General features: G+C 50.7%; 4 protein-coding genes and 1 pseudogene across 9 annotated transcripts; 4 read left to right on the top strand and 1 right to left on the bottom strand.

The window, feature by feature from the left end:
• Positions 1 to 16,714: 16,714 nt before the first annotated feature.
• On the bottom strand, positions 16,715 to 21,089 carry INMT (indolethylamine N-methyltransferase). Its single transcript, XM_020901671.2, is given in 4 exon segments — positions 16,715 to 17,383; positions 19,283 to 19,357; positions 19,359 to 19,482; positions 20,904 to 21,089. Coding segments are annotated over 4 exon segments (783 nt in total). The 5' UTR covers positions 21,058 to 21,089; the 3' UTR covers positions 16,715 to 16,953.
• A 1,542-nt stretch (positions 21,090 to 22,631) lies between these two features.
• Positions 22,632 to 149,513, top strand: MINDY4 (MINDY lysine 48 deubiquitinase 4). 5 transcript variants are annotated; one of them, XM_020901668.2, is made up of 18 exons: positions 22,632 to 23,338; positions 45,481 to 45,600; positions 49,353 to 49,588; positions 51,981 to 52,227; positions 56,135 to 56,562; positions 89,367 to 89,425; positions 94,361 to 94,467; positions 97,319 to 97,435; positions 98,630 to 98,718; positions 107,249 to 107,347; positions 108,966 to 109,029; positions 110,127 to 110,192; positions 116,330 to 116,397; positions 127,732 to 127,795; positions 131,097 to 131,258; positions 137,777 to 137,957; positions 138,542 to 138,614; positions 149,092 to 149,513. In XM_020901668.2, exons 2-18 carry the CDS (start codon positions 45,505 to 45,507, stop codon positions 149,138 to 149,140), a joined length of 2,205 nt encoding a protein of 734 aa, XP_020757327.2. In that variant the 5' UTR covers positions 22,632 to 23,338; positions 45,481 to 45,504; the 3' UTR covers positions 149,141 to 149,513. The 5 variants fall into 5 exon arrangements, with proteins under 5 accessions (XP_020757327.2, XP_070324255.1, XP_020757325.2 ...); XM_070468154.1 differs by lacking the exons at positions 22,632 to 23,338; positions 149,092 to 149,513 and adding exons at positions 31,493 to 37,930; positions 138,839 to 139,017; XM_020901666.2 differs by lacking the exon at positions 22,632 to 23,338 and adding an exon at positions 31,496 to 37,930.
• LOC139035238 (oxysterol-binding protein-related protein 9-like) lies at positions 143,137 to 149,085 on the top strand (annotated as a pseudogene).
• Positions 149,514 to 168,678: 19,165 nt separating the features above from the next.
• On the top strand, positions 168,679 to 182,124 carry AQP1 (aquaporin 1 (Colton blood group)). 2 transcript variants are annotated; one of them, XM_070468179.1, is made up of 5 exons: positions 168,679 to 169,195; positions 179,050 to 179,214; positions 179,545 to 179,625; positions 180,089 to 180,247; positions 180,480 to 182,124. In XM_070468179.1, exons 1-5 carry the CDS (start codon positions 168,806 to 168,808, stop codon positions 180,549 to 180,551), a joined length of 867 nt encoding a protein of 288 aa, XP_070324280.1. In that variant the 5' UTR covers positions 168,679 to 168,805; the 3' UTR covers positions 180,552 to 182,124. The 2 variants fall into 2 exon arrangements, with proteins under 2 accessions (XP_070324280.1, XP_070324278.1); XM_070468177.1 differs by having other exon boundaries at positions 168,681 to 169,195; positions 180,089 to 182,124.
• Positions 182,125 to 200,283: 18,159 nt separating this feature from the next.
• On the top strand, positions 200,284 to 214,827 carry GHRHR (growth hormone releasing hormone receptor). The gene is made up of 14 exons (XM_070471719.1): positions 200,284 to 200,340; positions 204,002 to 204,104; positions 204,233 to 204,340; positions 205,103 to 205,200; positions 206,297 to 206,394; positions 207,082 to 207,214; positions 208,598 to 208,751; positions 209,042 to 209,102; positions 209,690 to 209,759; positions 210,635 to 210,726; positions 211,207 to 211,336; positions 212,048 to 212,089; positions 213,933 to 214,031; positions 214,759 to 214,827. The coding sequence occupies exons 1-14, from the start codon at positions 200,284 to 200,286 to the stop codon at positions 214,825 to 214,827; spliced, it is 1,314 nt and encodes a 437-aa protein (XP_070327820.1).
• The last annotated feature ends 42,098 nt before the right edge of the window (positions 214,828 to 256,925 follow it).

A 256,925-nucleotide genomic window follows, 5' to 3' on the forward strand; every position in this document is an offset into this window, starting at 1 on the left:
GAGAGAGCTGCTTTGGGGTCAGACGAGGACAAAGTGCACACATAAACTCCAATCAGGCTTTGCAGAGTCCTGGTGGGAGTCAGAGAAGAGACCAGGCCCTTAGGACTGCTGGAGGCCATGCTCTATAGCTAGCTTGCAGATGAGCTGTGGCCAGCATTTCACCCCAGACTGTCTTCTCAGCAGCCTCTATCCCGTGGTCACTTGGTGAGTTAGTCCTGCCCCAGGCCTTTCTGTGGACCCAGCCCTCTGTCACCCTTTCTCTGGGAGGATGGGAAGAGGTGAACCAGGCTGATCCAGGGGGATGAGAGGATAAGCAGAGGAAAAATTCAGGCCCCATTTTCTGAGGCTTTCAGTCTGCCTCAGTCAAGGAACAGCCCAGAATGGGGTATTGGAGGCTGCGAGTATGTTGAAGAGGGGTGGAGGCCATGGGTGCTAGAACAGTCAGAGAAGGAGAGGAGATGAGAACCCAAGGATGGATACACTTAGTCGGTGGAGAGAAGAGGGGAAAGAAAGTCATTCCTATGACCTCGAGTTCAGGGAAGGTCATCACACTTTTCTTATAAGGAGGTATTTTCATGAGGAAGTGAAATCCCACATTTAAATTCTTGACTTCTGCATTTCCAAGTAGTGGACTTTCTGAGTTACCAGAAATTAAAATAATAGCAACTGAGGCATACATAGCCGAGTTCCCTGCTAGGCATGACTCTAATCCCTTCACATAGACAGTATGGAGTTACATAATTCTCACAAAACCTTACTGTTGTCTCTGTTTTAAGGATGGAGAAACTGAAGCACAGACAGATTAAGCAGTGGGCCCAGGGTCACAGGGCCAATAGGTAATGTCCTGAGGAGTGGAACCCAAGCAGTGAGGGTCAGGAAGCCATGATCTTAGCCACCATGCTAAGGTGTCTTTCTGCAGGTAGGGCCACCTAAGGCCTGTAGGTTTTTAGAAATGTCACTCTTGTTTTCTATGAAGTGAGAACCTCAACTCTCCCCAGACCCAGCTCTCCTGCATTTCAGAGCCCACCTGGGCATCAACGACCTGGCCCCTTGACTGGTCTGACCAGGAGGCTGCTTATAAAGGGAGAATAGGAATTCTACTCAAAAGCCTTTTCTTCCCTTAAGGACAGTGCTCTCAAACTGAGCACTGGAGCCATTGATTCAGTAATAATAGGAGGTGTTCGGAGAACTGCATCTCCTGGCATAATCTGCTAATGGTCTCTTTGGCGTGAATATAGAATGTTGACAAAGGAAATTTCATATTTGTCCTGCATTTCCCTTGGCTGCTCAGGAAGAAGGAGAAATTGACTTTTAAACGTAACATAAATACCATCAGAGGTTGCCCCAAAGTTTCGTTCTGTGCAAGGTCTTATGTGTGCCTCAAAGGGGCTCAGTGGACACTAATTAAAGCCGACTGTCCACTGTATTCTAGCTGTGTGACCGTGGGCCTGTTGCTTCAGTTCTCTGGGTCACAATTCTCTTTGTATAGTAGAGCTCAAAATAGTACCTATTGTAGTCCTTGCCTCCTGGGATGGCTCTGAGGATGACGTGGATTGATGAAAGCAGAAGGTACTTCAGTGCCTGGATTGTGGTATACTCTCAGCGAGTCTAGCTGCTATGACAGGTTTGCATAGGAAAGTGAACGCAAAATGTGGTCAGGATGGAGGAAGTCACCCAGGTGATCCAGACTGGGAGTGACATTGGTCTTTTACAAAGACTCATGTTATGATGAAAGTTGATATACAAAATAGAGAGGCTAACCTGGTGGTTCAGATGGTAAAGAATCTGCCTGCAATGCTTGATCCCTGGGTCAGAAAGATCCCTTGGAGAAGCGAATGTCTACCCACTCCAGTATTCTTGCCTGGAGAATCCCATGGACAAAAGAACCTGGTGGACTACCGTCCATGGAGTCAAAAAGAGTCAGACATGACTGAGCGACTAACGCTTTCAACACTTCAGAGAACATCTACTTTGATTCCCTTCCTCGTAAATGTGGAACCTGAGGCTCAATGAGGGGTGGGATGTGCTCAGCCCCCTCGGTGAGGCTCTGTTAGGGACAGTACTTGTGTCCCTCTGGATGGGGGCTGCACTGTTTCTCCAGATTTACTTCTCTGTCCATAACTCTGAACTGATCAGAGGTTTGAAGGTCAAAGAATCGGCAGATTGCCTTTGGGAAAGGGCAAACACAAGTTAGCACATTTGGCACTGTAGTGGTGCCAGGATTCACCTAGGGAGGGACAGAGGCCATTGGTTTAATAAGACCTATTACCCGTGTGACTAGTTAACCGGAGACTTCTTTCCAAGAGGGTCTCACCATGATTTCTGTCCTGTCCATTAAGGTCTGAACCTACAGGGCCATATGCATTTTCTAGATCGTTGCAACCACAGTGGTGACATTGCACGGTCCGGAGATGCCTTTCTGTCAAGTTCATGGGGGCGGGGGAGAAGGTGACACCAAGAGAAATATTATTTGCCTCTTAGCTAGTTGGTGATAGATTGAAGACCAGAACCCAGAATTGCTAACTTCCCAACCAGGAATCTGACTGCAAGAAAATAGTGCTTCTTAGCAAGCCCCCTCTAAGTGATAGTCCCAGTAATGATGCTTTAAAAAATAGTGCAGAAAATCTCCCAGTTCTGGCCCTTATGAAAAAAGAGTCTGTAGACAGAGGAAAGAGGATATGATGCTCATCCAGGTTTGAGAGCTGTAGACACAGGAGAGAGGTGACTCTCCAGGGGAAGGTAGCATTAGGTTGTTGGTCATCTTTGTCCAACTGGGACTGGCCCTTAGAGTTACAGGGTGTCTCTTAGGGCTTCTTAGAGTGGGGAGGGGGTCCGTGGATGCTGTCAGCTTGAAAGCTTTTGACTATCGTCCTGCAGTGAGTACAGAAATTGAGAGTAAGCATATGGAAATTTTTATGGCAATTAACAGAGTAATTTTAGGTTGCTGAATCTGATAATAAAAACGTGAATGTATATTTTGTGTATCTTTGTGGTTTATTTCATTTTTCTCAAAGGCTATTTTTATTTTATTTTAAAAATATATTATTTGTTTATTTGGGTGTGTGAGGTCTCAGCTGTGGCGATATGGCGGCCTTCGTTGCAGTGCACAGGCTCCAGCTGTAGTACGTGGGCTTAACTGCTCTGCAATAAGAGGGATCCTAGTTCCCTGACCAGGAATCGAATCCCCATCACCTGCATTACAAGACAGACTCTTAACCACCATGCCACCAGGGAAGTCCCCGAAGTTTATTTTCACTGTGCAGCCTTTGGGGTACAGTGGCTGCCTTCCTTGACCATCTGGGCCCAGTGATCTCCCCACCCCTGTGCTCCCCCTGAGTCTGAGCCTCAGACTGCAGCCCTGGCTCTTCTCCCCAGCTTGGTTCCTTCTCATCTGCACCCATGGGTATTCATAAACACTGACTCAAAAAAGTCTCTCATAACATAAGAAACAGTCAAATATATTACCATTATTTAAAAATAAAACTAAAAGAGACAAACTAAAAGAGGCTCCTTTGGCCCTCCCAATTCACGTCCCCAGAGAACACACTTTATGTTTTCTGAGTTCCTTTTCACACCTTAAATTCTGCATTTACATTTGAATTTTTTTACTATCTTTTGAGGTTGTTTACACAAATGTTATGCTGCAAAGATGCACTTTCACTTAACAATATGTCTTAGAGGTCTTTCAGTGTCAGCACTGATGTAGTAAATGCCATTTATGTGTGTCATATATGTGTGTCATCAATGCTACGGCAGAAAAATGGCAGGAAATACCACTCATAGTAATGGCAGCCTTGTGTACCAGAGTGGGGTACAGTGCCCTTGTTAATGGAGGCATTCTCCCTTTCCAGAGGTTCACAGTTTTTTCCTACATTGCAGAGAACTTTTTGCACACACCTCTTCATGTAACATGTGCTAGTATTTCTCTGGGACACAAACTCCAACGTGGGATTACTGATTAGGAGGATACAGACATTTTATATTTTAATAGATGCTGTTAAATTGTCCCCTACATTGCTGGCTTCCCGCTGCCTAAGACCCCCAATATGTCCACTAGAGCCTTAATATCCATCTTCATTTTGCCAATCTGATAAACAGGAAGGTGAATCTCATTCTTGCTTTAATTTTCATTTCCCTGATTACTCATGAGGCTGAGCATACTTCCATATGGTTATTAGCCATTCGTAGAGGAAACTCTCACTGAATGAAATAGGTGTTGAGTAAAGATACTGTGAAAGGAGATGAGTACTGCAGCTCAGGGTGGATCACTCTGAGGTCCGGGTCACGGGCTGGTCCAGGAGGGGTGCTCACAGGACCTGGTGGGGTACAGGGTGAGGAAGGCATTTATGACACTTAGAACAATGGAGTCACACTCGAACAGAGAAAAGCACGTGCATGCTCAGTCGTGTCTAGCTCTTTGCAATCCCATGGACTGTAGCCTGCCAGGCTCCTCTGTCCTTGAGATTTTCCAGGCAAGAATTCTGGAGTGGGTTGTCATTTCCTCCTCCAGGGGTTCTTCCTGACACAGGACAAGGCTGGGACCTGAACTCGAGTTCTTCTCAGCTCATAAGGTCCCACCCTAACTTGATGTCCCTCACGATGGGATCTGTCATTGTCTGGACTCTAGGGAAGATTGCAGTCTTTTGGCTACAATTTGTTTGTTATCCATTATTGCAAACTACCTCAAAAGTAATGGTTAAGACAATAGCAAAGCATTGGTTTGCTCACACTTCTGCGGTTTGTAGAGAGCTCAATGGCGACAGCTCAGTTGTTAATGGCCAGCTCTTTGAGTTGGCTACTGGGGCTGGATCACGCAAGAAGGCTTCTAAATGCGCATAGCTGAAGCCTGGGCCAAGGTGGCTGGACTAGCTGGGGCCTGGTTGGGCATTGTTCTTCATGGCCTTTCCAGGTGGCTTAGCTGAGCTTTCCTGATGATTTTTTACCTGGCCATTGGCTCCCCTCAGCCTGCATAAGTAAAAGCTACCAGGTCTTCTTAATGCCCAAACCGGAAGCCCTGGAACATCACTGATGCCTCATTCTACAGGCTAGACCAGTCGCAGGGCCAAGGGAGGGGACATAGATTTCAATCTTGTGGGGGAGTGGCAACGGCCAATTGCAAAAGAGCATGTGGGCTGAGAGAGACTGTTATAACCTTTGCAAACCCCAATTTGGAACAATTAAAATCCTCTCGAAACTGATTGAAGAAAAAGAGGAGAATGTATAAGGACTTGGGGTGTCTCAGAGAAGCCTAGGCCAGAAAATGCAGCAAAGGAAAGGTCTGGGTTGAAAAAACCCAGCAATCACTCAGGCTGCCCCCTCAGCTCCCTGGGGGGCACCAAGGCCTCCCCTGCACACCCGTTTTCTCTGCTCCCCATGTTCATAGGCTCTATGAGGCTGCCTTCAGGGAGTACCCTCAGCCCCCTGCTTCTCAACATTCCCAGGTTGTTGTGAATCCCTGTTCCAAACCCCAGAGAGTCAGGGCATCTTTTCTTGTAAATTTGGAAAATAAGGAGCTGGAGAGCAGCAAAACCAGGTTCCCAGCCCTGGAGGCTCCATCTGATTCAGAGCCAAGGCTCACTCCAGGAGGCCCTGGATTTTTGCACCCCCCTCCCCCACAGCCCTCGCCTAGCTGAAACTTCAGGGGAGCGGAGCAGGTCTGGCCCTGATAGCTGGGTCTCCTGCTCATCAGCAGCCCCCTCTGGTCCCTGCTTGCTTAGACGGGGCAATATCCTGCCACACAGGGTGGTGAGGGGGTCACTTAGAGGTGTGATTCATCTGGAATGAAGGGTTTCAATCACCCCTGCAGGCTTTCTGTCTTCCCACTCCAGCTCCAGCATGGGCTGGGAATACAGGATTTCAGAGGCTAGGTGAAAAGCGGCAGGCGGTAATGATCACTTTGGAGCCCCACTGGGGAAGGCAGTCCATGTTTCTGGAACTCTGATGAGAAGGCTTGCTGTATCTCCTGGGATGAAGCTGCCTGGCTGGTGAGACTCCCCTGGGCTTCCTCTGACCTCACATCTTCCCCCCCAAGTCTACACAAAAGCCAGACTTGTAGCCCCACAATCACCTCCCTACCCAGGGGCAGCTCTGCTCTAGGTTTCCAGACCTTTCCTCTTCTCTGCACGTCCTTAGCTGATATCAACCTAGGCCTGGAATAGCCCCTTCCCTCAACTCTGTTCCTAAATGTATCCTCTCCACCCTCTATGGGCTTACAGCAAAGGTCACCGTTTTCAGCTTCTCAGGAGAACTGTTCCTACGTCCCTTTGGACATCTGTCTCCTTTCAACATGGATCACAGGGATTTGGGGCACAGGCAGCAAGGCATGGAACAATCTCATAACATATTGTTTATTCATTCAGCTACTATGTATCGAGTGCCTATTCTGTGCCAGGCACTGTTGTAGCCCTGGGGAACAGAAGAGATGAGAATCACTGTCTTTGTGGATGTGAGACTCTGTGGTGGGAGGCAGGCCATAAGCAGATGATTAAATCAAGTCATAGTAAGTCACAAGAAGGTAGGTGCTATGGGGTGACATGAAGGAGCGGAGGGAAGACTAGAGTGCCAGGGCTGGGGCATGATGGCACAGGGGTCACCTTCTCATGTAGTCATGTCACTCGCCCGCTGTGTGAGTTTCCGCCAGTTTCTTGATTTCACCCACTTTAAGTTGCCTTGACCGTAAAACCCAAGCAATGGCACCTAGCTCAAGTAGAAGGTCATAGGTAAGAGGAAGTCAGTGCCGGGCACACAGTAAGTGCCTCATAACTGATAACTGTTACTACCACCACCACCATCACTGCCAACAAAGACTTGAAAGCAAAGTTTGCCCAGATAATCCTCCCCAGGGGGCAGGTAGAGGGAGAATACCTCCATCTGATCAGATTCCAGCTCCCTGGCAGGGGCACAGAGTTCTTGAGGGTTCTGTTGCTTTAAGCAGATGGAAAGGGGATAAATCTGCTTCTGCAGCCCTCCCACTCAGAATGCTTAACCTGACTCCCTTTCATGATTTCAGGAAGGCCTCAGCGCATCCCTGCTGCTCTATCTGGGAGTGCAGTGTCTGGGAAGAGTGAATTCATTGGGTGCCAGCAGTTGGTTTTGGCTGCGGGACTGGGGAGGTCACAGATTCTGGGAGGTAGAGTGCTCTGCGTGCAGGCTGTGTGCAGCAAGGCAGCTAGAGCTCTGAGCTGGGGGGGGAGGCATGTCCTCTTTCCTGTATGTGTGTGCGTGTGACTATGTGTGTCAGAGAGAGAGACAGAGACAGAGGTAGGGAGGAGGGGGAGATCCCATTTCTCCTCCCTGGGCTTCTGCCAGGACAAAATGAGGTGCCCTGGTTTTCATAAAGGCGAACCATCACCTGGAGAGCCTGTGGGAGAGGTGGGACACATCCTCCTGGTAGATAGAACTTGACGTTCTAAAGCTCCAAGAGTCCCCCTGGCCTCTTCCACCTACAAGGTGTCTTGGGGCAGGTTAGCCAGCAGTTGGGCCAGACCACTGCCACTGGTGGGCCTGGAGCAGTGACCACTGGGTCCACCTCCAAGGTGGGGGCCCAGATCCCATGGCCTCTCTCAGGCCCACCTGGTGCCAGGACTCTAATTAAGGCTCACCAGAACAGCCCCTTTTCCCTGAAGAGTATTGCTGCCAAGTGGGGACTTGGCACTTGATTTTGGACTTCAGCTGACTTCTCAGCCACCCAGAAGCCTGTTGCTATTTTTCAGTTACATGAAATAATTCTAACTTGATTTGCATAGCCTTTTGCTATTCTTTTTGAAGGCCTGTTCCATCCACACTGACAGCCCTTCCCGCAGTCTCTCAGCCAGAGTCTTTTTCTTGCCCCCAAATGGTCAGTGGAGGCCCCTTAGCAAGTCAGAGGGCATTGGACCCAATGAGCCATCCACACAGATAGCCCTGACTCACCAGAAATCCATCTCATTGTGGAGGGGGCCTAGTGATCCCCGTTTCCCCTCGCCCATCCTGTGGACAGTGCTCTGGGCTCAGAACTAAGAGACCCAGGGCAGCCGGACTCTGGGGCCAGAAGCTGGGATGCCCACCAGAGCTGAGTTGAACCACTCCTGGTGCCTAGGCATCTTCCGGGGTCCCAGTGGTTCACACAGAGTCTGAGTGTGGGAGTCATGCAGATGCTGGTTTCAGTTTTAATTATTTGCAGGTTAACGTCCCTCTCCAGAGGCAGGAGGAGGGGGGCACAACCTCTTTGTAATTATTCAGAGCATTATTTACAAGGCCCTCTGAGCTGCAGCCCTGACCCAGGGAGACGTGGGCTTTTCTTCTCCAATTACTTGCCCAGGCTGATGCCAACAGCCTCACCCTGCCCCATCTCTGCTGCACCCCCACCCCTCTCCTCACAGCCCCTGCTTCCTGCCTAGTGAGCGGAGCTTTGGAGGCACCGCTTAGCCTAGTCCTAGGCCTGGGTGGGAGTGGCCTCCGGGTGGCAGCCAGGGGCCCAGGCAGAGATGGCCCCCTCAGTGGGCCTTGAAAGCCAAGTCTGATCCTGTCACGCCTCTGCTCAAGTGCCAGAAATGACTCTCATCTCACTGAGAGGAAGGCCCTGGGCCTTAAGGGGCCCTCTAGCTCTCCATACACAAGCACACATTTACATGCACACACACACACACACGCACACAGACCTGCATGAGCAGCATACCATTCACACCCAGGACAGCAGGCATGTGTCCCCTGTGTGCACAAACACAGACCCTTGCATTAACAACACACAGATGCCTGCACACACATGCACACACACTCACACGCACACACACACACACACAGAAATGCAGAGCCCTGCACGAGCAGCATACCATTCACACCCAGGACTGCAGGCATGTGTCCCTTGTGTGCACAAACACAGCCCCTTGCGTGAACAACTCACAGATGCCTGCACACACATGCACACACACACGCACATGCATGCACCTGCATAACTCTGCACCTGGAACTTGCCAGCCTCTCACTCTCCCCTCTCAGGTTCATTACCCCTGCTCTTCCCTCTGCCTGGGAGGCACCTGCCTGGACACCTGCCTGGCTCCCTCCCTCACCTCCTGACGCACAGGTCGCTGAGGCCCTCCCTGGCCGCCCTCCAGTGGACACTACTGTGCCCCACCAGGCCCCTTGCCGTTATTCTGGTGCGCCACCGAGATGACATGGAGAAGGAGCCCATGCAACACGTTCCCTCCACCACCTGACATCAGGAAAGGGGCGACCCACTACACTCAAGGCCACAGAGCTGATGACAGGCTCAGCTGTGCCTGGAATCCAGGCTTCCCAACTCCAAGGCACCGGGTCACCATTCAGCTTCAAGCCCAAAGGTTGCTCCCCCTCTTCTGGAATCTCAGTTTTCCCTGAGATTGGGTAGTTGACTCCAAGACCTTCAGGGGCCTGGCTGCACTGGGACTCCCCTTTCCCACCAGCTCTTGGGAAGGCTGACAGCAGGCGGGTTCCATCCATGGTGGCCTCTCCCAAACACTCTGGGATTCTGTTCCCCCTCCCCCACCCCACCCCCAGCACCGCAGTGCAGGTGTGAGGGGGTTATTTACTGTCTGAAAGCCAAATGCTGGGCTCTCTTAATGGATTTCAGAAGCTTCCTGCCTTTGCTGCCACAGTGGAAAAGATTTCCTTCTTTGTGATATTTAAAGAGAAACAGGCAGTTCTGCTTTTTGAGGTCTAAAAAGGGACTATAACTCGGTGGGGAGAGAGGCGGGAATGTAATTTACTACTGGCAGAATTGACAGCGGACCTCTTTCTCAGATCCAGAAGTTATCATTACAAAGAGAGGCTCCTTGTTTAATTTTCCGCATTTCAGGTAGTCTACAAATAGTGGGAAATGGATTTCTCCTTTCATTACAGATGTGCTCCCTGACCTTCTGTAACCCTGTGGTTCCCATCCAGGCTGGCCTTTCCAGCAGGCATGGCTACGTCTGCAGAGTAAGGATTTCCAACCCTGGTCCTTCTGGGAAAGCCTCTGACCCCCACCTCCACCATAGCCATGGGGAAGCACTGTCCTTTGCTGCTGGCCCTCCCCTTCCCAAGGAAGGGGCATCAGGCATCCTGACATGCCAGACCCTATGTATTCAGACCTTTCCTGCTTCTGCATCTTCTTATCTGGTGAGTTAACACCTACCATCACCCAGTCTTTCTGATCTGGGCACCCCACTCCTGCCCATCTACCCCCTGCCTTAGATCGTACCAATCTCTTTGCCAGGATGATCCGCCCCCTCCCCACCGCCCCACCTCCAGGCCTTAACCCCTAGTCTACCTGTGGAAACCCCTCCATGCCCACACCAGCTCCTGCAGGAGTCCTTGATGACCCTCCCAGGGGCCCCAGCTCTTTCCCCTCTCTCCTGGTGCTCACCCTCCCTGGACCCCCTCCCATGGCAGCCAACCACACTCATGCCAGACTTCCACCTTCAGTCTGGGGACTAAAGGGAGGGCCAGAAGTTACTTCCTCTAGACTAAGCTCCCCCTAGGTGCTGGGCTGCTGGGGCTCCTCTTTCCTTCCTGCAGGAGCCCTCAACCTCTGCTTACATAGCCCCTGGTGACGTGGAGCTCACTCCCCTCTCCCACACCCATGCATGCACTCCCCCGCCAGCCTGCTCAGTGGAAGAATGCCTGTCTTTCCTGTGTCAAGCCCCCATTGCCCTCCTCCAGGGAGGATTCCTGCCGCCTGAGCCCTTCCTGCTTCCCCAGGCACCTTCTGATGTCTGCCATCATGAACTGAAAACTCCCTGTTTCAGCTATGTTTTGTGTGATAACAACTTCCCCCCAAACCAGAGACCCAAAACAAGAAACATTTATATTACTTTGTGATCCTGTGCTTTGGCTGCTCAGGGCTCCTGGCCAGGGCGGGTTTGGCTACTCCGCGTTCAGCTGGCACCTTGGCAGGGCAGACGTTCTGAGAGGTCCTCATTCACCTGTCTGGCGGTTGCTCCATATTGGCTGGGGCAATGGCAACGGCATGGCCACCAGGATCCAGAGGCCCCCGGGCTTTTTCGCATGCTCCAAACTGCAGGGTTCCCCAGAGCAGCCAGATAGGAAACAAGCTTCGGTGTAGAGCACATTGTTTTAAAAAAGGGCTTTATTGTTTAGCGCAGTTTTATGTCCACAGTGAAACTGAAGAGAAAATAGAGAGGGTTCCCATAGCCCTCCATCCCTGCTCAGCCTCCCCTGCTATCAACAGCCCCTGCTAGATAGGCACATTTACTGCCATCAGTGAATCTATACTGGTGTGTCATTACCGCTCAAAGGCCACAGTTTGCATTGGGTTACTCTTGGGGTACATTCTATGGGCGTTGACAACTGCATATAAAGACACATATCTACCAGTACAGGGTCATACAGGGCAGTTTCACTGTCCTAAATATCTTCTGTGCTCACCCTATTAATACCTCCTTTCCCCCACCTCTGCAAAAGCTGATCCTTTTACTATCTCCATAGTTTTGCCTTTTCCAGGAAGTCGTCATAGAGTTGGAATCGGGTGGTATGTAGCCTTTCCGATGGGCATTTTGCACTCAGTAACATTGTTTAAGGTTCCTCCATGACTTTTAGGGCTTGAGAGATCATTCTTTTTTAGCACCTCATATTTATTCTTTTATTATATGGAGCAGTTTATTTATCCTTTAACCTAGGGGACATCTTGATTGCTTCTGAGTTTTGGCAGTTATGAATAAAGCTGGTGTATACCTCTGTGTGCAGATGCTGGTCTGGACATACGTTTTCAAGTACTTGGATAAGTACCAAGGAGCAAGAGATGGAACAAGCCTCATGTGCAAGTTTTCTTCAAGCCCCTCCTGCCATTGTATTTGCTGATGTTGTATCCACCAAACCAAGAGATGTGACTGAGTCAGACTGGGAGGGGGGGAGGTGATGGTGAGAAATGGACTTGTCCTCTCAGTGGGAGGAAAAGCAAAGTCATTCGATGAGACAGATTGTCTTCTGGGAAGGGAAGATTTTTGGTCAGCTGTACAGTCTTCCCCGCTCATGCACACACTTTTTGATATCTCAGTCTTCTGCCTGAACACCAAGTTGTTGGACTGGGGCCCATTTGACATGTAGAGGGAATGAGACAAAACTGCTGGATTAGATGGCTTTAGCAGCTTTGAAGATCAGAGGGTGAGGGTGGCAGCACCAATAATAGTCACTTTCACACAGGCAAGGCCTTTACTCAGCAATAGTTGTGCATTCATACTGTGTGGTTGGCACTGGGTGAGCTGCAGGGAAGTGTATGTCCTCTCCAGGGAGGGAAGTGAGGGACACAGAAGCAGAATAACAGGTGCAATGAAGGGACAGGTGATGTGGTGGGGATGGAGGGGTGAGGAGGGAACATGTGCTCCATGGCGGGGCAGGAACCCCAATCCTTGAGCTGAGATGTGAGTGTGAGGAGGGCTGGAGAGGAGACTACTGGGAAGGAGCCCTGCTCCCCCTCCACGGCACCTGCTCTCCCTCCGTGTCCTGCCTTCAGCTCTGCATGTCTATAGCAGTGCTTTGCAGGGATCTTGTTAAAGTGCAGCTCTGCTCCTGCAGGTCTGGGCTGGGACCTGAGCATCTGAATTTCTAACAAGTTCCCTGGGATGCCCATCCTGCTGCCAGAGTCCAGGGGCGTGGAAATACTGACCTTTCTCAGACTGGGATGTCCACGTTCAGGGACGGGCTTGGATGGCAGTGAGGAGAGAGGGGGACAGGAAACCCCATGGCTGTTTTCTCCTGGGACACTCAGCTGACCCCTCTGGCTGCTGGAGGATGAATAAGATACAGAGTATGACAGCCCACTCACAGGGATCTCAGAACTGATGTTTAAGCATCTTTGGGTACCATTTCAAATGAGGGGAGTGATGCTAGGGGGAAGAAAGTTCTCGCCAAATATCAGTGAGTGAGTGAACAGAGTTAAGACTGTACACCAGGGCCCCTGACTCTTTCTTTCAGGCAGACATCATTTATCAAATGCCTCCTGTGTGCATGCCCTGTGTTTTCCACGGAGTTCTTTGGCTGGTAGAAAAGATGAAACAGACACAAAATTGCAGATATGAAGGTAGGACTGGTCCAGAAACCATGGCAGAATTGACGTGAGGATAATACAGCTGGACTCAGGCAGTGACAGGGATCAGAGCAGTTGGGTGGATGTGAAGAGCTGTTTAGGAGGTAATATCAAGAGGTCCAGGTGAGCCAGAGTGATGACCAAAAGGGTGAGAGGAAGGAGGCTGGGATGGGTGAGGGCATGGCCAGAAGTGTCCTCACTAGGGTGGGGATGTGAGAGAGGAGCAAGGATGGGGAATGGGGCCTCTGTCTTTGGATCTGTTGAGTTAGAGGGGCTGAGGTCAGGGAAGGGAAGGCAGCTGGACACTGTAGTCGGGAGGGCAGAGAGTAGGTAAGGCTAAAATGCACACAGCTGTTCTGTGGATGAGCTTCTAGAAGGAATGATGCTCCTAAGGACTTAGTAGAGGCTCTGCAGAGAGATACATCTTTGGTGATTCGGGAGGCTCTTGTGACTCATTCAAGACCCCAGGTCTGAAGGATGTGGTGGCCCATCAGGAGTTGTTGCTTTGCGCTTGGCCCACTTTATTAAATGGTCCTTGGCTTGTGTGGTCTGTGCTTAATCACTCAGTCCTGTCCAACTCTTTGTGACACCATGGACTGTAGCCTTCCAGGCTCCTCTGTCCATGGGGATTCTCCAGGCAAGAATACTGGAGTGGCTTGCCATGACCTCCTCCAGGGGGTCTTCCCAACCCAGGGATTGAATTTAGGTCTCCCTCATTGCAGGCGGATTCTTTACCACATGAGCCACCAGGGAAGCCCTATTCCTTGGTACGCCTCCCCCAAACCTAAACAGCATATTAAAAAACAGAGACATCACTTTGCCAAAAAAGATCTGTCTAGCCAAAGCCATGGTTTTTCCAGAAGTCAAGTATGGATGTGAGAGTTGGACCATAAAGAAAGCTGAGCACCGAAGAACTGATGCTTTTGAAATGTGGTGTTGGAGAAGACTCTTGAGAGTCTCTTGGACTCTCAAGGAGAGTCTCTCAAGATCTCCTATCTCTGAGGAGATCAAACCAGTCAATCCTAAAGGAAATCAGTCCTGAATATTCATTGGAAGGACTGATTGCTGAAGCTGAAGCTCCAATACCTTGGCCACCCGATGCGAAGGGCTGACTCATGAGAAAAGGCCCTGATGCTGGGAAAGACTGAAGGCAGGAGGAGAAGAGGCCAAAAGAGGATGAGCTGGTTGGATGGCATCGCCGACTTGATAGACATGAGTTTGAGCAAACTCTGGGAATTGATGGTGGACAGGGAAGCCTGGCGTGCTGCAGTCCATGGAGTCGCAAAGAGTTGGACACGACTGAGCAGCTGAACTAAACTCCCCCCAACTAGTGTGCACCCAGGCTGGAGGCTGAGAGGTGGTCCCCTTCTGTGTAGTCTTGTTTCCCAGACTGGCTCTGGGCTCAGCCACAGAGGTATCACCAGGAGACAGGTTAGAAATGCAAATTCTCAGCCCACCTCAGACCTATGGACTCAGACTCTGGGTTTTATCAGAGCCCCGATGGTTCATGAGCAAAGGAGCATTTCAGAAGCATTGGCCCAGGTGAGTAGTTCTCCACTGGGTTTACACACTTGGATCCCCAGGAGAACATGATGAAATACTGCTTCCTGGGTCCCTACCCCCAAACTGGAGCTTCTGATATAGTTGGTCTGGGGAAGGCCCAGGCTGCCCGAAGGTTCCAGCTCCCTGGGTGACTCTCATGTATATCCAGGGTGAGACCCAAACCCCAGTCCCTACCCAGTACTCTTTCAGGGACAAGAGCTGGCAGTGTTGGAGGGCAGACCCTTTGTGGAAGTCACTTTGCATCTTTGGGCCTCAAGTGAAACCACCCTGTGCCCTCTGGTTTGCAGGAGCTCAGAGGGGGGGCAGGTGATGTAGGGGTGGGGATGGAGGGGAGGTCAAGAGCCACGAAGAGCTGGCTGGGGCAGGCATGTAGTTTGAAACACACACCAGCATCAGGAGTGGCAGAATCTGTCAGGCCAGACAGGGAACTGCTGAGCAAGGAGTCGGAGGCTCCCTCAGTTCATACCCTGACGGGTTCCATCTGTGGGGGAAGGTTATCAAGGAGCAGAGGAAGGAGAGCCCACCACACCCAGGGTAAGAGAAGGCAGAAGGGGTGGGGGTGTCTTCCGGGAAGAGTGCTAGGCTTCGCCCTCTCTCACCTGGAGACAGGAACCAGAAAGTTAGGGGTGCCAGCCACAAGGAGCGCCCAGGAGTCCTGTTATTCAGGGAGAAGCAGAACAAGAGGCACTCCTTGCTGCCTACTCAAAATAATGGCCTTCAAATTAGCTGCCTAGGATAGCTTCAGGCTTGATTCTGAGAAGGCAGGATCTCAGGCTCTACTACATTGGACCTACTGGGTCAGAATCCATTCTTTAACCAGCTTCCCAGCTGACTCACATGCACGTTCTTCTGCAAAGCCTTGGTCTCCTGGGCCCTAGCTGAAATGCAGGGTCCAGGACCCATAGTGACTGCAAGTTCTAGCTTCATGGAGGCGCTCACTCTCCAAGGGTTTTCGGGTTCCTCTGAGCATGCGGGTCATGGCTTCTCTGCTGGGTGTTTTCTTTCCTAAGGAGGCCCCTGACATCTGTCCTTCCTGCACTTTGCCAGCTGCTTCCTGCCCTGCAGTGCCCTCTGGTGGCCATTGCGAGCCACGGCAACCGCTTCACCCCTTCTCTGCTGCCTAAACCCCAAGACCCAACTGAGGTTGGAAGGAAGAGGACTTTCCTGTTGCTGCCCTCTGCCACAAGGCTCAGGGACCCCCAGAACACAATGGAAGCAGTTGGGAAAACCCCGGGCTTTAACAGCAAGCCAGCAAATGGATAAAGGGTCCTGGCTCAGCTCTTCTCCCTATCACTGGCCTTTCCTCCTGGAAGCTGTTCAGAGCTGGAACATGGGCTGGAGGAGACAGAACGAATCTGTGTAGGGAGGACATGCAGGCTGGACTGGTTCAGGGAGCCCTGCGTGGTGACTTCAGGATGGGAAGCAGCTGCCAGGTGCTGGAGGAACTTACAGGCTTTTACCTGTTGAGATCTGGTCCTGTGTCCGGAGGCTTGACTGCGTTTGCTCAGGGGGCCTGCTGTGTGAGGCATGGACTACGGTGGACAGTGGGTGCTGTGAGGGGCTCCTGCCCCAGTTCAGAGAGCATTAAGGGCTTCACACGTGAGCCAGGCTTGGGTGGTGGAAGGCCAATACTCTCCCACATGCCAGAGAGAACCTGTCAACCCAAGATCAGGAGCTGGTTGGGCTGCGAGCTGGCCAGTTGTGTGGACAGGGAGTGTCTTGAGAGACACGTGGCCTCATGAAGGTGCCTCTAGAGACGTGACTCAGGTCTTCACAAAGCTCCAATTCTTGGTCATGTGGAGGGGCAGCCGGACTCCCTGCCTTGCCTGGCCTGCTTCAGCTGACCATTCTCTGAGGCTCTATCATGATACTGGTGACAAAGCCCCAGATTCCTGAGAATGGGTGACTCCGAGGCCTCCCAATCGAAGAACTGTTGCCACTGTTCTGACGAACTTGATGACCCACTTTCATTACCTGCCCGCCTGCCTGCCTTCTTTTCTTCCCTTGTTCCTGTTAGTGTTTCCTGGGATCCTCTCGCAGGTAAACTGTTTGCTCTCAAATCCATGTTTCAAGATCTGCATCGGGGAGTGGGTGACCCAAATCAAGACAGCCTCTGGCTGGGCCACTTTATTTTCCTGACTTATGGTGCAGCATGAAATGGAAAAGGGTGTGGGGGATGGATACCTGGGCTGGGGGCAGGGAGAACTCACTTTTCACCTGTGACCTGGAGACATAGTAATAAGATGGAAGGGATGGTGTTCAGGCTGACTCTGCAGTGGGGGGCTCCAGACTTACTAGACTTTGGGACCCTGACTTCCCATTCTGGGCAGGCCCTGTCTGCCAGACTGGACTCAGGCCCCAGGATCCTTGCGGGCGACCACAAAATAGTGGCCCTCATTGATGCAGTAGGCCTCTGAGTAGTTAATAGGGCTGTACTGGCTCTTTAGCACCTGGCAGCAGGCCTCCTGCAAGGCCTTCTCCACTGTCTCCTTCTCCAGTGGGAGGCCAAAGAACTTACTGGGTCCCACCATGTAGTTCTGGCAGTTCAGGGCCACCGAGGTGACCAGGTGCCCGCCTGGCTTCAGTAGGCCAACCAGGCTCCGGATGGCTGCCTGGTAGGCGTCCACGTCACGGCAGGCACACTCCAAGGCCAGCAGGGTCAGCACGCAGTCCACTGCGGGCACCTGAGCCGACCCCAGAGGACGGGGCTGGTTCACGTCACATGTCAGTAACCGCGTGACTGTCCTTCAGAGCCGGGCCTCCTTCTCCTGCCACTTGCTCCTGTGAGGGAGGGTCAATGAGGTGACAATGACAATTAGGACAACATCCCCCACCCCCCAGGGTGGCCTTCCTAAAGGCCTATGAAGAAGATCATATTTCCCTCATTATATAGATGAGGAAACTGAGGCATACAGAGGTTGAGTGATTTGTTCAAGGCCACACAGCTGATAGGTGACAGTGCATTTGACATCTGATTCCTCCTTCTTTCTCTTCCTCCTTTTTTCTGTCTTTCTTGTGAATAACTCAATTTTAGCATATTGCATTATTAATTTTAAGTTGTAAAAGACATATAACAAAAATTTGCCATTTCAGTCACTTTGTAGAATCCAGGGGCATTAACTGCATTCACAATGTGTGCAACTATCACTATTTTCTGCTTCCAAAACTTGTTATCACCCATGCTGAAACTTTGCACCCATTATGCAATATATCCCCATTCCTCCTCCCTGTAGCCCCTGACCCTGTAAATATCCTTCTTTAAACCAGCTCTTTCCCATAGCTGGGCCTTTGCCCTTGCCATCCCCTCTGCCTGACTCTCTCCAGATCGTCTCATCCTTTCTCCCTCACATCTCCCAGGGAACTGCTCCAAGGGCTCTTTCTTAGAGGAGAGGCCTCCTCTTGCCATCTACTGGGGACTGAATTGAATCCCCATCATATTCATATGTTGAAACCCTAACATGTATGTGGATCTATTTGGTGATGGAGACTTTGGCAGGTAAATAAGGTAAATGAGATCATGAGGGTGGGGCCACTCATGATGGGATTTGTGCCTTTTACAAGAAGACAGACTAGAGAGCTAGCTGACTCTCCCGCTCCTTCTTCAGAGGACATGGCAAGACGGCATCTACAGGCCAGGAAGAGCACACTCACAAAGTTCAAGGCCTGATCCTGAGATCCCAGCCTCCAGAAAGTGAGAAAAGAGCATCTTTGTTCAAGCCGCTGCATCTATGACATTTTGTATGATGGCTCAAGGTGAGTAAGACACCCTGCCACCTAACATAGCACCCGTACTTCTCTAGACCCCGTCAGCTGGAGAGTCTTCTCTAGAACACTTGTTTTTCTCTGAAACCTTACCTCCATCTACTTTGGTGATGTTGTCCTCCCTACTAGAATGTGAGCTCCGTGGGGCAGAGACTTTATTCACTGTGCTAGTCTCAGTATCTGGAAGTGACCTGACTCTCAGAATGCTCTCTGTGATTGATGACAAGAATGTATGAAGCCCAGGCTGGGTTGATGCAGAGACCCTGTGCTCAGAGACCGTGAGGCCCTGTTCCACTTCAGGCTGCCCTTGTCTGTAACTGGGTCAGGCCCCCATGACCAGAGATGGGGCAGGAATTTAAAGTCTGGTCTTTGTCCTGCTCTAAGGTGGCCTAGAGGGCACTCTCTATGTCTGGGCCTTGGTTTTCTGGACTCTGGTTGATGGATTCCCTCTCTGTGAATGGGATGGGGAAGTGCCTGGAGGGGGTGAGTGCTGTTGGTCTCTGGGACTTGGTAGCAGTGCTGAGGAGATAGATGTGGGCGATTCCAAGAAGCCCATGTCTTCCCATAACAAGTGCCCCTCCAACACTAGGTAAAGTGGAAGCTGAACCACTAGTTTTGAGAGGAAAGAGATCTGCGTGTGCTGGAGCAATCAGGGGAGCTTCCAGGAGGAGGTGGGACTGAAATAGGTCCCACAGGATGGATAGGATGCAGAACATGGAGAGCAAATAAGGTAACTGAAGCTTAGAGCACAGGCAACTCTGAGGCTGGAGGTGAGACACACTCAAAGGGAGGGAGGTGCTCTGGGCCAGAGACCCAGGTGGGTTAGGAACAACCTAGAGGGAGACGGCCAGTGATGCAGGGTGGCAGGCTTGGCCTCCGGCCTGTGGGGGTGGGGAGAAGGATGGTGGCTGTGGATACCTGTCTCCCTCGAGCTCACACACGTATTGCACGGCTGGGGACCAGTCATAGGCCCCTGGCTCCTTCTTCAGCCACCTCCCGGAGGTTGAGCTCTGAGTAGTCTGACACGATGATCTCCCGGAAGGCCTCGCAGGCTGAGAGCAGCTGGTAGATGGTGGGGCCTGTGCCGATGTCGATCAGGATGTCACCTCCCACGCCTCCTGCAGGAGGTAGTGTGTTCCAGGTGTGGGGGGCAGACACCTGGCTCCATGCCAGTTGTGGTGGATGGAGATGCTGGGCTTTGCCCTCTCCCCAGGGTGACTCTCAGGGGACCCGACCCTGCCTTGGGCAGTACTTGGACTGTGTGAGGGGTCTAGCCCTTACGCCTGGGGCTCAGGAGGGTGAGAGGAGGGTGGGGCACAGGCTAGCACACACTAGGTCCCCCTGCCGCCTCAAGGGTTGCTACTGGAGCCCTGTTAGGACCATTCGTGCCCTCCTGGGCAGCTTTCAGATTGGCTTCTTGGTACAAGCTGGTTTATTGGCAAGTCTTCTGACTCTGGGTTTAAAGCAATGGTGAGAGTGACCCCACAGGCCCCCCTCCCACTTCCTTGCTGCAAGGACAGAGCTCCTGATAAAGGATGAGAGCTGAGCCAGTGGGTTCAAAACTGGCTCAACCAATTACAGAAGGCAAAAGGACCTAGTGATGAGTTGGGGGAAGAGCAATATAAGTACATCACCCTTCTCTCCCTGCTTCCTCCCTCCATCCTTCTCCATTGAAACCAGTCCATTTTCCAAGCATTAATCCCAGTCCTTCCTCTAGAGTCTCCTAAAATTTCTCTGTGAGGTTTAAGCTTTCTTTTGTCTGTATTTCTGTGGACCTTGCTTGATATCCCTTTCTTGGCATTGATTACATAAGCAAGATTTGTTGATTGACTGAGTAATTCCCTAGTTGTTCAGTGCACTCCCTGCCCAACTGCACAAGACAGCCCTGCATGAACTGATCTTGAGATTTTCTGCTGCCACTGACATGCGGTCTGACATGGGCTGGCCACCCTGGTGTCTTCCACCTGAGCCTCCCCTTGTGTGCATGGAAGACTTGGGTGATCATCTCTGCCAGTCCCCCCAGCCTGACACCTCAGAGCAGAAATTTGTAAACTGAGCTCTGTGGTTTGGCTTTGGGTATCCATGAACCCTCTTAATTTTGTGTAAAAGATTAGGAGTGTTTCTGTGTTGTGTGTATACCATATCTTTCATCAGATTTTCAAGGGGGCTCATGATCCCAGTCTATAAAGCGGCTTTTAGGTCACTGAAGGGGAGGCAAGCAGTATGTTCATATCTCTTGTCTCCTATCCCTACCAGCATGAGTCGATGAGCCCCACAGTTCAGGAGTTACCTTCATGTTTCCCAGGGCAAGAAACTGAGGCGGACTGTCAGAGATTCAGGCCTGGTTCCTGGGCTGCAAAGGCCAGTGCTTGGTTTCCACCGAGTGGCCACCAGCAACGGTTGCCATGGATTCACAGCTGGGCTGCCTTTTCAGCATCCTAGGTGAGTGGTGTCCCAGAGGATGGGTCCCCTGCCCCCCAAAACCCTTCCTGTAAGGTGCAGCCCCATGGTCTCCCTGAGATGGAGACCAGACGCTCACCTGGAGAGAAAGTTTCGAAGAGATTATTCAGGAGGAATTTCAAGATTTCGTTTTCAGCTACAGTGCCTGAATCAAAGGCATAGTAGGTCTTTAAGTAGTCCCTGGGGTTGAACTTTGTCTTGTAGTCCTCTCCTGTGTACACCTTGCCCTCCATTCTGGCTGCAAACCTTGCTGCATCTCCCACTGCAGCAGTTCCCCATTATATCTACCCTCTTTTCCCTGGCCCTTCCCATTGGGAGTGTCGGAATCTCATCAGAGAGACCCTCCCTCCCAGGGAGGAGCTGGGATTGCACATCATGGAGTTAGGCCACATGTTAGCTTTCTGGCTGGGGTTTATCTGTTTGGTAATTATCAAAACACAGAAATGCAACAGGATAGTCAACAAATGCTCCTGGTGGGGGGAGGGGGGGAGGGTCTCAGTATTTCACTTCTGAGAGGTGCTGTTTTGAATGTAGATGCTGCTGGCAGGGGTTAGATTTGGGGGAGAATGAAGCAGAGGGTCTGGGCCACAGAACAAAGAGAGAGACAGAGATGGGCAAAGAGTGATAAAGACAAAGGCACAGAGAGGCCAAGCATCTGGAACAGGTCAAGTATCCTTCTCTCTTTGGGTTTGCTGGGAAAATGAAACCCAGAAAGGAAAACCCTGTAGCATGGAAAACAAAATGCAGAAATGGTTAAAATTTCACTGACTGAGGTCAGTGAGTTTTCTCTTTAACATTGTTTGTCCTGAACTTGGTTAAATATTTCCTCCTGTCTTCAATCCTGTTTACTCTATTTTCTTAATCCTTTATTTTTCTGAGGATAAAAGTAAACTTAACCAGCGTCCCCCAAAAGGTTGAGAAGCCTGTGCCCAAATCATTTGAAAAGTGCTGGCATTCATAAACAGAACATGTGATTAAATTTTGTGGAATTTGCTTGCATGAACAATCACACACACAAACACACACAGAAACACACACACACATAACTACTAGTAAAAGGTGTAAAAGATGAATGAGAACAATGGGTTGTATCAAAAGGGTTGCCTGCACTTCTGAGTAGGTTTCAGAATGACTTCTTGGTAGGAGCTGGTTTATTCCAACATATCTTCTGGTTGTGACAATATTCTGGTTGTGATACTATGTTTTGAAAGATGCTAGCTTTATGTTATCATTGAAATGTACTCAAATCTCTCTGTATTATTTCCTAGGCTGCATGTGAATCTACAAAATAGAAAGTTATGTTAAAAAAGAAAGTGTTTCCAAAAGGAAAAAAAAAAAAAACCAGAAAAAAAAAAGTGTTTCCAAATCTCTTCCAAAAATTCGCCTAAGAGCAGAGGTTTCAGGTAGCAAACTAATGTGTTTTGCAAATGGGCAAGTCTGGGGCCCTGGTTTGAAAGTGTGCTGGGGGTGTCCCTCACGCTCATCTTCTGCCTTCTTTGTGACAAACTCTAGAGTAGATGTTGAGACCTATTCACTCCTTGGAGATTAGGAAGCCGAAGGTGACGAGCCTTTTCCCAAGGGGGTCCTGGCAGCAAGTGGCAGGGTCTAGGAGTAGATTCAAGGCCAGCGTCCAAGGCCAAAATGAAGACTCACTCCAAATTTATTGTCTCCTCATCACACTATCGGAGAAGGCAGTGGTACGGCACTCCAGTGTTCTTGCCTGGAGAATCCCAGGGACGGGGGAGCCGGGGGGGCTGCCGTCTGTGGGGTCGCACAGAGTCGGACGCGACTGAAGGGACCTAGCAGCAGCAGCAGCATCACACTGTGCAGTCTAGCAGGGTCCCTTAGCGGTGCTGCTCAAACTAGCATGCCCAGGAATCACCCGGGGATCCCTCTAAATGCAGGTTGTGGTTCTCAAGATCCTACAGCTATAATAATCCCAGAATATACTGAGGCCGCCGTGATGTGAACGGCGCAGCCCTGGATCCTACTGCCCAGAATCAACATTTATGTTTCAGAATTTGGAGTTCCTGCAGAATAGAACCTCTAATTTTATTCACTGCAGTTACTAGAACCTGAACTCTGTGCTATTTCCACTCGGTGGGAACAGGTTTGATTATGTAATAAATGATGATGGCACAGCTTCCTGTCCAGTTGGAAGAAGATAAAGTTAGACTTCTCTCCAATTTGTTAGAAGAGAATTTTATACTCAAACTCAATTAACATAAAATCTAGGAGGATTAAAGTGATTGGTGACACTGAGTGTATCATGTTGTCCCCAGGGGTTCTTATTATCGATTTGCCTGCAGACATGTGAACCGGCAGGGGCTTTGCAGGACTGCCGTGTCACCGTGTGTGACCCCCACGCCTGCTGCGTGGTCCTGGCACAGGGTCAGCATCACTTCTCCGTGTCTCTTTAAATGTGCTAGAAATGTCCATTTTCCGTGCTGCCTAATGCACAGTACACAGAAGTTCAAGTTAACTTGAGTTACCTGCTCCTCAAGTGATTGACAGGTAAGAGACTTACAGGTGTTCATCATTATAAATAACCTTGTAATCAGTAGTCAGCTTTTTCTGCATTTTAGAGTTTAGAGTCAGGATTTGGGCTGGATTCCTAAATATGGGATTAATGGATCAATGTTTTAAAGCTTTTAATACAAATAAATTAGGTAAACACTTGCAAATTATGTTTCTAAGAAAAACAATGCCTTTTACTTTTTTTTTGTTTCAGGACAAATATTTATTTTTTTCTTTAATAAAATGTGTTAATTTTTTTTTCCTTTGGGTTTGTTTCTACCTAAGCTTTGAAAATCCTTCCCTGTTCAGAGTTCTGAGAACCATCTGATTGTGATAGTTTCTGTGATTGTTTATTTAAAAAATATTTACCCATTATTTTGGTGTTTGGTGTGAGATGAGGTTCTGTGTGGCTGCTGACAATTCACTGGAGAAAAGTATGCTGACATATGCAAGTTCTGGACTATTTCTTCACCCCACAGGCTCATGTGGAAATAAAGATAACGGGATGCTGAGATAGTCACTTTCCTAATATGGAGAATAAGGTTGATTCTTTTCTCATCTGGTTGACTCTTAAGCAATTTGTTTTCTTGACAGTTAGCTTGAAAATGTGCTCCTGTGTTAAAATTAAGGGAGAAGTCCCCTTGAACAGAAATTTCTCTGAGTTATTCCGGTCACTATATAGAAAGATGTTTAAGATGAGGCAGATATTCTTAAGAGGGTCCGAGACAACCCTGGCAAGAACAAAATGCTGTCAAATTGATGAAGGCAAACCTTAGGACAGTGGGTCTCCAATGGGGTGAAAGGTTGGGGTATACTTTCCTGCCCTGGGGTCATCTGTCCATATCTGGAGATGTTTGATTTGTCACAGTTGGAGATGAATTATCTGGCCTGAAATGTCAGTGTTGCTGACATGGAGACACCTTATTTTAGAACATATCCGTACAAGATTTGATTTTGAGCAGATCACCCTAGCTCTGTGAAGACCCCTAGCTAGGCCAGAGTCAGATGTGAGTTGGGTGGGCTGGTGGAGGTCAGAGGGTAGAAGTTCTGGAATGTTGCTGGAGCAAGGAGGTTGGATCCATTCCACTGGGCAGCACCAGGCACTGGAGGCCCTGAGCTGGGGTACGCCTCATCTGTCCCTCCAGGACATCCATTGTAGCACAATGAATGAAAGAGTGGTCTCTCTTCACCTAAGCTGGGCAGACCCTGGATGCTGGCATCCCACTGCTGGGGTTCTGGGTACATAGATGTCCACAGTTCACTTTAGAAATGTTAATAGATGCTAAGCCGAGCATCTCTAACGCGTCTCTCACTATTCACTCTCCATCCTTCTTCATTCTCTTGTGAACGCCAGAAGACTAACTTATGTGGACTATGTTAGTGGCTCCCTTGCCCTCTGGAATTTGCTGGCTACTGAAGGGTGGTAGGAAAGGGAGGTCTGGGTGTTTGCTCTTCAGCTCCTTCTCTGTTGGCAGTTGAGGAAGCCCTGTCTGTACAGCTCTGCCTTAGGTCTAGGGTGGACAATGGCTCCTCCCTGCTATTCCCCCTGGAGCACTTGGATGCTTGCTTTTGTGTATTAATTTAGCTGAGCCCTGGGGCTCAGATCTGTAGTCAAATACTATTCTGCATGTTTCTGGGAGAGTGTTCTTGGATGAGATTAACATTAAAATTGGTGAACTTTGAGTAAAACAGATTGTGTTCCATAATGTGGGTGGGCTCCATCCAATCAGCTGAAGACCTCCTCTGAGCAAGATGGAATTTTGCCAGCAGATGGTTCTCAGACTTGAACTGGCTATTGAATTGGCTCCTTCTGGTTCTCCAACCTGCTGGTTCATCTTGCAGTTTTTGGACTTGTCTGCCTCCGTGATACTCCAGAATTGTGTGAGCCAACTCTTTACATCTTTCTGTATGTATATTTGCATCCCTGGTAGCTCAGATGGTAATGAATCTGCCTGCAATGAGGAGACCTGGGTTCAGTCCCTGGGTTGGGAAGATCCCCTGGAGAAGGGAATGGCCACCCACTCCAGTATTCTTGCCTGGAGAACTCAATGGACCGAGGAGCCTAGTGGGCTACAGTCCATGGGGTTGCAAAGAGCCAACACGACTGAGCAGCTAACACACACACACACCCCACAGCCTGTTGATTCTGCTTCTCTGGAGGGCCCTGACTAACTAGACTAATTAGGTTATAAAACTGATTCTGAGAAAGATTACACAATTGTCCCAATGCCTTTCAGCCAAGAGCGTAACCTCTGCCTTCCTGGACAAAGAACAGGAGCCCCAGGCCTAGATCTGGACAAGGTTCTGGCTGGAGTGTTCAGAGAGCCCATCCTGGGAGCAAAGCCTATAAGTTCAGGCTGACTGGGAGCCTCCCCTGCATGTTTGGTTCTGCCTGGATGACTTGCTCTGGGAAGGCAGATGGGTCAGGCGGCTGGGCTGAGAAGGAGATGACCGGGGATGATAGTCCAGGGCTGTGTTTAGGGTGGCCTGGAAGCCACAGTGAATGAAGTGTGACTTCCAACAGGCTGTCTGGGGCCCAGGCTTGGGGCCGTCTCTCAGCCTGCAGGGCTAGGCTGTTCTCTGATTTCTGTCTCCCTAACCCTCCTGCTCCTCTAGGGCTAGTGGCCTCTTAACTTTCTCCCACCCTCCTCACCAGGACATTCCCCCCACTGTTCCCTGATCAAGTGTGCAGAGTGACGTTATGGCCATGAGAGCCCAGAGGCCACTGCCCAATCACCATGTCATCGGGAGAGGATTATCTTATCTTTGGGAGGCAGGCAGATGCTGAGAAACATCTTACAGATGGCTCGATTGAGGCCCTTGGAGGCTGAGGGTCCTGCCAGCGAGTCTGTGACAGGACCGAGACCCTACCCAGCACTCCTGACTCCCCGTGTAGGACTTTTTTAGAACCTGGTTACAGCCACACCCTGACCCCGCCACAGTACCCCTGTTTGGCCGTGGGGATCGGGCAGGGCTGGGCTTGGCAAACTTGGTGGCCTTCCTCGCCTCACCCCAAAGTCTTAGGGGCTGATGGAGAGTATTTGGGAACAGGCGCTGTACTCTCGACACAGCATTTCCTGCTTTCTCATCCAGCACTCCACTCCAGGACCCCCTCTTGCATAATATGTACTTGAAGAGAGGGGCAGGGCCCCACCAGCCCCCCACTTCAACCCTCACTCCCTGAAGCCCCAGAGAAGACCAAGTTTCCACCTCAGCTAGCCACCCGGACACCTTCCCGATCCTGCATCCCGGTTGGTGGAGAGATGCTCAAAGGGCTGCAGAGAAGGGTGAAGGACGGCTCTCTCTGCTCACTGGCTAAAGGTCTTGTGATGAAACTCCAGGTTAGATTTGAACCTCTCAGCCATGGACAAGAGGTCGCAGTCAGAGCCATAGTAGGGAGGGTTAGGTAGCAGATGGCCAGGTAGTCCCCCTGGGTGGGAAGTGCTTTTAGTACCAGTGGTCCCCATGAGGCTGCCCTCCATGGAGGCCCTGGGTATGTGCCTCCCATGCAACTCTGCAGCCCAGGGACACGGCGTCAGAGTCTTGACTCTGTGTGTTAAAGACAAGGAAGCCTCTGGACAATGGAATATTGCTAAATGTTTCACATATGGGTGCTGCTAAGTCGCTTCAGTCGTGTCCGACTCTTTGCGACCCTGTGGACTATAGCCTGCCAGGCTCCTCTGTCTGTGGGATTCTCCAGGCAAGAATCCTGGAGTGGGTTGCCATGCCCTGCTCCAGGGGATCTTCTCAACCCAGGGATGGAACCTGTGTCTCTGTGTCTCCTGCATTGACAGGCAGGTTCTTTACCACTAGCACCACCTGGGAAACCCTCTTAAATGTTTCACAGCCAGCTCTAGAAAAAGAAAAGTGCTGATTTGTGGTGACTGCCAGATTCCATACTGTGAATACTCCCACCATGGTTGATTTTAAGCTCCCAGTGGCTGAACAACTGGCTCACAAAATTCCCAGAAAATTAACCACTGGCTCTCATGAACTGTACAAGTCAGAATGAGTACACCATGGCTTCCAGACTAGGGCTGGCAGATTGAACAAGTAAAAGTATAGGATGCTCAGTCAGTTAAATTTTAGATAAGCAAAATACATTTTTAAAGGATAATTGTGTCCCCCAATTTGCATAGGACATATTATCTAAGTCTTAATTGTCCCTCTGAAAGTCAAATATAACTAAGTGTTCTGTATTCCATCTGGCAGCCGTACTCCCAGCCCCTAATGGAAAGAGGCACAACCCAGGAGTCAGGGCTGCTGCTAACGCATAAGGTGCCTTTGTGCGAATTAAGGAAAGGTGCTCCCACAGACAGGCAGGCAGGCAGGCAGACAGACAGACAGACAGACAGACAGACAGACAGACAGAAATTGTAGAAAGGTACCATCTGGGCTGATTAATTGGGAAAGAAATGCTCCCTCTGTCTCTGGAAGAACTATGAAAAGAAGGTGCCCCTCTGGGCAGACCAATTAGAGAAAGTTGTCCTTTCCCTCAGGCTGACTTGGTCCTATCCCTGAGTGCCCTTCAGCCTCCTTTTCCCTGGAGACTACACCTCTGTGTGAGGTAAAACCAGCTTAGCTGGACACAGCAACCCGGACAAGAGTCAGGAGACCCAGATTCGGGTCTTGACTCTGCCATTTGTTGGCTGCGTGAACTTAGGTGAGTCTTTCCCTTCCCTGGGCCTCATATTTCCTTTCTATGAAGTTGGAAACCTAATCTAATAATCTACAAAGAAGTTCTGGGAGCAGAAAATCATTGATGTGAAAGTGCTTTGAAAAGTAAAATGCTTGGTACAAACTGACTATGGACTTTATTTCCCCAAATAAGAGTTGGAACATAAAAAAATAAATTAATAATTAAAAAAAAAGAAAGTAGGGACGTAAGTGGAAAGTTAAAAAAAAAAAAAAGGAGTTGGAACAGCCCTTTGAAATTAGTACAGTCTGTTTGTTCTACAGCCAGGAAGGGGGTCCTGAGAGGGTAAGTGACTTGCCCAGAGACACACAGCAAACTTGTGACAGAGTTCGAGTGAGAATGGGGTTTCCTGACTCCTGGTCCAGTGTACCTTCCGCCCCATTAGGTGTTCCCACAGGTTTGGAAGGGCATGGAAACCCCTCTTGGCCTTGGGTCTCTCCTAGGACAGGCTTGGTCAGCAACAGCAGTCCTGGCTCTTTCCGACATGCGTGTCTATTTGAGTAGACCACTCTCTGTACCTGCCTCAGGCCCCTTTCACATGTTCCTCAGTGGGATCTGCTGGGAATTGGATGAGAGCCTGCTCTTAAAGCTCAACGACTCTGTCTCTCCTACGCCCTTTCTAGATGCTCTGTCCTTAATGTGACAGCTGCTTCTCAGACACTAATGGGAAAACTCAGAGGGGGTGTATACCATACAATGGCTGCAGGTATCCTGCCCAAGACCTGAGGAAAAAGGGGCTCCCAACCCTCCTCGGGTTCTCCCCGCTCTGTGAATTCTCTGTCTCACGTTGCACTCATCAGGCTCATCCCGGGTGAGGTTTATCCCTTGCCACCTCTCCTTAGAGGCAGTTTCTGTTTGGAATCTTCCTTGCTTTGTCCTCTAATCCACCTCTATGAGTTGCTCTGCATGAATTGTGCATGTTCAGCCCCCACCCTGCCCTTTATGAGTTGCTCATTGTACCAAGACTGAACTCCTTCCGTGCAGGCACAGAAAGAGATAGATAGATAACACAAATACAGATCTTATGCTAATGTTAATAACTCGTACCCTCATAGCTCATATTGTCAGCCACTTTAAAAAAATTATTTTTTATAATTATGGTAAAATACACATGTCATGAAATTTATCATAACTGTTTTAAGTGCACAGTTGAGTTGTATCAGGTATACTCACATTGTACAATCATCACCAGCATCTACATTCATAAAATGCTTTTCAACTTCACAAACTGAAGCTCCATACTCATTAGAAGACAACTTCCCATGTAACCAAGCAGGACCCTATGGGGCCTTCCAGGCATAGATCACTCTCCCATATCCTCTGCTTTATTTCTTCTTTGAAGTACCCAGATAACAGCATCTGATGAGTATCAACTCATTTCCTGAGTTGTTTTGCAGATGCTAAAACCACCACCAAATGGAAGAAATTAGCTACTTGATGACTGTGAACATGTAGCCCCCAGACCTACTGGCCCCTAAACACTGATAATGTTAACCCCTACAACACCATCCTGTTACCGCACCATCAACCAACCTGAGAATTATGCACAAGCTGACTTACATATCCTGGGACTCCTTCCTCATCCTCCCTTCCCTGAAATTCTTTAGGGAATTTGAGTGTTTTGTGCACCAGCTGCCTTGGACTCATTTGAAAAGACCCTGATGCTGGGAAAGATTGAGGGCAGGAGGAGAAGGGGACGACAGAGGATGAGATGGTTGGATGGCATCATCAACTCAATGAACATGAGTTTGGGTAAACTCTGGGAGTTGGTGATGGACAGGGAGGCCTGGCATGCTGTAGTCCATGGGGTTGCAGAGTCAGACACAACTGAGCGACTGAACTGAACTGAACTGCCTTGGACTCCTTGCTTGGTGCCCTGCAAAAAAGGCTGCACTTTTCTTTACCACTTGACCTGGTTTCAGTAGATTGGCTTTACTGCTTGGTTAATGTTGGATCAGTCAACTTTCTTTACTGTAAAGTGACTATTTTCCCCTTTGTAATATAGAAATATCTTATAGACAGATACTTTTGAGACTATAAAAAATATCCCATTTCTCACCAAATTTTACTCACTAGTTTTAGCACCCATTAATGGTTTTTTTTTTCTTTTTGGCTGTGCTGAGTGGCATGCAGGATCTTAGTTCTGGACTAGGAATCAAACCCGTGCCCCCCTGGATTGGAAGTTCAGAGTCTTAACCACTGAATGGCTGGGGAAGTTCCCATTAATGATTCTTTCTTGCCGAAGTGAACTATTATTATGCTAGTTGTCAAATGGCGATTTGTTAATTCTATCATTTTCCTATTCAATACATTTATTAGTTGACATAAAAATGTATAAGGAGCTTTCTTTCTTTCTTCTGATTTGTTTCCTACTGTAAATATGGACTCATGGATTCTTCTTTTATTCCATAGGTTATGATCTATATTATTGTTATCACTTCCTTTGATGTAAAGATTTGGCCAGTAGGAGTCCCTTTAAGTTGGCTGTGTGTTCTCTGACATGTCCCCATCATTCTTGGAGCACTTCCTTACTAAGTTGCTCTTGTTTGTCACTCTCAAGTTAACCTAATGCTAACCAATATAATCAGGCACAGGAGTAAACGCAAAGAACCGAGGGCTCTTGGCTGCATTCTTTTGCTTTGGTTCCTGAGACCCATCATGAGAAAAGCTGGGCTGGATGAAGCCCAAGCTGGAATCAAAATAGCTGGAGAAATATCAATAATCTCAGATGCGCAGATGACACCACCTTTATGGCAGAAAGAGAAGAACTAAAGAGCCTCTTGATGAAAGTGAAAGCGGAGAGTGAAAAAGTTGGCTTAAAACTCAACATTCAGAAAACTAAGATCATAGCATCCGGTCCCATCACTTCATGGCAAATAGATGGGGAAACAGTGGAAACAGTGACAGACTTTATTTTTCTGGGCTCCAAAAATCACTGCAAATGGTAACTGCACCCATGAAATTAAAAGATGCTTGCTCCTTGGAAGAAAAGTTATGACCAACCTAGACAGCATAATAAAAAGCAGAGACATTACTTTGCCAACAAAGATTCATCTAGTCAAGCTATGGTTTTTCTGGTAGTCATGTATGGATGTGAGAGTTGGACTATAAAGAAAGATGAGCACCGAAGAATTGATGCTTTTGAACTCTGGTGTTGGAGGAGACTCTTGAGAGTTCCTTGGACAGCAAGGAGATCCAACCAGTCCATCCTAAGGGAAATCAATCCTGAATATTCATTGGAAGGACTGATGCTGAAGCTGAAACTCCAATACTTTGGCCACCTGATGTGAAGAACTGACTCATTGAAAAAGATCCTGATGCTGGGAAAGATTGAAGGCGGGAGGAGAAGGGGCTGACAGAGGATGGGATAGTTGGATGGCATCACTGACTCAATGGACATAAGTTTGAGTAAACTCTGGGAGTTGGTGATGGACAGGGATGCCTGGCATGCTGCAGTCCATAGGGTCGCAAAGAGTCAGACACGACGGATCGACTGACCTGAATTTACCTGAGGCCCATCATGTTGCCTGCCAGCTCACAAGGTGGTCCCTGAAGCAACCACCCTGAGCCTGAGTTGACCTGGGGAGGCATGGAGAGCCACTTGCTCCAAACATCCTCCTTTGGAGCAGAAGACTTGAGCAGAGAAACCCGGGAGAAAAGAAATCCTCCAACAACCCCCAAGTACCACCTTAAAACTGAGAAGGGATCCCCCTGTCTTTAGGGAGACTGGAGTGGAAGGGAAAATCCTGATGACCATCAGCTTAGTAGCGCAGTGTTGAAATGTTCTGACAGCCAACCCGGAGCAAGGTGCCCAAATCAGGCCACGGGAGCCAGAGACCCAGACCTTGCAGTGTACTCAGAGGTCAGAGAACCAGGAGAGGGGAGAGCAAAGAAGCAGAAGATGGAATATTGTGAAGAGCAAGAGGTGCACCCTGGGCAGTGTTCAAGTCAGTGCACATACAAAAATGACCATGTGTATTGGGGTAAATGGAGAAGGCTGGTCATGGCTATCCAGCCTGTGGTCTCTGGCCAGGTAGGCTTTAGCCAGCTTCCAGGAGGCCTGAGGAGGTGGCGATCTCAGCACACCCATTCCCAGTTTGCAGCAGGTTGGTATGGATGATCCCCCACGGGGATCATTTGTATTATTTAGACAAGATCAGGCATGTTCAGGGTGGTATAGCCTTAGATGGTTTGTATTTAGGTTGAAAAGATAAGCTGCTGTAACAAAAGACAGCTCCATTCCCACTTCCAAAAATAAAAACAAACAAGTAAATAAACAAACAAAGCCCAAATCACACTGAAGTTTACTTCTCTTGTAAGCTTCTGAATTCCAGGCCACCAGGTGACTCTGCTCCATGCTGTCATTCAGGGAACCAGGTGCTTTCCATCTTATTTCTGCCAGCCCTGAGGGAAGCATGCTCAAATGAAGGTGAGCACCAGAATTATATAGAGATCTGGTTTCATACAAATTGCTGGCACCACCCTCAGAACTTCAGTAGATCCAAAGGTAAGGACTGAGAATTTGCATGTCTGACAAGATCTCAGGTGATACTGGTGTTGTAGCGACCACAGTTTGAGAATCACTGCCCTAGGGTACTGTCTTGTGTTTATGGTCGCAGCACACACCCATAGGTGCAGCTGTGCTCAGGCTTACTGGAGAGAAATGAGGATGGAAAAGGTGGGTCCCAATCTCAAAGTGCTGGCCCTCTCATTCTCTTTCCTCGGTGACCACTTAGTTCCATGGCCATGTCCAACCATAAGAAAAGCTGGGAAATGCAGTCTGAATGGGAAGCCACTTGCCTACCTCCACATATATTATTGCAAATGAAGGAAAGAATGGATTCTGGGGGAAATCAGTGGATTTTGCCATGGTGCTTTGAGAAAAATTTCCATTGGTTTACCTGGACCAGCATTTTCATGTAGAATGCTTTTGAAGAGGATATTGCATTGTGATTTCCAAAGGATGACATCATCTTGTTTCAATCAGGAACTATTCACAAGTTGGCACTGGCAGCTGTGTCTGAGGGCCTGGGATCTGCACTTGATGGTGAAAGCACCAGAATATGGAATTACTGTGTAAGACTACAGTTTTCTCTAGAGAAGGCATCTTTTATATCTGGGCAGTGTCTAAGGAGCTTTGCTCAAGAATATCTCAGGACCATTGTAGAGTGGGTATGCAGCAGGTGGGTTGAGGGGGGATTCTTATTGAGGGTTCTCTGGAGAAACAGAACTAGTAGAATGTATACAAATAAAAGAGAGATAAGAGCGATAAGTCTGCAGGGCAGGCTAGCAGTTTGGAGACCCTGGAAGGAGTTGATGTTACAGCTTGAGACAAAGGCAGTCTGAAGACAGAATGCCATCTTCCCAGGGGGGGCCTCTATCTTTTCCTCTTAAGGCCTTCAGTGGATTGAATGAGTCCTACCCCATTATGGAGAGTAATACGCTTTGCTGTTGTTCAGTTGCCCAGTCATGTCTGACTCTTTGCGATCCCATGGGCTGCAGCATGCCAGGCTTCCCTGGAGTTTGCCCAAGTTCATGTTCATTGTGTTGGTGATGCCATCCAGCCATTTCATCTTCTGATGCCCTTTTGTGCTTCTTGTGCCCTCAATCTTTCCCAGTTATCAGGGACTTTTCCAATGAGTTGTCTGTTCGCATCTCAAAGTCAACTGACTTAAAAGGTGATCTTATCTAAAAAAATACCTTCACAGACACATCTGGACTGATGTTTGACCAAATATCTGGGTACCATGGCCTAGCCAAGTCAGCATGTGAAATTAACCATCACAGATGTGGAAGAGAATTGTACATACTTCTTGGCTAATGTAGCCACATTCTCAAAATTTCATTGGGATGCCTCTGCTTACCCCTCACCCTCTGCCTGGATGGTCCACTACACAGGCCTGCCTGAGTGGCCTTACTGCACATACTTGCACGGCCGGCTGGAACCCATCACTTCTGAGAGTGAGAGGGTCTGGGATGCTGTGAGCATGAAAGCCTGAGAGCCTCATTGGGGCTGTGGCAGCCCCATTTCATCGGGCCAGATGTCTGGGGCCTGGGTCTTCCCTCCCTCTGCAGTCTCATGTTGGTAGACTTGTGGATAGAGACTGGGAGGTGGCCAGTAAGACAGGGCCATGTGGAGAGTGTGTGGATAAACTTTTCCTTCATGTTGCCAAGGACAGTGGCTTGGGCTAGCTCTGACTTCTGGGAGTGGTAGGAAAGACTGAGGGTTATGTCATTAAAGGACTCTCACAATGTTCTTCCAACCCAGCTGGTTGCAACAAGCTTCACCTGGTCAGACTCTTGCTCCCACCTCCCTGAGCCTGGAAAGCAGGTCTCTGGGGAGGACATGGTCATGAGGACAAGCATGTGTGCTTCTGTTTTCTGGAAGCTTCTGATCCAGGGAAATGCCCTGTCCTGCCATGCCTGTAAGGGGCCCTAAGTTGGAAGGGGATCCATTCATCAGCCCCCTCTCTGGAGTATCCTGGAGGAGGCATCACATGACCTTTAATTCTCACAAACCAATGCAGCAGTCCTACCTCCCTGTTCCAAGGCCCTTCCACAGCTGCTGGACTCTGCTGTCAGAGCCAAACAGGGCACCGGGCAGAGTCAGGGACCCCTTAAACTCCTTTGGATAGACTCATACAAACACAGGAGCTCATGGACTCTCAGAAGCCTAGAGCCACTGCTGCACATATGCACACACGTGCTTGCAGAACACTTACTGTGTTATAAGACATCTATACTTGTCCCTTCAAGGTAAAGTCCATTACATTTCCTCTGCTCCTCTTTCCTCCTCTACTTCCTTCTGGAGCTCAGAGGCATAGAATTAATTATTAATATGTCTTGGTTCACGACATCCTCTCATCATTGGTCCCTGCAAGGCTATCTTTTATTAACTAATGAATTAACAGAAGTACCATAGCAAGCACTTATGAAACAGATACCCCTATGACACCCAGAACACTGGCAATTACTTATATTTACCATCATGTTTCTCCCTACCTTGTGCCCATGCCTCCCACTCCCAAGGCAACTGTTCTGAATCATATGGTCTTTACTCTCTCACTTTTATTTTTACAATGCTATGCTGAAGTCATGTTTCTTGCAAATTTTATGATTTTTTGGTTTACATTGTTTTAAGTTTACACAGAGATCTGTTGTATGTAATCTTTGGAGGGTTAACTTTTTCACTCACCATTCTATTGTGAAGCCCACTGAACAGTCCACTGAATTTCTGAGTAGGCAAATAATATGACTGCTAATTAGTAGTGAGGCAATGCTTGTCTTTGCTACGGCTGGTTTTAGGCTAGCAAGTGGTGTGAAGAAATTGTGATTGCATGCTCTAGAGCTCTTGTTTATTTATTGGCTCCAGGGGTGGATCCCCATTTATGGAACTTGGAAAGGCATTAAAAAATGATTATTATTGGTATTTATAATAATTTCTCTGGAAGAGGAAATAGCAATCACTCCAGTACTCTTGCTTGGAAAATCCCATGGACAGAGGAGCCTGGTGGGCTGCAGCCCAAGGGGTTGCAAAAAGCCGGACATGACTTAGCTACTGAGTATAAATGATTTGGTGTTTATTTTGATGATGTTGTTGTCACATCTCTGCATGTTCATTATAAGGAGTCATTTTTGAGGACCTCAACCACCATTCACATTCTGGCAGAACAGCTAAACTGTCTTACAGTGCTTTGTGGGATTCTCCAACTGACAAGAGCACAATGTGAAAAAGTCAGGATGACTGGCTGGGATCAGTTGTAAGAATTGGGATATATGATGCAATCTACTCCCTCCCCCAGATTGCTGGCAGGACACCCTTCACCCTTCCCCTGCTGAGCAGATTGTCCCCTTTTATGTGGCATTTTAAAGTTATTTCAGGAGACTCGGTGGTAAAGAATCCACCTACCAATGCAGGAGACACAGGTTCAATCCCTTGGTCAGGAAGGGACCCTGAAGCAGGACATGGCAACTCACTCCAGTATCTTGCCTGGAAAATTCCATGGACAGAGGAGCCTGAAGGAGTACAGTCTATGGGGTCACAAAGAGTCAGATAAGACTGAGCAACTGAGCATGACATGCAAAGTTATCTCAAGGTAATTGTATCCCTAGGACTCAGCTATGTGTCTGGAAAAAGAATGCATTCCTGGACTTCTCCTGCTTAACCATTCCATTTCAGTGTGTTTAAAACAATAAAAAAGTACCGCAGTTGGGAAAACATCACACACACACACACACACACACACACACACACACCGATATGTCTAGCTTAAAATTTACCTGTATTACTGATTGTTGTAATTGCTTCCTAACTCTTCTCTCTGTTTCCCCACTGACCCCTCTACAGTTAATTCTCAACATCAAAGCTAGAGAGATCCTGTTAAGGCCTGCTCAAAAACCAATTTAGGAGACTTCTGTGGTTGTCCAGAGGTTAAGAATTTGTCTGCCAATGCAGGGCACAGGGGTTTGCCCCCTGGTCCAGGAAGATCTTGCATGTGGCACAGCAACTAAGCCCATGTACCACAACTATTGAGCTGGCCTGCTGCAACTACTGAAGCAACAAGAGAAGCCACTGCAATGAGGAACTCATGCACCACAAGGAAAAGTAGCCCCTGATTGCCACAATAGAGAAAGCCTGCGCACAGCAACCAAGATCCAGTGCGGCCATAAATAAATAAATAATTAAAAAACCAAAAAGAAACCAAACAAACTCCAATTCCGAGTAAAAGCCCATGTCCTTCTGAAATCACAGGCTTTCATCGTGGGTCCTGTTGCCCCATTCCCTCCTGGCCTCCCTGTTTCACAAGCACTCAGGCTTGATGCGGTCTCAGGACATTTATACTTGCTGCTGCTTCTACCTGGAGAGCTCTGCTCTGAGCATCAGTGTGCCTTTTATCCTTTCTTCTGTTATTTTGCTGAAATACTGTTGTTATTGTTCAGTTGCTGTCATGTCTGTCTTTTTTGGGGCCCTCCAGGCTCCTCTGTCCATGGGATTTCCCAAGTGAGAATACTAGAGTGGGTAGCTGTTTCTTTTTTCCAGGGGATCTTCCCGATCCAGGGATCGACCGGCGTCTCCTGCACTGGCAGGCGGGTTCTTTACCACTGAGCCACCAGGAAGCCCATGTGACCTTTAGCACAATCTTAACCTCTCTGAATCTCAGTGTCTTGTTTTTAAAGCATAGGCCAGTGGTGACCACCTGGACTGGAGGCTGCAGGATTAAAGACGTGATAATGTATGTAAATTCTTGCTGCTCAGTAACTGGCAGTGTCCTTATGGGAAAGCAGGCACCAAGAAGGCCAGGGACTCATCCTTTAAGTTCAGCACCATGTCAGCAGAAAGCCCTGGGCCTCCTTTTCCTTGCAGCCTGGGCCAACCGAGGTCAGTCAGCCTGTGGGAATCCAGGAGAAGGCGGAGGTGCTGGGGCTAGACCTCTAGGGGCCACTTCACTGTGGCTTTACTCCTTTAGGAATCAGGAGGCAGGCACTCTCCCCCATTCACACCTTGAGAGATGGGGACTCAGACTGGACCAGGAACTTGATCCAGGCCCAGATGGACAAGGCCAGTGCCAGGACTCACAAGTCGGGAGCCCGTGGCCTGGTCCCTGGGATGCGCGGGGTTTGTGCCTTCTGGATTCTGCTTCCCGCTCTCAGAGCAAGTTTGAAGGATGCTCCTCCCCTTTCCTCCCGCCTTCCCAACCCGCTCACTCCCAGGGGAGGGGCGGAGTTCCCCGGCCCTGCTGACACCGTCGCCACGGCAACGCGGCCATACTGGCCGCAACGGACCCGGGGTCTGGGTCTGCGGCGCTGCAACCTCGTGGCCAAAGCGGAGCATGGACAGCCTCTTCGTGGAGGAGGTGGCGGCCTCCCTGGTCAGGGAGTTTCTCAGCAGAAAGGTACGTGGCGCCACCCTTGCAGTTCTGGGAAGTTGCTTGATTGTGGGGGTGGGTAAGGGGAGCAGTCTGGAGACTCTCCCTGGAGACCTTTTGGGATGGAGCCCTTCCCCTGCCCGCTGCCTGCCCTAGAGATGCCTGCTGTGAGAACCCCTTTCCCCGGGCTTTGGGAACTACATTTCCCAGGAGCCATTTCTGTCTCCGCTCACTTCCTGCAAGCAGGGACAGGACAGCGGCCGCCCTTAGAGGTATCTCTCTCTTCCCGGCTCGCGAAGCCCGGGCCTGCGCCCTCCTCATTTTCCTAAAGTTCCCGAGGCACTGGGAGCCCAGCAGGCCAGCACGGCTGCCCGACTCTGATGTCATCAGACTTACATCCCACTAGGAAAGAACTTCCTCCCAAAGGGAACCCAGAGGGCTAAAAAAAGTTCTTGCCAGTCAAACCCTTTAGTCCTGTTCATCAATGGGAAGTTCAATCGAGGTCGTTTTAAGTTCTGTTATCTTGCATCGGGTTTCCCTGGTGGCTCGGCTGGTGAAGGATCCACCTGCAATGCAAGAGACCTCGGTTTGGTTTCTGGGTGGGGAAGATCCCCTGGAGAAGGGATAGGCTACCCACTCCTGTATTCTTGGGCTTCCCTGATAGCTCAGCTGGTAAAGAATCTGCCTGCAATGCGGGAGACCGGGATTCGATCCCTGGGTTGGGAAGATCCCCTGGAGGAGGTCGTGGCGACCTATTCCAGTATTCTTGCCTGGAGACTCCCATGGACAGAGGAGCCTGGCTGGCTGCAGTCCATGGGGTGGCAAAGAGTCCGACACGACTGAGCGACTAAGCACAGCAGAGCACATTATCTTGTGCTGGGAGAGTTTTTAGAGAACTCAGAAATTGGGGAGGTCCTTGGCTGTCACCTGTCCTGACAGTGGAGGTGAAGGCGGGCTGGGGAAGAGGTTGCTGGGAGTTATACCATGTATAGTAGAAGTGGAGGGAGAGTACCCATCGCTCTTACACAAGGTCTCCTGGGGAAGGAAATGGCAACCCACTCCAGTATTCTTGCCTGGGAAATCCCTTGGACAGAGGAGCCTGGCAGGCTACAGTCCATGGGGTCGCAGAGTCTGACATAACTTAGCAACTAAACAACAACAATAGAAGAGGAATAATAAGACCTGCCCATGGCAGATTTATAGTGAAGATTAATAATGATCTACAGGCAGGTTCCAGCCACTGTATCTGGCGCATAGTAGGCATTCAGCATCTCTGATGCCGCCCCTGTTTTGAAAGTGTCTTTCTTTGCTTTTCAAAAATGTATTTTTATTTAAAATGCAATGTGGCCTCAACTGTATCTGCTGTTTTTATGACTAATTGACCCACCATCACCTAGTCCTGGCTACATACAGGATATCAATGATATACCCTGTGAGGTGACCACTGCCATTGTTTAAGTCTGGGCTACCAAGGGGAACTCCCCAAGAGTCTTCCCCATGTCTGTCCTCCCTTGAATGCAAACGAAATCCAAAATCCTCACCTGATATTCGAGGCTCTCCCTGTAGCCTGACCCCATCTTACTAGCCCAGTTTCTTTTTTTTTTTTTTTTCCATTTATTTTTATTAGTTGGAGGCTAATTACTTTACAACATTGCAGTAGTTTTTGTCATACATTGAAATGAATTAGCCATGGATTTACATGTATTCCCTATCCCGGCCCCCCCTCCCACCTCCTTCTCCACCCGATCCCTCTGGGTCTTCCCAGTGCACCAGGCCCGAGCACTTGTCTCATGCATCCAACCTGGGCTGGTGATCTGTTTCACCATAGATAATATACATGTTTCGATGCTGTTCTCTTGAAACATCCCACCCTCACCTTCTCCCACAGAGTCAACAAGTCTGTTCTATACATCTGAGTCTCTTTTTCTGTTTTGCATATAGGGTTATCGTTGCCATCTTTCTAAATTCCATATATATGTGTTAGTATACTGTAATGGTCTTTATCTTTCTGGCTTACTTCGCTCTGTATAATGGGCTCCAGTTTCATCCATCTCATTAGAACTGATTCAAATGAATTCTTTTTAATGGCTGAGTAATATTCCATGGTGTGTATGTACCACAGCTTCCTCATCCATTCGTCTGCTGATGGGCATCTAGGTTGCTTCCATGTCCTGGCTATTATAAACAGTGCTGTGATGAACATTGGGGTGCATGTGTCTCTTTCAGATCTGGTTTCCTTGGTGTGTATGCCCAGAAGTGGGATTTCTGGGTCATATGGCAGTTCTATTTCCAGCTTTTTAAGAAATCTCCACACTGTTCTCCATAGTGGCTGTACTAATTTGCATTCCCACCAACAGTGTAAGAGGGTTCCCTTTTCTCCACACCCTCTCCAGCATTTATTGCTTGTAGACTTTTGAATAGCAGCCATCCTGACTGGCGTGTAATGGTACCTCATTGTAGTTTTGATTTGCATTTCTCTGATAATGAGTGATGTTGAGCATCTTTTCATGTGTTTTTTTGCCATCTGTATGTCTTCCTTGGAGAAATGTCTGTTTAGTTCTTTGGCCCATTTTCTGATTGGGTCATTTATTTTTCTGGAGTTGAGCTGGAGGAGTTGCTTGTATATTTTTGAGATTAATCCTTTGTCTGTTGCTTCGTTTGCTATTATTTTCTCCCAATCTGAGGGCTGTCTTTTCACCTTGTTTATAGTTTCCTTTGTTGTGCAAAAGCTTTTAAGTTTCATTAGGTCCCATTTGTTTATTTTTGCTTTTGTTTCTAAAATTGTGGGATGTGGGTCATAGAGTGACCTGGGTCTGTGATTTGTCAGAGAGTGTTTTGCATATGTTCTCCTCTAGGAGTTTTATAGTTTCTGGTCTTACATTTAGATCTTTAATCCATTTTGAGTTTATTTTTGTGTATGGTGTTAGAAAGTGTTCTAGTTTCATTCTTTTACAGGTGGTTGACCAGTTTTCCCAGCACCACTTGTTAAAGAGGTTGTCTTTTTTCCATTGTATATCCTTGCCTCCTTTGTCGAAGATAAGGTGACCATAGGTTCTTGGATTTATCTCTGGGCTTTCTATTCTGTTCCATTGATCTATATTTCTGTCTTTGTGCCAGTACCATACTGTCTTGATGACTGTGGCTTTGTAGTATAGTCTGAAGTCAGGCAGGTTGATTCCTCCAGTTCCATTCTTCTTTCTCAAGGTTACTTTGACTAGCCCAGTTTCGTTTCCAGCTTCTCTCACATGCTTTCCCCTGTTCCACCCACATTCCATCCCAAGTCCCATTTCCTTCAAGAGGTCTCAGGTACCTGTGGCTGGAAGAACTGACTCATTTGTCTGTGGTCTGCTCATGGGCACTCATGTTATAGTTTATGCATCTGCCTGTCTCACCCATTAGACAGTTTCACATTGCTGACACTGAACTGGGCAGAGCCTTTGCAGTTATCTGGTTCACCTGGCTTCCTCAATTCTGACTTTTCATCGGGAGACACTAAACCCCAAGAGGAGAAAGGACTCTGTTACCCACAGTCACTCAGAAAGGCATGGAAGCTGGGACTGCAGCCCAGATCGGCTGCTTTCCGCTCTGGGGCAGAGACTGTGGACTGTCCCTGGGGCTTGGGACACAGCAGGTACCTACCTACCTAACCAAGGGAGTTCTCATCCTGATGTGAGGTACCTTCCAGGTGCCTGTTTATTTTCTCAAACCCTCATAACAGTGCTGAAAGACATGTATAATTATTCCCTTTCACAAAAGACTATGATAAGACTGGGAGGTGAATAAACTTGCCCGGGGTGAGTGGGTCAGATCATGCCACTCCTCTGCCCAAACCGTGCCCCCCCATATGTTTCTTTTGCAATTAGAATAAATCCCAGGGAAGGCCTTGCCCGAGACTCCCAGGCTCCCTACAGCCTGGCTGCCAGCTCCCCCTTGAACCTTACCTTCTACTGCTGCTTCCTTTACCCTCCATCCTACATCATGCCCAGCTATGCTGGCCTCCTCCAAGTGTGATCCCTCCACAGGGAGAATCAGGACAGTCTCCTGGCAGTGGCAGGATCCACCAAGCTCGTGCCCCAGCTGCATTCTCCGGCAAGCACATGTCCTAGCCTGCCTCCACCGCCCCTTGCAGGTGGTCATGCCCTAAGCTTGTTGTTTCCATAATCCCAGTTCCAAGCATCCCATCATCCTCACTTGCAGCTCATTCCCAGCAGCAGCCCAATATAAACTATTCTTCAGCCTCACTCCCATCTCCATTCCACTGTTCTTGCCAACTTTTCATGGTCCCTCAGCCCTCTTGTGACCTCACATCTTACCCATACATCACCCCTCAACACCCCACTCAGCTCCCTTGTCTGTCTCTCCCTTCTTTATATTTGGCCTCCACCTTGCTTGCACTGCGGAGCTGAATGAGGCTGGGGAAAAGCACACTGTTATGTTCATGGTTTCACCATCAATTCATGGTCTCTCACTCCTGTGATGCCTCAGAGATGCCTGCCTACCTGGCTATACTTCTCCAGTCTTGTTCTTAGTCACTCAGTTGTTTCTGACTCTTTGCGACCCCATGGATTGTAGCCTGCTAGGCTCCTCTGTCCATGGGATTTCCCAGGCAAGAATACTAGAGTGGGTTGCCATTTCCTTCTCCAGTCTCCAGTCTTAGATGGACATTTCACGCATCTCTCTCCTCAAGCTCCAAAGCCCCTTCCCCCTCTTAATTTCACTAAGAAAACAGAAGCATTCATGAGAAAACTCCATCATGCCCTATAGTCACTAACCCTCTTGGGCCTGAACCATTTGCCCCATCCTCCCTGCTGTTCTTGGGAATGAGTTCTCCATCCTCTGGGTAAAGCCAAGCCCTCCCCGTGGGCCTGTCGCCTCTGTGTGCTCCAGGACACTGGTGTGGTTACCATCCTGTCTCTACTGTATCATACATTTTTGCCTTCTCTATTGGATTGGTTCTATCAACATGTAAACATGCTCCTACAAAGTCCATCTTGACCCCCATGCCCCTCCCGCTACTAGTTTATTTTTCTTCTCCCTTTTATAGCAAAACTGTATGAAAGGACCATGTATGCTCTGATTCTAATATTTCTCCCTGTTTTCTCAAACTTTAATCAGGCTTTTGTCCCCATCAATCCATGGAGACAGCTCTTGTCAGTTTCATCAGTGACTTCTTGTTTTTAGTCTTTACATTTATTGGTCTAACAATCGTGTTGAACTCAGCTGGTTATGTCCTTCGTGGAAGCTTGTTCCCCTTGGCTTCTGGAGATCACCTCCTTTTGGTTTTCCTTCTGTACTTCTCTGGTCACTCTTTCTCGGGTTCTTGGCAGATTGCCTGTGGCTTCCTGAGCTGTGCATGGGAAAGTTGCTCAGTTGTGACTGACTCTTTGCGACCCTGTGGACTGTAGCCTGCCAGTTCCTCTGTCCGTGGAACTCTCCAGGCCAGAATACTGGAGTGTGTAGCCTATTCCTTCTCCAGGGGATCTTCCCAACCCAGGGATCAAACCCAGGTCTCCCTCATTGCAGGCAGATTCTTCAGCTGAGCCACAAGGAAAGCCCAAGAATACTGGAGTGGGTAGCCTATCCCTTCTCCAGCAACTCTTCCCAACCCTGGAACTGAACTGGGGTTTCCTGTGTTGCAGGCGGAGTCTTTACTGTCTGAGCCACCAGGGAAGCCATGTGCGTGCTGGTGGATTTAAAGACTTAGTCTCTGACTCTCTTCTCTTCTCATTTTTCAGCCTCTTCCACCACTGTTGTGGGTTCCATTACTATCGACATGCTGACAATTTCCAAATGTCTGTCTCTAGCCAAGACCTCTCCTTGAACTCTTACATTCTTTCCAACTGCCTAGTTTACATTTCCGCTTGGATATCCAATAAACATCTCAACTTCACACATTCAAAACTCAATTCCTGATTCTTTCTACCTCCTGCAATTTTTCCCACTTCAGTAACACCACTAACTGTATAGTTGCCTGGGCCAAAGCCTTTAGAACCATCCCTGGCTTTTTGCCTCTTATGCACCCTGCATGCAGTCCATCTGTACACTCGTGGGCTTTACCATCAGAGCACATAAAGAATACTTATGTACATAAGTACATAATACTTTATGTACATAAAGCGTACTTGTGTACACTTCTGCTGCCACTACCCTGGTCCAAGTCACCTCCATCTTTCATGTGAATTGTTCAATAGCCTCCTAGTCTTAATGCCTAGTCCCCTGTCCCATATAGTCTGTCCTCAACCTAGAAGCCAAGCAATCCTTTGCAAATATGTTAGTTCAGGATGCTCCCTTTTCCCCAGTCCTCCAGTAGCCTTCCCATTTCACAAAAGCCAACAAGGCCTTTGCTTAGCAAGCTCTGGGCAACCTCTCTGACCTTATTTCCTGCCACTTTCCCCTAGTTATATGGCTCTAGCTATACTGGCCTCCTTGTAGCTGCCACAGGGCCTTTGTACTTGTCATTTGGGTGAGCTCTATGAGGGTCAGGACTTTGGTCTTTTCACTCCTCTGCCTCTAGCAGACAAACTGGTGGACTAGTGGCTTGTTGCTTTCATTTCACAGATGGGGAAACTGGAAAACAGGAGTGAGCACATGGATGATGGTCAGTAAATAGCTGACTAGAAACTTCCTTTTTTTCTCTTTGGTTCAAGTTTGTATTCATATGTCTTGTTTCACAAATTCTTGTTGGCCCAGCTCATGGCAGGCAGCAGTATTTTTTCTTGTTCTCCCAGCACTGAGAATCTCTGCAAAATTCTGAACACAAAGCCTGGGGGAGCCACTGAAGCCTGGCTCACACTGGGGTCTGGATCCATCAAGAGCAAGGGGATCCCTTAGTGCCAGGCTGAGCTGCTTGGGAGGCATCTCCCATTCTTCTGCCTTTCAGTGATCATCGCTATCTGGGGAGGTGGGCAGGCTGCAGCTGCTGTGGTGGTTTTCGAAAGAAGGAGCCAGACTCTTAAGGGGCCCCAAGGGCTGGGCCTTTTGGGAGTTCAGGGCTGGAGGATGGAAAGCAGCTGCACTGGGATACAGCAGATGCTCACCACGTGCTTCCTGTGAGTCTGGGTCCTGGTGTCACCTCCTCACAGTCCGGGATGGTCAGATCTCCAGCTACGTGAGTCCATTCTGTTATATTGGACAAATCAACCCTGGCGCCCCATCTGCAAAAAGAAGGGAATGACTGTTGGCCTTTTGCTTATGTGTTTCCTCCTGTTTATTTTTAAAGCTTTATATCTCATGGCCCCAAATCTAAGCCAAACCCTGAGCTCCTGAGCCAGTGGTGGGCAGTGAGACTGTTACCTGGATTTCACTTTCTTTTTCTCTAAAATGTGCTGACAGCTTCAGCCTGAGCTCTGCCCACAGTGTGGCTGTAAGATTCGGAATAATGATCATGAAGATGATGTCAAGTGTAAAAGTTACATAAGAGTAAATTCTTAAGTCAGTTTTCAGTCCTCCCAATATCCAGTGAGGAAGGTGGGAGGTGACCGTAATGAACATCAACAGTCTTTTGTTGATCCTCTGCGTCAGAGCTGGGAAGGTTTAGATTTAAAGTGGTAAATAGTGATTTAGAGTGCTTCCCTCAGGGCTTAAAGAAGACGTGTGTGACCATGGACCAGGAACGCCCACGCTCTGATCTCAGCATAAACAGCAGAAATGATCTCCGAAAGGTTTTGCATCTTGAATTTCTCTACAAGGAGAACAAGGTACATGCTTTTAAAGTGTGGTGGGGAGTTCTGGAACGGATTTTGGTAATGTCACGGTACTCACAAGCCCTGCCAGGTCATCAGAGACCAGTGGCTGGAGGCTTGCCGTACCTGCGGTCAGGGAGAAACAGACAAATCCCGACTGTGTGCTGGGTTTCCAGCTTCTGTCTGCCCCACCCCACTGTCAGAGCACGCTTGCACCATATGGGGCTCATTTTTGCACCCAGGCCTGAGTCTGTTAACAATTATTCCCTGTGCTCCCTCCTCTCCCGAGAGACTATTTTTAGTAAGACTGTACTGAGGAATATAGCATTCAGTTATGCTAAAATTTTCCATTCTTTGCCTCCAAATGGTTTTCTTTCTTCAGCTCTGAGTAATACCTTTTTCTTAAGGCCACTGTGACATTTAATTCAGGCAGATGCGGGGTTTGGGTTCAGCTAACCCGGGTGTGTTGGAGTTGAGGTAGCAAATGGACTAGGTACCTCCTTGGGTGGTGATGGGGGTGCTTACTTGATCCCCCACCTCGATCCATAAACCTTCAGGATACTGCGTAGTTTTCTTCTGTTGTGCTTATGACGCTTGTAATAGAATATTTGTGTGGGTGTTTACTTAGGGTCTGCCTCCCCCACTACTCTGGACACTTTAGGATACTGTATCCGCATACTTCATACATGCTTGATGAGATAGTAAATAGTGTGTATTTATGAATGAATGAATGAACGAGCAAGTGAATTAAGATAACGAATGAATGAATGAAACTATCATTCGGGATACTGGTTGTATCCGCATACTTCATACATGCTTGATGAGATAATAAATAGTGTGTATTTATGAATGAATGAATGAACGAGCAAGTGAATTAAGATAACGAATGAATGAATAAAACTACCATTCTGAATTAATTGCTCTTTCTGTTAGAAGAGAGAATCTTATGATTTGACTTGTCGACTAAAAATGATGCACAATGTGAGGCTTGTGAGTTAAGTGTTATTTGGGGCCAAGTGATGACTGCAGCGTGGGAGGCAGCGTCTCAGATGGCTCTGAGAGACTGCACCAAAGAGGTAGTGGGGGAAGGGCGATATATAAGATTTTGGTGAAGCAGGAGTTCAGTGCAGTCAAGCGCTTCTTTACAAGAGATTTTCTGCTAGTCACAAGGAGTTGATGTCATCATGAAGGGTTTTAATGCTTTTCTAGATATGAGGAGCTTGCAAGGATTAAGATCCTGAAATCAGTTCCTAAAAATATTTCGATATCCTGAAAATATCAGTTCCTGAAAACTGTCTTAAGACTTGTTCCACCAGTTTCCCTGGAGCTCAGAGTGCCTCAGTCTCCACCCTGAACTCCCTCAGGATGCGCCAAGAGCTGCAGCAGCTGGAGTCATCTCCACAGGGGCGGACGGCAAATGCCCTCAGCAAGCACCAGTTCCTAGTTGACAGATTCAAGAAGGGGCTCTCCAGCAGATGTTGCCTTGTGGGAGGGCATAGTGTCAGAGCTGGAAAGAATCTTATGGACATGTTGTTCAGCATTTATCACCAGGGGCAGCCGGGTGAAGTCTTTCCAGAAGCCCTGGAAAGACCTTCGTGCTCGGGGTCCTGTGGTGACATGCGGGCCCCTCCATCTCCTCTTCGCACTTGATTGAAGTCCTGTAGACAGAAGACTGCTGCCCAGGCAGCAAACACTCAGCAGTCGTCCCCCGGCTCTCTTACAAGGCAGGAGAGTGCATTGTACATTTTACAAAGGTTTTTTTCCAGAGAGAATGAGACAGTTAAGCAGAAAATTCAATTAACCATTGTGGCACAGTGAGATTTTTGTAAAAATGCAACTTTATCTAACTTCCCAGAAGCATCTTTGCCATTTAAGTTATTTTTATTTCTTCACTGTAGTATGGTCTCCCTAAGGGTAGCTATTATCTTAAGATCCTTAAGGTATTTTCATTAGATCTTGATAAGTACCCTGATTATTCGATTTATCCAGTAGTTACTAGCTATTATACAATGCATTGGAGTTTATATTTTACAGGAAAATACACACATTTATCTATGTCATCATAATTTTGATGTTCACTCAGCTCAAAACTAGAGTGATTCTGGGAAAGCCCTGCAATTTAATGTTAATTTTAGTAATTTGTTTTTCCCTATTAACTATGCCATAGATAAAATGCTTATGTAAAACTAAGGTTTTGAAAAATGGTATCTCGTTTCATATAAAGGCTGTATCTTTATGAGCAAAGTGATATGAAAAAACCACAATGTATAATTCAGGTATTTAGGGCCCCAAATCTCTCATACTGAAAGAAAAATAAGAAGATTGAAGTAAATTATGTAATGTCCCCAGCTCCCCCCCCTCACCAACTCTCTTCCTTGTAAGTTTCATTTAGACTTAGACAAAATCGTTTGGGTCCCGTTCTAAAAAATAGAACTGTCCCCTGATTTTGACTGCCTGATGATTCTGTTGAGCTTGGTCATAACCTGTGGGTCCTGGTCCCAGAGTGCTAAGGCTCTGTGCCTTGTGCCAGGCTCTTTATCAGGCACTTTATCCTTCTGACTGCAAAGTCACCACCTGCCCCATGCCTGGCTGCCTTTCCCAACGGCCTGAATGTTACCCGGCAGGTGGGGTGCTGACTGACACATGGGCTAGCTCCTGAGACCAGCTTGGAGAACTCTGTCTATGCAAATTACTTAAGGGAACTTTTTTTTTTTTTTACTTAAGGGAACTTCTAAAAGGAATCAGGGCTCTAATCTTGGGCGATTTTGGCTTACTAAGACTCAGCAAGGCCCGAGAATTTGTCTTTGAAAGAAACCTTCAAAGGTAACATTTAGTGCTGTCAGGGTAGGGAAGTACTGATACCACTTGTTTCCAAAATCTACTACCCAAGGGTTTCATTTTATCTTTTGCAGAGACTGGAATGTACACTGAGTCAACCCTGACTGCCTCTCTGGGCTCTTGCACTAACCTGCTGCTGTTTGTCCGGCCTTCCTTGCGTGCGGTGTTAAATGTAGAGTCCACAGACTCAGAAGGGGCTTCTCAGGTGGCTCAGTGGAAGAACCCACCTGCAGTGCGGGAGCCACTAACCCCTAGACACGGGTTAGATCCTTGGGTCGGGGTTAGATCCTCCACAGGAAGGTCCCCTGGAGCGTTGGGTCGGGGTTAGATCCTCCACGGGCAGATCCCCTAGAGGAAGGCATGGCAGCCCACTCCAGGATTTTGCCTGGAGAATGCCATGGACAGAGGAGCCTGGAAGGCTACAGTCCATGGGGTCGCAAAGAGTCGGACAAGACTGGTGACTTAGCACACACACACACACACACACACACACACAGTGTACACAAACTAAGAAATCATTCAGGTCTCAAATGTTTATAAACTAGTAGAGTTAGTGATCATAAAGACTTAATTTTTTTTTTTTGAATGAAAGGATATATATTTTATAAATTTATTTCCAGGCGAAAAAAACCAAGAGGAAATTTGATTAGGTATGCCTCTGTTCATATCACATTTTATTACGTTTATTATCACTGAATCTCCTGTCTCAAGCATTGGATGCTAATTCTTTGAAGGTATTGGTTTTATTTTCATCTCTGTTGCTACCTAACACAGAACTTGACATATAATTAGTCAGTGAATGTTTGCTGAGAGAATGTATGATTGAGTAAGAAGTTAATAAATTATGTCAAAGAATTGCAGTGGCTGCTTTTCCCACCCTTTCTCTAAAGCTGTGAATAAATTAAGGATTTTTTTTCTTCCAATGATAGGCAAAGGAAAATCCTCTAAAAACAAATCTTGAACTCATTACCAGATACTTTCTGGATCACTTTGGGAATATTGGTAACAATGTTACTCAAGAAACACCAATCCCTGCACTCTCAGTACCAAAGAAAAGTAACAAACTACCATGGAGAAGCTCAGAGACTGCTTTGATAAACATATATGACCTTGCAGATGAAGATGAGAGCTGGAGAACATCATTGTCAGAAATAAGTAAAACCAGGTATCTCTTCTCATTTATACTGTGGATTAGTTTCTTATTTCTTCTGTAATAAATTGTGATAAACTCAGTGGCTGTAATAGGGTTCTCCAGAGATACATGACCAGCAGAACCAATAGGATATATAAATGTGTATAGGTATAAATGTACATTGGTTTCCAAGGTCGTGCTAATGGTAAAGAACCCACCTGCCAATGCAGCAGACGTTAAGAAATGTGGTTCGATACCTGAGTTGGGAAGATCCCCTGGAGGATGACATGATAATCATCCTCCAGTTTTCTTGCCTGGAGAATCCTATGGACAGAGGAGCCTGGAGAGCTACAGTCCACAGGGTCTAAAAGAGTCAGACACTACTGAAGTGACTTAGCACACATGCATAAATATATGTATGCATAAATGCTATGTATTTAAAGATTTATTTTTAAGGAATTGGTTCATGTGGTTGTAGGGGCTGGCAAGTCTGAAATCTATGTGGCAGACTAGTATGCTGGAAGCTCAGGCAGGTTTTCTGTGTTACAACCTTGAGGCAGAATTACTTCTTTAGGAAACTTCTGTTTTTTTTCTTAAGGTCGTCAACTGATTAAATGAAGCCTATCTATATTATCTAGGATGATATCCTTTACTTAAGCAGCTGATTGTAGATATTAATCACATCTAAAAAATATCTTCATAGCAACATCTTGACTAGTGTTTGACCAAACACTTTGGGAGCATAACCTAAACAACGTGACCTACAAAACTGAACCATCATGATGTCCTAAAGTGACACCAATTTATTACCTTACAGTTCTGAGGTCAGAAGTCTAAAATTGGTCTCACTGGGCTAATGGCAAGGTGTCAGGAGGGTTGGTTCTTTCTAGAAACTTTGAGGGGAGAATCTGTTTCCTTCCTCAATTCTAGAGGCCGCCTCCATTCCTTGGCTTGTGGCCTTTTCCTCTGTCTTCAGAGCACATCCCTACAACCCTGCTTCTGTTGTCACATCTACTGCTGACTCATCCTCCTGTCTCCCTCTAAGAAGGACCCCTGTGATTATGCTGGGCCCACCCAGCCAATCTATGGTAATGTGCCCATCTCAAGGTTCTTTCTGTTTATTTTTTGCTGGAATATAATTGCTTTACAACATTGTGTTGGTTTCCTCCATACAACATCGTGGGTCACTTGTATGTATACATTTATCCCCTCCCTCTTCATCTCAAGAGTCTTAACATAGTCATGTCTGCAAAGTCCTTTTCTTTTGCCATGTAAGGTAACATATTCACGGGTTCCAGGGTTTAGGGTGTGAACATCTTCAGGAGGCCGTCACTCAGCCTCCTACCCTCTGCGTTTTCTGAATCCCTGTCATGGAGCACTGTTATTTTTCTCCAGAGGCCATGGGAATGGACCACTTTGTGATGGAGGATACTTATGATTTAAAATGTGTAATTTAATTTCCATGATTCAGAAGGTGCAAGGGCTTCCTTTGTTTGCATGTTCTTAAAGACGGGTATAGAATTCTGAAAGGCCATAGAACACTGGAGAGATGAAAAAATCTGAAAAATAAGTCCTTTTGGAACTCAGAAAAAAAAAAATGAATTGGCATTCTTTTTTTAAAAAAACTCTTTATTTGTTTGTTTGCACTGGGTCTTACCTGTGGCACGAGGATCTTCAATTTTTGTGGGATCTAGTTCCCCAGCCAGGGATTGAACTTGGGCCCCCTGGATTGGGGGTGCAGAATCTCAGCCACTGGGCCACCAGGGAAGTCCTGCTTTCTTACTTTCTTAAACATACACACACATACACGTGCACCATCTTTCTTCCTTATTCTTTCTCTCTCTCAATGCCAAGCAGCCCAAGAAAAGAAGCTGTTGCCATGCCCAACTTTGCTGAACTTTAACTGGGAACACCAAGTTTGTCAAAGGTCTCTATCCACCACCTTGAATGGTGTGCAGTAATGGGGCTCCACCCCTTTCAAGACTATACCATCGTTCCCCATTATCCATGGGGGATACATTCCAAGACCCCCAATAAACGCCTGGAACCCTGGTTAGTACTAAACCCTATATATACTACAGGTGGGGTGGGGTGGGAGACTATTGTATTGAAGGGCGACAGTTTTCCTTAATCATTGGGGTCTGGGAGAAACAAGGATGCTCTTTATGTTGACAATTCAAGGAATCCTAGCATCAGTCATCAACCCTGATTTTGTTTCTTGGTTCCGGTCTCATTCTGTAGGCCAGACCTGCCCAGATACAGGAGTCTGCTCTTTTCCCTTACCTTTAATGATAAAGCTGGTTAGAAATCACCACAGATTTGTGAATGGGCTTACTGTGAGTGCCTGTGGACTGTGCAATTTATTATTATTGCTAACGATTTCCCTTGAGGACTCTGTTTTAATGCAAATATCCCTTTTTTGCAGACAAGACAGTCTTGATGGGGATGTACTTGGTCATTTTGTATCATCCAAAAGGTCCTTGCACAAAAGTAGGCCCATAAAGACTGTCCCAGGTGAAGGCCCCCCTGTGGCTTCTGCTTGGGAGAAGATGGACAAGCTTCCAATGTCAGAGCCTTCCTTGGACACGAAGAGGATGGGAGAGAAGGTCAGGCCAAAGTCTGGGCTGATTGTCCGAGGCATGATGGCTGGGCCCGTTGCCAGCTCCCCACAGGTGGGCTTGATGCTTGAACTATGAGCATGATGAGCTATGAGCTATGAACTATGAGCTATGAGCTATGATGCTTGAACTTGATGCTATGAGTGTGGAAATTGAGGATAGGCATGGCTTAAGGGGTGCTTGGGTTTATTTAGGGTGCCCCACAAGACAGCTCCAGAAGGGAGGATATATGTCGTGGGATGGGCAAGAAGAAGGGGCCTTTTATCATTCCCTAGCTCTCCTGCCAGCTCCCTGTGGGGCCATGGCCTCGTCACCTACCCTTCCCTCAGTTTACCCATCTTATCAACCAGGTAGTTACCGTGGTTCTATGTTCCTTTGCCGAGTGAGAACACATCGACCAAGGTTTATCTTTGCAGTTCAGGAGTGGGGGACCCAGCCAAGTCTAGAGAACATATTTTTGATTTTTAAAAACATGATAGTGAAAAGAGAAAAAGAAATCCCAATCCTTATAGTTTGGTTTTGCTTTAAAAAAATTCTAAAAATTTAACACCAATGTTTTACAGTCTCCCTTAAAAAGAGGCGATGGTAGGGTCCTGTCAGATGAGAAACTAAAGCAAAGGAGAGGATGAATGTAAAAGGAGTTTGTAAAATGAAAGAGAGACAGAACAAAGGAAAATCAAACACCAAACTCATAGTGTGGTGTCCGTCAAATCAGGGAGCCTGAGCAAACCAAAAGCAGGGCATCTGTGTCCACGCTGGTCACCCCCACTCTTGGGGCAGCATGTGTACACGCGGGTGAGGCTTCAGGGGCCAGCACTCTTCTCCCAGTTCATCTGGAATTAAAGGCAAAAAGCAGTGGACCCTCTCTCTGCCCCTGCCTACATATTGTGAGACGTTCAGACAGGGTCTTTAAAGGTCTTTTGGACATGGTCTCTTTGGCCATGGTCTTGTTTGTTAGACCAGGTGTCCAAGACCCCTTTGAGATCTGGAATTTCATGGCTCAGAGATGGTCATGCAGTTGGAAAAGTGAAAAGTTTCTTTATTGTCTTTTCAGAAAACTAGGGGTATTCTTTACTGTTAAATCAAAGCTAGACAAGTTGTTTCTTAATGTGGAATCTGAAGCTATCCCAATGAACTTTTTGTGTGTTATCAGTTTTCATTGGTTTGTCTTGCACTTTGAATGAATCTTTTACCACTGCATGGCTTAGTAACATGATACGTTGGTCACGTGAAAGTTATTGTTTTATGAAGTTATATAGAGCCTCTGAATGTTGACACATTTCATTATACAAGAAACCATATAAAAAACCACATTTGTTAATGTCATCACTCAACTCATCAGAAAGTTTTTAAGTATCAGGAAGCCCTTGAGTTCATAATGGCAAACATGTTTCTCCAAATTTTGATTTTTAAGGTAACTTGTACTTGATCACTGGCAACAATGTATCATTTGTTTCCCTTGAGTTCAATTTATTTTCAAGAAAATGCCTGCCAAATACCTGTCTGAATTAACCATAGTTCATCTGTCAGTGGTTCCATGAAAAATAGTAGCAAGTTCAGCTCGCAACTCAGATGGCTGCATAGAGGGCTTTGCCTAGTTACAGCCTTCATCATCTGTATCCTGCACAATGTTTATATATACCTCCTACTTTGCCACAGACTATTAAAGAGATGTCGTTAACACAGGATCAAGATCGGATGCAATTAACATTTTCTGTGCATCAGCATGGACATTCTTAAGTGAAATTAGCATTTTTATTGTAAGTGTGGTTGAATACCTCGAGCAGTGGTATAGTTTGATGCCGCTGTCTTGATTCATGCTAAAGGCCAGCAGGTTTTCGCACCAGTGCTTTTGGACCATCACTGCAAACATCAACATAGTGAAAAAGGCACATCATATCTTATTATATTAACAAAAATAGTTTTGAGCGCTCTGAAAGTGTTTGGGCGCAGACCACTAAGGTTGATGGGCTATACTTGGAGAACTGGTGGACCGGATGAATGTTAGCGTCCTGTCGTACCATGACTTACTCTTTTTATACATATTTATTTGTTTGGCAGTGCCGGGTCTTAGTTGGGGCACGAGGGATCTTTGATTTTCATTGTGGCATGAGGGACCTTTAGTTGTGACATGTGGGATCTAGTTCCCTGACCAAGAATCAAACCTGGGTCCCCTGCATTGGGAGCGCAGAATCTTAGCCACTGGACCACCAGGGAGGTCCTGCCTACCATGACTTTCAAATCATCAAGTCTGTGCAGTTCAGTCCCCTTCAGTACTGAGGTGTGAGGCTTGGACCTCCTTTACTACTGAGAGATTGCTGCAAACTCCTCCCCAAAGGAGAATCTGTTCTCCTCTGAGGTGTTCTTTTCTCCTGGGGTATCTGAATCTTGTGAAGGCAGAATTTCCCCAAGGTTTCCTGGAAGGTGTCCTGTGGACTTTTGAGTGCCTTGGCCATACAAGAGAAAAGAGCGAGGTTTGCTAGGTATTGCATCATTTTTTACTGCCAGGTCCGCTCTGCACTTTCGAAGGCTGAGTAAGAGGCTGGGTTCCCTGCCCTTGGCCGGAAGTTTGGGTCTCCTTGGGAACAATGACTAATGTTTTCTTTGCTCTGTGGCAAGGGATGCCCTGGGTGGCTTTCGGAGGAGGTTTATGGTGCCTAGTAATTTCCACTGGGTGGGAACAGGACAGAATTAGATGTTCTTTTTTTGGCACAGGCTTTACCATTTGGCTCAGGATTATTTCTGGAATTGCTGAGAGGTCCAGAAAAAGCTCAGCAGGTGTATTTTTGTCTCCTCCCTCTACTCCTCCACCTCAGATGGGTAACAATGTGTTCCCATTTCACTGGTTAATGATTGATAGAGAGGACGCTTCAGCTGACTCCTCTGAAGTTCCTTCATTTTGGAAGTGAGCAAGACTTGATTGCTTACTAGGTATAGGTCACTGAACTGGGAAGTCCTGGGGACACCAGAGAGGAAGGAATAACGGCCCCCATCACTTGGTCTACTGGCAGGAAGGGGTAGGGCCATGAGTATGCGGAGACAGGGGCAAAGATACTAAGCAGTAGTGTTATAACATTTGCTGGCTGCTTCGAGGGGTTGGCTCTGTGCTACTGCCATTCATGGGTCTGGGTCTCTTCTTTAGCCCTCACTGTGATCTTGTGGGAGGTCAGCACTGCAGGTCCCCAGTCCTTTATCCAAAACCTTTGGGCCAAACGTGTTTTGTAATTTAGATTTTTTTTTTAAACTTCAGAAAGGAAATACAGTGCATAAACCACAGAACACCTGAAGTAGGGTTTGGTATAGCATCCCATAAACAAGACATATCTGCCACAAAACATATGAATATTCATGCTTGAAAAAAGACCCCAAGGGAATTCCCTGACAATCCAGTGGCTAAGGTTCCTCACTTTCACTGCTGAGGGCCAGGGTTTGATCCCTGATCAGGAAACTACGATACCCCAAGCCCCGTGGTATGGTGGGGAAAAAAAAAGACTACAAGTAACTTCATAATAATTAAAAAGAATTTGCCATAGGAATCCAACAGAAATGTTCATTTTTTAGATGTTTTGGGGTTTAGAAATTACAGATAGCAGGTTGTAGACAGATTAGATTATAGGAATGGGAAGTGAGGGACAAAGAAGTTCAATGACTTGTCACAGGGGACATGGCTAGCAGGTGGCAGTTCAGGAGTTAGAACACGTCTGACCCTGGAGCTCTCTGTTAGGGGTATGGGAGGGGGCTGAGGCATGCTCCCGGGGTTTATGCTCGTGGGGTGCTGTGAAAGCAAGAGAGAAGTGGGGCCCCTGAGAGTCTCCTCAGAGGGTAGGTAGAATTTTAAGAGAAGGAATTGAGGATGGAAAAGACATTCCCTGGGGAGGGAGCATCATAGTCTAGAAGTAGGTTATTTCCCACCTCCCTCCAAGGGGATCCTCACCTCTGCTTCTGTCCTTGTCCCTTTCAGGATTCCCTCCGCAGACGCTCGCTGAGGCGGTCCCCGGCCTTGAGCAGTGCTGCCCAGCCTCACAAGGAAGGGAGCCCACAAGAGCCCGAGCTCTCTACTCACACTTCCAGTTGTCCCGCCCTGCCGGAGGGACCAGCTTCCAGCACCGCCCCCACCTCTAGGAGCCCCCGGGGCCCGCTCATTGAGCTGGCCAGGGAAAGACGGAGAGCCTCACCTGGCAGCCCGCCTCACCTGCCAGGCAAAGGGCTACCCCCCAGGGGGAGTGGCAGGTGGGGAGACCTTTCCGAAGACAGTCCAGCCATGGACGGTGGCTCAGAGGCCAACAAAACTGCTTCGAAGTTCTCCCTGTCCAATGGGAATGTCCTGATGACCCAGGAGAGGCCGGAGGGAGTGTTTGAACGGCAGGGGAGCCAGCCCCCATCCCTCAGGTGAGTGTGCTGTGCCCAGGTGATGGTTTTTCAGAGAACCGTCCAGTCCTGAGTGGCTCCCTGGGCTCCGAGTGTGGCTGTGAAGTGGGAGAGGTGATGCTCGTCACCCCACCAGGGAGAAAACCGCCTAGAGCCCACACACCAGGAGGCTTTGGAGAGGCTTCCTTGGCTCTTCTTACTTCTTCTCAAGGGTCAGGCTGACGTGGTATAAGAGGTGTGTGGAGGCCAGAGGTGTGATGGTGAATCAGCTATTACAAGGCTCTGTAAGGGGCAGTTTTTAAAAACCCTATCCTGAGTCCTTTTGTTTATTCTTTCATAGTGGACCTTGAGGATTCGTACACTGGTTGATTTTTGAATGTTAAGCCAACCTTACATTTCTGGAATAAAACACACTTGGCTGTCATATATTAATTTTACTCATTGTTTGATTTAATTTATTAGTATTTTGTGTAGGGTTTTTGTATATAAATTCATGAAGGAGACTGGCAAATTTCCTTTCTAGGAACAACAGCCTTGTTAGATTTTTATATCTAGGATATGCTAGAAGTAGTTCCTCTCTCTTTTTTTTAAATAGTCTTGAATAGTTAGTGTAAGATTGGTGTTATTTCTTCCTTAAACATTTGAGAGAATTTTCTAAGCATTGAATTAAAAGGTTTTAAATTATGAATTCAAATAAAAAATTTTTAAATTAAAGTTATCTTTAATTAGTTATAATTTTTAATTAAAGTTATCTTTTAAAATGTTTTAAAAATAGCATTTATTTCTTAAAAGTTAGCATGTGCATAATAGGAAAAAAAACACAAGAAGCAAAAAACAAAGTCATTCATAATCACAAGTAGTTTAGCATTTGTTTATCTTTCTAGGTATCATTTGTGTATTTTCACAACTAAGCATCCATTTTTATGTATAATTAAAATTTTCTATTTCATTTTGTGTCAGTTTTGGCAAGTTGTATTTTTCCAAGGAATTTAACCATTTAATTTATATTTTAACTTTATGTATATAAAATTGTGTAATTATAATGTCTTCTTATTGTCACTTTAAAGTCTGTAAGATCTTCAAGATTGTCTCTGTTTCCATTCCTGATGCTGGTAATTTGTGTTTATTTCTCAACTAGTTTTAGTAGGGGGTTGTGAATTATATGCTCTTTCTTTCAAAGAGGTAACTTTTGGCTTTGTAGGTTTCAGTTCAGTTTAGTTGCTCAGTCGTGTCCGACTCTTGTTTGCTTAGACATTTTTTGGCTAGTTTATTTGATATGTATACATATAGAATTATTATAACTTTCTGTTGGGGACACTTTTCTATTATTATGAAATCTTTCGTCATTTCTAGTAATGCTTATTGCCTTAATGTCTATTTAGGAATAGCTACCTCAGCTTTCCTTTGATTCCTAGAACTTTCCTGGTGGCTCAGACGGTAAAGCGTTTGCTTACAATGCGGGAGACCCGGGTTCAATCCTTGGGTTGGGAAGATCTCCTGGAGAAGGGAATGGCAACCCACTCCAGTATTCTTGCCCCCCCCCAAAAAAAGGGGGCTCAAAGAAATATTTGGGCTTCCTGGTGGCTCAGATGGTAAAGTGTCTGTCTGCAATGCTGGAGACCTGGGTTCGATCCCTGGGTCAGGAAGATCCCCTGGAGAAGGAAATGGCAACCCATGCCAGTATTCTTGCCCCCTCTCCCCCGCAAAAAAGGGGCTCAAAGAAATATATGGGCTTCCTGGTGGCTCAGACGGTAAAGCGTCTGTCTGCAATGCTGGAGACCCAGGTTCGATCCCTGGGTCGGGAAGATCCCCAGGAGAAGGAAATGGCAACCCACTCCAGTACTCTTGCCTGGAAAATCCCATGGACAGAGGAGCCTGGTAGGCTATAGTCCATGGGGTCGCAAAGAGTTGGACACGACTGAGCAACTTTACTTTACTTTACCTCAGCTTTCCTTTGACTAGTGTTTTTATGGTATATCTTTTCCATCTTTTTACTTTCATTTATTCATATTTAAGGGTGTCAACTAAAAGCCTTTGGGGTTTATCAGGCTTTCCCCTTTTAAAAGCTAATTATTTAAACTGAACTGAAACAAAGCAGAACAAAAACAGGTTACCCATTTTTCCCACCGTCTACCCACCTCAGCCTTCTTCTTTTGTAATATCTTTTAAAGCTACAAATTTCCCTCTAAGTAATGCTTTGTCTGTATCCCACATGTTAATCATATATTTAATTTTATACATATATAATTAATTAATCATATAATTTAGTTTAAACATTTTCTCATTTCTGTTGTGATTTATTCTTTTGAGTCATGGGTTATTTAGACATGTATCGACTAATTCAAAGCCTTTGGACTATTTTTCTGGTTATCTTTTTGTTGTTGATTTCTAGCTTATTTCTACATTGTTCATAATATATTCTCTATGATTTCAGTCCTTTTGATATTAAGATTTCTTTATGGTCTAGTGTATATTTAAAGTTTATCTCCTATGGGCAGCATGTATTTGGATTTTTAAATCTTGTCTGATAATTTTTTGCTTTAGTTGAAATAATTATTGCATTTGCATTTTCCTTTTGCTTAAAGAACTTAACTTTCTGTAGTATTTCTTTAACAGATATGTTACATTTTTTTCAATTTTTGTTTAGTGATGTCTTTATTTTGCCTTTATTTTTGAAGGATATTTCAATGGGTATAAAATTCTAGATTGGTGGTTTATTTTTTCAGGACTTTAAATATTCCATTGTCTTATCTTTGTATTACTCTTTTGAAGGTAGTGTGTCTTATGTTTTGTTTTGTTTTTTTCTTTTTTTTTTTAACCTCTGGCTGCTTTATTCCCCCATCTTTTAAAATTTTCTCATTCTTTGATGTCAACAGAGCTACTATAATGTGCCTCAACATGGTTTTCTTTGATGATTCTACTTGGGGTATGTAGTGAAGTGAAGTGAAAGTTGCTCAGTCGTGTGTGACTCTTTGTGACCCTGCAGACTACACAGACCATGGAATTCTCCAGGCCAGGATACTGGAGTGGGTTGCCATTTCCTTCTCCAGGGGATCTCCCCATCCCAGGAATCAAACCCAGGTTTCTTGCATTGCAGGTGGATTCTTTACCATCTGAGTCACAATGGGATATGTAGAACTTCCTGCATTTTGGGATTGCTACCTTTCATCTGTTTTGAAAGTTATTATCTATTATCTTTTAAAATATTGCTTTTATCCCATTTTCTCTTTTTTCTCCTGGCCCTCCAGTTACACATATACTAGATAGGAAAGAATGTTTTCCTGTATTTTCCATCTTTTTTTTTCTTCTCTCTCTACTTTAATCTAGGTATTCTCTTTTGATATACCTTCTGGTTCATGTTTCTTCTCTTTTCCATGCTATTAAATATATATATAATAAATTCTTAATTTAATTATTTTTCAGTTTTATAATTTCTATTTCTTTTTAAAAAATAGCAGTCTTTTGTGAGATTCTCCATCTTTTGTTTTCTTGAGCATATTATTCACAGTCATTTTATATATTTATTTATTTCACAGTCATTTTAAAGTCCTGTTTGGTAACTTCCTTATCTGGATCACCTATAGGTCTATTGATACTGTCTGTTTTTCTTTCAGGTTTTGATCATTTTGTCCTGTTTCTTTTCATTGATAAACTGAATTCCAGACATTGCATAGGAATAATTGTAGTGGTTAATGTTGTCTTGTTAATGTTATCTTCCTCCAAGAGAATTTAATTTTCTTTAGGTAGATATTAATCTCTCATTAGTTTTAGACTTTGTAAAATAACTTCTGTCATTCTGTTATTTGTCCCATAACTTTGTCCATTATCACCTTTGTTGAACAGAAATTCTTAATTTTGACATAATTAAGAAATTTCTTGTTTGGCATATGATTTGTATTTTTTCTTTATTAAGTTCATTCTTTCCTTTAGATTTCACTGATATTCTCTTATGTTTTTCCATTAACTTTATAATTTTAGCTTTCACGTTTAGGTATTTAATCTTTAGTATTTGTTAGGCTGAAAGACTCACTTTTATTTTTCTCCACATATTCAATAGTAAGAGTTTTCCTAGCATCACCTACTCTACAATTTGTTCTTTCCCCATAGATTTATGGAGCTGTCTTGATTCTTTTCTAAGTTCACATATAGATGTTGTTGTTGTTGTTGCTAAGTTGTGTCCAACTCTTGTGTGACTCCATGGACTGTAGCCTGCCCAGCCCCTCTGTCCATGATATTTCCCAGGCAAGAATACTGGAGTGGGTTGCCATTTCCTTTTCTACCCATGTAGACATGGATCTGTCTTTGATCTCTCTGTGTTTCATTGGTGCTTTTTTTAAAATAAAAAATACACATGACCATAGCTTTTAGTACTATTGCATTGTAGTTATAACCTATTATGTTGGTGGGATCAGTTCCCTACTTCTCCTTTCTTTTAGGATTGACAATACAGATCTTTATTCTCTGTTCCTCCAACATGTCTTGCTTCTTTCTACATGAGGAAGAACTGGTTCGTCCCTTGCTGTAAAGGTCCTGCTCTCAAATGATCTCATGACTGTCTCTTTCTTGTCAATCAGATGTTCTGTACTCATAGTGGTTTTATTTGACTAACTTCACCTCCACCCCATCACCTCTAGCCTATTTTATTGTTTATTACAGCATCTATCATTGCCTGAAATGGGCTCTGGAGTCTGATGACCTGAACTGGCAAACCACCTCTGCCCTTTATAACAACTGTGGCCTTTGACCAGTTATCAAACCTTTGAAAGATAATATAAACTTTGTTTTATAGGAAGAGGTAGGTGGCAGGTAAACATGCTGCTACTGCCCCCTCCTTCAGGACCAGGTGAAGTACCACTAGGAATGTTTAACGTGTGATCATAGTGTTGATCTTTATATCAGTAAACATTTTGGGAGCTTTGTTGTTTACCTTCTACTTACTCCCTATATGCTGAGCACCATGCAAAAACACTTGTGTATATTATCTCATTTGCTCTTTAGGATAATCCATTGAGGTGGATATTATTAGTTTTTTTCTGGTGAAGAGGGGAGTTTGTCATTAAATAGTATTCTCCTGAGTTCTGAACAGATTGCCAAATAAAACAAAGGGTATTAACTAGATTGGGGTAAAATGCATATCATCTCTGAGATTGATAATGGAAAGATAGAAGACACAGCAGGCCACGAGTCCTCGCGTGCCCAGCGTAAGACAGACTTCCTCACCTCCTCTCAGACCCAGGCCATGTGGTGGGAGGGGTGGCCCTGGAAGAGCAGCTCACTCCCAGAGGAGACAAGGGTGCAGCTGAGCCTGATGTTCCTCTTTCCTTTCTTTCCCCAATTAGTCCATCAGACAAGACACACCTCCGTCCTCAGGATGGAGTGAATAGAAAGGAGGAGAGGAAAGGTCCATGGGGTAGACCAGTAGAACTTCCTCCAAACACCCAGGACACTCTGGGAGCTGAAAACAAGCATCTTCCCTCCCCAGCAATTGTTATTGCATTTTCAGTGAGAAAGCTGAGGCACAGAGGAATTAAAGGAGCCTGTCAAGTTTCTGGGGAGATGCAGGTCACCTCCGTCAGGTGGCTTTGTGCTACTGGCAGCTATCCTGCTCAAAGCTGTAGCACACTTGGTTTGAAACCAGGGCCAAAGTAATCCCACGTGATAAATCCCACAGGACACCACCTCCTGTCCTTCCCAGCCCCTCTCCAGCAGTTCTGTCTGCCCATCACTTGTTTTTTTTAATTCAATTCAGTAAACAGAGGTCTAAGTCCTGGTGTGTGTAAGATCCTGTGAACGCTTCAGGTGAGAGAGTTGTGTGCACATGGAGATCTTGTAAAACTGCCAAGGGACAGTGAGAGGACAGCAGACCTGGCTCATATGCATGGCACATGCTCCATCACTCAGGCCTAATGACGCTGGAGGGAAGGTGGCTACTGGGGGCCTTTGCCGGGCCTTGCAACATCAGATTCAGGGATGGCCATGGATGTTGTACCTGGGGGCGGGGGAGTGAGCATGTGTCCTGGGAGAGGGGACAGGTGGAGGATGGGACCTGCTGAGATGTCAGGGAACATGCATATCTGTGCAGTCAGGCCCCTTCTGACCCTGGTTCCTGAGATCTGACTCAGTTGCTGAAGGAACTATTTTCTGCTTTGATTTTTGTTTCTTCCCGGTGTCCTTTGACTTTAGAAGATACTTAAAAAATATTTAAGTAGTCTAGGCTTTCATAGTGGGGGCTGCGGCTGTTTGGGGCCACCTGTCATTCGTTGCTGGCTTGTCAGGACTGCCCTTGGTGTGTTTCTCTCACCATCAGTCAGATCTGCTGGGACTCTGGCCCCGATCAAGGTGATCCTGTAACCCTGGCCTCACTCTGCCTCTTTGACACATTTGCCTGTCTTGCTATCACCCAGACTAGGCCCTCTAGAAACCTCATGTGCAATACTAAGAGCATATCTTCCAATTCTTTATTTACAAGTCCCAGAGCTCACTGTTTCAAGCCTGTAGCTCCCCAAGGGGCACTTGGGGATGGTTGATAGTCTGGTTGGGAGCAGCCTCACTCGTGCTTATAACAATCTCTCGGAGTATGGTGGCCGATCATTTGTCGGAGTCACTCACAGTGAACCCCTGGGCCTTCCCATGGCCACCTGGACCATGCTGTGTTTGATTTTCTGCATATTAGTTCAGTGCACAACATGCTGGATGTTTGAAAATAGGAAATGTCTTCCACTTATGTTTTCCAGATGTGTGTGGGCTGTGGAAGCTGCAGCCATGTGCTTTTTGCCCAGTCTCCTTTGGAACCATGGGTGTAATCAGGGCCAGAAAGTTAAAAAGCACCATTGGCCTCCCTTGGGAGTTCAACCCATGGCAGTGGCCGCAGCAGCAGTGTCTAGCTTCTGAAAGATAGAGATCAGAATCGAGTCTCATTAGGCTGAAGTCAAGGTAATGGCAGGGCTGTGTTCCTTCTGGAGCCTCTAGGGGAAAAGGGGGCGACAGAGATTGGATGGCATCACTGACTCAACGGACATGAGTTTGAGCAAACTCTGGGAGGTAGTGAAGGAACAGGAAAGCTGGTGTGCTATAGTCCATGGGGTTGCAAAGAGTAGGACATGATGGAGCGATTGAACAACAGGCGAGAATCTGTTTCCTTGTCTTTTCCACATTCAGAAGGTCACCCACCTCCCTTGCTCTGTGGCCCATTTCTCCATCTTCCCAGCCATCAGTGTTGGCTGCGTCCTTCTCAGGCTCCCATTTCTCTGGTTCTCCCTTTTCTGCCTCCTTCCCGTTTGAAGGATCCCTCTGGTTCCATTGGGTTCCATCAGGAATATCCAGGATAGTCTGATCTCAAGATCAGTGGACCTGCAACCTTATCTCCATCTGGAACCTAATTCTCTTGCCATGTAACCCAACATTTCACAGGTTCCAGAACTTAAGAAATGAGCATTATTAGGGGTGGGCATTAACCTGCCTGCTACAGAGGGCAACTGGTTTTCTCTTGAAGTGTTTAAAATCTTTTTGGTCTCCTTATGATTTTTAAAGTGCTTACTTTTAGTCTCTCAGGTATCCCTTTCTACCACTCTCAGAAGAAATTGTGTTGTTTTCGCCTTTTCTAGGCATTCTCACCTGTTTGACTGTCTTTATGTGTCTCTCTTTTCCATGTGGATCACCTGTGGGAAGGGAACCAGGAAAGCCCGGTCAGTCCCTGGGAACTCCGGGATTAGGCATGGAGAAGATGTCTGGCTCTGGGGCTGCCGTGGTGTGTCCAGTGAGCTCAGGGCAGTTATGAATTTCCTGAACACTGATGGATGTCACCTTGGGGACGGTGAATGTTTTCCCAGAAGACAAGCTTAAAGAATGATGGGAATCCATGAAATTCAAGTTTAATTTCATTGGATTTTTTAAAAAAGATATTTTCAGTTGGGTGTTTTAAAAGCAGAGTGGAATAGATGCTGCTCTAGGATCTGTCTCAATTCTTAACCTTATAGTTTGTTGGGGGTAGAAAGGTCCTGCAGCTGGGGAGCAGGGCTCAGGGACCAGAGGGGAGATGACTCACCTGATGCTTGCAAGGGTCCTACAGTCCTTCCATAAGCTCTGCTTTCACTGTCAGGCTATGTTTAGAGCTTTTGCTCAAAATATGTATGACCCTTCCTGTTCCCTGTATAAGCCTCCAGCACAATTGTCACCAGTCAACATATGAAATTCCTATTCCTCAAGCAGTGACTCCCTTGGTTTTAGAGAGACTTGACTTTAGACCCTGAGTTCATGGAGTTTGTCCTCAAAAAATCCACATCAATTCACAGAAATCTTCATTTATTCAGTTAACTTATTAATAACTCTTTAATGAATGCCATAGTGTGTTACAGCCAGCTTGTCCTGGCTCAAAGAGCCCAGTGTTGCCATGTCTGATGTCAAGGTAGTAGCTTGAACTTGGTCATGGTAGGAGTATTTAAACCATGTTTAGCTATGTGTGCGTGCTTAGTCATGTCTGACTCTTTGTGATCCCATGGACTATAGCCCACCAAGCTGCTCTGTCCATGGAATTTTCCCAGGCAAGAATACTGGAGTGGGTTGCCATTTCTTACTCCAGGGGATCTTCCCGACTCAGGGATTGGACCCACGTCTCCTGTGTCTCCTGCATTGGCAGGCAGATTCTTTACCATTGCATCACCTGGGAAGCCCCAGAAAATTGGCAAGTGCTGCAAATTAGCATCTCCCTCACTCACCCTGGAGAGCTGGTTAACTTCTGCCAGCACTCCACCTGTGATGGGTTCCTGTGTGCCTGACACTGTTCTATCCACTGGGGATTCCATGTGGATGAAACAAACTAAGTCTCTGCTCTCATGGAGTGTATACTTCTGGTGGGGAGAGGCAGCCAGCACAACCACCCAACAGGTAAATATACAGTGTACCTGTGTGCTGTGAGGAAAAGTATTAATAAATCAAGGAAGTGTGATGGAGAGGCCTGGCTTTGGGGTGGCTGTTTTACAGAGGGGTAGCTGGGGAAACCTTTTTTGAGAAGATGCATGAGAGGAGACCAGAAGGAAGACAGGGAACCAACTTTTGATCCCTGAAAGCAAATGCAAAGAGAGAGAGCCATGCATAGGTCCTGGGGTTGCTTGTTCAGGCTGAGCAGAAGAGGGAGAGAGGAGGAGAGGGAGGGGGTGAGGGAGCAGGGGGATCTGGAGGCCTCTGAAGGTGCTGGCTTTACCTCTAGGTGATGGCGGAGCCTTTGGCAGTTAGGCAGAGGCAGGGCCTGTGGTGACTCGTGTTAAGTAGGATCCCTCTGGCTGCTGGTTGGGGTTGAGAATAGATTCAGGAGACGAGGCTGAAAACGGGCAGGGGGCAATGCAACCGTCTTCAGGAGAGCTGACAGTGGCTTGAATCGGGTAGTGGCAGTGAAGGTGACGAGACATGAGCTAGAGGAAACACACACACACGGATCTTCTGCTTTCTGAGTTTAGTTTTATTCCAGTTCACTTTTACTAAAGACCTATATTAGTTAAGCAAAATAAATCCAAAGAGGATTTTCACTTTTAAGGAAAAGACAAAAAGTGAAAATAGTGATCACCGCTTTGCACTAAGTCGTTGCAAAGGCAACTTTCACCGGGAACAGCCGTCAAGAGTGGCACTCCCGAGCTCCTTCCCCTGGAACCACCCTCAGCTCTGTGCCCCGAGCCTCTGGGCTGGGTCTCAATTTGTTCTGTGCCTCTGTTAACAAGGTGTGTCCGAAGGTCATTGCTTCTTGGCTTTACCCCACTTCAGCCTAGGAAAGCTTTCATGGGAAGGCTTTACTTTTGAGTGGAAGGGGAACCTGTAAGTGGTTGAGTCAACAGGATTTGCCCATGGATTAGATGTGCGCATTAGAGTAAAATAGAGGCAAGGATGATGCCAAAGTTTTTGGCTGAACAACTGGGAGATGGAGTTGTTTTTCCCTGAAATGAGGAAGACGGTGGAAGGAGCAGGGTTAGGTCATGGACGTTGGGGCACAGTCCATTGCCCACCTGTCGGGATACATTTTATCAAGCCAATTGTGTTTCTTTGTTGACTGGCCTCCCTGTGGCCTGTGAGTCAGGGACCTTGTGTCTGGAATCTGCAGATGTGAGCAGTCAGCTGTCCTGTGGTTCTCATTTCAGACCCTGTTGATGCTGTTGTGACAGGACAATTCTCTTCTCTTCTAGCCTCGGGGTCTTAGTGAAGCTGTGAAGAGGTTGTTTCTCACACCAGGACTATTACTAGAGGCCATGTAATAGGATTGCTCACGGCTCTTCTCTGAGGACAGTAAAAGCAGTTGTCTTGCCTTTAAATTGAGCACTTACTTTTCCTGTGTTTGCAGGTAGAATGTCTGCTTTGGTCAGATCTCCAGCTCTTTCCGGGCCTCTCTGCTCCTGTCTGTAAGGGAAGGGATTGGATGGACTGCTCTTTAGGGTCGTATCCATCTCTGAGGACTTCCCTGGTGACTCAGTAGTAAAGAATCCTCTTGCTAATGCAGGAGACATGGGTTCAATCCCTGGATTGGGAAGATCCCCTGGAAAAGGAACTGGCAGCCCACTCCAATATTTTTGCTTGGGAAATCCCATGGACAGAGGAGCATGGTGGGCTATCCATCCTGGGGTTGCAAAGAATCAGACACAACTTAGCGACAACAACAGCCACCACAGTTCCTGATATCACCTCATCCTCCATTTACACATGGCCTTGGATGTGTCCAGGTCAAACTTCCACTTTGTCTGAGATCCAGGAATCACAGTCTTTTTGGCTGACCCCCTGATGTTCATCTTGTGTAGAGAATGAGCGTACAAACTGGGTTTCTGTGCCATGGGAGTCCCTCCTGGACTGTGGGCTCCTCTGAGCTCTTGTAGTAAAATGATACAGGTAGGGCTCAGCAACCCAGATTCTCCTCCAGCCCCTAGCATGGGGTTCTGTTGCTGGAGGCATGATGATCTCCTGTTCCAGCTGCAGGGTTTTGACTGGGAGGCAGGCTGAGTGCTACATGGTTTAATCCTGACACCTCTAGCCCCTTTGCCTGTTACTTGTTGAATGATTTCTATCTTAGGTCAAAGTCCCAACCAAGAACAGCTATTCTCAGACTCTGATCCCTGGACCAGGAGCACGTGCATCCCCTGGGAACGTGTTAGAAACACAGCTTGTGTGACCTGCGGAATTGAAACTTTGGGGGTGAAACCTGGCAGTGTATTTTAACAAGCCCTCCAGGTGACGGACTGCAGGCTGAGTTTGGAGAACCAGTGTCCTGGAAGCTAAGCCTGAGATGGAGGGTCAGGCACATGTAATCTATCGGGGATGTGCTCTCAGGAGAAAGGCAGTGAGGGACACATGCAAGGATGTTGGGGTGGCAGACTCTTCCCACAGGGAGATGAGAGTGTGGACTGACCCAGAGCCACTTCCACCTTTAAGCCAGGAGAGGGCCTATTTTTCTTGTGTCAGCCATTGGCTATGGGTGGCCCATGCTGGGGGGCAGTGTGCCACCACCTGGCTGACTTTTATGAAGGATTGGTCTCTGGCAAAGGGTGCAGCTGTGAGCTGTTAGCAGCCAACGTGGACAGCAGCTGGGATGGGGGTGACCAGGCAAGGGACTCCTTGCATCTTCCACATCAGTTCTCATGATTCCTTCTATGCTCCCCCAGCTCCCAGTGGGATAATGGAAATAGACATTTCCAAAGCTTGCTTATGGCTCTCCCCTCTGGTGCATAGGGTGCCCTGGTGAGGCAGGCCAAACAGGGGTCATTTACAGGTGAGGAGACAGACCCCAGAGGGGCAGGCTGGAGTGGAACCTGATATAGGCCCGCAGACAGCCCCTCCCATTGAGACCCCTCAGCTCTCATTGTGAGAGCACCGTGTTAACCCATCACTGGCATCATAGCTGAGCAATGCTCTGCTGTCTCAGACAGGAGGTGGCTTTGAGCTTTCTTGGTGTCCAGATCTGGCACTGGGGATGTGAGAGGATGAGACGGCTGCTTGCTCTGAAGCCCATGCTCTGTGTAATCGGGTGCTTAACTGTGGTCCTCACAGAAGAGTGGAAGATCCAGGAGCAGATGGGGGCTCTGTTGACAGGGCAGGGCAAACTTGGTCTTGAAGAGGCTGCATTTAATGCAAAAACCTCATGGGGAACTAGTAGCACTGGGTGAGGAATAGCTATGATTAGCCTGCCGTGTTCTGCGTGGTCTCTGCAGCCTGGGCACAGCCACTGCCCCACCACGGCATCCATGTCCCCGCCTCTGTCAAAGCCAGTAGTCAGTTCAGGGATTCAACTACTGACATTGGGTGTGCCCCATCCAATTTTCTGGTTTTGCAGGAAAATGGACAGTAGGTGGCAGCAGACCCGCATCAGTCTTCAGGACCCCCAGAGACTTTGGGTGGCCCTGTTGTGTGACTCTCCCCAGGCCCCTACTGATGAGGATGACAACGCACTTGGGTGGGAGACAGATGAATGAGATCCAGTCCCTCTGGTTCTCACCCTGCCCAGGCTCTAGATCATGAGCCCAGGCCTGTTTGTGTCGTGAGAGGGAGCAAATGTTGCCATCTGGGGCCTGGCAGAGGCTGAGCAGAGGATGTGGCATTTGCGGTTTATTGACTGTTCCCTCTATCCGAGGATCCCAAGTCTGACAACATCTGTACTGCTTGGGATGAGTCATGGAGAGAATCCCATTTTCATTTGTCTCTGCACATTATTTGGACTTTATGTCAGACTAAGGAGGTTTGAAATTAGCTGACTCTTGAAACATACATCACACACAATTGCTTTCCTGTGGGCCAGAAGCCCCGTGTAGACAGCTGGCCTGCCTGGGGCCCCTGTGCTGTGCAGCTTTCCCTTCATGCTGGCCCCAGGGACCAGTCTTCTGGGGTGGCACAGCTGCCCTTCACACCCGCCATTGGTCCCTGTGCCCAGCAGGTTCTCCTTCCCACCTCTTGCCCAGTATTCACACTACATGTGCATCCCCTACCCCCAGTGGAATGCCACTTCTGTCTCCTCCAAATGCTGGCCTCTCCCTAGTATTGCCCAGGAGAGTAAACATGAAAACCGACTCCAGCACACATTAGGGGCCACTTGGAGCCCTCCATGAGCGGGGTTGACGCTCTCTCCCCTGTGCGGTAATTAAAGCTGCCACATACCTTCAGTTCTGGGGCTTCTGAGTTTCTTTGATCCAATGCATCCCCCAGGGCAAAGAGACTTCTCATGACTCAAATTTCCTTTGAGATCAAGAAAGTGTGGCTAAAGAGGAAAGAGAGGTTCCACCCCCTCCTTGGAAGGAGGAACGGTCCCATTTTGTCCGTCTCTGGACATCAGAATGGCAGCTCTGAGAGCCTCTGCCCACACCTGAGCCTTGCCAGCTCTGCCCCAGGCCCGGGTCCACGGCACATGGACAGAAAGATATTCCATGCAGTGGAAGCTGCTGCTGCTAGATGGAAGGAGGCCATTAATGCGCAGGGATGCTTTGGGGGAGGTGAATGTCAGCAGAGGAGGTGTATGGATTTCTTTCCTCCAAGACACTTATTGGCTGGTCTGTGAGCTAGCTCCCAGCAGACCCTGGCTACCAAAACCAGAGAGAGGTCCATTCAGAGATCAGCAACAAAGTTAGGATGAGAATGAAGCCAGAGAGGTGTCTCAGGTGCGAAATTTAAGGAGGCACTCACTCTTAAGGTGTTTCATCTGTAGTGTAGTCACCTCCATCAACTTGAGACTGAGTGCCTCCTTAAATTTTGCATCCTAGGTACCTAATTCCAGCCTGGCCCATAGTCTGGTTGCCTCGCTTCTGCTCCTTAGTATCATGGATAATCATCAACAAAGCACAATGATTGATAACTCATTTTTACTTCCATGAACTCTTTGAGGGTTGGAGTGGGCTGTATTTCTTTGTTGTCATTGTTTTCCTAGCTATATCCCTGGACCTGGAAATCTATACTGAGCAAAAGAGAGCATGTGCATCATAAGGAGAATGAAAGGGAAAATCATGCTGATTTATTTGGGACAATGTCACGAAACTTAAGTTGATCATCTTTAATAGAATTGGAACAATCCAAACTTTATCTTCAGGTTCACTTGGTGGCTTTCATTCACTCCTTAATTTCTTATTCATATATTTATGTAACTAACCATCCATCCAACCAACCAATCAACCAACTATCTAGCTCACCAGCACATCAACTCACCAACCTACCAGCACAGCCCATTACAACTGTGATGTCCCATATGGAAGTCATCTTGAATGTTGCCTTCTTTAGGAAGCCTTTCTGATCTCTTCCCTTCTATACCTGGACGTGAGCCCCTTCTCATACCTTTCACAGCACATGTCACACTGGAGAGAGCTGACAGACTCCTATGTTTCTGCTGCTGGATTGTCAGCCATCTGAGTATGGAGGTGAGTTGTCTCTGCCTCCCTCAATTTTGTTCACAATTGTTCCAAATGTATCGGATGGAGCTAAATGATAGGCTTTGCCTTGGGGAGCTCAGCGGACACATAGGAGAGTGGGACTAGTGGTTTAGCAAGCAGGGAGGTCACCTAAAAATAGGAGGCAGCATCTGTCCCAGAGCCAGATGAATGGTGCCCCTTGAGGTGCCATAGGATCTTAGAGGAGGAGGCTGTCCTGGGCCAGACCTTGGAGGCAGAGCAGGGCTGGGATAGACCAGTTGAGGGCCAGCCAAGGGCCTCACTACAATGCCTGACATACTCATCTCTTTTCTGTACCTTCCTCCTGAGATTTTAGGGGGAAAGTTTGCTCATGTCCTTGGGATCTCATTCCTAAAGACTGAAGCGGCTCCCCGGATCTTCCTCAGCCCCTCCTTGTTTTCCTGGGGCCTGCATTGGGTTCTACTGCATTCGCGATATTTTTGGATGATGTTCATGTATGGTGGCTCATGGAGAAAGAGCCTAAACTTGGAACTTTCCAAAGGATTGGGAAAGGGCATTGATTTAGAACAAAAAATGGGCATCCTTGTTCCCACCCTGAGTATAACTCTGATAGGGTTGGCTGGTACCTTGGGGCCTGGGGAAAAGAGCTGAAGTCTTTCCCCTGCCAAAGCCCGCTCCATCCTGCTGGATGGGACCTTCCCTCATGAGGCCCTCAGCTGCTTTTCCTAAATGGTGGCCGTGATTCACTTGGGCTGCTGCCTCCACCTTGAAAAGATGGCCTCTGAGGCTGAGTTCTATCAGGGGCATTCGGGGCAGAGTTCTGCAAACTACAGAGATGACCCGCCAGGGTGGTTTCCTGTATAGCTGGATTCCGTGTGTGTGCCTCATTCCAGAAAATTCTATTTTGTTTTCTCTGCTCATTCCAGAAGAAGTTACCAAAGCCATGGGATTCCTTCCATTTCCTGTTGAGGCCAGTTTCGCGGCCATGGGTCCCTCAGAAGTAGGGCTGCTTCCCAGTAGAGTAAACAGTCCTTGATCGCTATCAAAATACCTGTTACTTAATTTTATTCAGTTCAACAAAGTGTTTATGGAGCGCCTCTTGCTTGTTCGAATAGTGTTAGGGAGAGAGGTGCTGAAGATGTGATTCTTGCCCCAAAGAGACTGAGACATCCATACACATAACTGTTCCACAGAATTGGAAAAAAAAGAAAGAAAGTGAGAAGGGGACAGGTCTGGAGCTGGAGCTGGGAATAATTAAGTTGTTGATAGCTATCGGATACTCATTCTGTTTTAAGATTGTAAGAGCGTTCGATGTATCACCTCATTTAATTCTGACAGTACTAGGAGGGTTATCAGTCCCATTTTACAGGTGGAAATACTGAGGCACAGAATGACTAACCAGCCTGAGTACTTGCAGGCAGTCTGGCGCTAGGCACCTCAATCTTAACCTCTATCCTGAGGCTGCTGTCTGAGGAAGGACTGATGGGGAGCTGATCTGGGCGAGGGCTGGTCTGGCGATTTAGGGAGCGGATGCATGCCAAGCTGAGAGGCCAGTGTGAGCAAGTGTGAGGAGATGGGTGAGGTGGTATAGCTGGAACCCAGGGCATGTGTGGGAACCAGGATAAGAGAAGGCTGAAAAACTGGATGGTGTTTGAGAGCCAGGCTAAAGAGCAGTAGAGAGAAACAGAAAGTCCTCTGGCATTTTTAGTTAGGTGGTGGTGGTGGTTTTTTTTTTTAACTAGTTAGAGCTGTACTTCGGGAAGATTAGCCTGGGGGTGCCACAGGACTAAGAAGGGTGACTGGGAGCAGGAGCCTGACACAGAAGTGTGGTGGGCCCTGACCCAACTGTACAGAGGGGCGAGGAGAAAGGGATATGGGAGGAGCGTCCTTGGGACTTGGCGTGCAGGGAGGTTGCAGGCCTGGAGGGCTCGGGAGGCTAGGCATGCAGATGGCAGGGAGAGGGGACTCGACGGGGGAGGCACTGGGTCAGGAAGTGGAGGAGGAGGCTGTTCCTGGAGATGTCCAGTGGGGCTCTTGTTTCCATAGTCAGGAGTGAGGCAGAAAGACAGTTCCGAGAGACTGAGAGAGGGGTGTCTGGGAGGGGCTGAGAGCCGAAGTCCTTGGAGGGGGTGGTCATGTCCAAGGGTCTAGGATAAAGGTGCCAGGGTCAGAGTCCTGCAATGGGAGAAGCACATGTTTGGTGTGGTAAGGAAGAGGAGTGGTCGGAGCAGAGAAGGACTCCAGAGGTGAGGGAAGAGAGGGTCTGCAGGAAGCAGGAGGTGTGGGCAGCTTTGAGCCCTTGGCTGGGAATTTGGGAAGGTCACTGGGACTGGTGATGGAGTGGCTTTGGAGAGAGCCGTTTTTGTAGGGACGGGACAGAAGGTCTCCTGCAGTGGGGTGAGGACACACACGAGAACACGGGGCTTTTTCAAAAAGTTAGAGGGGATGGGAAGGTAGGGACAGGATGGCATTTCAAAAGGGGAGAGGGTTAGGGAGCAGAGTCTTTGTCTCCAGGACGGGAGAGATGTGAGCACATCTGTAAGCCAAGGGCTAGGTGCCAGCAGCAGAGGGGAGAGGCTGATGGTTCACAGAGACCCCAAGGAGGCAGGAAGCGCTTGCTGGGGCAGGCTGGGAGCGAGCAGCGGCCACAGTAGCCAGATTCATTTTCTGCCACGCTCCATGATGATAATTGATGTCCATAATGACGGGCCCGGGGCATTATAAGTTCCCAGAGTACGTTTTAAATCCTCAGTGAAAGAGCCAATTCTGCTCAGCAGAGTTTTTGGGTTCTTTGAAATGTATCCCAATTAAGCAAAGCTTTGTTAAGTTACTGAGGACTGCTATTTGGGAAACAGCATTTTATTGTATTCTGAGACTATGCAACAGGGCTCTCCATCTGTAATATATTTGGCGACTCAGCATGGTGGGTTGAAAGGATTTAGAACTGGAGGGATCTACCTCTTACTAACAGGGTGACCTCGGGCACAGTCTGTGTGTGTGTGTGTGTGTTTAAAAAAAAATCGTTACAACTTCATTTCTTCACCTAAAAAATGGGACGGGGTACCTACTTTTATGTTTATGTTATTTTTATATTGTGAAGTGTCAGCGAAGTAATGTATGTAAAATGTTGGGCCTACAATAATTAATAAACATCTATGTTCTTGCTGACTATTTAGATGCCCCAAATGCCCTGTGTCTCAAATGGATGGACGTATTCCTGAATAAATGGGCATTTTGTAAGAAAGGAATGGGAAGTGAGAGATGAGAGGCAGATTATGCACGATGGTGATGGTCAGAGAGCAATGCTCAGTCCTGTTGTGTGGGTCACAGTCAAGGATGCTGAGGCTTAGAGCATGGGTTGGGGTCCCAGACCCAGGTTTAGGGCAGTCCCTTCTCTGTAGGGGGTGGACTCCCCGTGCACTGAGGGCTCAGGGGAGGTGCGTACACACCATTCTCTTTTCCAGAAGCTCTCCCGAGGCCAGGCCTGGGTAGTGGGATGGCACAGTGAACTGCCCTTGCTTGGCCCACACAACTGTGATCCCTGCTCTCAAGGCTGCTGCTCAGGGCCCTAGGCTCCGTTAGATTCTGTAAAGGAGTGAACAGCAACCGGAAGTCCGTGATGGAGGATGGAGCTCCTGTAAGTGATGACAATGTTTCCTTTGGTCCCAGTTCACTCTGTTTGACCTTCTCCCTTCTTATTTTGAATAAGGAAGAAAAATGGAGCAAACTCAAAAAGTCACTGATGGAAACCAAACCAAAAAGGACTCTGATGCTGGGAAAGATTCAGGGCGGGAGGAGAAGGGGGCCACAGAGGATGAGATGGTTGGATAGCGTCACTGCCTTGATGGACATGAGTTTGAGCAGCTCCAGGAGACAGTGAAGGACAGGGAAGCCTGCAAAGAGTCAGATATGACTTAGCAACTGAACAACAACAACAGCTCATCTGAGGACTGGAGGCTCTTTTGCAAGGCTGCCTCATTTTTTTACTCACCTCCTCATAGAGCAATGACACATTGAGTGTTCCTGTTCCAGAAGCTACTATGCAGAGGGCAGATGAACTTATAAGGACATTTCAACAAGTGTCTAGGAACCAGTGCCAGAAGCTGCCAAGGAAATCCGTCCACACCACTCTACAACCCAGAGCCTCACCTCCCACAGTGTGTTAAAAGAAGAAAAGAGAAGTTGAAAGTATCCATGTTAGACAAAAACCAAAAACAGATCTGGCCTATTAAAGACATCATGACTAATTTATTATTCTTTTTAAAGAAAATAACTCCAAAAGGATAGACTTATCAGATGCAGGAACCTGGGAGAGCTTAAACAAAGATTCTGGTTTTAAAAAGTGTTGTCATACAAATAAACCCCATGTGGATTTTGCAGGAGACTGTTCTTGTTCTTAGGAATTAAGACTATAGTAATATCTGCAACTTGCTTTCAGATAGTCCAGCAAAAAAAAAAAAAAAGTGTGTACATATGTGTGTGTGTTTGGAGGGAGAGAGATGTAGAGAGGGAAAGCAAATACTGCAAAATATTAACAATTTGTTACTGTTAGTGAATAGTATACTGATGTTATTGTATTCATTCTTTCAATTTTCCCGTAGGTTTAACATTTTTCAAAATAAAAAGGGAAAATATATATGGAACAAATAGGAAAAATGAATAGTCAGTAGGATCTATTTTTTGTCTCTCAGTAAAGATCACGAAGAATGTAATAGGGTCATTAGATGCTGGAATCTGGGTGGGTGATAGTATAGACCCAAGGCGAGCCCAGGAGACACCGAGGGAACACCCTAACTCAGCCTCTTCTTGTTTATTATGGGCATCCTCAAGTCCTTTGATCTCCAAGCAACCAGTGACTGTGACAGAAACAAAACTTGAATATGTTTTCCAGACGCACAGAAAGCAGCCTCCATTGTCATCCTGGGAGGCACTGGGAAGCCCACTCTTAGCTCCCTTCCCACATCCATCTTCCCCCACCCACACTGCCGGGCCTGGAATCTGCACACCCACAGTACAAACTGGCCACATCTTCCCTCTCAGGACCTTCTGGATGTTTTCTTGAAACTTACAATCCTTTGATTACACCCACACCATGAGGCTCAACGTGACATTTCCAACAGGAGACTGCCCGACATGGGTCCAGCTGCTTCATCTGGTTTTTCTATTTGTCCTGGAAAAGGCTCCAGCTACATTTGGTCAACACTCTTCCTGTTGGCCGTGCTTATGGGACCATTTCTCACCCACGCAGTCCAGCAGAGGCTGCAGTCTGTAAGTCCCTGCACGTCCACCCTGCCGGGGGCCAGGTCACCCCTGCAGAAGGGTGTGGCCGCCTGGAGAAGCAGGACTCCGGAGGGCTTTGCAGGGAGTGTGTTTTCAGTCTCCTGCGTGGTATGTTATTCGCATTTAGATCCCTAGAAACCAAGGGAGCCAGAGCCTTGCCAAAGGGCTTCTTCATTCCACTTCTGCAGAAGTTTCACTATCAAGGAGAAAAGAGAATGTGCTGCTTTGATTTTTTTTTTTTTTTTCCTTCTTGCAAACTCTCACAGAATATTGTTACAGCTTAAGGATCTGGGAAGGTATACTTGCCCTGTGCTAAAATCCAGAGTCTCTACTTCCTGACTTCTGTATGAGGGGGGTCCTTTGCATCCCCCACTTTGGGGCTTATGGAAAGTTCCAGCACAGATTCCCCACCTTTGAGCAGCTGTGTTTATCAGCGTCCCACCTCCCACTGAATACCCATGCCTCCCAGGCTCTCCACCTGTGAGCCCCCCGTGATGAATTCCTGGGAGCCCTCCTGGGAAGCAGGGGTGGGAACCCTAAGAGGGGAGAGCAAGGGCTGTCACACGCTTCTTGGCATCTGAGGACCCTCACCGTCCACGTCAGGTGCAGGCACTGCCTGGAGAGGCAGGGGGAGGCGGCCGAGCTGGCACAGGGACATGGCTAATTTTAGTCCAGGGTGTGCATGTCCTGATTGGGGACTGGCTCACCTAGGGAAATTCCATAGCTCTCCAGTTTTATGTGTTTGAGTGGTGTAATGTTCTAAGTTTGCAAAGCTCACTTGGATCTAAACAGTATCCCTTTCTCCTTTTTCTAAGCAAGACCCATAAAACAATAAGTCTTCTGTATTTTTGGAGTAGGTCAAAATTTCCTGGAGATTCCTTTTGTGTGTGTGTGTGATGGGACAGCGTGGGGTGGAAGAAAGAGGGGCTTCAGGACAGTCTTGGCTGGGTACAGAAAGCTCTGTATGAACTTGGACAAGACACTCACAGGGTGCCTGGGGTGGAGGAGACGCTGGGGCATCTACTGGTAGGATGAGTCATCTCTGGGTGGGATTCATGGATCAGCAAAATACAAACAAAAATGCCGAAACAAACTGCCTGGGTTCATGTTCAGATCCAGACGTTGTGGGCCTGTAACTTTCACAGTTTGGGTGTCTCTTGAAGATAAAGAACATACACCTACCTCATTTTTGCCAATCTGACAAAAATAGAAGACTGTGCCAACACTAGGACCTCGTAACAGGGCCTGTGCAAGAGGATCCCTGAAGCTTGAGTCCCATTAACTTCATGGTAAATCAGACACATTACTTTGCCAACAAAGGTCCGTCTAGTCAAAGCTATGGTTTTTCCAATAGTCATGTATGGATGTGAGAGTTGGGCTCTAAAGAAACCTGAGCACTGAAAAATTGATGCTTTTGAACTCTGGTGTTGGAGAAGACTCTTGAGAGTCCCTTGAGAGTTCTTGCAGACTCTTGAGAGACTGCAAGGAGATCCAACCAGTCCATCCTAAAGGAAATCAGCCCTGAATATTCATTGGAAGGACTGATGCTGAAGCTGAAATTCCAATACTTTGGCCACCTGATATGAAGAACTGACTCATTGAAAAAGACCCTGATGCTGGGAAAGAGTGAAAGCAGGAGGAGAAGGGGATGACAGAGGATGAGATGGTTGGATGGCATCACTGACTCAATGGACATGAGTTTGAGCAAGCTCCAGAAGTTGGTGATGGACAGGGATGCCTGGTGAGCTGCAGTCCATGGGGTCGCAAAGAGTCGGACATGAGTGAGCGACTGAACTGAACTGAAATCAGACACTCTTCAGGTTATTATTATTTATTTTTCTTGCTAAGTAAGAACATTAGAACAATTCTGTAAAATTTAAATATATATCCAATCTTGAAAGCAAAGTCTCAGCTTTGAAATGAACAAATTAAGCCTAAAGAAAGATTTACTGTATTGTTACCTATGGCCCTCATTTGGTCACAGACCTGTGTGCCAAGGACTTGTCTGTGTTGGAATATTTCTGACTTTCCAAACCTCAGTGTCCTCATTTTTGAAAATAGGGCTAAAACGTCCCTTTGCTGCTTCCGTGCAGCAAAGCTGTTTGTCAGAAATAAATAAAAGACTGTGCTTGGTAAAGTAGAAATAAGCACCCAAATAAACACTTATTGAAAGGACAAAAATTAGAACCCTCAGATTGTCACAGAAAGGACAGTGGAAGCTCAGGGCAAGGGAGGATTCATCCACGTCTGCTTGGGGAAAGACAGGAGCTCCAGAAAAAAGGTGTCATTCAAGTGTACACCTCCTCACCTTTTCTGAAGGTAAGTGAACCCCAGTTTCTTTATTTTTAAATTGATATGAAGTTAACCTTGGGCCCAGACAGTGTTGTTTCAAACTTGCTGCTTTAGTCCCTTTTATTAATGCTTAATGCAGGGAAACGTTTTGTGAGTTCAAAATGAAAATATTTCACCCCAGAAGTTGTTTTAAGCCACCCTTTGGCCTATTTTACCAAACAGAACTCAAGTGGGTTTAACATTTAATGGGACTCGGAAAAAGTCAGCCTCGGTCATTGGGACAGCTCCTTCCCAGGGTGTGTTGTCCTTTATTCGGACAGTAAAGAGCAGTCCTGGTGCCAAAAAGCAGCTTCTCCTAGCAGCTAAGTAAACATCTCCGCACGGCTTTCCAATCCACGATGGAGACCGGCGGCAACTCTTATGTAATGCCTTTCAGGCACACTTTGGAACCTTCCCTTTTATAACTCCAAGTGTGACTTTAGACTTCCTGGGACAGGGCCAAGGTCGTAGAGGCAATCCTTTCCATCCTGGGCTGTCACACGAGCCTTGGGGAGGGCAGGGTTGGGGGAAATCTGTCTCTGACAGAATCATCCCCTTAGGTCTTCACTCCAGTGTAGGGAGCCCTAATCAGAGACAACCTTGGTGATCCCACCTGCTGGGTGCGCAGTCTGGGGCTCCTGGTGGGAGGGGGCGAGGCTCCTGGTGTGGGCCAGGTACCACATCATGTCTCTCACTCCAGCCCTGGTGATTGGGCCCTTCCGGCATCCCACAGGGTCTTCCCAGGTGGCTCAGAGGTAAAGAACCCGCCTGCCAATGCAGGAGACGCGGGTTTGTTCCCTGGGTTGGGAAGATCCCCTGGAGAAGGAAATGGCAACCCACTCCAGTATTCTTGCCTGGAGAATCCCATGAACAAAGGAGCCTGGAGGGCTGTAGTCGTGGGGTCGCAAAAAGTAGGACATGCCTTAGTGACTAAACAACAGCAACAAGCACTCCACAATGGTTGGGCTTGGCGGAGCCACACGGCCACGTGCTGGTGGGCAGGGGGGAGGAGGTGAGGGCAAGGGGAGGTAGGGTCTTGGGCTGGCGGCATTCTGCCTGGTGAGCTGCACAGTGCGCGTGGTGAATGAGTGATTCAGTGATCTGGCCGCATCCCAGAGCTGTACTCCGGGGAGACCACTTGTCCTTCAAGAGGATATTTTTCTTCCCCTGGAGCCACCTCCTCTCTACCCACCTTTTCACTGCCTGTTGAGCAAATGCCTGCCCCTCGGCACCAGTCACCTTGTGGAGTTGAGTTCAGCCACACCCAGGAAACTGCAGCCTGCGAGAAGGGCAGACAGATAGGAGCTGGGAGAGCCACAAATCCTGCTAGCGTGCATCCATTTAGGGGGGAGCGACCACCCCAACCCAGTGCATTTTGGGTCTTTAGGAAACACAGTTGGTGCCTCCAGCATCCAACATGGGATAGATGGAAATGAACTGTGGTGACAGTCTGGAGCCTAACGTTCTGTTTCTGGCTTTGCCCACTACACAGGGGTTCTAGGTATTAGTAAAAGCTATCCTTCCCCTTCCCACCCCTGACAGGGTGGCAGGATTAGATTAGATGGTCTGAGTTAGCGTTTCCAGCCCTTACAGAAGCATGAGCCTTATCTGGGTGAGGCTTCCCTGGTAAAGAATTCAGACGGTAAAGAATCCTGTAATGCGGAAGACCCGGGTTCAGTCCCTGGGTCTGGAAGATCCCCTGGACAAGGCACTGGCTACTCCGGATACCCCCTCGGCTTCTAGAGGCAGCATCCGTGGAAGACTAGTTGTATGTCGAGGCCTTGTGCCAAATTGGGAGAATAGCATGAAGGAAGGTCACAGCTGGTGCAGTTTTGTTTTGTGAATTGTGTGCCCTTGAGGAACCCTCCCAGTCTGATGCCTTGGTGACCCGGGGTAAATTTCTTCTCTGTTCCTGGAATGTGCCAGAATCCAGCCCAGCTCAGGGAAGGAGAACTGTCGGACTTGGTTTTGGATCTTGCGCTGGCTCTGCACGCTTCTGGCCAAGGGTGTGTGTGCCAGAGCCTGTGGGGAGGGGCGCACACAGAAAGATAGTTGAACTGAGAGATCTTCAGCCCCCAAAGAACAATGGTTCGGGAGGTGGAGAGTACGTGTGTTCTCTCCAGCTCAATGGGCTGAGCCGATGGCTTTTCCAGGAGGACACAGGGCCATTGGGGACCCCCCTCCCAGTCTGTTCTCACCAAGCGATCCCTATCTTTGTCCCACCTTTGTCCAGCCCGGATGAGAGAGTCTTGGGTATGCAGCCCAATTCCCAATTAAAGTCATTCACTCGTTTCAGGAAGATAATTTATTTGGGCTGGATTGTTAAGGCAGATTGCTTTCACAGTATCCAAGCAGAGTGCTTTCTCACAGGAAATGTCAGACCAGGCAGTTCTAGTCAGGTTTTCCACATCCGTAAGAGAAAAGAGAGGGGAAAAAAAAAAGATTCCTTTTATATGTTGAAGGTCAACAGTTGGAGAACTGACAACTGCCGGGTATAAAACTGAGATGTGTACACATGATGACTTCTTGATAACCCAGCCCTTGATGAGACCTCCTGTTCTTTGACGGCTTAATTTTAAAAACGCCTGTGGATGTGGCGGCCCAGGAAGGTGGAGCTCTTTCCGAGGCTGGGCCATGGATCCCTCGGGCTGAGCACCCGGAAGGTGGAGACACTGGCCGAGCCCTCTTTCTTACCCCAGAGCACTGTTTCCTCATCTGTAATCCAAAGGTTATGCCAGGTCACTACCCAAGCGCCTTCCAGGTCTAACTCACCATGATCCTGCACCTTGCGCCTTCTTCTGGGGGAGCTTGGCTGAGCCTCTCTGGGAAGCCAGAAAGAAACAGAGAGCAGGAAAATCAAAAGAAGAGATCTTTTCTTCTATGGAGAACTTTTTTTTAAAGTTCTTTTTATATTAGCTTGCCCTCAGGGATCCCCCTCACTAAGGCTAACCCCTTCCGAAGTTCAGTCTTTTTAATGAGCCTTTAAGTGCCAGGGCTGAGCAGAGTCACTGTTGGGAGGACAGGAATACTGGAGTGGGTAGCCTTTCCCTTCTCCAGGGGATCTTCCCAGCCCAGGGATCTAACCCAGGTCTTCTGCATTGCAGGTACATTCTTTACCAAGAGGTGGTGGTTACACAGATTTGTGAGTGCCTTATATACCACTGGATTGTTCACTTTAAAATGGCTGTTTTTTTTTTTTTTTTAAAGAAGAAAACAAAGTAAAAGTATGGCAAAAGAAAAGTGTAAAATATAACAGGACAAATGAACTCAAGTATATCAATAATTATATTAAAGGTGAACAAATTAAACTCTCCAGTTAAAAGACAAAGACACTCAAATTGATTTTTTAAATTAGCAACATGGTACTTCATATGATACATGTGGAGAAAGGGAGAATAACTAAGCATGGAGAAATGGGAAAAAATATGTCACTTGCATGCCAACCACTTAAAAGCTAATGTAGCTGAACGCTATTGGATAAAAATCAAAATAGGATAAGAAGCATTATGAGTGATAAACCTACTTGTTACAGAATAATAAAAGGAGGAATTCGACATGAAAATTTAGCCCAACATGAACCTCTGTAAAATGGTTAATAATTGTCCTACCTCAAACATTTGTGGTGAGAACTCAACAAGTTAATACATCAAGTGCTGAGATTAGTATCTGGCAGAGTAGTTGCTATGTGTTAGCTGAGATGACTTAAAAAGTTTTCAGTTTAATCAATATCTCTACTCCCTCAAAAAAATGCAAGGATTTTAGAAAGCTTTAATTCTGCTAGTTTCCCCCTCCCAGGTTCCCTGTTTATTATTGTCTAGTATTATCCCTTTGTTTTTAAAATTTTTCTCTAGATTAGTTGTTATTGTCAGCTCTCACTTAGGTTTATCTAAATGTTCACAGATTTCTTTTCTGCCATTGCGTGCTCCTGCTCTTTCCCTCTGGGTTCAGTTTTCTTCTCCTGCAGTAAGTCTCTTAGTCGTTCATTCAGTGAAGGTCTGTGATAGTTAACATTTTTAGTCTTTGTCTGAAAGTGTTTTCATTTTGTCCTTACCTTTAATATTTTTAATACTAAAGATGTTTTTTTGTTAAAGTAATTGTTGTTTATAGATAATCTACCTTTCTGTAAGGTTTTTCTCATTGTCTTTAGTATTCTGGTAGTTTCAAGATGACGTGTCTAGGTGTGCATTTATTTTCACGTGTACTGTTTGAAATTTATTATGTTTCTCTGAGGATTCCTGTCTGGTAGATTCTTAGCAATTATCTCTTTTATAATTTCCTTTCTCATATTCTCTTTATGCTTTCTTTCTGGAAGTCCTTTTATTTTTTTTAACTAATTTATTTTTTGGCTGCACCATGCATCAAGTGGGATCTTAGGTCCCCAAGCAGGGATTGAACTTGTGCCCTCTGCAGTGGAAGTATAGAGTCTTAACCACTGTATCACCAGGGAAGTCCTTGGATCTCCTTTTAGATGTTTATTAGGCTTAAAATTATTTCCCTCCATGTCTCTTATTTGTTCTTTCATATATTTGATCTCTGAGCTGCCTTCTGAATAAATGTCATCTCATTTTTCCTAGTAATTTATTATCTCTTCATTGTATCTAATCTCCTTTTTTAAGTTTTTCAACAGTTTTCTCCCACCTTTAAAAATGTTCTAGCCCATAGAAAATTTGAAAGAATAGTACATAAAACCTACCTTCTGTAATTCTAAGGTTTTTTTGGATTTGTTTTCTCTCTCCTCTTCTTCCCCCCGTCCGCAAATATTTTTGCTCGTTGATTTGAAACTAAAATTCAGATATTATGGCATTTCACCGTTAAATATTTCAGTTTGCGTCTCCCAAGGACAAGAATATAACCATAGCACCAGTATCACAACCGAGAAATTTCACATTGACTCAGTAACATCCACTAATGTAAAGCCCATGATCAAATTTCACCCAAATGGCTCCAAAATGTTCTTTGGGCTTTAGTTTTTCAACCCAGGATCCATTTAAGGTTCACCTATATTTGGTTGCCATGTCTCTCTAATCTCTTTCAGTCTCAAATAATTTCTGTCTCTTTTCAGTTTTTCATGATGAATGTAGGCTCTTGTCTCATAGAATGACTACATTCTAGATATGTCTGTTTCATTATTGGGTTTATGTTAAACAGTTTTTGGTTAAGGACAATACTTATGTGATGCTGTGTACTTCCCATTACTTCATGTCAGGAGCACATGATGTAAGTTTATTTTTGGTGATGTGATGCTAAGTTGTGTTAGTCCTCTAGGGTTTCTGCCAATCTCTCTGTTATCATAAAGGCAGTCTTCCCCTTTGCAATTAATAAGGACTCTGTAACTTTCAGACCATGTGAATATTCTGTGCCTCAAAAACCTCTTAACCTGTGGTTTGAATATCCATTGATGATCTTTTCCCATATTAGAAATGTAAAAAATGGCGATTTCCTCATTTTTGTCATTTTATCATTCCTTTCCCATTTACTAGGTGGCATGTTTCATAGAGCTTTCTGTTACTTGCCTTTACCCCTCCTTCCTCCTCTATTAGCAGACTCTTGGATTTAAAACAATATGTATTTATATGGTATTATCCATCACTATCATTGTATGCCCCAAATTTTCTCATTTTTCATGACTGTATTTCCTTGTCAGAGCAGCCCATCCTTTTCTCATAGTGTCTGTTTCTTTTCGTATAATTTCTATTCCTTTTAAAAATGCTCCTCTACTCTCTCTAATTACAGCCTCTTTTAGATTGTTGTTCTGTTATCTCAAGTTCTTGAGAGTCCTACTTGTTGTGTCAGTTGACTTTTACTTATGGTGGATCATCTCACATATTTAAGTTTTGTTTGTTTGTTTTAAGCATATTTTTAGTTGGGACTTAAAAAAATCTCTCTCTTTCCTGGGCAAGCTTATGTGCCTTGCTTTGTAGAAGTGTCTCTCCAGATAATTTTACATTGCTTCAGTGAGGTGTGCTGGGAAGTTTTATGTAAATTTCTTATATTCTGGATTCTTGCACAACATGTTGTTGTGTTAGTTGCTTGTCGAACTCTTTGCGACCCCATGTTCTATCCATGGAATTCTCTATGCAAGTATACTGGAGTGGGTTGCCATTGCCTTCACCAGAGGATCTTCCTGACCCAGGGATTAAACCAAGGTCTCCTGCATTGCAGGCAGATTCTTTACCATCTGAGCTACCAGGGAAGCAACATGAGTGGGATCAATTCACACTGGGTTCCATGTTTTCATCAAATAGAATATATAGTAAGTGATCAATGTGTTTCTTCTCATGGGACAGCTTTCTTTTGTAATCATAACTAATTTAGTCAAGAATCCAGTATCAAACACGGGGGAAAGAACAGCTCCTTGTCAGTTTTTATGCTAAGAGCTGGTGAACTATACTGTGTGTTCGGTGCAAAAGCAATTGAACGTCTTCAAGAATAGCACGAGCTGGGCATGTCCGTCCTCTCAGAGCCTGCCCACCTGGTCATGTTCCACAGCCATGCTCAGGCTTTCTCTAAGGTATAACTGAGATGTCTGATGCCTGCAGAGGTGAGTGTCTTGCCTAGGGGTCACTCAGAGTTGGGGGATCAAGGGCAAAAACCCTGGTCTCTGAGTGGCTCTTTCTATCTACCCAAGACCCAGTTATCCAGGGATTGAGTCCTGGCTCTATGTAGCCCTGAATACCTGCAGTGCCGTAGCCTTTGCCCCTCCTGGGGGTGGGGGGTGTGGAGCCCATAGAGGGTCTTGGCTGGAAAACGGAGGCCTTGGTCCCAGCAGGCAAGTGGGTGTTTCCAGCCTGGCTCCACTAGATTTATTAGATAAACACTTTGACACATGTCTGAATCCTTGATTTATCCTTGATTCAAGTGTTTCGAATCCTTGATTTATCTTTTTGTCATTGTTGCTCATAATAGTTTTCACTCAAAGGCAAGAAAATGCCTTTAAACTGACCTTTTCAACTGTGTAATGCTTATGCCACAAAGGGACACATGAAAGGAACAATAGCACATTCCCTAAGTGTGAGCATGACTGAAGTCTCCTCTGGTGAAGAGATTTATGGGAAGCGGCACACAGCCTCTGAGCCCGACCCTCGTGGCTGATGGATGGCCTCAGGGTGGAAGTCTCATGACCGGGAAGAGGCCCAGCTGTACCCTGCACGGCGGGAACATCATCCCTGCCCTCTCCCCGCGGCTCCTGCCAGTCTGCCTGCTTCTGTGGCTTCGCCCTTGGGAGCCAAGGGGACCACTTGAGGGGTGTAGGTTTTGTCTTCTGGTCCACAGGCAGCCGTGGAGGGTTCTGGGCAGGGAAAGGAGGCACCAAATACAAGAAAGAGCAAAACAGCATTTGGAGCCAGCGGCCTGGGTTTGAGCCCTGGCTCTGGCACCTCTAGGTTGAGTGACCTGTGTGAGCCGCCTAGCTTGTGTGAGGGTCATTCTGGTACTTGGCGCCCATTTTTGGAGCAGTGACTAGGTGCAGGGCATGCAGGACACAGAGGCCATCAAGAGACTCCTGCAGTCCATTGTTCCTCCTTGGTGTTTCTCTCTCTGTACGTATTAGTTTCCCATGGCTGCTCCAGCAAATCACCCAGTAATTTACTGACTTAAAGCAACATGAATTTATTGTCTCACTGTTCTAGAAGACTGAAGTCTGAAATCAGTTCCACTGTGTTAAAGCCAAGGTGTTGGCAGGGCTAGCTGTTTAACAGCTAGAATCTGTTTCCTTGCATTTTTCAGCTCCTCATGGCCACCCTTCATTTCTTTGCTTGTGGCCCCTTCCTCTATCTTGAAAGTGCATCGTTTCAACCTCTGTTTCCATTATCATCCTACCTGTCCTCTGCTGTGTCCAATCTCCTTCTGCCTCCCTCTTATAAGGACACTTGTAATTAGGTTGGCCCCACCTGGATAATCCAGGATGTTTTCTTCTGTTTCAAGATCTTTAACTTAATCTCTTTGGCAAGTTCTTTTTTCCATATCAGTTACCATTTTCCATTTCCAGGGGTTAGGATGTGAATATCTCTGGGGGCCATTATTCAGCCTACTGTGCCATGTCATATTGCAACTTGTGTGTGTTTATTGTACACAACTGGGTCTCACTGGGGCAGGGAGACAGACCTACTGAATAACTGCCACACGCTTGCTAGGTGACTGAGTGAAGAAACGAATACGTGCATGCTTTGGAGTTGAGAAGAAGGTAGCATTCCAACTGGGCTGAAAAGGATGAGTATGAGTTTGCCAAAGGATATTCTAGTAGGAATGAATAGCTTGTGCAAAGGTGTAGCAGTGTGGGCTGAGAAGTTAGCACGGAGGACATGCAGGTGGAGTGGGAGGGTGCAGAGGTAGGTGGCGCTGGGATGGTAGGTGGCCAGGTCACAGGCAGCCCAGCAGGCACACTAATGGGCTTGGGTTTTGTTTTATGAGCAAGCAGTATATGCCGTGTTTGCTGCCATTATCTTTGGCTTTGTCAACCATGAGTTGGAACTTAGAGTGGGTGCTTGGCATCTAATTCTACAAGGATTAAATTTTGTGCTGCTGCAGCTGCTGACTTAGAACACCTCCCTAAAGGAGTTCAGGATGAAGAGTGTGGCACTCTGTGCTCTGAGAAACTGGCAGGACAGATCTCTAGATAGTTAGATATTCTCAGGGCGGAGTTTATGAGCCCAATTCTTGTATCTCCTCATATCTAGAAAAGGACTAAAATTCTTCATGGTGATGCTTGTTTCTTGTGACTAGCAGAAGCTTCATGAGACCAGCAGAAACTTTCTACAAAAGAAGTATGTGCTTGACTGCATGTACTCCCTCTTTTCCAAAATCACATATATACTGTCTTTTCCCTCTGCCTCTTTGGAACAGTCTTTCAGAGCCATCTGAGGAGCTATCTCCCAGGCTGTAGACCTCATATTGCCCCCAATAAAGCTTAACTTCCAACCCTCACATTGTGCTTTTTTTTTTAGTTGACAGTGTCATTGCCTGGGTTTATATTTCTGTCCTGCCACCATTTGCTGTGTGACTCTGGGGAGGTTACTGGACCTCTCTGAGACTCAGTGCACTGACCACTTCATAAGGCTCTTCTGAGGAGCAGATGACTTTTGATGCTGCAACAGTCAAAGAAATCAGAACGCATCTGCTGTTATAATTGCCATCATTTTTATAAATAAGATGACCGTTGTTGATGATAATGATGCTGGTGAACTTTTGAAGAATTTCAGCCAGGCCGTGGTGTGATCAGACTTTCTTTATAGAAAGATGCCTTTGACACTTGTGAAGATGTAGGGGCCAGCACCACGTAGGGCATTACCCTGGGGTCAGGAAACCAGTTAGAGGGCTGTGAGAATGATCTGGATGACAGATGAAGAGGCAGAGAGCAGAGATGGGTACCAGAGAGATTTGGCAGTGGAATGGTCCAGAGGCATCTTTCCTCCTGATATTTCCAGCTCAGAATGGCTCAAGGTGGCTCTTAGAGGCCATCCAGCACCTGCGCCCAAGTCCTCATTTTTCAGACTGGGACACTGAGGCGTAGCACCTTAGTCTCCGGATGAAATGGTGACAGAGGGGATAGAAGAAGTGGGACTTGGGTCCTTGCCTTCCCTTGCAGCGCGGGTGGTGGGGGAGAGGTGGGGTGGAGGCGTCTGATGAAAACACAGTTCTTCACTGCTGGGCGCTGTGGCAGGGGGGGTGGGTGGGTGGGGGGGGTGGGGAGGTGGGCACAGCCTCTCTTTTAACCGCACCCCCCCCACCACCACCACGTCCTTCTGCTGCCCCTCCGTGCCTTAGCTCTTTTTTCCAAGTTAACTTGTTCTTTCACCATTCCGTGCAAGAAGGCTTGCAGAACCCTGGTAGCGTGGGAATTTTGTGGTTTCGAATTGAGGAAAGTGGGCTTTGCTGAGTGGAGGGGGACGTGAGAGGCTCAGGGCTGCCTGGGAGGGATGGGGAGGTGCTCTGTGTTCCAGCGCCAGAGATAGGAACCCTGGGGTCCGAAGTGGTACGTGCTGGGGGATTCAGTACTGTGCTTCCTCCGCGGTCTTCCACTCACGCCCCTTCATACATCTTCAGGAGGAAGCCAATTCAATAGAACCTACTGTGGCAAGATTACGATTGTTACTTCAATCATATCTTATCCTGCAAGGATGTTGGAGGAAAATACATATCAATGCTATATTCAAAAGAGCTGTCATTTTTAACATAGTAAATGGATTTTTCAAGAGGGTGATGTAATGTTGTTATTTTTTAATACATTTAAAAAAAGATTTTACTTTAGTTTGGATGAAGGAAAAGAAAATCTAAAGAGAGCTGAAATACAGGTGGTCTGTTTAAAGAAGGCTCTGTGTGCACATCCCTAAATCTACTAGTCAGAATCACAGAAGGTATTCTGTCTGGTGCATTCTAGAGATTTCTGAGAAATGGCTGCAGATAGCTTTACAAGAAAGCTGGGAGAAAGGAAACAAACAAAAAAATGAGATAAGAAAATCTGTGCAGTGATTGCAGGAACTTGATTCGTGTGTGTGCGTGTGTGCATGTGCACGTGCGAGTGTTTCCCAGCAGTGTTACAGTGACATCAGCAAAAGTGCTTGCATTCAGTTCTTGGCAAGTGTCAAACTACAGGGTCTCTTATCCTGTCTTGGCTGGGGTGTGTTTGTGTGTGCACAACTGAGAAGCGCCCCAGAAGTGATTTGATCCCATCTGACGTGGACCCTGTGGCTCAGCGAGGGAGAGTGCTGGTAGATGGCACACACAGAGAGGCAGGGCCAGGTCTGGAGAGAACCCCCCTCCTGAAGGCCCAGCCAGCGCTCTTCCCATTCTTCTCTGTTGTTTGCATTTCTCTGGTGTTCTCCTATGCTGCATTGACATTTCCCTTTTTTTTTTCTGTAGGAAAAATCAGCTGTCAGTGTCCAACAAGGTCAAAGGTGATCTGGATGTGCTGCAGCTTGGTAGGTACCACTGGGGCCTCTGTGCTTGCCCAGCAGGGTCCAGCAGTCTTCATTTGGTCTGTCTGGGAGGTAGTGGGTGGTGGGGCTTTCTGCTGGCTGGGGCGAGGCTCCTTTTCTCCCACCTGACCTTGGGAAGGAGGGACTGGCCGAGAGAGTAGAGCAGGTTTCTTTTTTGGTTGATGTCCAAATCCATCTTCCACTGCCCGTCTCACCTGGAGAAATCTAGAAATCCACACTTCTAGATCTACACTGGGAGAGAGGGGGCAGAGTAGCATTTTCTGCATTTGGGGGTTCTTTTAGGGCTTCTCAGCACCTACAGAAGTCTCTAGAAGACAGTGCTCAGTCGAAATATTCGTACATCTCTGCCTGGAGAAGCCCATCCTTTAAAAGTTTTTACCCACATATCCTTGGGGCTTCCCTGGTGGCTTAGATGGTAAAGAATCTGCCTGCAATGCAGGAGACCCGGGTTCAATCCCTGGGTCACGAAGATCCCCTGGAGGAGGACATGACAACCCACGCCACTGTTTTTGCCTGGGAAATCCCATGGACAGAGGAGCCCGGGAAGCCACAGTCCATTGGGTTGCAAAGAGTTGTACACAACTTTGCGACTAACACACACCACCTCACTGAAGTGTAAAATACAAATTGTGAGGTGCATCATGCCCTTCCACCTGTGTATGCATCTGGGTACCTCCTCTGTAAGATCTAGACAGGAACTTGTCCATCCACTCTTTCTCTTTGAAGCCACCTTTTTTCCTCCTTCTGGAATTCTCTATTCCCCAAAGACTAACATGTTTGCAGGCCTTGGCAAAGCCAGGAATAGAATAAAGGATGACAACCAAGGACCAGACATGAAAGGACGAGGCTTGAGTGCCATTGACCTTTGCTCTTCTCCTGGAAGCTGGCAATGTATTGATACCTTTTGGACCATTTTGGCATACAAGGGCTGGGAGCTACTCACATCCTTTTCCTCTCCTTTTAAGCACTCCCTTTTACACGAAGGAAGAAAGCAGCTTGCCCTTTAGAAGTGCCTGGTGTGAGACAGGCTGTCTGACGGTTTGCTTTGATGAAGTTGAAAGGCAGGGACTGGCCTCCAAGTGATGGAAGCAGGGGGCTTGTTTATTCTACTTAGTTTTCTTCAGAGGTAACTGTTCCTCACAGGAATGGCTGGTGGGATCGTTGGCCCACCCAGGAAGGGGCAGATTTCACTGGGCACAGGGCTGTGCAGAATGAAGCATGGAGCCAGAAAACACTGGCATCTGAAACCTTTCTGTAAAGCGTTCTAAGGTTTTCTAATGAAAGCCACTCCTGTCTGGATGTAAAGTGAAGCGGTTCCCGGCCCTCAGAACCCAGAGGGCTTCTGCTGGGAGGAAGGCTTTTAGCAATTCTCTCAGAACCCAGCTCTTTGAAGTGTGTGTGGTTTTCCAGAGGGAGGCCAGCCTCTCTTTGCTGGTGGCTCAGCTAACGATTTAGAGGAGGACCCTGAGATAAAAGATCAGAGGTCCAGAGTCCTCTCATGGAACCCAGTTACCCAGAGAGAGTGGAGGAGAAGTTTGGGGTGGATCAACCAGAAACAAGGAATGCAGTTTATTTAAAGAGACAACACTCCCTTCCTCACCCCAGTTCATCTTTCTTGGGTTCACTTCTGCCCACTTTGGTTAGCTCTTACATGCCCGGGCACAAACAGGACTGTTGAACGTGGACGGAGGTGATGAAAAGTGGTCTTGCTTTCCTGGAGGGCAGGGTTGGGTAGGATGAAGGAAGAGAGGTGTTTTCTGAAAACCACACCAAAGTAAATGACCAGCAGCTCTTCACTGCTTCAAGAGGCGATTTAGCCAAGTCTGTGGTGGGTTCCACAGTGGGGAATCATTTAGACTGGGCTTTGAAGGATGGACAAGGACTTATCAAGCAGAGTTGTGAAGCGAATGATGTTTGAGGCCGTCTCTGGATGTGGGTGGAGGATGAGTTTTAGGGGTAAAAGCCTGGATTTTGGGAGACTGGTGGGGGGTGGGGGCTCTTGGAATAGTCTAGAAAAGAGGTGACTGGGCCCCTGTCCTATCTGGGGAAATCCTCTGGGTATTTCAAGACCCTGCTCAAATATTTACCTTTTATGTGAAGCTTTTCTGACCCTGTAGGCAGGATTACTTGCTTCTTCCTCTCTTCTCTTAGAACCTTTGTCTTAATCTCCATTTTAGCACTGACATCATGTTATTTGTTTAGGGCTCTGTCTCCCTCTTTAGTTAGTGAGCTCCTTGAAGGCAGGGATGGTGTTTTCATCTCTGGACCTCTTCTGTCCCACATACCCAGTGGCACATCATGGGTGTTCAGTAAAGTGCTTGATGAGCAAATAGAAAAATAATGACACGTTGCTATAAAAGTGGAGAGGGAAAGTGTGGGAGGTGGGCAGTGTTATGAGGCATTCTGGGGGCAGGATAACCTGGAGGCTAGAGCAGTGTGCTGTGTGGGAGAGGGTTGAGGTTTTGGCCTGGGTCCTTGGTGGAGGGCTGGGGAGATGGATTCTGTAATCAAAATAGAAGCCTGGAGGGGTTCAGTGCTGAGATTCCTGAGTCTGGGGCATTGTGGCACTTCCAGCAGAAGATGTCTTATAGTCAATGGGAAATACTGAGCGGGGACCCGGAAAAAGATAGACAGGCCTCTATTAAGTACTTCTGAGGTTATGTATATGTTTTCTTTCTCCAAAGAGTAAGTTAAATGGTATGGGAAATAAAACCCCTTGGTTTTTTTCAACTAGACATTTACACCGGGCCTTAAAAATAGCAGCTGAAAATCATCAGCATTTGCAGCTGGGTTTGTCTGCTTGGCCAACATGTCATGCCAGAGTGCTTTGTTTTCCCCTGCACAGCGATCCCGCCGCATCTGCGCCTGCCTAGCTGTCCTGAACCAGTTCCCCATGCAGGCGCCAACCGCCTCCTGGCAGAGGCCGCCTCCTCCTGGGGGCTCCACCCAGTCAGCTTCCCGTGGGCCCCCAGCCTCCATCCTTAGACTCAGTTCATGGGCTTGAGCAGAACACGTTTTAGCCCCAGTTCCCTTTGGGACATCCCAGACTAAACAGCAGCCTCCAAATAGGCTTAAATCCTGCCCTCTGTGGGCCTCCCAGAAGCAGTCTGGGCAGAGGCATTGCTGTGGCCTGGTGGAATCATTCAGTTCCTTTTTGGGCCTCAGATGCCTCGGGTTGAATTAATCACACATCTCCATACCTTAGTGAACTTTCTCAGTTTTGATCTTTGAAAAGTTGCCCACTGTCCTCCCTTTTACCTTTCCTTCCTGATTTCGCTTGAGCCCCACCCCACACTCCCATGACCCTCCTCACTATCAACCACTCCACCCTTGTGTATTTAGTGATTTCTTTTCGCTTGTGTGTGTTCATGCAAAAATGTTTGGAGTTGTTTTGCGTGCATGTGTTTATACTGGATATAAATTGTGTTGTGTTATAAATTGCATTTTCTTTTTTACTTTCTCTACCCAGTGGCATGCTTTTAAGACCTGTGTGTGTTACTGTGTGAACATCTGGTCTTTATTTCAGGTGTTTTTGTAAGACCATGGTCATAGGGTGGCTTTTCTCTGAGACCCTCACTAAGAAAGTTTCTCATTTAAATTCCAGACTTACTGGAAACTTCTGTTTCAGCCTAAAGGTAGAATCTGTCTCCTTTTCAGTGGACTGAGCCTCTAGGAGTTGGCCTCATGCTGTGCCTGGTCCTCTTCCAGGGAAGAAAAGGAGGCTGTAGCGTAAGATTTAAGGCACGTGTCCTGGGGATGTTGACCTTTGAACAGTGTCTCAGAAGATGCGCGGCAGGGACTGGGACATTTCTATGGTCCCACGCGCACAGACTTATGGCAGATGAAGTTGAGGTCTATACAGTGGGGTGTGCTTTTTAAGTAATCATTTAGTCTTGTAAAAGGGTGGGAGGAAGTCTCCAGAGGCTCCCTGGAGAGCAGCCTGCTGAGCTCTGCCAGCATCATTGCCTTGGGCTGTTTTCATGTGGGTCCCACATCTGAGGGTTCTGGTAAGTGGTGCCACATCGGGTGTAATGGCGAGAGGGAGCCTCGCCTGCCAGGGAAGGCTCAGGCTGGTGCTGCCAGCACTCACTCCGGGACCTTCCCGGGCCTCTGTCACTCCAGCTGTGAGAAGGCTGTATTTGCAATGTGACTTAGTGTCCCTTTTGGCTGGAAATCCATGGATGGCAGGATGGCAGAGCTGTTGGGAGCTGGCCTGGGAGATACTCTCTGGGATATATTCTGGAGGTATTCTCTGTTGGGAGCTGGCCTGGGAGATATTCTCTGGGATATATTCTGTCTCTGTAACTTTCCATCTGGGTGACTTTAGGTCAATGACTTAGCTTGTCTCAACCTCAGGTTCCTCATCTGTAAATGGGCATGATAAGAATTACTCTCTCGAGGAGTGGGGCTTAGGTGATAAACATAGGTAGTGAAAACCACAATAGTGATGATTTATTATAACTGTCATTATTCTCTCAGGAAGGGCAGCACTTTCTTTCCTAATTTTGCCCTTTTCATGTTTATCCTCGGGGGGACAGATCTGTGGGTCATGTCTGCCTCTTGGGAGAATCGAGTCTGGGCCAGGCTTTTCTGGGCCTGAGTCAGCAGCTTAGGCCTAGGCCCTTGTTCCTGCATGTTCACAAGCAGAGCCTTCTAGTGGACTGAGAGCCGTGTCCCAGCTGCCAGTGTCCTTGGACCAGCATGGGGTGACATGGAGCAAGGGCTCTTGCTCTGCCTTCTCCCTTCTGATGGGGGCTTGGGAGCCCCAGAGGGTCAACAGCGGGGTGGATGGTAGAGGACCCCTCCTCTCATCCCAACCCTCTCAGCACTCATCAGTGTCCTGGGTGTTAAATGGCCTCCTAATCTGTTCTCTGTACATCATGACGAAGAGCTCACATGGCCACGATTTTCTTCCAGAGGATGTGGAAGATGAACTGGTAAGGGAAGAAATCATCCTGTCTCCAGTCTCATCAATGCGCAAGCTGCAAGTAGTATCCACGCCCATCGACCTCTCGGTGGCGAAGGTAGGTGTCAACTGCAGAGTGTGAGGTGATGTATTTCTTGATTTGAACTGATGTGAATTGGTGTGGTATGACTTGAAGGTGTCTTGATTTGAGTTGGTGGGAGGAGATGATCTTCCTCTCTCTGCCTTCATTCATCTCGTTATAATCTCTCAGTCGTTGTTGAAATGGAAATTTGCATGTGATGTGGGAAAAAACATGAGCCTAGAGTCAGGGAAATGGGGACCTAGTGCTGGCAGCTCCCTCTCCCTCTCCGAGAGTAAAGGTGAGGATACAACGTGTTTTCATTGAAACATTCCAGGATCCAGCTTTTCTTTTGGCCCAGAGCTGCTTCACCAGGTCTGCACCCGCCAACTCCAGGGTAGACCTGGGACCAGAATAATCATCCTCATTAGCTCGACGCTGCTCCTGCACTGATCCCCTGAGCGGTGCTCAGGCTGGGCGGCAGCGAGGGAAGGACAGGGGAGTGTGGCTAATGTCTCAGCACCATCTACGGTCATGCTCGTGGCCTCCTGAAGCCACAGGATTCCGGGAGCCAGTCTGGTCCTTAGCAGCCTTCTCTGCGGGGATGTCCTAAGAGTCACAGGACTTGGGGAGCTGGTTCCTGGCTTTAGCAGCCTCCTCTGTGGGGATGTCCTGAAAGTCGCAGGACCCTGGGAGCCAGTTCCTGACCTTAGCAGCCTCCTCTGCGGGGATGTCCTGGCCTCCTCTCCATCTCCAGTGCCAGAGGGCCTTGCCCTTCCCCATGGCCAGCAGTTCCTGCAGGATGGAATGAGGCTCCTGCTGTCCTCCACTGGCTTTTCAGTCAGGATTCAGGAAGAGAAAATAAAACTCCTGGGGACACAGCTGACCCTCTTCTCTTCCTACTTACCAAGTATTTGCTGAGCACACAGATAAAAAGTCAAAGGTTTTTCTAGAGTTTATCCCTCTTCATCCCTCCCCTCTCTTTCCCTTCCTAATTTTGAAACCACAGGGAGGGGGTCAGGCAAGCGGTCTTAAGTAGTCCCACGCCTGGCAGTAAGTGCTCTGGCTGTCCTTAGCCACAGACATAGCCACAGGCTATGATTCTTTGTAGTGGGTACTATCATTTTGGGAGGGGCCCTCAGAGGCCCCTAAAGACCACCCAGTAGTAGCATCTCAAAAAACAGGAGAAAGAACAGAGGCCCCCACAGAGAAAGGACAAGCCAGGACGCATGGCACCCACAGCGAGGAGAACCCAGGTTTCCAGGCTCGCAACCCTGTGACCTGGCAACTACACGATGCCTAGGTGAGAGCTGTCGTTCTGTGCTTGAGAGAACAGGCATAGGCTTCAGCCAGAAAACTCAGGCTCCTATAGTTTCTAGGCTCCTGGGAAACTCAGTCCAAATACATGGATGACTGTAGTTGGTGCAAGAAGGGGAACCAAGCCCTGATTTAGCCACCCCTCTCCCCTGTGTGGTGTCAGCCCACATTTGATGACGTGGGGAAAAGTGCTCTGTCACAGAGTTTTCCCCTGTACTTAATGAAAAGAAGGACTTCCCAAGTGGCACAGTTGGTAAAGGATCCGCCTGCTAATGCAGGAGTTGCAAGAGATGTGGGTTTGATCCCTGGGTTGGGAAGATCCCTTGGAGAAGGAAATGGCAACCCACTCCAGTACTCTTGCCTGGGAAATCCTATGGACAGAGGAATCTGGCAGGCTACAGTCCATGGGGTCGATAAAATTCGGGCAGTGTTGAGCATGCACGCACAGGGAAAAGAAAGAACTGACCTCAGAGGGAGATATGAGTCTGTAGGAAAGATATGACCTGGAAGGGGGCTCTGAGGGTGTAGTGACAGAACCCACGCCTTGGCCCTTCAGATCCTCTGGGGTGTAAACTCATGACAGAGAGAGGAGAGGCAGCCAGCACGGGGGGGGGGGGGGGGGCATCTGGGGAGAGGTTCCTCTCTCTCATCCGAGGGCCAGTCAGTGGGGAATTGTTGGCGCTCTCTGGGGCTCTGGAGGGTGGGGCTTGGTTTGATGGGAGAGCAATGTCAGCCAGAAGTTTGAAGAAGACAGGGCTGCAAAAAAATGGAGGGGCTGCCTTGGGAGATAGTGGGAACCCCTTCACTTGGTGGTTGGGGTGTTCAGACAAAGTTCTGGGGGGCACTGGGCACCACTCTCTGGTGATGTTGAGATTCTTACATGTAGGAAGGGGTTGTACCGGTTTGAGGCTGGCAAACTTTTTCCACAGAGGGCTAGATCCTGTATTTTTGGCTTTCAATTGCAACCACACAACTCTGCCATTGTAATCTAAAAGTAAACACAGATAATATGTAAACACATGGGTATTGCTGCATTTCAGTAAAACGGTATTTACAAAGGAAGTAGAGGGTTGGATTTGGCCTGTGGGTCATAGTTTGCTAGAGGTTCTCAAACTTGGCTGTGCATTGGACTCATTTACAACTATAGATCACAGCATCTGACGCCCAGGGGTTGTGCTTCAGTTGGTCCAGCATGGGGTCTGAGCATCAGGATTGCTCGGAGCTCTGTAGGTAATTATAATGTGCAGTCAAGAATCCCCAAGGTCCCTTGTCAGACTAAAATTTTGTGTATTAAGGAACATCTAAGGAACCTAAAAAGATTTTGGTTTGAGTCAGCACAGGCTGGTTGGGTTTACAGATGTTCCAGAGGTAAGACCCTCAGGGTCAATTTTCTCTTTCCTCAAATATGAGAAAAATGGGTTTGCAAAACAAAAAGGAATAGATGACCCTGCTGGAAAACAGACTACCCTGCTAGATAGAATTCAAGACCAGCTCCTGTGGGAATGCAAACACCCAGCCGTGTGTTGTTGTTTGCTTTTAAAACAACCAATAAAATTCTTTCTTCTTTTGACAGGACATAAAGACCATTCTGTTTGGTTCCAGCTTTTGCTGTTTCAACGAAGAGTGGAAACTTCAGAGTTTTTCCTTTAATGACTCAGTATCCTTAAAATATGGCATTGTGCAGAACAAGGCAGGTTGTTTTTAAGTTCCCCCCGGGACCCTTCTCTGGGCCCATCAGGGACATTGTCTCCCAGCACAGGAACTTCACTGTGGCTGGCAGAGCAGGGCTGGGGAATATGACCCCTAATGTAAGTGATGCGTGATGTGGGAATCCTCACTGAGAGGGAACAGGGTGGGGGCCCCTGTGTCTACTTGGGGTTACCAGAGAGGGTCCTTTAGCTGAGTACCTCGAGTGGTGATTTTTCAGGTAGAGCTGGAGAAAGGATGCTGGAAACAGGTGGCAGCTTGAACAAAGGGAGGCTTGGGAATACCTAGGAACTGCAGAAGGGGGCAGAAGTATCTGGTGTGAGAACCAGGAGACCTGAGGAGGAGAGGACATAAGGCAGGGAAACGCACGTAGCTTGTGGCAGGATCTGAACATGGCTTAAACATATTTCCCAGAAGGCGTATCTTCTGGGCCAGAAGATATTATAAAATCCAGCAGCTCATCCAGATTCCATTTCTCAAGCCTCAGGAGCCTCCCCCTGACCCACACTGCCCCAAGGACGTGGGGCAGGGGGAGGAAAAACCCCAAGACCACCTGCCTCTGCCGCTACCTTGGGCAAGTTGGCACATTTTCTTGCATCCGGAGTTCAAGAGCACCTGCGGACCCTGCTCTGACAGTACTTGTACTTGTTGATGGCTGCAGGGCTGAGCTCCTCAAGGAGCCCCCTCCCTCTGAGACACACCTGCTGGGTACAGAGGCAGGCTACTGGCCGGGGACAATGCTGCTCACACAAGTGGAGGTGGCCCAAGGGGGTTGCGTTTAGCTGAGGTGGTCAGGGAAGCCTTCCTGGAGGAGGAGGCCTTTAGGATGGATAGATAATTGACACTCTCAGCCTGTGGACATGGAACTGTGTCTCTGGATGACTGGACACCTGTGACAATGGCCTGTTGTGAAGAGTTGCTTTCCTCTCATCACACACCTCACATTCACACATCACACATACATTCCTCTAGCAATGGGTGCCAGGGTCTTTGCCACCTTCTCCCCATGACTGAGAGTCAGCACTTCAGGGAAGTAGACACCGTGACAGAGACCCCTGTTTGAGGGGCCTGGGCTCTCCGTGTTCTGTAACCTGTGGGCGGAGGTTGGTTCTGGAGGAACAGAAGGTTGAGCCATGGGTCAGTTCTCACAGGCACTCATGCGTGTCCTTCTTTGCAGGGTGGTCCCTGTGGGGTCCTGGCAGCTGTCCAGGGCTGTGTCCTGCAGAAACTCCTGTTTGAAGGAGATAGCAGTTCTGACTGCGCTCGGTAAGTCAGTGCTCATTCCGGCAATATCTTCTTTTCCCAAGGCTTCTCCTCACTGTCCAGAACAAATAAGCAAGGAAACGTGTGTTTGTTCCCTGATATTTCCCGTCTTCTGGAAAGGGAAATGGAGGCTGGCTAATACGGCCAGCACAGGCCTGTTTAAATGACCTGAATGTGTTTGTCTCCTGTGAGCGGGCAGGCTTGTTAAGTCCTGTTCCACATGAGAAGCAGCAGCTGGAACAGCACTGAAACTCAGGCCATCCTCACCACCCCCCAACCCAGGAATGGAGCAGCAGCTGCCCAAATCCATGCACACCCAGGTCACTGACCTCTGAGCTGAGCCCAGGCCTCCCCTCCCTCCCCTCCTTACCCCATCTCTGCCAGCAGCCATCTCCCCACACACGGTCCAACCAGCCCCACCGGACATGGCTTCCACCCTCGGCCATTCATTCTCCACCGCACATGCTGAGTTTTTGCACACAGCTCATTCTCACGCTCACTCTCTCAACAGATGTTTCTGGAACATTCTGTGTAGGCACAAGTGATATAAAGAGGAATAGATGCATTCTCTGTTCTCCAGGGTGCTCTGTGAGGTTGAGGGACAGAGAGAAAACCTTGACCCTTCCCTGTGGTCGGTGCTCAGTTAGAAGGATTATTGAGGGGCTGGCCAGGGGCAGACCAGCTTGGCCAGTTTGAAGAGGCAGCTCTCTTAACCTATAACTGCATTCCCAATTGTTTTGAGTAACCCTTAGATTTGAAGAACTTCTGGCACTTGTTCTTTTTTTTTTTCTTTTTTCAGTTGAAATCTAACATATATACTGGAGAAGGAAGTGGCAACCCATTCCAGTATTCTTGCCTGGGAAATCCCATGGTCAGAGAAGCCTGGCAGGCTACAGTCCATGGGGGTCACAAGAATTGGACATGGCTTAACAACTAAACCACACCACAACATACATACAGAAAAGTACACAGCTCAAGAAAGTGCACAACTCCTGTACTGTTTAATGAATTATTGCAAAATCACACACCCATGAACGCATCCCCAGATGAAGAAAGAAAATATTCCCAGAAAGAAAATATTCCTCATACCCAGTAGATACTTCCATTCTCTTCTCCAAAGCTGTAATTTACCAGATTTGAAAGTCACAGTTTAGTTCTGCTAGTTCCTGAACCCTAATTAAAGGGACTCGCTCTTGACACAGGCATTTTGGTAGCTTTTTTTTTTGTTTCCCAAAGACAACAAGGCCCACATCTCCCATTTATTCATGTTCGGTTTACTGGGAAAGATACTAGTTCTCCAGGTACCCTGCCAAGCTTGGTACAAATGAAACATGTTTTACCAGCTTAAAGGATGTGGCCTTAGACAGTCCAAGTGAAGGTAGCTTTTCATGCTTGGAATTTTATAATTTGTCCAATAAGATGATTTGTCTAATTACTTTATGAAGTGATAATCAAGGTGTTTGATTTCAAGCCGAAAGATGCTACCTGGAGGTATAGCATATGTTACCAGAAGCCCAGTGACATGGCATTTCCACAGCAGGGTCGGACTTTGTCCTGTTCTTCCCCTCTCTGCCTGCTCTGGAGTCCAATCCAGTGAAGTGCTGCCCATGCTGTGGTCGGGAGAGGCGCGTGCCATGCGTGATGGTCCCAGATGCTCCTGACTGGCTGGGCGGGACTGGCTGAGTGAGGGGCCTCTGGCTGCCCACTCTCAAAGGGAACAGGGACCCTCTCTGAGCACATGTGCACCCCCTGTCCCCTTTCCCTCCTTTCACAGGAGAGATGCACGTAGAGAGGACTTAGTAGGCATTTGGAGGGAGTGCGGGGCCCGGCATGGCAACTGTGGGCTTGCCCTCATGGAACCTACACCTGAATACAAGACCAGACGAGTGGGAGGTCATGGGACCGGCCAAGTGCTCAGGGCCCATCCAGGCGTGAAGAATGTTGTGGGGTGCTTGCTGGGGACGCATGGCACTTTAATCTTAAGCTGAGATCTGGATCGTGAGCAGGACTCCCAATTGGCTTCACACACATCCTTGCATGAGCTTGTTCCTCCCTTGGTTTCTCCTTTCCCAGCAAATCCCTCAGACTCCTCCCCTGGCTCCTCACTGTGCAGAAGTTGTGACCTCAGGGCGGCCTTCCCAGACCTCCCCAGTTGCTGCCTGCAAGCCCCCTACGACTAGATGCCATTTTTATCCCAAGTCATCACCTGCCCATCTTCTGCACCCCAGAACACAAGACCCCTGAGAACAGGAGTCTTCTTGGACTTCTTGGTCCATAGCTCGTTCCTGGCATCCAGCCCCGGACCTAGTCCACAGAAAAGGCCCTCAGAATTTTTGTTGAATGAAGCCATGGACAAATGCATGAGTTATCCAGGCTGACTGGGAGGGGAGGGGATGGTATTCCAGTAAGGAGAACAGCATGTGCAGAGGCCCCAGGGCAGGGAGAGGAGCTGAGAGTTGCCTGGGGTGACCAGGGCAGAGTTGTAGAGGGGCAGGGTGGGGCTCTGGGCTGGTGGGTGGGTAAGGGCTGGGCTACCAGAGGGCCCTCAGGGCCCAGCAGCCTGCTCAGGTCAAGCCTTGGCTTTGGCCACTGTGGAGGATGTTTAATAATTCATTTCAGCCCCATGCCCCTTCAGAGCTGCTTTTGAACTTGGACTTTGGGCTTCTCAGGGGAAGTTGTGGATCATTTCCCAACATTCAGAAAGTTGGTTCCCTGAAGGGCTGTTTGTGCACATGGCAGACTTGGTTTCTAGTCTCCCACCCTGCAGCCCCACTGAGGGGTGTGACAACCTCTGGATCTCCAGGCATGTCCTTGGGAGAGAGTTCTGCTTTCCTTCCACACCTGAGAAGGAAGCCAGGGTTTGGGAGGCAGAAAGCCATTCCAGCTAGGGGCCCAAGACAGGCTCTAGGTGGAAAGAAACCTGTATCAGCAGAGAGAGAAGAGCTGGGGCCAGCCTTGACTAAGGGCCCTCCGGGGCCAGCTGGTGGTGCATAGCAGGAGGAGGTTGGAAGGAGCTGCTGGCTGCTGGGGTTTCTGTGTGGGGTGTGCCTGGTGGGAAGGAACCCTGCTCTAGGGGATGGCGGCCTGGCCAGGCTGGAGGAGGCCTGTGCAGATTGGCCGGGAGAGCTCGGCTGGTTGGCCAGACAGGGTCCCCTCACACAAGAGGCATGGAGGGATTCATGCTACAGAAGACTCACCTTTCTTTGGAGCCCCACAACTGAGGTGCTCCTGGTAAGTCCCTTTCCTGTTGCCTGGGGCCCTGCACAGAGAGCTGCTTTCCATGCAGGCCTAGCAGAGTGGGCTGCCTTCCTGCTCACGTTGACGGCCAAGCTGACCCAAGAGTGGGTGTTCTTCATGACCAGCCTAGAGGGAGGGACAGAGAGCTTGGCCTAGGCACCCAGGCTCCCTTGTCTAGCCAGAGCCGCTGCAAGTGCCTGAGGGGACTCGGGAAGATGCGGCTCTGTGGGGCACCAGCTCAGGGAGGTCCCAGTGGTGACAGGTTGTGGGCCAGGGACACCAGCTGCCTCTACACCTTCCTCCCGTGTCTCCTCCTCCCACTGCCGTGCAGTGGGCCTGACTTTGCTGAGGCATGAAGCTGCCTTGGGACTGGAAGGTGATTGGGGGTGAGAGGAGAGAGTCCTCCTGGGTTCAGGCTAGGACTTGGGTCAAGCAAAGGCCAGGGGAGTGCGGGGCTGGGGTCTGAGGCTGGCAGCCGAGGGATGGAAGGGTGAAAGTCTGGGTTTGCTTGCAGAAGTGAGGCCCTGCAGATCAGAGGCCATAGAAAGTTGTTCGTGCCAAGTGGATGTCCATGCACCCTGTCGGTGCCTGTGCTGAGGCTGGGGCAGTGCTCAGCTCTGGGGTCTTAGCCTGTCCCAGGATGGTGGCTGCTAAAGAGTACTGGACTAGCCAAAGACCTGGATTACAGCCCGTGGGCCAGCAAGGTTTCACTTTCTCCATTTGTGAATCTCTGTCCTACCCAAGACTTGACTTAGGAAATGAAACCTAGTCCTTCATAAATCAAGGGCTGTGCAAGTGGGTGGGACCTGGGGATCACCTACTGGGGTATATACAGGGAAACTGAGGCTCAGAGACAGAAAGATGTTGGCCCAGGTTCACACCTGGCCTCCAAGGTAGAGCCAAGCTTGGTACGTGACACCCTATGTGTCACACCATGCTGTGCCCCGCAAGAAACTCAGAGCACCAGAATGGCCAGAGAGGCCAGAAAGGGGCTGGCGCCAGGAGGCTAAGTGTCATGGGCTTAAAACACCCGAGGGCTGGACCCCAGACAGACTCTCAGTGACGAAATTATGGCTCTGTAGGTGCTATAGTTCACAAAGGGCTTCTGGGCAGGAACCTCCCCTTTTCTCCTAATTTGGGGGAAAAAAAGAATCAATGCAGAAGAGTCCAGTGAACCCCTGGGGATCTGCTGCCTCATGTGAGGAAAGGGTGGCATTAGACATCTCTGCAGGAACCTCTCGCGGCCCCAGCCCCTCTGGCTGCATGGATTTATTTGTATGATCTCGACAGTGATCGGGTCATTGACATTGCCGCATGGGCTGTGTGTGCTGAGCTGGGTTTGAAACTTCAGTCCTCGCTTTTGATTCTGAAATCCGAGATTTCAGAAATGATCTGGCTTAAAAAAAAAAAAAAGCAGGCAAGCTCCTCTCTTCCCTTTAGGAACACTGCAAAGGCCCTCACGTCACACAGGGACAGGGACAGCATCCGCAGCTGTCACACTGGGCCCTTGGGGGTCTCTTGGACCAAGGTTGGTGGGCCTTCCTGCACTGCGTCTGCAGGCCTGGTGGGGACGCCCCCCTGCTCGCTGCCTCCCCAACAAATGGTGGGGAAACGGTTCTGTGAAAGCCGCACAAGGATGTAACTGCGCCCTCCAGGGAAATCATGCTGAAGTAAAGGCTTCTTGGCAGCAGTGGTGTTTTTTCTGCGGGACTGTCTGGCTTTATTAAGACTCATTCCATCAGGCCGGCAGCCGGCCTCTGCTCAACTGGGGAGGATGGAGCCGGACGGCAGGACTTGGTGTTTTTCCACTCCAGGAGGGGCTGTGCCGGCCGGCTTGGCTCGTGGGAAGCGATGGTGAGCCTCGTTCCCCTGAGGGCCTGGGACACACAATGGGCCAGGGAGCTGTCCTCCTGCCTTCACTTCCCTTCTCAACTGGGGAAGTTGAGGCCCAGAGAAGGAGGGGCGCTTGCCCAAGGCCCCTCCAGACACTAGTCAGTGGAGCCAGGCTCAGATTCCAGATCCAGTGGTCCCCAGGCCTGTGCTGGCAGCATGTGACCCAGAAAGGGGGAAGAAAGACCCGCAGTTGCTTGCCAGCTTTCCTCTGATTCTTCTGTAGGCTCAGACTGGTGGGCATGTCAGAGTGGACAGGAGAGCCTGCTTTGAGTTAATGAGGGTGGTAGAACCATCTTTTTAATCTAAAAGACCTGGGTAATTAAGCCAAACACAGGACGTATTCCTCCCTGACCCCCATCGCCATCCCTAGACAAATCCTGCACTTCTCCTGCGAGGAATTACTCTTTTAAAGACACTTTCCTGGTGGCTTAGCAGTAAAGAATCTGCCTACAATGCAGGAGACCCTGGGTTCAATCCCTGGGTTGGGAAGATCCCCTGGGGGAGGGCATGGCAACCCACTCTAGTACTCTTTCCTAGAGAATCCCATGGACAGAGGAGCCTGGTGGGCTACAGTCCGTGGGGTCACACAGAGTCAGACATGACTTGAGTGCTGAGCAGCAGCGAGCCTCTCTTGGTTTAGGAGTGCAGCCAGGTGCTGGGTTCATGGTCGGGGTTGGAAGAAGGCAGTTCAGCACCACCCTTGTCATCAAGGTGAAGGCAGACACTGAGTTCCCCTGGGAAAGGTGGAGGCCCAGTGATTCAGCACAGCACCTCCCCACTTCCTCTGGTCATCCGCACCCACCACAGCCCTGGACACCCTGTGGCTGGCTACATGGCAGAGGGCAAGGCTGGAAGGATGCTCGGGACATCTGGTCCAGTGTCTGCATTTCCGGGTGGGGAGGTGAAGGCCAGCGAGGGCAAGGGGCTTCCCCGAGTGAGCCAGGAGTGGAACGCAGTCCCCACCACTGCACTTGCCCCCACGCTGCCATCTTTTGGAAAGCTTGTCTCAAAAGAAAGCGCTAGAGGAGGCCCAGGAAAGGATGGAGGGGCTAAATGGAAGCCAGTGGAGAGAACCAGGACTTTGTGCAGAAACACGGACGTTCAGGGGGTCTGTATGTAACTAAAGCCTGTGAGACCAGGATGAGCATGGGTGCTCAGGAGCTGGGACTGACATGACTGACTGTCACCTGGGTGGGGGCAGGGCCAGAAGCAGGAGCTGTGGGGATGACGGAGTCCACATCCATGGGCTCTCATTGCAAAGAGATGAACGTCCAGCCCTTTCTCCTTTGTCTGACAAGCCCTGTGTTCCCGTCCCTCCGTGGTCCTTGGCGGCCGCTCCTAAGTCCCAGAGCGATGTTTCCTCACCTTTGTTTTCGTAGTTGACAGTGGCCCGCAGCCAGTGCTTCCCAAGTGTTGGGTGCTGATGGCGGGGTAACGGTTTCCAGAGGAGCAGGCAGGCTTCCTGAGGCCGCACACACCCCAGGCACTCTGAGTCTCATTTCTCAAGTGGTGGAGCACTCGCTTGTCTCGCTGAAAGATTGCCTGGTGTCGGTGGCTTGTCACTTTCACACCAGATGTCAGGGGCTCACCATCCTGTCAACTCTTTGGCCACAGCCAAATGTCAAGTGGGGACACTTCCATAAAGACAACAGCAAAAGGTACCCTTTAAGGAGCATCCTCCACACGCCAGGCACTGGCCGTGAACCTGACGCACATCATCTCATGTAAATCGCCTGACGTGATGCAGGAGGTATGACTGCTATGGCCAGTTTAGGAAGTGGGACATGGAGGGACCCTATGTCACGTCGCCTCCCACTTTAAAGACATTGCACCACAACAGCCTAGGTGCAGACGGCTGGCTCTGTGTCCCAGGTTCTATGCTGTGACCGTGTGCTGCCCCCTATGGTGACTTGTGTCCTGGTCTCCAGGGTCTCCTTTCCTACCCTGGGGAAGAAGGACAAACACCAGTTTTCTCCCAACAGCTCAGCCTGGAGCTCAGGGTACCTGGTAACTGAACGCATGGGAACTCCCTCCGTGCTCCTGGGAGCCCCGGCATCAATCCCCTTTTGTTCCTTTGGTAGCGGAACACTCAGACACTCAGCCTGCCTCTGTAGGAATTTAGGAAAGCTTCCCAGGATCCAGGGCTGGGCAAGAAGCACAGCTCTGTGGCGCCCTGGAGACAGAAGGGGCGTCTGTATTTGACTGCTGCTCCTTCTCCCTTACTGACTTTGTGCACTAGGGGCCTCTCGTGTGTGTGTAAGTGACTTCAGTCACGTCCAACTCTTTGCAACGCTCTGGACGGTAGCCCACCAGGCTCCTCTGTCCATGGGATTCTCCAGGCAAGAATACTGGAGTGGGTTGCCATTTCCTTCTCCAAGGGATCTTCCCGATCCAGGGATCGAACCCACATGTCTCATGTCTCCTGCATTGGCAGGCGGGTTCTTTGCCACCGGCACCACCAGAGATCTCTCTGCCACTGTTGACACCGCTGACTGCCTGTCCTTGTTAAACCCTTTTAGTCCTAAGATAGTACTGGCCCCTATCTGAGCTCTGCCCTTCCTGCCTCCCTCCCCGCCTCCCTCATATACTGGAATTCCACCAGGCTCTAGCCTCGGCCCCGCCTCTGCCTCGTTTATCCTCTCTCTGGGAAATGATAGCCATTCAGAGTGCCCAGCACACTTCACAGGCTGGTGTTCCATAAACCTCTACTCAGCCCAAGCTGCTCTCCTGGGCATTAGAATGACAATTTCACCTGAGGCAGGGCGCGGGCATGGGGGGCCCCTGGGGAGAGGTCCCTCATGCATCTCCTGTCTCCCTGCTCCCCACCCTGTGCCTACATTTCAGCTTCAACATACGCTCACCCCAAACCCTGCAGTCATCATGAATCCTTCCTTTCCCATGTGTCCACACCCCGTGTCTAAGCAATCAGACAGTCAGGCCACTTCCTGTCCACACTTTGGGTCTCATCCCCTATCAGCTGGAGGAGCACAGGGCACCTCTTTGCTTGCATGAGCCGCTGTCTCCGGGGCCCAGGTGTCGGGACTGGCCCAGCTAGGGTGGGTCAGGGCTGTGCCTCTGCGTGGGGCAGCGGCAGTTCTGGGCCCAGTCTCCCGGGCTCTGTCAGAACTCGCAGCCTTTTCTTGCACGCCCTTCTGGGTCCTGCCAAGTCTCCAGAGGCCCCTTTGCACCCGTGGGTGATTTTCTCAGCCTGCTTCTCCTCCAGCCTTGCCGGGGCCCCCTTCCTCTCGGCTCTTTTCTCGGTCCTCATCTGCGGAGGCCCCCGTCCCAGGTTCTGTCTGAGTCCTCTGAGTGGCAGAGGAAAGGACAGTCCTCGGCCTCACGGCTGTGCCGTCTCTAACTTCTGCCACTACAGGCCTAAACACGTTTCCCTTTCTGTCCTCAGGCTGCACCCTTCAAACGCTCGCAGGACCCATTGCCTGGCCCTGGCCATTGCAGACATTGTGTGGCGGGCTGGGGGCCGCGAGAGAGCCGTGGTCACACTGTAAGTACTTCTCAGGACTGTTGCCACTGCTCTACCTCGGGCGGGCCGGGCTGCAGGCAAGCTGGCTGTGTGTCTTCTCGTCGTTGGGGAAATCGTCTTCTCACGCAGGCGGTCTGGGCTGAAGGACCGTGTCTGTGTCCTCCAGGTCAAGGGGAGCCCAGAGAGTCGCCCTGATGTTCTGGGCAGCCCTGCCCTGGGAGAGGGCCAGCCCTCCACATGGCCCCCGTTGAGAGGGTATCAGATCCAGGGATCCCATCCCTAGGGAGTGCTGGGGGCTGTAACCCACCAGGGAAAACCCCTGGGCCCTGGCAGCCTGCTCCCCTCTGTATTTCTCTCATCTGAAGACCCTGGAAAATAGCCTCTAGGCCGACCCAGTCCCCAAAGTACGCTCCCATTTGCTGTGTCTCTTGGGCCCGTGTTCAGATGAGGAGACTCAGAGGTGAGATGGTGGTGGTGGAGCCAACAGTCTCTTCCCTACTGCCCTGTCCTGCTAATGGAGGACCCCACCCCCGTAATCCACAGGGATGGTCTGCTGGTTCCTCAGCCTGACCCTTGAGAGTGAAAGCCTCACTTCATTCCAGCTGTGTGGCTAAGCTTTAGTCAAGGGGGTCACCCCGCTGGGGCGCAGTGGTCAGGAGAGCACAGCACTTAAGAGACTCCAAAGGCTGACTCCGGTGCTATTGCTTATTGGCTGTGTGACCTTGATTAATTGACTTGACTTCTCTGTGCCTAACTGGTTTACTCATCTGGGAAATAGGGGTGATAACAGTGATTGCTTAATGGAGTGATTGTGAGGATTGAATGAGTCAGTATAAATGACATATAATAAATGGTAGCATCATTGATCAGTTTAATCATTTATTCATATAAATAAATGATAAAGAGCCATATGAAGCACTCAGGATAAGTTCTGGCACATACTAAGTATCAGGTCAGTGTTAGGTATTATCATCATCACCACTGTTGTTCTCATCGAGTGCTTGTCCTTGGTACCCATGTTCCAGTTAACCTACAAACCCTGGCCCTTAGGATCTGCATGGCAGCCCTGAGAGCAGATGGAGAAAAATTCAATTCCTCCTCACTTTACAGATTAAGAAACAAGCCCCAGAGAGGGGCAGTGGCCAGTCCAAGGCTGCCTAGCAGGCTCATGTCATAGTGGCCCCAAACCCAAATGCCACTTCTGGTCCATGCTGCTTTTGGCTGCACATACAGAGGCTGTGTAAACAGATGACCTCCAAAAGGACAGAGGCTGGACTTCCTCAAGTCCCTAAAAACCACGGGCAAGTCAGCATTCCTTAGTCTGGAAATATGCTCGTCAGTGAGTGAGAGGCAGACTTTTGGCTGCCAGGATCTGGGTTTGTTATCCCAGGCTCTCCTTCAGCTGTCTTTTTTCCCACTCTATATCACCCCCCTTTACCCCCCACCCCCGCCTGTTAGTGGGGTTCTCCGGACCAGCTTAGTGGGTGACTTCAAAGCCACAAAAGAAGCACTTGGCTCCCTTCTTTTCTCTGGGCCACCTTTCTGTTTGTCCTCATTGAGTGGCTGTGTGGTTTCGCCCTGGCTCTAGGGCATGTCTTCTCTGAGAGCAGAGACTCATGCATCTCCCTTTCCTTTTTAGGGCTTCGGGAACACAGCACTTCAGTCCAACAGGGAAATACAAAGCAGATGGAGTCTTAGAAACAGTACGGCTTTCTGGAAAATTATCACGCAAACTTTGGCTTTGTTTGGGGACAGTCTCCTTTTATATAAGTAAATCCTCCCTCAGTTGCGGCTGGGCAAGCCCTCCCTGTGCTCAGGCCAGCAGAATCCTCTACCTGGGGTTGAGGTGGGGGGCTTTCCAATGGACTCCAGCCAGAACTGGCTTTATGGCTAAAAGGCTGACAGAAGCCCTGTCACACTGAGGTTGTACAGAATCTGAAGTCCCTGCAGCATTCTGTACGTAATGCCTTTTGGCTCAACCCAGCCTTCCCTGTGCCCTCTTATGTCATAGCATCCTCTCTGGGATTGCAGTGAGAGGATGCTGTGGGTGGGAGGGAGAGGAAGTAGAGAGCAGAGAAGAGCTTTGATGGACAAAGCCAGACCCGAGGAAGACAAGGATAGGAAAGAAATGTGCGATGTGTGGACAGGCAGAAACTGTGACACTTTCCCACACGTTAACTGCTTCACTGAGAATTTCTCGTTTACTTTGTTTATTTCTTTTTGAACATATGTGTCCTGGGATCCCACCTGAGGACCTCACTTTGTTGACTATTTTCTAGAAAAGTGTTTTTTTCTGACCTGCCTGAGAAAGCCCAGGAGACTCATGGCCACTGCTTTGCATTGTACTCAGGACGCTGCCTGCTGGGCTTAGAACTGGCTGGCGGTGGTGATCTGGTACAGGGTCACTCACCCTGTACCCCCCTGGACACCCTGCCTTCAAGGTGCTTCTCAGAAATCTGAGACTAGCCCTCAGGGTGCGGCCCCACCCATCAACCTCACATGATATGCAGACTCCTGGGCTTTTGTCCCACGGTGTCTTGAATCCTTGGATCGCTAAAGGCAGGTCCAGTGTTGCAGCAAGGTGGCAGCCCCAGAGACCCCCAACTGGACCCTGCAGCACTTAAGTCACACATAGCTGCGGGAACCCCTCTGCACCCCTGCTCCCGAGGTCACCACTCTGACTGCACAGTCATTCCCCAGTGGGGTCCGCTCGCTACGGGAGTCAGGGCCACAGAAGCTCATCCAGCATGGGGTCCATCCACCGGGCCTGGGCAGTTCACCCTGTGTGTTTATTTCTCAGCTCATCCTCCACAGTTTGACCTGCTATGAGGAGCTGGTGACTTTTCTTCAGCAGAGCATCCATCAGGTATGAACCATGGTTTACTGTGTGGGATGTGCATTGCTCAGCTTCTGCTTTCTTTGCTGAAGAGATGCTGGTGAGCTGGGGTTGTTCCCCATTCATCCCCAGCCTGGGGCAGTGGGGTGATGTCGGCTGGGAGGCCGAGGAGCCGCCCTCTGTCACTGAGTCCTGGCCGTCGGGCCACAGCTACAGATAAAAGAAACTGCTGTAGCCAGGGCTGCAGCAGCAGAGCAGGGGCGGAGTGGGATCAGACTAAGGGAAGCTGGGATCAGACTGGGATTATGAGAGCCTTCTCTTTGTCTGAGGACCAGCAGCTACCTCTGCAGGTAAAGACCCCTTTGTCAGTGGGTGGGGCCCCATATCAGCTGGGGAGGTGCCTAGGACATGGATCCCTGGGCTGGATTGGAGGTATGCGCACTGTTGTTGGAGGCCCTGATAATAGAGGACCTTGCGTGGTGTCCTGGGAGGCAGGGCTGGGCTGGCCAGGGCCACTGGGACGTCCCTCTACTGGAGGAGAGCCATACGTCAGACTCCTGACTGTGAGATGGGGCAGAACCCAGCCAGGGTTCAGAGAGCCGAGGGAATTCAGAGTGTGGCTATAGCCGTGGGGCTCCAGGAGTGAAGAACATTGTCTCTGGAGCCATCTCCCTGTGTTTGCATCTAGGCTACACCCCTTGGTAGCTCTGTGGCTTTGGCACCCCAATGCACCCTCCGTTCCTCAGTTTCCTCCTATGGAGCATGAGGGTGGTGATGAAGCCAGCCTCAGCTCTGCGTACAGAGCCTGGAGCACTGTGCCTGTTCCATGTTTCCAGTGGTCGTTGGCTTCCACTGCGGGCGTTTTATCACCCTGGTCATGATCTCTTACGGCAACCTTGAGACAGGTTAGTTATAGTCAGGTAGAAATGGGAGGGAAGCATGGCCGAGAGGAAGCAGCCTGAGCCATGGCTGGGGATGGACGCCCTGTGAGACTCCCAACCACCAGGCCACACGGTTCTAATGTCTACGTGCCGGGCTGCAGGAGAGAAAGGCAACGAGGCCACCCTCTTCTTGGGGCACAGGCCCATCTCCCTCCCTCCCCTCCGCCCTCACTTCAGCTGTCTAGGCTGTGGGATTGGCCCTTTCAGGCTCCAGAGAAGGCATGAGAGCATTTGATGGTGAGCCCAGAGGGCGGGAGGACACGCTGGTTATGGGACCAGGCTGAACACGCCTGCTCTGAGAACACACTCCTGGGGACAATTCCTGGGAGACGCTGAGGGTCCGGGCATAGCCCGGGGAGTGTTCTGGCCCTGACAGCACAGATGCCCCTTGGGCAGAAGAAGGGGGCCTGCATGAGACCCGCACAGGGAGGGTGCGGCCCCTGAGGTGCCGGGCCACCTGCAGTCCACTCCCCAGAGCTGCTGCCTTGGGCATGACTTTGCCTGAGGAGGGGCCCAGAGCCTGGCCTGTCCTGGAGGTATGTGGGAGGGGCTCTGATGTAGGAGGGGTCCTGCCTTTGGCTTTGGGAGTCCTGGCTTGGCTGTCACTGGCTGCCTGCCCCGGCTTTCTCTGTTTCTTCATGGGCATCACCCAGTGGGCAGTCTTGTCGACACAGTGTGCTCACCAGCGGCCTGGAGCAGGGGCCCGGGGACCTTCTCTGTCTTATTCCTTGGTCACGTGTGGCCTCAGGAACGTCACCAGGTCTCAGTGACCTCATCTGGAAACCAGAAGGTGGAGCAGTTGGTGGGTAACTTTCAGCTCTTTGTCGTCCAACTGTGATTCTTAAAGAAGAACCTTAAACGCGTGGGAAGGAATGTCTTCCAAATTACATACGAGGCAAGCTAAGCAGGCAGAAAGGACGCCTTTTATTAAACGCACCAGAGCAGTGTGAGCATACAGCAGTGCATCTGAGAGATGAGCAACTCCTGACAGCATCATGTGTGTTCAGGAAGGCCAGGACCAAGGCCACCTATGTCCACACTGTCAGGGGAAGCAGAGTTGGAAGAGGGAAGCCCTGTGGGGCTACTGTGGGCCATAGGAGGGGGTGACTGCTCACATTGTCAAAGATCTGAGGCCCCGTCATTGCCCTGATGGCCCTGGAGTGACCCTTCAGCACGAATATCGTCTGCATCCTTGTCTATAAATGGGGTCTCCCTCCTCCCTCTTCCTGTACCCCCAGGAGTTTCGATGAAGCCCAAGCCAGACAGTGAATGTGAAAGAGGTTTTGCAAGTGGGGTCCTTGTCAGCAGCGGGAGCTGCCTTCTTCCTGCCACACCTCTGGGCTCAGGGCAATTCTCCCTCCTCTCCTGGCGTTGGTCTCTGGGTACGAGCGGTCAATATTTGGCCCTTGCTCTGGAAGGCGGTGTTTCCCGCCTGCAGTTGAATTTGTGTTTTTGCTGGAAACTGTTGAGCCATCTCAGCACTACCCTCACCAAATTCATTTTTCATGGCCTGGGCCTAAGAGGGGTTCCTCGTGCCAGGCTTGGAAATGAACACTGAGCCACGTCTGCCCAAAATAAATAGCCTCCTTGCTGTGTTTTCATTATAGCTCACCCTCTTGGTGAGATGTCTGGCCACCGCCCCCTGCGAACTGGGGGATGGTCCCGCCCCTGCCTCCTACTGGACTCGGGTCTCTCCAGAGCCCCAGTAGCTCAGGGGAATGGCCCCTTCTTCCCAAGCAGTACCAGACATTTTTCCAGACCCTGCTGGTGCGTTCCGGCCCATTTGCCTGCCTGGGCTCTCCTTTCAATGCAGGCACTTTGCCCTGTGGCCTTCCATGGCTTGGCAGCTGGAATTTGATGAGATAATTTTAATAAATGTTTTTTAAAACCAGATGGGATATTTGGTGTCATTCAGTCGTTTTCCGGCAAAGGCCAGATGCCCCAGGTGGGGGTCATGTCCAGTCTCACCTAACCTGTCCACACAGACAGGCATATTCTTGGCTCAGGGTGAGTGCCCCTTGGAGATGAACCCAGGACTGTGGAAAAGGCTGGCCTGAGGATAATAATAGTTCTCTACGTTTGCAGAGAGAGTTAGGCTTACAACGGGCATCTGTGTTCATTACTTCATCGCACTCCTGCAAAGAGAGGGAAATAGGCCCTGGAAGTGCCGTGGCCTCCCCAGACAACTGGCAGAAGTATGTAGGCATTTCAGAAGGGGAAGCTGAGATCCAGAGAGCTTTGTCACTCCCTAAGGCAACAGGCGACTCTGTAGTAGAGCCATGATAAGGGTAATGGTGGCCTGAATCCTCCTGGACCTCTGTCCCCCCCACTGCACCCCCCATCCCCATGCAAGGACATCAGCATTACTCTTTGCTGAGTATTGTCAGAGCATTTCCACTGACCTGGCCTCATAGAATGTGCCCCATAACCCAAGGAAGGAAACATGCAATGGAGATACTCGTTATCCCCATTTTGCAAATGGGAAACTGAAGACAACAGAACTGAAGTGACTAGCCTGAGGTCACAGAATTAGATGAAGTTGATTTAAAATTGTTGTTAATTCATTCATTCCATTTCTGCCCCACCCCCCTTTCCCCCCTCCAAAAAAAAAAAAACAACTTACTTAGGAGACAGCAAGAGATGTGAGTTTGAGCCTTGGGTCGGGAAGATCCCCTAGAATTGGAAATGGCAACCCACTCCAATATTCTTGCCTGGAAAACCTCATGGACACAGGATCCTGGTGGGCTTCAGTTCATGGGATCGCAAAGAGTCAGACACAACTGAGCTCACACAGAGATAAGAAATGATGTCCTTGGGTTTTATTTGTTTGTTTTTTTGGAACCTGCCCTATCTTGCCTCTGAGCCTTTGCATATGCTTTTCCTCTCACCTGGAACAAAGATCCCTTCTCTTCTGATTCCTCCTTGTCCCTTGGGTTTCTGTCCAGACATTGCTTCCTCCAGAAAGCTTTCCTTGACACTCCCTCCTTCCCAAAGCCTCAGGTCTGTATTGACGGCCCTTCCTATGTGTTTCCAGGGAGCCTTGTATTTCCCATCAGCATAGAGTCCCTTTCTCACCCCTCTTTTTTCAAGTTGCTCGTTATTCTTTCCTTCCTGAGTTACTTCTTGTGAGGGCAGACCTATGTCCACCTTGTTCCCAAGTTCCCAAGTAGAGCTTTAGCAAAGCCACATCCTCTTGGCACAAAAAGTTCATCCAGTAATTGTTTTTTTGGAATGGCTTGATGAATTAAATGACTGGGTGAAAATAAAGATTATATGTGTATGTAACATTTAGAAAATACATATTTAATTGAACTGTAGTTGATTTACAATGTAGTTCAGGTGTATGACATAGCAATTGAATATTTTTATAGATTATACTCTATTTAAAGGTATAAAATAGTGACTGTATTTCCCTGTGTTGTACAATATATTTGTGTGATATACATGATAGTTTGTGGGCTCCCCTGGTGGCTCAGATGGTAAAGAAGTGCCTGCAGTTCGGGAGACCCAGGTTTGATCCCTGGGTCGGAAAGATCCCCTGGAGAACGGCGTGACTACTCACTTCATATTCTTGCCTGGAGAATTCCATGGACAGAGGAGCCTGGCAGGCTGCAGTCTGTGGGATTGCAAAAGAGTCAGACCCAACTGAGAGACTAACACTTTCACTTTCACAAGATAGTTTGTACCTCTTAACTCCCCACCCCTTTCTTGCCTTTCCCCTTTTCCCTCTCCTCACTGATATAGATCTGTGAGTCTGTTTCTGTTTTATTATATTAATTCATTTATTTTTTAGATCCCACATAAAAGTGATAACATACAGTATTTGTCTTCCCCTGATAAACTCTATATTTTGATGAAAAGAAAATATTATCAGAAGTTTGAGCTAAAATAGTTTGAGTAGTTGAACATCATATTTGGCTCTGAGCCTCCTAGCAGCCAAGGCAAAAACAAAGTGGAAATATGATAAGTTATATAATTCTCATTCTTCCAGGAAAGTAAACTCTTTCTTTAGTTTTAAGTTCAAAAAGAAACTGATCACCCATTAATAACAATGACTATTATTACAGGCAGCATTTCCAACAATAACTCACAGAAGTAGTATCGTCCCCATAGTAAGGCCTTCACACCCATCTGCAGCTGGGAGAGCATTCCTCTAGGAAGCAAAAGTGACATAGTCCATCCTAGTCATTCGTGTTCTGCTGGGCCTGCCGGGCTCACTGAACAGGTTGGCCTTGAGGACCCGGCACCATATTGACCGCTAATGCAGGTGTCGGGCCCTGTTGGACGTACTTTACCAGGACCATCTCACTTAATCTTCACAACAGCCTCATGAGGATGGTTCCTGTTTGTATTATCCTTGTTTTACAGATGAGAAGACTGGGGACGGAAAATTAAGAAATCTCCCTGTAGTCACATAGCTAGAAGTGGGGGTGCAGAGCCGGGATGTAAACCTAGGCAGCAGACCTCCGGCTCCAGACCAGGGTTGAGACTAGGGGAAGGCAAGTGGGGCACTCCTCAAATTCAGAGGGGCCCCCTCAAACCACAGTAATCAGCACAAATAATATTTTAGTGCAATAGTTAAAAACTATTAAAAATTAATCCAAAAAAATTCATGATGAACAGCAAAAAATTTTGAAAAGACAGGCTCTGCCCTTGCACTTGCCAGGCTCACCTCACTGGCACCTCGCCACCTGACCGTCCTCCAGCCTGCTCCCTGCCCAGTGCAGTTCTTAGGACCCCTTAGGAATAAGGGATTTGGAATCAGAGGGAGCCCCCAGGATTCCCAGTGGGCTGCCTGCAAGTTGTGTGACGTTGGGCTAGTTGCTCAGTTTCTGAGCCCCCATTTCCTCACACAGCAGAGGGCGGGGAATATGGTATTTATCCTGCAGGCCCATGGTAGTTTTAGATGTGACAATCAGCAGGAGACACTTGCCCGGTCGTGGAGGCCACCACCGTCCGCGAGCTTCCAAGACTCCGAGGTCATGGGTGTTTCCTCGGGGGCACCGCATCTGCTGTGCTGTCACTGAGGCTTGTGTGTTCCTCACCCCTTTGGGAATCTGGTTTGGGAGACCTGCATGGAGTCTGCTGTGGGGCCACCTCTGGGACCCAGCTCGAAGTCACTGGCTGGCTTGGAGTCAGCCTGCTCCCTGGGGTATGGTCCCCAAGGAACCCAGAGGAGGGAGGTGCAGACACTTGATGGTTCTCACTGCTTTCTCCTCTTTCCAGTTTGAAGCAGGCCCTTACGGATGTGTCCTGCTCACACTGTCGGCCATCCTGTCCAGATCCACAGAGCTGTGAGTATCTTCCCCTCTTGGTTCCTGGAGCCAGGCTTATCTGTCTGGTCACTGCAGAGCTTGTCATGCAGTGGGTGCTCAGTGAGCCTGGTGGAAAGGATGAATGGAGCAGTGAACTGGGGGTCAGTAGGCTAGTGGGGGAGAGAACAGTTACATCCTCTGTACACGTGGGCAGCACTACCTTCTCCTCCATCTCCCTGCATGTACTGGGGGGCGCAGGGGACTCAGATCCAAAAGGCATCCCCCCTCAGCCCCCTCAAGAGCTTACAGCACCCCTGGGGCCCTAGCAGCACTGCAGTGGGCGAGTGCTTGAGAGTACATGTGGACTCCCCTGGATGTGTGCAGGGCTGGACAGTTGAGGCTGGGAGCTGGGAGATGACCAAGGGCCCTGTGGACATGCTGTGGTCCAAAGCAGTCCCAAAGGCTTCCAGGTTTGTGTCTAGAGCCAACTCTTGAGGGCTGAGTTGGGGGATGCACCAGGGCCTTAGAGGCTGGGGGAGCAGGGAGGTTAGGTACCCAACATGTACTCTGGGCATCCTGTCAAATTCAGGCTCCCAGGCTGCCTGAGAGCTGGAGCTCTGCCATCACCCTCATTCCCTGGGTGCTTTCTAGGCCTCTTTTCCATAGTTGTCACCTGAGCATTGTGTCACCAGGGAGGGTAACAGATTAATAGCACGTTAAGAGGTTTGTGAAGCACAATCGATTACCCCATCCACTTCCAAGCAGAACGCAGACCCCAGAGGACGTGGAGAGCTAGGGGGACAAATTTTCACTTGACAGGGGAGCAGGGTGTGTATGGTGTTGGGGAAGATTTGGAAACAACTCTGAGTAGGGGAGGTGGAAAAAGTAGCCATGGGGTGCCCAGACTGGCGGGGGGCCTGGCATAAGGAGGCGCTTGCTCCCTCATCCTGGGCCTGAGCGGGTCTTGTCCACTTTCCCCCAGGCCTCGGGTGCTGGTGGGAGGAGTGGGAGGCCGGGGCTCTGCAGACTCGTGCTGCGGGCCGGCCTGCTGCTCACTGCTACTGACCTTATTAAATGCGTGTGTGTGCACTTTCTAATGGCATTTTTCTTCTAATCCTGCCATAATGATATGATTCATTCCTGGCTGGGCTCACGTGCATGGAGACCATAAGCCGCTGCACTGCGTTCTCCCCGGGCCTGGGTTTACTAATCCCTGGACTGACGGGTGTGTGGGGGATACTCTTGAGCTCCCTGACAGGAGGACCAGGCCTTTCTGCAATCCTCTGGGCCCGTTTCCCCCTCTGCACGGGGGCCCCCTGACTATGGGGATCAAGGCCTCTGTGCTTAGAGTGTCTCTGCTCTTGGTACCACTTGCCAGCCTGGAAGCTGGGCCCGCTGTTCATGCGCATGCTCCTTAGGGAGCTGCTCGGGCAGCTGTGTCCATTTGTGGGGCCTTGGGGGCCCCCCATCCAGGCTTTGCTTCATGTTCTCTAGAGCTCCACCACTGGGGTGGCTTCTGCCACCTCCCCGCCCCATCCAACCAAGTCAGACCCCTAGGTGCCTACCTCAGCCGTGGTACCTGTGGGGCATCTGTGTTGGGGAGGCTGCCCCGCTGGACCAGCACAACCTCATGCCTGTGGGAAGGGGTTGCCAGGCCCCTCCGCCTCCACCATGCACAAATGCAGAAAGGGACATACACATACTCAGACACACAGACACACATGCAGACACACATGACACTGTGGGGGTCCTCTTGGCCCCAGAGAGAGTATGGAAAGATGGTCTCTCCTGCTCGGGGCCCCAGAGGACCTTCCGTGCGAACTGGAGGCCTGTGGTTCTGAAACCTTCCTGGGCAACTACAGCCATCCTGGCCCCTGCCTGCCAGGAGGACCTCACAGAGACCCGCTCAAGCATTGGCCCCGGCAGCGCATTGGCGGGGTTTGTCTTACTCCTGTGGCTCCCCTTTCCCTTCTCCTAAGTAGGCAGCATAGAGAGCATTCTCATCAGAAGTAAGAAGGAACAGCAGCCAACATCTAGGAAGCTTCCACCTGCCAGGTCCTTGGCTATAACGTTTTACACAAGACGCGTTTAATCCCCACAGCAATCTTGTTAGGTGGCACTGTTGCCACCTCTGTCAGCATCTTTCAGATGAGAAAATAAGGCTCTGAGAGGCGAGTTGAGTGATTTGCCCAAGAGTTACACAGCTCACATCGGGCAGCCGGGTCCCAGATAGGACTCTCTGGGTTTGTTGTTTAAGGACTTGAACTTGGGAGTAGAACAGACTTGGTTTCATGCCTGCCTCCATACACCTTTGAGCCCGAGTTTCTTAGCTCTGTAAAATGGGGCTGATCATTCCGACCTCACATGGTTAAATGAAGACGTACCTGTCATGTGCCTGGCAGGTCCCCAGGGGGTGGGAGGTCTTGGATGGCGGCTGTGATTAGTCCCGTCCTATCCTAGCTGTGCTCAGAACTTCTCTTGTCCTGTGCTGTCCTGTCTTGCCTTCAGTCTTGGCTGGGTGCCTCGTGGTGTAGATCAGGCCATGGGGATGTCCTGCAAATGGGTGATGGGTCCTCCTTGCTGCCTGGAGACTCCTCTTTGCAGAAATCCCAGTTCTGCAAACACTGCTTAAAAACCACAGGACCTGGCGAACCTAAGGGCCTCCTACTCTGGGGTTCAGATTTAGCTTTGCTGAATCCTTTGATACCATTTCAGGGTGATCTGGGGCATAACGTGGTAACCCAAAAGAGAGCACAAGTCTTTCAGATCATATGCTGTTCATCCAGGAGAAGCGGAGCAGGGGTGGCTGGGAAACACACCAAGTTCTTCGCAAACATAGTGTGAGTCTGTGTGCGTGTGTGGCGGGATGTGTGTGGATGAGAGATGAGTGAGTCTGCAGGCCCGAGTGTGAGATGATGTGGGTGTTGGTGTTGTGCTTGAGATTGTGGGAAGGGTGACTTGATTGTGTGTGTGCGGGAGTGAGTGTGACTGAGGGCATGGCCGACCCTCCCTCTAGCAAGGCTCTGAGACTCATGTCTGAGTCCCAGAGGAGGCTGTCCCCCCAGAGTCATTTCCTCCTGTCGTGGGCTGTCCCCAGTGCTGGGTGGAGCCTGGGTGAGGGTACCGTGTACAGGCAGATGCAACCCTCAGAGGCTGAAAGAAGAGCAGCAAAGCTGGCCTTTGAGTTTTGTTTACTCCAGGCTGAGTGCAAAGCCTTGAGAAGGCTTTATTATTTTTCTGCTTGATTTCAAGCCATCTATTTTCTTTCCTAAGATCTCGAGTTGCTTACAGTAAATCTCATGCAAGCTTTCATGTTGGCCTAGCCCCCCTGGTTTCCAAACTGCCTGGCCCAGAACTTTCCCCAGCACATTCTCAGAAACCCCAAAGATGCTCAGGGTTGTGGGGTCAAGGTCAGCTCCGTGCCAGGCCTTGCAGAGGGCAGCGCAGGGGTGTGCCAGCCCCTCGGCACAGGGAGGGCTTGGGCGACGCCCCTTGGGTGACTTAGGCCCAGGGGGTGGGGGGCGGGGACGGCTTGTGAAAAAAACCTTTTCATTCAGTAGACCTTTGGCATTCATTACAGTGGCAACTCTCGATGCCCAAGGGCAGTTTTGAAAGTCCAGAAGAGGCAGTACTTTGTCATTTGCTGAAGTCCTTTTGAGCAGCACAAGCCAGGCACTGAGGGTGTGGCGCAGCCCCCACAGCGTGTGGCTCTTTGCTCTCTGTAACCGTCTCCTCAGTGGAAACAGCAACACAGTGAAACAGCCTGGGACTGAAGGCTAGCCATGAGTGTCGGTCAGGCAAAGGCAAGTAGCAGAGAGCCAGTTCTTACCGTAAGCAGAAAGCACTCTATGAAGTGATTTATGTCGAAGCCCAGGGCTTTGGGAGTGGCTGGATCTAGAAACCCAAACAGTGTCTTTGGGACTGGGTGTCCTCCCTTCTGTCTCTTCACTCTTGCTCCCTGTGTTTCCGCCGTGTTCCCAGGGGAGCCTTCTGCCTGGCGGGCTCCAGGGAGCCTTTTCACTGGCATTCCTCAGCCTACAGGGAGCTGCGTCGTATCCCCACTTCTGAAACCTCACAGTGGCCAGGCCTGGGCTGCAACTATTGTGGGGCCTGTGAACTCAGGAAGCTGCCCCCGAAGGTAGTCAACCCCTCCTCCCCCACCCAGGGACCCACCACACTGGCTGGGGAAGGGATGGGGAAGGCATGGGCTGTGTGGTGAGGAACTCGAGGTGTGGGATATATCCAGGAGCTGGAGGGGGCTTGAGCTTGAGGGTGGGTTAGATCTGGGCCCTGCAGAACACCCTCAGAGATGGAGAGAAGCAGTGGTGAAGCTTCTGGTCTGCCTCAGGGGGGCTGGGCTGGCTGGTGGCTGGTGACATAGGGATTTGAGCAGAGGGCTGTTCTGGCTGAGAATCACAGGATCTGGGTGGCCCCAGACACGCAGTCCTGGTGGAAAGGGATAGATAGGATTCTCGTCAGCGTTCTCCTCCACCCTCCTGTCATACCCCCTAAACCCGAGTCCAGGAAGGGAGGTGCACACAGAACTGCCCAGACTGGGTGCCCTGACTCCACACTGCTTTGCAGCCCTGAATGGAACCTTGCCTCTCTCCCCTGTCTCTTCCAGGTGGGACGCGGAGACCAAGTGAAATGGTTAATGGCCCTCCTTCCCGACATGGCAAGTTCTTTTGACTATAGGTGGGAGACTGGAGGAGAGGAACTTTCTCAGTGAACTCCAGGTCATCTTTAACCTGGATTCTAATTCCAGTGGAGGCTGTATTTGAAGGCAAAAGGAAAAGAGGGTGGCAGAGAATGAGATGGTTAGATGGCATCACCAACTCAGTGGACATGAGTTTGAGCAAGCTCTGGGAGATAGTGAAGGACAGGGAAGTCTGGTGTGCTGCAGTCCATGGGGTCACAAAGAGTCGGACAAGACTTAGCGACTGAACAACAAAGGAGGCTGAGTAGTGAGTGCTTTCAGCAGACGTGTCTGAATAGGTCAGGGTGATATGTGGGAGGCAGACCCAAAGGGCTTGCCTATACTTTGTCATTGGAAATAACAGATACTCTCCCCAGGCCCCCTTCCTTTGACTGATCTTCCTTCCTCCTGGGTTCCCTTTCTGGGAGCACCCAGCTCCCATGTCTCCCAGCTCCTGTGCAATGATCAGAGTTCTGTCCTGTCACTCTCTGGTCCACTCCCTCACCCTGAGGAAGCCAGGTCCTGAGGGTGCAGCCTCGGCTGGAGGCGGAGGGGAGAGGGAGGGCCCTGGGCCCGTGCAGGTGCAGAGCAGATGGGCCCCGAATGATGTGAGCCTGCCCACATCCAGCCCCTGGAACAGCCTCCAGAAGCTGGGTCCCAGGCAGTGTTTGGAGGTGGGCAGAAGCAGGCGTCCCTCCCACTCCGCTGAGGCTGGGCAAAAACAGCCTACCCTGGGCTTTGGGGGCTGGCGGTGACCCAAGGAGCAGGCCCATAGGCCTGGAGTCATTATTCCATTTTGCAGTTGTGGGGACCAAGGCTCTGAGAATTCAGGGCAGGTTGGCACACTGCTGATACCATCACCCGCATATCCTGTGCCTACATGGCCCTTCCTGGGCTGGGTGGGGAATGACAGGCACTTCTATTCCATGTCTGCCCACTTAGAAGGAGAATGGGAAACAGGACACCAGGGAGTCCCAAACAATTGATGTTTGTCTTCTGGCTTCACTCTCCACTTCGTTTCAGCCAGCATGGTCTGGTCCTAGATGCTGAGATGGCAAGTCATGGCCAGTGAGTGCCAGCAGGGCGTGGCTGAAGGCGGCAGGTCCGCCCACGGACAGAGCCCGGGGGCTGGATGCAGAGAAGGGTGACCAAGCCCAAACCACCCCAGGGTTCGTGGCAGAGCTGGGAGGGTCTCCTGATGCCCGGTGCACCCAGCAGCCCTACCCATTGACCCTAGGGCTACACCTGCTTGTTCCACAAAAGGCTTGCTCAGATGCCTGGGTAGAGAGGACTGGCCTCAGGAGGAGGAAGAGACCATTCACCTTTGGAAGGAATCTCCTGCTCCAGTCTATCTCCAGCTGCTTGGGTGGGAAGCTTGTTTCCGCCTGCCTCTGACCATGCCCTGGGACCCCACTTCCAGAGGCTGTTCCATAAGATAGGTGTGGGCAGGCTCACATCATTTGGGGTCCATCTGCTGTGCACCTGCACGGTTAGGGCCCAGTTCTGGGCGCTGCGGGGCTGCATGGACAGTGTCACCCTGACCCTCCAGGTCCTTGCTGCTTGGAGGAGCAAGGTTGGCACCTGGAAAGCAGTGGGTTTGGGGGGTGCTATTCAGAAGGGGGTGTCCACAGAGAGATGGGGCCTCTCTCTCCTGGGGAATGGGAGGTGTCTCTTTATGGATGAGATGACATTTAGCAGAGCTTGAGGGCTTCATTGGAAGGGTTGTGGCAGGTAGCAAGGACAAAGCGGGCGAAGGCTAGCTGGGAGGACTTCAGGGACTGGTTCCTCCAGGTGTGGTTGGAAGGAAGGTGTGGGCACGTGGGGGGAGGAACAGGAGTGGTGAGGGAGAAAGGGGATGGGCATCTCTGTTTTCTCTTTCTTCCTTTAGGCCTGTCCCTCTCTCTCCATCCCCACACCTTGCCCTGTTCCTGGGTCCCCATCTACCCATTCCTCTTTAGGGCCCCTGCCGGCAGAATGGAAATAGCACCCGTTCCCTCCCATCTGGGGAGCTGTCCGGGGTTTGTGAGTCTTTTTTATGGGTTCATCCCTTATCGCAGCAACGCTTTGAAGTGGTTATTGTTATCCCTGTCAGGGGATGCCATACTCAAGGCTCAGAGGTAGAAAACAATTTACCAAAGGTCACAATGCAGGTGGCAGAGGGGACCTGACACCCAGATGTTGTGACTCATTGTCAATTCCCTGTCAACCTTCCTGAGAAAACAGTATCCACCACATCCAGATCCTTTTAAGATATCCATGGCCACAGTTCAGTCACTGGGAGTGGAGCCTCCATCTATTCTGGGTTCTTGGCCGTGATACGAATAGTCGAAGTTCCAGGAATCGTGGCCGCTCAGTCATTGTTATTTTTTGTTGTTGTTGTTATGGCTGTTATCATAGGAAAAAGGAAGTGACATTTCCCAAATGTCAAGTGCTTTATATAGTTCATCTCATCCAGTTCTCACAGCAATTCTGTAATAGAAAGAGGTGTCTTCATACCCATTTTGCAGGTGGGGAAACTGAGGCTCAGACAGGGGAGTAATCCCAGTGTCTCTGAGTTGAGAGCCCAGGTTCTCTTAGTTGTTCCACAGCTGTCCTTTCACTGTTGATGTTGCCCTCAAGAGTCAATAGAAGTCCCCGCAATAGGTGATGGTTTTTGGAGGCCACTGCAGGTGGCCGGGAGTACAGTGGAAGGTGCATTATCTAGGGGAGGGTCTCCTGGGAGGGACAGGCAGGAGCTGGCCCAGTGGGGTTTGGGGGTGCCCTGGGCCTGGCGCCCCAGAGGTCAGGTGGAGGGGTGGCTGATGAGGTCCTCCTGCTAAAAATAGTTGGTTAATTACCAACTATTTTTAGGCATGATGTTTTAAATATCAGAGTCGTGGACCAGACACACTTGTTCACATCCTGGAAGGTCCCTGGAGACCTTTCTGCTCCAGGCCTCTGGTTTTATAAATGAAGACACAGGCTGAGAGTGAGGCAGTGACTTGCCCGAGGTCACCCAGCCAGGCCAGGACCCCACTGACCTCGCCTCTCGTGGACACTGATTTTAGGTGAATTTTGGCTATAGACCAGAACCCTATTTCTCGGCCACTTGGGCGTATCCTTCTTATTCAGAAACTTCTGCACAAAATGCCCAGATTCACACGTTCACTCGCGTGTTGGGTAGGCTTTAGAGTGACAGGACAAGCTGTGTCAGCCAGGGAGAGTGGCAACCAGCAGCGGGGTTGCAGGGCTCCCGTACCTGCCTGGAGCTGGCCGACCGGGCTCACGGCGGTCATGTGTTTCAGGCTGCACTGTGTGATGTTGGCGTCAGGTCAGGGACACAGTCCTGGCCTGCCGACTCTGTATGACCCCAAGTCTCTTCTCCTTTCTGGGTCTCAGTTTCCCCATCATCACGGAGATGGTGGTTCTTGCCTGCTGGCCTCCAAGGCTTTAGAGAGGTGTTCCTGAAAGTGTCGGAGACCGCAGACTCTGCAGGTCCAAGTCTTGTGCACTGGAAGCAGCTCAGAGGAGAACCTTTGTCCCTCCGAGCCCTGTGCTGGAGGGAGGGTTGGACAGAGCCAGTGGAGCTCTCAGACCAGCTTCAGCCTGAGAGTGAGCTGGCACTTGTCACTACCTCTGGGCCAGCTGCATCCTTTCTCTGGCCATTCATTCTCCCATCTGCACAATGCTGGGCCCTGGGGGATCTGCCAGCCCTGACGCCCTCTTCGTTCTGTTTCTTGGTGCAGAGTAGCATCTCAGGACCTCCCAACAGAGGCAGAGCTGGGAGAAACCGTCCTTGCTGGCACCCTGGGCAGAGGCCCCTCCTCTGTCAGCAGATGGACTGGATACCCCCAGGGTTGGGCCATCACCCCGCACCATTGATCCAGGTTCTGGCCCTTGGCTTCCAGAATGCTGAGGAGGTTGGTGACAGGCAGCTAGAGCCAAGCCCCTCCTCGTAAGTTTCCTTGCCTTGGGCAGGTCCGCTTAGGCTCCCACCACTCTGTGCTTCCTGCAATCTAAAATCCAGGCCAAGTTCCTGTTCCTTGAGGGGGTCCCCAGTACAGAACAGTCTCAGGGGACAGACTTCATCAGGCCCTGGCTTCTCCTGGCTCCTGTCACCCAGCCTGGTGCCTGGGTCCTCGGGCTTTGCAGAACTCCCCTGGGGTCCAGTGTTGTCTAGCCCCCAGGAGGACCATGGAAGTAATAACCTGCTCATTAGACTGGAATGGTGGTCAGTCCTAGGGGAGGGCCCATTGCAGCTTGAAGCTCAGAAGCCCAGAAAGTAGGGACCCTAGAGCCCTTCAGCACTCCCCCCACCCCCACCACTGATTCAGCCCCTACTCCTGGGACACTGCCTGACCTTGCGCAAAGCCCCTCATATTTCAAAAGGGGAGACTGAGACCCAGAGAGGGGAGGTCTGTGGCCCTACGGTGAACGGGGGCTAGAACTCAGACCTGGTGCTGGCCCTGCCATGTGAATTGCCTCATCTCTGGGCAGAGCAAAAGCTGCTGTTTCTTTGCTCTGAGACTCCTCACTTTCAGCTCTCCAGGGATTTCCCCTGGAGGGAGGTCTGGGCATCTAGATTTGCCAAAGTTGTAAATCTCTTAAGCCATAAGCTGCTCCTTGGCGTCTCCCAAACACCCTGATATGAAATACAGATGTTCCTCCCTTTTAATATCTGAGTCTACTTCTGAATTTCCCATCATGTTTGCACCTAAGGATGCAATTACCATTTCCTCCCATTGTCCTCTCTGCCCGTCCCTCTGCTCGCAGCTGACGCAGGCGCTCAGCCCTGCTGGGTGAACATGAGACTGTGAGGTTATGAAGATCAGACTGCTTCTGAAAGCTTCGGGGCGGCTCGGGGCCAGCGATGCTTATCAGTCTACCCAGGGCCCCTCTGAGGTTATTTTCTTCCCTTCAGAAGATGCCTGTGTATGCCACGAGGACTATTTCCATCAATTCCTCTGCCCGAGCCAGCACCAGCTGCATGCCACCCTCGGCCATTTGTCCCCCCGTCCCCCCAGCTGGCTCCTTCCCAGGCCTGCTGGGCCATGTCTGGTGGGCCAGCCTCCAGGGCCCTTCTGAAGGACCCCCGCCTCAGTGGTTTTTGGCTGGGCCCTGCAGTGCTAACCCAGGGCCGTGTGGACCACGGACCATCCCCGTTTGACCACAGTAGTATGTTTTAGGTTTATGGACTTATGGCAGGTCTTAGATTTAAAACATGAAACCGAGGCCAGGTTTTTCTTCTCTTCCACTGGAAGGAAAAACAAACGTCATGATTACTTGGCTCCTTCTACCTCTGGGCCATCTCTCGGCGCTCTCTTTGGGGTGGGGATGTAGGGGGTAGGCCAGGCCACGGCCCATGCTGGGTGGGCAGCTATAGGGGGAGCCAGCTCCCTGGCCTCACGTAACACCCCTACCCCCGGTGTTAACCTCTGAGCTTCTTTCCACATCTATAAAAGCTCAGTCGTGTCTGACTCTTTGCAGCCCCATGGACTGTAGCCCGCCAGGCAGCCTCTGTCCATGGAATTTTCCAGGCAAGAATACTAGAGCTGGTTGGCATTTCCTACTCCAGAGGATCTTCCTGACCCAGGGATCAAACCTACATCTCTCACGTCTCTTGCATTGGCAAGTGGATTCTTTACCACTAGCGCCACCTGGGAAGCCCTGCCATGTCTGTAATATATAGTAATTGCCATTTCCCCCAGTGGCTGGAGGTTTGGAATGCTGTCCTCTGTATAAGTGCAGTCTGTGGAGGGGAGCTCCTTTCTTACTGCCCATCGCGCAGCTCTGTTCAACAATGCTTTGTGTCCTAAGGGATTTACTTTGGGGTAAAAGGAGGCATGTCCTTATGGTGAGCTTTCCATACAATATGATGGTTTTGAGATTTAGGGGCAAGGGGCTTGCGTCCTAGTACTGACCTCACATGTGACAGGGCCACTGATGACATGACACCCTGCATTGTTCTGGCCCCCAATAGCATACAGTCCTAGAAACCTCTTTTTTTTCAGTTTGATGGGTTTCTTTTGGCAAAGTTGCTTTTTACCTTGTGCCTTTGTGGGGACACCCATTCTGAAGATGTAGCCACAGGTGTGATGTGGGGCGAGGGGAACACAGGCCACTGAGACTGGCAACTAGGTCCCCCTCCAGCGCCATCAACCATGAGCTGAGTGTCCTGGGCAAGTCAGTTCTTGGAGCCTTGGTTTTCTTTCAGGGTTTAGGCAACAGTGAGTATACTTGGCCTCATACAGAGTTTATGCCCAGGTGGCGGTAGCTTTTTTTTTTTTTTTTGACTCAAGGAGGCATTCGAGGCCATTCCTCCTATTTAACTGACTTGTAGACTGAGGACAGGGCAGGGGATGTCCAGTCCCCACCATCAGTAAGTGATGGAGTGTGAATGCAGGGTGTAGATTCCAAACCCAGGGCCCTTTTCTGCTGTGGCATGCTTCCAACCCCAACCTCTGGTTACCCACAGAGGGCCTGATGAAGTCAGAGTGGAGGCTGCTGCCCAGAGCAGAGTGAGTCCCGGGCTCCAGCCCCAGGGTGGGCAGAGAGCACAGAAACTCGGGTTCCCGACAAAGCCGGAGTTCTGGGCCTCAGCCTGGAACCTCAGGGGAGTCCCAGGCCATCCTTGAGGTTTGCCTGGCAGCCCAAGTCAGGCAGAGACGTGCTAACAGCCCTTTCTTCTTGCTCCCCAGTGTCCGCCAGGACTTCGACGTCCCCACCAGCCACCTGATTGGAGCACACGGATACTGCACGCAGGTCAGGGCCATGGTAGGGTGTGGGGCAGCCTAGCACGTCTTTCCCTTCCTCTTCCCTTCTGTCTTTGCTCCTGCTGGCTCTCCCCGAGCAGCTTTCAGGTTCTGCTGGGCTTCCTCATCACAGAGACCTAGAAAGGGAACTCGGGTTAGCTTCTACTTTTAGGCTTTGCTGTGCCCAATATGTGTGCCTATAGCCACAGGAGGTGCCAAAGAGACAGACCCAAGCACTGCCCAGCCCAGAGCCCCGGCGTGAATGAGGGGCCCAGGTCCAGCTGTGGCGATGACAGTCCTGGCCCCCTACATTTGTACAGGATGTTGTCTTTAGGACCACCCTCCCCTCTGCATCTTCACAGAGGGGCCTTGTGGAGAGCAGGTCTCCCTTAGCACAACTGCTTGTCTTCAATCCTCCCGGTTTCCTGGTGATACAGAAAAAGGATCTGTTTACCTATCATGGCAGGCACTTCCCTGGAAGTCCAGTGGTTGAGAATCCACACTTCCATTGCAGGGGTCACAGGTCTAATCCCTGGTTAAGGATCTAAGATCCCACATGCAGCAAGGTGCGGCCAAAAAATAAATAAAAATAAATTTAAGATCCTGTCATCAGGCGTCAGGACTGGGAGCCAAATGCTACACCTGACTTCTGCCTGAGCTTTTCTCTGCATGGCAAGACCTCCCTGAGTGGCCACCTGGCCACGGTTAAACCCGACCTTCAGTGCCTCTGCGGGCAGCGTGTGTAGCACAAACTTGGCTGAGTGGAGCTTCTCTGGCTGCTGGGCTCACAGAGGACAGCTGACCCCAGCTGTCCTAGGGGTCCTGGCTCACACGTGCTAGTCCTGAGAACACATCTGGGCACCATGCAAGGGCTAGCTTAGGGCCTGTGGTTTGTCTCAGGCACCCAAAGAGATGTGAGGTTGGCTGTTGCCCAGCCCCCAAAGAAAGGTTTCAGGCTGAGTGGCCACTGGGGGTGGTCCAGCCTGCTCTGGGTCTTCCTACCTGCCCTCCCTGTGGGAGCTTCCCCACGCAGGCAGAGCAGTGCTACTCAGGAGAGGTCACTTAGGCAGTATACAGAGGATATAGAACAGAGCCTGGGCTAAATTCTGAGCTGTGTTGGCAGTTTCACTTGTGGCGTGGGCTGGGACAGTTTTCTTCCCCTCCCTGAACCTTGGTCTCCTCATTTGTAGAGTGAAACACTGGGACTAGATCAGTCTTCTTCTTCTTCTTCTTTTTTTTAAAGTATTTATATATTTATTTGGCTGCATCAGATCTCAGTTGTGGTGCACAGGCTCTTTAGTTAAGGTGTATGAGCTTAGGTGCCTCATGGCACATGGGATCTTAGTTCCCCAGCCAGGGATTGAACCCAAGCCTCCTACATTGGAAGGTGGATTCTTAGCCATTGGACTACCAGGGAAATCCCTAAGTCAGTGCTTTTTGAACTTGGATGTGCCCGTGAATCCTACAAAATCTTGTTGAAGAGCTGGCTCAGATTCAGTGGGCCTGGACTGGGGTCTGAGGTTTTGAATTTCTCACAGGCTTCCAGGAAGGGCGATGCTGCTGGTCCACGGGTGACAATTTGAGTTGTGAGGAGTCAGGTGACCACTAAGCTTTGCCACTGTGTGATTTTTGAGACTAGGGTCAGGGAGTGGCCTGTCACCGCTTCTCATTTTGAGAAGGCTTCCTGCTCTGAGGAAGGTTTTGGGATACCCCTCAGATGGAGAGCAGGACCTGTTCTCCCCGTCGAAAGCCATTTGGGAACACTTGAATGTATCTGGAGAAGTCTGTGCCTTTCTTCGGCAGCCACTGCCCCCAAGGTGCAGTATCTCAGAGCAGACATTTCCTCCAAATTCCTTCTTGCTTCCTCTGTAAGAATACAATGAGCCCCCCTCGGCATCTCCCTTAAATAATGGCCCCTCTGCGGCCATCAGAGGGGCCTCTTTTACTACCTCTGGGCTAGGGATCCTGGTGTTGACGGAGAGAGTTATTAACCTGCATATCGCTCTCACAATTCAGGGGAAAACACTTCTGTGAACTCTGCCCTCCAGAGTTGATGATGGGCAAGGGCTGTTACGGCCGTTCCCACGTACCACCGGGGAGATTCCTGAGGGCTGGCCTCAGACATGAAGCAGCCCTGGCAGGGGGTGGGTCAGACAGCAGGTCCTGCCCCAGCGTTAAGGCTGGGCTCTTGCAACCTTCCTTAGTGGTGCAGCAAATACTTAAAAGTTGCCCTTCATCTTGTATCTCTAGCTCGCCAGATGGTCCCTTCAGGGGTAAGGAGTGAGGGGAGAGGGAAGGGACGCTGGAAAGGGAGCTGGAGAGTGAGGGTGGGAGTCCGGCTCTGTCGTTAAGCGGCTGCGTGGCCTGGGCAAATCCTCCGCCAGCTGTGAGCCTGATTCCCCATTCTAACAGGAAGCTGGACCCCTGGACGCTCTGCTTAGGGCAGGGCCCTTGCAGCCATCTCGGCGCAGGAGGCACTGCCTGAGGGAGAAGGTCAGAGAGTCACTGCTCTGCAAGTCTGGTGGTTCTGGGGTCGGCAGGCGCATCGGCCTGAGAGGTGTGCAGCACCTGAGTCCCGAGGCCACGCTGCTGACAGGGCCAGAGCCAGAGCAGGAGCCCAGGCCGGGGCCGCCTGCCCCCACCTCCCTGCCTCTGCTGGCCTCACCTCTCCCTCCTTGCTGGAAGACCCTGCCCTCACTGGTGAAGTCCTAGTACAGCCTGGATCTGAGTTTCTGGTGTCTCCCCATGGTCAGCTTCCTGGTGTTGAGAACATGCTCTGGTTACGCAAGATGTTATCTGTGGGGGAAGCTGGGTGAAGGGTACACAGGAACCCTCTGTGCTATTTTTACAACTTCTTTTGATTCTCTCAAATTATTTCAAAATAAAAAAGTTTACTAAGAAAAGAAAGTCCAACACTTCAGGACCCACCCAAATGTCGCTTCTCCACAAAGCGTCTCTGACTCAGTCATGTGGTCCTGCGTCCGTGTGGGCCACGAGTGCTCTATGCACACATTTTTTACAGCTCCGGTCACTTCCTACATTGTCCTTCAGGCATGCAGGCCCATACCTGATCCTCTCTGCTCTAGACCCGGACGCCCGGGGTCAGGAGCCACTCTTTCCCTCCATCAGGAACACCGCCCCCTGCCCCCCAACGGGGTCCCGGGTGCAGCTGATGCTCAGTGACTGCTTGTGGAGTAAAGACGGATGAGTTCCCAGAGTTGCTTTGATGAGCAGCGCTGGCAGCTTCCCCGAGGGCCGGGGGGAGAGCTGGGTACGGCCCCTCTGATGTTGGTCTCTCCTCTCATCAACAGGAACTTGTCAATCTGCTCCTGACCGGGAAGGCCGTGTCCAATGTTTTCAACGACGTGGTGGAGCTGGATTCTGGGAACGGGAACATCACGCTCCTCAAAGGCATCTCCTCACGCAGCGACATAGGCTTCCTGTCCCTCTTTGAGCACTACAACGTGTGCCAGGTACCCTCGGAGCGCTCGGGCCCCCGGAGACCCAGGAGCCCAGCCCTTGGGGACCCGCAGGAAGCAGGGAGGAGAAGGAGAGCTCGACTCCAGGTCCCGGGAGCAGGGTCCAGTCTCAATCACAGAGGCTTCGGGAGAAGTGCGGCTCCCCTGCCATCCAAGGTTCACACCCACAGCCAGCAGACACCAGGAAAGGGACTTCAGGGGATTTTTAGCATCAAACGGCCGCAGTTGTCTTGTGTGTCTGTGTTGGCCAGGGCGTCTTCTCCAGTGATCAGGACCTGAGGTCTTGGGCACCGTGTTAGTTTCCTAGAGCTGTCTCAACAAAGTGTCACAAGCTGGGTGGCTTAAAACCTCAGAATGTGGTGTTTCATGGCTCTGGAGGACAAGTTCTCCTAATACAAGTCCAAAATCAAGGTGTTGGCAGGGCCATGCTCCTCCTGAAATCCACAAGGAGAATCCCTCCTTGTCCCTTATAGTGTTTGGTGTTTTCCAGCAACCCCTGGTGATCCTTGGCTTGTAGAGGTGTCACTACAATCTCTACCTCCCGTGTCACACGGCCATCTCCTCCCTCAGTGTTTCCTTAGAAGGAGACAGTCATGTGGATTGCGGGCCCACCCTACTCCACTAACTTCATCTTAGCTAAGTAACCTACAGCAGTCCTGTTTCCCAGTAAAGCCACATTCTGAGGTACAGGGGGCTAGAACTTCAACAGATCTTTTTTAGAGCGGACACAGTTCAATTGTAGTAGGTCTCAGTCGGTTTGCAAGTGTTTTGGTCCCTCTACCTCTCCTGTCACTTCAGCTGGGGTCTTAGAAAGGATGTGACCCCCAGGTGAAGCTGGGCAGAGGGTAGGGTGACAGTATCTCTGGCAACATGGGCAGGGGACCACTGGGCCCTGTGTCCTTGTCCCTGCCTGCTGCCAAGCCTTCTCCGAATCTCAGGGAAGAATTGTTCCGTGGTCGATTTCACGAAAGAGTTGTCCTGAGGGAGCGGCAGGAGGTCTTTCTGCAGTGACCAGCCCCACAGAGGTTCTTGGAGGGTCAGGATGAGGCCTCATAGATCTTATATCCCCAGGACCAGGGATGCAGAGACTGAGCCAAAGGGATGCTCAGAGCATGCTAGGTGGATGGGTGTGTGGTGTAGTTCAGTTTCATCATGGCCTTCCTGCGTGATCACATGTTCAAGTGTGCTGTCTCCATTGAACACCACTGTTTGGGTGGCCCCATCCCCAGACATCTGGGGATGACATCTGGGGGTCATATCGGGATGACCCCCCACCCCCACCCCCACAGACAGGAAGCAACCCTGTGGGTTCCAAAGACTTGGGGAGTAAAGAATGAGTGACTCATTCTCAGGTGTGCTGATGTCAGGAGAGCACCCAGGAGTGTAGCCATGTGGCCCACGAGATGCACCAGGCACCCTGAGCCTTGGACCCTGTGTGGGCTCTGCAAGCATTCCCCCGAAACTCCTTGGGCTGAGAGGTAATCTTGACCAGGCTCACAGAATCCCAAGGCTTACTAAGAGCCCTGATCTCACTCTTGTGTGGAGGGTGTTGGTCTAAATGTAAACTATTTTCCTTTGGTCTGTTGGGGGTAACTGACAGGAACATCAGTTGGGCATCATCCTTTCCTTAGAGTAAAATGCTGATTGCAGAAATTCAGATCCTACAATGATCTGAATCCTCAGATCCACATGGAATCCCCACCCCAGCCCCCACTGTTTGTTTGATTGGAGATGGGCACTCTCTCTCCTTGAAACAAGGGGTGGTTTGCTCCTCTGCCTTAGGACAGCAGCCTTGTTAAAGAAGGAACCCTGGGCCTCTCCCCTTCTCCCCAGAGCTCTCTGTGGACCAGGCGTCTGAAGGAGAAGGTGGAGGCCTGGCAGTTGACCAGAGTGCTTTCATCTTCTGGAACTCCACCCTCCGTCGTTTTGGTTCTGAGTTCCCCAGGGCCTTCATGATTAGCCACATCAAACAGAAGGAATCCAAGGAGGTTAAGCATCCAGGCCCAGACCTGGACCCAGAGCCAGGGCCCCACTCAGCCTGGCCTGGTCTTTTTCCACCAGGCAGCCCAGATGTGCTTATGGGGAAGATCTGGTGTTTGGAGCAATCTGGAAATGATGTCCACAGCAGAGCTGTTCTGATAAGGCTGAAGCTTTTCTTTCATGGAGATGGCAGAGCCAGGCCTGCCTTCACTCACAGCCCATCTCCAGGCTTCTCAGTGCAGCCTCTGGCTGGGAGCCAGAGTCCTGGGCCCTCACGAGTCTGTAGGGGGGTGATAGGTCCTGTCAGGTGACCCACATTCCTCCTGTGCCCTGGGAGAAGCAGAGGCAACTCTGGGCCAGAAAATGCACCCCTGCCATAAGTAATGAGCCGCTACCCCTTCCCACTCCAGCCTGGCTGTGTCCTGCAGAGCCCGATTTTTTCTCCATGACCAACTGGACTGGCCTTGCCCATCTGACTTCCCCTTACTCCCTCCATCCCCAGGCTTAGTGTGAAGGCTAGGCTGCACTGGAAAGACCAGCTCCTCCTGGCTCCTGGTGGCCGTGGTGATGGGGGACTGACAGGCCAGAGAGGAAAGCATGGCACAGGGAATTTAACTTAAGGGCTTCCCCATGACCTGCAAGTCATGTTCATTGCTTGCCTTCATGGAGGGACCTGGGTAAAGACTGAGCTTGGCAGGGAGAGATCTATAAGTGCCACCCTCCTCCCCTTTGTCCAGCTCCACAAACGGCACCATCTGCCCAGTTACTTGAACCAAGAGTGTGTGCAGTCCATCAAGAGGTCATGGGGCTCCCACCCTAAGTTGTTTCTCAAGTCCTCTTTCACCCCTGTCCAAGCCACCAGCCTCGCTGGTCTGAACACCTGTGGCAGCCCAGCTGGCCTCTGGCTCCTGTCCCCACCTCCTTCCAATCGGGCTCCTTCTCTGAAGCCAGTGTAATCTTTAAAAGAGTAGATCGATCACATTATTCCATTGCTTAACAACTTTCCATGGATTCCCAGCCCTCTGAAACTGTTACGGGCTGAATCGTGTCTTCTCCCCGATCCTTAACCTGACATTCATTTGTTGAAGTCCTAGCTGGCAGTACCTTGGAATGTGACTATGCTTGGAGATAGGGCCATTAAAGAGGTTACAAAGGTGAAAGAAGTCCGATGGTTGGGCCCAAATCCAGCTGACTGGTGTCCTTATCAGAAGAGGTTGGGACATAGGCACACACTAAGGGCAGACCACTTGAAGACACAGGGAGAACCTGTCCACCTTCATGCCAAGGAGAGGGGCCTCAGAAGAGACCAACCCTGTTGACATCTTGACCTGGGACCTCTAGCCTCCAGAATTGTGAGAAAATTAATTTCTGTTGTTTGAGTTGCTCAGTCTGTGGAACTTTGTTATGCAGCTCTAGCAATCTAATACAGAGACTATAGTCCAGACCTTCCCTTGATTGATAAGGCCCTACATCCTGTCCCTGCTTTTCCCACCCTTCGTGTTTTGACTTCACTGTCATTTCTAAGAGGAAGCCTTTCCTAACCTCATCACTCTATCTCAGTAGAGGTCTCCTCTTGTGGCCCCCTGCCCACCTTGTCATTCTCCATCACAAGAATCTTAATTCTTTCCTTCACAGGCCTCCTCTTGGTTTTACATATCCCATTTCATTGCTTTTTTTTTTTCATTTATTTTTATTAGTTGGAGGCTAATTACTTTACAGTATTGTAGTGGTTTTTGTCATACATTGACATGAATCAGCCATGGATTTACGTGTACTCCCCATCCCGACCCACCCGCCCCCCCCCCCCCCCCCCCCACCTCCCTCTCTACCTGATCCCTCTGTGTCTTCCCAGTGCACCAGGCCTGAGCACTTGTCTCATGCACCCAACCTGGGCTGGTGATCTGTTTCACCCTAGATAATATACATGTTTCGATGCTGTTCTCTCGAAACATCCCACCCTCGCCTTCTCCCACAGAGTCCAAAAGTCTGTTCTGTACATCTGTGTCTCTTTTTCTGTTTTGCATATAGGATTATCGTTACCATCTTTCTAAATTCCATATATATATATATGTGTTAGTATACTGTAATGGTCTTTATCTTTCTGGCTTACTTCACTCTGTATAATGGACTCCAGTTTCATCCATCTCATTAGAACTGATTCAAATGAATTCTTTTTAAAGCTGGCAGTTTGTGAATGGGTTGGAGGCATTTACACACCTCTGTCCTGCAAAAGATGCAAGAATCCATTTAAAAATACAAGTTGACCCTGAGCCACTCAGGGGTTAATCTGCATATAATTCATCATAGATTCTCCATATCCACCATTCCTCGGCCTCCAGAGTCAACCGGCCATGCACTATGTAATAGTGTAGTAGTTACTATCGAAAAATACCCATGTATGAGTGGACCTGCACGGTTCAAACACATGTTGTTCAAGGGTCAACTGTAATCCCTGAAGATTGTGCTGCACGTTCACCCACTAGGAGAAAGCCTGGGGCCGTGCCGGGGGGACGGGAAATGTGCCCCCACCCTCCTTCCTCGCCCCAGACCTTTTGGTTAGCTACCCTAGAATCCACAGGGAAGCCAATTTCGTCTTTGGAAAAAAGTCACCCAATTGGAAGGGGCTCCTGAATGAGAAAACTCATTTATAAATTCCCCGGGCAGCTTTTTTTGCCCTTAATCTTTTGACCATTGCTTAGATGGCAAGCTGCCCTTTTGTCCCTCTGCTGGAAAATTCAAGGTGGCTGATTCTGCAGACGCCGGTTCCTGGCGGGCTGCACGGCACTTTTTCCTGCAATGAGTGAGCGCTGGCTTCCCAGTCTGCAGAGCTCCCTGTTCGAGGTGATGCCCTCACCAGAAAAGCCTCTTTTAACTGGAATGGAAGCCAAGTTTGCAGTGGGCTTTAGGCACGTCCAGCCACGTCCCTTAAGACAACGAATTCCCCGCCCCCCTCACCAAGGAGGGAGCTCTGTAGTCACACTTTACTGTTCCCAGGGGGCTGGGGTGAGGGCCTAGCGGGCCAAGTAGGACATGGGCAGGGTGCTTGGATAATGAGAAAGTGAAGACTTTGTGAAGTTCACCCTGCTACCCTCTGTCGGAGGTTCACAAGCAGGCATTTCCCCAGAGCACAAGCCTCTCTGGCCGAGACATGCCAGCTCCAGTTGGGCTATGGGAGGCCTAGTCTTCTGGGACGGGCCCTGGAGAAAGTATGCCCATCTCCCCACTGGAAAAATAATTCCCATTCTTTCCTTAATCCACAGGCTGTGGCTGTAAATACCTGAGTGTGCAAACATCTCCCCGGGGCTGGTGGGGATTAGGCCGAATCAAGCCTGGCCCACTGCACGTACAGAACTGAATCAGCCAGGGCCCAGGGTTGGGAATCACAGGTGACAGGGAGAGAGCATGTTGAAGTCTGGCCACCAAGGGGCAGACCAGGCACGCATCTGGGTGGGGTGGGGGGCCGGGCCCCGCCTCTCCCCTTTGCAGATCCAACAACTGGAGGGCCCTAATGTTGATCCTGTGCGTCTGCCTTGCCCACAGCACTCCTCCACCATGAAGGTCCTCTGCTGGGGACTTTCCAAAGGATTTCCTCCTCAGGAACTTCCACCATTATTCTCCCCTTCCCTGCTTTTCCCTGATGCCTGCTGTTCCCTGAAGGTCTCTGAACATCTGTCCTGGCATCACGCATAGATGCTCGCCCAGAGGCCTTCCCTCCCTTCTCCACCTGGCTCCAGCCCCACCTGTCTTCAAGCTAAATTCTTAGCTCATGTTCTGTTTCAATCACCAGGACCTTCAGTCATCAAACATTTGCTTATATCGACTGATATCCCCTGCACTGCTGCTAAGGGTATATAGTCCGTGCAAGAGGCAGGCAGACACGCTGTCATAGGGCAGAGGGATGCGCTGTGACAGAGGAGGGTGGGTACTTGGTACCTAGTTCCCATCCTCACCCCGGGACCCAGCAGGGGGACATGATGCGTGCTCTCTGACTGGGTCATCCGGATGAAGCGGGACCTGAAGGAGAAGGGAGGTGTACTCGTGGACAGGATGCAGGCATGAGGCTTGCCCTGCTGGATTAGCTTGAGGACTGGTGAGAGGCCCTGTGTGGCTGCGGCTGGGGAGGGGAGGGTGTAGGAAGAACCGGTCAGGAGGTCATTGCTGGGGGCAGAGGGGCTGGACATGCGGGGGCCTTCAGTGGCACGATGGGCAGCACCACATGCCAGCTGGCTGCCGGAGATAAGGGGAGGGTGATGCCCGGCTTTCAGGCTGGGGTGTCTCCCTATGACTGTCTGTAGGGAAAGGCCCTGGGAGTGAGGGGCTCAGTGGGCAGGGACAGCCCACTGTCAGTGAGCAGCACACACAGGCCGGGATCCCCCACTGGACCCCACTGAGGTCAGCCCACAGGCCGGGATCCCCCACTGGTCCCCGCTGAGGCCAGCCCAGGCCTGGGGTTGGACAGAAGATGCGCCAAGCTGCTCCTCTGGGTGCCGTGTTGCATCAGGTGTCTCCATCTGCTCCCTCTCCTTGTCTAGGTGGGCTGCTTCCTGAAGACCCCGAGGTTCCCCATCTGGGTGGTGTGCAGTGAGAGCCACTTCAGCGTCCTCTTCAGCCAGCAGCTCGAGCTGCTGCGAGATTGGAGGACTGAGCGGCTCTTCGACCTGTACTACTACGACGGCCTGGCCAACCAGCAGGAGCAGATCCGGCTGACTGTCGGTGCGCCGCCTCCCCACTCATCCTGTGCGGCTAGGGAGCCTCCAGACTGGTCGGGGACGCTGGCCTTAGCACACCCAGTCAGGGCAAGCAGAGAACAATGCAGACTCGACTGTTGGGGCTGGGGGATCAGAGGGCGAATAAAAGCAGGGCCTCCTGCAGGAGGGGGCCAGCACTGGGCCTTGAGAAATGGTGGGCTTAAAGGGTGGAAGGTGAGGTGGAGACTACATAGGAAAGCGCATCATGCCAGCAAGTTTGGGTTTTTAATCTTCAGGCAAAGGGGAGCCATGGAAGGTTTTGGAGCAAGGGGAGTGATGGGGTGAGATATGTTTTCGGAAAGAATTATTCTGGTAGCTGAAGTGGAGCAGGAGGGTGGGGTAGAGACTGGAGATGGGAGGCCAGTGAGTAGGTTCTGTGGTATCTGGGTCAGAGCTGACAGGCAGGAGCCAGGGAAGGTCCAAACGAGAGGAGAAGAGCGGTAGGTGCCTGAGGAGTCAGGTCTGAGGAGTAGGGTTGTTGATGCTGACCTCAGGTGAGCCCGGGCCTGGCTGATGACCGTGTGCCTCTCTCTCTCCCTCCCTCACCAGACACCACCCAGACCGTTCCTGAGGACAGAGACAACGGCCTCGTCCCTCCCCTTGAGCTCTGCATCAGAACCAAGTGAGTCAGGCTCATCTCTGACTTCCGAGCCTTGCCCGAGTGGTGGTGGAGGGGTGGGGGGTGAGGTGCAGCAGTGGTGGGGGGTGGTCTATAGGAAGGAGAATGGGGTTACTGGATTGTCCCCACCTAGGAGGGGTGTGTGTGATGGGGAATGGAGGACCCCCGCAGACTGGAAAGACTCAGTGCTGGTTCATACGTGGCATTTTCTGGTCACTGGAGCCCAGGGAGAAGTGTGTGATTTGTGAGATGACGTGTCTTCAGACAACTTGTTAAAATGCCCCATGTCAGGTGGTGGGGGTGGTGAGCTGGTGCCTCTTGAGACCCCTCCTCATTCAAAGCAGCAGCTGCCGGATGTGGTGAGTGCTGTCAGGCCCAAAGGAAGAAGAACAGGTGAGGTTACCTGGTGGTGTCGGGTGGGGGGGGCGGGCGGGGAGGCTCTTGAATAGGATCGGAAACGAGGAGGACCTGACCTGGCCAGGGTGTGCTCAGCCACAGCCTCCTGGAGAAGCGATGCCTCTGCGTCAGGGAGGGGCGGCCCCGGACCTTCTGCTGGTGCAGGTGGGGCCCTCTGAACACCCAGTGGAGGCACCCTGGAGCCTCCAAGGCAGTGGGGGTCCTCCAGTCCTATCACCCCACCCTCGGTCTTTAGGGAGCCTGAGGATCAGGCCAGGGGACTCACTTGACTCAGGAGTTCTCTGACTAGGCCCAGAGCTGGAGCGGCACTCTGCAGCGGGGAGGCCGGGGGAATTGCCAGCTCTCAGTCTGACCCTTCTCAGAGCCTCTGGGTGGTGACGCAGAGGCCTCAGGGTGCCATGGGAGGGGCAGGCCGGGAGGGAGGAGACCCGGGTTCCAGCAGGGGAGCAGGAGAATGTGCCAACATGGTGAGCGTGGGTCCCAGAGTTTGGATCCCAGCCTCACCGCTCTCTGTCAGTGAGCCATCGGACTTCTGTCTGTGCCTCACTTTGTCGTCTGTAAAGTGGGGTTGCTGGCCGGGCCTGACTCACACAGCTGTCATGAAGAGTACCCAGGACATCACCAAGTGCCTTGCACAGCCCTGGTTATTATTGTCTCAACTGCTCATGACTCCCAGCGACCTTGGGTGGAACCTCTGTTTTCCTGTTTGTGAGGCGATTGGGGTGGAGGATGTGGGCCATGTCTGGGGCCCCATGTCTCTGACTGCCTGAGATCCAGGGGGCTCACCTGGAGCCTAGGGCTGCTGCCCAGCCACCCACAGGCCAGTGAGCCCTTGAATAGAGCCGAGGAGAGAAAGTAGGCTCCACAAACACAGGAAGGGACGTAGAGGAGGTGTGGGGACATCTGCCTTGTCCCCCACTCATGCATCCATCTGCTCATCCGTCCACCTGCCTGCCCGCCGGGCCGGGGTGGAGCATTCCTGTGGGGTCATGTGCCGGCGTTTCTTTCGTCGGGAGGATTAAAGGCACACGCAGCCCGCTTTCCTTTCATGTACAAAGGGCCACTCATTCAGAGTGATGAGAGACGGGCAGCAGCGGGGGAAGGAGGTGACACCGACCTTGGCACCTCCTGTAGGACAGGGTGGGGGGCCACCGGGCATCCTTCCTGCAGGAGGGTCTAGGCGCAGGCTCTGCCCACCTCCAAACCCCTGGGACCTTTCCCTGAAGGCCTCTGCAGGAAAGTCTGTCTCTGCAGCCCTCCCCGGTGGCCCACTGCCCTGAACCTCTCCGCTGACGCTCTTTGGAGTAACTCCTCCTTTCCTGAGAATGCTTCTGCTGCAGAACTCGGCTTACCAGGTGCCTCCCAGGGATCCAGGGATTGGTCTTTGTAGGCTCAGCCCTGATTGACAAGTGCTTGAGAATGACTTGGGGCTCTGGTCAGTCCAGAGACGTCCAAGTGTGAACGTGGGCCTGAGGCTCCTCTCCCTCGTCTGTCAGTGGTCTCTTCTCTAGGACCTACCCCTGCTCTGGGGTGGGGCCACGGGCCCTGAAATGAGCCAGTGAAATGACGGCATGTGAAATGATCTGGAGAGGCTTCCCTGAGCCCTTGGCCTGGGGCAGGCGGTCCAGGTTGAGTCCCTGCCCCGCCCTCATCCATCCCTGCTCACTGTCACGGGAGCAGCCTGGGCCAGACTGCGTCCTGGCATCTCCTCCAGCAGAGCTCCTTAGTGCTTGTCACAGATAGAAAATCATCATATGTGGGCAACACACAGGGTTTGGGACAACCGGCCTGGGGCCCCTGGTTGGCCCAGACTCCACACAGTTCCCTGCTGGCTGAGGGGATCAGTGGCCCGGCATGTCTGTGTTTGTCCACTCACAGGGAAGGTTTGCCCTAGAGCGTGGTCCCCAGGCTTCAGCGGGCCTCCCCTGGAGGGGCATGGTTAAACAAATCCCGTGCCCCCTGACCTCCACCCCTGAGCTTCTGGTTCAGTCTGTCTGGGATGTGGCCTGAGAATCTGCATTTCTCGAGTTCCCGGGGGCTGTAGGCGCTGTGTCCTAAGGTGGCCCTTTGAGAACTGATGCTCTGGTGGCTGGTGGGGTCGGTGGCCACCTCCCCCTCCCCCTCCCTGGCTGCCCGGTGAGGGTCAGCCGTCAAGTGAGATGCTGAGCCGCCAGCATCTGGCCTGCTCTGACACACTGGCCCTGAGGTACTTCCTCCCTGGCTCCGCGGCTGCCCCCCGCCCGCCCAGGTCTAAGTGCTGCACCCCTGTGTGGACTTTGCTGAGACCAATTCAACTTCTCCCGTCACTTGCTCTACCCTGTTGGGTCCTTCTGGGTAGTTAACACGGCACGACTTTTCCCAGCATCATTCCCGGAAAGCTGAGTGGGTGAGTGAGTAGAGGGAATGTGGGATTGTTCCCCGTGTACCCGTCAGATAACATACCATTGTAATGGGAAACAGCAGGCCTGGCCTCCTGGGATCCTGTTCCAAGGGGTTGGATTACAAAGGCTTTGCATTTTGTTTTCATCCCAGATTCTCAAACAGCTCAGAGGGAGAAACTTGGGAAAGTGGCCTTCGAGGTCAGTGAGACCCACTAGTGCTGGGGCCCAGCCTCTTGGGGGATAGGTCCTGCTGCCTTGACAGAAAGTGGGTATGGCTCGAGCTCAAGTCCTTTCCAAGGCCAGTCAGAGTCCAAGCACCTGCTGAAAGGCAGGTCTCACGGCAGCATAGACCAACTTGAGGGCAGGTGGGATTTCTCCATCATCACTCCAACCTCATGAAACTTCTGGACTTGACTCTATGCAAGAAACAGCTGGATGAGACTCGCGTCTTGCTCTCAGAGTTCACAAATGGACAGAAGTCAAGTTCAGAGTCAACTCTGTTGCAATGCAGGAAGAGGTGCACTGCCCACCCTCAGACTCAGCTCTTGTCGCCCTGTAAGAGCCTCTGACGCTCACACCAACCTGCACGAGGCACGCCACATGCCCGGCCATCTGGCGGCCTGCTTGGGTCCACAGAAAGGCCTTTGGACAACTTCTGACATGGCCCTTCCTTGTGCGGACAGGGTTCTCTAGGGTTGGGGTCTGGCCCCAGGCCACACCCCGAGTCAAGAACAGTGCAGGGCCTGGAGCTTAGGCCCATGCTGTCCCAGCCCAGTGGAAGGTCACTGAACGGGCAGGGTGACTTCCCACCACCTGGCTTTGTTGCCATGGTGACATTGCACAAGACCAGACTGCCAGACTTTGGAGAAGAACATCCTAATTGGAATCCACCCCAGGTCCCGGACCATCTCCACTCTCTAGTGTAACGCATGCCTCGGCCTCATAGAATCTCCTGTTACCTTTGCTTGTGTCTGTCCCCTACCCTCCTCCGTCCTCTGTTCTCTAGCCATCTCAGCAAAAAAAAAAAAAAAAAGCCTGATTTATGGTCATTTCCAAACAAGGCGCACACAGTAACCTCTCTCAAGCTTCCAGCCTCAGTAGAATGGGGGAGAAAAAATGAAACGGTTGTCAACAGTCCAGAGAAAAGAGGAAAGAACTCATAACTGGGGCCTGGGGCTGGGCCACAGATGTTTCTGTTTGGAGGATCAGACGAAAAATGGAAAATGTAATTTCAGCTGGGATGGTGCCTTTGAGGGGCTGTAGCTGAGTGCCCACCTCCCTCTGCTGCTCCCCCCTACAGCCTGAGGAATCTCTGCAAACACCCTTCTTGCCTCGGTGCTGTCTTCACTGTGCCTCTCACCCGCTGAGGGAGAGTACCCTGGGTGCTCCTGCCACCCAGCCCCCCTCTTCTGAGTCCCCCCCACTGCAGCCCATAGGCACAACGGCCCGTGGTGTTCCTTGTTCATGGAATATGCGACACCATGTTGCACAGCATTGAACGGGAGTCTGGAGACCCCGACTGAGTCCTGGCTCTGCTACTATTATGTTGCTCCAGGTCTGGCTCTACCTGGACCTCCATTTCCCATCTGTGGATTGGGTATAATGGTGCCTTCCCTGAGCTGTGGTGAGGTTGAGAGGAAGCATTCCCTTTCCTTTGGAGACCGTGGGGGACTCACACGCAAGGTTGGCCGAGGATGGGTGGGGAGGAGGAAGAATGGGACGAGGCAGAAGGGAAGGGAGGGGAGGTGGGCCTTGGGCAGATCTCAGTGCCCACTGGGGTCAAAGGGGAGGGGGAGTGCAGTGTGAAGACTTAGGTTTTCCTGCTGGTGCCCAGGCTTGAGAAGGAATAGCAGGGGTGGTGGGTGTGCAGGGGCATGGTCCCTCAGCATCCCCCCTGGGAGCCCAGCACTGAGCCAGCGGTCATGGAGGGGAGGGAGGCAAGTGAGACCAGCTCTGCACGTTAGGGGCTCACAGTCTAGCAGGAGAGGGAGACGCCGTGACAGTATGGTGGGGAGAGCCTGGCCGCGGTACTGAGGAAGGATACTTCTGGAAGGAGGGGTCCTAGATCTGACCCCGAAGGATGCAGGGTGGAGAGGGAGGATGGTCATTGCAGGTGCAGGTGTTGCAGGAACAGGGACCCCCTCTGGGGCCCAACAGTGGGCTCCTGTCTAACACTCGGAAATGAGTCGTCCGAGGAGACACATGTGCTGACAGTGTGAGAGACTATTGGGAAGGGGTGCCCGGGTGGAGAGCAGTAAGGGAACCCAGGAGAACTGCTCTGCCACGTGGCTCACAGTCTCGGGTTTTATGGGGATGGGATTAGTTTCTGGGTTGTCTCTGGCCAATCATTCTGACTCAGGGTCCTTGCTGCTGAAGCACACATAGCTCAGCCAAGATGGATGCCGGTGAAAAGGATTCTGGGAGGTGGTCGGACATATGGCGTCTCCTTTTGACCTTTTCCCGAACTCTTCAGTTTTATGGTGGCTTGTTCTGTGTTCCTTACCAGGATCTCCTGTCGTAAAGCATCTCACGTGATTGGTCCCTATGGTTTCTGGCCAGCACAGGTGGTTTCAGTCGCTATGATTCCCCCAGAGGGCACAGCTCTGGCCAGGCTCTCAAGGGAGAGGCAGCCCATGGGGCTCATCCTGTAGCTGCTCTGGCTGCCAGTGGCTAGCACCTAGGATGGGATGCTGGCACGCTGGATGCTTGTCTGGAAATCCAAAATGAGTGAGAGGAATTCTGGGGTGTATCTCTACAGGTCAGCTCGGCGGTTTTAAAAGCAGGCCTGCCCTCTTCTCCTCACTGGTACAGCAAGTCATCTTTTTTCCCCTGAAATACACCAGTTCTGTCAGTGTTGAGAATCTGTGGAGGCAGGTAACTGCTGCTCTGCTCAGTGATGGCTGCTGGAGAGGAAAGGGATTCAGTCGTGATCATGAGATGGGCCTGCCCATGACGCTGAATGTACCTGAGCTCTGGGGACCACCGCATCTTCACTGAGCTCAACCCCTGAGCTGGGGTTGACTGGGGGCAGTTTTGTACCGCAGGGGATATTTGGCAACATCTGGGGACATTTTGGGTTGTCCTTGGTTGGGGGGAGGGTGTCAAATGTCCTGCAGTGCACAAGACAGCCATCGCAACAGAACTATTCAGCCCCAAATACCCACTGTGCCCACACTGAGGAGCCCTGCTTCTTCATAGCTGAGTGAGCTTTGATGCTGCCTGCCCACTGAGAAGCCACTCCATTTCACCCTTCCCTTTCTCTATCAGCCCCTGATTGCATATTTAGAGTTCTTATTCATCCTTGTAATTGGCCTGTAGACTTTCAGAACCATCCCCCTGGGGAACCATTCATCCCCTTCATAAACACAGCATCCCAGCATTTCAGCTCTTTCAATTTTAAAACATGTCCGATTTCCTGTTGTAGTTGTACACTGCTTTCTTTCTGTGTTTCTGCTACTCTCCCTGCCTCAGTAACTGTTGGCCAGGGTGCGGTGGGTTGGTTACCGCTATGGAAAGCCTCAAAGCCAACATCAACCCCACAGCCGGACCTTAGGACTCACTGGCTAGTTGGTGTGACATGAGCGTCTAGCAGCAGATGAGAGTGACTCACCCCTGCACTGAAGCCAAACTCTATTTTGTCAAATTGGGAGCTCAGAGTAGAAGCTTCTGTCTGCCTGTCAGTATGGGGAGGGTGAGGCTGTGAGGGATGGAGAGGGATGAGGGAAGGGCATTGGGGACCAGGCTGAGGGTGGATCTTATAGGGATACAGGAAATCTGCTCTATTTCTGACTCTTCCCCTCGTTCTCTCCGTGACTGGAGGCAAGAATCCAAACTGGTCTTGGCAGTAGTTTCTCCTTTGCAAATCTGGGTCCCTGGTGCCTGTCTGGAGGCAGGCTGTGGGCAGGAATGTCGCTCTTTTCTCTGCCTTTCATCTGGGCATCTGGATTCAGGATGTACTCCTAGTGTCTAAGATTTTGATAGGAACTTTACGGAAGCTGATGCTCCTCTACTGGAGCCTGGTGCCTCAGTTGGCAATGAACCTGCCTGCAATGCAGGAGATCCGGGTTCGATCTCTGAGTCAGTAAGATCCCCTGGAGAAGGGAATGGCAACCCACTCCAGTATTCTTGCCTGGGAAATTCCATGGACAGAGGAGCCTGGTGGACTACAGTCCATGGGGTGGCAAAGAGTTGGACACGACTGAGCGACTAACACACATACACACACGCTCCTCTACAAATCTTAACAGGACAGTGAAAGGTTTTTAATGATGTGTTTCAAAGCTGCAAAGATGATGAGCATAGAAAGCAAATTGAAAACCTCAAGTTGCATGGTAGAATCAATGAGGCTCTGCCTTATGTGGCTGCAGGTTGCTCAAGTGCTGTTAACCCAGTAGGTGCAGTAGGTCCACATACTCCCTTGGAACCTGTGGTCATCGCAACCCTTCTCAGCTCATCTTACCTCCAGAGCATGCTCGGTTGTGGAAGTCAGACCTCTACCCATCTTCCCCACCAGCTGGACCTCTGTTAGCTACTGTGAGCTGTCATCAGGGTCCTGCGCCAGTAGGGCAGGCAGTGGACACTCTTCACCAAGGAAAAGCCTGACTCCTTCTGGGGCTGCTATGCAGTCCCCAAACACCGTCCCAGTATCTCTCCTTAAAGCAGTGATGGATGCTCTGATGCTGATGGTTCCATCAAATTAGCTCAACCCCAAAGCGTCTAATAGGCTCCTCTAGATCTATCTCAGTGCCAACAACACAGCACCTCAGGACACTGTCTAAAGCACTCGGGTACCAAAGAATCACTTAATCCACATTCCAATGGAACAGGTGATGCTGACCTTGTTGATGCACAAGACATGGCTGATGATGAAGCAGAGGTTAGGTCTGTGGAGGAGCATGAGAGGTTATCCTGCATTTCTTATCACAGGTTATGCTTGGAATGGATCTTGTTAAGGTAGTTCTTCTGACAGTTATTCTTGGGGGAAACTCTCTTCTAGAAATGTATGCAAACTTTTGCACATCCAGACCTGCCACTGAGTATCTGAGACTGGGAGGATTCCAGGGACCAAGTGGTTTGGGTGATGAAATGGTACCTCTCTTAGCCTTTTATGCAGGAAGAAAAGAACCAATTTGCCAAAAAACTGTACAACCCCATTTTGGGTGTGATCGTGCAGCATCCCAGGACGCTACCAAATGACACTGAAGGGAATCCTGAGCTAGTTTTGGAGGGTTTCTTAAAATAGTTTAACATTCATGGCTGAGCAGCTATTCCATCGTCCACAGCCTTTTATGCCAAGTGTTTTAACAAGAAGATGCATTCCAGTGTTCATATTTGGACCAGATGAAAATTTCTTAAACTGTCACTTGACATGCATGACACAGGGCAGGGCTGTGCCTGGTGTCTAGACTACGGCAGCCATTACATTCTTACATTCCCTGGGGAGTTATGGAAGCCCTGGACAGGGTGGAGGCCTCGGTGGAGCTAGGAGGAGAATGCCGTAATAATTGTTCCAAAATGAGCTATATGCAAGTATTGTCACCCACACCACACCTTTCTATGGGAGCAAGAAGCACAAAATTACACTAAGTTTTTTTTTCTTCTCCAAATGACAAGAAATCTTTTTGCTCACTTGAAGGGAAATGGAATGATGTAAAGTGTGAAAAATACTCCGTGGGGATCTTACAATCTTTACAGAGACCAAGAAGTTGCTGGTCATCAGGAGGAAAGTGGGTTGGAAGAACAGAATGAATATGAATCCCCCTGCCTCTGCAAGGCTGTCCCTCTCAACTGGAAACTCAGAGACATAGGTGGGGTCCCGAAAGGCAGGCACAGTCATGAAGAAAGGCAAAGAGCAGAAGCCTGAGGAAGGAAGGAGAGAAATTCGGCGGGGTTCTAGGTTATTCATGAAGATGGAAAATGCTGGCTTTATGGCGAGCCATGACTGAAACTTCATGGTACTTCTAAGCACTCGGTTGGAAAATGCAAGAGTCTTACTTTGAGAGAACCTGTTCACTCCCGTCTTGTTGCAGGTGCAATCTCAGGGATACAGACAGACCTCAGAGATGTTGTGGGTTCGTTCCAGACCCATGCAGTAAAGCAAGTCATATGAATTATTGGTTTCCCAGTGCATATGAAGGTTAGGTTTACACTATCCTGTAGTCTGTCAAGTGTGCAATAGCATTATGTCTAAAAAACAATGTGCATATCTTAATTAGGAAATACTTTATTGCCAAAAATGCTAACCATCATGATCTTCAATGAGTCGTAATCTTTTGTAATAATATCAAATATCACTGATCATGGATAACAGTAACAAAGATAGTAATAATGAAACAGCTTGAACTGCAGAGTAAGCAAATGCTGTTGGAAAAAATGGTGCTGATAACTTGTTCGATGCAGGGTTGCCATAAACCTTCAATTTGTAAACAAACAAGCAAACAAACAGAAAACCCCACAGTATCTGTGAAGTGCAATAAAGAAAAGCTCAATAAAATGAGGTCTGCCTGTGTTGGGCTTTCCAGTGCAGATGTACAAGTAAAGTAAGAAAAGTGTCCCATTCTTCCCTCTCTGCGACAATTTCAATTTTGACTTATAAACTTTAGGGTTTGAAAATGTCTACTCCCCAAACCCCACACCCTGGGAAACATTTCAAAACCCCAGCCTCAAACTGCATGTTCTAGTACTGCTATTGAGGTATGCAACATCTGTTTCCTGGTTTGTATAATGTTAGGATGTACGTTTGTGTATAATGCACCCAGTGCCAGATTTTTCCAAAATATTCCGCCTGCTATAAATGTGATTCCTCTCAGTCCTTTATAGAAAACTAATTGCATGTACTAATATTAAAATTAAGTGTTGGTCTCTCCTATAATAACTTTAATTTGGGGATTGAACTATTATTAAATTATATCTAACTCTGCTGAAGTGTTAGTTCCTCAGTTGTGTCTGACTCATTGCAATCCCCTGGACTGTAGCCTGCCAGGCTCCTCCGTCCATGTGATTCTCCAGGCAAGAATACTGGAGTGGGTTGCCATTTCCTTCTCCAGGGGATCTTCCCAATCCAGCAATCGAACCTGAGTCTTGTGCACTGTGGGCAGATTCTTTACATCTGATCCACCAGTAAGCCCTGTCTAACTCTGGGCTCCTATTTAATCATACTCACTGCTTCTTAAGGCTTCCTAAAGTAATTTTTTGAAAATGCAAACCTGTGTTTTACTGAACTGCTCACAGCACTTCACTAACTTCTCATGGTTTTTAGAGCAAAGGCCAGAATCCTTGCGAGGCCTCCTAGGTCCTTTGTGGTGCAGCCCCTGCAGGCTCCCTATGCCCCCTGCCTACCTTTCTGGGCTCTGGCAACTGGACCCCCTTCTGTGCCTTGAAACCTCCAGGATTTCTCCATATCTGGGTCTTCCCATGTGCCTTTAAAGTGCCACCATCCGGCCCCCCCTGAAGAGCGGCTGGACTCAGATGTGTGTAGATCACTCGGCTTGTCAAGGGGTTTTGGGTGCATTTGTCTTATAGGGACCTGGTGTGTAGGTTTGCCTGTGGGTGTGGAGGGGTGACGTGGACATGACGAAACTTGAAATCCTCAAAGCGCTGGAGATGGGAGATCAGGTGAGTGAGGACAAGAGATGGTTCCTCTGTGGCCCTGCAGCTCTAACTCTCTGTCGCTCTGTTCTTAGGTGGAAGGGCGCATCAGTGAACTGGAATGGCTCGGAACCCATCCTGTGACCCTCCATGGGGATGAGCCTCATGGCTCCACCTCTCATCACTAGGGGTGATGGCGGAGCCCCGGGCCTCAGGGACAAGTCGGGGCCAGCACCTGAACCAGCACTGCCACAGAAGTGTCCGAAACCTGCCTGCCTCTTCCATGAAGAGCCTGCCGGGGAGCGATTCGGGCCCAGTGCGCTGCTGTGTAGCCCCTCCCAGCTGAGCTGTGACTGCCAAGGGAGGCTGGTGGGATCTCTGCTGCCTTTTCTGTGCATCCCTCCCTGACTCCCTGTCAGGCCGTCCCCTCATCAGACCTCTGATGTGGTCAGCCGAGGGATCCAGGGCACTCGTTATTTCTGAGAGTTGGTTTCTATAAACCAGGAGTCGGATCTTTGCTGAGGGCCAGTCTCATTTGTTCTGTTGCTGCAAAGGAAGCTTGAGGTTTGCAAGGTTCATAGCTGGGGCGGGGGGGGGGCGGGGGGGTGGTGGTGACGGGTGGAGGGGACCAGAGCCCTGGAGACTTGTGGGCTCAGTCATCACCCAGCAAGAGTCTCTATGTGAGCCATACCCTGTGGCCCACAGGTGTCCCTGGCTGGGCTTATGGTCTGGCCTGCCTTCTGTTGATCAGCTCATGTCTGAGACACCAAGCTCCATAAGCAGTCCTGACCAGGAGTAACTCAGGCCCCCTGGGACCCCATCTCAGGGCTGACCTTGATGCCTGTGAGGCCCCATGAGGACGGACATGTGCACTGGAGGGTAGGCTACACCTGGCCAAACAGGTATGGGGAAGAGAACCTTCTAGGGAGGGACCCTTTGGCCCCAGAGGACAGTAAGATGAGGATGAGAAGAGGGACTAGATATGGTCCCTTGTGTGACTGTAGTGGGGCATGTGTGGAGAAAACTGGCTGAAATGTGTGTGGGCAGAGCCCATGGAGACCCCCGCACTCCAGATTGAGGGTAGAGTAGGTGGGAAGGGTCGAGTACGTGGGAACAGGGAAGACTCCGTAGTCACCCGAGAAGAGAAAATTGTACCCGGAGCCTCCTTCATTCCAATAATTTATATCCTACGGATTCCAAAGAGGAGCACGAGCAAGCATAGAAATGCAATGGAGGCTGATGAAGAAGGAGACCAGAGATTTTTGTTAAAAACGGAAGCTACGGAGCCCTCTGCAGTGGCTCCCCACAGTGGGCTGAGCGAGGGTACCCAGAAGCAGAACACAGCCTCCAGGAACCTCTGTCACCTGGCTGTCCACGTGGGAGTCAGGAGCTGCATTGTGGATGAGCCCCCGACCCCCACCCCACACACGCCTGGCTGTGCCCCTCGAGTGCTTGGCTGGGATTCTGAGTGGGCCCTGCAGAGGAGAGTGTTCACACGCAAGGACCAGGCATGTGCTCCTCCCACATCTGCCCTGACCCGGGGAGAATTGTAGACACTGGACGGCAGCCAGTCCCCAGCTTCCGTGTCCCCCCTTAAGGCTCAGGACACAAACAGCTCGGAGGTTGTGATCCCCCTGCAGTGCTAGCCGAAAGGAGACCCCCCTCTTCTCTTTAAGAGCCAAGCATACAGCAGGCAAAGCTGGCATTTGGTGGTGACCACTAAAGAGCCTGTTCAGTGCTTTCGCAGGCTGGGTAAAAGCAGTGGCGGGACTATGGGTCTTTGGGGAGCAGCAAGTAGGAGCCGGGAGGGAAGTGAGAGGCCAGGAGTGCTTTGTCCTGGCTGTGCCGAGGCCCCCGTGGGGTTTGCTGTGTAAACTCCAGTGGCCATTCACTGTAGGCGTCCAGCAGAAACGCTTCCTATATGTCCCTGAAATGTTTACGCATTTGTTTTCCTTGGCCAGGGTTAGGCCGCTCCAGCTGAGTGACCCGGGGGAGGAAGTCGGTTTCCCTGCAGCAGCCTTGTTTATCAGCCTGGGAAGGAAAAGTGTGTCTTTTCAATAAAACACTTAACCTTCTGACCAGGGCACCATTGGCGGAGCTGGAGAAATCAAAATATTCCCAGCATTGCTTGAGGAGATCAGTTCCAACAAATCACAAAAGCACTTTTTCTAGAAGCCAAGACACAGGTACAAGTGCAGTATGACGCCCCTGGCCTGGAATTTTCTGGAAAGGAAGATGAGCAAAGCCCGACACCACCCTCTTCCAGGTCCACAAATCAGAATGAGCCCATGGTGCTGCCGCTAAACTTGTAAGAATGAAATGTAGGCCCTGCCTCCTTGCACATGGCTTTCCCATCTGGCCTGCAGAGTTTTTGAGGGAGACTGTGGGTGAGGGTCCATAGTGCCCCCAAATTATATTAAACTTTTTGTGCATGTGTACATTTGTGTAATTTTCTGTGGAGAGAGTCTGTAGCTTACCTCACAGCTTTGATCTTGCAACAAGTCCCTCTCTTTTCCCCCAAAAGGTTAAGAACTATATCCTAGGGTTGAGTGACCTCTCAAGGGCTGAACCTGGGCTTGGCTGCTCCCTCTCTGGCCTCCACATGCACGGGGGAGCCAGTTTATTGAACAAGCAGACCTCTGTGGGATGCGAGCAGGAAGCAGCTTTATTCTTTCTCATTACAGTTGGCTATCTGTATCCATGGATTCTGCACCAGCGGATACTGAGAGCCCAGCTATGGGACTTGAGCATCCTTGGGATTTGGTACCCTTGGTGCCTCCTGGACCAGTCCCCCTCGGAGACCAAGGGACGTTGTCTGCATTTCCGCTTGGATTTCTTTTCTGTGGTCTTGGTCTCTTGGCCTCTGAATGAAAGGGCAGTCTGGTTCCACTGCTCTTCTGGCAGTGTGAACAGTAAGACCAGGCTGATGGCAACACTTAAGTTCATGCTCTCATCACTGGAAAGTTCCTTCTCCTCCTGCTAATCTTATGGGGGAAACTCTAAACCACAGGGGTCCCTCCTGAGTCAGGTGACTCATCCCCAAGCTGGAGCTCATGGAGGCTCCCAGCACTGGCCCCACCCCCACTTCTAGTAGAGTCAACCTCCCTCTTTTCCTAACTTCAGAAAGACTGGAGTCTTCCTTCTGCAGGATCCATGTTTGAACCAAGCAAAGCCCCAGCACATCTTCTCCTCCTCGGATCTTTTCCCCTCAGGCTGCCTGCCTGCTCAGCCACCCATTGGGAGTAGCGGCATCTTATTATCCCCAGGCAGGAGTCAAGGACAGTCCCACACTCAGGGCTCACATGACTGGCTTTTGAAGAGTTTTCTTGAAGCCTCCCTCCCTTGGCTCCAGGAGAGGACATGCTTTATTAGGAGGAAGTGGGGAAGGGGATCCCAGTACACGGATGCCTCCTCAATGAAGCCCTCGCCACCTGCTGGCTGACTCCACCACCAGCCCAGGGCTTTCTCACCTTCTCCTGCAGCTGGTGGGTGTGATGGTCCAACCTTGGCAGAACTGTTTACATCTGTCTAAGTTCTACACAGCAGATGCATAGGTAAGAGTTTCCAGAAGAGTTGAGAACTCCCTGGGGATCAGAGTCGGGCCAGGGATTAGAGGGGCATTGGGGGAAATCCTAAGGTGGGGTTTCATCCAGACCCCACCTGACTGCTCCCCAGGGTCTCCGTATGTGTCTGAGCCAGAAGTCAGGAGCCAGGCTGGGGCCTGGCCCATCAGAGACACTGCTGATGGGAGAGCGGGCAGCCATGGACCCAGGTTCCTGGGAGGGCTGGGAGTGGTGAGGGGAGAGCCTTGGAAGCTCTGCCCTAAAGCTTAGTGGGGTCACAGTTTGGAAACACAGAAGTCATCTCCATAATGAAAAGTACTGAAGGAGTGAGCAAGTGGAACGCCATATAGACACGGGGAAGAAGTCAGTCACATTGGGAGCAGAAGGCCTGAGTTTAGTCCTGAATCACTGCTTCCTGCCTGTGTAGCTGTGAGCACTTGACATAAGCTGTCTGGACCTGTTTCCTCATTGGTAAAGTGAGCCCTCATCAGATCATAATGAGGACGAGGGGCATCACTACCCCGTGAGCACAGGGAGCAGGGATGCACATCCCAAGGGCCAGGGAAGTGTTTGCTCTTCATATTTCCAGCATGAGTGAGGAGAGGTGCCTCGGTCCTGCATCTAGCCTCGACCATGAATCAGGATGGGTTCTAACAAGCAAAGAACTGGATGGAAGATTCTTCCATGTGAGCCCACCAGAGTCCATGATGCGGATTGGTCTCACTGGGGATGACGTAAGTGAGAGGCTCCAAGGATTAGGAGAGGGGGCTGAGGAGGTGAAGACCCGAGACAGCAGGTCCTGAGATGGGGTGTTTTCTCTGGAGACAAGGACTGCTCAGAGCTTTCCTTCACCTTTCTCCTTGGTGGGGGTGTGGGTGTGGGTCAGAGAAAGGGGCACATCCAGGGACTACTGTGGTGGCTCCAGGGGAGCAGTCCTAGCGGAAAGGCAAGGAACCAGTGGTGGGGGGACCAGTGCTATGGCCTTCGCCTGTGGCGGCCCCATGGATGATCCTCACTGGCCACTGATTCCTTACTGGATCCTGACACTTTCAGGGGGTAAAGAGGCCACCAAGTCCATCTGCAAGTATTTCTCTCCAACCACCAGAGTCCTCCTCACTCCCTAATCATTCCCTAATCCTCACAGGCCTGTGGGAGCTGTAATTACCAGGCAAAAATGCCAGGCATTCGTGATAATGGAGATTGCTTAATGCGGGACGAGAGGTGGGCTGGACCAGTGTGCAGGCAGACTTCCCATGGGTCGCAGTGCACACTGCCAGGGCCTCTATGTTCCTGGGGTCGCCGCTCCAGCAGACCCACTCTGCATGAGAGGGGCAGAGCACCCAGCCTGGCCAAGTAGTCAGTCTGCCTTCCCACCCCTCCTTCCGTGCCACTTTCATATCATGGTGCTTCATCCTGCCGTCCAGCCCACATTCCCATAAAATACCCATCCTGTTCCTCAGGAAGACACCGAAGGACAACTCTTTACAAATGGGGGAGCTGATCAGAGAGAAATCCATAATTAAGAGTCCTCCTAGGACGTTTCTCCTTCACAGACGTCTCTTGGAAACCAACCACCACGAAGGTCTTCAGGTGGAAAGGAGCACATGTGATGGGAAGGCTGACTCTAATCTGCCTCTAATTCTAGCCCCCCACTCCCTTCTCTGTCTCCATGCACTCCCCACCCTAGACCATAGCGGCTGCTGGCCCAGTGAGCTCCTTGCGGCCTGAGGCCTTCCCCGGTGCTCCTTGCTGCACCTGGGTCCCTGACCTCCAGCGCCCTGTGTCCGTCTGTCAGATACTGCCCGTCCCTCAGGGCCTGTGTCTAAGACCCCACCTCTAGGAAGCCCTCCTCTATTACCCGGCTGAATGTCCTTGGTCAGCTCCTCTCTAACAAGCCCAGAGCCCAGTGAGTGGGGGTAGGTCACACAGCTACAGGTTTTCCCCTTTAGTGTGTGTGTGTGTGCATGCCTATCACACACACACACATCTATACCACACACTGTGACTGTGTTTCCTTATCCCTGACCTGGGGGTCCTGGTCTCCCTCCTTCCCGCCAGCAACCCATACCAGTCCTGTCGTGGGGGATGAAGCCCAAGGTTCATTTTCCTCTTTGAAGAAGCCCCTTCCAGCCCACACCTGACCCTTCCCTTCACCCTGTGCCCCAGCTCCAGCCCCAGTCACTGGGTGTCTGGCTGCCAGGCTGCCCAGCTGCTTGAGGTGTCCAAACTGTTGAGTTAGGTGTGGTTTTGAGATTAAAGCCAGCGCCTTTCCTGTGGCCTCTGATAAGGGTGATCCTGGGTGCTTATCTGGCAAGGTCTGTTTTAAGGCCCGTGGACTTCTGTGAGGCTCAGCCAAGTCCCACCTCCATGCAGAATGGAGCCCTGGGGGATAAGCGCCCTTCTCCCCATCTCCCCGGGCCCTGCAGGGGCACCCTGGTGCAGGTGGTCTGAGGCCACAGGTGGGGGACACTGGGCCCTACCCCCTCTGCCTCACCCCTCCTCTGCCCCAGCACAGGGGCCAAACCTGAGGGGGTGCTATTAACAATGACGTCAGGACACTTGTGTCAACAGACTGTGCTGTGTGGGGAAGTTTAATCTGAGGAAGAATTGTCCCATTATCAGTTGGTCTCCTGACACCCTGTTCCCCAAATTCCTGGGCTCAGATCCTTCTTGGCTTTTACTGCGGGCCTAGCGCTCAGAGGAGGAAACTCGTCTGGGGGAGAAGTTGCTTCTTTGAAGCCTGACCCTGAAGGAGAGCAGGGGAGTTGGAGGCGTAGGGCGCTCCATGTGGGATGGGAGCGGGGCAGAGCTGCCTGGGGAGTCCAGGGGGCGGGGGTGGGCGGGAAGATGGAAGGTTTTAGGGCTGGCTCCTAAAGGACTTTGCACGGCAAGCAAAGAAGATCGAGCTGTCTCTGTGAGCACTGGGGAGCCACGGGGGGTTCAGAGCCAAGCTGGTTTAGAAGACGGAAACTGCAACAGTGTGGGGGGCGAGGCAGCTCAGAGAAAAGATGCCAACTTCCAAGCTAGGGCCATGGAGAGGAGGGGCAGCAGGGTGATACCCTGCATTTTAGTGATCCAGCCTGGGGAGCAAGGTGGAACCCCTTGGGCCTGCCTGGAGTCAGGGCCCCCCTCTCCCTTGCTTCCTGGCAGGCAGACTTCAGCCGTGAGTAACCATCCCCTCCGTCAGCTCCCTTGTCGGCACTGGCGACCGCGATTCTCCTGGGAACGGTCTTTGCAAAACATGTCTGCCCTCCTGATGGAGGCTTCCTCCATCTCCTGCCTTGGCAAACCATGAAGGAGGGGGCCTCAATGTGAGGAAGTGCCCAAGCCTTTGTTCTGGCCCCGGCCACGGCTGGACCCACTGCCCATTGTTTCTAGAGCTGTTGGTGACCTTGCGCCAGCTGGACGGGACCTGTCGGCTCCCTTGGGCCTGGCCACCTCCAAATGCACATGGAAGACAGCCAGTCTAGCAGGACGGTTCTCGGTCCCTTGGCGGCCTTGGGGAGGGCCTCTGCCATGGCGGGGGGGCCTTGGGGCCTCATTTGTATTCTCAGAGGCTGAAGCCCCCCAGCTCTGGCCATTTGGAATGTTGGTGGGCTTTCTGGAAACTGCTCCACTCCCGAGGACCAGGAGTTTCTTAGGCAGGAAGGTAAAGAGAGCTCCCAGATCCTGGTCCCAGGTTCATGCTTCCGTCATGTCTGCTGTGTCACAGCCTCAGCTCTCTCGACCTGTTGATCAGAGGGCCCGAGTCTATCCATTTGCTCTTCTCTCGCTGGTTTTGGGGGAATCTGTCTTGTAGCCACCATGGGGTGTGCACTGTGAGAAAGGGGCCCAGACAGCTTGATTACTTGGGTTTAGATCTTAGTTCCAATGTCACCTAAGTTATAAAACAAGCAAAATTAAAACCTCTCTGAGCCTCAGATTCCCTCCCTGTAAAATGGGAATAATCACATCCCATGCCTCTGAAGTTTGGTGTGAGGAATAAGTGTACAGTGCTTGGATTAGAGCCCATCACCTAGTCTGGGTGCTTGGGTGCTGGGTGGATGCCAGTCTTTTACTGGGAGTTGGATGGGAAGGCACAGAAATTGAGGCGGGGTGGGGGGGGTGGTCTCGCTCACTGAGTGTCCAAGAAGAGTGACCATGAGGAAGCTGAGAAGCAGCGAGGCCAGCTGGACCTTAACCTGTCCACTGAGCCCTGGAGGTCAGTCCCTCTCCTCATACCTTTCCAAACCCATCCCCAAATAGCTGTCCCTCCTCTCCCTTCCCCAGTTCTTACTGCTTCTGAGTTAGATGGAGAAATGTCTTCCTCTCTGGTTACCCCCCTAAGGCCCTCCCTCCCGACTCTGGATTTTGATCCCCTCTTGTGCCGTTTGTGAAATGAGGCACTTGGATGATGTGGCCTTAGACAGCTGGGCCCACAGTCTCAGTAGTGACCGCTTGCGAGTTAAGACCCAGACCAGTACCCGACCAGCATCTCCCTCCAACCTCCTGCTTCCAGATGAGGAAACAGAGTCTCAGAGCGTCAGGGCACTCTCCCAGGGCTCCAGGCTGACAGACGGCAGGTGCCAAGCCTTCCTATTTGCTCTCCTGCCTCCTGAAGGTCAAGCGGGTGGAGGAGAGGCTGGGCTTCCTGGAACCCCTCCTCTCCTATCTTCCCTTACTTCCTGCCCTGTCGCCAGCTCAGGCCTGAGACTCCGGGGGCTCTGGAAACATCTGCGAGTGTCCTGGTTTCTATACCAGCAAGCGATTGTGTGGGAGCCCAGCCTTTCCTTCAATTCAGGCTGCAGACTTCTCCCCTCGAGCAGCCCGGAGAGGATGGGTCAGAGTCCCCACTGGGCCCTGCCCAGAAGGAAGCCTGGCCTGCCAAGGCAGGAGCAGCCATCCAACCCCTGCGTCTCCTGCAGACCCCGTTTCCTATGCCCCTTCCCCCAGTTGTCCCCATCCATTCCCAATGACTTTGGCAATCACAGAAAATGCCAAGAGCTTTTGTCTTTCTTCCCTGCTAATGCAGACACACCTTGGCTTTATTTGTCTAGATTTTCCATTTCCTTTTCTGAGAAATCATCAGAGCCCTGCACATCTCTCTCATCACAAAGAAAGTTGGGGGCCGAGGGCAAGTTCTGAGTCACCATGAGAAGAGCTAGTGAGGAAGACTGGGGACCCAGCTTCCAGGTGACCCCGCTGTGCTCTATCTGACCCCGCTTCAGGCCGAGATGACCACTTGGGTTGGACTTTCATAGGAAAAAACGTGTTTACGAGTGAAGGGCCTCGGGCAGGGGCAGTGACCTCCCAAGGCCTCTTGGCGTGAGGCTGACCAAGTCTCTCTCCTCCTGGGTCATGGTCGTGTTCTGAGGCCATATGGGCGTTCCTTGCTCAGCCCCAGCTCCCACCGTCCCTGGTCTGGAGCTCTCTGAGGCCACAGTCTCTCCACCCCTGGCGTGGGTGCTCCCTGAGTAGGCAGGGCCCAGGCCTCCCCCTCCACACCAACTGGGATGGGAAGCAGAGATTCGGGTGGCGAAGAGAAGATAGACTCATACAGGATGTCCCGGGCGTGAGGGGGTCTCTGTGCCATCCCATCTCCACCAGTGCTCCTCTGCGGGTCTGAGCCAGCAGCGGAGAGAGGGGCGGTGGGGAGCCTTCCCACCTCTGCTGTAGCTGGAAGCCCACCCCATTCCATCCCTCCTTCGGCTTGGTCTTTCCTCTCCGCAGACCACCTCCCTTCCTTTACATAAACAGGTTTGTCTGCCATGTCCCCTCCTCCGGGAAGCCTTTCCTGATTATTGGGAAGAGGTGGGGTTCTTCCGCTGCCCACAGGTCCACCTCACCCCTTCCTGAGGCTCAGGCCCTGGCCTTAGCTGCCCTCTTCTGAACACTCAGGGTTGAGTGGTGAAGCCTCAGAGCTCCAGATTTCCCTCTGTTGTCAGGGCCCTTGAGCCAGCTAGTGTCTGAGCCAGTAGGTGGTTGGAAGAGCCATCTCCCGTGGGCATTGACCACGGTGCTGACTCAAGCTGTGTACAAGGAGCACTGTGTCCCTCGGGGTGCATCCCACGGGGCTGCCCAGGCTCAGTCCTTCTCACGGAAAGGCCTGCCGTGCCCCTAAAACATAGCCTGTTTCTCAAATCTCCTGATGGTGAGGGCTGCTTCATCAATTCCCTGGGCAGCCAGAACCAGGGGAAAGACTTTCTCCTGATAACAGAGAGCTGTGTCTGTTATCATACAGTAAGAGTAGGTAAACACTTCTTTCCTTTCTTGCCATGGCTTCCAGGAAACTCCGATGGAAAATGATATTCGGTTGTGATCTTTCTCCTGTATCATGAGAAGGTTCCTTCCTTTCCGTGTTTGTATTTTAACTAGACTCAGATCAGGAGTTTATTTTGCTTGCCTCTTTTTGTAATTCAGCTCCTTGCTGCTCAAGGTCCTGAAACCAAGGGTCTTGAGACCAGCAGCATTGGTATCGTCTGGGAGCTTGTTACAAATGCATACTCTTGGGCCCCACCTGATCTGCTAAATCAAAATCTGCATTTTTAACAAGATCCCCAGGGGATTCATGTTCCCATCAAAGTCTGAGAAGCACTGATGGACTCCTCAGATGCTTTGGGAACAGATGTAAAAGATATTTAAAATAAGACCAGTAATGATTCTCCCATTTCCTACCCTGATTTTTTCACCAACGAAATTTATCTCTGCTGAAGCCTTGATCAAGCTGACCCCACCCCTTCATATCAGCCCTGGCTCTGATTTTGGTCCTCAGTTATGCTCTCTAGCAGGTTTAGGTCACTGAGGAGTTGGAATGGGAGTCTTCTTAAGTTGTCATCTATAGGATGAGGCAGGTGGTGGGCATGTGCCCCAGGACAGGGGACCGTCCATGGACCAGCTGTCTACTCCCTCATGAATCAAGGTCATCTTTCTACAGTACTGGGCTCCGGGCAGTGGCTGCTCCTGGCCACTCCTGGGGGTAATGGAATTGTCCTGGTGTGATCTTGCTGGGCTTGGGCTCCCTACCACCACCAGCAGAGAAGGCCAGAGAGACTTGGGGATGGCCCCTCTGACACATGACAGGCCCTGAAAAATAGTCCTTAAGTCCCCACTTCTTTTGCAAAAAGCTGTTGCTGGTCAGTGTTAGGGGGCACACTTGTTCTGTGGCCCTGAAGGGCAGTGCTGGTGAAGGTGGCAGCATTGCTGGGAAGTGGCATATAAAGAACCACTCATTAACCACAAGAGCTTCTCAGCAGGAGCAGATGAGAGGTTCCTAGGGGGAGAAGTAGCCACAGAGGAGGTCATAGCCCTGTGGCAGGGAAAATATTAAGAGCTTCCCAGGTCTGATGAAATGCAATTTTTAGGCAGCCTGTACGATCCCTTCGGATTCTGAGATTCTGTGATTCAAAGTCCTCCTCCTCCAAGAAGGCTTCTATGACTTCTCCTGCCCTCACTGCTCACTCCCTCCCCGCCAGCTGGTAACCTTGCCCAGGTTCTTCTCTGTCTGCTTTGTACTTGTGAGTCTGGGCCCCCTCAAGCAACCTGGTAACTCAAGTCTAGGTCTCCCCCTCTGCCCCCCTGTCCTTTGATTGGCAGCATGTAGATGAGAGACAGATGAGAGGAAGATGCCTGCAGCTGATCCAGGTCAGTGGGTCCCTTTTCCCACTGACTCAAAAAATAGCCACTTTCAGGGCATCTGGCTCTTGAACATGGAGGGCTCAGAGGAAGACTTCTCACCACCTCTTAACCTGCTGCCAACATTCTACTTATTTGCTTTCAGGCCTGACCCTGCCTTGGACAGAGGCAGGATTGACACGAGGGGACCCGTGGTTCCTGAGTTTGGGTCAATGCTGCCTCAGCTCCTCAGGTGCTGCCTCTTCAGAGGTCCCAGTGATGTCAGCCTGGAGGGGGTGGTGGGGAGGGGCGAGTCCTGCCTCTGTCAGGAGGCAAGTCCTTCCTGGTCACTGTGTGCTTGCCTGACTGCCGCTCTGACGGTGGGGAAAGGGCTTAGGCTCGGACTAGGTCACTGTGTGTGACACTGGGAAAGCCGCTTTAGTCTGTGGCCTCAGTTTACCTTTGTGCAATAAGGTGTTGATGACCTGGAGGCGCTCCTATCCTGATGGTCTAGTACTCAGGAGGTCAGAGATGCTCAGTCTTTGTGGCAGGGGGGCCCTGGAAAGGGTTATACAGGCACCCTGTGAGCTGACTTCCTAGGACTGACTGGTATACCTGTAAAACAGTAGCACAAAGCAGGTGTGTGTGTTGGGGTGAGGCTGCTGGTACCGGAGGCTGGGGAGTTAGGGCCCTTGCGGGGCCCAAGAGCCCAGGGCAGGGGGCCATGTCATCATTTTCTCATTAGGCAAGACAGCGATCCGCCTGTGTGAGATGATCTTGCTGGCCCTGTGGGCTCAAGGAATGTTGGCTTCACATGAATAGAATCCCCAGACTGGACCACAGAGGGAGGGGTCTCCGGTGGATGCAGACAAGGGCGGCTCTGCCTACCTCCTCCCACTGTCCTAGACTCCCCCCACCAGCCCCTGCCCACAGAATTCTAGAAAATCAAAGAATGAAAGAGGGGGTCCCCATAGCTGGCCTTGCCCCTTTTGGCACTGTAGGGGCTCTGCACACCCCCCCTGACACTGGCTGGTGGGCTGGCAGCTGGCTGGTTCCATTCACCTTTGGAAACTTGCCCAAGCTGCCCTGTACAGTAAGCTTGCTCCCCACCTGGCTGTGAGCAGAGAACTGAGTCAGACTCAGTACCCATACCCACCCAGGGCTGGGGGGGCGGGGTCCCATCTGGAGAGGAAGTGAGATAAGATAATTTCCAAGAGAGAATCCACAAAGCCACTGTGTCACAGAAATGCCCACCGCTGCATTCCTCTTGCCCTTGGCTCCTCCTCTCCACCGTTTAACTTCAGCTTCATGTTCAGGAGCAGAGGGAGGTCCTGGGCTTGTGAACAGCATGTGTGGCTGCATCTGTGAGTGCTCAGAGGTGCCAGAGAGGCCGTGCAGATGTCCCCGGGCTCAGGGTATAGGCAGCAGAGTCCAAAATGTACGTGGCAGAGTGTTTCAGAAGTGCAGGGGTTTGTGAGCCATGATGTATATCTTTACTCTGTGTGTTTGCATGTGTGTTCACGTGCAGGGGTATATATTTGGGCATGCACACGTGTTTGTATGAGTGCAACATGTGTTTTGTGTATGAAAACTAATGTTTGTGCATTACATATATATCCATGTGCAAAGTCCATGTGTATATGTATACATGTGTGTGAGAATATGCTCTGTGTGTGTATGTGTGTGTGTGGGGGGGTGCACGCATGCATGCAAGCCCGTTCACTGTCAGGGAGAAGGAAGGGTCAAACTGGCCTGTGTGGTAGCACCTGGGTCAGGTGTGACTTGGCAGGGCAGTCAAGAGGGATGAAGGACTCACGATAAAGGAGAGAAATGCGCACACCGCTCAGCCCAGGACTACGCTTTACATGTCAGAGGGGTCAGTCTGAGTGAGCACTGCTGGAGCGTGCCCATCTCCGGCCCCTCCCCTGAACACTGTCTTTGGCCTCAGTGGTGGTGGTGGTGGTCAGGGTGGCGCGCCAAGCCGCACTGTGATTTTTGTGAGCTCGGGGTTCTTTTGCTTTTGTGGGTCCCTTCCTCCATAAAAAATACTAAATGTGGAATTTGATGACTTGGTGGATATAAAGACAAGTGTATTAATTGTGGTGGTGAGGCACAAGCACAGTGAAAGAGGAATTTCCTTAAAGCTCTGGAACCTGCAGGACCCAGGCAGTCCCACTGTGGGGCCTGGAGTGGGCACGATGTGGCACCAGCCGGCACCTGCTTCCACTGCTAGAACCCAGTGATGGTGTGCTTGCTGGAAACGCTACAGAGCCAGCGAAGCTTGGGCCCTGGGAAGTGCCCAGGTGTCCCAGCAGGGCCAAGAGGAGGCCGTGGCATCCAGCAGGTGTGAAGGGAGCAAGAGATAGCTGGAGCAGCTGGGATGGTCCTCAGGAGGAGGCAGGGCCCTGGGAGATGTCGTGAGGAGGAGCAGAGGCAGTGGGATCTACAGGAGGGCAGGGAGGCCTGGTGGCCAGAGGGCACGGGGGCATCTAGGCAAGGGAGGGAGCAAGAAAACAGGGAGCCTGGAGTCCTGGAGGCCTGCTGGACTTACAGTGCCCACCTGGACACTCCCTCCGAACCAATGACCAGAGGTGAGGCTGGGATGGCACAGGACATAGAAGTCAGGCTCCCCCAAAGATACCTTCCAGCTGCCCAGACACTTCTCTGAGTCCTTGCTGGAGCCCAAGGAGGAGGTGGCCTCTTGTCCATCAGAGAAGGGAGGAGGAAGAGGCTGGGTGAGGCTGGCAGACTGGGCCCTGGCAGGAACCTGAAGACCTGCCCTCCAGTCTTGGCTTCACTCTGACCCACCAAAGAACCTTGGGCATGTCACCTGGCCTCTCCAAGCCTCCGTTTCCCTATGTGAAAAATGAGGGCATCAGATCCCTTGTTCTCAGACCCCTCCACTCAAGTCTTGATGCTTTGTGATTTAACAAGGAAAAGACAAGAGATGTTTGAGAGTCCAGGGCAGGAGGGTGTGTGGGTCTTGGAGAGTTGAGTGGGAGCTGCAGGGGCAGCCAGCACAGTGGAGCAGGGGGCGCCCGTGTGTGCCCAGGGTGAGGAAAGGCTCCAAACTCACTTCCCTGCCAGGTACCCAGTATGCTGAGGTCGGCTTCAGGTGGAGCCCCCTATCCTGCCAGTGCGCTCCTGAAGGGTGTGGTCAGCAGCTTGGGACAAATGGCACCACCAGTGTTTTCTGGAAGTGAGAGATGCTGCCTTCCTCACCCACAGGGCAGGGCTGGGGAAAACGTGACCTCACTCCCTCTTGGAGGACCTCCTCCAGTCCTAGCAGACAGGGGCATAAGAGGGTGAAGGGGGCGGGGCGGGGAGCTGTCCTGTGTCCTTATTCAGGCCTACAAGCCTATCCCAACGCCCCCAGCCAGGCAGGGGGGCGTTTTTTTTCCATACTGTCTCACCGGATCCTCTTCTGTAGCTTCAACTAAGGGCTATTGCTGGAGAGTTGCCAAGATGTCAAAATAGAAAATCCTGCTTTCCAGAAAGAGGTCTGACGCTGTCCCACCCTCCCTACCTCCCCAACAAGCTTTGATATTATACAGGGTAGGCAGGGAGGGGGTGAGGGCAGCATGAGGAGAATTGAATGGGAGGCAGTAGTTTAGAAAATTACTAAATCGTTCCGCCTCTGGTGAATCACTGGTGGCCGCTAAATCCGGTTTTGATTTAAGGGGGATCGTGTGACGCCTCAATGGCCAGGAGTTATCTGTCACACAGGGAAGAATTCACATGCTTTCAGAGGTGGGTACCTTGTCTCTGGGGGGAGCTGGACAGTCAGCCAGCAAAAGTTTCCAAGATCATGTCTGTCGTGCCCAGCCATGCCTTCATTTCTGCTGGGGATACTGTGGATGGGGTGGGAGAACACCCAGGCCCTTGGGCCCCACCTCACCCCACCAGGTCAGAAGGGGACAGCCCAGGCTGGGGTGAGCTGTAGCTGTGGATACTGCTGTGGAGGAGGGGTCAGAGGAGGCTGGCGTAGGGAGGGAGCAGGAGACAGGGTTCGCACGCAAACATCTGGGCAAATTGAGCCTGGTGGCTCAGGAACCTGGGTCTTTGTCTGGGGCTGGAAGGGGTGGTGGCAGGTGCCACACAGGGTGGTTAGTGGAGAGCCTTGAGGACATAGCAAAGGATTTGAGTCTCCGTTTTGGTCTCTGTACTCTGGGCTTTGGTCCCGCCTCTCCTCCCTCGTGGAGGGGAATGGCCATCCCTCCCAGGGATGATGACTCTGTGCTGGAGTCAAATCCTTGCTTCCCAGGCTATGGGGGCAGACAGGCCCCATCTGAGCAGCCCAGGTCAAGGTCAGGGTGATATGGTAGCCGGTGCCCTGTTGAAGGGAAGAGATACGAGGACCAGAGGGATTCTCTGGGAGTGGGCATTCATGGCTTCTTCTCCAAGACCCCCAGAGACTTTGTCCTGTATCTCTACCCTACAAGAGTGCACTCTGCCAGGTTCAGAAAAGCCTGAGGGATTTTGGGGAATTCATCCAAGCTGCTGGTGAGCTGATGACGATCACGGCCAGTCTGCTGTCTGTGTCTCCTCCCACCTTGAACTCCATCTTCCCGGTGGGCCTCCTGGAGGGAATGAAGTCATTGTTCCCCACAACTCAGCCCATGGGTGGGGAATCCCTGTGGGCCCAGAAGGGAGGGTCCATCCGCTCGTCCCTCTGCTCTGCACTCCACAGAAGCTCCTGGCTCTAAGAGTGACGGCCTCGGCCACACCCGTGGGCGTCTTCCCCCCGCACAGCCCAGGGCCAATCCTTGGCCAGTGTGTGAGTCTCTGTGTGTCCACCTCTGGACCAAGTGGAGGTCCTCCCGCTGCATCCGGTGGGGACCGGGACCAGACGGCCCTGGGAACAGCCAGCTCTGACTGGAAGGCAGGTCTCCGGGGCACGTCAGGAAGAAGAAGGCACATCTGGAAAAGCGTTTGCTGAGGCCGCTGATCCGGCAGGGCCAGACAGTGCCCAGGCCTCAGGGGCGGGGGAGGGGGGCAGTCTCCCCCCTTATGTAGCCTGGCTCAGGCCTGTGGGTTCTGGAGGCCAGGCCCACACCACTGCCCATGGGAGGGCCGCGGAGCCTGAGCCAGGCCGCACGGAGGGAGAACTGGGTGGGGGAAGCGCTCTCCTTGGAGCCCAAGCTCCCCAGCTGGTGGGGCTGCACAGGTGACTCCCAGCTTCTCCATGTACCCACTCTCTCCCTGATGTTCCCTTCCCCATGCACCCCTGACCCTACCCAAATTATGTTGGGAAGTTGCAGGTGGTCCTCACACACACCCCTCACCCATCCTAGGGCCTCTGAGGCCAGCTTCCCCAGTCCTTGTACTTGTTCCTGGGCCAGCAGAACTGGGGTTTCCTCTTAGGGGCCCTGATAGGCTGGCAGAGAACCAGACTGGGGTTCCTGAGTCCCCCAGCTCTGTCATTCCTTGGCAAACCTCTTACTGTTTCAGCCTCCCAGGGTTGTGGTGAAGAGGGGCCTTCAGATAAAGGCTGTTTCCATTTTTTCCTTCCCTGGTTGGGCTGGATTTGTGGCTGACCAGCGATGATCTGTGGCTCCCCCGTCCCCATTGAAATAGCCAGGACACAGCCACAGAGGCCCTTTTGCAGAATGGGAGATGGGGGGCCAACGAGGAGAGATGCCTGCCATTGTTCTGGAGATGCCTGCACTCTGATGGCGCCTCCTGCTGATGGCAGTGCCTTCATCCAAAGGAAGGCAGCTGCCACGCTGGCCTGGGAGAGGGGGTAGGAACTGCAGGGGGCTGGAGGGTACTGCCCCGAGGACCCTCATAATATTCTGAGATTGGTGGCTGCCTAATTTCCCTGGGCAAATTGCTTTGTCACAACCCCTCCACATCCCCCATCTCCTGCCCAGCTCCAGATGGACGTGGGCCTCTGGCAAGTACACACTCACACACATATGCCCTCACTGTCACAAGCTTGGTCACCCACACAGAACCTGCAGGCTCATATGCTGGGCTTCAGGGGGACAAGGAGCTGGGCCATCGGGTTGTAGTTGTCCCCCCAGTGCCCAGAACGGTGTCTGGCGCTTGAAAAGTGCTCAATAATTATTTATTGGGTGAATTAGTACTTCCCAGGCAACCCTCAACCCCATGCACAGTAACACAAGATGCCTGGATCCTGACCTGGCCCGTGGACACTGTCACAGAACCCGAAGCCCACACAGGCCTGAGCAGACTCCTGTTCCTGTCTCTGGGGTGCTGCGCCCCCACACCAGTCTGTCTAGTGGCCCCTGTGGGGCTGGTCAGCTCTCCCCCCGCTGCCTCCCTCGAGCCCTCCTGGCTAGGTCCCAGCACCTACTGGCGTCAGAGCTGGTCGCTGCCCAAGCCAAGGGTGTGTGCCCCTCCTTGGTGGACATGGAGTCCGTGTCTTGAAGGGAACAGTCCTGCTCCAGAAGACCCTGCTCTGAGGTGCATCCCAACCTTGTCCTCAGAGCCTGGTCTGAGGCTAAACAGGCCATCCGGCAAAGCCTGAGAGTGCGGGAATCCTGGCCACGTGGAGGGAGCTCTGGTCGGAGGCTTGGAACTGACCAGAGGACCCTTCACTGAGGGGCATGGTGGCCACTAGGCCACGGGGCCAGGGCTAGGGACCAAGGAGCCTCCCAGGGTGTGGAGAGCCGAGCTGGGCCTGCCCAGAGTGAAGGATGTGGAGGAGGTTCCGGGAAGTGGCCCAGTGGGGCTGGCTCCCTCTCTCAGACGGTTAATAAGGCACCAATTACCTCCGGCCACAGGGCTCTCTGGACAGGCTGGGCCCGTCGCCACCATGCTGCCTCCCTGCCTCACGTCCACTCCATCCTGTATTTACAGACACTTAGGTGTGCTTAGGGGCACACAGCTCCCCGCAGCTCCACCCCAGAGGGCCTCCTCTCCCAGTAAACACCAGGCTGACCGCTGACCCCAGGGCGAGGGCAGCTCTGGTGCGCTGCAGTCAGGCAGGAGGGAGGCCAGTGAGGGCCAGCATCATCTTCTGCAGATGGCCCCTCGACACGCGCAGAACTCAGAGAAGCCCTTCCCCTCACTGGGCCTCAGTTTCCCACCTGTAAAATGGGGAGAAGCCAGCATTCTCATGGTGTACATGAGGTAGGGCTGTGGTGAGGCAGGTAGGAGAGCGCTGGGAAGGCCCTTCCCTCGTGGGTCCAACCTCACCCTGGGCCCCACCTGGCTCCTCTTCTCACAGGATAACGTGCAGCAGGCTGGCGGCCCCTCACCGGGCTCCTGGCCCATGGGTTCAGTCTCTTCTCATTTCCTCGGCTGCCTCCGGGCATCTGGTTTGGGGCCCGCACAGGGTAGAGGCTGGACTATGGGGCGGGGTGGGGGTGTGGATGGTCTGCAGGGCAGCCTCTGCCCCTCCCCTGCTGGGGACACTGTCTGATCCCTCCCCCAACCCCTCCTGCTTGCTCATCTTTCTCTTTTGGACTCTTGCCTCTGGGTCCAGTCCCGTCTCCCCTCTCTCCAGGTTGTCTGTTCACTCTGCACGCCCTCTCTGTCTCTCTTACTCAGCCGGACCCACCTCCCGGTCTCTGCCTGGGGATCTGGCCCTTTCACTTCCACTTCTGCTGATTCTTCTTCTCTGTCCATCCTTCTCTCTCTGTCTCCTTTCCCTCAACCTTCTCTCTGCGTCTTTCCGTCCCTCACTTTCATGCTCCCTCGTCCCCACTGCCAACCCCAGGCCTCTAGTCTCCAGATTAGTCTGCCATTCCTTCTGTCTCCCCTGTGGTCGGCCAGAATGACAGTCTTTGAGATGAATATCCTCACCTGCCTTCCTTCCTCCTCTGCTCATCTGCTCATCTCCTCTTCCTCATCTGCTCCTGCCCCAAGATCATTTGCTCAAATTGCTCCAGAAGCTTGAGGGCTCCCAGAGTGGGGGCCTTCCATATTCTCACCTATCTCAGGCCTGCCCTTGACTGGAGTGTTGGGGGTGGTCCACAGACGAGCTCTCTGTACCCTCTGGTGTTGCCGGGTCTCCATCAGCTGAGATCTGGCTGGTGGGGCTGGGGGCCCTGGGCTATTCCTACAGTGACATCCAGTGGCCAGGTCTGAACCAGGTGTGGAGGCACAGACAGCCCCTAGGAACCCCAGGACCTGTGGGCTCCAGGCTAACGTCACTCTGGAGTGGGATGGGGATGCCAGGCCAGCAGGGTCATGGTGCCCGCCTCCTGGAGGGCAATGTCCACCTGCTGATCCCTGCCGCTCACCCTGCCCTGTCCATTGGAGGCCTGGCTTTGCCTTCCGGCACCCCTGAGCTTTGCACACAGGGCGGGGACACCTGGATTTCTCTGGCCCCCTGAGTGGGGCCAACTTGGAGGAATTTCTCAAAGCCTATTAGAGCAGTGGCTGCCTCCTGCCTGCCTCCTCGGGCTGGGCAGGGCTGAGGGCGGAGGGAGAGAGGGAGGGAGGGGAGAGAGGAGGAAGGGAAAAAAAGTTGGCAGTCCGACAGCAGAGCTGTGTCTGCATCCATCGCTGAGAGGAGGCCTGTGCACTGTGGGGCGGGCCAGGAGCAAGGAGAGGCCTTCCTCCCTTTGTGCTCCCCCCTTCTCCTCCCCCCGGGGCCCTATAAATAGGCCCAGCCCAGGCTGTGGCTCAGTTCTCAGAGGGAGGCGAGCACAGGCAGCGGTCTCAAGCCAAGCCCCCTGCCAGCATGGCCAGCGAGTTCAAGAAGAAGCTCTTTTGGAGGGCGGTGGTGGCCGAGTTCCTGGCCATGACCCTCTTCGTCTTCATCAGCATTGGTTCAGCCCTGGGTTTCCACTACCCAATAAAGAGCAACCAGACGACAGGTGCAGTCCAGGATAACGTGAAGGTGTCACTGGCCTTTGGGTTGAGCATCGCCACGATGGCCCAGAGTGTGGGCCACATCAGCGGTGCCCACCTCAACCCAGCCGTCACGCTGGGGCTTCTGCTTAGCTGCCAGATCAGTGTCCTCCGGGCCATCATGTACATCATTGCCCAGTGCGTGGGGGCCATCGTCGCCACTGCCATCCTCTCGGGCATCACCTCCTCTCTGCCTGACAACTCGCTTGGCCTCAATGCGGTGAGTGGGGTGGCCCCAGGCTCTGGGGGCTCTAGAATGGTGCTGAGATGGGTTCGTCTCATCCTCCACCCATTGTGCAGATGGGGACACTGAGGAACAGAGAGGATGAGAGGTTGTGGGAGGTCAGGCAGAGCTGTACCTGGAACTCAGCTAGAGTCTGTTTTTTGCCAGGCACTGTGGGAAGCTGAGACCCAGAGCATAATGGTCTTGCCATGTCCCCTGCGGGTCTCTATTGTGGGGAATAAGCTCTGGAGGCAGCTAACAGTGGGGCCAGCAGCTCCTCACCCCTGGGCTGCAGTTTCTTCCCCTCCCTCCGCTCAGCCCCGTCTGGGCAGCGGCTCCCTCCCCCACGCAGCCTGGACCCCCTTACACTCTGCCTGCTGCCCCCAGTCTCCCTGGACCACACATCCGGCATGTCTGCAGCTGGCCACACAATCCTGTGTGAGCAGAACTCTCCCAGAGGGGCTCCTCAAGCATCTAGGCAGCCCCACCTTCACACAGGTCCCCAAACAAACTGCCTTCAAGGAAAAAGCTCCTCTTGCTCTGCTGGCTCCGGGAATGGGACAAAAATGGGAGGTAAAAACAGTTTCAGGACAGCCTGCAGGTGACTTTCCTGGATTGCAGCAAATGGTGGGGGCCAGAGCAGGGACATCTCACCTCCGCTCTGATGGAGATGCACATCTTCCATCTCTGGGTCTGCGGTCTATCACCGGACACAGAGAGGTGTGGCGCGTGTATTTGTGTCTGTGAGCAGTGTGTGCACATGTGGATGCTGGCATGGGTCTCCGAACCTGTGAAAGCTGGCTGTGTTACTTCTGAAAGTGTATCTGTGAGCGTGTCAGTGCTGCGGTGTAAGTGTGTCTGGAGGTGAGCGCATACCTGCGTGTGCCCACTGCTCGGGCCTGACCTGGGGGCACTCATGATAAGCAGATGTGGGCGACTGGGTGGAAGCTGCAGAAAAGAATTCCTCCCGGGCCGCTTAGCACAGCTAATTGGCCGTTGGCAGGCAGCTGCCTGCTGTCGCCGACCTGGGCTTTTCCAGACCCTCAGCCAAGTGCAAACTCAGACCTGGCTTGGGCCACAGCAGGGGGAAAATTTGGCCTGAGAGGCCAAGGAAGGCTTGGAGGAGATCTCAGAGTGCCCAAGGAGGTGTTTTCACAGGGAGGGAGAGAGAAGGAATCAGATCAGGTCTGTGTTGGCGGGGCCTGGGCAAGGCAGGCGGGTGTGGGGACAGTTAGGGAGCCGGCTAAAGGCTCCACAGAAAGAGCGGCAGGGTGATTAGACAAGAAAACGTCCTCCCGCTTCCCAGCCAAAGTCCAGATCCTGGTGCTACGGCTGCAAAGGTCCACGCAGATGGCAGTTGGCATGACCCTGCCAAGCAGGGATTAGCACTCCTTGTGTCACCGTGACACTTCACCCAGTCCAGGATTGAAGGTTAGCCCTTCGGGCTGGAATTTAAACTTTAGTCAAGGAAGATGTGGTCTCTGTGGGTGTAAGGTCCTCCGGGCCTGTCTCTCTAGTGGGGGCAGAGCCGGGCAACCTCAGGGCATGCCCAAGGAGTAGGGTCAGGATCACCGCAGGGCTCAGCTGGGTATGATGGGCAAGGGGAAGGGATCCTTCTTGGGGATGAATAGGGTCTCCCCGGGCCTTCTAGCCCCCTCTTGACCTTCCTTCTCCAGGGCGAGTCAGGCCAGGCATCTGCTGGTGACTCTGTTCTCTCACACAGGCATCCCAGGCAGACTTGAGGAGGGCAAGCATCCCTGTGCAATCTTGATCTGGCCACACCCTGATTCAGTGTCTTTTCCCCTCACCAGCCTCCATGTTTCCAGTTTCCCCAATACCTGAGCTGGGTGGGTTTGCAGGAGAGGAAGAAAAGGGAACTCAACCCTGGGCAGGGAAGCAGACAAATTGGGTTCAAGGCCTGACTGCTTACTTGTTGACTTTCTTGGAGCTGAGAGCCCTTAAGTCTCCAAGAGGGGACCTAGGTCTCTTGATATCTCTTGGCCACACCCATACTGCCAGCAAGCTCACTTTGTGGACTTGAGTTTATCACTCTTCACAGGAGGGACTGGCTAAGAGGAGCCCAAGAAGTGCCAGGCTGAACATAAGGGCAGTGAATACTGAGGTGGGAGCCCAGGGATTGCCCTGGCCCCACCATGAAAGTTTGGGGTTCAGAAACACGTGTTTTGGGCTGAAGAACTCAGAAAGGGTTCAGAACACTGAGCCTGGGATCTAAAGGGGCCTGGGAGGTGGCCTCAATACCTCAAAAAGGGCACAGATGAGTCTACACAGCAGGCGACATGCTCTTTCCTCCAAGCTCTAGGAGAGGTTTCCCCTAGCCCCTTGAGTCCCGGGCCTCTCCCAGCCCAAACCAGTTGTTGGCATGGAGATTTTCAAGGAAAATAGGGAAAGAAGTGGCAGGAAGTGGTTGGAGTGAGTCAGGGGGTGTCCCATGGGGATATGTTGGAGAAAACTTTCTCCTCACTGAGTCAGGGCTCAGGATATGCCCTGGAGAGACCATGGACCTCTCTGCATCCTGCCACATCCTAGCTGGTTCTCAAAACCAGACCCTGAGTTTATTTCTAGAGTGAAAGATAGGCAGCAGCTGGTGCCTGGCCTGCCCTGTCCTAGTTCAGTGTGATTTCAGGCAAGCCACCTCATCTGTGTGGTCCAGGTCCCATCTGTGGAATGGGTGTATCGCAAGGCGTGGCTGGGAGCTGGGAAGTAGAAGATGCTCTCGAACCTTGAAATTCTGACCACTCACCAGCTCGTTTCACTCTTCCCCTCTCTTGCTTGCTCACCTATGTCTGCTGAAAACATGACTTTCACTACTGCAGACTAAATTCGGGGCTGAGTCAGGCCGCTCCCTGCTCTGAGAAGTCCATGGTCCCGAGCAAGATAAGGCCGCTGTGCATCTGTCACTGATAGGGGGCAGGAGGCAGGTGTGATAAGACGTGTCAGGGCACCTGGGAACTTCTGACCTCGAGCTGTGGTGAGGGCCAGGAGGCCTTCAAGGAAGAGGTGTCCTGGGAGCCTAAAAGTAGAGATTCCAGGGTGGAAGGAAGGGGTTTCCTGCAGAGGAGGTCATGGTCTGAGAATCACAGGGTGTGGCTGATGTGGGGGTCGGGTTGGGAGATGGATCATGGTGGGAGGCTGGCGCTCTAGAGAGCAATGAGGATTCAGGATTTAGGTCGGCGTCTGCCTGCGTCCCGGAGCCTGTGGATTCAGCCTCTTTGGGAGCTCAGGCAGAGTGCAAACCTCCCTTATTTGGGGGTCTTTTCTCAGCCCCATTGAAGATGGGCCTGACTGCCTGGGGAACCACTTCTACTTGTTGCATCTGGGACCTGACTTTAGCCCCAAACTTTCCGCTTCCCCAGCTTCCTGAGCCTCCGTTTTCCAACCACAGAATGAGGGCACCCCCCAACCCCCCAACCCCTCTTCCCCACGCCACCAGGTCTTCCAGCGTTGAGAGCCCTCCGCCTCCCCCGGAGTTGAGGGTGGACTGGGGAAAGGGAAGCCAGTTTTCCGATGGCCCTGTCCAGGGAGTGGGCTGGGGGCTGGGTGGTGGTGCCACAGATGGGACATGTAATTACTGTTTCCAGCCAGAGCCCGATGAGGGGGAAGCGCAGAGAGAGGCAGGAGCTTTGCGGTGGAGACTTTCCTTACCATGGAAAATTCTGAGGCGGTTTCCCCATTAGAGCCCTTGGAGCTGCCCTGCCAGCCCCATATCGTCCATCATGACACTGGCCCCTAACCAGGGCTTGCTCTGGGAATCCTCCTGTGAAGAGACTATGCCCTGAGAGGGGATATGGCCCATCAGGGTCCCTCAGACTGCGGGACAAGGATTCACCTTGTGCCATTGTTCTCCCCAACCCAGGTCACAGCCTTCCCTCACTGCATTAGTGTACGCCAATCCCATGCAGTCTCCCCCAACCTGACCTCAGGCCCACATGGTGTTCCCACTTTCTCTAGGGCCCCTCCCAGCAGGGTGCCTTTAGCCTTACCCTCCTAGGGCTTCCCCCAAGCAGCTCAGACATGCCCCCTGCCTGCACCTTGAAAACTGGTTTGGGCAAGCTTTCCTGGAGGCACAAGGAGCCCTTGGTTCTTGCTGGCAGAGCCCCCCTGGGGGCCATGGTCCCTGCCCTCTGGAAGAACGGATATTTCTGAGGTCTCCTGAATGGGTGTGGGCTGAGGCCACACAACTGCAGATCAGGGCAGGCAAAGTTCCCTCAGCCAGACCCTCTGTCCGGGTTCAGAGGGGCTCCTTAACCCTGGTGGCTCCCCAGGGGTGAGTGAGGGGCTTCCTTCACACATCCGAGGAGCTGCGGGCCAGTGGGCAAGTACACCCTGAGGCTGAAAACAGCTCACAAGCTGGTAGCAAAGGCGGGAAAATGCCCGTTTCCATAAGCACGTGCTTTCAGTGCCTGAAACCCCACCATCAGGACAACCCGGGGCTGGTGTCTGCTCAGGGTAAAGAAAGAACTTACTATTTTAAATTGGAGAGGGACAGCTTCCAAATCAACAAGTTCCTGGTCACCAGGGCTGTGCAGGTAGGGTGTGTCGGGCAGCTGTGGCTCTGAGGCATGTGGCTCTTGTTGCGGGGGGCAGTGGTGGGGGCCATCTAACAGTTCTAGGTGGGCGGGAGGCCCTATGACAGGCTCTGTGCCATGCGGAGACCAGCCGTTCACATGGCCAGGTGGGGAATCCTGCACTCAGGACCCTAGCCTGGAGGGTGACCGCAGGTCTTGGGGGAAGGGGCCCCATATCAGGCAGCAAGGAATCCTAGAGACAGTTTGGGGCTATAATCTAGGCTGAGGCCTCCATTTTACTGATAAGGAAACCACGGCTCACAGATGGGTGGAGTCACTCAAGATTGTGCAGCAGATGATGGTGGAGCAGGACTGTGACCCCAGCCGCCTGCCTACAACCCGTGAAAATCTCTGCAAATTGCACTTACTTAACGCTGCACTGGCAGACATGTGTGCGTGCACGGTCACAGCGATATGATGCACACAGGAGCACACACACACACACACACACACACACACACACACATGGGCGGGCGCGAAGCACATTTTGAAGCCTGGGTGGTCCCCCTCAAGCCCTGGGACCCTAGGAGGGTGGAGTGGGGGGTCCCTCAATGGTACCTCTTCCTTTCCCAAGCAGGAAGGCGGGGGCTGCCCTCAAGCGAGGAAAGAAGGAAGGAGGGAAGGAGGAAGCCCTTGCTTTGTGTATTGTTCCTTGTCAGGAAGATGAAATGGCTTCTGAGAGCAAATAAAGGGCACTTTGAGACCTGCTTCTTTCTCTTTTACTCAAGGGTGCTTCCATCCCTTCTCCTCCCCCATCCCCAGCCAGCGGTGGACATGTATGTGGGAAGGCAGCACACGGGGACAGGGTGACAACTCAGAAATGCCACTAGACTCACAAGACAGACACCGAAGGCCACACAGAGAGCCCTCCCCGCCCCACCCCCAGAGCCCACCTCTGTAAGAAACGGCGTCCTGCCTAGTAGGGTTAATAAATGACTAGTTTGAATGTCCCCCGTGGGCTGAAAAAGAGGGTATATTCTTGAATTTGGAAGTGCAGGGATTATGTATTTTCCTTAAATCAAGCTTGTTAGTTATGTGGTTCAAATCTTCCCTGTTCTTGCTGTTTATATTATTGACACTTCCCTCAGTCGGTTTCTAAGAGAGGGTTGTTAAACCCCTTCACTATGGCAGTGGATTGATCATTTTCTTTTTGTAATTCTGTCAACTTTTGTGTCACCTATTTCTAGGTTGTATTCTTTAGTGCATACAGGTTGAGAACTTTTATAACTGTTAGATAGACTTTTCACTTACTTAGTGTCTAATAAACCTCTTTATGTCTAAGGAAAAATAAGAGTCACACCTGGACATATGTGGTCACCCAGAGACTCTGCAGAGAGCAGTGTAGAGAGACACAGAGAGGCACACAAAGCCATGGATACCCAGAGGCACCTGCGCGCTTGAAAAATCACTGATGAAAGGGTGATACTTGGGGAGGGGGCTCACTGAGGTCCCCCTCACTGGGATACTGAGTCTTGCAGGCAGCGGGTGGGTGGGGCGGTCCTTGATGTCTTGTTCTTTAATGGATGCCCAGAGCCCAGCCAGGCCTGGTTCAGAAAGGGTGGGACAACAGGATGCTCAGGTCATGCTGGGGCCTTGGGCCTCAGAAGTCACTTTGATCAGTCTGCTCATGGGCAGCAAGGGAGAGGAGGGTTCGAAGTTCATTGCCTAGAGAGGTCAGTTCTGTGCCACCCTGGGGCCTGGGACAACCTGGCAGCTACAGAACATCTTCTGCCAGCTCCTCAGTCTAAGGTGGCAACAGAGAGGACCTTTAGCCAGGTGCATAGGTAGCCAGCACCTTTGCCTGTGAACGTAGGCAGCATATACTCTGGGGCAAGAATTCTGGTGTTGCCATCTCCTTCCTAGGCCTTGACCTCCGCATCTGTCATCTCACAGAGTCTTGAGCAGGCTGCTCTGCAAGGTCCACAGAGACTAATACTGGCCTGCAATCTCCCAGCTAGAAAGCAAATGAACCAGCCCTGGCTCTGGAGAACTTCCCTCTAGAGTGGGTGGAAATGCTAGAAAATTAACATAATCTGCCACTTCTTTTGGGGGAGAGGGGCCACACCGAACAGCTTGGAGGATCTTACTTCCCTGACCAGGAATCGAACCCAGGCCCTCAGCAGTGAAAAGTGCAGAGTCCTAACCACTGGGCCTCCAAGAAATTTCCTTGTCTGCCTCTTCTGTCTCCACACAGTAAGTGTCCCTTCGAGGTCTGGGCAGGGAGATGAGATGGTGTCCACATTCTGTCCCCACTGAGTTCCCAAGCCAGGGGTTCTGAGGCACCCGATAGGTGACAGAAAGTTTACTTTTCTGCAAGATTTGCAAGCTGTTTAGTGAGGGCTTGATGAGTGGAAGCAGAGGTTAATTCCAGCCAGGGACCTGAGAAAACTTCTTGATACTGAATTGGAATTGATGATGGTGGAATCTGAACTGAACCTTGAGAGTGAGCTTCAATGGGTTTGATATAAAACTGGAGAGTTTGCATCTCTCTGATGCTTAAGATTAAATGTCTGGCTTTTTCTCTTATTTATACTTGTGCTCCGAAAATTGTTACCCCCCCCCCCTTTTTTTGGGGCCTTAATTAGTGAAATATAAGACCTAGGCTGGGCAAAATGCTCTGGGGATGTGCAAACTTTTTTTTCAATAACAAGTAACCACAACTGGGATTAGCCCTATTTATGCAATTGTGTCAATTTCAATAGGTTGTAAACAGGAACACGGGCTTCTCAGGTGGCTCAGGGGTAAAGAAGCTGCTTGTCAAACAGGGGATGCTGGTTCGATTCCTGGTCTGGGAAGATCCCCTGGAGAGGGAAATGGCAACTGGCTCCAGTATCCTTGCCTGAAGAATCCCATGGACAGAGGAGCCTGGAGGGTTACAGTCCATGGAGTCATAAAGAGTCAGAAAAGACTTAGAGAGATGAAATAACAACAATAGCAACAAAATCAGAACATAGGGTCTGAATTTTTACTTGCTCTTTTCTGAACGTCAAACTTCAGCAGACCTTAAACTATCAGTTTCAATTTGGAATGATCGATTTTTTTTCTCAGACGTAAGCAGCACAACTTCTTAGGCAGTTCAAAGAGAGATCACAGAAGCAATCAGGGGAGGCTTCCTGCTGATGGTGGTGGTGGTAATGGGTTTAGGGAGAGGAAATTTACTAACCCATGTGGTTCTGGGCAGTCAAATTCTAAGGGCTCTGGGCGGCTAGGATGAGGTGCATCTTAGAGTCCCCAGGGCAGGTATCACTTCTTGTGGACTGGGCATGGCACCAGGGCCCCTGGTCTGCTCACTTTGCATGAAAAGTGGTGTTCTTGGGCAGAGCAGGAGCGGAGAGGCTGAGACCTGGTTAGGAACCCAGGAAAGATGAGCTCGCCCAGACCACAACTGTGATGAGTGCGGTGGGGATGAGGAGTATGAGGCAGGAGCCACTTAGAGTGATCATTCCATTAATCAGAGTGGAAGGGCTGGTTTCAGGACTTCTGCCAGCTAGCAATTAGGCCGGCCCTGGAGAGCAAAGGAGAGCGTGCGGAGGCGCGAGGGAGGAGGAGCCCGGAGCTTCCCCGAGCGCTCAGACAGGAGGGCAGCGGCAGGTGTGAATGTGATGGGCATTGGTGCCAGTTGCCTGGCCTCACCAGCCTGGCCTCCGTGGAGCCTATCTCCGCTCCAGGCGGGCCTCACTCTACTCTTCAGACTCCTGAGCAGCACAGCCCCTCCTGTTCTGCCTGCCCCACCTAGTTCTGGGGATGAGAGAAAGAACCAGAACAAAGCCACGACAACTACCCTGAGCCTGCCTGCCCCTGCAACACTTCAAATGCCCCAAGACAGCCCCTCCCCCTCCACCCCATGCCTTAGAACTTCTGGCCTCTCTGGAGAATGGGGAAGGGAAAATTAGATCTACTTTACAGAGGGGAAACTGAGGACCAGAGAGGGGCAAGACCATGGTCATGGTGCCAGCAAGTAGGAGAGCAGGGACCTGAACTCAGGGTCACCTCTACAGCCCCACACTGGGGTGCAAAGAAAGCTGGGTATTTCCCAGAGGGCTGGCTGAGCCGAGGGGCTGCAGCCCTGGGGTCGGCCAGGAAAAACGCGCAGAGCTGGGGCTGCAACGGAGGGGAGGGGATATGAGTCATTTTCCCTGTGATCCAGGGCGGCAGACAAAGGCGGGAAGAGAATTGTTCTTGTAAGATGGCCTCAGGGTGGGGCTGTGAAAACCTCTGGATGGTGGAGGGGTGCCCTCCACCTAGGATTCTGCAAAATGCCCTGTGGCCTTGGAGACAACCCCACCCCGCTCAGAAAGAAGGTTCAAGTTCAGTCTTATTTGGACACACCAGCCCTGCCTGGGAGAAAGCAGCCTTCGTGGCCACATCCAGGCATATTTGTGAGAGGGCCTTGGCCCACGTGGCCTAGGTCCCCTGTGTGGGCATATTTGGCCCCTGGGACTGACCCCCACATGGGGGATGGTGCACGGGCTCCTTGGGGAGGGGTCTCCTGGCTGCGGCTGCAGAGGGAGGGCTCTGGTGACCTCATGGCAGCTCCCATTCCCTTCTTTTTCCATGAGTCATGTTTCTAAAAGTGGCCCAGGAGCAAGTGGGAGCCAGACGGTGGTGGCGGGGCCTGTGTGGCCAGGAGGGAGAAGGAGGGGGCAGATAGGGAGGGTGGGGCCCAAAGGAAATGGGAGAGAGACAGCAGAGGGCAGAGACAGACAGAGGTGGGAAGGAGACGGAGGTGGGGGCTGCGAGGAACACAGGCTCAAGGGAGAGATGGACACGGGGAGCTGCGGCCAGCTAACTGCCGAAGTCCCTCTCCACCTCTGCAGGAGATGGGGTGGAATGCTCAAGAAGTGGGGGTGAGAAGAAATGTCTCCAGGAGGCTCTCCTACCCATTTGCTCCTCTTCTTCTTTGACTGTCCCTGAATGTCCCTGATCATCTCTTCCCATTTCTAGGGCTTGCCTGTCACCTATGGCCTTGGTACCCCCAGTGTACCCTGGTCTGGATGTAGGTGGATGCAGAAGCACCATCCCGCCTCCAGGCCTCTCTGGCCTCTGGGGAGAATGCCATGGGATTTAGGGCAAGCTGGTCCTTCCTCAACAGGTGTGCGAGGGGCCAAGTCCTGATGCTCACTGCTGGCTGTATGTGCTTGAGTGTGGTGGATGCAATGGGCCCTGAGGGCACTGGAGGTCTGGCCTTTGGTGCCCGGGCCTAGGGGCCCTGGGACTCCATCCTCACTGCTCTGCTCACTGAGCTCGCCGCCCCTCTCCCCACAGCTGGCCCCTGGCGTGAACTCGGGCCAGGGCCTGGGCATCGAGATCATCGGGACTCTGCAGCTGGTGCTGTGCGTGCTGGCCACCACTGACCGGAGGCGCCGCGACCTCGGGGGCTCCGGCCCCCTGGCCATTGGCTTCTCTGTGGCCCTGGGACACCTGCTGGCGGTGAGCGGCGGGGGCGGGGTGGGGTGGGGGGGGTGGTGGTGGTGGAAATCTTCCCAAGTAGGAGTGGTGGTGGGGAGGGTGGAGCCAGGCTGCTGGGCATGTCCTGTTGAGCCCAGGGGGTGGGACTCTGACAGGGCTCGTTCTGAGGGTTGGGGGACCAGCTGCCCTGCAGAGGGACGCACAGGGCCTGGCTGACCCTCCTTCCAGGTCTGATGGTCACTGCCCTGTTTCCCCTCTGGTCTTCTTCCTCCATGTCACCCTCTCCCTCCTGCCCCCTGTCTCTTTCTCTCCATCTCCTCTCCTGTTCCCCCTGACCCTTCCCTCCAACAGATAGACTACACCGGCTGTGGTATTAACCCTGCCCGGTCCTTCGGCTCCTCGGTGATCACGCACAATTTCCAGGACCACTGGGTAAGGGGTCACAGGGCTGCTCCGTGCAGGTGGGAGGGAGACTTTGGTGCCTTGTGGTAGACCCACCCCCGACCCTGTGACATCATCTCCCATCACAGAGGCCCTGAGAGATGGCCAGGGGGAGGAACTCGGGAAGATGAGGCCTGAGATGAAGGGGTGGTGGGTTCACACCTCAGGCAGGGCAGTGTAGGCAGCCTCCCCTCCCAGATCAGACCATGGTCTGACCATTCCAGGTATGCTGAGTTGGGTCACACAGAAGCAAGGAGAAAACCACTACCTAAGTCCTGGCTTGGGCCAGTTGTAGGGGTGGAGGGCTGCAGATGCTGAGATTCAGCACTGTCTTTTCTGTCCCAGGCACAGGTTGGGGAGCAGCCATGCAGTGGGTGGGGGGGGGGTGGGTTGGGGCTCTCGTGGGAAGCAGGTCGCATCAGATGCCCTCTGAGCACGTCCTCTCTGTTCCTAGATCTTCTGGGTGGGGCCGTTCATTGGAGCAGCCCTGGCAGTGCTCATCTATGACTTCATCCTGGCCCCACGCAGCAGTGACCTCACAGACCGCGTGAAGGTGTGGACCAGCGGTCAGGTGGAGGAGTATGACCTGGATGCCGACGACATCAACTCCAGGGTGGAGATGAAGCCCAAATAAGGGGGCTAGGCCTGGGCATCCACCTGGGGGGTGGGGGGGCAGGGGAGGGCAGAGGGAGGGGAGGGGTGAAACCTGTATCATAGACAGTCTGACAAGCTGGCCAAAGTCACTTCCCGAGGATCAGCAGGGCCTGCATGGTCAAGCCTGACTTGGGACTGTTGCTATCACCTTCTTTCTCTTTCTCCTTTTCCCGGCTTTGGGGATCCCTGAGGACCAAGATTTCCCAATCACCCATTCCCTTGAAGTCACAAAGGAGGTGAAAGAGAGGGACCCACCTTGCTAAGTTGTCCTCTGAGTGTACTGTGAGGTATGCCAGAAAGCACGCCCCCCCATCCCAGAACTGCTCACCAGCTCACCTGCTGCAGGTGCCTGGGGCTCCTCGGTGATCGCTTTGTGCTTTCGGGCGTGGCCCTCTTTCCTGTAACGTGCGCTTGCCCCAAGGATGCTCCGAGGGGGAGAGACCCCATCAAGTGCAGTGGTGGGGTCAGGGGGCAGTCAGAGCCCGTCCTTGCAGCCCGGCTGGCTTCCAGGTCCGCTCCCCCAGCTACGGAAGTGCTATACGACCTTGGGAAGGTCTCAATCTTGGGGACTCAGTGACTCCATCTGTAAAGAGGCAGGGGCAGGGAGAGCTGCATGGGCCTGAGACCCCTCTCCAGGATTGTGTAAGTGTAGACACACTGCACATTCTGGAAGACCTAGTCTGGCCCAGCGCTGCTTCTTCCACTTGCCCAATATTTAGTTGTACCTACACATCTATGTGAACACATGTACATAGGCACACATGTTCCAAAGCAAAGAGCAACAGTTCATCCAACCGTAGGAAGTTCCCATTCCTAGGGAAGCAGAGCTGAGAGTGGATAGAGCCTGCTGTTGCAGAATGAAGATCATCTAGAGGGAGAGGGAGGAATGTCCGAGTTCCTTCATTGAGTTGTAGTTGATCTTTTCCACCTATCACTGTATCACCCTCGTCGTTATTTGGTTCTTCAGTTTTTCTTGCCAGTGCAGACACAAGTCAACATTATGTAATGGTGTGTTGACTGAAGGACACTTGGTCATCTGAAGGTCAGCCCCTGGAGACAGATGTCCTTGCTGGACCCTCAGAGAGGGTTCCGAGCCCCTAGCTGACAAGGTGGGAGGAGAAGCAGATTCCTCCCTTATTCCAGAGGTCCTGGTTGGAGGCACTGGGGGGAAGCTGGGTGACCTGCACAGGCTTCCCAGGCCATAGTCTTCCCTCTTCATTTATTTGGAGGGGAGAGTTGGTCTTGACCGAATGAAGTAGCTATGGCTGCAGCCCAAGGATAATTCTGAGCACAGTCTGTTTGTGGGGGCAGCTATCTACACATTCCATACAATTCCACCAGGGCCAGAGTAGGTCTCCCCATGCCCCACGGCCATGATGGTGACAAACACTGAGAGACACAATACATAGTTTTCTGGAAGCAGCAGGACAACCAGGAGGCCCTTAACGGTCACAACACATCATTAACACCCATACACTCTCTCTTCCATTTCTGAGCAAAAGCTTCTAGTCCATTTAACAGAGAAAGAAACTAGGGTCCAAGGACCCAGAGCAAGATGATGATTTGGCAGGCCTAGCAGCCAGAGCCATGTTTCTGGCTACTCCCTGGACTGTGAGACTGGGCCCTCTTAGATCCAGATCCTGCATTTCTGCCTGGGTAATGACCAGGTGCCAGGAAGGGTGAGGGGAGTGTTGGAGGGGAGAGGGGATGCTCCATCCCGTCCTGTTCTGGCTGCTGCACCCAGGACCCTGCATCTGTCTGCTCTGCATATATGTCTCTTTGGAATTGGAATTTCATTATATGTTAAGAAAATAAACATAATATAGGTCATCCAGACTCCTTGGAATGAAGGTTTTTCTTTGGGCACCATGTTCCCACAAGGGATCTCTGGGTCTGAGAACTTGGGCCCAGTCTGCGGAGGAGCCACTGTACCCCAGGACTCCTGGTCTTCGGGGTGGACACAACCAGAGCTCCCTCTGAGGGACATAAGGCTCCTGCAGGATTGAAGTGTGAGAGCTTGAGGCTTCCCTCTGACCCCCTCCTTAGAATAGAGCCCGGGGAGCACCAGGGATGGCTGGGCCACACTTCCTCTGGCCCCCCGCACATCTCTGACCCACCCGCCCTGGGGCTGGGCTCTGCCTGGGGGTCTCAGCCCTGGGGGCGGGGATGGAGGTGGACTCACCTGTCAGAGTGAGGTTAGTGCCAGGTGCAGGGGAGGCTGGGGAAAGGTGACGAGCAGTAGCTAAGAGGGGAAAAGTCCCTCAGTTCCTTAGGGCCTGGCGGGGGTGGGGGGGAGACGCGCGGGCGCGTGAGTGTGTTTGTGTGTGTGTGTATGTGTGTGTGTGTGTGTGAAGGGTTCCTCTGCTCTGAAAGCATGAGCCACATTCTGGGAGGATGCCCACATTCTGGGCATCTTCCCGTGGTTTTTGTCAGACTACTATGGGGCATCCCCAGGGCAGAAGAGATCAGAGTGGCCTGACCTCAGTCCCCAGGGGGACAGGAAGCCAGAAAAGGACCCCTCCGTCTGCTCCTGCCTTTACACCTGTGCTGGTATAGCCCAAGGCCAGTGCAGGCTGGAAAGGCTCCATCCAGCCCTCTTCAGATCACAAAATCCCATCCCACATGTGGCCCCCTAGTATTGGGGGCCCAGCAGGCCTGCGTACCCTTATTTAGTGGAGGCAAGAGGATCCTCAGAGACAGGCCCAAGTCTCAGGACAGATCTTTGCCAAGCTGATATTTGGATGCAGGCCCCTCACACACACACACACACACACACACACACACACACACACACACACACTCTTAGGGCTAGTTTCTCGAAATAAGGACAACTACACTGAAACCTAGTGCTCAATAACAGAGGCCCAGAGTCTGGGAGACTCCAAGAACCACCAACCTGGATATCTCACTGGGCCACATGGGCAGGTCAGGGATGACAGGGAAGGTCCTGGCACCCCCACTCTGCTCTGAGAGATGTTCAGATCCTGCCTCCCTCTGTGGGGGCCTTTGCTGATGGTGATACAGGGGCAGCTTGGCCTGTGGAAGTTTTGAGGTCAGCGTGGCTGGAGCAGGTTTTCTTATCCCAGTGTGCAGGGGGTCGCTACGAGTGACAGCTAGGGCCTCAGTCCATGCAAGCTGCCTCTGCGCCTCCCAGGCTGAGGGCAAGCTGCTGTGAATGTGAGGGTGCAGGCCAGGCCCTGGGAACAGGGTCCAGGCAAGCCTGTGGCAGCTAGGCCTACCTGTGCGGGTGTGCCGAGACTCTCTGTCACAGCCCTTCTTGGCTTATCTCCATCCTGTCCCCTCCTCCCTGGTGTGAAGCCCTCTCAGTCCCCATCAGGGGCCTGGCCACCCCCACCTCAACGCCTGCTCTTCCTTTGCTGTCCTCTGACCATTCCAGGGAAGCGCCTTTCTTAGTAACTGTTTAGTTTTAACTTCTAGGATGCTAGTGCCAGGATACAGAGCCTGAAGAAGAGGTTGAGGAACTCCCCTTGGACTTCACATGCAGTTTTTCTAATCTTAACAATACCTTTGGAAGGCAGAGATAACAGCCTCCTTTTCTAGAGGATGCTAAGGGTCCTGAAGATGAAATAATTTGCCCAAGTCCACACAGTGTGTTTGTGGCAAAACTGGGATTTGAACTTGCTCTATCTGGCTTCAAAGATTGGGCTCTTTCTACTATGTGATGCTGTCCCATTTTGTCAAGACTCCCACTGAATTTACCTCTGGATGAGCTAGGCTTCCTTTGCCTGGAAGGTGTTGAGAGGAAAAAGTAAGGGAAAATAATAACTGACTGAAGGGGACTCTAGCACCAGGAGAAATGCCATTTATTTGGGGGCCAGCTGGATACTGTGTCTGCTTGAGGCCTATTGTTACCACCTGGCCCGAGACTGCTCCCCTGGTACTGGCCCCACCCAGTGCCCTCCAGGCCTGACTGCCCCTCTCTCTATTCAGGAGGAAAATATTTGAAAAACTTGTTCATCCAGAGGTTGTCCTCTCCCACTAGAATATATGGGAAGAAGTAGGACAATGCTATACCCTGAGGGATAATAATGCATCATTCAGGCCTGGGGGCAAAAGCACATGGGACCAGGCTGCCCCAGATTCCTCGTCTTCCAGCCTATGGGTTCAGGGCTTTAGGGCCTCTTTCTCCCAAGGGTCATCCCCAAATCTGCTCATGTTCTGTCCAGCCCAGCACAGAGGGGAGGCTTTAGGAGAGTAACTGAATTGAAGGGGAGCTTCTGGAGCAATCAGAACTCTTGTCTGTTTTGTTCATCAAAATTAAAAATGGAGAGAATATATTTCCTGAACTGTTCCATGACTCAGGCTTGGTTTCCCAGCTGCTGAGCATTCAAGCCACTACACACATGAGGTGCTTTGATGGAGGGGGGGTGGTCACCTATCACCAACCCCCCTTCCCCAGCTGTATCCATGCTGAGGCCAGATAACAGGCTGCTTCCTCCCCTGGGCTCCCCATGGTTCAGGGCAGACCTGCACATGAAGGGGGCTCACTTGGCCCAGAAGGCTGTGCCCTCAGCACTTGGCCCCGAAGGAAGCAGGATGTAATTCAGCAGTTAGTGAATCCTAGAGTATTTGTCCCTCCATTAAACTCACAAGAGCAAAAAGTTGTGATTTCACAATTGCCTCATCTGTTCTGAGTCACACCTTTTTGCATGCTTTTCCAAAGTCCTTTATAGGGGACGTCGGCCAGAGACCTGTGAGTAATGCTCAGGTCAACTCAAGGTTGCCTTTTAGTCACACATATATATGACCTCCTGCATCAAGTCAGTCCTGGATTTCTAAATATCCGGAAATCTGGGATACTTGTAAACTCATATGCGCTTTCCTGGTGATTCAGTGGTAAAGAATCCACCTGCAGTGCAGTAGCCGCAGGAGATGCAGGTTTGATCCCTGGGTCGGGAAGATCCCACTGGAGGGCATGGCTACCCACTCCAGTATTCTTGCCTGGAGAACCCCATGGACAGAGGAGCCTGGCGGAATACAGTCCATAAGGTCACAAAGAGTTGGACACGACTGAAGTGACCGAGCACACACACACACGCACATAGACTTGCATTTTCCTTTTGATGTATCCTTCTCTTCCAGGGTGAAGGGCTCTGGAGAGGTCTATAGGAGAAGAATTGATCTCTGGATCAAGACTGGGGTCGGTCAACTGGTCAGACATAGACGCCGTGAGACCTCAGTGGGGTTAGAGATCCATAACTCTCCCTGAACCCAGCATCCTTGTCCATCTCCAAAGCTCAAGTGAGCTCCAAGAGGCCCCAAATGAAAGGCTGTGGGTGGCTTAGGGCATCCATTTGCCACTTAGCCTCAAGGTATGGTGCCTTTTGGGGATTTGGTAGAAGTTAACAGGGCTCACTCCTTATTGGGGTTCCCTGGCTGGCCCCCAGTGTCCTTGCCACCAAAGCCAGGAGCCAGTCTGGAAAAGCACCGGAGGGACTGGTGCCAGGGGCCTCCACCCATAGCGTGGCCCGGCCACGTGCTGAGCCATCAGGATTTTTCCACCACTCCTGGGGGTCACACCTTCACTGGACAGGAGCCTCTCAAGGAAGGAGATAGTGATTAATGTTTTATGGTCGAGCTGCTGGGCATGGCGCCTTGTTTTCTTTAGGATTAGAATACAATGAGGACGATGAGTGGAATTTGCTATGATCTGGGGGCCAGGGAGGGGCCATTTCTGGGGCTGACGACCCACAGGCGGTGATGTTTACTGTCCTTCGTGCCTCAAAAGGAGAAATTCTGAAAGTAGGAAAGGCAAGTGAGGCTCTTGCCAACAGGGCCATCATTTCTGGCCCCCAAGAAACAGTTCCCACCAACACTTCAGGCCCTAGTGTGCAGAGAGGCCGCAGGGGAAGGGAGCCCAGAAATCGTAACAAGCATGTCCTGCTTAGATGACTCTACTTCATTTTAATAAACCTTATTCTCAGTATGTAGATGTGTGCTTATTTTTCTGTTTTTTGCCAGTGTATTGATGAGGAATGGGGCCAGGGTAGAACTGATCTTTGGCCATGTGGGTTAGTATGGCCTCGCCAATTCTTTTTTTGTTTGCTTTCAAAAATATTTTTAAGTAACAAATTTTACTTAAATACTAAATGGCACCAAATTGAGTACAAGTCAAACATATTACTAAATATATTAAACATGAACTTAACTGTAATGAATTAGAAATATTTATTTCCTTTTAATTTCTTCCCCATTAACTTTTTCATTTTTATTTTTTTATTTGAAGTATAGTTGACTTACAATGTTGTGTTAGTTTCAGATGTATAGCAAATAGATTCAGTTTTTTTGTATATACATAGGGCTTCCCTGATAGATCAACAGTAAAGAATCTGCCTGCCAATGCAGGAGATGGGGTTCAATCCTGGGTTGGGAAGATTCCTGGGAGAATGAAATGGTAACCCACTCCAGTGTTCTTGCCTGGAAAATCTCATGGACAGAGGGGCCTGGCAGGCTATACAGTCCATGGGGTCGCAAAGAGTCAGACATGACTTAGTGGCTAAACAACAGCAATGTCATATATATATATATATATATATATATATATATATATATCCTTTTTCAGAATCTTTCCCCTTATAGGTCATCAAAAATACTGGTATAGTTCTCTGTAGGCCCTTGTTAGTTATCTATTTTATATATAGTAGCATGTATGTGTTAATATAAAAAAACCCTCCATATGTTTTGAATTCTGCAAGTACCTCCCCCGACCCCTCACCCATAGCTGTCTGGTCTCAGGCTACCTTGGTGCTTCTCTAGTCTCCAGCCTCCCCCAGACCTCTCCGCGGTTCAGCACTTAAAGGGTTAAAGTGTCATCAGCAGGGGACCTCCAAGATCCTGTCCAGCTCAACAGTTGTGGGATGCTTTTTGTAGATAGGTGCCCTTGCCACATGAGACATGTATTTTGCACATCACCTCTAGGTGGGAAAGAAAGAGTGCATTCTCTCTCTCTCTCTCTATATATATATAAATATATATTTTATATATATATATATATATATATATATAAAATTTTTTTTTTGAGAGGTGTCTTTCCAGTAAGGTCCAAATTAGAAACTGTGTGTGATGGCGGAGGACTCATTCCTACAGCACTGTATTTGGATCACCCTCTGATCTGTCCTGAGAACCTGCCAGTGACTCTCACGGGAGAATCACTAGACAGTTTTGTGTAGGTTCACAGACCCAGTGCTCTGCTAGCTCTTGCAGCCTCATCCAGGACCAATCCCTGACACATAGTCAGAGGCTAAAGAAACCTCCTTTGCTCATGGTCATGTATCTTAAAAGAGGTCCAACACCAGGTGCTATGCTCAATTTACCTGAAGCCAGCCTGCCTTCCATGGAGAATATGAACCTGGGATGACTGGCCTGGCTGTGCTCAAGAAGGGGGAGCTGGTATACATTTTCAACAAGCTACTGCTTGAGCCAAAGGAACTACAATTTGGAGGGGGGAAAAGTATTGTTTTGGGGGAGAAAAATGAAAGAGAGGGAGGGAGGGGGAGAGAGGAGAGAGAGAGAGAGAGAGATTCAGTGAATTTAACTGAGATCAGTCTAAAAGAAGCAAACCCAAAGAATTAATAAACATGAAAAAATTCTCAAGGATGGGTGCTCACCATTGACAGAACTCTCGAACATTCTGAAAATTGGTTAACATATCCTTGACCCCTTACTTTACGTGGACTTTATCTTTTTAAAAAAAAAACTTAGCTTATATTTTTAGACTTCCCTGGTGGCTTAGACAGTAAAGAATCTGCCTACAATGCAGGAGACTGGGTTTGATCCCTGGGTCGGGAAGATCCCCTAGAGACAGGAATGGCTACCCATTCCCATATTCGTGCCTGGAGAATTCCATGGACAGAGGAGCCTGGTGGGCTACAGTCTGTGGGGTCACATGACTGAGTGACTTTCACTCACTTATATTTTCCAGAATGCAACTTAGATAACCTATGACTCTAAGGAACTAAAAAAAAAAAAAAACAAAAAAACAACCCAAAAAACAAAACCCAAACAACATACACGCATAAAACCAATAAAGCTAGTCATAATCATATAGATATTGACAGCTGTGGGTGGTGCCCAGGTCATGCTAGGTGCCAACACACCTTGGTGGGGGTGGGTGTGGGTGTGGCGAAGAGCGGCGTCAGGGCCATAAAGCAGGAGTCAGTGGCGCCCGAGGTGGCCGTGGAGCCTCCTATAGCATCTGCTTGCCACTGAATGATGCGAACACCTCACACGTGTGGGGTGATTTGTCTGAACTCCAAGGAAACCTTGAAATCGCTGGGGTGATTTGTCTGAACTCCAAGGAAACCTTGAAATCGCCAAGCTTGAGTTTTTGAACACCGTGAAGGCACATTACCCAGACCACAGGGCAGACCAGCATGTACTGAGTTCCAGGTGGTCCGAGTGGATCTGCCTGCTGGGAAAAGCAAGTTCCTGGGAGCCTGGTAGAGATCAGACTCCCTCCTTGCCTGCGCCAAGTCAGATCTTCTTGCTTGGACAGATTACGCATAACGTGGTGGTGTTTTTACCTTTTTGGCCAGTGAGAAATGCATAATAAATTATACATTTGATAAAAATGCTGGCAACCTCTATTTTCACATACCACGCTTCCTCAGCTGACATTCCTGTGAATCAGCACTGGGAGGTGAGCTCCACGTTCAAGAAGGATGGAGCTAGTTTTGTGTCTTAGGTCAAATCATTGACCCAGGCCAGTTTGGGAGGCAACCTCTCCCACAGTCCAGGGGCACATGGCCCCTGCTGTCTGTAGGCTGTGGCAGGTGTGAGCCGGCAGGCATACACATGCAACTCTGAAAGAAGTATTTGTGAGCTCCTGTTCTAGCATATTGTGTGTTCACCGATATTTCCAGGTCTTAGCAGCAAAGACAGGGACATGAGAATTTATCAGTCCTCTGTACACTGGTATCTCTGTCTCCTGCCTGTTTTCTTCTCTCTCTCCCCACTGCCTCAATGCTCTGTATCTGCTCCACACCCTGCAAGAGGATTCCTGGGCTCTATGGAAAGGATGACTCTGTTAAACTGTTTGTGAAGTTCCGGGATTAGCTGATGTGTCCGGGTTGTGACTGATGAGCCGGCGGCACCTTCCATCCGAGACGAACTCCAAGAATTTCCACTGCTGGCGCTGCTGACCTCCCGGCCTGGGAGGAGCCACTGCATCTGCCTCCAGGAATGTGGGGCCTCGAGACACCAAGCCTAGGAATGCCTCCATCAGGCCCCAAACTTCAGTTCCAGAAAATTCTGAGGGCTCCCAGCTCCCTGCTCACTTCTCATTCCCTCTTTCTCGCTGTGAAGCCACCTCAAACTGGAGGGAAAATTCTGGAGAATTAGCTTAGAGACAAGGCTTAGCAGCCATGGGATTTTACTGATAGGTGCCATTCATGTGGCCAGACACGGCCTGAGTGAATGGCGTGGGTGGTTCTCCTGCCCTCTCTGGTCCCCTAAGCTCTTGACCGGTTTTCCCAGGGGCTGAGGTAATTTTGAAAAACAATCACCCTTTGGGAAACTCATCGTAGTAGAGATTCTGACAAGTCCTGCAATAAACAACTTGTTGAAGCCAGTGTTCACCACATTTATTTTTGTCCATAGAACTCTTTTGAAAGCAATTTGATGACTGTTTTGGACAACCGATTTTCCACAGAGCACATATTGTCACTGTGGCCTGCGCATTGTCTCTGAGAGCTCCTCTGTAAGATTCCCCTATTTAAAACCTCAGGCGTGGGAGTGTTCTATCAGAACCTCTCCTGAGGGCAGGTGCAAGGGGAGAGGGTGAAAGAGAGACAAGTTCTGAGTTCAGGGTAAGTGTGTGTGTGTGTGTGTGTGTGTGTGTGTGTGCAAGAGAGAGACTGGGAAGGAGAGAGTAGGGGAGAGACTCAGAGAGAGAGGAAAATAACCAGTTATCAGAAGACACAGAAAGATTACAAAGGTTGAGAGACACAAAGAGAGAGAGAGAGAAAGGGAGAGGCTAGGGGTTGGGGGTGGGCTGCGTACAGTCTGCCTGATGGGTGGGGAGAACCCGTCTCAGGGCCCATCACTGATTAATCCCCATCCTGCCCGGTCCAGGGGGGCTTGTACTGTGGCCAGGAGCAGGTGCCTGGTGTACGCAGTGAAGGCCTCCTGGAAAAGAACCTTCATGAATCATTGACTGGCCTTCGTTGTGCTGGAACCAGAGGAGTCTGGTGTCCATGCCAAGCTCCCCAAGCTATGGGCAAAGGTGCTGTGGGCTGGGGATGAGTCTGAGCTGAACCACATCTCATAGAGAGCCTTGGAAACAGGCTGACACAGTTCCACCAGGACGTGCTGGGTTCTGGGCTTGCCTCTGCCATCCGCTTCCCATGAAACCTCAGCTTCATTCCTTCTCTCTGGGCCTTGATTTCCCCAACTGTACAAGGAGGATTGAATTTGAGAGTCCAGGAAACCCCTCTTGGATCTGGGATTTTCTCAAAGGCTTTTCCAAATCACATGCCGGAAGGCTTCTCCTCATGTGTGGGCCTGGGGGGGTCTTTGTATTCAGACCCCAGCTCGTGCCTCAGCAGCTAAGACCCTCAGGGCTCTGCACTTGCTGTGGGGGGTGGGCAGAGGGATGGAGGCCTTGGGTTCATCCTGGAAGCTCCAGGATGCTTTGGGAGACCCGATATCCCACATAGCCAGGACGGGGCCTGTCTAACTCTAGAAGGTGCAGGACTGCACTATGTTCATCCTACCCAGTTGTCTGAGCCTCTCCTGGGCTGGGGCACCTGGGGCACCCCTCCCCCAAATTAGTTTGGTAACAGCATGGAGGTGAGAGAAAGGTGGGTCATGGCGGGCTTTCACAGAGACTGGCCACATGCATCATCATTCCCACCCTTCTCGGCCCTGATGCAAGTGCTGGAGACCCAGACCTAAGCTCCTGCCAAGGGAGGAAAGGGACTGGGCAGCATCCATAGACCTGGCCCTTATTCTACACACGCTGGGGCTTCCGAGGATGGAAGCAACACCCTGCACCTCAGCCCAACTCTTGAGGAAGCCAGAGAGGTCCCTGCCCAGGGCTGAGCATGTCCAAGGGGACAATTTCTCAGCCCGAATCTCATGCTCACAATGTCCTACCTCTTCCTCCTGATGGCTGCTAATCCCTTGTGGGCTCTACAAGGCAGGTTCTGGGGTGTAATAGATTGAGGAAGGAGTCTAGAAGGGGGTGGGTAGGGTTCCTTAGCAGGCCAGCCTGGAAGTAGAAGCTGCCTGTTCTTTTGGGTGTCCTGGGACAGCTGTGTCTGCATGTGGGGAACATGGGGACCGTGGGAGCAAGCTGTGACGATGTGATGTGTGATAATGCTAGGAAGCTGAGAAGAGTCGGGGGTGACAGATAGTTGACCAAATCTCTCATATCTACACTCCTGCCCCCATTAAAGAGCTGGAAAAACTGAGGCCAGAGACAAAGGCTTTTCCCTGGCTCACCTGGGGGCTCTGTCCTCACTTGGACTGCAGCTCTTTCTGCTGCCTGAGCCTTCCCTGGCTCTCATCTCTGGCTGCTTTTCACTATGGTCATTTCTCATCTCTGCCTTTCCCTGTCCCCATGGAGCAGCCCCGATCCCTTTCTGTGAAGGCCTTTACAGCCTCCAGAATCTCTCTGAACACAGTGGGTACCTGGGCATGGTTGTCAGACTCACCTGGCTCCCTGCTCTTAGCTCACTCAGCCTGCACCCCTGTGCACATCCACTGGTCATGGAGAGAGGGAAATGTTCACCGAACCAAAGAGAATAGAGGAAAGGGGTGTCTGGGGATGCAGGCCTTGCAGGTTGGACCTTATGAGGAAGGTGGAGGTGCTGTATCTCTAGTTACTGAGTGAAGGGACCACAGGATAGGCAGGGGAGCTTGGGCACCGGCCAGAGGAGCTGCTGAGGAGGAGGCTGGCTGGGGCTCTCTGAGCTGACTTCTTTGGTTCCAGGTGCCTGGTGCCTGGGAACTTCAGGATGATCTGGGTTTTGGAGATGGAGGATCCTGGATGGGATTAGAAGGGAGGCTGGAGCCCCCAGAGTGGTCTGTGAAGGGGCAAAGGGGAAGCCCATCTACAATGTCCTGCTGTGTGTTTGCTCTGTGCAAGATTTCTCATCCATATTGCTTTGCTTGATACTTATAAATGAGCTGAGATGTAGGGATCACTCACTCGTTAATTCAATGGAGAAATGTTTCTGGAGATAATATTACTTGTCAAGCACTGTTCTGGGTATCAGGTATTGAACAAAACAGATATGCTTATATTTTAAAGATGAAGAAACTCTAAGTCAGAGAGGTTAGGCAACCAATTCAAAGTTGCAGAGCTAGCAAGGGCAGAGCCAGGATTCAGAGTCACGGTCTGGGCCCAAGTTCTTTCCATTTCTCCATACTGGTAGGAAGCATGGAGTAGAAAGGCAGTGCAGTGAGGAGGAGAGAGCCTCAAACTGTCTTGCTGTGTGAGTGAAGACAGGTCACTTCCCCTCCCCTCCCAACTGTGAGGGACTTGACCAAGCCATCTGGAATTGCTCCTGGGAGGCAACAACAGAAATTAACATTTTAAATGGGGACAACTACCAATTTTTGAGCAATTTCTATGCATCAGGTCCTGCAAACTTCATGGGAGTCCCTGAAGTTTCCTGAGCAGGAGAGGCACAGCTGAACATCCCTGAACACAGCTTGCCCGGGGTCCCTCCCAGTGCCCCAGGACTTCTGGTCCTCAGAGGAAGCAGTTAAGGCTTTGGACAAACAGAAGTGACAGGTAGGGACATGGGGTTTATTTATACGGTTTATAAATAAAGGGGTTGGGTGGGGCCAGGCTGGTTGCGTTGGGGAGAGTGAGGACCACACTGCAGAAAGAAGCCAAGAGAAGGTGTCAGAGGACAGCCAGACCCTCCTTCACTCACTGCCCCTCCCAACCCAGGGTAGGCAGCGCTGGTCCAGCCCTCAGGTTCATGAAGTGGGGACCAGGGAGGCTTCCTCCACTAATCTTCTCGGCTCAGCGCATCAACCTTGACTGCACCAGTTGCTCTGCTTGCAAATGAAAGCTGGGTGCCCAGAGAAGATGAGTGTGGGCTGTTGGGTAGGCAGAGAGGAGGTGGGAGGGGAGGTGGAAAGATGGGGAGGGAGGGAAGGATTTTACCAGGGGAAGGGAAGAACAGGTGGGGACATCGATATCTCATGTGGAACATATCTCTCCCTGTACATTGTAACTTTTAAAAGTTACATTAAAAATAACATACTTATAAATAATATATGTAGCTTGGCAGAGGGGCTGGTGGGCACCTTTCCTTGGTGATGATGTCCCAGAGCTCTAGGGACGCTGCTCCCAGCACCTTTGTTGTTGTTGAATCACTAAGTTGTGTCTGACTCTTTTGCAACCCCGTGGACTGTAGCCCACCAGGCTCCCTTGTCCATGGGATGGATTTCCCAGGCAAGAGTACTGGAGTGGGTTGCTATTCCCTTTTCCAGGGGATCTTCCTGATCCAGCACCTTTAGTTAGAGTGTAATACCTCTTCAACAGCAAAATAAGCATCTGAAATGTTGAGTCAGAATCTTGCCGTGAACGACAGCATGCAACTTGGGCCACAGACAGCTCCTGGGGCTGGGAACCCATAGACCTGGATCCCAGCCCCGACTCAGAGAACACTTTCCCAGGTGACCTCGGGCACCTCGATTTCTCCTTCTGCAAAATAGGGACGATTATCCACACTGGGCAAGTGCCAGGGACGGTTGGGTCTGTACCACTCACACAGAGTGCCTCTCGTCAGGCCTGGCTGGAGAAAGCCTGCTCTGGGAGGAGGGCAAAGTCTGCGGGAAGCTTAAAGTTTATCAAGAAATGAGTTATCCATGGACAAATCAAAGCGCTTTCTTCAACTAGAGGAAAACAAAGTGTCACATTGTCTTCATGCTGCCTGGCTGAAGGCCATATGCCTCCCCCGCCCCTGCCCATTCACACCTTGTCCCACCCTGCCCCACTCCCATTTAGCAGGTGCTCCTGCGGGGCCATAATTTCTGCTCAGGGAAAAAATCAAAGGACTCTGAGACGGACCTGAAAACCTGAGAAGAGAAACGGATTTGCTTTCAGAGCCCAGAGGCTCTAAGCATCTTCAGCCCTGGTCCTCCTCCTGATCCTGACCCTGGATAGAGACTGAGACCTGACCCAGCCCCAGACTGAGCCCTAACCTTGACCCCAGTCTGAGCTCAGAACCTGATCCAACTCTGACCCCAAAGAGATCACAGACTGAACTATGACTCCAGACAGAGCCTGAGCCCTGACTCCAGGTTCATACAAAGCTGGGTCATAGGCACATGTGAGAGTGATCATGGCTTCAGGCAGCCGGAGCTCTAAAGCCTCAGCTAAGTGATTCCCTCCCAGAGGGCCAAGGATGGGGCTTCTGTCCGTAGGGATCCACTCTGAGGCCCCAGGACTCCAGCTCCTGTGCTGGCGTGTTCCTGCCCCTCCCTGAAGGAAGGACAGAGTCGTGGAACAGGGAGGGGGGCTAAAACTCAGCCAGGGACAGGGCTCGCTTCAGCCTTGCTCTGGCCGAGTACCCTCTGTCAGCAGTCCACTCCAGCAACGGAGATCAGGGCCAAAGATCCAGAAAGAGCTGCCCCCTGAGGCCTGTCCATCAGCTCTAAGACCCCAGCTCCAGTTACGGACACGCCTGAAGCCATTCTGAGGCAGGGGCTGCTTTCTAGCCTGGCCCCTCCCACTGGCATCAGGAAAAGGCAGCAGTTACTCAGAATCACCACGAGGGGGCACCAGACAAAGGTGGAACTGAAAAGCCTCTGTGGTCAAGTGCCTTGGGGCTTTAGCTGTGGGTTGGAGGGGTTCTCAGGGAGAAACCTGATAGTCCATTTAAAGAATCCCACCTGCTTGTAGCGAGGACAGACTCTACCCTGACATCTACAATACCCACTGGTGACAAGGAAAAACTAAACACTAGCTACTGTGATCTTAATTTTAATTTTACAAGTAGTGCACAAATACATTTTCTTAAACATTGAAATACTGGAGTCAACGCAACTATTCCATTCCCTACATTCTATCCCTTGCCCCTTTCCTTTTTCTCCATTTTTACGATTTTGATGTGGGAGCTTCCAGACATTAAAAAATGAGTACGTATATGTATATCTATATATGCTTATGCACTTAGTTGCTCAGTCATGTCTGACTCTTTGCGACCCGCCAGGCTCCTCTGTCCACGGGGATTCTCCAGCCAAGAATGCTGGAGTGAATTACCATGGCCTCCTCCAGGGGATCTTCCTAACCCAGGGATGGAACCCAGGTCTCCCACATTGCGGAGAATTCTTTACCATCTGAGCCATCAGGGAATCCCAAAAGGGAATTCCCCTAACACGATAAAGGCCATATATGAAACCCACAGTGAATATCATAATGAAAGACTGAAAGTTTTTCCTTAAGGTGAGGAACAAGACAGGATGTCTACTTTTGCCACTTCTAGTCAGTGTGTACTAGAAGTTCTAGCCAGAATAATCAGGTCAGAAACAAATAAAGGGCACCTAAATTGGAAAGGAAAAATAAAATTACCTCTGTTCACAGATGACACAACTAGGTGCCCTTTATTTCTTTTTCTGGCCTAATTATTCTGGCTAGAACTTCTAGTATTACACATCTACTTCTGCTTTATTGACTACACCAAAGCCTTTGACTGTAAGGATCACAATAAACTGTGGAAAATTCTTAAAGAGATGGGAATACCGGACCACCTTATCTGCCTCCTGAGAAATCTGTATGCAGGTGAAGAAGCAACAGTTAGAACCAGACATGGAACAACAGACTGGTTCCAAATTGGGAAAGGAGTACGTCAAGGTTGTATATTGTCACTCTGCTTATTTAACTAATACGCGGAGTACATCATGAGAAATGCTGGGCTGGATGAAGCACAAGCTAAAATCATGATTGCCAGGAGAAATATCAATAGTCTAATATATGCAGATGACACCACCCTTATGGCAGAAAGGGAAGAGGAGCTAAAGAGCCTCTTGATGAAAGTGAAAGAAGAGAGTGAAAAAGCTGGCTTAAAGCTCAACATTCAAAAAACTAAGATCATGGCATCTGGTTCCATCACTTCATGGCAAATAGATGTGGAAACAATGGAAACAGTGACTTTATTTTCTTGGGCTCCAAAATCACTGCAGGTGATGACTATAGCCATGAAATTAAAAGATGCTTGCTCCTTGAAAGAAAAGCTATGACAAACCTAGACAGAATATTAAAATGCAGAGACATCACTTTGTCAACAAAGGTCTGTCTAGTCAAAGCTGTGGTTTTTCCAGTAGCCATATATGGATATGAGTGTTGGACCACTGGTGCTTTTGAACTGTGGTGTTGGAGAAGACTCTTGAGAGTCCCTTGGGCTGCAAGGAGATCCAACCAATCACTCCTAAAGGAAACCAGTCCTGAATAGTCATTGGAAGGACTGATGCTGAAGCTGAAGCTCCAATACTTTGGCCACCTGATGCAGAGTCGACTCATTAGAAAAGACCCTGATTCTGGGAAAGATTGAAGGCAGGAGGAGATGGGGATGACAGAGGATGAGATGGTTGGATGGTATTACTGACTCGATGGACATGAGTTTGAGCAAGCTCCAGGAGTTGGTGATGGACAGGGAAGCCTGGCAAGCTTCAGTCCATAAGGTCCGAAGAGTCAGACATGACTGAGCAACTGAGCTGAGATCACTTTCTGTTACTCTGCCTTATAGGGAAGCAGAAGTTCCTCAAGTATGTATTTTTGAAATCTTTCCCTGTTGACACAAAGAGAATTAGTTTACCCTTTCAATGCTTTATACTAATCTGTTGTGTGAGTATATCACATTTTATTGAGCTATTTCATTATCATTGGACTTTTGTGTTGTTTTCTGGGTTTTACTGCATATTGCAAATAATACTGGACTTCCTTGGTAGCTCAGTGGTAAATAATCTGCCTGCAATGCAGGAGACTCGGGTTCAATCCCTGTGTTGGGCGGATCCTCTGGAGAAGGAAATGGCACCCCACTCCAGTATTCTTGCCTGGAAAATCCCATGGACAGAGTAGCCTGGTGGGCTGCAATCCATGGGGTTGCCAAAGAGTTGGACATGATTACGGCTAAACAGCAACAACACAAATGATTCTGCCCTCGAGAACAAATACCCAGGAATGGAACTTCTGGTTTATAGGGTATGTTCACTCACAGATATAAAAGATCATATCATATTGTCTTTTCAGAGTGCATGTACCAGTGGATGTACTCATCTGTACAATATAGAAGTACCACTTACCCACATAATTCTAAACATCATATTATCAGACATAAAATTTTAAGCAATGTGATAAGTAAAAGAGTAACTCATTATTATTTTAATTTTCTTGAATATTAGTGATATTGAGCATTTCTTCATCTGTTCATTGCTCCCATTTTACTTATTTTCTGAATTGCTGTTTATATCCTTTGCTCACTTTTCTATTGGGTGATTTTCCTCTTATTATTAATTTTTAGGCATTTTAAAATAAATTTTGATACTGTATCTTTATCAATGTTGGTCACAAATATTTCTGCCAGTCTGTAGTTTGCTTGTAGATTTATTTATGGGGTTCTTTCTTGAACATTTATATTTATTAATGCCAATTGTGGTCAAACTTACTACTCTTTTCTTTATGATTTCTTTTTATGTAAAAAAGTTTCCCTTCTTCTGAGGTTGTGAAAACAAATTTGCATTTTTGGAAAAAATTCTTACTGCTTTATAGTTGAGACTTTAAGCCTTCTAGAATTTATATTTTGCAAATATAAGCTAAAGAGCTAGTCTTATAGTTTCCATCCAAAGAATTGATTATTCTAACTTTCTTTGCTAAGAGTCCAGCCTCGTGACATGTTCTCTGTGAGTTAGGCTCTGTATGAGGTTCTCTATATGCCTTTCCTTTTCTGCTTATCCCAGAAACCTTACAAGGAAGGTATCATGCCCGTTTTTCAATAAAAACTGAGGTTCAGAAAGGTTAAATAACTTGCCCAAGGTCACACATGGTGTGTGTGTGAGAGAGACCTGTTTAATTCTGCCATTGAACTCCAAGTGATGGAGTCAAACTTTGAACTCTGAGCAGATACAGAAATAGTTGGAGATGGAAGTTCAATGATCCTGGCCCATTCAGAAGGGACAGTGGACCTGGGGGAAGCTTGAGGAACACAAATAATTAAATCAGGGTCTCTCAACCTTAATTCTATTGAACTTTGGAGTGGATAATTCTTTAGGTGGTTGTAAGGGGCCATCCTGTGCATGGTAGGATTTTAACAGCACCCCAGTTTTTATGGTTTTTATCCCTTACATAATATTAGTACCTTGCCATATCTCCTCCCCACCCCTGACTGCTGGCTGTGACACTGAAAACTGTCTCTAGGCACTGACAAATAGACAATAAACAGTAGTAGCATTAATATCAATTATTAACCCTCAGTATCACCAATTGATATTAATTATCAACAGTGACCGATTGCAGATTTTATCCTTGGACTATTGCCTCTCTGTAGCTAGGGGACAGAGGCTCTGGTTTTCCTTTTAAACAACACCTGCTCGGTGCTCTGTCTCTGGCAAACTGCATCCTTACTCAGCCTGTCAACAGAGGGGCTCTGCTTCACTCTGCAAATGTGCAAGCTTGGTGTAATTGAGCCGTGCCCCAGGTCACGGCCAAGCACATGAAGACGCTTATACCAGGGCAGGAGTGTCTGGGGCTGGGGGCGCTTCATGCTTTCCTTTCAAAATATTTTTCTTTGTTGATGAGGAACGCAAATGGAAAAACACAGCCCTGCTGATGTAAAATGATTCCTCAGTCCAGATGTGGCAGGGCTGAGGAGCTCCATCATTCATGATTCGCGTCAGCCTGTAAACATGGGTGTCACAGAGTCCCGCCTGACAAGCTCTGGGATTGCAGACCTGCACACAGGTAAGGGGGCCTGCGGGTACTGGCACCGTCAAGGCCCTTGAAGATCTAACGCGATTTCCAGTCGCCCCAGTGCTGCGCAGGCTCCAGGGAAATTTAGAACACGGTTTCTAGCCTGGCCAACTGAGATCCCTCATTTTAAAGTCTGAAAATATAACAAAAATGACCGGGTAATGAATATTCAAATTAGTCTGAGCTGCTGTGTAGGTTCTCTTGTTTCTGCCCCTGATAGCACTGGTTTTGCCCCACTCAGGATGGCTTAGCTATGTGAATCTTCTTGCACGCTTCCTGTTTTTCCCTGTTGCCATGTGGACTTTCAAAGAGACTTTGACAAGCCCCCATGTAAAGTCCAGAGCCTGGATACCTTCAGACTTCACCTTGCCACCCAGACTGGTATCCTTGCTGGAAACAGAAACAAGGTTTTGCCGAAACTGTTATCTTCACGACCAGCCCATGGGGGTGCACGGGGACTTCGTGATTGTGCTTCCTTTTCTAAGTTTATTCCTATTTTCCAGACTCTCCTGACACCCTACCCACTTCTGCTGGGTCCCCCAGGCTCTGAACCCAACCTTCAGCCCTGTGGATGAGGCTGAGATCGCAACCAAACTGGGCTCCCTGAGTGTGGACTTAGGCCTTCTTCTCTGCTGAGTCTCCTTCATTTGGGGGGAATCTTTCCAACGGTGGGGCCTCAGAGGGCTGGGCTCAGAGAAGAAAATTATAAAGAATATTGACCTACTGGGGCAAGAGGTGTCCTGTGGCTGCCATTTGTCTGTGACCGTGGTAATGTTAGGACAGACATGGGCAGACTTACAGACAAAGTCAACCGCTTCCTGCCGGGAATGCAGAGTTCCACCCCGAGGCTGAGGTGGAGTTGGGCACGGTGTTCTGTAATCTTGGTGAATATTCAGTGACTTCTGTCCCCTTCACTGCCTCCTGTCTATGCAAACAGCCACCTGGGAAGGAGAAACAGAGGGTGTGCTGGCAGCGGTGACAACAGGGGACAGTGGAAGGAACGCAGGGTCCCCGAGGCTGACCCAGGGAGCCGTCGCCGAGTTCCCACCATGGACAGCAGGGTGTGGGGTGCCCGCGTCCTCTGCTTGCTGGGCCCCTTGCCGATCGTGAGTAGCCAGCTCAGACCCTCCTGCCCCTCCTGCCCACTGAGCTTGAGATCTGGGAGCCACTGGGCCATACTGGGGTCCACTGGGGTCCACTACCCTTCCCCGGCGCAGGAGTCTCTCTACTAAGCAGTCTGGTGGCCTGGCTTGGAGAACTCCTGACACCTGCGGTCCCCCCCTCTCCTCCCCCTCCCTTCCCAGGCAGCCTGCTCACCCCTGGGGAGCTCTGACAGTAAAGCGTCCTTCCTGGAGTTGAACTGAGTTCACCTGCCCATTGCATCCCCCAGGGCCCGTCTGCACCCTCGGGGCCACAAGACTCTGTCCTAAAACAGCACCTCTGCCTCCCTGTCACACCCTGAGTCTTCTCCACACCTCCTCCTCTGACAAGCTTGCAGAGCCCTCCCAGTCCTCACATCCCTGGAGCCACTTGATTGAGTTGCTTCCTTTGAAGAGTGTGTGGCCAGGGATTGAGTGTGTCTGGGTAGTAAGTGAGAAGTTGCTCTCCTCTCCAGCATCTGGGAGCCTCTCCCTCACAGGCCACACCCTGGACCCTGAGCAGCTTTCCACAATCAGGTAGAGCCCGGAGGCCTAGAATGCTGGGGAGCTGGCTGCCAGGGGGGCCCTCTCTCAATGTATTCTGAGCTTTTCCGGAGTTAATGCAAGTGACAGTGACTTGGGGACCAGGATGGGAGACACAAGTCCCGGGTTGGAAGCTGTGGCTCCCAGGGTCTCCTGAGAGCCCGCGTGGACTGAGGTTGCCCTCTTTCTCCACTGGCTTGTGTGTGAGTGTCTGTGTGTTTGAGAGTGTGTGTGCGTGTGTGTATGTGTGGTGGGGGCTGCACCTGCTCTTGTGCATGGCCTTTGGGCTTGGATACCGGTGCTGTGAATTCGCCATGTGACCTAGGTAAGTCCCTTGCTGAGCCTCAATTGTCTCTTTTGTAAGAGAAGAAAATAACATCTGCCCCCCAGGGCTGTTGTGCCTGGAGAAGGACCTGACTTGTCAGAGGCTGGGCCTGCAGCGCGTCATGGGTGGCTTCCCCTGCCCTCCCTGCACTGCACAGAGTGGGGCCTCCTCCCTCTCATCTGTGTGCACCCCACAGGAAATGATTATTCTCGAAGGGGGACTGCGATCCTGTGGGGGTCACTCGGCAACTGGTGCCAAGTCAGGGTTAGCACTAAACCCCAATCTCCTGGTGTGGCCTCTGTCCTGCATAGAGCCCAGATCAGCTATAGCCATGGTCAGCCAGGCCAAGGTATGCAGGACGATAGTCTCCTGAGGAGGAGTGGGGTCCCGGACATGGGCCAGATGATCCCTGACCCCACAGTGAGTGGTGGATCCAACCGGAGCACTGGGATAAGTCTTGGGAGGGCCCACCTCTTCCCACCCCCAGCAGTTTCCACCCACACACCTGGGTCATGAGTTGAACTTCCCTGAATTTTTCCTCCCTTGGGAAGTGTGGTGGCTGTCTGTCTCTCCTTTTGGTGGGAGGCTTCCCACCAGTGGCCTAGTTCCTTTGGCCCCGGTGGTTCCACAGTCAGGCTCTGAGAAGGCATCTCAGGAAGGGATGGGATTGTGGATGTGGAGGGGGAGGAGGGCAGATGGAGCCCATGATCCCATATCAGGCCCCCCTCCTCCCCATCTACCCCCACTGCAGACAATCAGGCTGCTGTTGTGGACATGTGGGGGAGGTAAGACTGGGGTTCTCCTCTGAGGTGGCCCTAGGCTCACTGAGTCCTTGAAAGAAGCCAAGAGGTGCTCCCAGATTGGAGATTCAGAGCCCGGGCTGCAGGTGGAATCTGCATCATGAGGTCCCAGGGCCCAGGTAGGAGGTGACAGAGCTGAGCCCAAGCTGGCTTTGGGGGACTGGGGTCAGCCGGTCAGGATAGGGGTGTCCTCCCCTGCAGAGGCGGGTCTGATGGGAGTGACCCTCCGTACTGGTCAGGGTCTCCAGGTCCTCTCCTAGCCCACTGGATCCCTTCCATGTGGTCACCTACTGTCAACTGTTCCCATTCTAGTGTTTGAAGTCTCTGACCCCAGCCACTGTCTCACACCCACTATGCTTTTGCCGTGCCTGGGTTTCTGTCAAAGGACACTAGGAGTTAATTAACCTCCTGCTGACATGGACTCTGTGCCAGACACTGGGGGCTTGTGTGTGTGCATGTGGATGTGAGGATGGCCACAGGTAGGGCTCTCCCCTCACGCAGCTCAGGTATATCTGCTCACTCTCTTGTCTGGGCATGTTCTAAAAATAATGCTCCTTTCTCTTCAAATGTTCAGCTCAAATGCCACCTCCTCAGTCCTTGTGAGAAGGGCCACCCTCCCATAGTGACTACCCTGCCCCTGCTAAGTTTGTATTAGATGTAATAGGACCAGGTGTTAACTCCCTTCCTCACCACACTCCTCCCTGGGAAATCCTTGGGGACAGAAATCTACACTGATTGAATTTGATGTGCAAGTTGGATTCGAGCGTGGGCTCTGGATCCACGTTCACAGTGTAGGGAGCATGTCTGAGTTCCTTCACGTGTGTCTGTTTGGGACTGTGCCCTGTTGGATGGTCAGTTTTTCTCCAGTCTGGGGAAGTGGGAGGGAGAGGTGTTAAGAATTCCTGCCTTTGACTCCAGCTCCCTGGAGAACTTGTTAAAATGTGAAGTCCTAGATCCAACCATAGATCTCTGAGTATTCTTGGCTCCATTGCAGTTGATCTCTGGCTGGGTTATAGAGACACACTATCAGAAATACTGCTAGAGGATTTCCAGAAAAGCAGCTTGTTTCCTAGCTTCCAGAGATCATTCCCTGTGAATGAGCCACAGATCATTTCCCAGGATACCAGGCTCTGGGAAATTCCTAAAACTTAATTCTTCCTGATTGTTGGATTACATGTCAAGGCAGTTATCCCTCCATCTATTGTCCATTACCCATCCATCTCTATGTGCATCCCCTTATCCATCCACCTATCCACCATGCCTCCATGCATCCAGTCATCCATCTATCTATGTGTGCTAAGTTGCTTCAGTCAGACTCTTTGCGACCCCATAGGCTGTAGCCCACCAGGCTCCTCTGTCCATGGGATTCTCCAGGCAAGGGTATCGAAGTGGATTGCCATGCCCTCCTCCAGGGGATCTTCCTGATCCAGGGATCGAACCCATACCTCTAACAACTCCTGCATTGGCAGATGTGTTCTTTATCACTAGTGCCACCTGAGAAGTCCATCTATCTATATTTTGTATGTATATTCACTCATTTTACCAGCCAGTCACACAGTTACCCATTCATTTCTTCATCCATGAAGACATATTCATTTGTTCCTTCACCTCATTCACGGGGAAAAAAAAGCCACTACATGGCTGCATTGTTGAGGTGACAATCCCCATGTCATCTTCTGAAGACTTTTATTTAATGTGTCTCAGAACTGACTTCCATGAGTTGAAAAGGGGAAGCCTTTGTCCAAATCTCCATCTATTCTCCCTCCCTGCCTCCCTGCTTGCCTGCCTTTCATCCAAATAGCCATTAAGTTTCTTTGATCAGCCTGGTCCCTGTACCTAACTAAGCGCCCAGCCAGGGAAACGAATCAGGCTTTACCTCTGTCCTCAGGTCGTTTGACCAGCAAACCTAGACGAAGCACACACTTGGCTTGGCTCATGTCATTAATCCTTTCCTGCACAGGTCCTGGGCCACGTGCACCCAGAATGTGACGTCATCACTCAGCTGAGAGAGGATGAGCAAGCATGTCTACAAGCTGCCGAAGGGATGCCCAACTTCACCTTGGGTACGGGGCTAGGGAGGGAGGAAGTGGCTTGTCGTGGGTTTCTCCATCTCCTCCAGCCGCACCGCTCAGGATGGTGGACAAGCCTGTCCCCTGGGCTGAGTCTCTCCTGCTCCCACCTCACTGTCCAGGCTGCCCCAGAATCTGGGACGGGCTGCTGTGCTGGCCGACGGCGGGCTCCGGCGAGTGGGTGAGCCTCCCCTGCCCAGCTTTCTTCTCTCACTTCAGCTCGGAGCCAGGTGAGGGGTGCTGGCTGTGGAGATGGGGGGAAGAGTGGAGGTGAGGTGGTTTCCTCAGGCGGTGGCCAAATGTGGTGGCCACGTCCTGGCTTTGGAGTCAGGCAGACCTGGATGGAGCACTGCCTTATCCTTTCCTGTCTTTCGCTGTGAACTTGGATGAGTCAGATACCCTCCCTGAGCCTCAGCTTCCTGACCTCCTGTGACCTGGGGATAACAAGAGCGCTAGCGGCACAGAGGGTGCGCTTAGGCCCGGGAGTGCTGCACTTGGGGGCAGGCACTGAGTACTTGCTCTCTGGGTGTGAGCAGGAGGTGTGAGCAGGAGGTGTGAGCAGGAGGCGTGAGCAGGAGGCCTGGCCATGGGGGTGGAGAGGCAGAATCAATCTCCCTGTAAAGTGCTACCAGTTGTCTGGTGGGGGAGAGCGGAAGGGCAGCCGTGCTCTGCCTCACCTCCCTGGCCTGGGGGTCCGGGGTGGACGGTCCCTCCGGTGGCAGAGAGGGCCTCCTTTCCTTAGGATGCTGGGGATCCAGTTCGCTACTCTGCCCCAAGGAAACCGTTCTCTCAATTAACAGAAGGTGAGTCTGAGGCCAGAAAGGAAGGTCCCAGAAGGTGTCCCAGGCAGGCAGGACACCAGACCTCTGGAGAACAGGCTCCCCTCTCTCTGCTGCAGAGATGGGCTGTCTGTGCAGACCCGACCAAGGTCACTCCCAGCTCCCCCACCTCCTGACCACCTCTCTGCTTCCCCGGCTCTGCTTGCCTCCTAGGGGCGGTGAAGAGGGACTGCACCATCGTAGGCTGGTCAGAGCCCTTCCCGCCTTATCCCGAGGCCTGCCCTGTGCCCCTGGAGCTGCTGACTGAGGAGGTGAGAGGCTCATCACAGATGTTTGTGTGGCCGGTAGACTGCACAATGGAAGGGGCTGCCACTTCCATTGAAGTTGGCGGGTCAGAGCAAGTGCTAACTCGCTCCAGAGTGACAGGTGGGCTAGGAGGAAGAGGGAGGCGGAAGGCAGGGTGGGCAATGTTACCTGGCCGGCGTCTCCTTGACACCCTCTCTGTGCCCAGGCTCCAGGACCAGGAGCTGGGGGTGGTTCCGGGAAACAAACCAGATTTCCCAGAACCAGCTGAGTGGTTCTGGGCAAGGACCGCTGCGAAAGCTCCCTGCCCTCTCTGGTCCTCAGTCTGTGGAGTGGTGTGCATGGCTGTGGGAGAGTGAGGGAAACCCAATGATGGAAGTGACTCCTACCCCAGCAGCACACTCCATGCTTCCAAATTGAGCAGTGCTTTGGCAAGTTGCTTCCATTCCTATAACCCCATAGCTCTCTCCCTCAGTCCTGAAGGCAGAGCATGAGTCTGACATTCTTTCAGATAAAAAGACTGACTCAGGGAGGGGCAGTCAGGGGTGATTGCCTGCATCCCTCAGGGGAGCTGGGTCCCTGATCGATCCCCTCCCTGCAAGGATACACCTTCTGTCTCCATCTCCCGGGTCCAGGCTGAGTTGATTGATTCAAATACTTGGTTGTGGAAAGAGCTTAGCCTTGAAGCTGTCCCTGCTGTCCCCTTTATTTGAGGATGTCGTGTTCCCAAGCTGATGAGCAAGCTGGATGTCAATAAACAAGCCCGATCTACTCCTGAGTTTTCACACTCCCCAGGGAAGTGCAGTTTCCGTGGCAGCTTCTTTCCCCCATCTCTAGAAGCAGCTAGAGTTAAGCATCTTGATCCTCATCCCCTCTCCCCCATCCCTGCTTCCCTCCCCGCTCCTGTTCCCTCACTAGCCTACAGGCTGTAAACAAATCCAAAGGGAAAACTCCAAAGACAGCTTGCTGTGGTCCCCATAGACACCCCTGCCCCCACACCGACAGTTTGGGGGTAGAACTGAAAGCGTCACCTGCTTGATGGTCAAGCCTCCCTTTCCTCAGAGGCCCCACTGCTGAGATTCCCTCTGTCTCCACCCTCCCCAGAAATCCTACTTCTCCGTGGTGAGGATCGTCTACACCATGGGCCACAGCATCTCGGCCGCGGCCCTCCTAGTGGCCATCATCATCCTGGTTGCTTTCAGGTTTGCCATCCTCATTCCCTGCTCCAGAACCTTCCCTGCCTCCCCGTCATCTGCAGCACCAAACCTGATCCTCCACCTGGATATTAAAGACATTCCCAGGGCTGCACTGTGGCCATTTCTAACTTCTCCTTTCGCTTTTCCCATGAGTGGACCCATCTCTTTACACCCTAGGATTGCTTCCACCTCTACGTCTTTGCTCTGGGGAACTTATTCAGTTTCCTTTGAATGCCTGCCTCCATTTCCCCTCAAACCTGTTAATATTCAAGCTCAGTTCTCATATGCCTTAAAGAATCCTCTTTGTCTCTTCTGAGAAGCTGTGAAGCCCTCCTTGACTATTTCACGCCTTTAACTTTTGCCCTCCTAAAACTCTCTCCAGCCTGGCCTGAGCTGTTGTCTCCTGGGAATGAGCCTCGTCTCTCTGATTATCCAGGGGTGGGGGATCCCCTGTCATTTCTGCCTCTGTCCTCCACATAATGAGCTCCCTGAAGACAGGGAACTGCTATTTTCTGTCCCTTCACCTGCACCAAGCCTGGCTGTCCCGGTTAAAGCTGAAGCCTCACATTCAATGGATCCAATCTGATAATAGCCAAGCCAAGCCCATGTGATTCACCTCCCTCCTTGCTCAGCCTCCCCAAGCCTGCTCTCCCTCCTAGCTCCTGTTTTCCTCACCCCTCCCACTCCCTCCAGGAGGCTCCACTGCCCCAGGAACTACATCCACACCCAGCTGTTCATCACCTTTATCCTCAAGGCGGGAGCTGTGTTCCTGAAAGATGCCACCCTCTTTCACCACGAGAACACGGACCACTGCAGCCTCTCCACTGTAACAGCCGTGGGTGGGGGTGCTGGTGCGGGTGAGGAGGTTAGATTAGAGATGTCAGCCTGTCCAGTCCTGTGGGCTGACCCTGGGGCTCTGGCTTTGCCAAGGACAGAGTGGGAAAGTAGCCCTCCCCCTTCCCGTCTCTCCTTGTGGTCAAGTCCTAAATCCTCCTGTGCCCAGCCCCGTTGATCCCTTACTCCACTCTCTGCTCCATATTCTGTATTCTCGCTTCATTCCCCATCCCGTAGCCCAACCCGTGCTTTCCATCTCATACTTCCTCTTGGCTCTGTCTGTGCTGGGTGTGGGTGTATCAGGGGCTGGACAAAGCCAGGTCCCTTCTTCAAGAAGCACCCAGGATGTCTAAGGGGATAGATTGTACCAGATTACAGGACCACCAGGCAGAGGGAGCTGAAAGCTGGGAAAGAACAGGAGGGGGCTTCAGGGAGGAGGTGGCTTTGGAGCTCTGGGGAGGGGGGGAGCGGGCAGCAATGATAGGGAGGGAGGGGGGAGGACCAGGGTGAAGCAGCTTTCACAGACGGAAGAAGCTGGGGCTGTTCCAAGAAATAGGAAGGTCATTATGGGGGTGGGGAGGTGGACAAATGAGAGGAGACCAAAAATAAGTTGTGTTGAGGGCAGCTCTAGGTATTCTGACACTGTACCGGAAATGAATAGATACATGAATGAACAAACCAACAGATGACCTTCATTCCTTAACGTAAGAAACAATAATAGTATATATAATTAGTGCTTAGGTACAAGGCATTATGCTAAATGCTTTACATGTATTGTCTCATTTTCTTTCCTATGTATATTTTCATTTTAGTTCCACTTGTAGATGAGGGATAATTGGGAGGTCACGCAGCTGCTGAGTGGTGGGAATGGGGCCAAGCACTCAGAGCACTCGCCTCTGAGCTCAGAGTCAAGTGCTCTGCCACCCAACAGATGAGCAGAGTCACTCAGTGAATGAATGAATGCAAGGGTGCATGCGTGTGTCTTTGCAGGATGGAGCTCTGCAAGAGTAAATGGTGTTCTATAGCCTCAGCTGTAGGGATAAACTTGAGTTCAGGAGAGATGGTGAGATAGTATCAGTAAAAATAGTAGCAATTTGTATACAGGGTTTCCATTTAATCCTTATGATGAGACCATGAGCTAGGGGTTGGAAGTTTTTCATTTTATACCTGAAAAGTTAAGGTGTGGGTGGGTTACCCAGATGATAAACTTGAAGCCAGGCTCTCTGGATCCCAAACCTGTGTTCTTCACCACCACATTATACTACCACATCCCCTAGGCGGTAGCCCAAAGTGGAAGAGACCTGGGGCTGGGGGAGACTTGGTGGGGCTCCAGTGGGTGTCCTGGCTCTGAGGTACCCAGGCCCCTGGCCTACAGGTTCTGTGCAAGATTTCTGTGACCACCTCCCATTTCGCTACCATGACCAACTTCAGCTGGCTGCTGGCAGAAGCTGTGTACCTGACCTGCCTCTTAGCCTCCACATTGCCCAGCACGAAGAGGGTCTTCTGGCGGCTGGTTTTCGCTGCCTGGGGTGAGCACGGAGGGCTGGTGGGCACCATGGTGGGGGGATGGAGTGGGTGGAGGATTGGGGATGACCAAGGAGCTCACACAAAGGTCCTTTCAGCTCACTCATGATGACTCCAAGGCCAGAAAGGGGGAGGACGGCTGCAGTCGTCCAGCGAGTGTTGAGATCAGGACCAGGTCCCCTGCCCCGGGCTTCACATGGTCTTGCCGTCACAGTGCCCTGTGTGACTGGTGGTGGTGGTGGGAGGTGGGCACAGGATGCAGACCCTTGCTCATGTCCTTTCTGTACCCTCACAGGGCTTCCTCTGCTCTTCACCGGCATGTGGGTGGGTTGCAAGTTGGCCTTTGAAGATGTTGCGTGAGTTTGGGCTATCCCTTCATCACACCTGTACCGGGTCCCGATGGGGTGTGGATTGGATGCTCGGGCGATGAGGCTGTCCTCCAAACTGGGATGAGAAGGAGGGGGTCCCTGGTCCTGACTTCAGGAACTCCCAGGGCTGGGTGGGGGGTGGGAGACACAGTCCATGGATAACACAGAAGAGGCTTGAGCCTGGGCAGGAAGGGGGCACAGGGTCTCAGGTTTCGGGATCTCAGGGGATAGGGGCTGTAAGAAGGGACCTTCCAGAACAGGGGAAGTGTTGGGGCCACAAGAAAGCAGCAAACACAACTGATTTTTGAGAAACTCATCCACCTTGGTGAAGGGAAAGGGTGAGCCCCTCTTGAATTAGGGTGTCCCCTTGGAAAGGGCCTAAATGTCTCGAGGAGATGAGGCTGGTTGGGATTAAGGTGAGGCTATAAGGATCGAATTCTAGAGGGAGGAGCCTAGAGCTGTAGGTAGAGGGAGGACAGGAAAGAGGAGCAGGGGTACCTCAGAAAAGGGCTTCCCAGCAACGGCGCTCTGTCCCCCGCCACCCCGCCATCAGGCCAGGCCTGCCCTCTCTTCAGGTGCTGGGACCTGGACGACAGCTCCCCCTACTGGTGGATCATCAAAGGACCCGTCATCCTCTCTGTTGGGGTCAGTGCCTGAGGCGTGTCGTCTGCATTATTCAGCCAATCTCCCTGGGCCCACTGTGCAGCCATACACAGTAGGAAACACGACTCCAGGCTGGGAGCCAGGACACCCTGGGTTCGAGCCTGGCTCCATCCACAGGTGCTCTGTGAGGCCCTCTCTGGACCTCAAGAGGGAAAGTCGCTCAGTCGTGTCCGACTCTTTGTGACCCCATTGACTATACAGTGCATTGAATTCTCCAGGCCAGAATGCTGGAGTAGGTAGCCTTTCCCTTCTCCAGGGGATCTTCCCAACCCAGGGATCGAATCCAGGTCTCCCACATTGCAGGCGGATTCTTTACCAGCTGAGCCACAAGGGAAGCCCATGGATAGCCCATTGGAAAAACCAGACCTCAGGCTTCTTCTAACTCAGAATTTTGATGAGTCTGGTAGCCTGGTTGCCCATCACCTACCATTGCAGTGAGGCCTGGCTCGGGGCGTAGAAGGAGCAGCAGCTGAAACCCCTACCTTGCCCACGCTCAAGGCAAGGCAGCCAGAACTGGTTTGTGTGGCCTGGGTGAATGCACATATCTTTGTCGATTTTGCAATTGTGCAAAGTGAAGGCTACATGCTTTTTAGACGAACCTGAGAGGTGCTGGAAGCAGGATGAAAGGTATGGCCTCCTACTTTTGGCCTGGGACTGGAGGAGGGGGACCCTGAGCCCAGGATCCACTGAGCACCATGTTGGACCTCCCAGTCTCCAGGTGACAAGGTTTCGATCAATGACCTGCACATCCTGGCCCTCAAAGACCCGAGGTTTCTAGTCCCCAAAGAGGTCCTACCTCAAGCCATTTGGGTCACTCCTGCCACTTGCCTTCCATCTTCCTGCACCTCCATTTCCAGGTGAACTTTGGGCTTTTTCTCAATATTATCCGTATCCTGCTGAGGAAACTGGAGCCAACTCAGGGCAGCCTCCACACCCAGCCTCAGTACTGGTAACATGTGTGTGTGTGTGTGTGTGTGTGTGTGTGTGTGTGTGTGTGTGTGTGTGTGTGTGTGTGTATGTGTTTCAGGAAATTCTGGGGACGTAACTGGTGCAGGGGTCAGATGGTTCTTTTTTATTCGTGATTAGGCATCCATCATCTTGGTCCCGTGCTTCTCCCCAGGTTCCCAGAGAGAGAATAGATCTGGTCCCTGTCCTCCAGTGAAACAATATAGGAAGGATGAGGGTCCCAAACAGCCAGTTAACAACCCACATTGTGGGTGATGAGTGTGGAGATAGATTTCTACGGGAGCCTGCGGAAGGAGATCCTTTCTAAACGGATCATGGGGTTGGAGTACAGTCTGGGAGGACTTTCTGGAAGAGGTGTCTTTGAATTAGACTTTGAAAGATACATAGACTTGACTGGGATAAATTGAGACCAGAGCATTTGAGAGAGAGAGCAGCAGAATCCAGGCCTTGTTTTCTTCTGCAGGCGTCTCTCTAAGTCAACGCTTCTCCTCATTCCACTGTTTGGAATTCACTATATCATTTTCAACTTCCTGCCTGACAGTGCTGGCCTGGACATCCGCCTCCCCCTAGAACTGGGACTGGGCTCTTTCCAGGTGAGGGTCCCCATGGCACTCTCTCCTTCCCTCTGAGTCTTTGGGTAGGAGGCGGGTGCTGCTGTCCACAGGGTTGGTTGATTTCATGGCAGGTGAGGGTGACTAGACCAGTTATTCTTCCTTCCAGATACTCATTCATCTATTCAACTGCCCATCTGTTTGTTATTTTATATCCATCTATCTCTTTATTCATTCAACTATCCCTGTATCTATCTACCCATCCACCCATACATCCATCCATCCAATCTATTCAACATTTTGTTGTTGTTTAGTTGCTTAGTCATGTCCGACTCTTTGCGACCCCATGGACTGCAGCACGCCAGGCCTCCCTGTCCATCACCAACTCCTGGAGCTTGCTCAAACTCATGACAATTAAGTTGGTGATGCCATCTAACCATCTCATAAATTCATCATTTACTGAGCACCTATTATGTGCCAGGCCCTGTACTCAATACTGGGGGATGCAGAAATAAATAAAATCAGAGAAATGGGCCAACAGGCCAATGACAAAGCTTTTGTATGCTTGCTACGGCAATTGCATATGACCATATGCCTGGCATATAGTAATGTGATGAATATGTCTACTTTGCATTTTTCCAAAGACCTGGCCCAAGTCACAGCCTGTTGAGGGTGGGGGAAAATGTAGTAGGAAGACTACAGACACCTGAGGCCAGGCCAAGGTGATGGGGTCCTTTCTCTTTGACTCCACAGGGCTTCATTGTTGCTATCCTGTACTGCTTCCTCAACCAAGAGGTATGTGACTCAGACTATCCTTATTCTCTAAGCCTTTCCTCCCACCACTCCTAAGGCTGCCTCTCTCCTGTCCAGCCCCTGTAAATCCCACCTCAGGCCATAACTTGAGTCCTGCAATCCTTTGTGGAAATCTGTCCTGAGTTTCTGGATCAAGCTTAACCTGAATGCTTCCTGTGAACATCTTTTATCCATCCTTCCTCTGGTCTTGGCCAAGCTTACTATCCATTCATCATGAGGTAGAAAAGGCCTCTCAGGGATTAGAAGAGGAATGTAGGGGCTGGGGGGCTAAAAGGGTCCCTCAATTCTGTATTTCTGAAATTGAACATTAGAGAGAGTTGGGGAAGGAATAAGTCAGATCCGAGAGAGGCAGAGAGAAGATGCAGAGGAAGCAATGAAGTCTAAGGTAGACATGCAAAGCCCAGGAAAATAGATTCAGGTGAAAGACAGGGAAGATGATGGAGAGCAGGGGCAGGGGTCCTGAGAGAGAGCACCTGGAAGAGAGAGATGCAAGAAGAACAGACCAAACAGAGGTGAACAAGCACATGAACAGACAGAGTGTCCTCGTTCTTGCGTTAGTTGCTCAGTCATGTCTGACTCTTTCCCTTGAGGCTCCTCTGTCCATGGGATTTTCTAGGCAAGAATACTGGAATGTGTTGTCATTCCCTTCTCCAGGGGATCTTCCCAACACAGGGATCAAACCCAATCTCCTGAATTGCAGGCACATTCTTTTTTTGGGGGGCGGGGCACTTAATTATTATTACTTTTTAAAATTTAAGGATAATTGCTTTGCAGAATTTTGTTTTTTTTCTGCCAGACATCAGCAAGAATCAGCCATAGGTACACCCATCAGGCCACCCTCCTGAACTTCCCTCCCGTCTCCCTCCCCATCCCACCCTTCTAGATTGTCACAGAGCCCCTGTTTGAGTTCCCTGATTCATATAGCAAATTCCCCTTGGCTGCCTATTTTACATACGGTATTGTAAGTTTCCTGGTACTCTCTCCAGGCAGGCAGATTCTTCACTGTCTGAGCCACCAGCAAAGTCCCTATAGACAGAATAGATGGTGCCAGTGCACTGTAGAATTATGGAGAGATGGCAGAGAAGAGTAAATTACAACATCCAACCCAGAAGACGCTTCGTATTTTTCGCTTCGGACAGACTTGCTATGCGGGCAGTAGTGAGAGAACTGAACTCTGTCCCAGACTACCAGCGCCTTCGGCCGGCTCACGGGCTCCCTCTAGTGGCCATGGACTTATGGTGGGCTCGGACACGACTGAGCGACTGAACTGACCGAACTGAACGGTTCTGCTGGAAACCTGGGTACACAGACCTGTCTGCCAGCTGTGGAGTATTGCTACCCCTTACCTGACACTTCTGTCGCTTATCGGCTCCCCCTCCTCTGACATTCGTTGTTCCCACTAGCCTCTCTGAGTCTCCTGCAGACTTATCTGGGATCTGGGAGCAAACACAGGTCTTCTGAACCTGCCTGTAATGGCTCATGGGCCCTGGGCTATTTGGAGAGGACAGAATACTTACTTTTTTGGCCAGAAACTCAAGAAAACACCCATAATTGTCTTTAAGTGGGCCAAGACAAAAGCAGTACTAGAAGACAGAGAAGGAACCAAAGGGAATGGTCAGAAATAGTTGCAGGAAGGAGGAAGTAGTATCCTCTCGAGGTAGTACTTAGCTGTGGCGGTGGCCAACCATAGCTTCTCCTGCTGCAGGAAACCCCTGTGTCAGTTTCTCCTGCATGGCCCCCCCCCCCAGGCACCCTCAACCCCACTGGGGCTGAATAAAGAAGTGGCAGTGGGACCTTCCTAACATCCTCCCTCTTGTTCTTGGAGGTGAGGACTGAGATCTCACGGAGATGGCACGGCCACGATCCTGAACTTCTGCCAGCCCGGAGGACTCATATCAAGTGGACGACGCCTCCACACTCGAGGGTGAAGGTGCTGACATCTGTGTGTCAGGCTGGTCACAGCGTGTGACTGGAGCCCACACCTGAACTTGGGCAGCTACATGGGTCTACCACCCTCCACAGCATCCCATGGGAACCTTCATGCTTCCACCCAGCACTCCTCTGTCTTGTTCCTGACTCTTTTTCCCGGGTCCTTGTGTGTCCGTTGCTGTTCTTCTCATGTCCCTGCTCCTAGAATCTGGGCCATTGCCCAAGGCCAGAGGAGCCAGTAAACTTGTAAATGAATAGATACACATTAGAGTGAACCCATATACCTCTGTGGGGGAGGGATCTGTAAGCTTTGTTTGGACCCTGGTGCTCGTGTGCATTTATCACATATCAGTTCTTGTCATATCACCATCATGTGTCTGTGCAGGGATCCTCTTGTTTAATTCATTAAAAACACATATATTCTCTTTTGTCTCTACTTCCATTCCCCTCTTCTACAGGCAAACATTCCAATGTGTTAAATGCGAATGCTTGTTTCTGTGTTCTTGCAAAACACGTAGTGTTGTGTGTCTGTAGTTTTAATTAACATAAATGCTGTCGGTTATATGCCTCATCCTGCTTCTAATGCTTTTCCTCTCAGCACAGTACTTTTAAGAGAGCCACCCATCTTGCCATGTGCCCATCTGGTGGCTTGTTCTGACTGCCTTATGGTGCCACATGGTGTCACCAGCCACGTGCGACCATCCTTCTCCCCCTGACTCTAGGTGACTGTTCACGTGCCCTCACATCCCCGGGCCGGGGAGCCTTTCACCGGGACACACTCTGGGGAGTGAAAGCTGTGCCAGGCCGGCCGATGTGCCTTTTCTTAACGTGACAGAGTGGTTCCAGATTGCGCTCCAGAACTGCCAGCGAGATCTCCACTCCCACCAGCAGCTCCACCAACACTTGGCATTACCCAGCTTTTCAATGTTTGCAAGTCAAATGGGTGTACGGTGACATCTCCTTGTTTAAATTTACATTCCTCTGATAACTAATGAGCGAGCATCTCTTCTCTTCTCGTGCCTGTTAGCCTTTTAGGTTTGTCCTTCTGGAAAATGCTCAGATCTCTCTCTTTACTTTTCTCCAGGGTGGAGGTTCCTCAGGTCTAGGTTTTTCTCTTATGTCTTCTCCGTTGCCTGCCCTTCTGTGTTCCCAGCCTGCTTCTCCCTCCCACGTCCTCTGCCCAAGTGCTGCCCCCGAAGCAATGCAGCATGCTTTCTTCCTTTAGTCTCAAATCAGAAAAGTCGTTCATCCTATTTGCGGGGCTTTTGGGAGATATACAAGGGATTTTAAAAGAAAATAAAAATCAGCCACTGGGCACTTCCCTGGCAGTCCAGTGGTTAACACTTTGCCTTCCAATGCAGGGGTACAGATTCCATTCTTGGTTGGGGAGCTGAGATCCTACATGCCTCACAGCCAAAATCCAAAACGTGAAACAGAGAAGTATTATAACAAATTCAGTAAAGACCTTAAAAAATGGTCCATATAAAAAAAAAGTCATTAAATTAAGAAATCAGTCATAATCTCATTACCCAAAGACAATAACCACTGATATTTTTGTATGTCTCCTAAAAGATTTTTCTCCTCTGCTTCTTGAAACATCTCGAGATCATGATATATTCATAGATTTGTGTTATTTCTTATATTTAAAATGAACATAAATGATATATAAAAATGGACAATAAGCACATGAAAAGATGCTCAATGTCATCAGTCATTGGGAAGATGCAAATCAAAACCACTCAGTAGAGTGGCTAAAATGAAAAAAAAAGACAGTAACAAGTATTCACAAGGATGTGAAGAAACTGGAACTCTCATGCTTTGCTGGTGGAAATGTAAAGTGGTACGATTGCTTTGGCAAAAAGTCTGGCTGTTCCTGGAAAAGTCCAACATTTATTTACCATGTGACTTGGCATATAGGCAAAAGAATGAAAAACTCATGACTGTACTAAACTTATGCATGAATATTCATAGAAATCCTAGTCATAACTACCAAAAGATGGAAACCCAACTGTCCATCAATTATTAAATGGATAAATAAAAGGTGATATATCCATACAATGAATAACAAAAAGGAATGAAATATGGACACATTATTCAACATGGATGACCCCTAAAAATATTGTGCTAAGTGAAATGACTTAGATATGAGAAATTATTTATTATATGGTTTCATTTATATGAAATACTCAGAATAGGCAAATCTATAGAGACAGAAAACAAATTAGACATTTTCAGGGTTGGGAGGATGGAAACTGATTACTAATGGGTACCTGGTTTCTTTTAGGGGGGATGAAATGTTCTAAAATTAGATAGTGGTAATGGTTGCACACTCTGTGAATATACTAAAGACCATTGAATTATATACTTTAAAAGGGTAAAATTTTTGACACGTGAGCTATATATCAATAAAATTGTTATTCAAAAAGTAAACAAATATTTGCTGCAGAACACTTGCAGACCTATATTCTGCTTCATAGTTTGTAAAGCCTATCTAACAGTCTTTTTAAAGCTTCAATATTTCCAGTTTTATTTCCTGTGTCTAATATTCTTTATTTAACCAATAATTATTTTACAAATATTCTATTGGTGAACTTTGCTTCTAATTTCCTAATAGTTGTGATGAAAAACTTCTTTGCATGTAATTCTTCATGTACAATTCAAAAAATAAAAAATAAAAACATTGGCGTAAACCCATAAACATAGAATTTTTTAAACCAATACAATGCAAGTGATAAGTATTTTAAATCTTATTGGCAAACTGCCTCCTAGGAAAGTTGACTCAGTGTATTCTTGCACAAGCAGTGTGAATGTGATGGTCTATCTGCTTCATTATTGCTATTAAAAGTATCTTCATCAGCTTAATAGTCAAACAGTGGTTTCCTAAAGTTTTAACTGGTATTAAGTAGAGGTTAGCAGCTGGAAACAGAGGTTAGCAGTTGGAAACAGTGGTTGAAGCAGAAACTCACTTTGTGAATGATCTAGTCCTTCTTTAGAGGCTTCATTTATGGCCCGAAGCCTACTTCTTGCTTCCTTCCAGTTTCTACTGGAGCATCAAATTCCCACCACTTCGTTAGCCTCTTCCATTACAAGAATCCCTGGATTGGGGCTGTATCACGGGTTCCTATGTATGTCCTTTGATTGGCAAACTCCTCCCTTCTTGGGGCCTCAGCATCCCCATCAGTATGGGGAAAGACGTCTGTCAGTAAGTGACCTCTGAGCTCTCTACAAAAGAGAAATTGAATTGCAGGCAGGTGAATTGAGATGAGCAATGCTTAACTTGGTCACCAGATGGCAGAACAATTGCAGCGAAGAACCCTGGATGGGCTGACAGAACTTCTTGGATGAGGCCCCAACACAGACTGGCCTGGGCATAGTGAGCCCGCAGGGCTGATGGAAAAAGGGGCTCCTGATCTGGTCAGCATAGGGGAGCAGGAGGCTCCTGGAGGAGGGAGGGAATGGGATGCCCCCAAGCCCTTCTGACCTCAGTCTTGAGAAGTAAGAAGCTGATGAGAAGAATAAGAGCTGAAGAGACAGGAGTGCTCACCGGAGTCTTCCTACAGGATTCACAGCAGATTGGGGGAGGGGTTCCCTGGACCCCTGGTTCTGTGCAGGTAGAGTAGGATTTCCCACCATCCACCGCAGCATTTTCCTTCCGGCCACACTCTCCGCAGGTCCACAGGTCTCCGCATCCTCTAAAGGAAAGGGAGAAACTCTACTTCCCTCCTGCTGTGTCCAGCCTGTGCTCCTCTCCATTGTGGGGAGAAGGAGTGATGGTAAAAATGAGGGGCTCGTTCCCTGTCCCTAGGGAGTCCGCGGGAGTGTTGAAGTTATCCCCAAGGATGAAACTTGATGTAAGAAAAAGTGTGCGGGGCTCAAATTCTCTGGGCTGTGGGAACTCAGAGAACAGGGTGTTGGTGAGGGCAGGAGCAGTCAAGGAAGGCTTCCTGGAGGAGGGGACTCAGGTTGGTTGCATAAACTCTACAATTCCACAAGGCCAAGCACCACCATCTGCTGGGCAGGAAGCAAGAATGTGGCTGATCTCAAGTTGGGTAGTAATGTTTGGAGGAAGGGTCTGCAGGACAAGATGGTGGGCATCAGACAGAGACTTCGTTCTCCCCAGGAATATTCATGGGCATTCCTGTTAGAGTGCTGGGTTCCGCAGGGCCACCCATTTGCTCAGTACACGCTTAGGTGGCAGACAGCTTGTAGAGCCTAGAAACACAGCTGCAAACAGCTCCAGAACAACCCTACTCAAAGGGCTTAGGGTCTGGCTAGGGAGGATATGGGTCAGAGGATAGAACTTCTTGGGCTGGGTTAAATAGAAAGATGATATAGTCAATGATGTTAGGGAGAAGAGTCAGAGGCAGTGCCCATGCCCCACCAGGGGACCACTGTGGCGAATTCCCCATTCCACCGCTTTTGGCTGCAGACACAGCTGCTCATACTGGGAATGAAATGCCAGATACCCAACACGGCTGTCCTGAAAAGTCGAACTCCTCCACTGGCATGCTTACCAAAAGCTCGATTGCACCTGGCTCCCTCTTGGTGTTCTCCTCCCAACCCAAGTCACACAGAGCTACTTCTGATGGCACGGCCTTGGCCTTGATGCTGTCTGCTAGTGGCAGGGGGTGTTGGAGAGCCCCTGCTGACTTCTACCCAGAGAGAGTCTGCACACTGTTACAAGTTCCTCAGACATAAGACTGACATTCAGAATAAGCTGGCCATGGATATGACAGAGTCCAATACTGGGAGGCAGTCATGCAGCTCAAACAATTGCATGATAATGGTGTGCATAGGAGAAAGAGAGTACCAAAAGAAGAAACATCTAGAAGACCAAATCTAGCCTGGGGGAGTTCTTTAAAAAGAGGCTTTCTGCTCTGTAACAACCTAGAGGGGTGAGCTGGGGAGGGGGGTAGGAGGGAGGTTCAAGAGGGTGGGGACACATGGATACCTATTGCTGATGTCCATAGGACATATGTATACTTATGTTGATGTTTGGCAGAAACCAGCGCAATAATGTAAAGTAATTATCCTTCAATTAAAAATAAATACATTTAAAAATATGTAAAAAATAAAAAGGCTTTTTGGAGAAAGTGCCATGTAAGCTTAGACCACGAGTATAAATTGGCTGGATAAGAAAGTGGATGAAAATCCCAGATAGTGGAAATAGCATGTGCAAAGGCCCTGAGGTGGAAAGGAGCTTATCATTTGGCAGGAACTGAAAGTTGCTACTGTGGTTACTGGAGTGAGAAAAGCCTGAGATGAGGAAGTTTGGGCAGCACCCAGCTCACACAGGGTCAGGGAAATCACACTGAGGAGGTTTTATCTCAAGAGCTATTGGAAATGTGTGATGTAATGAGACTTCCAATTCTGCAATAATCTCTCTGACTGGTTTGGATAGGAAGACTGAATTTCTGGTGGAGACCTCAGCTGGAAGCAGGGAGGGTGAAAAGGAAGGCTTGGTTCAGGGGATGGTAGTAGGAAAGATTAGGTCAGAGTAAAGATGTCTAACTGGGTGATGAGTTAATATGTGAGGTGAAGGGAAGGGCGATTTCCAGGAAGGTTCTTCTGAAACAGGTTGCAGTGGAGAAGAGCACATTTTGGGGGAAGACCACGTCTTAGGGGCGTGAGCGCGACCGGTGTTGGGTGCATGGGAGACAGTTGGCTGCCAGGGGGCAGGCTGGAGCTGAGAAGACAGGCCTGGCTCTGGAGTGGAGTTCCTGAGCTGTGGGAATATCGGTGGTGGTGTTTGACTCCCGAAGGATGAGAGTGAGTAGTGGAGACAGAGCCGCTGAACATCCCATGGAGGAGGAGGAAACTCCAGAGCAGGCTGGAGGGAGCACCACTAGACTGGGAGGAAATCCAGACGGACTGGGGTCGGGGACGCTTCGAGCCCTGCCTCGCAGCCCTGAGACCTGAGACTGGGCTTGCAAAATTGTCGGTGCACTTGGGAGCACAGCTCAGGGCAGGAATGTCTGGGGCAGAGGATAGACTCGGAAAGCAGACTGGAGAGTGTTGAAAAGTGAGTGAGCCGTGAGGACACAGAGGCAGGATGTGTAGACCAAGCTGGCTTGGGGTGGGGTAGGGGACCTGAAAGGGTTTTGGGAGGGGAATGTGGGGTTCATGCGGGGGCGGTTTCTTATGAGAAGACAATCTGGATAAATGCTAATGAGCTGGATATGGGAATCACTGAAGGATAGGGGAGGGCACGTTGTGGAGCGAGCTCACTGTAAAGGTAGCCTCTGAGCCCAGATGAGGGTACCTTGTCTGAGGAAGGGGGTCCCTGCCCCTGGGGATGTGATGTGTGAGTGCCAAGTTGCTTCTGTCATGTCTGACTCTGTGTGACCCTATGGATTGTAGCCCACCAGGGTCCTCTGTCCATGGGATTCTCTAGGCAAGAGTACTGGAGTGGGTTGCCACTTCCTTCTCCAGGCAGTCTTCTCGATCTAGGGATGTAACCCGGGTCTCCTGTGTCTACCTGCATGGGCAGGTGGGTTCTTTACCACTAGTGCTACCTGGGAAGCCCTGGGGATATGGTGGAAGCAGGTGATGGGAGGGGCAGGGGTGGACGGCTGTGGAAGGCTGGCTGTTCACTCTGAAGGCACGGTGATCTGCGTGGGAAGGGAGGCGAGGTGGGCATCTTGAGGAGAAGGCAGAAAGTGGGAAGCAGCAGTGGCAGAAGGTGGGGGGAACAAGCTGGTAAGAAATGTTGCGAGCTGGGCAGGTGAATTTGGAGTGACGGCACCTCCCCTGAGGAGAATATCTGGCCCAGGGAAGGCCCAGGGGAGCCTATTCAGGATGCGGTTTTGCCCAGAAGATTGAGGCACTAGTGGCTTCTAGGCCATGTTTGCAAATGAGGGTTTGTGTCGACGACCCTGCAATCTGAGCCGTGTTGGGAATGGAAGGTCCAGGATATGGCAGTGTCCGCTGTATGGGTGGGGGCATTGAGGAGAGAACTGGAAGGACAGGTGACATGGTCAGGGGCACTGGAGCTTCTGCCTTGCCCTTTGTACCCAGGGGAAAGGGCTCCTCGTCGGGCGGGGGAAGAGCTGCTGTGAGTTGAGGAGGAGGCAGGGTGGGGCAGGATGGGAGGGGCTGCTTGGCCAGTGGGCCTGGGCATCGCAGTTGCCCAGCAAGAAGGCCGGGATGGAGGGGAAGGAAGACTTGGAGCCAGAGTCTCCAGTGAGGAGGGGAGGCTGGCGATGGCAGAAAGGGGCTCAGGCAGGGAGGGATGACACAGTGAGGAGGACAGGGCACGCCGGAGGGGGATACAGGACAGAGCCACAGATGGAGAGGACCGGGCAGGAGAAGCCCCAGGCACTAGCCCCCTCTCCAGAACCCGCGTGTGTCCCAGTCCTGCCCAACTGTCCTGGGATGCCCTCACCATCCTCTGGGGCTGCCAGCAGCTGGGCCCTGGAACCACGAGGAGCAGGACTGCTTTGGGAGGTAGAACAGGGCCTTGGAGAACAGCGAGAAGCCAAGAGCCATAGATGTCTGGGGATTTTGTGGGAAGGGGTGGTCTGTGGAGTCTCCCTCATCTGTGTGAATCTCCTGGTGGGGATATTTCTCTTCTGGAGCACCCCCCAATCTGTCTCTGTGCGCATGTCTCTCTCCCTCCGTCCCTGTCCTTTTGTTTTTCTCTGTCTCTTTCTTCCACTTTATGGGGCTCCAACTTCCAGCTGTGGGAAGTGAAGGACCAACCCATTAGGCAGCTGGCTTGTCTCTGTGATACTGGACATCTGGGGCTGGGGCTGGCTGGGGATGGCTGGAGCTTTGCACTTGCATCCAGATGGCCAGTTACCTGCTCTGTCAGAGTCCTGGTTCCCTTTGCACACCCCCCTCAGCAAGTCTCTCTCTCTTTCCTCACTGTCTTCTCTCTAGATTATTCTACCCCAGGTGTCCCTGCCACAGACAGGATGCCGTGTATGTGTGTGTGTGTGTGTGTGTGTGTGTGTGTGTGTGTGTGAAGGGAGTCTGGGGAATGACAGGTGGGACAGCACAGCCCAAGTTCACGGAGCCTGTCTGCCGGCTTCCCAGGGAGCGGGTCAGGCTGGCAGACAGGATGAGGTTGATGGGCAGTCCGTTTCCCAGCCTCAGAGATGTTGCATAAGCAGCCGCAGCCCCGTGCACATTCCCATGGTTATGGGGCTGGGAAACGCTGGCGGTTGTGGCATCGCCATGGCACCAGCATGGCCCAGGGCTCAGCTGGCATGGTGCTGGCACAGAGCAACTCTGGGTTCTCACTGGACAGATCTCTGCCAGGCAGGGCTCCTCCTGGGCATCCAGGGGCTTGTGGAGTCAGGCAGGAGGCAAGCAGCCCAGGGCTAGTTTCAGGGAAGCCTGAAGACCCCCATCAGCCTCTCAGCCCAGTGGCCAGGGCTCCATGGGGTGGGGGCTGGTCATGGGAGTAAACGCCCCCCATACTAGATGACTCAGCACAGGCAGAACTGACTCTGTCCACAGCCCCTTCCTCAACCCTCAACCTGCAGAAATCTTGACCTTGACCCAGCCTCATCCTTAGAGTTCGCATCTCCTCCACACTCTCCTGCTAGGCCTGTGCCCTGGGGATCTCACAGTGGAGACCTAAGCCCTGTTTTTGGGGGGAATATGCACCAGGAGCTTTGCTGATGGCTCAGACAGTAAATAATTTGCCTGCAATGCAAAAGACATGGGTTTGATCCCTGGGTTGGGAAGATTCCCTGGAGAAGAGAATGGCTACCCACTCCAGTATTCTTGCCTGGAGAATTCCATGGGCAGAGGAGCCTGGCGGGCTATAGTCCTCGTGGTCTCAAAGAGTCGGACACGACTGAGTGACTGACAATTTTACTTTCACACCCTGAAGATAGAGGCATGTAGGATTCAGGATACCTGGACTGTGGGGGTTCAAATGTCAGAGGTCAGTGGGGGTCAGAGCAGTCACAGAAGTCCTCCTGAGAGGCAGTGGTATGCTGGATCCATGAGGATGAATAAGATTTGAGGCAGGGAAAGATCCTGGGAGGAGGAGCAGCTGACATGAAGGTGGGGAGACCCAGAGCACACGACCTCTTTGATGAGATTAGGTCTTTCAAAAAAAAAAAAGAATGTGTGTGTGTGTGTGTGTGTGTGTAGCAGGTTTAGCTTTGGGCTGCTTGGGCCCAGAAAGTCTCCTGGAGGGTGAGGTAGGGGAAAGTTAGCAGGAAATCCCCTTAGAAGGAGCTTTGCCGATGCCCTGACACAACCTCCAAGGAGGATCTTGAACACCTGCCACGAGTCTCCTGCATGGCCCCACTCCCCTCCCACGCCCCAGCCAGCTCCTCCTCCACACCTCCGTCTGCCTGGGCACCTGGGCCAGCTCCTCCTGCTCTCCCCCAGCTCTGAGGGTCTTCCCCACTAAACCAGCAGGTCCCGCACAATTCCAGGACTGATTCCTGCATCTCCACCGGGCAGTTCTGAAGCCTCAGCCTCCCTCTTATGTTCACATCCACCCTCTGTCACCAACTCCCTCATGACAACCCTAGAACTCCCGCCACAGGGGGACCCCCTCCGTGGTGGCCTCTCAGCCCTTACAGGACCTCGGCCACAGGGAAGGAATAAAGCCCTCCTGGCCCTCCCCACCTTCCCATTTAACTAGGAAAGAGGAACCCAAGTTTCTTTCCATGGCCTACAGGGCCCGGTGTGGCCTGGACCTCCCCAGCTTCCTCTTCCCTCATCTTTCTCCCCTGGGCTCTGCCCTGGCCACACTGGCTGTCTCATGGTCCCCAGAGTCCCCCTCGCCCATGCTCATTCCAGAATGACCGCTGCTTGGGACGCTCTGCCCGCCGCATCTCCCCCAGCTGCAGTCTCCACCGAGTCCCGACTTAGCGTCAGGGTCGCCGCCCCAGGGAGGCTCATCCTACCACCTAGTGACATCGCTCGAGGTCATGCGGCATCTTCAAGCTTTATTTTCTTTGTGGCACTTGGCTGTGGTTACAGCAGAGCCTTATTGTTGTTCACAGGCGTTCTATAAAGTCACCTCAAACACTGAATTAGAAAACATGGAACCATTGCTCCCAGAAGAGAGACGGAGCTAGGCTCCTGTGAGCCTCTAGTCACCAGGCTTTGTCAACGGATCAATACATAACCTTGTTTTCTGTGTGTTTCTGTTTCTAGACACCTGATTTAATATATATCGCTGATTCATTAACATTGAACTCGTGGCCAACAGCACTATTATTCATGATTGAGAGACGTTAAGTTACCCTTGAATTTTCTCTGGAGAGCACATCACAGACGCCTTGCACCAAGAACTCTAGACAACACTTCTGCCCTAGGCTCGGGGCCATTTAAACAGTGAAACCACCAACAAAAAGCACAAAAATGTAAAGAAACATAGCTCTTAGTAAACCTCAGAAAGGACACTTTAAAGTCTGAACTGAGCCAAGATGGCAGAGGTCATCGTGGTGGAACCCAGCTGAGGATTCGTGCATCGGGCTGTTCAAGTTCTCCCCGCCCAGGGCATGTCCAAGAATGACTGTGGCAGCACTCTGAGTATTGACTGAGGGCTGCAAATACATTTCAGGGAGCAGGCAAGTCACAAATATGGAATCTTCAAATAGTGAGGATCCACTGTTTGTTATTTTTAAGTGTTTCCTGTCTATTGTTGGACTTCCCTTTGCTTATTCACTGCTGCATCTTCAGCACCAAACAGGGTCAAGGTCAAGATTCACAGCAGATGCTTAATAAATATTTATTGACTGTCCTGTCTCTCTCCCTTTCACACACACACAGACACACACTCACACACACATGCACTTACAACACAGGGTACTTGCCAGGTCTCGGAGCTGAGAAGATGGGGAATCTCTTTTCTGGGCACCACAGGCAAGAGAGAGAAGGAAGATTCTGGAAAGAGGGGGTAGGTGAGCATCCTTGTCCTAAACCTTTGCTATTCCTGGTCTCCACTCCCTACTTACAAGTCCTGGGGCTAGCTGTGTGTGCAAGTGTGTTGTTAAACACCTCCCCCCACAGGAATCCATGCGGACACATGCAGTACATATACAGCCTGGCTGAGGACCCCTGCGTCTGGTCCTGGGAGGATGGTGTGTGTGTGTGTGCATGTGGGTGCCAAGCCCCTTCACAAGCACATGTGTGAGCACGGACTCCAGCCTGCCCCGATGAGGCCTGCTGGCTTCCTCGCAGCTGCGGAGCTTGCTGCACTGACAGGCCTGTAATCACGGGAAATTACCGAGCCCAGAACTAAAATTAAGGCTGCTGCTGCTGCTGCCACAGGACCTGTTTACAAAGACAAGCTCCCGGAAGAGGCCTCGGGAGGCTCTGCTGGGAGCTGCAACTCCTGGGGAGGACAGGGTGAGGACCCAGCAGAGAGGCCACAGAGAGAGGGAGCCTCTTATATTTGTCATACACCTACCAAGTGACAGGCACTGTGCTTGTTAATTTCACGTTTCAGTTTATTTGATCCTCACAGCCACCCTGCCAGGCAGGAATGGTCCTGGGGTACCGACATCAGACCTGGCCTTCGGGGTCGAGGAAGGAGCTTCAGGTTGTGAAGCTTGGGACTGGCAGAGCTGGAGTCTGAATGTAGGGCTAACTGACTCCAGGGCCAAGGCTGAGGGGCCCTGTGGGGCAGGGAGAGGGGAGCCCTGTGGGAGTGGGAGGCTGGTCCTCTGGTTTTTCGTATTTGGTGTCTGGTGTAAGGAACACTGGAAAGAAGATCCCCATCCACCATCCTGTCTCCCTCCCGCCTATCACGTGGTCTGTGGCATACCTCTTAATACTTTAGGGTGACAGTGGCCCACTGGGAACCCACATATCCCTCCAGGAAGAAAACAGATGAATCATGCACATTGACATCAAGTCTAAGGGACCCTGTTCCAGGTGCAGGGTGGCCCCGCCCCCAGCACAGCCATCCAGCCTCATGTGGGTGGGGCTGAGGGGACACGGCACGAAGCTATACGTTGGCCTGGGCTCTGGATTCCCGGCTGAGGTCTTCTCCTTTCCTTTTTCCTTTTCTGTGGCCCTCCACACATGCCTGGCCCCAGAAGGCCCTAAACATGACTCTGAGAGCTGCCCTTCCCACCCCAGACCCCAGCCAGTGAGCAGGTTATTAGTGAACAGTGAGTGATGATTGTGTCTGTGGAGGGGCACTGGGTGGGGCAGGGAACTCCCTCTGCAGAGGGCAGAGCTGGACTGGGAAGACAGTCATCCATGCTGTCTGGACCAGGCTCTCTGGGTTTGCAGCAGCCTCCCCTCTCCCCAGCCCCACCACTGTCTCAAGGAGAGCCTGACTAACTGGCCTGGGGGCCATGGAGAGAGAAAACTCAACCCAGAGGCCCCATGTGACATGTGTTGGCACACTACTGGACTGGCCAATAGCACTTTCATCTGATAGCAGTCAAAATATTAATAGTGCCAGGGGCTCTTCTAGGACACATACACACAACACTCACATACACAGACTTGCAGAGACTCCTTTGAGGAATTAGCATTATCCCCATTTTACAGATGAGAAAACTGAGGCACAGAGAGATCAAGTGGTTTGCCCACTTGAGCTGGATGCTTATGAGGTGGAATTTAGACCTGGGCAGCGTGGCAGCAGAGGTCCTATGCTAACCACTATGCTACATTGCCTCCTGAGTCCCCAGTCCCTTGGTCTTTCCCAAAGCAGACACACACTGTGCAGGCTGTATGGTGAATGGCCTGTATGGTCTCTGCCTGATATGGCCCCCGTCATCTCCTGCACGCAGCTTGGCTGGGCAGAAGGGCCCTATTTGAGAGGCTGAAGCGGACTCTTGGGAGCGTCTGCCTCTTGGGTCTGCTCACCAGGCCTCTTGTGTCCCTATGGGGGACTGAAGAGGACAGTCACATGGCAACGGCCACACTCACCCACCAAACTTCATAATCCTGCTGCTGCTGCGTCACTTTAGCCGTGGCCGACTCTGTGTGACCCCATAGACGGCAGCCCACTAGGCTCCCCCATCCCTGGGATTCTCCAGGCAAGAACACTGGAGTGGGTTGCTATTTTGAGCTGTCCTCAAAAGGGCTGAAGGTAACCCTCCGTGAGCCCGACTTCCTGCCAGACCCCGGGCTGGGCTTCATGTGAGTTTGTTAATCATTTTTTGTGTTTGTGTTTTGACCAGCAATTAATCTGGAGAAGGAAATGGCAACCCACTCCAGTATTCTTGCCTGGGAAATCCCATGGACAGAGGAGCCTGATGGGCTACAGTTCATGGGGTTGCAAAAGACTCAGACACGACTTAGTGACTAAATAATAACAACGACAGCATTTAATATTTTCAATGAAACGGAAGAATAAAAATAGAGTGCATCATGCCTGGTGAAGTTAGGTACTGTTTCATGAAACTTTTATTTCCATTTCATACATTTATGCTGAGTCACAGTAAAAATGAAGTAAAAAACCCAAGTTTGATGAACCTCCCAGAGGTTGCCTTCTTACTCCTTTTGTCTCACTTAGGTTCCTGCATCCATGGAAGCCAGTCCAGCATCTGGATCTGCCCTGGCCTGGAAGTCCCCCTGCTCCCTGCACTGCAGAGCCAAGCCCAGCTCCGGGCACCTGGAGGAGAACACTCAACTTACCGACTGAGCCATGAGCAAAGGGCCTATTGTGTATTGTAGGCCACCGGTCGCCAGGTTCTGTGCTGAGCCTTTTGCTTGCATCACCTCTTAAGCCTCATGAAGTAAGTGGCCCTGGTCTCTGCCTTCCACAGATCAGGAAACTGAGGCTCAGTGAGTTTTATGTGCTCACTCAGTCCTGCACCTCATACACATCATAACTGGGTTCTGGATGGTGGATATATAGGTGCTGATGACAGGCAGGCAGTGATGAGAAGGCGCCCTCACCTTTGGGGACCCCTCCTCCTCCCTTTTGTACCCAAGCTCCTCGGCCACCAAGTTCCCCTGAGACCCCCTCCCTCAGGGCCTGTGGGATTCTGTGGGTCTACTCTGAAGCAGTTTCTGATTTCCATGACCCCAGTGTGGAGTGACTTGGGAAGCCTGCTGGGAATGTGGGGAGGGGTCCCGCCTGAGGAGAGCCTGGCCTTGACTCCAAAAAAAGTTTGCTGCACAACCTTGGGTCTACACATCTACCTCACCCAGACTTTTCCTTTCCCCATGCACTCCATAGCTAGCACCTGAGGGCAACATGCCTTGTGGTGCTGAGGGCAAATGGTCACAAGAGCCACACTCCTTCCCAGAGCTGCTCAGAACCCAGCAAGATTGCCCCAGCCCAAACCTCTGACCCAGGGCTTGGCCCTCAGAGCTAACAGGTGGCTTCCATTCCTAGTTTCTTCCTTTTCAGAGGTGTGGGGACCTAGTAAGCACTGAGTTTGAAGTTAGTTGGACCTGGGTTCACACCAGGGCTGGATTCAGAGAAGAGTATGGTGCCTATTTGTCCTCCAACAAACATGAATTTAAAATAAACCCTGTTATTTCACAAACTCTCCAGTAGCTCCCCATTCTCCTCAAAGCAAAATGCTGAAGGCCTTACAATGGTTTACAAAGGGCTTCAGAGTCCTGTATGTCTACTTCTCTGGACATGTCTCATTTCTTTTCTGAACTCACTCAGCTCTAGTCATGCTGACCTCTTGCCTGTTCTGCCCCAGGGCCTTTGCACTTGCAGTTCCCCAAGTCTGGAGCCATCTTCCCTCAGATACCCACATGGATCACTCCTTCACCTCAGTGAGGGTCCCTGATCCAAAGGCACGCTTCAGCCCCAGCTACAGCCCCTGGCATGTCTTATGTTGCCTTCTCACTTTATATTCCTGCACACTAAATCACTTCAGTCATGTCCAACTCTTTGTGACCTTATGGATTGTAGCCCGCCAGGCTCCTCTGTCCATGGGATTCTCCAGGCAAGAATACTGGAGTGGGTTGCCATACTGGGATCTTTCCGACTCAGGGATCAAACCCATGTCTCTTATATTTCTTGCACTGGCAGGCAGATTCCTTACCACTAGCACCACTGGGAAGCCCCGCCTACTAAAATACTCTATGACTTATTCATCTACCTTGTTTATCTAAAAATGTTTATCATCTATCTCTCTCCATTAGAATGTAAGCTCCACAAGGGTGGGGTTTTTGTTTCTTTGTTCAGCAGTGCCTAACACCAAGTAGGCATCAAAAAAAAAAAAAAAAAAAAAAGGTGCAAAAATCTGAGAGAGAATTCAGTATGTGTAAAGAGATTCAGAATTTGGATTTCTTCCGTGAAGTCCCTGAAGCATTCATATCAAATTCTTTGAAACCAGAATCTTCTGAAGAAGTCGGTCTTGGACATTCTTGCTTTGCTCTAGGTCTTCATTTGGGTGAGTTTCCACTCTGACCCGTTGGCTGGCCCCAGCCATCATCCTCCTGGGAGCTAAGCTGGACCCTGCAAATACAAATGCAAATCAGAAAGCCACGCCCTGCCCCACCCACCAGCCTGGTGGAGAGGCTGAAGAGACAAGAGGCCATGTGTGTGTGGCAGGGGAGCACCGGGGCACCCACAGAACGGGAAAGAGCCCCAGACAAAGGAAACGGTTGTGCGGGTAGAAACCTCCGATCAAGTGAGATGAAGAACTGGAGGCCCATCCAGTCCTGAGATGTGACATGAAGAGATTTTTGTTTTTCACTCTTCAAAAACAGGCAAGACACCAGGGCAGAGATCAGTAAATCCATTTCACAGGTTTTGCCATGTTTATCCCTTCCTGTGTGAACTTCTTCCTCCATCCCAAATTTCAGTCTCATCCAGGGGTCCTGAGGCGAGACCCTTTCAGCTTCATCCCGCCTCCTTCCTGACCCCATCTCAGACTAGCCTTTGTCAGTTAGGACGCTGGGACTCAGAGAGGGAGAGTCAGCTGCTCACGGTCACACAGAGAATTAAGGGTCTGGGCAAGGACTGGGAACCAGGCCTTCTGCCTCTCAGCCTGAGGCCCTTCCACTGCCAAACATGTGTTCTTTGGAGCCCCTGCCTTCAGCCTGGGTTCCCGGAAGATGCCATGACCTCTGACCCTGCTAAGCCTGTATCCACTTCTTCTGCACCCCTGGGGCCACCAAACTCAGGGCTGAGGGCCTGTGGGGGCTGGCTAGAGGCGTGGGAGTCGGGGTAAAGCTAGTTCTCACTGAAGCCTTTGCATGCCTCTGCCAGGGTTCTGCACTGCCTTCCTCTGGAGAGCATCTTGCTCTGGAGAGCATCTCTGGTTGAGGGGCAGGGGGTAGAGGTGGGCATGGCCCTCCCTTTTGGGGTAAACTCTCCCAAGGCTCAAGAATACAGATTTTTAGGCCCAGAGGGGCTGTCATAAAACTCAAAGTCATACCTTCTCCTGATATACTGTAGAGGAGAAACTGAGGCCCAGAGCAGGCAAGAGGCCTGCCCAAGGTCCAGGGGGACAGAGACAGGGCCAGGCCTGGAGTCAGAGTTTTGCATCATCATCAAGTCTGATTATATTTGCTCCTTCAGGAATTCTGGTGTATTTCATTTGGGCAGCATCCTGGAGTCCAGATATCTAGCTAGACTTACATACCTCCAATGATGGGGGAGTCACTATCAGTTTGTATTTTCTCTTGCTCTCTCTCCATTTCTGTTCTGATCTCTGAACCCAGACCTTAGACTTCAGGTTCTCTGCTTCTAACCCTTCCTGTCTTTCCCATGGGTGCTTCTAAGGACCCTCATGTGCTTGCTGTGTTTACAGAGGGGACTTCTGTCCTCCTGTCACCCCTTCTCCACTCTAATGAGCATACTCAGGGCCTGAGATAAGGTTTGCTCATCTTTGTCATTCATTTCTTGAAAAAATTCTTACTGGATGTGTTTTCTGCTATATACCAGCTCCTTAGCACTAAGGATATACTAATGAAAACAAATGTAAATATCAGACCAGAGACTTGAACCATCCCTGACACAGACCCTCCATCCTCACCACACAGCCTCATGCAGCTCTGAGACCGACGGCCGGAGGGGCAGACTACCATAAAGAGACAGATACACAGAACACAAGTATTCAGAACAAAGGTGGGATGAGGCACATGGAAATGCTATAAACCGCCGGCCCCATGGTCAGTAAAGTTCCTCTGCCAGGAAGTTACAAGGCTGTCCTTTGGCCTTCTTCTGGACTTGGAGGCTGAGCAGCCCTTGGGAGCATCTGGAACATCTGGGAGCCATCTTCTCCCACCGAGGGAAAAGGGCCAGGGCTTGAGTGGGCTGGGGGTGGGGCCGGGCAGGCCTCTTCCTTCTCCCGGATCCCTAACATCACTTCCAGACCCAGGGCGGCGTGGTACCTCCCCAGCCTCTCTGCTGGACCCTTCTGGTCCTGCCTGCCTCCTCTGGCTTCTCAGAGTGGACCGTGTCCACCCGGGGCACACCCTCTGCCAGGTCCCATGGGGATGTCAGCTTCCCTAGAGCAAGGCCAGGCTGGGGGGCAGGGGCACAAGCCGAGCTCCCGTGAGAGCTCACTCTTTGGAGACGCTGGGACCGGGCTGAGAGGTGGCAAGGTGAGCATGGGCTGTAATGGGGTGGAGGCCACCCGCAGGGTGTTCCAGACTGGGAGCAGCTGCAATAGTTGGGGGCAATGGAAGAGACAGGTGGGTGGGGATGACAGAGTGGGCGATTCGCACCCCAGACTGAGAGGGGTCAAAGCCTGCCTTCCCCCCACAACTGCTCCTGGGTTTAAGACATGAGGGTGGGAGATGTTATGGGCCTAACTAGGGGCCTGCTAATTCCTATGTTGAAGTTTTACCCTCCAGTACCTTGTAATGTGCCTGTATCTGGAGACAGAGCTTTTAAAGAGGGGATTTAGTTAAGACAGGGTTTTACGGTTGGTACCTAATCCAATGTGCCTGGTGCCCCTTTTAGAAGAGGAGGTTAGGACACAGAAACACACAGAGGGAAGGCCATGTGAAGACACAGGGAGGGGATGCCCGTCTGCAAATCAAGCAGAGAGGCCTCAGGAGAAACCAACCCTGTCGACCCCTGGGTCTTGGACTTCCAGCCTCCAGAAATGTGGGGAAATAAATTTCTTTCTTTTAAGCCCTCAGCCTGTGCTATTTGCTACAGCAACCCCAGCAAACTAATATAGGTGCAAATCTATTTTAATATGGCAATGCCTTAAGCATGGTCACTTTCAGCTCCCCTGGAGAACCCCATGTCCAGATGCTCTGCCAGAAAATAGGCAAACATACCTTTAGGATTATACTCCTGGATTATTCTTTCCCATGGATTAGAGTAAGGATTGGAGCAGCTGGAGGAGTTGATATTCTTCATGGAGACCAGACAGGGCATCAGTTCTCAGCAGAGAGTTGTATCTGCCTTTAGGAATGTAGGTGAAAACGAGACACAAGATCATCAGCACAGAGACCAACCAGAAAGGTACCACTGTCTTCCTCTTGGAGGAGATAGAGGTGTTTTCTTCCTACCTGGAATCAATAGAAAGCCTATAAAAAGAGGAACTTATGAACATTTAGCAAGTGCCTGAGACAGCACAATGTACAAATCTCCAGGAAGTGGTGGGGTGCTAAAACTTCATAATCTGGATGGCAAGGTGTGCATCCACAAAACAACTACAACAGCTACTCCTTTTCTATTCAGACGTCAATGACAGACCATGTTCTAAGCATGCTACATAAGTCATCTTCATTAATCCTCACAAAGCCCTATGAGACAGGCATTATTTGTGCCCCTGTTTCACATATGAGAAAACCAAGACACAAAGAGATCACATGATTTGGCAAAGATCACAAAGCTTGTAAGAAGGAAGAGTGATAACATTAGATGGAGAAGAGACTTGAAGGAAGGAAAGGTGAAGGCACAGGGTAGCAGACACATGGGCTGCCCTCCAAAGTTTAGTCCCCCAGGTTGGGGTGACTTCAGAACACTTATTGGAACCCTTCAGTGGAGAACTACATAACTCACCATCAGGGTCCAAGGAGTATTCAATCTGAAGATGAGCCTTAAGGGACTATTGTTGAGATAACTCAAAATGTCAAAGTGGAGAGTCATAAACAATGGCACGTGTATCTTACGTATTTTGGGACAATTTCTAAAATGCATGCCTCTATTAATCACTCTGGATATATGACCAATGCCTCTTCTTTGAGCAGAAGTCCACTGACTGGAACTCCAGTTTATCTATATATATTTTTTTATTAAGCCACACCCATGATGCCTCATCTTTGGTTTCCTGTTCTGGTTCTTTAATATGCAGAGCAGTGAGGGTGTGGGATGGTTCACACTCGCTGTGTACAGGGTGGGCAGGACAGCCCTTCCGTGCCCACATGAAGTTCGTTACGGCCACATAACTTCCCTGGGTCAGCAGAAGGTAAGTGGAAGTGATGGGAGTCACTCCTGGGCAGAAGCTGGCAGAGCCAGCACAAGCTTCCCCCACACGTTCTTTTCCTTCTGCCTTGGTTTCTGGCAAAGGTCCAGATATCGGCTACACCATCAGTCTGAGGCCTGAAGCAGAGCCCCTGCTTACCAGGAGGAGTCTGCAGCAGGACCAAGGAGAAAACTCTGTGTGGGTTGAACTGCTGAGGTTTGGGGAGTGATTTGTTATTGCAGTCTAGCCTACTACCTCCTCCCAGCTGGTATACTCATCAAGTACTACAAGTCCAGTCTCAGTCTGGGCGTTTTGATGTATTTCTCTAGATTTCTCCGGTATTTCTGTATGGTCTCCTTGGACCTCATTTCACTCTTCTTTATAGCTGTTTGTTTTTACTGTGGGATATCCAGAGGACCCAGCCCTTATTTATGATGTTGCTTCTATAGTAAACGCGTGCAAGGCCTCCAAGGAGAAGCCCACAAGGCCGCACACTGTGTGGTCACCTGGGACATCCTGGGGGCAGGAATCATGCCCACCCTCCTCCTGCATTTCCCTCCTGCTGAGACAGACAACTCTGGCAACCCTGGGCATTTTTCCACATTCCTACCGGGTACTCCACAAATTTCAGGCCCTGACTTCTCTTCACCTGGGCCACTCCTCAGAGTCATGCTTGCCACAAGCAATATTGAGAGAAGAGGTAACATCTCCCACCAGGCAAAGGGCAGTCTTTCTCCCACTTTCTGTAAAAGTGGAAAATCCCCCGAGGCCAGTGTTCCTCTCCTGTTACTCTAGCCGCTGATTACCCCACCCATCCTGGGCCCCCCGCAATGCCTGTGTGGGACTTGAGCAGCAGCAGAGAACCAGAGCCAACCATCAGAGTGCTCTGGGGACTGCTTTTGCCTGAGTAATGAAGTCCTTTGTCTCAGACCTACGAGTCTGGGCTCTTTGGCTGGCATCTGTGTAACAGTAGCAGGCTAACTTGTGATCTTATAAACAGGGTAACAGGGTTTCCCAGGTGGCTCCGTGGTAAAGAAACTGCTTGCCAATGCAAGCGATCCAGGTTCGATCTCTGGGTCGGGAAGATCCCCTGGAGGAGGAAATGGCAACCCACTCCAGTATTCTTGCCTGGAAATCCCCTGGACAGAGGAGCCCGGTGGGCTATAGTCTATGGGGTTGCGAAAGAGTCCAACATGACTATGTGGCTAAACAACAACTACAAACAGGGTAATGTATCAGTCTCTGCACTGCTCTTGACACCCCACCCCAGTTCTGCTCAGGACTGGGCAGTCTGTGGACTGATGGGCAGTCAGCAAGTGTCCTTTTCACCCACTGACCTGGGGACCGGGGAGTCTCCGGACAGTTCATTCTATACCAGTTCCCTAGGGGCTATATTACTGATGCTTCCCGGAGCCTCAGTTTTCCCCTCTGCAAGAGGCCAGGACCCAGTTCACACTCAGGGCTGTCGGATTCGGGTTTGGAGGGAGATGACTGGCCTTCTCTGGCAACTGCCAGCTGATTTCTGTCTTCCTTTGAGGTGATGCCAGCACCCTTGGACTCCACCCAGAGAACTTAGGAAAGAGGAAGGAAGAACTCACTGTGAGTGAGAAAGAGGGAATGCAGCCAGCGGAGACGCACTTGGCCGCGGAGTCTTTCCTTCTGGAGGTCTGCGCAAGCAGGACAGGGGCTCAGTATGGTCATGAGGCTGGGCGGTTGTGTGTCTCTCCTGGGGTTCTGTTTGGAGAAAGAGATGTGACGTCCACCTTCAGGGAGCTGACAGGAAGGAGCTGCCGTAGTTTCTGGCCACGGATTTGAGGTGGTTTTGTCAGGGAGGCTGTGGCAGCTGGGGGAGGGTAGTACGTGTGCTCAGTTGCTCAGCTGAGTTCGACTATTTCGACCCCATGGCCTGCAGCCCACCATGCTCCTTTGTCCACGGGATTTTCCAGGCAAGAATGCTTGAGTGGGTTGTCATTTCCTCCTCCAGGGCATCTTCCCTACCCAGGGATCACACCTGTGTCTCCTGCGGGAAGGCAGAAGGTAGCCAGAAACAAGGAGATGGATGTGTGAGGTCGCTCCCCAGGAAGTGCTGGAATTTGCTCCCAAATCAACTCTTGGCAAAACTAGGTTGTGTTCATGCTCTTCCCATTTAATAAATCCAGAGAAACCAAGTTAGTGTGAAATTGGAAAAAAAAACCCAAAGGGACAAGTACTTGACTAGCATCTTTGCTGCGTCTCCAACAACTGTCACCAGGGGACACCTGCGTATCTCTTTCCTCCGCTTCAGGGAGGAGGCGGCTTAGGGAAGATTGCAGGTGGGGCTGGAAGGGGAGAAGAGAGGCAGTTGGGGGACAGGGGCTAAAGCAGCTTTCTTGGGAGCGGCTACTGCAGGAGAAAGGAGGCATGAAGGAGGGGACGCGATGCGGGTTACTTCTCAGCAGGGGGTGTGATGTCTGACTAGTCCTGGGGGTCTCGGTGTGCCCTTGTCTGCTGCAGTCAGCCCAGGGCTTTCTCCTCACAGAGGATTCTGGCAAAGGTTGTCCCTTCTAGTCATGGATCCCAGGGTTGGGGGCGGCGGTCCGGTGGGTCTCAGGAACACAGCCTTTCCGCCCTCCACCTAGGAAGGGCCTGTCGCCAGGAGAAGGATAACCCTCCTGTGTCCGAGTCCTCATTTCACTTGCAGCTGGGCGCTAATCCAATTGCTGGCTCTAACCTAATTCTCCATTGATGCCCGAGTCCTTTGCCTGCCGATATTAAAACTCTTTTCATTTAATTGTGTAGAAGATAGATCCTCCTCAGCCATCAGGTGGTAAATATAGAAGAGCTGATGTGTAGCTCTAATTTCTTCCTTGGCAGGCCTCCTGTGGCTCTGAATAATTGGGGACTAAGATGCTCTGGAAGGAGGGCCAGGAAGGAGGGAAAAGGAGGTGGGTGGGGCGCTGGGACATTACCGTGGCCCAAAGGTTACAGCTCAGAGGGAGCTGGGCCTGGTCAGTGTGTTCCTGGCCTGGTTGGGTGAGTCCATTTCATAGGGACGGTCACCTCCCTCCTGAATCTTTCACATGACTGATGTCCTGAGATGTTGCAGGAGAATCAAATGTTTCTGAATCAAGGCTGATCAAGGAGAGGGGGCTGTCCTACCGGCAAGAGTAGGAGGGGTCATGAGACCCCCAGAGTCAGAGGCAGGGGGCAGTGGTCATGATAAGCCCCTTTGATCTCATCACAGAGAAGACTGTTTGAGTCTAGGCACACAGTCACCTGCAGAGTCAGGGCTTTTAATGGACCAAGACGCTCTAAGACAACTGATTGCAGCCCCGTTGTCTGGTGACCACAAGCAGGGCAATGAAGAGGTGGTGACAGAGGGCACGCCTCTTGGTTTCCAGTTCAGCCTAAAACAAGGTGGCCATCCTATTTCCCAGTGGAGGGAGGGACAGAGCATCAGAGTGAGACCCTGGTGGCCGTTCATTAGGAGGCTCATCCACCCAGCAGAGGCCTCCTGAAGTTACTACTGCCACATGCTGCCTATCCCCACCCTCTCAAAACACACTTATGCGGGGAAAGGTGGTACAGACATAAAGACCACACGGCCCAGGCAGCGGGTCATGGGCAGAGCCTGTTGCTGACCTCACACCTGGCCTCAAGGAAGCAGAAAGCATCCTCGCAAGATCCACTATGTTCTTGGTCACCAGACATGGACTTCTCTGGCAGCCCACCCCAACTGTGGCTTCTCAGGAGCTCACAGCTTCTGGGGCTCCCTTGGGCTCTGGAGGACCTGGCATACACTCCAACTCTCTTCTCAGGGACACCTCTAGGCCACCTGCTCAGCTCCCAGCTCCTCAGAGCTCCTTGAGCCTGACCACTGGAGGACCTGAGCTTCCTGGACTGGCCGTGTTTCCTATAGGAGAGGCTTTGCTACACCTTAGCTTCCTGAAACCCCGCTCCCCCTCCCCCTTGCGATGGGCTGGGAGGCACCTCAGATGGTCCTTTCCTCGCCTCTTTTACTTCCCGCCTCAAGATAAGGCACATATCCAGCATTTCCTGAGGGCTGTTCTCTCCCAGACACTGGAGGATTCTTGGGGCTCCAACCCTTCCTGGTCCGGCCACCCCAGGCCTCTCTGACTCCACCTGTCCACTTCCAAGACCATCGTCTCCCTTCCCACCTCCAGCCTGGGCTCAGTCTTTACCTCTCCTTCACCTGCCGAGCTAAGAGATCCTGGGGCAAGGGGAGGGCACCCCTGGGGCTTGGAGTAGCTGAATCCTCTGACCAGGAGATCCTGGAGAAGGTGACCAGAACAGGTTGCAAGACCCTGGCCCAGATATTACCACTGTTCTTTCCTTCAGAATCTGAGGTCAAGCCTGTGACTTGGGGTCACTCTCCCCCACAGTATTTTCGGAGGAAACACTGCTAGGACAGGTGACTGCTGGGAACATGGGCCCAGATGGTCCAGTCACAGGATACCTGAGTGCCGGGGCCCTAACAGTCAGCGCTGCTGAGCAGCAACCTCTGTTCAGATGAGGAAATTGAGGATCAAATACAGCACACAGGAGGGTGTGTTTGCCCAGGCTCATGCTGCGTCTCCACTCAGAGACCCTGGCTTCCTACTCCAGTCTACACTCCAGGCATTCCTGCCCATACAGTCAGAATGATGGGGATTCTTCCGAGCATGGGGGTCAGGATGACAGCGTGCCAATCCATCTCCATCCTTTGCTGGCTGTGTGACCTCCAGAAAGTTACCTGATCTCTCTGGGCATCAGTTTCTTCATCAGTCAATTGGGGGTGCCAGTGGTATCTTCCTCATATGAGGCTTGAGAATGCACTGAGCTCATTCTCCCAAAGCCCCAGCACAGCATTTGGCACAGAGTGAGTGATATTATGCCATCACGCAACATTCAGCTCCTCTGGATCACAAGTATCCCTAAAACCAACGTGAACCAGAATGAGCATTAGCTATTCAAGAAACAAGCAGGCCAAAAAAAAAAAAAAAAAAAGAAGAAGAAACAAGCAGGCATTTAATTTACTCCCTCAGCAAATCGAAAGGTTCTGTGTCAGGACACCCTTTGGATGGTTTTCCAGAAAAAGAAGGTGACACAGATGTCGTTCTTCCCTCTGTAGAGGTTTCCCAGCCCAGAACAGGGGCAACAGAGACATTCCACTCACCCTGAAGCTGCTCACAGGAAGCAGAGAGAGCCCTCTGAGTCAGGATGCTGCCAGTTCTCTTCTAGAAGGTCCAGAAGCCCAGGACTGCCCTGACCTGCAGCCCACCCTCAGCTGAGCAGTGTATCTAGTGCTGTGAGAAGCCCCACTCCCCATCCAAGGACCTTCGGGAGCAATGATTACACCCCCCATGGTTCAGTCCCTGCCAAGGCATTAAGTAAAAATGCTACTACTTGCTAGGATCAGAAGAACTAGGGTGAGGAGAGTGGGGCATTCCTAAGATGTAAAATTTAAGAGGCACCCTCAAACTCAGGGGGTGGGCTTCCCAGGTGCCTCTAGTGGTAAAGAACCCACCTGCCAATGCAAGAGGCATAAGAGATGTGGATTCGATCCCTGGGTCAGGAAGATCCCCTGGAGGAAGGCATGGCAACCTACTCCAGAATCTTTGTCTGGAGAATCCCATGGACAGAGGAGCCTGGCATGGAGTCACAAAGAGTTGGACACATGTGAAGCAACTTAGCACACATGCATTCCCCAAACTCAGTAGCCAAGATAAATAATATTTCAAGACATTAAAATCCATGATGAACAAAACATCACCCATGCTTTTAAATGAAGATGGACTCTGTCCCTGCCAAACCGGAGAGTAAGTGCCTCCCTTGCCTCACTCTGGTCCCAGCCCTGCAGCTCAGGTCCCTTCTCAGACAGTAGAGTCAGACTCCCTGTGAAGGGTGTTCCAGACAGAGGTACCATCTGCAGGAAGCTCTGCAGGTAGTTCTGCTGTGCAGAGAGCTGAGTTCCCCTGCTCTGAAAGAAGTAACGAATGCAGGCATGTCTGAGGTTTGCAGAGGAGAAAGAGGGGATGCAATGTGATCCCCTAATTGCAGTTGTTTGAGTTTTGTGTAGCTAGACAGATAGCGCCCCACACACAAGAGCACTGAAATTCTGCTTTTCCAACTTTATTCCTTTGGGGCTTTCTCTGTGGGTTTTCTTTCAGAACTCAGAAACTCCTGGAATAATTAAGCAATGCAATAATTTAACTTGTTGAGTCTTTGCGGACCCTCTGCTCCTCAGTTTCCACTTCAGATAATTGGGGTCTTTTCTCTCTATTTATTTAAATCCTGTGCAGATTTCCAACCCCAGTTTATTAAGATTCTGTCTGTGGAATCTCTCCCTCTAGTCATTCCATACATACACAGTTAAGGACCTAAAATGTGCCAGTCTGGATTATGGATAAGAACTGAATTTTAAAAATTGTGCTTGGGGAACTCAAAATAATGCCAGCATATAACAAAAGTTAAATTATACTAGAAGGTTTAGAATGAAAAGCAGCAACCTCTGGTCCAAACTTCTCCAAGTTCAGTATCATTTCTAGGCGCTTATCACCCTTAATTCTTGCAGGTGTTTCATCTAGTATTTAGTTCCATTTTCATAAATCTATGCATACAAATTTTTTTATTTACAAGGTTTGGGCATTCACTTTTGAACTCTTGCCATGGTGAAAAAAAAAAAGAAAAAAAAAAGACAAATCTCCCATCTTCTTCCTGTTTGCTTTCCCTCCATCCTTCCGACATGGTTATTTTCCAGTTTTTTTTTTTACTGAACAAAAAAGAAAGCATTGCCAAACTCAGTTGTACAGTATAACCACATTCTTTTCTATATAACCTAGAGCTAATAACAACCTTTTTAATTTACCTGATGTGAGTTATCTATTGTTAACTTTTTCAGTGTCTCTGCCTCTTACCTATCAATAGCAGTTCCACTCAATCAACACATTGGTTTTATTCTCCCTCTGTTTTCTTGTTTTAAGCTGACTTGTTGCTTGCTAAGCGTGGGACTCAAATGTCTTCTTAGGACACCTGGCCTTCGTCTTCACGCCGAGACATACTTCACTGCACGTCTCAGTTCACGTCCTCATTCCTGGAATCTCTTTCTTTTTCTTCCAAAATAGCATTTGTTCCCCTATTTTAGTGGCACCTATTCTCCAATAGTTTTCTGAGAAAGGGACCTGGGAGGTAAAATTCTCCATCCTTTTATATCTGAAAATGTCTTTATTCTATCCTCACATTTTGTTGATAATTTCCCAGAGTGTGAAGTTCTAATTGGAAACACTCTTTTGTAAAGCATTGCCCATTGACTTCTAAACTCCAGAACTGCTGGTAACCCAATGCCATCCCTGGTCTCCTGTGACCTACTCTGTCACTTGGAAGCTCCTAAGATCTATTCATAACCATTCTGATTCTCGCTCATGACTCTTCACATCCATTATACTAGGACCCAAGTGAACCCTTTTGTTCTGGAAATTCTTGTCCCTCAACCCTGGTGAGGTTTTGTGTGTAATTTCTTTGGTAATTTCTTCTTTTCCATTTTCTCTGTCCTTGCTTTCTTGAATTACCTTTAGCCAAATGTTGGACTTTCTAAAATGAAGCTCTAATTCTGTTCGAACACTTCCCCCCATATTCTTAAAGAGAATTTTTTTCTGAGTGGATTCCTCATATTTCATCTTCTACCCATATCTTGGTTTTTAAATTTATCACTCTTTTTATTTTAATTTCCGAGAACTCATTTTTGTTCTCTGTTCCTTTTTCCAAACTTCCTAGTGTCTGGATGTGATATTTTTCTTCTCATTAAGAATGTTATAATTAGCGTTGTTAAAGTTTTCTTTTGTTCTCTACATAGTCTCTATTTTTCTTCCTTCCTTTTTTCCTTTCCCTCTTTCTTCTTTCCATCCTTCTTGTTTCTTTCTTTGCAGTTTGGATCTTGTATTTTGTTTGGACCTTAGTCTTTAATGTCAGATGTCTAGTGATCCTTGGGTACCATTTCTTACTAAGTGCATGCTCAGTTGCTCAGTTGTGTCCCACTCTTTGTGACCCACAGTCTGTAGCCCACCAGGCTCCTCTGTCCCTGGGATTCTCCATGCAAGAATACTAGAGTGGGTTGCCATGCCCTCCTCCAAGGGATGTTCCCAACCCAGGGATCAAACCCACATCTCCTATGGCTCCTGCATTGGCAGATGTGTTCTTTACCACTGAGCCACCTGGGAAGAGCTCCCCAGAGGCTGACTAAAGCCCTGTGTGCCTGGCCAGGCTCGGCTATTGATGGGCTCCACTGGAGGTGGTCAGATGGCAAGCCTGCTTTTCTGTTGGGGGATACCTATATGTCAGATTTTGTTTGTATCTATTTTATGGGCTTGTTCAGATCTCCTGAGAAGACTCCTATATCCTGTGTGTGGCTGTTGGCCTCCCAGAATCCAGGAGGACTGGAGGGGAAACACCTGAGAGAGGTTTCAGAAGTGGAATCCACAAGACTTGTTTTTCCCTGAAGTTACTAATTTTTGGTTGGCTTGTTTCTTAGTGTCCATGTACCTACCACAAATTCTTCCTCAAATTTCCAACAAAACATAAAAATGCTCTCGATTCCGTCAACCTCCTTAGATAAGCTAAGTGTGATTTTTTTTTTTTTTTTTGAAAGATATGCCCCTTAGAACCTCCTATTCCTGCCTGGAAGCCGTACTCTCCACGTCTCTTCCCCAGCTAAGGAGAATCATTGTAGACCTGTCCTTCCTTATCATCCTGAGGATTTACTTCTCTCTCTCATGAGTTGACCTCACTATGTCCTGGATCCAATGCCTTTCTATTTCCTAGCTAACGTCCTTGTTTTAGGGCAGCACATTCTCCAGTAACTACCTAAGAAATGTACACAGGAGATAAATTTTGTGAATCATTGAATGTCTGAATATGTATTTATTTCACCTTTTATTTAGTCTTTATTTTACTTACATGATGGATAGTTGGGCTAGATATGGAATTCTATGTTGCAAATAAATTTTCTCTAAGTTTTAAAGACCTTTCTTCATTATTTTCTAGTTTCCAGTATTACTGTTGAGAAGTCTAATGTCATTCTAAGTCTTTGCACGTGACTTGTTGTTCTCCTTTTCTCTAAATTTTTCAGGATTTTTTTTTTTTTCCTTTTGTCTCTGCTGCTTTGTGCCTTGAATGAATGAATCTTCTACGAGTATTTGCTGCTAGGTCTTCATGAGTGCTTTCAATGTAGAGACTCATATTCTTCAGTTCTAGAAAAGCTTCTTGTATCATCTTTGAAATTTTTCTCCCCCTTTATTCTCTCTCTTTTCTCTTTCTAGAACTCCTGTCACTAAGATAACTTGAACTTCCAATTTCTTATCTTTTATCTCTTAATTTCCACCTTGTCATTTTGGTCTATTTTTTGAAAAGATGTTTTCAAACTCTCCTTTAGCTCTTCCACTGATTTTAGCTATAATATCTTTCTTTTTTACTTTCCATGAGCTATTGCTTATTTTTTGAAAATTTCCTTAAAAAAAAAAAAGCATTGTATACTTTTTTTTCTCCCATAGATACAATATATTCTATCAGTTTTCCAAGGATATTATCTATACTTTTAGTTTTTTCCTCTCTACTTATCTATGTTTCTCTAAGTTTCTTTCTTTATCTGCCTGATACCTCTCTGTCCTTGTTTAGTGTCTTTCATGTTGAAGGCATTTCCAATATGTCTGGGGATCCTTGGCAGGAGTTCGTTTAAGAAAGAGGCACCTACCATCTGACTGCAGACTCTGTGGACAGGGCTTGTCCTCAGAGGGGCTTTCCTGGGGGGATCAGGAGCTAAGCTCAGGCTACTATCTCTAGATCTTTCCTCTTGAGCTGATTGGTTTCTCCAGAGAGGGGCTCTCTCCTATCCTACTGAGAGTCTTTTCAGTGGAGTAGCAGCTGGGACTGGAGATCCACCATTCTGTAGGCAATCCCTCATTTTCAGTATGGCATGTCATCTCCTGCCCCCACTGCTCAGTCTCAGGGTCACTGAGAAATTCTCTTTCCATCCTCAGCTAATAGGGAAGAAATTTGCAGAGAGAATGGGGTGGGGAGAGGGTGGGTCTAAGTCCTTTCTTAAAGGGACTTTCACTGTTTCTCATTCATCCTCACTCCTGCTTTCAGAGGCATCTGGCCACTCTCCATCCTGAGGCTTTCCAAGCATCAAGGTAGAATCTGGCTCACTTCTTGCTGCTTTCCTTTTCTACTGGCATGTACGTGTCCACTTTCTCAACTTTGCCTTGGCAGGTACTGCTGGACCATCCACGTTTCCTTTTCCAAAACTGTACTGTGTCCTACTGCTTCAAGCTGTGCTCTCCATGATCCTTCTGTCCATACCTGTCTTGTTCAGAATCAAGAAGTGGAGCTAAGGGAGGGGAAACGGTTGGCTAAAGGACATTTTGCTGACCTCTGCCCTTCTCCCATCATCCATCAAGTCCCAACCTTCCCGCCCCAGCATCTCCTCCCTCCACAGGTATTCAAGGCCCTCATGCAATTGACTGCTGCCTATCACAAATTGGTCCATCCTAAGGGGATGCCTCCAAGGGTAGAAGCCCTAAGTTCCAGTGGTGACCATTCTGGCAACTGGCCACACTCTGGGAAAACAGTATTGTGTTAACACAACAGCGGCTGCCCTGAGTCTCCCTTGGAGGGCATATGTGGGTGGTGCCCAGGATTGGTCAAGGAGTCCAAGGACTCCCTCCCTTGTCTATTTCAACTCAGATAGAAATCCAATCCCCAGTCTAGCCCTTTGAGAAATAAATGCCACTCTCAGGGGTCTACTCCTCAGAGTAAGGCCATGCTAAAATGCTTCAATTCTGGGAAAGCCCTGATTGAAGCCTTACCAGTCATGTCATTCCCGGTGTGAATGAGAGCCTCCCGCCTTCCCGAGCTCAGCTCTTAATGATGAGAGTGGGAATGCAGGGCACCCGAGAGGAAAATGCTTTTGTTGGAGGTCACCCAGCGGGAGCGAGGCTGAGAGCTGAGGCAGGGAGCCTGAACCTACAGTGGTCCTCTGGGCCATGGACCGCCGGTTCTGTTCTCAGCCTGCTACCCCAGGATGGAGGTGGACTAGGTGGAGACTGTGGAGAAGTTTCTGGGACGGATGCAAGTTGTGGGGGAGGATACGGGAAATGGAGGAAAACTCCGCCCCACCCACTCTGCCTCGAGCTGGTTGCGGATCCCTGGTTCCCACTCATCTGGGAGGGGCTGTGGAGAGGGTAGAACGCGGGACCACATGCCTCCCTGGCGGTTGTTCTGACACCGGCTGTTACCCTCTTTCCTTGTAGCTGAGGGTGGAGCCTTTGTTGTTGTTTTTGCAGTGTTTTTGGCATCCAGGGTGAACTCTGGTTGTCATGGCAACCCCAGGAGAGGGAAGGAGGGAGAAGGCCTGAGGGAGGCGAATTATTCCACCGTCAGCTGGTTCTGCAAGAGGGGATCTGCTGAGGATGGAGACAGAGGGGCCAGAGGAAGGCCCTGGGCGCCCCCATGTCTCCCTGCCTGGCCTGGCTCCCAGCTGGCTTCTGCACCACCACTTCTCTATGGTTCTTCTCTTGGGGGCGACATGGGCCTTCCCCGCTGCCACATGACATCCTGGGTCTAGAGAAGGATACCCTAGTGGGGGTGAAGAAAGGGGAGGGAGAGCCCCAGAGAAACATCCAGGACCTGGGAACTTGTGCTGACCTCTTAATCCTGTTGGGGCAGTGGCCATGGGGTGGGCCAGTGCTAGGAAGTCCTCTGGGTGGCCTGAGAACATAAACTCAATCACTATAGGCCTTGGGCCAGGAAGTCAAATAAGAGCACAGAATCGTTGTTTGATGGTTAAATGTCTTTCTAAGGAAATCGTCTCCTTTGCTATTTTCTTCTTAAAACATATGTCCCTCCCATTCAATTCTCTACTTCTGACAGTGACACATTGACAGAGTAACAGCTTTCTATGAAAACAACAGCAGATGACTGGTGATAAATGGCATCTGGCATTAGGGATGAGGGACGATGGGGAATGGTGGGGATCATGGCCAAATGGAGAGCCCTTTCTCAGGATGATGGGCCCTGCACCTGCCCACTCTGGTTGACTGCTGCTGTGTGGAAATCCTGGGTCAATTGCTCAGAAGTCAGAAATCCATTTTATGTGAAGTTTCCTGAATTTAACCTTTTTCCTCACTATAGTGCTGTGCCCACCTAGATCCAGAACTTCCGAAGATCATAGACAAAGAGGCCCCTGTGGTCACTTAAACAGTTGAAGTGGGTCAAGCCTCTAGAAAAGATCTCATTTGCCTTGTCCTGTTATAGACAGAGAAACTGGGACCCAAACAGGGCTGAGACCTGCCTGGCTAATGGCACTGAATGGGTTAGTGGCAGGGCTGCAGCTGGAGGTACTCAAGGTGGATAAACAGAAAGACAGCTCAGGAATACATGCGCTGCAGTACCACTCAATGAGCACCTGGCCCTGTCAGGATCAGATGGGCTGAGAAGACCTAGGGATCATATCATTTTAGCTTATATTTATTAGGACAGGCATCCGTCTTGGTTCTTTACATGTATATGTTGAACGAGCAGGTCTTGCCTATTGGAAATAAATTTATTTTCATATTTTTATGTCTCTTGAAATGTATTTTTAAGGACATCTTCTCTTGCTCCAGTGAAAACTCAGGCTGGTCCCATGCCTTTTCCACTCTATCTTAGGCCACAGAGGAGACATGAATTAAAACTCTGAAATTGATTTAACAGCACATTCCCCCTGGCCCAACTCAGGTATAGAATGTGCCGTGGAAAGAGAGAATTTGTTCTTCTGCTAGTGCTTCTCCCCTCCTTCAGCTACTGTCCAGCTTGCTAGCCAGTTTCCGACTCCTCCTGGGTGTGGGAGGGGAGGAGGGAGGTGGGGCTGACAAGGGGAGGAAAAGTCTTGCTGGAGCTGGCACCACCATGAACTGACCTTGTATTCTCCGAGCTCAGCAGATGCGTAAAGCCAGTTCCTCCTTTGCAGTCCCTGGGTGGGGGTCATCTCCACTCTGTGGCCTGGGGAAGGAGATGGCACCAATCACGGTGGGTAGCAATGCCCACCCCACAGCCCACCACCTAGCCACAGGGGTCCCCCAATCAATTGGACCATCCCCAGTAACTTGGTCTGTGTCAATGTTTTATGCCGGGACCACTTCCCCACTGTATGACCTTGTTAAAGACTGTGGGTAATCTCTTTTGGTCTTTGTTGTCCTCATCTGTAACATAAAAAAGTCCATACCTTGCCTTCCTGCTGGTAAGGAGCAGCTGAGTCCTCTGGAGGGCGTGGGCGAGAGAGGAAACCTCTTTTCCTAGCTCCCACCTGGGCGTTCCCTTCACCAGGACTCTGAGTTCTGGTCCCCACGGGAATCTCCGCTGCCTGCCTGGGGGGCCCCTCCCAATCTCAGAGGTCTCCCCTGCCCCTCCAAGCACTGGGCTCTGGGCCTCACCCACACTTCCTCCCCAGTACCAACCACGGAGCAAGAGAAGCTGCTGACAGTGGGGTAAGGAAGGGGCAGGAGTTGATGCCTGGAGGGTCTCTGGACTGCTTCTTCTTTCTTGTCCTACATCTCCTGACCCCACCCTGTCACCAGCCCCAAGAGCCCTGCTCTTGGTAAACTGGCCACGGAGGAATCAGTGCTTGGATGTGGGGTGCCGGGGTGTAAGGTGGGGGAGCGGGCACAGAGTCAGGTTAGGGGAGCGGGTTCATCACCGGGAGTCCCTGCTCCTCCCCCAGGTCTCAACAGCTGTGTCACGGAGGTCAGGAAGTCACACGGATTCTCAGGTGAGATGGGGCGGCTCAGATTCACCCGGAAACATAAAAGAGTCCCCTGACACCTTGGCCCCAACAGAGACCAGCCCTGTTACCTAGGCTCCCGCAGGCCTCCCTGCTGGTGCCTCTGGTCCAGCCCTTCCAGCGCTCTAGGGACGGTCACCTTCTTTGAGGCCCAGGGCTGGGCTGTATCCGTTTCCGCCCCTAGACTCCAGCACTGCGTCTCCTACCTGGCATAGAATGGCCATTCGACCACTCATTGCTCAATGAGTGAATACATCTGGTAGGATGAGCAGAGGAGAGAGGGGAAGGGCGGGAGCCCTGGAGGAAGGGCTGGGTGTAAGCGCCAGTTCCGTCCAGCTGGGTTCATTTCTGCCTGGCGGGAAATATGGGGGTGGTGGTGGGCTCTGAGGACAAGGCTCCCTGCTCTAGTGTGTGGGGCTTGCCCCAGGCTGACTGACAGCTCTGCCCCACTCCTCTCAGCCTGCCTGGGTCTGGGGGTGGGGGCAGGGGTTGCTCTGGGGAGAAATGGGGGCAGGTGGAGGAAACCAGAGGAGGACCAGGCGGGCGTGGAGACCAGAAGAAGAGAAAGAGACTCAGAAGGAGGGAGACTGAAGCAGGGATGGGGGATCTGGAGGGGTTTCCTCTCCCATTCCCTCATGCCTGGGCTGACAAAGCACAATCTACCTGTTTGTGTCTCTCCTTCAGAAACCACTTCCTGTTTCACTGACTCTGGCCATCTCCTCGGTAGACAGGTGAGGACTACCACAGTGCATTCCGTAGGCTGTGGGCTCTGAGGAAGGCATCAATCCATGCCTGGGGTGTGGCTGACGCGATCCATTCAGGTTCACTCTCTTAGTCCTTAGACTCAAGGGGGCCAAGGTAGTGAAGAGCGTGGCATGCTGAGAGATCAGAAGTCCTGTGTTCTAATCCCTGACAGTTGCTCACCATGTGCCTCTATGTGCCAGTTGCTTAAGCACAATCTGCCTGAGTTTGTCCATCTGTAAACTAGAGATAATAATCAGACCATTTCATGGTGGTGTTATGACAGTTGAATGAGATAATCCAAGTAGAGTACTGAGCCTGGGAGAGCATAAGGTCTCCGTAAATATGCGCTATTTTTACTTGGGGTTCTCTGAATGGATTTGGGACTACAGGCAAACATTTAACATCTTCATGTTGGTGATCATATCCACCAAAAGGGAGAGAATGACCCTGGCTCAGACTGCCTGCCAAGGATGGTGAGAGAACTCAAGTTGATGATGAATGGGAAAAGTAATAATTTCCAATAATTCCAATGGCCTCCTCCTTGGTTTTTTTTTTATATTATTTCCAATCTTCATCTAATCCTTTGAAGAAGATGTAAATGCCCATTATACAGATGAGGAGGCTTGGGGAAGGTAGGTGTTTTGCCCAGGGTCACAGGCCCTGCTGGGGAGAGCAGGGAGGGCTCCTCTAGATTCCCACCTGGGGAGGTGTCTAGGATGAGAGCAGGAGGAAGATGAGGGGCTTCTGCTTCATCCCTGCCCAGTAACCCTCTTCATGTGTCCCACACACTGCTCCCTGCTGATTCGGAACAGCAGGTCTCAGATCTCCAGACTAAAATGGTCTGGAACGTTCAGCGTACAGTTTAGGAGTAGGTAAGGTGGGGAGGGATGATCAGGATCAAGGAGGAGGAGAGTAGCTTCTGAATTGATGTTCACACTGCCAGGGCCTCAGAAGGCAGCAGTCCCAGGCCCGAGTCCATGTTTGGGAAGGAGGTAAATGCCAGGAGTCAGAGGACTTAGACCCAGGCTCCCAGCAGTAAGACCTGAACTCCCAAACTGCTCCCCCAAGAAGATGTGGTGCAAAACCCATCCAAGACCACTGGGATCCCAGAGTTTCCCTCTGAGAACAGCAAATGTAGTTGTCCAGGCCAAGGAAAGGTGGAAGGCATGAGTAGTCCCTCTGAATGTTGAAGGAGACCCTGCTCTACACTCCGTCCTCTAAGTCCTGGTCTTCACTTTATTGGCCTCCTGGAAAGACTGGGATGGAGACCTGTGACCTATCCTTCAGGAAGCCCCTGGCTGGTGGGGAGACCAGCCTCACCAGCTTGTTAGTCAGAGAAGGGCCCAGGCTGAGGTGAGAGCCAGGCTGGAAGGGAGAGCTCAGCCCTTTGGGACCTGGGATTTCAGAGAAGGGAGGCCCATGGGGGTTGAGGCTGTTGGGAAACTCCTGTAGGATAGAGCTGGTCTTTTAAGACTTGGACGTGGGAACTGAGGCAGAAGAGCCTCATTGGAGGCTCTCGTCTTGCAACTTGAGTCGGGGCAAAAGTTGAGAATGAACTGAGAAAGGATGGGAGAAGGTGAAGGAAAGCTCCACCTGATTGGATCAAGAAAGTTTGGCGTGAAGAGTAAGTCAGGAAGGAGAAAACAGACTTGGAAGCTGATGGCAGAGAGAGTTAGGTGTGATGCAAAGGGAAATAGGGAGCCACTGAGGATTTTAGAGCAAAGGAATGGCTTGGTCAGATGAGCAGGTGGCAAAACTCATTCAATTCCTGGAGGGACAGTGGGTGAGGGTAGAGGCCTGGTACCTGTGGGGAAGACATTGCAACTGGTGGGAGGTAACAGTCTCTGGCTTGTGCAATTCCCTACGATCAGAAAAGAGAAACAAAATGCCTTTCTAATGTAAATGAGGGACGGGACTGGTTGGATTAGATCAGGTTAGGAGTGATCTTCGTAAAAGAGGCTAATTATTTTTTTTTTTCATTTATTTTTATTAGTTGGAGGCTAATTACTTTACAACATTGCAGTGGTTTTTGTCATACATTGAAATGAATTAGCCATGGATTTACATGTATTCCCCATCCCGGTCCCCCCTCCCACCTCCCTCTCCACTTTACCACATTGCAGTGGTTTTTGTCATACATTGAAATGAATTAGCCATGGATTTACATGTATTCCCCATCCCGGTCCCCCCTCCCACCTCCCTCTCCACCCGATCCCTCTGGGTCTTCCCAGTGCACCAGGCCCGAGCACTTGTCTCATGCATCCAACCTGGGCTGGTGATCTGTTTCACCCTAGATAATATACATGTTTCGACGCTGTTCTCTCGAAACATCCCACCCTCGCCTTCTCCCACAGAGTCCACAAGTCTGTTCTATACATATGAGTCTCTTTTTCTGTTTTGCATATAGGGTTATCGTTACCATCTTTCTAAATTCCATATATATGTGTTAGTATGCTGTAATGTACTTTATCTTTCTGGCTTACTTCACTCTGTATAATGGGCTCCAATTTCATCCATCTCATTAGAACTGATTCAAATGAATTCTTTTTAATGGCTGAGTAATATTCCATGGTGTATATGTACCACAACTTCCTTATCCATTCGTCTGCTGATGGGCATCTAGGTTGCTTCCATGTCCTGGCTATTATAAACAGTGCTGCGATGAACATTGGGGTGCACGTGTCTCTTTCAGATCTGGTTTCCTCAGTGTGTATGCCCAGAAGTGGGATTGCTGGGTCATATGGCAGTTCTATTTCCAGTTTTTTAAGAAATCTCCACACTGTTTTCCATAGTGGCTGTACTAGTTTGCGTTCCCACCAACAGTGTAAGAGGGTTCCCTTTTCTCCACACCCTCTCCAGCATTTATTGCTTGTAGACTTTTGGATAGCAGCCATCCTGACTGGCGTGTAGTGGTACCTCATTGTGGTTTTGATTTGCATTTCTCTGATAATGAGTGATGTTGAGCATCTTTTCATGTGCTTTTTTTGCCATCTGTATGTCTTCCTTGGAGAAATGTCTAATTCTTAACTAGGTTTCTGATTTGGGCAATTAGGTCATTTACAAGGACTGAGAATGCAGAGATGAGCTGGATTTTGGACTGGCTGACTGCCAAATATCTATGAGGCATCAGTGTGGAGATGCCTAGTAGATAGCTGGATAGAGAGGAGTGGGGCTCAAATGATGGATTTGTTCTCATTGGTAAATAGACGGGGATACAGGGGCATGCTCAATGGAGGGGGCCTGGGTGTATGGTAGGAATATCAGAGTCCATGGGGGACATCTCTACCCCCTTCCACAGAGACTGCGCTATGACTCCAGTTTAAGTGCTGCTGCAGAGTGAGAAGAGGGTGGGGACACAGCCCAGGGCCACCATCATTTACCGGGGGAGCAGAGGAGGAGTGGCTAAGAGAGGAATGGCTAAGAGAGGAGGGGTTAAGGAAGTTCAGGGTCCTAGTCATAGGTGTCTGTGTTGCCAAGGGGAGTGCAGTGAGGTGTGGGCTACAGCATGGGGTCGGCAGAGCCCATGTTCCAGAAGCCAAGTCACTCCCACTGTGGCTGGCTCCCACTGGTTCTGCAAATTTCCTGGAAGGAATGTGGGGTGCACTACTGTGGGCCCCCAAAGCCATAGGGATGCCCTCCATCTTGTGCTCATGGGAAGAGGCAGCTGACTAGCCAGCATTTCTCTCTCTCCTAGCCCATTTGTCCCGGGTCTTGGCCATCTGTCTTCTCAGCCCTCCTAGTCCCTTTCCTCCCTGCCTCACACTTTCAGAGCCAGAAGAGTAGGCCACACTGGGCCTGAATGTGTTACCACCCCACTCCGGGGCCCCAGAGCTCCCCCTTTCCAAGGGGGCAGAAGTACCACACAGACTGAACCTGAATTTCATGCTGCAGTTCTGACCTCCTATAGCATAAACAAGCCATTCCTGGCCTTGTGAGTAAGTGGATAGACTTTGGGGGGAGGCATAGGCTGGGCCAGTTCTGAGGTGATGAAGTGTTCTAGAAGTTGGCCATCGGGACCCTGGCTGGGAGAGCGGATGGTCTCTGCCACCCACCCGATGGCTGAGGGAGGCAGCCAGCACCGGGGGCGTCAGGCAGCTGAAGGCACAGTCCCTGAGGTCCACATAGGGGCGCCTGGAGGTCTGGGCAGCGGCTGAGTCATCTCTAAAGCTGCGGTGGCTGGAACATCCAGTGCCCACTGGTGGACAGGAACTTATCTGGGCCATCCACTGCCGGCCTGTGTCTGACGTGATCTCCTGGAGGAGACTGTGTCCCTGGCACTGGCCTGAAGCACAGATGCCTTGCAGAGATAGGCGGAGAGGGTGAGGAGGCCCCTGAAACCCGTGGTCTAGGACCAACACACAAGACTTGGATCTTAGAGGCACAAGGTGAGTTCTTATCCAAAGAGATCCAAAGTCCATTTGCTTCTATTTCAGCAACCCCTGCCAGATAGCTCCAAACTATAGCTCCTTCCCTAAGGGACATTCATATCTTCCAATATGAGCTCAACAAGATCAGAAATACCTAGCTATGCCCAGAATGGAGGCTTGCTGTGGGTAGGTGGTCTGGCAACATGGAGAGAGGTCGAGAGCTTTAAATATGCAAAGATTTGGAGAATGTCTTGCCTAATGTGGGTTTTCAAACATTTTTAGCAGTGGCTCAAGTACATGAAAATAGTCACAGTGACTGCACCAGGGGGTGAGGGGCTGGGGTCCCTGTTGACCCCACAGCAGCCCCTGAAGTGTCTGTGATTAACACATGCAACTCCAGGTAGCACAGTCTGAAAAGCTGTCTGTATCAGCTTCAGTCTCTGCATGACATATTCAGCCTACCTGGGTTACAGATAGGCACACTGAGACTTGAGGAGGAGGAATGATCTACACGAGGTTGTTTGTGGCAAAGCCGAGGACATGAACCCCGGTTCCTGCATCCCAGCCTGGGGCCTCCCAGCTGCCTGAGAGAACTCCATCTTCCTGACTGCTGATTGGATTCCAACAGCTCTGTTTTAAAGAATAATTTTATTGTCCTAATTATGCATCTCAATATTCTAAACCATCTTACATCTGCTTTGGAAGCAGGCAGAGTGAAGGTCGTCAATGCATATGTAAAATCATTATGCTCCTTTTTTGCCCCCGTGGGAAGAAATAAAAGGATGAATCTGGTTCGTGCCCTTGATAAGCTCACAGTCGGGGTGGGGTGTTGGGGGAGAGAGGGTGGCAGACTCTGGGTCCACCCTCAGAAGCTGCAGACAGGCTGGAGAGGGAGGCAGTGTGGCAGACACCACCGGGGCATCGTTCTGGCTAGCTGCAGAACAGAGGCATAGTCATAGCTCCTGTGTCTTTGGCCTGAATGCTATTAAGAATGTGAATTCTGCCACTTAATAGCTATGACCTTAGACAAGTTTGCTCACATCTTTGTACCTCAGTTTCCTCATCTGAGTGTGAAGATTATAAAAGCACAAACCTCAAAGAGCTATTGTGAAATGTATCATGTATCAATTCATGCAAAACACTTAGCACTGCACTTGGCAGGTGGTAAATGCCACTAACAGTCAGCCGATGATGGTGATATGACTCGGTTCCTGTGGGCTCAGGTGGGGCATCTAGCCTGAAGGAGGGGCTGTGGGGTGAGCTGTCCCAGGGGCAGCACTTCTTGCCCAAGGCTTGGTCATTAGAACCTTGATTGAATATAGAGGAAAGTGTGCTGGCCTCAGAAGCAAGAGACTTGGAACTCAGATCCTTACTCTGCCACTGGGGCAGGTCTGTTTCTTTCCTGAGCCTCAGTTTTTGCATCTGTAAGATGGGAGATTATACCAAACACACCATGGTGCTGTTAGATCAGATCAATGTGTGAAATGCTTATCACTTTACCTGGCATGCTGGAAGAGGCATTTGGAAAATATTAGTTCCCCTCCCAAAGAAAACAGGTAGGAGAACCCTGGGTAATGTATCACACAAGATTCCTCTTTAGAGTTTGGGGAGAAGTTGGCAGTGCAGCACCAGGAGCTAAAAGAGATGGGAGCAGGTGGAGAAATCTGGTGAGACATTGGAAACTTTCATTTTCATTCACGGAGCACCTGGACAAGAACTGTGTCTGGCCCCTGGGCTGGGTCCTGGGCAGATATAATCTCTGCTGATGGGAGCTCCCGGACTGGAGGAAGCCAGGTGAAGATGTCCCCTTAACTGAATACCATGTCAAGTGTAGCTATAATGGGGGCTGAGGGCCCTTTAAGCCAGAGAGGGTAGGGGTTTTGTTTTGTTTTGGTTGGTTGGGGTTTGACAGACATCTTTGATAGAAGACATTTTGGTAGGACAGGTAGGTTGAAGGGCATGCCAGGCGCAGGGAGCTCATGGGCAAGGGGAGGGGTGGGGAATTATGAAGAGTGTTTGGTAGACTGAATGTCGGTCTAAATTGCGAAGTTTCTTCCCCAAAAGGAGGCAAGCCTGAAACTCTGCTCCATCCCCACCGGTTGCTTAGATCACCCTATTCAACCAGATCTGAATTTTTCCTGGAGGAATTTCTTAATATACAGACCAAAGTTGTAGGACTGCACAGGGGAATATGGACTGCAAGTTCGTCACAGGCCTTGGGAGGGTCCAGAGAAAGCTGTGGTGAGCCTGGGTAGGGTCAGCCTAGGCCTGGAAGTCTTCTCGGAGGAGGTAATACATATGGAAACCTGCCCTTGTGTCAGGAGAAAGCCAAGCTAAACAGATGATCATTTACTTCGTACTGCATATCAGAGCTGAGAGTTTCCCTCAGATTACTTCTCACTAAGAAGACAGGCCTCTTTTCAGGCATGGCAGTTCTGTTTTCCCCAGATGAGGATAATCAGCTTGTTTGGGAGTCAGGCTGACAGCTCAGGCAGCAGGCAGGGGCTGGGGGCGGGAGGCCCTGGGCTGCAGGCAGCTCTGAGGGAACCAAATGATGCTGCTGTCTGGGTGACAACCTGGGGCATGAGGGGATCTTGGCACCACAGAGGAGTAGGCTGCAGGGCAATGAGCTCACTTATGTGAACCCCAGAGCCTGCCTGGCTGTCTCATGCCTGAGTCCTGCCACCCCTTCCTCCAAGAAAAGACACCCATCAAGATCTATGCTTGGAGCTATGCCAGGTCTTTTCATACCTACTGCAGGGAAGGACCTGATGCCCCCTCTCTCTCCCCTTCTCTGGGAAGACATCCCTTGCTGATGGCCCCACCCATGTGCCCCCACAACCCTGAGAGGCCCAGCCTCAGACTCCGACCCAGACAGGAATTTTCATGGACCCATGAACTGGGGGGGAAGGGGGGCACTTGCCAGCCTTGGGGTCTCCACAGGCAGGCCACGGATGAGCCACTCTTCTGCTTGAGGGTCGGCTTCAGGCCCTTGTACTGCTTGGCACAGCTAAGTGCTTGACTGGGAGAGCTTGAGTACTGAACACAGCAGGGCCGAGGATGGCTATCTTAGAATCACCTTCAGCAAAAACTATATGTACCCTGAGGATGGCGACCTCGACCTCATCTCTGCAGGTCTGTGGGAGGCCCCACAGCTGCTTTACCAGCTTTAAGGAGGCAAACCTGGCCATAAAGCAGAGGCTTGCACTTTCCCCTCAACCCAACATACCCTTTGATTTGCTGCTGTGTGGAAGGAAGGGGGTGGACTTGACTGGCTCCAAAGTCCCGCTGCCCCCATCTCAGCACCCCTTCTCTGGCTCCCCTCTCGGGGCCCAGCGTCCATCTCTCAGTGTTTGCTTGTTCACTTCCAGGGCATCCAGATCTGGGAGATTTCCTCAGACTCGGTGGGTGCACATGCTGATGGTCCCAGGGAGCAAGGTTTAGTGGGGGCCTTTAACAAAGCGTGAGGTCTTTCCGGAGGATGCAAATGGGAGACCTGGCCGTGGAGACCTGTATGCCTCCTGGCTGTGTGTTCTTGGGGTGTGGCCCCTGGAGGTCTGGAGAGTCCAAGGCTGAGGGGCGGGGCTCCTTGCTCTGTCCTGGTTCCCCCACCAGTGACCCTCAGTGTGTCCACCTGTCAGGTCTTCCCCCATCGGTGCCTTAGTTTCCCCATCTGCCTCCTGCATGTGGAGGAGGGACCTGCATGGCGTCCCTGTGGCCGTGGCCCCCTAGAGAGGTACCTCTGGGACCAGCGGCCATTGGCCCTCGGTAGCCGTGTGAAGCAACTCTCCATCTTTGTGGTCTCCAAGGCAACACTGAGCTGCCTGCCAAGCTCGCTGCCGAGGGCTGGCTCTCGCACACATCTTTAGTGCCTCACTGAGATGGCTGATGGCAGGAGCCAGGGCGAGGCCCAGCCTCCCCAGCTGTCACAGGAGCAAATCAGACAAAGGCTGAGCTGGGTCGAGAGGGGTGGCGCCGGGGCAGGGGGCCTGGGAAAGCAACGCAGAGGCTGTGCTGCCCTCCGCCTGCCTCATCCTCCTAACACTGCCCTCTCAGTGACCCCTGCTTTCTAGAACACTGCGTTTGGAATCTCAGTTTCCCCATATATCAAAGGGATGGGGGCCAATCTGTAGCCCTTCAGACACTAATGGCCTGAGACAAGAGCTCAGTTAGGATGTCAGAGGTCTAGGGAATGAGCCCTGAACAGTCTCTGGACAGCTGCCCCAGCAGGACATCAGAGGGTATATCTCTCCATGGCATTTACTAGACAAAGTCTCCAGGAGCATTTGCTCCAAGGTCCAGAAGCTACCCTCTGCTCCTCACTCAACACTCCTTGTGACGAGCCTTCTCCTAGCTGCCACTCCCAGGACTGGCAGGCTCTGGGGGCCAGATTATTGTTTCTTAGAGTCACTCCTGCATTAAGGCCACTATCCCACTCCCATTCTGGGAGGTGTGGAAGTTTGAGCTGGCCCAGGGAGTTGGGACCAGAGGAGGATGGACAGAGAGGAGAGTCTCCTGCAGATGGCTGCCTTGGTATATGAACATCTGGGTTGGTGGGAGCAGAGACCTCCCAGCATGTACAAGACAAGGACAGGGAAAGGTGGTGCCATCCCACCCCCGGCAGATTGCCAGGATCAGAGCACAGAGGCAGGCATTTCCCACCCAGGCTGAGTTCCCTGGGTCCTGGGCCAGGCTTGGGGCACTAGAAGGGA

The sequence above is a fragment of the Odocoileus virginianus genome, chromosome 1 (assembly GCF_023699985.2).
Source record: "Odocoileus virginianus isolate 20LAN1187 ecotype Illinois chromosome 1, Ovbor_1.2, whole genome shotgun sequence".
In the NCBI taxonomy this organism is placed as follows: domain Eukaryota; kingdom Metazoa; phylum Chordata; class Mammalia; order Artiodactyla; family Cervidae; genus Odocoileus; species Odocoileus virginianus.

Bases quoted from the DNA above. Each gene is read 5' to 3' on its own strand.
- MINDY4 (XM_070468154.1), top strand. From the start codon at position 37,703: ATGCTCCTCCCCTTTCCTCCCGCCTTCCCAACCCGCTCACTCCCAGGG. The intron at 52,228-56,134 runs GTGGGCTTGATG...TGTCCCTTTCAG, and splicing joins CCGTTGCCAGCTCCCCACAG to GATTCCCTCCGCAGACGCTC. The intron at 109,030-110,126 runs GTACGGCTTTCT...TTTATTTCTCAG, and splicing joins CAGATGGAGTCTTAGAAACA to CTCATCCTCCACAGTTTGAC.
- AQP1 (XM_070468179.1), top strand. From the start codon at position 168,806: ATGGCCAGCGAGTTCAAGAAGAAGCTCTTTTGGAGGGCGGTGGTGGCC. The intron at 179,626-180,088 runs GTAAGGGGTCAC...CTCTGTTCCTAG, and splicing joins ACAATTTCCAGGACCACTGG to ATCTTCTGGGTGGGGCCGTT. The intron at 180,248-180,479 runs GTGGAGATGAAG...GGGATCCCTGAG, and splicing joins CCGACGACATCAACTCCAGG to GACCAAGATTTCCCAATCAC.
- GHRHR (XM_070471719.1), top strand. From the start codon at position 200,284: ATGGACAGCAGGGTGTGGGGTGCCCGCGTCCTCTGCTTGCTGGGCCCC. The intron at 205,201-206,296 runs GTGAGAGGCTCA...CACCCTCCCCAG, and splicing joins TGGAGCTGCTGACTGAGGAG to AAATCCTACTTCTCCGTGGT. The intron at 214,032-214,758 runs GTGAAGGTGCTG...CCCTGACTCTAG, and splicing joins CGACGCCTCCACACTCGAGG to GTGACTGTTCACGTGCCCTC.